General features: G+C 42.3%; 1 protein-coding gene, 2 long non-coding RNA genes and 2 pseudogenes across 30 annotated transcripts; 3 read left to right on the plus strand and 2 right to left on the minus strand.

Moving 5' to 3' along the window:
* Window positions 1–4,600: 4,600 nt before the first annotated feature.
* On the minus strand, window positions 4,601–170,174 carry ICA1 (islet cell autoantigen 1). Of its 27 annotated transcripts, none has more exons than XM_060414519.1 (17): window positions 169,679–169,758; window positions 168,859–168,985; window positions 167,574–167,688; window positions 146,967–147,069; window positions 142,841–143,003; window positions 139,494–139,566; window positions 133,587–133,710; window positions 129,357–129,555; window positions 53,933–54,058; window positions 52,709–52,807; window positions 38,004–38,101; window positions 35,695–35,747; window positions 33,002–33,064; window positions 32,859–32,891; window positions 19,281–19,550; window positions 7,583–7,672; window positions 4,601–5,430 (listed from the first exon to the last, which is right to left on the minus strand). In XM_060414519.1, the coding sequence occupies exons 4-17, from the start codon at window positions 146,981–146,983 to the stop codon at window positions 5,309–5,311; spliced, it is 1,530 nt and encodes a 509-aa protein (XP_060270502.1). In that variant the 5' UTR covers window positions 146,984–147,069; window positions 167,574–167,688; window positions 168,859–168,985; window positions 169,679–169,758; the 3' UTR covers window positions 4,601–5,308. The 27 variants fall into 27 exon arrangements, with proteins under 27 accessions (XP_060270502.1, XP_060270496.1, XP_060270499.1 ...); XM_060414513.1 differs by having other exon boundaries at window positions 32,859–32,900; XM_060414516.1 differs by having other exon boundaries at window positions 142,841–143,006.
* LOC132659666 (large ribosomal subunit protein uL30-like) lies at window positions 54,676–125,184 on the minus strand (annotated as a pseudogene).
* On the plus strand, window positions 136,776–138,800 carry LOC121819385 (uncharacterized). Its single transcript, XR_006059594.1, has 2 exons — window positions 136,776–136,886; window positions 138,339–138,800. It is a non-coding gene; the product is annotated as an uncharacterized LOC121819385 (long non-coding RNA).
* On the plus strand, window positions 168,994–176,344 carry LOC132659667 (uncharacterized). Of its 2 annotated transcripts, XR_009600331.1 has the most exons (3): window positions 168,994–169,240; window positions 170,521–170,574; window positions 176,219–176,344. It is a non-coding gene; the product is annotated as an uncharacterized LOC132659667 (long non-coding RNA). The 2 variants fall into 2 exon arrangements; XR_009600330.1 differs by lacking the exon at window positions 176,219–176,344 and having other exon boundaries at window positions 170,521–171,941.
* An 11,190-nt stretch (window positions 176,345–187,534) lies between these two features.
* LOC101121594 (elongation factor 1-beta-like) lies at window positions 187,535–188,448 on the plus strand (annotated as a pseudogene).
* The last annotated feature ends 99,910 nt before the right edge of the window (window positions 188,449–288,358 follow it).

Here is a 288,358-nt window from a genome sequence, read left to right on the forward strand (position 1 = left end):
TTCAAAGAGGGTTCATTCAATTGATTGAAGAAGTTTAACTGAGAGCATTGGAACAGCCTGGGCTGCTCCATGGTCTGGCAAACATTCATCCTCTCTCCCACTCTGCCCAATCTGGTCGGTACCTCTCTGCTCCTGCTGGCTCCAAGTTTCTGATCACAAGCGTCCCATCACTCTCAACACACAGTCACTCTAGAGCAATGGGATACTTGTAACCAGAAACAATTTGCAATTGCTTCAATGTAATGTTGGTATCTACAGATTTGCCTAGCTTCAGAACCCAAACCCTAGCAGACACCTTGAAGTAAAAGAAGCCTTGGTCCACGTGTGAGGCAAGGTGGGCTGCAGTCTTGGTTTTCCACTAACACGTAAGTTTGTCTGTGTCCCTCAGTCTCCTCACTTGGATACACAAAGAGCTCTATGATCCCTTTTGACTTCCTTGGACAGTTAAGGACAGCTGCAAGGTGGATATCTTCCAAAGGTCACCAAGAGAGCACCAAGCCTTCTAGCCCCAGTGCCAGGGGTTGACCTCAAAAGGAACCCCAGTGGGGTTTCTGGAAAACATTCCAGTTCTTTCACCCAGCTAATGCCATAGCCCACTGGAAAGGTTACATAGTGCCTCCTCAAAGTCCTGTCAGTGGAAATTAGAGTGGATTGTTTTTGCATTCTTCTTCCCAAGGCCCATTCCCTCCTCCCCTAATAATGGAAGCCCAGTTTTCCCTTAAGGAATTGTCCTTTCTCTGTTGCCAGTCCTTGAGGGTTGAGCTCCAGGGACAGGCTCATGAAAAGCTGGGCAAATAGCCTATTTTCCACCCCAGTGGTTGACTGATGATTGGATGAAGGACAAAGGCAGACTCAAATCAAGACTTTGGGCAAAGATGCTGGAGGCCTTTGGCTTCTTTATGGAATGAAGCCTCACAGAAGAAATCAGAGCTGGGAGCTGAAGAGGAGACAGTTGTTGAGAACAACATTTGAGCCCCTAGATCCAGCCATGCCTGAAAGCCTACACCTGGACTTTCAGTTACCTGAGCAAATAAATCCATTCCCACTTTTTTGTTGTTGAAGGGAATTTGAGTTGAATTAGGTGTCAATAATAAAGAGTTCTTTGAACTTTCTGATTTTCTCATTCATGCATGCCTGTCAATGTTGCCAAATCTGAGTTATGTCTGATTAAAAGAAGAGGAAGGGGAGGAAGAGGAGGAGGAAGCAGCAGAAAAAGAGAAAGAGAGAGTAGGATAAGAAGTAGAAGTTATTACATCTAAAAGCTGCATGAAAGGCAAGGTCTAATGCACTGTTGGTAATTATATATAGCACTGTTGAGTCACCACTTCCTGTCCTGTACCCATCACAAGCATCACTCATTTATAAGAATTCTTCTCAATGCAGAATTCTTGGCACCCACTGCTAATCACCTGCAGTTGACTCCAACCTGAAATCTATTTCCAGCAAAGCTAAGACGCCTACTGATTCAATGGACATGAACTTGGGCAAACTCTGGAAGATGGTGAGGGACAGGGAGGCCTGGAGCACTGCAGTCCATGGGGTCGTGAAGAGTCGGACACGATGTAGCTACTGAACAACAACAATAGAGACACCTACAGCACTACGCTATGACTGATGCCAGTCCCGGGACTGGGAGATGGTTTAAACCAAGGCAGAGCATTAACCACCATGGCCAGTCTGGAGGACACGTCGACCACAAAGACAGAAGCAACTTCGCCATACTGGCAAAATCACACAGTGCTAATAAGTAGCCCCGAGCCACTGCTGGGTGCCGTCTTAACCCACAGGGCTAGGCGGGCTCACATGGCAGCCTCGGGGTGGGGGTGGGGGCCTCAGCCCTGGCCCTACGCCCAGTGTCAACACTGGCCACAAAATGATGACCCCGTAAGCCCATTGGCAACTCCAGGCTCCCATGGCTGCCAATTCTGAGCAGGTAATGTCTTCTTGGGCATCAACCTCTGGCAACAATAAGTGCTGGTTCTAAGCTGGAGCATTTCTAATCCTCAAGCTGACGGATGCTTCTCTGCCTCCCTCAGAACTCAAAATCAACCTGACGTTTCTCAAATCACATCTTGAAGGCAAATGAGTCTGTAACGTGCACCAAAGTCTAAGCCAGCCAGGGAAAGGAGGAGAAAATAGAAACATCCTGGCTCCCTCCCTTAAATGTGAATATTCTTTCTGTATTGGTGGGGGCAAGGGGAGAGGGGAGGGGAACATCTCCAAGGGATGGGAAGTTCCCCCAAACCAGGTGCTCTCTGGTGTCCCTGAGGGTTCAGAGCAGCCTCACGACACAGGATGAAAATTAAGAAGAAGCAAGACTGGTGCATGAAGAGGTGAGGCGCCTTCACTTCTAGCCAGAAACAGCCTGGCCTGAGGCAGACCCTGGAGGAAGCCGCCGGGCAGGGCCGGTGCTTAGGCCACTTAAAAGAGAATTAGGCAGCAGCTGCTTCTCCTTAGACTGGAGAGGTGGTCGAAGGGGCTTTGTGTGAGCCTGGATCAAAACACGCCTATCAAGAGGGATCAAGAGCCTGGCCAAGTGGACTGCAGACAGAAAAGGGAATGAGGTTTTTTTCTTTTTCTTTTTTTTAGCAAAAATGTAGAAACCCAGGGAGGAAACTCTTTTTTTAAATTGTAGCAACAGCTGTCCAATGACCACAATCCTCCTCTCCCCTTCACCCACCGATCAAACTTTACAAATGCAACCTGTTAGTATTTACAGTGATCCTTAGAAGGAGATCAGCCCTGGGATTTCTTTTGGAAGGAATGATGCTAAAGCTGAAACTCCAGTACTTTGGCCACCTCATGCGAAGAGTTGACTCATTGGAAAAGACTCTGATGCTGGGAGGGATTGGGCGCAGGAGGAGAAGGGGACGGCAGAGGATGAGATGGCTGGATGGCATCACTGACTGATGGACATGAGTCTGAGTGAACTCTGGGAGATGGTGATGGACAGGGAGGCCTGGTGTGCCGCGATTCATGGGATCATAAAGAGTTGGACACGACTGAGTGACTGAATTGAACTGAACTGAACTGATTCAACAGAAATGAACGGCTGCACCCCTTGGGTTCCTGAACAGCCGAGCTCCCTGGGCCTCTAGCCGGGATGAGGTGGTCCAGCCCTCCCGCTTTAACTCCTTACAGCTGCAAACAAATGGGACCCAGGACGAAACCAGGAGGCCATAATCAACACCCCACACAGGGCAGCTTCACTCAGCAATCAAAAGTTCCCGTGCTTACAAGGTGACTCCAGAGGGCCGAACACCGGGGAGACAAGAGACGGTTTAGGAAGCTGAGACTTCGTCCTCTTGTGGGGTGGCAACATCCGGTGGTAGACTCAAGCACAGGGCTTCTGATGGGAGGCCAGGGCGAGAGAGGAGCAGCAGTTCCTCAAAGGAAAACAGGGCTACGCTTTGAGCCATCCCAGTGGGAGAGCTGGGGTCTGAGGAGGCTCCTGAGGGGCGGGTAGCATCGTGAAGGCTGCTGAGGGCAAGGAGACGGGGCGTCCCGGGTTCCATGAGCAGCAAACGCACAGCCCTAGAGAGGAGAGGGGGTCCGAGGGGTCCCGCGAGCCTTCCTGCGTGTGTGTTGGGTGGGAGGATAGGGGAAGCGAGGTGGGGCCCCTGGGGCAGTATATTCGTCTCCTCAAAGGCCACAAATGCCAGGCTGAGGAATCTGCTAAATGAGATTCCAACAAAAGCGATGGCCGGCCATGCTGCTCCGGCTTAGAGGCGAGCAAAGCGGGACCCACCGCGCATGCTCCGAAGGCCAGACGCCGTCTTACCTGTGTCTCCTCCAGCCACGCAGGCAGGGCTGCCCGCAGCCCGGCTTCCAGGCTGTTCCGCTGGGGCTGCTGCTGGGGCCGGGCACCCCGGGGCAGGGAGGCCCAGCGCCTCTGTGCCCTTGGAGAAGCGGCCCCGGGACTGAGGACGCCTCCCAGCCTAGCTGAGCTCAGAACTGCCGCGGGGCTGGTCCCGGACTCTACCCGACCTCCCCCCGCCACCACCACCGCGCCCTCCGCGGGCGCGCATCCTGGCGGGCTGGCTTCTGTGTGGACTCTCAGCACATCACCTGGGACGTGGGAGGGAAGGCAAGGCCCTAGCCCGGGAGTTTCTGACTGGGATGGGCCTGAGTCGCTTTTGGGTTGTTCAGTCGCGTCCAACTCTTTGCAACCCCATGAACTGCAGAAGCCAGGCTTGCCTGTCTTGCACTATCTCCCAGAGTCTGCTTAAACTCCTGTCCAGAGTTCGTGATGCTACCCAACCATCTCTTCTCCCACCCTCTTCTTTTGCCCTCAGTCTTTCCCAGCATCAGGGTCTTTTCCAGTGAGTCAACTCTTCGCATCAGGTGGCCAAAGCATTGGAACTTCAGCTTCAGTCCTTCAAATATTCAGGGGTTTGTGCCCACGTGCAAAGCTGCTATTCCCCCCTGTAAGCCAAGGGTCCACCCTGCTGCCTCCACTGCAGTATCTGGGGGAGGTCTGGGTCATATTGGCAATTTCATCCAGGTGGGACCTGTCTCTTTCCTCTCTCTCCAGCCCCCACCCTACAGCACCCCCACCTGAGTCCCCCCTTCCCCCCAACAGACTCATTAACTTTGCGTGTCAAATATCTTTTCCATTTAATTAAAAAAAAACAAAACAGTTAATGTCACACGGGGCTCCAGAAATACATGCTTCTGAATTCCAGCCAAGGAGAGGGCTGGAGAGCTGAGATCTGCAGACATGGCTGGCTTCCACAGACAAGTTTGTGCAGCGCTGACCAGCTCAGTCCCTCTGCCCATGAGAGAACCCGCGGCCCAGGAGGCAAGGTCAGGGGAGTCTTTGGTTGGCCGGAGCTTCACCTGTAGCTTGCTGGAAGGTGGCTGGGCAGGAAGAGGCAGTCTCCCTGCAGCCCCCCTCTAAGAGGGGCATGGGCCAGGGGTACAAAAGGAGGCATTTAAGCCTCCTAAGACTTCCGCTGCCTCTGAGGCTGGAGGACACCTTCTTTCAACCTAACACTGATGTGAACTTGGACCTTGTAGCAACCCGGTGACACAGCAGCAGTCAGCAGAAGGAGTTGTCAGCTTGATGGGCCTGGACACAGCTCCTAGACCATCACTGTCAGGTCCGTGTAGAGGACACACGGAAACCTTTACACCAAATGAGAGTAAATAATTCTACCAATATAAACAGGGCCTTTGACCCTTTCATTTTATTAAAATGGCACGTAAATATTAAAACAGCATACTGATCACTTCCTACATCCATGAGCCCCCCGGCATGTTGATCTGGAGCCACTTGTGGGCTCCCTCCCAGACGGAGGCAGCAGACTCATGCATTGAGCAATTCATGTTCTTTATCGGTTTTCCCAACAGCATCAGGATTTGATAGTGGGTCGAGATCAGCAAAAAGGCTGAACCAGGCAGTCAGGTCTGAGGAGGCCTTGGCAGGCTCTGGGGAGAGAAGAGGACACATTAGCACAGCCTCCTTGCTAATTCCCATCTCTGCCAGGCTTCAGGGCCGGGAGCATTTTCAAGAGGGAAGACGCTCAGTTGGACAAACCCTGCTGCTTTTGGTCTTTAAGCCTTGTTAGGATATTCCATGCCCCATTGTTGGCTGGTTGGCCGAGTAACATTTCTATACCATGGCCTTTATAAATCTGCACAAACAGTGAGCTCTTGTGTTAATCCCCAATCGGCACCCCTACCCAGCAGATGGCCATGGCCCACAGAGCTGCCTGAACCCTCAGACCCTGTGCTTCAGCACCACCAGGAAATAGCAGTCATTTGAGAAACCAGACTGAATGACTCAGGAAGTAAGGTGCCTTCCAGTGTCCCTTGGAGGAATCTTCAAATCTGCTAGGTCAAAAGAAATAGGGTGATTACTCTTTTCAGCCTTCTTTAACCCTCTCCCATCAGAGGAAGGGGGGCTTAGACATGCCTCCCCTTCCCCACTGGGCTCTAAATTGCCCCCAAGCCCCTCACCCTCCATGCTCCATAGAGTCTTGCCTTCAAGTGTTCTTTTACCGAACCACCTGCCCTAACTTCTTGAATGCCATGATGACAGAGTCCAATTATTTTCCAGATGAGGAAAGCATTTTCAAAAGAGTGCCCGATGCAAGAGATTTACAAAGAAGTTGGGGGCTCTTCTCTATATAAATTGTTCCACATGAGAATCTAAGTTCATTGACTTGGATGACCTATGCTTTTTTTCTTTCTCCAACAGGTGGGACCATCAAAAACATGAAGAAAATGTCTGACAGGTTATCCTTCTAACCAAAAGCAGCTAGGAATGTGCTTGCCATCTGGTTGAGGAGAATCTCGAAAAATACTGGTAGGACAAGTTGCTAAAAGTGCTTCTATGAATAGTGTGATGGTGAGTACTGATGAGATTATGCCAACATACACAGGGTCTTTGATTTTTTCACTAAAATGGCACTTAAACATAAAGACAGTGTACTGATCCCTTTATAGTTCTGATTTTTCCTCCCTTTATCGTTTTTTCCAGTCTCTTGTAAATATATTACTTTATAATGAGACAACAATGCATCTATTATAGAGATAAGCTATTGGAAACAAGCGTAGTTAGTAATATGCAAGCTGTTACTATGTAACATTAATTTCACAGCGTGCAGTTAGCCCCTAAAACACTTGGTTTATTTTGATATGATAAACTGAGACTTTACAGAGAGCTCAATACAGCTTGGTGGGGGTGGGGGAGACAATTTGTTTTTTTTTTTAAAGGGGCTATAACTTGTCTTTCTTTAGTCCTATAGGAGGTCACACAAAGAAACTGTATGGAGCAAGACTGATTTTGGAGGATTAGTCTGTTCTTGATAGAGAATATCAAGATATCTTAGTGATAGCACCAGTGAAATACACCCCACCCCCACCCTCCCCAGGGGGGGGCTTTCCGATGGTGGGTGTAGCCCAGCTGTGAGCAGCCAGGTGATTATACTTGCTGGGAGGGAAATCCTCACACTCCCCAGACCTCCACTGTGGGAGGGAAAGCCAGGTGCAACGCACAACACCCAAAAGAACATCAAGGGACTGCTCTAACGATAACAAAACTGACACTTCCTTTAATGTCCTGTGGTCAACACAGGGAAAGTGATGACCAGAGGCAGAGAGAGATGCAGAGACAGATGAGATCGTCCTCAGGCAGATGTGCTGTCTCAAAAGAGAGTAGATTTCACAAGCTTGAAAGGCCCTTTTTTGACAACTAAGGCACCTGGCTCTTTGCAAAAAGCATTAATCAGATGCTTTGTCTGGTGGAAGCAATGGTATTTTCAGCTAAGGATCCCAGTCTCAGAGGCCATTTTCTCCCTTACTGTTGTCATCCAGCCTTGGAGAACACCCGGTCACATACAGACAGATATCTGAGTCCTCCTCATTAGATCTGATAGAGCCAATTATGAATGAGGACCTTAAGCCAGGAAAAAGTTAAAATGTTAGTTGCTAGGATCATGCACAACTCTCAGCCATTATAGCCCCGCCTCTGAATCCCAGGTGCTCCAGTGGAAATTAGTAAGGAAATAAAGCGAAGAGTGTTAGGCCGCTGGAAAGGAAAGTGACAGTCACTGAAGGGGGAGAGAATGATTATTACCTTTCACTGCAGGGTAGTTGACATTTGGACTGCTTGCCTTTGGTGCTGGCCATGGAGGAGGAGAAGGATTGACACTGCTCTCTGACCAGCCTAATGTTCAAAACCAGAGGTCGTTAGATCTTAGGGAAGAGCAGCCATGCTGTCTCGTCTGTCCCATGTGAGGCACACACATGGCTCTCAACTAGGATGGCCTCCAAAGAGAGAGGAGGCTGGTGTGCCAGGCCCCATCTTCTGTGTGCCTCATACCTGGAATATGTTTTGGGGGAGAGTGGATAGGTACAATCCTGCCCACTTCAAAGGGGCTTCCCTGGTGACTCAGATGATAAAGAATCTGCCTGCAATGCAGGAGACTGGGGCTCGGTCCCTGGGTCAGGAAGATCCCCTGGAGAATGAACTGGAAACCCACTCCAGTATTCTGGCCTGGAGAATTCCACAGACAGGGGAGCCTGGTGGGCCACAGTCCATGGGGTGGCAAAGAGTTGGACATGACTGAGTGACTAATGAACACCAACTTGAAAGCATGGAAAATTAGGGGGAAGACTGCAACTGAGAAACTGCTAAGGTTAAAGCATTCTTGGTTTCAATTTTATACCCATTTTTCTTACCAAGTGACATCATCTCACGGTCACACCAAAGATTATCAGTAGTGTTCCTAGGAAATCAAGGGCCTTGTTTTTCTGTCCCAAATGGGCACCATTTGGGCCCATGTCACAAAAAGTGAGCACCGTTAAATGCAGTGACTGAATTAGTGAACGACTGGTCTTCTCTATTTCCAGTGTGACCCAGTTTATTTATTTTCCACACAGCTAATTTAAATTGTGAAGTTTAGTTAATACAGATCAGCCCAGTCCAAATATATGAGAGGGAAGAATGTCCGCCTTAACTTGATGCCATGTCCTTATGACAGCACTGATCTTGTCTCACCCAATGTTCTGAAGCCCTTTGGGCTCTTCCTGTTGCTAACGATTGAGAGGTGTTCAGCAGTCCTGTTTTGTGGGGTGGGGAGCAAGCCTAGTTCCCCCCAGCATTTACTGCCTGTGCTGGATGTCTCAGGATAACTCATTTAATTTAGAACTTCACCATATACTCCTTTGCACATCTGCTTTAATTCATCATGTCTAAGTCCTGTCTTCTCCAAGAGACAAGAAACTGTTTCTTCAGTGTGCTCCATAATATCTAATGTGGTACAGGTAGGTGTGTTTGGACTGAGTCCATTGGTGATGCTCACTGTGAAACACAGACCATCAGATGATGCATCACTGTGGGCTCCAAATAGTTAAAACCATATCCTTTTACTGGGATGCTCTGGTCACAGTGTCTTCTACAGAAAAAGTTTTGTCTCTGATAAGGATGCTATGTTTGGATGGCAGAGTTCAGCTGTCACCAAGTTGGTGGCAGTGAAATCAACTTCGGGGGCAAGAAACTCACTTGGCATATGCTACAGAAATGAGAAGATGCAATACTATTTGTTTACCCTATACTTAAGATTTGTAATAAGGGACCCACTTTAGAATCATAGTATATTGATTAGCCTGGCGTGCTGCAGTCCATGGGGTAGCCAAAAGTTGGACATGACTGAGTGACTTAACTGAACTAATATTGATTAGACGGTACTTTTGTCTCATCTCCTAGAGTTCTGAGCCCGTTGAAGGCAGGGCCCGTGTGTTATTCATCTTTATATTCTTTCGGGCACTACCTGGGCACATGACAAGTGTTGAAATTAAGGTAACCATCGAAGGACTCTTAAATCATGAGAACTACGCTTATGAAACATTATTTTGAGGGGTGGAAAAGCAGTGCTTGCCACTGGAGATGCCATAATACTCACTGGTTGAATTATTTCTTTTTAGGCAAGCAGCATACAAATAGAGACTGTGTGCACGTGTGCTCAGTCATGTCTGACTCTCTGTCACTTAATGGGCTGTAGCTCATGAAGGCTCCTCTGTCCATGGGATTTCCCAGGCAGGAATTCTGAAGCGGGTTGCCACTTCATTCTCCAGGGGATCTTCCAGACCCAGGGATCAAACCCACGTCTCCTGCAGCTCTGGTATTGGCAGGTGGATTCTTCACCACTGAGCACATTGAAAACCCTATAAAGACTAACTACGGACAAATGAAACAGGCTGCCTGGGACCTATTTATTGGGTTTTAAATATTGAAAAAGTACACAGAGTTAAAAATGTATTGCTATTCGTTGGGATGGTACTTGAACACATTATTGACATATTTCACAAACAATAAAAAGCACCAGATTTTAAGGGAATTGTTTTGGAAGATGGAAATGTTCTCCCACTAGACTGTGGTGATGGCTACACAAATTTACCAGAAATCCTTGAACTGTTCCCCCACAATGGATGAATATCATGGTATGTAAATTATAGTTCAATAAAGCCATTTTTAAAAAAATGACCAGTATTTGGTGTAATCTAGGAGTAACATAACCTCCCTGGTTCCTAGAAAATTGGCCTATGGGCATTTTCCTTCCAAACCCTAATCACATAAATAGTGGTAAATGTGGAAAGTTAAAATCGCAGTCTCGTTGAGTGCCAAATAACGCTGAAAGAGGTAGCATCTAACTGGGTCAGTTTCATCTTTCCCTACAATCCTCTCCTGGACACTGAGGGTCAAGATCCACCTGTGCCCGGCAGAAACCTCACACAACATTTTCTCAATGCTAGCAGCCTGGCCGCTGTCTCTCAGGGCAGGGCTTCTCGAAGTGTGGTGCCTGCCCCAGCAGCTGGGACATCACCTACGGAATCAGGATCTCCGGGGTGGAGTCCAAGGAGCCGCAAGCCCTCAGCAACCCTCCTGTGAGTGCAGTGTGGGAGGCACTGCCACAGATGGTTCCCAAGGAGCTGCTGTGGCCCCCATCTCTGTCAGGATCAGGTTCATCTGAAGCCAGAGCCGGGACAAGGAGTAACGCCCTCCTCGGAAACAGAGCACCCACCTCCCAGCTCCTGCAGCTTTGAGCTCCTTGACCCCACTGGGCTCTCTGAGTTCAGGGAGGCCCACGCTTCCAGAAAGAATCCAAATGGATGCAGAGAAAAGGCAGGTGAGAGGTGTGGAAGGCCACCCCTCCCCCATCTCTAAAAGCTGATACAGTGGGAACACGAGATCATTCTTCCCATTTCAGAAACACGTACAACATTTGGCTCCAGAGAATGCTGGAAAAGAGGCAGGTTCAATCGTTGTCTTTTTTCAGAGTATAAGATAGAACACACTCCTTAAGAAAGCAGAAATAAATGCACATGTCAAAACACAGACCGCCTCGCTGTATGTGATGGGCATGTTCCTGAATGGTTACAAACAAATAGAACGTCTGTATATCAAGTCATATTTTTAGAGTCCCAGAAACACAAGTCATATTTTAAAGCCTATTACTTAAAGGATTGTAACGGCAGGCTCCTTTATAAAGACTGTGCCAAGTCGCTTCAGTTGTGTCTGACTCTTTGTGACCCCAAGGACTGTAGCTCGCCAGACTCCTCTGTCCATGGGGATTCTCCAGGCAAGAATACTGAAGTGGGTTGCCATTTCCTTCTCCAAAAATCTTTGCGACCCCATGGACTATACAGTTCATGGAATTCTCCAGGTCTGAATACTGAAGTCGGTAGCCTATCCCTTCTCCAGGGGATCTTTCCAACCCAGGGATCGAACCCAGGTCTCCCGCATTGCAGGTGGATTCTTTACCAGCTGAGCCACAAGGGAAGCCTTGTCTGTATAAAGACAGTGTCTTCTAATTGGATCCCTTTGTCACTGTGGAGTTCTAAATATTGCTCACCTAAACACTCAGGAGAAAGAAATGGCAACCCACTCCAGTGTTCTTGCCTGGAGAATCCCAGGGATGGGGGAGCCTGGTGGGCTTCTGTCTATGGGGTCACACAGAGCTGGACACGACTGAAGTGACTTAGCAGTAAACACTCAGGAACCGTAAGAGCGACATGGAGAATCTACAGACTTGGGGGTTTCTCTGCTGCCAAGGATAAGGAGGAGGATGCGCATAAACACACTGCCCCTTTGGAGACGAAGATGATAGATGGATGGGGAAAGTAGGCCTCAGAGTTTCCCAAAGACACAGGGTGTCACTGGTCTTTTGTCCCAAATGTGAAGCAGAAACAGCCAGTTTGCCAAATCACAATTTCTCTTCAGAACACCTATTAAGCATAAATCTAACAATCCAACCATTCGCACATGAGGGGAGGAAATATTATGGTTGTGACCCCAGATATATATGTATATATCGTCATTGTTGTTTAGTTGCTAAGTCGTGTCTGACTCTTTTGCAACCCGTGAACTGTTGCCTGCCAGGCTCTCTCTCCTTTGGATTTTCCCGGCCAGAGTCCTGCAGTGGGTTCCCATTTCCTTCGCCAGGGGATCTTTCCCAACCCAGGGATTGAACCCACGTCTCCTGCATTGGTAGGTGAATTCTTTACCACTGAGCCACCAGGGAAGCCCATATATAGATATGTTTTAAGCAAATACTGAGCTGAGCTGCAGTTTCACTCTCACTCATATTGCTTTGGGAATTCGTTAGGGGAGGGGTACCACTCGGGTAACTGCGGATGGAATGCCAAGCCAGACTTCAAATGTCTTGGCTTCTGTCAGGGAAAAATGCTGTTTACAGAGAACGCAGTGTTGCTAATATGCCTATAATTGCCATCAACTGCTCTTCAGCTGGTGTTCGTTGGCTGAGGCATTTTTAACAGGAAGGTGTGGCTGGAAGGATGTCTTCCCCATCTCAGAGAAACTGTCAGGAGACGGGGTGGTGCAGGGTGGGGGCAGATGAGACTGAGCGCTGACGAGCCTAGTTCTCGGTCCCTTTGATACGTCAACTGCACTACCCGTCTGCAGGAAACACATATAAAATTTTACTGGAGCAATCCTGCCCCCTTCACTGACATAAGGGAAAATATAAATCGGCCAGAAATAATACTGGCCAGCTAGAGCAGCAAGTGGGGCCAAAGAAACACCAGCCAGTGAAGCTCTTCGGCATGAGCGCAGTTGCGCTGGGAGAGCGAAAGGCCAGGCTGGGCTGTGAGCGGAGCCCTGGGCGCTCTGGGGCAGGGCTGCCCATGAAGGAGAACGTGGGAAGGCCACGGCCACCGTGGCCAGGCGCCAGCCTGCCGTCCACACCTGCTCTGAGCCCCAGTTTCCATACTGGCAAAGGGTGGATAAAAATTCCTACCTCGTTAGGGTGTTGTATGGATAAAATGGGAGCTTGTGGGTGAAACCGGGCGTACAGAGGCTGAAGAGCAGGTGCTCAATAAATCCAGTGATTCTGGGTTCCTGCTATCACTAAGCACACAGGAGAACCAACCCCTGAGATTGTCTTCAGAACTTTCTCTCTTCAATTAGTGATGCAGTGCCAGTTGGATCTCTCCCTTCCTTCTTGTCTGCCATCCATCCATTCATCCATCAGCCCATCCACCCAGATGTCTTTATGGAACTTCGATTCCAGGCGCTGAGCTATGTTTGGGAAATATGATAGCAACACAAACACGGGCCCTGCCCGTGACAACGTAAAGCAAGACAGAAAATTCAGCCCATTTTACAATGAGGTGAAATGAGAGGAATGATTAAGTACTGGGTATAAAGGGAATGGAGAGCAGAAATAGTCAACACTGACTGCTGAGGGAGGCCCTGGATGATATGCTGAACATGAGCACCTGAAGGGTGAGGAGTTAGCCAAGCAGAACATCAAGAGCGTGAAGTGGGTGGAATGCTCCAGGGGGAGGAGGGGAGAGTCGGGTTCCCTGGAGTCCAGCTTAGACATGACACATGTCCCCAGCAGAACGATGTCATTAAGTCATGCTCAGTAAAGGCACGGGAGGTACGGGCAGTGATGACACCGGGGTCAGGCCCTAAAGGACCTCGGAAGCCAAGCTGAGGAGTTTAGTGTAGCTTGTGTTTGTTTATGCCAAGCTGAGGCTTTCCAGGTGGCTCAGTGGTAAAGAATTCGCCTGCCAATGCAGGAGACGCAGGTTCTTCTCTGGTTGGGGCAGATCCCCTGGAGGAGGAAATGGCAACCCACTCCAGTATTCTTGCCTGAGAAATCCCATGGACAGAGGAGCCTGGGGAGCCACAGGCCATCAGGAAGCAAAGAGTCTGACACGACTCAGCGACTGAACAGCAGCAGGAGAGTCTAAACATTATGTGGATGGTGGATAAAACCACAACTCGGCAAGGCATGAGACTCTTTGGGGACCCTTCATGTGTAAATGAGGGTGGAGGAGATGGTCACCGAGGTTCCTTCTATGGACTAATAGAGGCACTTAAATTCTGCAGGAATTTAGCCAAGACCTGGGGATGAGCCATAACAGGTTTAGAAAGTGCTGCTTCTTTGATGGAACAAATAAAAATGCCAGTGGCTCATACTCTCTGTTCAAATTATCTTTAAATGCAGCCCACAGCCTTTTCTTTCACGTTATTCCATTTGAGGCCCGGAAATATCAGTTACCCAGAGCCAGGCTAAGCCAGAGACAGCAAGAGGTGAGCTCTGGTCAAGGAAAGGCGAATCTGAGATAAGGCTAAGCTTGACATAACATTGGCTTTAAGTGGAAACCCACCCAGATGGCAACAGCTGGATTAGCTGAAAAAAAAAAAGAACATCCAGAAGGAACAAAGGGCTGTATGTTTGTGAGATTCTGGAACAAGATGCCTAACTGTGGTTGGCAGGATCCTGAAATAAAAGATGTCCTGGTGGATTTATTTTGAGCAGATGGTTATCGTTTCAGTATCAGCATCTGTTTCTAAATTAAATCTTGATGCTGGTGGGAATGGAGAAGAATGTCTAAGAAGGCCTGGCCGGGTCTCTGCCTCAGGCAGCACCTCTGGGTGGCCGCATCCTCCTCACTGAAAGAGACCTCAGGAAGGTGCAATTTCTCATCGCTGGGTGACACAGAAAACCCTGGCCCCTACCTATCATGCTGGCAACTTCAGAAACTCTTAGAAAGCCTCGCTAAAATTGACTCCACGTATTTCAGCACAACTTGATTCTAAATGTAAGTTCCTTTGTTTTGCTCTTCTAGAGCTTGAAGTAGGTGGGGAAGGAAGATATAATTGCTCTCTTACGAAATCCACCGCTCCCCTTTTCTTTCTGCTTCCCCAAGGCAAAGGGAGGCCGAAGAGGAGAGGGAGGCAGAGGAGAGGGGAGAGGTACGAAGGGGAGAAGACCGAGGAGGTGAAGGCGGATGAGGGAGGCGGCAGTGCAGAGGGGGCAGAGAGGGGCAAGACCTCGAGGTGTCTGCGCCTGCATCCAGACCGCTGCCCACCTCTGTCCTGCGGACCCTCAGACCCCGAGGATGCAGCTCCACCTGGTCCACCCAGAGAGCCACAACGGTGGGGGCCAGACTGAGCAGGACAGTGCTAGAGTCAACGAGGGGCGACGGCGAGCACCAGCAAAGGCTGTGGAGATGATCTCAAATTCACATATTTGTTCTGGAACATCAGGCTTCTCCACTGGCTCAGTAGGTCAAGAATCTGCCTTCAATGCTGGAGACACAGGAGACAGGGTTCGATCCCTGGATCAGGAAGATCCCCTGGAGAAGGGAATGGCAACCCACTCCAGTATTCTTGCCTGGAGAATTCCATGGACAGAAAAGCCTGGCGGAGTACAGTCCATGGGGTCACAAAAGAGTCGGACGTGACTGAACAACTGAAGAACAACAACACAATTCGGGAACATCATCCAACTTTTGTGGTTGACACAACCCTTCCTTCCCACATCCACGTCTCTCCTCCATGACTCTGTGGTTGCCTTGGTCCCTGTATGCACCCGGGATGCCTAGGACCAAGGTTACAGCCATTACAACTCCGGCTCCTCTAGAAGCACCCAAGGCAAGGCCTGAGGGAGCCCGTCGGGGAATCACGTTTGCCATCAGAGATGCGGTACTTGGTGGCAACAGCACAGATTTGCGAAAAGCATGAGTTCTGGAGTCTAGCGGCTCAGGCCCACAATCCAGCCTGCTTCCTGCTGCTGCTGCTGCTGCTGCTGCTAAGTCGCTTCAGTCGTGTCCAACTCTTAGCGACCCCATGGACTGCAGCCTACCAGGCTCCTCCGTCCATGGGATTTTCCAGGCAGGAGTACTGGAGTGGGGTGCCATTGCCTTCTCCAGCCTGCCTCCTACCAGAGGTCTAATCTGGGGCAAACGACTTACTCCCTGTTTCTCTGTTTCCCAGGCTGCAAGCTGGAGATGACATCAGTGCTCGCCTGCCTGCCTGTCTGGGAAGGGTGTGGTGAGGATGAAATAACACACCTAAGGCACCTGCGGCAGTGCTTGACCCACGGCACGTGCCATGTTGAGAGCTCGTTCTTGTTGTTTGACCGTGATAAAGGAAATCAGTTTTAGACCTCAGTGTCTCTGAAGTGGGGGCTAACCCAGGGATAAGAAGACAACATCTGTGGAAAAGTACAAAGCTCCTTCAGATGACTTGAGTCTCTCCTGAGAATTATTTAGTGGTTTAGTAGCTAAGTCGAGTCCAACTCTTGCAACCCCATGGACTGTAGCCTGCCAGGCTCCTCTGTTCCTTGGGATCTCTAGGCAAGAATGCTGTAGTGGGTTGCCATTTCCTTCTCCAGGGAATCTTCCTGACTCAGGAATCGAACCCAGGCCTCCTGCATTGCAGGCAGATTCTTTACCAACTGAGCTACGAGGGTTATTTAGTGGGTCTAATACCTAATAGTGGGGCTTCCCTGGTGGCTTAGTGGTAAAGAATCCTCCTGCCAATGCAGGAGATGTGGGTTTGATGTCTGGTTCAGGAAGATCCTCTGAAGAAGGAAATGGCAACTCACTCTGATATTTTTGCCTGGAGAATCCCATGGACAGAGGAACCTAGTGGGCTACAGTCCATAGGCTCGCAAAGAGTTGGACACAACTGAGCGACTTAAGTGCGTGTGCGTGCGTGCACACACACACGCAAAGAAAACAGGATAATTCAGAGGTTACAAAATAACTCCTTTAACATTGATCCTGACAGAACCTCAGCAGAGGAAATGAAACTTTTGGCAGCCAGAATGGGTCTTGTAAATGGTAAACCAGATCTTGTCCATCCTTGGTCCAAGATGCTATGATGGTTCCTAAGTTCTTCCAACAGCTATAACCCAGCTCATCTCCTTTGCGAGCACTTCTCCTTCTCACCCCAACCCGAGTGCTCCTCCTACAGACCCTCAACTGTATCGGGCACATCCTCCCTTTGGGCACAGGGGTTTCCCTGCCTAGATCCCCGCATGGCTAATTCTCTGGCCTCCTGCGAGTCTCTGCTCAGACCTCTTCTTCTCAGTAAGAGTCCCACTTAGTTCTCTCCCTGACCTACTTTGCCATTCCCCCGACAACAGCTCTGGCTCTGCTTTTCCTTTTCTCCATATCATTGGTAACTTTCCAACCTACAATGTGATCTGCCTTTTCATTATGTTTTGTTGCTGTTGCTCAGTCGCTCAGTTGGGTCCAACTCTTTGCAGCGTTATGGACTGCAGCACGCCAGGCTTTCCTGTCCTTCACTGTCTCCAGGAGTTTGCTCAAACTCATGTCCATTGAGTTGGTGATGCCATCCAACCATCTCATCCTCTGTCATGCCCTTCTCCTTCTGCCTTCAATCTTTCCCAGCATCAGAGTCTTTTCTAATGAGGTGGCTCTTCACATCAGGTGACCGAAGTATTGGAGATTCAGCATCAGTCCTTCTAATGAATATTCAGAGTTGATTTCCTTCAGGATTGACTGGTTTGCTCTCCTTGCTGTTCAAGGGACTTTAAAGAGTCTTCTCCAGCACCACGATGGTCTCCTCTCCATTAGAATGTGAGTTCCCGGAAGGCAGAAGCCTTGCCTGTTTTGCTCTCAGGTGATTCCCCCGTGCCTGGCACCCAGAGGACTCAATACATATTTGCTGCACAAATAAGAATCTTGCTTCAGTGCTACTAGGGCGGCAACCTCCAGTGAAACTGTTTGCCTGAGACATAAATGGCTTCCCTTTAAAGTACCTCTTTCTCTTTCCGTAGTGCCAGCTTGCATCTCTCGTGCTGTGTGACCCACCAACTCCCTCCTCAGCCCCAAGTGTGGCCGTGGGCCTTTCTCCTGGCCGTGGGGCAAGGCTGAAATGCCATGCCCATGGCTGCTGCCCCTGTCTCAGCTCTTGGGCAGAGTTCCGGGGACAGTGCTCTGGGCCTGAGCTGAGGTCTTGCTCCACCCGCTCAGGAAGAGGATGTGAAGCTCTGAGTTCTCACTGTCAGCCCGAGGTGCCCATGAGAGAGTGGCACTCAGCCCCTCCAGCTAAGGAGGCCACCACTGCTCCTGGCTGCAGCAGGCGCCCAGGTGTCTCCAAAGCTGGGGGCTCTGGGGCGGGGTGGGGGGGGTGTTCACCCTGCAGCACGGCTGGAGGGTCTCCAGCAGCCCTGAGCTTTGAGCTGTGGATCCCGCTCCGGCCCTGCCTCTCCCGACTCTCCCACGCCTTGTTAGCGCCTCCACCACAGGTGGGTGGGGGTGAAACCTGGTCTCTGGCAACCTTGTTCATCTGGGGTTCCGGCAAAAGAGGTGGTGAAACTCGGGTGAGACTCAGGGCAGAGAAGTAGTTTTGGATTGCAGTTATCCCTCTCATCTCTAACCTCATTACTGAGAATAAACGAGATGGCTACAAAATAGGGCTCAAAAAGGAAGATGAAAGGAAACACGTATTTCATAAAAAGAGGAAAGATTTTCTTTTGGTCTTGCCCACCAACTTTCGCCACGTCCATGATCTCATCTCCAAAGACCTGAGTGTTTTTCTTTTTTTTAATAGCCCATAATTACTTAATCATTCCAGTTCTGCTGTTTGTTCTCAGCTCTAAGTGCCAGATAAACATGCTGTTTATTAAGGAGATAACCTAAATTCATGGAAAAATCAAAACAATTTGAGAACTTCTGAACAGTGATTCTTGTCTTATAATTAACACATGGAAAAAGCAAAAAAGCGTTCAGATACTAAAATGGTTTCCTTCTCAAGGTCTGTTTGTTTAGAAACTCCAACTTAAAAATTTAACTTTCAACCTGAGTGTTAGTTTCTGCACTCGAAATCAATCTGCTCTGCACATCAATAATTCTGAACCAGGATGTGAGCTGCTGGTGAGCTTTGGGGTACCTTGATCAGTGTGAAAACTCTGTTTCTGTTGGGCCGTGTGTTTCAGGCAGAACAGGAATGGCTAAGCTGAGGGCGTACTCAAGAAAGGGGTGGGTCATGGTGGCAGAGGGAAAAAGCACCCAGAAAGCCCCATGTCTATGGGAATGCTGTCTCACGAGTATACAGGAGAACTCAGCTAGGGTACTAGCCAGGCAGGAATGGCCACGTGAATAGGCCACGACTGTGAAGGCACTCTGATCTCTCAAGGGTGCCATGAAAAAGTCTAAAACCAAAGTAAGACAGGAAGACTGAGGACCACCCCTCTAGCCTTTGATTAATAGGAAGTGTTACCATGGAGAGAAAATTACGCAAAGAAGAGGATTTTAAACCCTAATATGTATCTTAAGGCTAGAATGTGATTCTGAAGCTTCAGCTAAAGTCAATGGACACACAAAAAAATACAAAAAACAAAAAATAAGACACTGGATATAAGATAAAAATCAGAAAACACAAAAAAGAAGATAAAGAAAAATAGGTCTTTGGATTAAAAAGCAAACAATATATCACCCCCCCCCCCCCCCCCCCTCACCCCCATTACAATCCCTGTGGTCTGTACCTTCTAGCGAGGCCTGTAGGTCTTTTATGTTTTGATCTAGAAGCTGTGAAGGAAGGAATCCTGAGCCTGCCTGGGGCCTGGGGTCCGGCTCTCCCGGGACCACAGCGGGCACTGGCTCCTTCAGCCGACCGTCTCCAAACACAGCCGCCCACTCTTTGCTGAACTCGCCCTCTTCCAGGGAGGAAGCGTTGAAGATTTCACTCAACAGCAGCAGGTCATCTTTGTCAGCACCTTCAGGTTCGGGGGTCCCTGCCATTGGGCCCAGGCAAGCTGATTGAAGTAACAGAGCACAAAACACATCACTCCCACAGGCTTGGCTTCTAGGGAACAGATGTAGTAGCGGCTGGGCTGAGACAGACCAGCTAGATTTTTTAAAAAGTTAATCAAAATATAAATTAACCCTATTACAGAACTTCAGAAATTTCCCACTGAAAGCAAGCACGATCCTATGGGGCCTTCCTATTGACAGACACGCCCTCTCCCCCTATGGCCCCCAAGCCTCTTGCTTGTAAAAAAGTTTAAGCTTCCGAGGCCTTCCCAGAGCACCAAAGAGCAAATTTAACCAGAGAAGTAAAAAAAAAAAAAAAACACAAAAATGAAACAGAAACAAAGAACAATGAAATGAGACCCTGGGTTGGCCGAAAAATGTGTTTGGGTTTTTCCATACCGTCTTACAAAAAAACCTGAACAACTTTTTGGTCAACCCAATCATAATAGCTTAGTCATAAAACAAAGTCAAGGACGTTTAGTTTCTCCTCAAGGGCTATATAGATAATATCCTGAGCCATATCCTTGAGTTGTTTTGCAGATACTAAAACTCCCACCCAGTGGAGGAAGTTAGCTACATACTGACCACCAGCACTTAGACAGGCTGGAACCAGATGATGACTGAGATTCCTGAAACATCACCCTGTTACCTCACCATCACCCAATCAGACAATTGTACTTGAGCTGATCAGGCACCCTGCAACCCACACCTATTCCCTAAAAGGGATCATGGGGTTTGGGCCTTTTGAGCATGAGCGGCCTCTCCTCCTTGCTTGGCCCTCCAATAAATGCTGTAATCCAGTGTCAGTAAATTGGCTTCAGTGCAAGTGGAGCAAGCAGATCCTTATTTAGTTTACCCGCATTTCCTTTCCTTCAAAGCAAGTCCAATTTCTGAGCATCAGTAGAACTGCATTGAAATGGATGCATGGATATGTGCTCAGTCATGTCCAACTCTTTGTGACCCCCTGGGCCCTAGTGGGCTACAGCCCACTAGGCTCCTCTGTCCATGGGATTTCCGAGGCAAGAACATTGGAGTGGGTTGCCATTTCCTCCTCCAGGGGATCTTCCCGACCCAGGGATCGAACCCACATCTTCTGTGTCTCCTGCATTGCAGGTGGATTCTTTACCAGCTGAGCCCTCAGGGAAGCTCAAATAGTTTCCATAAAAACTCTATAGAGTTTTGGTGTCTCCTTAAAATAACAAACTTACTATCAATACATTTCTTGGATATGAAACAAAGCCAGGCTTGAAGGCATGCTGGAGATCTTAGTTCTGGTTACTGTAGCTTCCTGAATCTTCCCACAGAAGCCTTGCATCCACAGCTGAAGCACTCACTACATGGCAGCCTGCCCTGCCATCTGGCCTGAGGAGCGGAGCCTCATCACAGCCCAGACTGACCCAGCAGAGAGGATGATCAGAGGCGCCCTGCAACCCACACCTGTTCCCTAAAAGGGATCATGGGGTTTGGGCCTTTTGAGCATGAACTGCTTATCCTCCTCGCTTGGCCCTCCAATAAAAGCTGTACTTTCCTTTACCACATCCAGTGTCAGTAAACTGGCTTTAGTGTAAGTGGGGCAAGCAGCGGGGAGCAGAGGTTTCAGGAAGTCTAACAGTGACCAAGAAAGACGTCCTCTTCCCGTCTCCTTTGTGGCACTGCAACTGCATAAAGCAAAGGCAAGGTGGATCTGGTTTGCCTGAGGGCAGCGGTGAAAATGACGGGAAACTGGGCAAAGCAGTCAAGGATGAGTTTCACAGGCCAAAGACGCAGCCCTGAAGGGTTGGCTGGACCAGAGGAGTGGACGCTGGACCACCCTTTCCTTGCTGTGTGACTCGCTTGAGATCCTTACCCCATCTGGGCCTCTGTTTTTTCATCTGTAAAATTATAATGTTAATAATGTCCACTTTGGAATATCCTCAGGAAGATCAAAAGGAATATATCTTAAACCTCACTGCTGGTCCAGAGGAAAGACTTTAAAGAAGAGACTGATTCTTACCAGATGAACACCGACAAAATACTAAATGGTGAGCACAAGCATAGCGGAGGCGTTAATTATCATGAATCCTATAACCTTTCGTTGAGTTTTCTACATAGTTTAAAAACTAAGAACTGATAGGTTTATTAACTCTGGCTTTGTTGTGATATCTAATTGCCACTTGGAAACTATAAACATTTCTGTTGTAAGTTATGAAGAGAAGGAACAATCATGATTTATATTTTCTCTGAGCTAGATTTTAATGCTGATACTGACACAGTGAGATTAGGAGGTTTTCCTCAAATATATGAGATACTTTTTTAAAGTCTTCAGTTGTGAATTAAATAAAGCTCTTATCTCCGTTGGTTTTATTGGATCTATTTGCAACCACACTTTATAGAAACACTGGGGAGATCTGGAGTGTGCCAAGCAGACTGTCTATACACGGCCGGCGGGGGAGGAGAAATACAGGCACTTTCATATCACTGTGGTTTAAAAATAGAGGCGAAGGATCACCATATTTGGACAACTGTCTAATTTCAGCATTCTTCTGTTTGTGTTATCACAGAGGTTTTGCACTAATATCTGGCCTGTGGGTGTGGTGGTGAGAAGATGAGGAAGATGGCATTTTATTACGCCGGCTTCCGAGATGGTTCTGTGGTGACGGGGGCACTCAGGAGCCACCCAGGCCTGCTCAAGGTGGGAAGGGCCGGGCAGGAGAGACGAGGCCCTCGCCACTGGAAGCGGAGGAAGGAGCCTTGGCTGTGACAGGGCGTGTCCGCCAACACTCATCTGAGCGTCCCTTCCCACTTCTCTCTTCAGTCTTTCTCAGCATCACCCTTTTTACACATATTCACTTCGCAGAGCTCAGTACTTCCTCCTTTCAGTTGGACCTAATTGCCCAAACCTTTTCTCATGGTTTCCTTTCTGGCCGGACTGAAACCAGATGATTGTTGAACCAAATCCCCTTTATTGGAACTAATTCAAGGCGATGTCTAGACCCCAGAGGAAGAGATGACTCTAAGGGAGCACTCAGAATTGTGTGTGTTCCTCCCAAAGTCACTTTAAAGCCTCCCTTGCTTTCATCTAGACATCAGTCCAGGGAAGATCATGACCAGCATGAGCAACAACAAATAATAAACGTGTATATATACACACACACACATATACATAGTTGTTTCACTTTGCTATACAGCAGAAACTAACGCAACATTGTAAAGCAACTATTCTCCAATAAAAATTAAAAAAAAAAAAAACCAACCACAGACTGGAAAAGCTCTACCTTTGTGTTTACTGTTTCTGTTGTGTGAGATGGTATCTAGAATAGCCCTTTGTGGTTTTGCTAACTTAGCATCCCTTTCCTCACCCTCTTTACTTTCTCTCTGGGGAGACCCCTTCTCCTCCTCATCCTGGTGAGACACCACGTAAGATGCCTCACCACTTCATCCCAGGTGGACCCGTGACCTAGGCTCAGTAGAGTTCTTCATTGCTCGGGCCATGGTGACTGGCTCAGGGGTGGGCACAAGCCAGGGGCTTCCCTGAGTTTGGAATATGGAAGCTGGGAGGAAGACAGGCTCTCTTCTTTGGGATTCTAAGTTCTAGGGATGCAGAGTTGAGGCTCTCAGTGATGATGGAACCAAACGGCGATGGGAACTTTAGAGGTTAGAGAATCCTGACAACACTCTTTCTTAAAAACTTTTTATTTTGTACCGGGGTATAGCTGATTAACAATGTGATAGTTTCAGGCGATGGAGAAGGAAATGGCAACCCACTCCAGTGTTCTTGCCTGGAGAATCCCAGGACGGAGGAGCCTGGTGGGCTGCCGTCTATGGGGTTGCACAGAGTCGGACACGACTGAAGCAACTTAGCAGCAACAGCAGCAGTTTCAGGCGAACAGTGAAGGGACTCAGCCGTACATATACATGTATCCATTCTCCCCCAAACTTCACTCCTAATCCAGACAGATCCAGCCTTTCTTGAAGTCAATCCACCCCTGTGTATCCTCAGCTACATGGACCAATATCCATACGTTCTTCTATTTTCTTTTCATATTACAGCTAAACTGTTCAAAGAAGAATTTGTTACTTCCAACTAAATGATTCCTGACTAATAATCTATCCTATCCAATGCAAATTTAGTGACTAAATGAAAAAAGGACGCATGGGGAGGATGTTGTCCAGAACTGGTTTTGAATAGAGGTCTTCAATTGAAAGGGGGCTTCCCTGGTGGCTCAGCTGATAAAGAACCCAGCTGCCAATGCTGGAGACATGAGAGACTAGGGTTCAGTCTCTGGGTCGGGAAGATCCCCTGGAAAAGGGCATGGCCTCCCACTCCAACATTCTTGCCTGGGAAATCCCATGGACAGAGGAGCCTGGAGGGTCCAAGGGGTCACAAAGAGCCAGACATGACTGAGTATGCACATACCTGCACACACACACACAAGACCACTGAATGTGGCCTGTTACTTAGTGTCCTGGTTATTTAGCAGTTACAGCAGGCTATACTGTGGCTATTCTCTCTCTTAAGAAGACTTGTTCGGAGAAGTCAACGGCACCCCACTCCAGTACTCTTGCCTGGAAAATCTCATGGACGGAGGAGCCTGGTGGGCTGCCATCTATGGGGTTGTGAAGAGTCGGACACGACTGAGCACCTTCACTTTCACTTTTCACTTTCATGCATTGGAGAAGGAAATGGCAGCCCACTCCAGTGTTCTTGCCTGAGAATCCCAGGGACGGGGGAGCCTGGTGGGGTGCCGTCTATGGGGTCACACGGAGTCGGACACGACTAAAGCGACTTAGCAGCAGCAGCAGCATACTGTGGCTACTTTCTCTTTTAAGAAAACTTGTTAGCTGAAAGCAATGAAACTGACACTGACTTGAACCAGAAAGCAGAGAAACCTCCCAATTATTGCCCTGATAATTAAGATGCTTGAAATGACTATACATCACTTGTAAGAAAAACATAATTACCAATAGAAAGTTCAGGTTTAGGTCTGTAACCGGACAAGTCAAGACTTGAAAAATAACCCTAGTCAGTCGGCTCTTAAGAATCATGCTATCATTTTCTCTGGAAATAATTCAACAGTGAGAAAATGAGAACATAGCTAGATACGATAAGAAGCCAGTGAGAGCTACAGCTGGAGTCAGAGCTTCTACCCCTGCAGACAAGCAAGTACCAGTCCTGGCTTTCTGAGCCCCATCCTGTCTTTGTCTCTTTTTAAAATGATTTTATTTATTTATTTTTGGCTTGGTCTTCTCTGCCGCGTGGGCTTTTCTCTAGCTGGGCCGAGCAGGAGCTAATCTCTAGTTGCAATGCACAGGCTTCTACCGCAGTAGCTTTTCTTGTTGTAGCCACAGACTCTAGGCACGTGGGCTCAGAACTTGTGCCTCCCGGGTTCTAGAGTGCAGGCTCAGCAGTTGTGGTGCATGGGCTAAGTTGCTCTGCGGCATGTGGGATCCTCCAGGACCAGGAATCGAACCTGTATCTGCTGCACTGGCAGGTGGGTTCTTTACCACTGAGCCACAAAGGCTATCTGCCGTTGTCTTAAAGAATGAACAAAGGTGGTGGAGATCACAGGTGCCAAATCCACAGCTATGCCTCCAAGCCCCCTTCATGCCCTTGCTAGTTCCTCAAGTCTCCATGTTTACTTTCCTACCAGTAACCCAATCACAGATACAACTACAAACATAAAGGCCAGCACACGTGACATACTCCAGCTCTCACTGCTTGGCCTCCAACTCTATGCCTCCTCCTGCACCCCTCTTCCTTTGCGACATTAGCCCCCACTGTGCTCTCCCCATTTTGGGAAGCCTGCTCCACCCCCGGCATTATTCAACTCTAGCATCTGTAATCATTCATCTTCCAAGGCTTCTCCCTGGCCTCAAGTCTGTGCACACTCCAACAGCGTCAGTCTTCACTTCATACTGCAGTCTCCTCCAACACCTCCCTGGTGGCTCAGATGGCAAAGAATCTGCCTGCAATGCTGAAGACCTGGGTTCAATGCCTGGATCAGGAAGACCCCCTGGAGAAGGAAATGGCAACCACTGCAGTATTCTTGCCTGGAGAACCCCATGGACAGAGGAGCCTGGCGGGCTATAGTCCATGGGACTGCAAAGAGTCGGACATGACTGAGAAGACTCACACTTCCACTTTCACTTTTTTACCCCATGCCTCCTGTCAAGTCACTGTTCAAGTTTCTTCTTCCTTCTACAGCCACCCGCGCCACTTTGTTAGCACTCTTTCTGGCTCTATCTGTAATCAAGTTCCTGGCCCTGCTCTACACTGAAGTGGCCCCCTTGAAGGTTAGCAGTGAGACCCTCACGGCAGGTTCCAAGCCCCTATTCTGAGGCTGCTTGGGTCTCTCCAGCACTCTACACTACTGCCCACTCTGGAAACGCTGTCGTCTCCTGGGGTCCCCAGGAAGTGGCTCTCTTGGATGTCCTCCTGTCTTCCTGACTATACTTTCCCGGCGGCCTCATCCTACTCTGGTTGCCCTCGAGACTTCCTCCTAAGCCATCACCTCTCTCTTCCCTACATTCTCTGCAGAGAAGATCTTATGTGTTCTCTTGGTTCTAGTGTCGCCTGGGAACAGTCTCAAACCCCTGTTTCCAATTCCAAATGCTTTCCTGAAACTCTGATGACCAATTCCAGCCTGGGAGCCCTTAGGGGCTGGCCCACTGCTGAGCCTGCTGGCGATCCATAAAAGACACTTTCCCTTTGTATGTGTGTGTGTGTGTGTGTGCACGCTCAGTTGCTGCAGTCGTGTCCGACTCTTTGAGTCCCTGTGGACCATAGCCCACCAGGCTCCTCTGTCCGTGGGATTCTCCAGACAAGAATACTGGAGTGTATGCCCTCCTCCAGGGGATCTTCCTGACCCAGGGATTGAACCTGGGTCTCTTGTGTCTCCTGTATTAACAGGCAGGTTCTTTACCACTCGTGCCACCTGGGAAGTCCCTCTGGCGGTATACTTTTGCTTAATTCAGCTGTGAGGTTATTACTCCCTTCCTCAAATAACATCCATGGCCCCCTCTGATTGCTGAGTGAAGTGATGCTCCTTATTGTGGGCTCAGGACCTCTGCAGTCAGGCTCTAAGGTAGCCCTTTCCACAGCTCACCAACACTGCCTTCACGGAAGTCTGTGGTTCAACAACCCTCTCCTGTGTGCCATTCTTCACACACATCCCCCCATCTTCCCATCGAGGAACCTGCTGTTTTCCCAGTGAAATGCCCAAAGGGAAGCATCATACTCAGCTGAAAGGATCTTATAAATCATCTCCTCAAACTCATTTTATAGATGAGGAAAGAGAGACCCAGGCTAGATGACCTCAAGGTCATATAATTTATTAGTTATGGATTATCTGGCTGGGGACCCCTGGCTCACAGGTCAAGATGTTTTCTCAGTGCTGCACACTTCAGAGCCTATTAAGGATCCCCATATATAAGCAAATATGTAAATGTTCGTAAAGTCTGTAGGGTTCCTAAGGTCATGTAGCTGCCAGGCAAAATTCTTGGCTGCAGGCATCATGACAGAACGGCCGAGATGACAGACCCTCTCATCATATTTGCCTTGCTCTGCCCGAGGCTTCAAAAATCAAACCCTATGTCTCTGCGAAAACATTCCTTAGGAACACTGATTCTGACCCCGTGAGTTTTCAATGAGTGAAAACTGACATTCAGAGGAAGCGCTAGTGTTCAGACTGTGGGTGACAGAAAACTAAGGTGGGAAAAGGGTGACCGCCCACTCAGGTGACATTTCTGAAATCATACCGAGTTTCATGACCTCAGCAGAAATTAGGAGCACAGACGATGGAAACGTGAGTGCACAGACCCAAAATGAGAGCACAGGAAAGCAAGCAGATAAATGTCACGGCAGTTCCCTTCATCTGTGTGTGAAACAGGAAGGCGCTCGGGGCTGCTCCCGGCTCCCCGCTCTCAAAGCTATGACTAATTGTAAAAGCCTCACGCTTGAAACACACATGAAAAACCCCAAACACCAACACTATCCTCACATCACCCAGAAGACAGCATGGGACAAAGATGGGTAGGAAACCACCTTAGAAAACTAACAAGAAAAATAGTCTTCATTACAAAAGGCTCTGGGAAGAAACTGTACTTGCTTAGAATTCAAGAATACTTCTAAAATCTCCCTTCTGGTGAAAAAAGACATGGATAATAATAACAGATGGAGGAAAATCCACTGCACCCACTCTCTGGGACACGCACACCCACAAACACATACACGCCAAACAAAAAAATCCCTCCTCCACGAGTGAAAAAAAACCCCAACAATGCTAGACACTGAGTGAGTGAGTGAGTGAAGCTGCTCAGCCATGTCCGACTCTTTGCGACCCCGTGGACTGTAACCTACCAGGCTCCTCCGTCCATGGGATTTTCCAGGCAAGAATACTGGAGTGGGTTGCCATTTCCTTCTCCAGGGGATCTTCCCGACCCAGGATTGAACCTGGGTCTCCCACCTTGCAGGCAAAATGCTTTAACCTCTGAGCCACCAGGGAAGCAGACCCTGAGTAGACACTCAGAAATACTTTTTCATGATCCCCAAGCCTGGTCCTCCATTGTAAAATTAGAATTTAACAAGCAAGCAATCTTACTAGAAAACTTGATGCCTGGAGCATGGGTAAATCTACACAGAACACTCCAGACTATAAGGTGATCAAGTAAGAATAGTACTTGGTTTTAAAAGTGCACCATTAGCTCATGAAAGGAAGCAACCCAGCAGTTCTCCCTAAGACACTGAGGAAGACAGGAAGAAGGGAAAGTTTATGAGAAAAGACATAGCTGTGAGGAAGCAGTCAGATCCCTAGACAGCTGCACATACATGGGTAAGTATAGGAGGGGCTTCCCAGGAAGCTCAGCTGGTAAACAATTTGCCTGCCAATGCTGGAGACACAAGAGACTCAGGTTCGATTCCTGTGTCAGGGAGACCCCCTGAAGGAGGAGATGGCAACCCACTCTAGTAGTCTTGCTGGAACATCAGAGAAGCCTCGTGGGCTACAGCACATGGGGTCACAAAGAGTCAGACACGACTGGCGTGCGCACACACACACGCACAGAAGAGACCCTTCTGAATGACTGGGAAAGACCGGGGCAGGGATGGACACACGTGTTACTGATTCAGGCTATAGCTCCTCATCCAGACCTGTGGGAGCTACTGAGTGGGGGGCGGGTCTCAGTCTTTCTGAAGTTTGGCCAGAATTCAGAATCGCAAGTCTGTATAGAAACCAAGGAAGCAGCCGAAGACAAACATTTTAACTATAATATCAACAGTTTGAAAATTCTAAAATTCGTTCAGCCAGTCCCATCTGAGAGAGGGATCTTTTGGATGAAACCAAGTTAGGAGACTTAGGTGAGCTGAGTGGATGGAACTCTCTTCTGCTTTATGCCATCACTTTCTGTTCAGTATCTGAGAGTTATTTTTCTTGGCCCAACTTTGAGGAACACAAGATTTCTACCTGTCATAACCCATGAATTGAGGCTAAGGATCGTCACATGTGGTCACAAGGTGATTTCAGAGCCACTTCCAAGTATTTCAAACTGTAACTCAGTTTCTTCTTCACTTGAAACCTTTGTATAAACTGACCAAATACTGGTTTTCCATTACATTATCTATTTGCTGATGTTCAGTCATTAACTTGTGTCTGACTCTTTGTGACCCCATGAACTGCAACATGCCAGGCTTTCCTGTCCTTCACTATCTCCTGGAGTTTGTTCAGACTTATGTCCACTGGGTCAGTGATGCCATCCAACCACCTCATCCTCTGTCGTCCCCTTCTTCTCCTGCCCTCAATCTTTCCCAGCATCAGGGTCTTTTCTGGTGAGTCAGCTCTTCCCATCAGGTGGCCAAAGTATTGGAGCTTCAGCCTCAGCATCGATCCTTAGAGTGAATACACAGAGTTGATTTCCTTCAGGATTGACTAGTTTGATCTCCTTGCAGTCCAAGGGACTCTCAAGAGTCTTCTCCAGTACCACAATTTGAAACTATTAATTCTTTGGTGCTCAGCCTTCTTTATGGTCCAACTCTCACATCCATACATGACCACTGAAAGAACCGCAGCTTTGACTAATGGACCTTTGTCGGCAAATTGTTATCTCTGCTTTGTAACATGCTGTCTAGTTTCTCATAGCTTTTCTTTCAAGGAGCAAGCATCTTCCAATTTCATTATCTATTTAGTAGGAGAAACACATTTCACTATGACACTGAGTCGGAGTGATTTTCTGAGCCATGGTTCCTGGAGAATTGTGTCCTTGCTGTTGTCAGAAGCGGTCTGCTCTCTGACAACACTGCACCAGGACTGACTTGTTGAACAGAATCACCACTGAGAGTGAATGGGCCCCCCACGCAGCAGGGTGCTAGAGCTTACAGCCCCACCGCCAGTCCTATAAAGTCAGCCTTCCCTGGATTAAGCGCTTTTTAACTCTTGATTGTTTAGTGTCTTACATACTACAACCAGCATTTTAAATCAGGATTTGGTCCTTTTGGCAGTTTTCCGAAGGGCACATATTTGGAAGTCAACTAATTAAGAGCATTCTCTTCTTTCACCACCTCAAGTTCTTTGTACACTGAGGGAATATTTTTATACTTGCGGCTGTGTTAATTTTTAAGCTGATGCTACCCCAGGGGCTGCAGATGAAGAAGAAGCAGATAGAGGGAAAGAATGGCTCGTGACTCAAGGAGGGCGAAAGGAGAGATTACGACAAACTGTATTTAACCAAGAAAATTTGTAAATACATTTTTCTGCCTGAGAATGAGTATACAGTTTGAGGAGGAAGAGCATGTTCCTCTCTTTATCTTCAGAATTAAATTTAGTGCTCAAAAAAAAAAGCCTATGAGCTGGAATTTGACGAAACAAAGATGTACCTATAAACCAATGAGGTGTGGAAGTTGTTTTAAATAAGGAGAAAGATGGCAATCTTATTCCAATGAGTCTTGGCCCATGGGATGGAAGAAGCTCATGACTGTATCTTGGAAAGGAGCATTTCTGACTAAATTCTGAGAAGAAATGCATGGCTACTGGGTTAGCCATGTACTACTATGACCAAGTTAAAAAAAAAAATCAAAATCCAAAAGCAAGAATTTTTTTTGGTAAGAAGTGGGGAAACATGAGACTGTGGGCTCAAATGTGCTTGTGTCTGTGGAAAGAAACATTGGAGGGATGCAAGAGGGGAGGGAGTGTTGGAACAGATGGGAGGGTGGGCAGCAGTTATGTCGCTGAGAGGTTTGTGTTTTTCCTGTATACATTTTTATTATGGTTTTGTTTTTTGCACTAATATGAACACACCACCTACTCAAAAATTATGCTTATTAAAATAATGAAATTAAGAAGGAGATAATAAAAACAAAGGACAAGCTATATAAACAAGACATTGGGAATAAGAGAAATCATATTCCTATCAAAATAAGTTGAAGCTTATGTATGAATAATTCGTTAACTGTTCAGACTTGCTAAAACTAGGTAGTAGGTACCTATTATTGTTACATTATTATCTTTATCTCAGTTTGTAAGACTGAACTGTTTCCTCCTCCAAAAATTAACTTGTTTGAAAACACTTTTTATTTCATCAAAATTCTATCCTTAAGCCAAGGGAGAAATGATTTTATGAAAACATAGGCCATATAATGGCAATCTGCATTATTACTTGCTTTTTTACTTTCATAATCTTATGTGATTTCAGCATTCACAAGTAAGTAGATATTCTGATAAAATACACATGGACCTTCATGAAATATTGTATGGTGGAGGGAAAAATTAATAAGGAAAGCAGGTTTCTGCCCTGAAGTTTATATTCCTTAGCCCTGGAACCTTTTTTTTTTTTTAAGCCCTGGAAACTTAATGCTAGAGTTGTGTTGCCTTTCCAATTTTGAAAAAAAAAAAACTTTAACCAATGTCCTCTGTTTCCCAGACTCTCTCCTCTCACACTCTGGGAACTAAATCCAAATCAAGCAAAGACTGGGGAGAGAAAATCCTCGGCCCTAGGTAACTGGGGCTAACAGGATATCTTGGCCCACTTCTAGTCCTGAAAGAAACCTGTGAGTCCAGGGCAGACTGTATGCCAACCACCTGGGGCAAGAGACACTCTGGAATTTGGATGACAATCTCAGGGATATTTTGGACCCATGGTAAATCACTAGGAGGAGACTCTTGGTAGGATGAAAAGCAAATGTTATGAGCAAGCTGAAAACACTCAATTTCTTGGGATCACTTAAAACTAGGCATGTCTCATCCAGACCCACAGTTCTGGAATCTCCTATGAGGGGCTACTCAGTAAATGACTTTTCGGTCTGGTGAACTGGGATGTAGGACCTAGCCAGCAAACTTCCCTTTGCATTTAACTAAGGTTCAGTGAAGATAAGCACTGTGCATCAGCTTGGCAGTATTTCTTTTTATTTTTTTCATAATTAGATTTTTTCTTTTTGAAAATTACATAAACTCATAATTTATAATCTATTTATTTATTTGTTTATTTTTGGCCATGCCATGTGCTACATGTGGGGTCTTGGTTTCCAACCAGGGATTGAACCCATGCCCCCTACAGCGGAGGCTCAGAGTCTTAACCACTGACTGTCAGGAAGTCCCAGCAGGGCAACATTTCTAGTCCTACATCTTAACTGCTTACCATTTAGACAGTGTCCCTGTGTCAGAGATCATGAAAGACCCTTTGCATACTTGATCTTCGAACCTGAGAGTAACCCAGCAAGACTGTTGCTACTGGTTCCAGTTTACAAATGAGAATAACTGAGGCTAAAAGAGTTTAAGGATGAAGCAAGTTACTTAAGGCCACAGAGATTATTTATAAGAGAACCACATTCAAAAGTCAGGTCTGTCTGATTCTGAAAGCCATGTTTTTTCTACTCCCACTTACAATCTCTGACACAGCACCTTTTAGCTTTACTGGTTTGAGCATTATACTGATGACAGATCTGGACGTAGTCTTTGTGCATGAGGATATTTAAAGTCACTTGGGCTTCCCTCGTGGCTCAGATGGTAAGGAATCTCCCTCCAACGCAGGAGACCTGGGTTTGACCCCTGGGTTGGGAAGATCCCCTGGAGAAGGGAACGGCAACCCACTCCAGTATTCTTGCCTGGAGAATCCCATGGACAGAGGAGCCTGGCAGGCTACTCTGCATGGGGTTGCAAGGAATTAGACACAACTGAGCAACTTTAACTTTACTTCATTTCATAAAGACAAATGGCAGTTACCTAAAAACAATTGCTTGGGAATGCAAAGCTATTCAAGAGATAAAAATTGCATTTGCCTGCATGTAAACACAGTATTTATAATATTAAAAAAATTGTAACCCCAAAGAAATGCATAAATCTTACCACCTTCCTCGGGTTTCATGTCTAAAAGTTCATCTACAGGTTCATTAGAGGAGAAGAAAGAAAAGAAAATTATGTCAGTTTCATTTTGTAAGGAGTTTGAGTCAAATTACTAAAATTGAGTTGTTTTCCTTAATCTGGATTACCTGAGCATGCATTATGTGTACAGCTTTTGTCTAAGGCAGATGAAACACTTTTTCTATCTTCGGCTGTAAATAAAACACATGCATTTGGTTATCACCACTTCAGAAAGGTGTGCGAGTTCATATACTAATGTGAAGCACAAGCTTCAGGAACAAATGTATCTGAAAACTCCCTCAGGCAGAAGCAGGGGTCCTCAGCTGACATTTTACTCAAGCAACTGGCTCTCAATGAACGCTGAGTTAACTGCCCTGAATCCTTGCTTTGTTTGGTAGAAAAACTATATGCCACTGATCTAACAATTCTCCTTCCAGGGACACATGTGTGACTTAAGTACCCAACAACCAATTGCTGGGGCTAATGAACCTCAGTCACATGGGCCTGGCTAAAATAAAAGGGCAGATTACTGGGTGAAAGGAGCCAACCTGTAAAGGCTACACAGCAAGATTCCAACTATACGACATTCTGGGAAAAGCAAGACAATGGCGACAGTGAAAAGATCAGCAGTTGCTAGAGTTTGGGGGAGGGGAGGACGAATAGGTGAAGTCACAGGGGATTTTGGGGACAGTGACACCGCTCTGTATGAAACTGTAATGATGGATATGTGCCATTATACATTTGTCAACACCTACATGTACAACATCTAATGTAAACTATGGAATCTGAGTAATAATGATATGTCAATGTTGGTTCACTGATTATTTACCCTGGTGGGGGATGTTGCTAATGGAGGTGTCTATACATGCGTGGGGGCAAGGAACACGTAGGAACTCTTTTTGCCTTCTGCCCAATAAAGTGTGTGTGTGTGTGTACACAACAGTACAGCCTTCAAACCTGGTTTGCTCCTATGTACATTAGACTTTCTACAAGTCCCAGGATAAAAGACAGATGGCAGTTCTTTATAATGGATTCCATTCTACGTATCTATGAAACAGGGTGATCAACAGGTACAATCTCAAAATATTATGCAACTACCACAGGCAAGTGAACACACTGCACAAAGAGAAAACTTCATCCCCCTGTGTCATCGCATGCTGTATAAACGCCTTGAATACAAACATAGTAAACTGGAGTTCACATGCTTCCACAAAACTAAGATTCCCACAGGTTCCAGGCTATGGGCCTGCATGATCCTGAGGTTGGTGGGTGGGGATCAATACTGTTCAGAGAACTCTTACATGGCTAGCCTGCCTCTCCGCCTTCTTCTACCGCTTAGACCTTGTTTCTCTGACCTTCTCCTGGTTCTCCCTGGCTCACAGTCTTCACTCAGGCTGTTTCTTTTGCTTTGGTAGGTCTTGCAATAGCCTTGACTGAGATAATTCCCCGACACCCTCAAACAGGTGAGCATTCCCAGTCACAAATACCTGTAAACAGCCCTTGTAGCTCTCACCCAAGTTGGAGTTACCCAGTAACTTGTGTAACAGTTCGCCTCATGTTGGAAGGATCTACCACTGAATACCCAGAGCCCCGTGCTGTGCCTGCCCCAGATAAACATGTGCTGAGCAAATGAACAAAGACGTGCATCAGGGAAGGCAAACAAGTATGAAAGGATGACAGGAAGTCAAGCTGTGGAGGCAGAAAGGTGACAGTTTGTTTTTCCTGTTCAAAGACAGATGGAGGAAAAGCAAACGAAGCAGTCACATGGGAGAAGGAGGAGAATAAAGCAGGTGACGGGCTTGGAAAAGAAGCAAGAAAGATGGAAGGAAGACAAAGCCTGGGGAAAAAGATGGAAGGGAGGGGGGATTCCGGGGTGTACTCTGCCTCTCCGGTCTCCAGGAGACGACGGAGCAGAGCGGAGGCGGGTGTGTCCTGGGAGGGCCAGGCTGAACAGGCGCTTGAGGTCATTTCAGATCTCTTCACATTATATAAAACTGGTCCCTTCATCTCCAAGGATTCGAGTCCCAGTGAAAGACTCAGCTTTCCATCCCATGAGTTCCATCACACTCAACCCGACCCTGTGCTTCTTATGAGAGAACTGCCGATGGAAGAGCGGGCTGTAACCGCAGGAGGCGGGGATTGCTGACAAGCCCTGCCCAGCACAGGGTCTGGGTCACAAGCGCTGTGATCCCTCAGGATCAGAGGAGGGTCAGTATGCCCCAGGCATCTGGTGTCACTCAGTGAGGAGGAGCCTGGCGCTACAGTCCAGGGGATCACAAAGAGCTGGACAGGACTGAGTGACTAATGCTTTGCTTTTACACTAGTATAGAGCAGGCCCAGGAACTACCTGGAAGAGCAGAGTCCGAGCCCTCCCATCGGATTCCCAACAAGGACCAGCACCCACCCCATGACACAGCGGAAATCACACCCCCCCAATGTCATTATGTGATCTCATCACAACCGTCCCCACAGCCCAAACGTCAGTTACAGCTCGTAATGGTAACACAGCAATGTTATCACCTATTGTAAAGCAAACAGCTCTCTGCCGAGTCTCAATTGTGATGCACCCTCAACAGGCTGCTGCTGAAATGACTAATGATGGCTGATTTTTTGTTCAAAATACACAGCCTCTCTCCATAATACTATGGGGTCAACAGCACTGATATTTGAACTTTAAACTCTTAAGAAGCAAAGTAAATACATAATTTTTTTCAGTTGGAAATAAAAAGGTCTAGAAGGAGTTTGACAGAAAAGAAAATGAGTTGGCTATCATGCAGTAGTATTTCAGAAGTAATTCTGAAAAAAAAAAATCGAGACTTACTCTTAAAACTAGAGGATTCCTTGTGCTGGTTTTCATCCTCTAGTGAAATTAACCTTAAAATTAAAAAACAAAGTTTAGTAATATTGTTCTGAAAATGTCATACTTATGACAGAGTCAGATTTTCTGTACAGTATCTATTATTGTACTTACACACACATAAAATATGAACATATAGCCATTTACATGCTATACATTTTTGGAAGAAGAAATAAATTTGCTGACTTTCTCCTGTCCCTGTACTAAAGGTGGTTAGCAGTATCTTAACATCTGGATTTGGTTTCATGCTAAGGCACATATTCCGTAAACATCTAAGTGGGTACTTAGGTACCTAACAAAGTTAGGTACTTAACTATCATTTTTAAAAACACAGTTAAAAAACTGATGGACAAGTGAGTGTTTATTCTGATTCTGTAGTTACAAAAGAGGACACCTCAGGAGTTTAGCTAAATTACTGTACATAAGGCTAACAGCAGGATCACTCTCAAATTCACAAGACTGTTGCCTACTGAACTCTCGCTATTCATGGGTAGGATCACGGCAGAGACACTTCTCTGTCCTGAGATCCAGTCGGTGCCTCTGAACCTCCCTCCTAGCACAGTGGTTCACTTTACCTACCATTTCTGAACAAAATTCTTATGAAATTTTCAATGTCATTAAAAATAGTTACTGGGTTATACTTCTTGAGCTTTAAAGAGGAAGTACTAAAATAATGCAGAAATATGAAATTAATTAAAACTAATCCACACCATCTTGGGTGGTTCTTCCTCTCTGAGTAAAAGTTAATGCTTTATTTTGATTGCAGTAACACAAGGTGAAAAGAAGGCACCAGGACTCACTCCAGGCCCCGCCCCTTACTATCCAGGGGCTGTGGGCAGACCTTTAACCTCTCTGAGCCTTGCTTCCATCATTAACACAACAGGGAAAAGCCTACCTTGATCACACAGAGGGGCATCATGAGAATGAGCTGAGATGACATGAAGAAAACACCCGGCATTGTGTTTAGTACACAGCAGGTGTCCACTAAATGGCAGTTAGATTACCACTGTGTGTTAGTCCCTCAGTCCTGTCAGAGTCTTTGTGACCCCATGGCCCATAGCCTGTCAGGCTCCTTTGTTCGTAGAATTTCCCAGGTAAGAATACTGGAGTGGACTGCTATTCCTTTCTCCAAGGAATCTTCCCAACCCAGGAATCAAACCCAGGTCTCCTGCATGGCAGACAGATTCTTTACCATCTGAGCCACCAGGGAAGGCCAGATTAACCATTACTACTGGTAATAGGCTAAACTGCTTCCACCTAAAAGAGTCAACTGTACTAGATTCAGACCACATTCTATAATTGTTCCTACAACAAAAAATTGCCCTTGTTTTGCAAAAAACACATTTTCTCGTATTTGCTTTAAAATCACAGAGGGCCACTATGGGCAGCAAATATTTCTGCTGGACAAAAAGGATCTATCTGAACTTATTTTGAAACGCAGTAGAAATGCAAGCCTGTTTTACTACAAGACTGGCATCTAAACTTTCTTGTGTGAACAAGGAAGAGTGAATGGAGGTCAGGTGAACTACTTTGCCTTCCTAGGTCAGCTGGTTCTCACGGGCTGTGACATCTTACCAGAAAAAGCATAGGTTCACACTGAAACCTCCTCCTCGCTGTATGAGGTTAGGAATTATGCACCATGTATGTGGAAAAGTTCATCTTTCAAAGTATTTAAAATGACTGGAGGCGCCTTCTCTATAAAGAGGCAAGAAATCAAGATGGAGAGTCACTTCCTACCCTCAAAGCTGCTCTCTGCTTCACAGAAGAGAAAACGGAAGGTCTGCATGTAGAAAACAAAACGTCAAAACCCGACACTTGTGTAGGAGAACCCCAGAGGGCTATACATGTTGTGAAGCAAGTTCATGGGTTATTTCCTTCTGTGAGTGAGAAGCCGGGGATTTCCCATCTAGGACAGGCCTCAAAACTGATGGTGACGAGAGGAACAGATAGAGTCCAGGCACCCCAGACAGTGCGAGCCTGGGGCTCAGGCCAGGAGCCATGGGCACTCCTGCCTCTTTGGCCCTAGTCAACTCCTCTCAAGCCGCCCTTCCTAAAGACCCCAGGCATGGGTCTCTTATCAGGACAGGCGGGTCCCTGCCTAGAGGAACATGTGTGGGGAGGAGTCTGGCCTCTGTTTTAGAACATCTACTCTGAGAACTGAGGAAAGAAAGCCATCACCCTGTGCCAGAGACCCCAGCAGACTCGGCCAGGGAGGGAGGTGAGCCCTTAGCTGTGGGAAGGAAGGTTTGCCAAGTGAAGGAGGCATTACTTACTGACTTGGCTCTTCCGCCACGGCCTCTGCACTTTCCTGCTGGGCGATCCTCTTCTTTTCTTCTTTCTCCACCAGTTTCCTCATAGGGTCTTGTAAGCTCTTGATTGTGATAATGGGAAAGAAAACAAAAGCAAAAGAAACATCAGTTAAAAACACAACTGCCACTGGACCCAGTCATCAAACCTTGAATGAGATGTAACCTTGAACCAATGAAGTCAATAGGAATGAAATCTTATGTTCTTGGCCAATGAAGTCAATAGGAATGAAATCTTATGTTCTTGGACTCATCCAAGAAATATGAGCTTGTAAAGGAGAGCTGTTTTGTCACTAGATTTATGTTTTCCCTTTTGTGATAAGTTATTCAAAAGAAAGCCTGTTGGCAATTGCTAACTTTATTTTCCATCTTTAACATGCAGCTAAGATAAACACTCTGTTCTGTCTGCAGCCCACACACTGACAGAACAGAAGTTTGCTCTCCCTCAAAGATGAGACAATTTTATTTTTAATTTTGTTTGCTATTTTGCAATCTAAAACAGCTTATTTAAAAAAAAAAAAGAGCAAACAAACTCCCCCCCCCACTTTTTTTTTTAAAACTCAAAATAGTGGCTTAACATATTCTGACAAGTTAACTCCCACGAGTGGACAGAGAAGGTGCATCTAAATCTTCATAGATTAAGAACAGGTGAGAGTCTTGTTTTGGCAAATAATTTCTTTGAGTAACTGTTCTTAAAGTTTATTAAATATTTAAGGAAAAGTTTTGTTTTTGTTTTTTTAAAAAGCAACTGCCTAGGAACTGTGCACCAGTGACAATGCCTGAAAAAGCAAAACATTCCTGTTAACAACTGAATAGTGAGTTACACAAAAGATCTCTATTTCTGGCCCTAATTATAATTCAAACAAAAAGCAAGTATCTCAAGATACTTATCCTGCTTCTATTCTTATAACTACTAAAATCCAAGTCCTCATCCTTTGGGTCTTCACCTCTCTGTTCCTGTCTCCCTCATTCTCATTCTTCACTTTTCTAGCATGACACACACACAGAGGAGGCAATTACTTCTCATTTACCAATGGATGACCAGAGGGCTGGGCGAAGATGGTTTGAAGGCTGAGTCTCGGCAGAGCAGAGCTGGGGTTGATTTTGGAGTCTGCTATGGCTTCCTGGCGGGTCAGATGGTAAAGAATCTGCCTGCAATGCAGGAGACCCAGGTTTGATCCCTGGGTCGGGGAAGTGGCAACCCGCTCTAGTATTCTTGCCTGGAGAATCCCATGGAAAAGAAACCCGGTGGGCTACGTCCATGGGGTTGCAAAGAGTCAGACACGACTGAGCGACTAACACTTTCAGTTTTCATGGACATCAGATGGATGCTTGGTGTCACCTCTCCTGCCAGAATAATTTTCCTATAATGCCCAGGTCATCATGTTACTCTTTTTCTCACAGACCCATAGTACTTTCTTATTTCTTTCCATTTCTAAACTTTCGTGAGCAAGTTTTAAGATCTTCTAAAATGTGTTCCTGTCCTGCTCTTCCAAATGCCTTCCCACCAACCGCGAGAGACTTTCCATTCAATCAGGCTTCTCTCCTCCTGGTCTCCTGTGTGCAAGTTGCTCTCTTCCCATCATTGCTCATTCTGCTGCTTTAACCTAAAGGCTCTTTATTTTTGTTGTTGTTGTTTAGTCGCTAACAACAAAGAGTTGTGTATGACTCTTTGCGACCCCATGGACTGGGGCTGGCCAAGCTCCCCTGTCCATGAGATTCTCCAGGCAAGAATATTGGAGTGGGTTGCCACTCCCTTCACCAGGGGATCTTCCAGACCCAGGGATTGAACTGCATTAGTGGTGGATTCTTTACTGCTGAGCCACCAGGGAAGTCTAAAAAACTCTCTTTACCTAACTGTTTATACTCGAAGTCCTATCAGTTTTTGCAAAGCCCAGACCAGTTACTACCATTTTCCATAAATCCTCATTCACTGAGCATGCCAAAGTCCAGAAAGTCAGCCCATCTCCAAACTGTAGATACATACGGTGTTATTAATATTTTATTACACACATTCTATATTAGGATTTGTTTCTTAAAAATATTTTTTAAATTAGAAAAATGACAAAACCACATGTAGAATGTTTGGAAAGCGAAAAAAGGAAAAATTATTCATAATTTCATTTGCCTAAAATTGTGAGTTATTATTTTCATATATTTCCTTTCTGATTATTTTCATACTCATCTACTTACATAATTGGAACCCTTGTTTGTATAGTAGATATTTTTATTTTGTATAGTAGGTATTTTGTAGAGCAGAGATGTCCTCTTAACCAATTTATGTAGACATTTCATGTTCAAAACAATTACAGTGCAGAATGTAAGAAAGATTTTATATCTTAAACACTGATATTGAATTAAAAATATAAATGTGCATTCATTGTCAATAATCTAGATTCTCTTTAATCTAAGTCCCCTGGTTGGGGTTCTGAAGCATTTTCTTGCATAAACTACAACCAAAAAGCCCTGCCATCATTTTTAATGATTCCCTGATCCTGGACATTTAGATGAGTACACTCAGTTAGCAGTGTTTAAGCACATACCAAGGAACAGGGACTGTTTTGGGTGCTGGGGATCCATGGCGCACATGACAGACAAAATTATCAGCAAGTGGTGAGTCCAGGCAGAGAACTGAAATAGGGGGCTAGAAATTGACTGATCATAGTCTGCACTTCCCTTTCACTTTTCACTTTCATGCACTGGAGAAGGAAATGGCAACCCACTCCAGTGTTCTTGCCTGGAGAATCCCAGGGACGGGGGAGCCTGGTGCGCTGCCATCTATGGGGTCGCACAGAGTCGGACACGACTGAAGCGACTTAGCAGCAGCAGTAGCAGCAGCAGCAGTCTGCATGAATGTCCTCTTTTAGAAGTGATATTTCAACTAAGAGCTAAATGGCGTAGAGGCAGCTACAGGCAGCTCGGGAAGACCACGGGGCCCATGTGCAGAGGCCGAGAGGTAGAAACAGCTTGGCTTGTCTGGGCTGTAGTGTAGGGGCAACAGGAAGAGTCTCATGAGACCTGGATAAGGAGGCCAGCAGGGCTCACACAGGGAGACTGTCCCTTTACTCACATTCCTCACTCCTTAACATTCTCCCCCCATTAGTTTCCTCACGCTCGTTTGCTTTTTCCATCTCTCCACTGCACGACAACTAAATGGAATCCACGATCCTGGCCTGGAGGGGGAAATGCTGTGAAGGGCAGCATTGGGACAAATGAGGCAACTGGAATATGGGCTGCACTCTGGGTGTTCTCTCTTTCTGTCTCTCTCTCTCTATACGCAGACACAGACACACCCATAAACGTCTGCTAAAAGCTGGGCACACAAGTGTATGTAAGTGTATCTTAGAAATGTGCACCCACAGGAGGAGTTCAACAGATGTCAAGGACTTACTCTTTTCAATTGAGCTGCCAATCATGGCATTGTATTCCTACACACACACACACACACACACACACACACACACGCACACACACACACACGCACACACACACACCGCTTCCAGCAGTTTTGTTCTCTAAAGAGTGGTCCAACCCCAGTCAAAGTGAAGCCAGGAGAGTTTCCAGCCAGTGCTCCGATGGCTACATGTCTCGCTTTTAGGTTCTGGGACACTGGCTCAGGCCTGCCGGTTGGCCCTGGTTATCTCCTCCCTGCGTTTCCTTTGTATCCAGCAGCTCTGGTGGGGCCAGGGCGGCCCTCTTAGCCGCCGTGTCTAGCTGCCACAGTGCTTGCCTAAGCCCCTGAGATGCCCTTGACAGCTCCACGGTTATCATCCTTTCTGTCTCTAGGCTGACCTCCCCTCAGAACCACACTCCAGCAGCTCTCAGACAATCCCTTTGTAATGTAAACCACTTATTCCTTCTTTTCAACCCCTGCCCCTGTTGGGCCATTAGCAGGGACTCAATTGTTGGCTCCCTGTCACCACAATCACAGTTAAGTCACTATTGTTCTTCACCCACAGAAAGGCCGCGGTTCCAATTGCTGCTTTAATTTATTATTAATAATTCCTGTGACAATCACGCCTTTCTTCCTACTATTACCATTGTCCTTAAAACAATTTGGTTGTTGTCACTCAAGAGACGTACTGTGTATGCACTTGTTGGCTGATAAATTAATGTACATAAGGTTAAGCTGCAAAAATTAGAGCTCTTTAGACAGGACATTCTAAGGCTCAGGAGAATAATATGAAAAGGTTTGTAAAATCATAAGCAAAATGAATACTGAGCACATGGGCTTGTTCATTAAATATCAGAATTTTGAACTAAGGGGACTCATGTGTATATATCTCTATATAATTCATGCACAACAATTCACTCATTTAAAGTGTACAATTCAACGGTTTTCAGTGTAGTCCCAGTTGTGCGATCATTACCACCATCAATTTTAGAACATTTTCAGAAGGCATCTCTTGTATTAAGAAAGAGACTTAGACCAAACTAAGCTATAGGTTCCTCTACAGAGCAATGGAAAAAACCACACACTACCACATATGGAACTTGTTTCTTACAAAAGATGGCACACATTGAAGATATAAAGAGGCTGGGAGGAACTCTGAAACATTGCGGAGGACAAATCATGCCTGCCCTGCTCTCTCAAAATTAGTTCCTGGGTGTGACTGTCCGATTCAGGATATGCTACACAGTGAATCATGACTCTTTCCCAGGTTTGATGACAAAGGCCCAACTGGGGGCAGGGGGTTGGAGGTGAATTCCTCAGATTATTTTCAAGTCCATAACTCAGCTGAAAACACTTAACCCTGCAGCATCCTTAAAAGTCAGAGGTGACAGCATCTTCTGTGTAACACGAACATCTGCTCAAGCAAAAGGAATCTCAGAGGCCTGGCTGACTATACTGACCAGGCAGACATCAGATGGAAGTAGTTTGAATCACTGATGCATGCCATCTTCCCATCCATATCCAGAAATAACATGTCAAAGCATTCTGTTTCTAAACCCCAAACCTTCTAGGACCTTCATTAAAATTGCTTGTGAAAATCACTGTGCATTAGAATTGATACAGCCTCGTGTAAGACAGAAAGGTTCCCTGTGAAGAAGCAAATGTCCTAGACCAAATAATCTTTCTCTCTTAGGGTTGCACTGACATGCTAACAGTTTCCATCAATGCCTAAATGGTTTCAGGAAGCACACACACAACATGTAAGATCAGCATGACAGAGGAAACGCACAGACCGAGCTTGCAAACGTGTCTCAGAGAGGAAACAGCTTAATATAATAATGGGAGTTACTACTTCCTGTATTAGAAAAATAAAAGCAAGAGCAACATTCATCTGAATGAAAGAAAAACTACTCGGCAAAACAAATTTCACAGGCAAACACCAGCAGCCAGCCCTCATCTAACGACCTACATGTAATGTTTGACAGGAGGGTCAAAATTAGACATTTTCTCTAATTTTAATTATGACTTTTAATTTTCTTAGGCTACTTCTCATTAATTACATGATATGTATATAAAGGTGCCAAACAATTGTTTATAAAAGGAAATAAAAGCGCTCAAAATAGCAAGGCATGGTGAAAAGATGCTGAACTCAGTTGGGCGTGTGTGCATTTGTGTTTGTATAATTAGTAGCACGTGAGGAATAAAAAGCAGAGGCCATGATGATGTATACAAGGCACATAATTTATAGATATTTAGCACACATGTCCTCCCCACCCATGCAGCTATAAATTTATAAAGGCTATGCAAGAGACACAGTTAATCTAGCCTGAGAAGGTACTCTTGAATCCTACTGTAGAACAAAGGAGTTAGACAGTGAAATTAGAGAAAAATAAACACAATCTATTCTCTAAAATAAGATGGAAAATTGGTACTAAGAAGGCATCACACTGCAGTGGAAAGAGATGGACTTTGAAAAAAGCTTCATGCTACACAATGGAAAAGGGCCTTTACATCTTGGGAGTCTCTGTTTACCCATCAGAACAAAGGAGGTAAGTTATCCATTCTTGAGACATGTGTGGGTGTGGATGTGTGCTAAGTCCTGACTCTTTGTAACCCCATGGGCTATAGCCCACCAGGCTCTTCTGTCCACGCGATTTCTCAGGCAAGAATACTAGGGTGGGTTTCCATTTCCTACTTCCGGGGATCTTCCTGACACAGAAATGGAACCTGAGTCTCCTGCATTGATTGGCAGGTGGAATCTTTACCACTAGTGCTGATTAAGTGAGATAACACTATTGCAGAGTACCAAGCTCAAAGTAAGTACTCAAAAGGTGTTTTATCAATGACTTTAAAGATCTAAAAGGGATGCAATGTCTTAAAAGCTCATTTTGTGTTCAGTTTAGTTCCGACTCTTTGCGAACCCATGGACGGCAGCATGCCAGGCTTCCCTATCCATCACCAATTCCCGGAGCTGGCTCAAACTCCTGTCCATCGAGTCGGTGATACCATCCAACCATCTGATCCTTTGTCATCCCCTTCTCCTCCTGCCTTCAATCTTTCCCAGCACTAGGGTCTTTTCCAATGAGTCAGTTCTTCACATCAGGTGGCCAAAGTATTGGAGTTTCAGCTTCAGCATCAGTCCTTCCAGTGAATATTCAGGACTGATTTCCTTTAGGATGGACTGGTTTGATCTCCTTGCAGTCCAAGGGACACTCAAGAGTCCTCTCCAACACCACAGTTCAAAAGCATCAATTCTTCGGCACTCAGCCTTCTTTATAGCCCTCCTCTCACATCCATACATGACTACTGGAAAAACCACAGCTTTGACTAGATGAACCTTCGTTGGCAAAGTAATGTCTCTGCTTTTTATTATGCTATCTAGGTTGGTCATAGCTTTTCTTCCAAGGAGAAAGTGACTTTTTATTTCATGGCTGCAGTCACCATCTGCAGTGATTTTGGAGACCAAAAAAATGAACTCTGTCACTGTTTCCACTGTTTCCCCATCTATTTGCCATGAAGCGATGGGACCAGATGCCATGACTTTTGTGTTCTGAATGTTGATTTTTAAGCCAGCTTTTTCACTCTCCTCTTTCACTTTCATCAAGAGGCTCTTTACTTCCTCTTTGCTTTCTGCCATAAGGGTGGTATCATCTGCATATCTGAAGTTATTGATATTTCTCCCAGCAATCTTGATTCCAGCTTGTGCTTCATCCAGCCTGGCATTTCGCATGATGCATTCTGCATGTAAGTTAAATAAACAGGGTGACAATAAACAGCCCTGACGTACTCCTTTCCCAATTTGGAACCGGGTAGTCGTTCCATGTCTGGTTCTAACTGTTACTTCTTGACCTGGGTCAAGCAAAGAAAAACAGATTTCTCAGGAGGCAGATAAGGCGGTCTGGTATTTCTATCTCTTGAAGAATTTTCCACAGTATGTTGTGATCCACACAGTCAAAGGCTTTGGCATAGTCAATAAAGCAGATGTTTTCTGGAACTCTCTTGCTTTTGTGATGATCCAATGGATGTTGGCAATTTGATCTCAGGTTTCTCTGCCTTTTCTAAAACCAGTTTCAACATCTGGAAGTTCTTGGTTCACGTACTGTTGAAGCCTGGCTTGGAAAATTTTGATCATTACTTTGCTAGTGTGTGAGATGAGAGCAATTGTACAGTAGTTTGAACATTCTTTGGCATTGCCTTTCTTTGGGATTGCAATGAAAACTGATCTATTCCAGCCCTGTGGCCACGGCTGAGTTTTCCAAATTTGCCGACATACTGAGTGCAGCATTTTCACAGCATCATCTTAGGATCTGAAATAGCTCAGCTGGAATTCCATCACCTCCACTAGCTTTGTTCATAGTCATGCTTCCTAAAGCCCACTTGACTTCTCATTCCAGGATGTCTGACTCTAGGTGAGTGATCACACCATTGTGGTAATCTGGGTCATTAAGATCTTTTTTGTATAGTTCTTGCCACCTTTTCTTAATATCTTCTGCTTCTGTTAGGTTCATACTGCTTCTGCCCTTGATTGTGCCCATCTTTGCATGAAATGTTCCCTTGGTATCTCTAATTTTCTTGAAGAGATCTCTAGCCTTTCCCATTCTACTGTTTTCCTCTATTTCTTTGCACTGATCACTGAAGAAGGCTTTCTTATCTCTCCTTGCTATTCTTTGGAACTCTCCATTCAAATGGGTATACTTTTCCTTTTCTCCTTTGTCTTTTGCTTCTCTTCTTTTCTCAGCTATTTGTAAGGCCTCCTCAGACAACCATTTTTGCCTTTTGGTATTTCTTTTTCTTGGGGATGGTCTCAATCCCTGCCTCCTGTACAATGTCATGAACCTCTGTCCATAGTTCTTCAGGCACTCTATCAGATCTAATCCCTTCAATCTGTGACTTCCACTGTATAATTGTAAAGGATTTGATTTAGGTCATACCTGAATGGTCTAGTGGTTTTCCATACTTTCTTCAGTTTAAGTCTGAATTTGGCAATAAGAAGTTCATGATCTGAGCCACAGTCAGCTCCCAGTCTTGTTTTTGCTGACTGTATAGAGCTTCTCCATCTTCGGTTGCAAAAAATATAATCGATCTGATTTTGGTGTTGACCATCTGGTGATGTCCATGTGTTGAGTTTCCTCTTGTGTTGTTGGAAGAGGGTGTTTGCTATGACCAGTGCGTTCTCTTGGCAAAACTCTTTTAGCCTTTGTCCTGCTTCATTCCGTACTCCATGTGTTAGGTACAGAATTCCATGTCTCATACATCTCCCAAAATGCAGATAAACACTGTCATTCTGATTTCCTGAAATGGACACAGAGACTCAGGGGAAGTGAAATAACTTGCTTAAGGCCAGTCAACCATTCGCAAGTAGAGACAATATTTGAATCCAGGTTTTTACAGTTCTACAACTAGTTAAGAAATTATATTGAATAGCCAAGCCAAGAATATTTACTGAACTCCCTTTTCATCTAAAGTGCCCATGAGATGGAGAGGACTTCATTCCAAATTCTAAAGGAAGGGCCATGGGTTCCAGATACCCGAAGACTGACATATAAGAGATGCTTTTGTTTTCAAGTGAATACTTCAAAGCGCTATTTTTAATTGAAGGTTTAGAGCTGTACTTTTAAAATGCTGTACTGTACTTTTAAACCTTTAAAATGTTTGTGTATTTATTTAGTTGTCTGAGCTGGGTCTTCATTGCTTTTCTCTAGTTGTGGCCAGTGGGGTCTACTCTCTAGTTGTGGTGTGTGGGCTGCTCACTGCAGTAGCCTCTCATGTTGCAGAACATGGGCTCGAGGGCACATGGGCTTCAGTAGTTGCGGCAAATGGGCTCAGTTGCCCTGCAGCATATGGGATCATCCCGGTTCAGAGATCGAACTTGTGTTCCCAGCATTGGAAGGCGGATTCTTTTACCACTAGACCACCAGGGAAGCCCCACAGAGGTAATTTTTAAAAGCGGCAATTCTGCTTTCTCTGCCCTCCTGCCTCATGGCCAGAAGGCCACCTGGAAGAAGTACCATGTGACAGAATGCAAGAAACATAAGCATCTCTGTTCCCAGGATCTACCACGTACTGAGCATGTGGCCTTGGGCAAATTACTAGACCTTTCTGAGCTTCAGTTTCCTCATTTGAAACATGGGAACGAGAACAAGGATGCCCACTTCCCCAAGGCTATTTTGAGGATTAACTAAAATATATGCGCTTTCTATATGTCAGTGCTGAACCTAACAGTATTATTCATTATGAGATCCAACCTTGGTACATCAGAGTCACACGTACCATGACAAATTCTCCTAGACACTACTGCCCTTCACCCTTAGCAGAGTGCCTGGCATAAAGTAACTATGCACACAATGATGATATTCTTTCCTTTTCCCTCAAGGAAAAGCTGGAAAATGAGAAGAGATGGGGGATGGAGAAACATCCCGCTGTTGTGAACAGGGCCTGGGCTACCAGCTGCCTGGAAGAACCAATGTCAGTCACAGGATGGAAGGATGAATGGATGAGCAGCCACGCTTGGGCTTGTCCATCTCCGATTTCAGTGGGAGCTGTGGTCAGTCTCTCTGCCCCTCCTCTCCCGGTGACCCAGCTGCATCCCAATTTGCTGTCTGCAATGATCTGGTCTGGAGCAGCTTGGGGGAAAACATTATTCTGCTAAATGCTGTGTAAAATAATGACACTGAGAGAATACTTGAAAGTCTAAAAGGATATTCTGGATGTTCGCCATGAGTAATTGCCATGTTGAGGCTGGCAACTAAAATTGCATCGCAAAGATATTTACCCAATTTTCATAAAAACTATTATGGCTTTATTTTCAAAGCAAGTAACTACAGAGCCATGTGGCTTGTCAGTAAATGCTCAAGTGATTAACTGAGAAATGTGGAGGTGGGTGGAAGAAGGCTGTTAGGCATACAGATTTGAGAAAAACAAAATTTAGAAAAAGATGTTTTTTGAGTTGTGAGAGCTGAAGGCATTTCAGTCTCTAGAATGATGATCCATATCATGCTAAGTCCTTGACCCCAGGAGAGAAAGGACGGAACATTGGCACATCTGTTTCAATGGTTATTTTTGAACATGCACAGTTAGGTTTTCAAATTCAGGTTTCCTTAAACTCTTGACACAGAACAAGGCCAGCTGCAAAGGCAAAGTGCATTTTTTAGTATTAGCCCTGTTTTGGGGGTAGGAAGTCCTCCTACCCTTCCAGGGTGCAGGCTGGCCCTGCCCTCTCCTCTTCCTGGTGGGAACGACCTGAGCCAAGACCAGGGCCTGCAGGGCAGGAGGGCTGCAGGGGTGTCTTGGGGAGTAGGAAGGGAGGAGGTTGGTTTCCCTGGGCAAGGTCTGTGAGGCCTACTATCCCACTGCTATTCACAGCCTTGCCTGTGCAAAACTAATAACGCAGGGTGAAAACAGGGGGCAAGGAGGTAGCTGAGGGCTTCCCCAGTGCCTCAGTGGTAAAGACTCAGTCTGCCAATGCAGGAGACATGGGTTCGATCCCTGGGTTGGGAAGATCCCCTGGTGAAGGGCATGGCAATTTCCACTCCAGTATTCTTGTCTGGAAAATCCCATGGATAGAGGAGCCTGGTGGGCTACAGTCCACAGGGTCGCACAGAGTCAAACATGACTGAGTGATTAACCGACGATAACAACCCAACACAGAAAGTAACTGGAGCTGGGCTACAGAACCTGACAACCACAACAGGCCCTTCTGTGCTAATACTGCCAATGGCTCTTCTCTGGACCTATCCGTGCACTCTTGCTAAGTCACTGCAGTTTGTGCGAGTCTCTGCAATGCCATGAACTGTGGCCTGCCAGGCTCCTCTGTCTGTTGGATTCTTCAGGCAAGAATCCTGGGGTGGGTTGCCATTACCTTCTCCCAGGGATCTTCCCAACCCAGGGATGGAACTGGTGTCTCTTACGTCTCCTACATTGGCAGCTGGGTTCTTTACCACTAGCACTACCTGGGAAGCCCCTTCTGGACCTATTAAAGAATGTCTAATAAGTACATCCCTACCATCCCCACCGCGGGCTCCTGGTGCTACCACGGAGGCTGCCACTCTCGTGAAAACTGCCACTGCCACCACCACACGGCCGGGCAGTGGCGGAGCTGGACCCAGGCTGTGCTCCCACATACTTTGCTTTATCCCATTATCAGAGTCCAAGACTGTTTCCTCCCCAAAACCCTGCAATGGGGTATACCACAGGAATACACTCTGCAACTATTTCCATTCAATATAGGTCCTCAGCCCTTTCCAAATACAAATGCAGAAGGACATGCCTTCCCTTTAACCAGCATCTCCCAGGGAGCCTGTCCATGTCTCCAAAGGCCCCACTGCTTCCTCTCTGTAAAGACAACTGACTCAGTCCATGTGCCGGCAAGCCAGAGAGCAGAGACAAGGCCAGGATTTTAGATTTTCCAAAGAAAAGCCACTTGACTCCTAAGGGCTTTTTTTTTCTTTTTATGTTTTAATTTTTTTTTCTCCCTGACGCCTGTTCTGGATCTGTGGGGAGATGTGTAAGTAAGTGACATCCTGAAAGGATGAAGCAAACGTGACCACATCTGAAGGCTGGTAATTGAAGACGGGTACTGCTTTCCTACAGACAGCATTTCTTGTACTTTTTCCCCCCAAAAGCTTTAAACTCTTAGTCTAAATTACTTTCTCTAAAAAAGCTTTCAAGATAGGGCTAGTCACATTCCATTCCTCTCCCCATGACTTAATAACTTTTACCATGTAAAAAATATTCCCAGGTGATTTGGAATCAGTGTAAAATGAGCACATCAATGATGATTATTCATGCAAAATATGTATGTTTAGTAACATTGTAATGAACCAATACATATTTATTGTTTGAAAATATGAGATTAGGGAATTTCTTCTTCTATTGGAAACCACTCAAAAGACAATTTCTCAACTCTCAGTTTGAGTTGTTACCATTATTAGATTAACAGGGTTTTTAAAAAATAATTTAAAATTTTAAGACTAAATTTTCCATAAGGTTAACATGCTACAAAAATTTATTTATCATAAAATTAGAATGACAAAGGAATATGTCAATAAGCATGGAATCAAGATAATCATACCAGGCCTGAGTAAAAATGTCATAGCTGTTATTCCATAAAACAGTACCACAAAATATTTCTAAAATATCAAAATAGTCACTTGGAAAATTTTCAAGTTGTGTGAGATAGAGACTCAGTTCACTTTTATAAAGAAAATATAGATATAAAAATATTATATAAGAAAGAATTACACGTATTTTCTAGAGAAAGGCTTATAAGAAATAAAACCTGAACTCCTGGGATGTGAGTTACATCCCTGTAATTCTGCAACAGAAGACTCTTTGCTCCAAACAGCATGCACCGACTGTTTAACACATTCATTATCATCCTTCATCAAGCATAAAACTAACAGTCAGGAAATACAGCTGCAATGGCACAATTACCAACACACGGAATACGCCCTGCAGCAAAGAAAGCAAATGAGTTGCTTTTCATTAACAGAGCTTGGCACACCTCTCCAAAGATATTGTTTTCTTTCCAGCCAGTGTCTCAAAAGGCACTTCAGGGGCTATTTGCTTAGGTAAATCCAGGGAACACGTAAATCATGAAAATATTTATTTAAATTTCAAAATATTCATTATTGATATACAGTGCCATTCATTCGTGTGTGTATACAATATATGTAGATACATCAGTATATGTATTGAAAGATGACTTGATCAAGTCAAAATCTTTTCTATAAAAGGCTTGTATTTTTAAAACATTATTAGTGCAAGAGGGTTGGTAAATCAGGTTGTAGTCTATATTTGAGTGTGATACATAGGTATTCATGGTTTTCATTCTCATAGTCTCTGGCATACAATATGATATGCAACATGCCTCCATCTAGGCAGTAATGGGCTGGGTAATAACAGGGTTCTATTATATGGGTTTGAGTCCATATAAAGAAAATAATTAGCTACTAGCTTCAGATTCTAATATAACATGTCATCACTGAAAGCTTAGATGAATAGCATTCTAAAGAGGTAATAAAAGCACACTTTATTTGGTTGACTTCTGGACATTTAACATTCTTAACATTATTATAATCTTATTACACCTTAACAGATGTATTACTCCTACTGAATTTATATTATAATTAAACTGTTACTTAAACCGTAATTTAAGGAAGGCCTGGGGGATGTAAAAGGCAATGGGTAATCATCTGCCCCAAATATTTTGAATTATATCCTAGGGCATGGCCACCAGACTCACTAAATTCTCTGCCCAGAAATCCTCTAGCATAATCAGCTCAGTCCTCTTCGCAGGAAAAATAATATCACAGAAAAATTTAAGGAGTCAAATTTTCCTCAACACAGGAGGCCAGGGATACACAGGGTTACTACTGTCTTAGTACTTTTGTAGATATGGTGACATTATGAACATCTCAAAATCAAAGAGGTGTTTTAAGGCAACAAATAAAAAGAAAAGAAAGTAAAAACTTCTTAATGTTTCGTTAAGCAAAATGATGAGACCTACTTACAAACTGCCTGAAAAATTAAAAGGAAGGTATTTTCAAGATGAAGTTTAATGAGTTCTCTCCTGATCTCTTCCTTTCAAAGATATTAATCTGACCTGGCAACGAAGCACCCAGCATTCTGTCATCATTCTGAAAATTCTTCTAGAATCTAAATCACTTCCTTATCTCAATATGCATTCATCCACAGCAACCATCAGAAAGCAAAATGACTCCACCTTCAGTCGTGATGCTGAGAACCTGACATTTTGCATACATGCCTTTTGGGTTGAGAAATCACTGAGTTTAGTATTGATGCTTCAATTAGGAAATATGACTGCAGTGTTAGGAAAAAGTTATATTCTATATGGGATGGTACTCACAGAATAAAATACTTGTTAGAAGAGAAAAAAGAAAATACCTTCCTAGGTGAATATATTTTAATGAGTAAAAGGTGACAAAGTGTACTAGGCTTGCATAATCTTTTCTTCAGCAACATCAAACAAGTATTTTAAAAGGAGCTGGGCCAATCATTAGGCTCAGGATCACCACAATTCATCTCCCAGTTATAAGTACCAAGGTTCAACCTGTGGTTTTGGATGCTTGTGGCTTTTGTTATATTGAATACTGATGGGATAAAAAAGATTCTACTGGCGAAGGGGGGGGGGATAATTATCTCTTTGACATTATGAGTCTGTTATAATAATAATGCTTGCTTCAATGTACATTGCTGATGATAGAAACAAGACTTGACTTTTTATAAGATTTTCTAATGGACTTTCTAGCTTTCATACCTTTAACGTGGTAAATTCATATGGCTGATAACCCCTGAAGCTCTCATGGATGGCTGCCATAGTGTGAGAAGTTTTCTCCCAAAAATGAAGCAGAGTGGTCTGTAAAGAAAGACAGGAACGCCATTAGCATTTGAAATGCCTCAGATCTAGTCATGGGCCCTAGAAGAAGTGTGTCCATCTGTGGCTTTCAAGGTCTTCTCAAATAAGATTTTGACTCACCTCTGCAGCCTTGTCTCCTATCACACCTCTACTCACACCCTGTATTTCAGCCAAACGTCACGGCTCCCTGTCCCCTTACAGCTCACGCTGCTCCGCTCCTTAGGAGGCTCTCCTCTCCATTCTCTTTGTACTCATCTGATCCATCCTCCAAAATCCATCTATTCTCTTTGTACTCATCTCATCCGATCCATCCTCAAAAACCCAGGGCTGGTCATTGACAATGGACTTCTGTGATCCCTCACCCAATTCCACGTCTCGCTCTTCAAGCCTCCACTGGCTTTTTGGTGGATCTCATTTCACTTAGCACACCCTGTTCTGTCTTTGAGGCAGAGAAAATATAGTCAGATGTTACTGTCTCTGACTTCCTTTCTAAACTCCAAATTCCCTGAGGACAGGAAATCTGGTCTTCTCCATTGTATATAACCTACAACCCCCAGAGTCTTCCCCTACAGCTGATAGATGCAAGTGCCATCCTGAGGGAACGCAGAGGCAATAAGGAGACAAACGCAAGTTCATTAGATTAATGAGGAAGTGACTGCGGCGTGAGAATTACAGGCAACAATGCTAAGAGAGTTCAGAGGAGGCTTACTGAAGGAGGTAACACATTGTTGGTGCATCAAATGAGCGTAATTTGGGAAGGTACAAGTGGAGAGCGAGGGCACTTAGGCAGAAGGAACCACCTAAATAACGGCAGGCAAGTGGGGAATTACAGTGTACGCTCAGGCAACAGCTAATATTCAGTCTGATTAACTGTAGGATGAATCGCATGGATACAGAAGCCTGGCAGGCTACAGTCCATAGGGTTGCAGAGTCGGACATGACCGAAGCAACTCTGCACACAGCACAGGATGCTAAAAAGGAGAGATGCAGGAAGTAAATTATGACAAAGGCAATCAGAACTTCCTCATGCCCAAATCATACTTTGGGCTCAAGCTCCATTTTTTCTGCTATCTAAAGCTTGTCACATTCTTGTTTCATTGCGACAAACATTTTTCACTTTGTTACCTGGTATGTTGCTAGCATATGAGACAAGAGATTGCATCTGCTCGCTCCCAGAAGATCCACTTTTTGACACACATCCATCTTCAATTTGTCAAAGCTTTTTTTGGCAAGGCGAACTTGTGTTTGCACCTATGAAAGTAGAAAGAGAATCTCTGACCCACTCAAATTCAAATTTTTAAGTGATAAAAATTTGTCCATGGAAAAAGACCAATAGTAGGATTATCTCTTTCAAATATTCAAAACACTTTTGAAAATTCAGGCAACTGAGAAAACCCTATAATATCTACTCTTAACTTCCAAAGGACCTAAATGACAGTATTGTATATCGATTTTACAGCAGACGTACTATCTTGAGAATATTTTTCTCAGTCGAATGTTAGAATTCCTCTCCTCTCAAGGCATTCACAAACTGACCACAGTGGGCAGGTCTGGAAAGTCACAGTGTGGTAAGAGGACAATTTTTCGCCCGTTGTTTTCCTATGGTTCTTTGAAGCTGATGTCCCCATATACTCTTCATTACCTTCCTCTAAAATAAACATCTCACATAACATGGTACATTTGTTAAAAAATATGAAATTAACACTGATACAATCTTATTAACTAAACAACAGATGTTATTCAGATTTAACCAGCTTTTTCACTGTCTTTTTTTTTTTTCCTGTCTCGAGATCCAATCTAGGATACCACATAGGAAATTGTGATGCAGCCCAGAAAACTATCCCCACAGATAAACTTTCAATGTTCTATTATTGTGTATGTACCCAAGTAATCTTCCATACATCCCTACGCCATGTATCAGTAGTAATTCAGGGATGGAGGCGGGGATAAGGGAGATTTCAGAAATGTCTATTCTACATGTCATTTGATAGTAAAATAGAAAGTTTTAAAAATTTATAGTTACAGTACAAACAGTAGAGTCAAAATTTCCCCTTTCTCTAACCTGAAGCATCAACACATCCTACTTAACAGAGAAGTTAGTCACATATTAACTTATCTCAGATAATTCATGCAGTTGTAGTGACCAGGTAGGTAACTGGGAGTTGGGAATAATGCTGACTCGTTAATGGCAGCTTTTTCATCACAGGATACCTTGGGTAGGGGGTAGGGCGGGGGAGGACTTGAAGATGATATCTGCCTTGATCACCATTATATGATTAGCACCTAGCAACCTCACACAAAGCAGGTGTTGAACAGAAAAGCAGATATTTGGTGACTGAATGAAGCAAATTTCCAGACCATTTCAAAAGGTAAAGTGCTTGAGTACCATTTTAAAGTAGAACCTTGAGAACAGTCCTAAAAGTAATAATTTTTATATAAAAATAAACATGAAGGTCATGGATTTAGATTATAATAACTTTTCCCGTTAATAATCTATATTTGCAGCTTTCAAAATTATAGGGCATTATATAATAATAGTAGCCACTGATACAGTAGCTATCACTCATAATAACATAACATTGAAAACAATTTAGCAATAGATATAATTCACAATGAGTACAATTGGTACAACTGAACAATTAATACAATTTCCTCATCACATAGCAGCTTTACTCTGTTAGCCTCTGTATTGCCCGTCTGACTGCTGAGAAGAAGAGGCTTTGTCAGAAGACTTAACTGACCCACAGGGCTGGCATTCGAGATTAGCCTGCCTGACTCCAAAGCTGCACTATCTGTCTCCTGCCCCACAAACAACTTCCACAACTTCTTGCAAAATCAAAGCTCAAAATTATGATTCTACCCAGAAACACATGTTTTCCTGTAGATGTCTATGGAACTGGAAAATAATCAGGCAATCCATTTAATATCATATTGACAGAATTAATGCCCTATATGAATAGGGTCTTGTTTCGATAGCTGTGTAAAGCATTTCCCTAAGAATTCCTCTGTATTCCTAGTCAATGGAGTTTGGAAACCCAGCAAAGAGAAGCCATCAAGCTCCCCTCAAGCCACACTGTGAGCTTAAACCCAGAACGCGATCATTCCTCGCTATGGAATGGACAGACTCCAGGGAAAACTATGGGAGCACACAAGCTGTAAAAAGTTAGGATGTGTTAAATATCAGCGATTTTCTGCCTTCCTTGGAGAAGAGTAAGGATGATACAAAAAAGAAAACCCTAGTTCCTGAAGGGAGAAGTGGGAGAGTGTGGAGGGAAAGATGTTTAAGCAGCAGAGAGTTCCACTGCAGGTGCCCTCTGGTTCACTCGAGGCTCAACCTGGGAAGAACCCTTCAGCAGGGATCCTGAGAGGCATCTGTCCTACCCTTTCCTTCTGAAGGGGGAGGAAATAACTCCAGGTGTGAGCGTTCATGCATGTATTCATTCAACACATACTCAGTGAGTGTGAGAGAGCTTCTTCTATTTCAGGCCCAGGGCTAGGCACTGGGAGGTCTATAAAGGAATAAGACACAAGGCAGATGGTTAAAAAATACTTAAGGATGAATGCACAGAGGCACAGGCTCCTCCAGTCTTTTAGAGATGATGGACAAGTTAGCAACCGTATTTAATGCAACGGGAGAAGCACAGCAGAACAGGACAAGGGGCTGATTAATGCTAAAGGTGGCAGGGGTGGGGTGCACCCATGGTCTCCCCAACTATAGGCCTCCCTGTTATCCACACTCTTAGCCCTGAGAACCTGGAGTCTCCGCCCACTCTGACACTGAGCATGGTGTGTGACTTGCTTTGGCCAATGGGCCAGATGTGATGAAACTGGAAAAAAAATGCTAGCACGCTTCCACTTTCTCTCTCCCTTCTCTGAGACTGCCGTGAGAACATGCCCTGGCCAACCTGAGAATGTGCCTGGGCTGGCCAACTGAAGTGACGCTGAGGCCTGTGAATGCAAGAGACATGAGGAGGTAAACCCAGCCATCCTCAGAGATCAGCCGTTGGCCAGCTGATACCCAGATAGCTGAGCGAGGCCAGCCATGATCAGCCGAGCCTCTCGCCTCCCCACAGTTGACCAAAGACTCATGCATGAGCCCAGCAGAGACCGGAAGCGCCTTGCTAACTCACGGACCTGTGAGCAGTAAGAAGTGCTCACCGTGCTAAGCCACTGAGTGTTACAGTTGTTTATTTCATAGCATCACTATGGCCATGTTGTTGTTTAGTTGCTAAGCTGTGTCCAACTCTTGCGACCCCATGGGCTCTCCATTGGATTCTCTGGGCAAGAATACTAGAGTGGCTTGCCACTTCCTTCCCTAGGGGAATCGTTTCCACCCAGGAATCGAACCCAAGGCTCCTGCTGTGTCTCCTGCATTGCAGGCAGGTTCTTTACTGCTGAGCCACTGATATAAATTGTGAGTTGGGAGATAATGAAGACCACATTATTATGGGGGATATCTGAGTATATCTGGTATCTGGGCCTTAAGTCATGAATAGGAGGACACAGTAACTACCAGGTAGATACAAGGCTGGCCTGTTCATGCAGAGGTTCTAGATTTTTCCAATTAAATGCAAATAACTTTATTGTGGGATGTGAATTTTGCTTTTTCTTTTATATTAACATAATAAGTTACACATATTCTTTTATCCTAGAAGAAAACTTAATTCCCTTGCTTATAACACAAGGCTCATGAATTAAACACTGAAAGGTGCCCTAATTTAATTCTGTCTGAATTTTGTAAAGTAATTTTAGAAACCCAGAAGAAGACTTCAACACTTGACCCAGTGAGTTCTGAAAGGCCATATGCTTTGTGTGTCAACAATGATTATTAAAATACTTAATGCACTGCTGAGTTTCCAAATGTTGAGCTCCTTCCCTGCCAAACAAGAAGGATGCGACAGTGGTGGGCATTGTGAATACGGCAAAGCTCATTTAATATTTTGTGTTCCATGTCTGTTCTCTAAAACACATCTCTAGTTTGCTGCCCGAGGACAAAACACCAAGGACACAGGTGAGCACAGGCCACATTGAGAGTCTAATATCATGTGTCTCCACTAGGACTCAAGTGACAATGTTTTATTATTCCTTTCAATCCCAAATAAATTATTTTCAATTACATAAACATCTTGAGGAGCTCCTGTGGTTTTCAAGGTTCTTTAAAAAATCTTCAAATAAATGTAGCTTTTCAAATTCTTAATTTTATTCCTGTTGCCCCCCACCCCCACCATCCTCTTACTCTTCAAGCTCTAAGAAATGTTCACGTATATTAGATCCTCTTTAGCATGGGTCCTGCCCTCCCAAGGCTGCAAAAATACAATTTACCAGAAAAAGGAGTAATGTCTTGCATGCCAAAACGACAGGACACTTTCTCTGTACTTACATTTCCTAAGCCGAAATTCTACCTCTTAGCCCCAGCTTGAACTGCTTATGATGAAGCCAAAGCTATTCATAGTCGGTGCAATCTGGCTTCTCCATTCAGTGGGAAAGGTCTTCATGTTACTCCACGACCAGATCATTTGAGAGTGGCTTTGCATTTTGTCCTAGTGTTTTCTTTCCTTTAAAAGTAAAATAAAGCTAACTCCCCATCTTACTCTTACTTTGACATTATCTTCTAGAAGATGGCTTTGCCTCTCTCTCTAATCAATCATTTATCAAACATTTACTGAGCATCTTCCATGTGCCAATAGCAGTGAGCAAAATGGGGGCCTCATGATGCTAGTTCAGGGGGCATTTTCATATCAGTGAGGAAATAACAGAGTGAAGCGAGCCAAAGGAGAGTCACACCATTCCGTAAGAATGATTTACCAAGAGATATGGTTGAGAGGCTGCTCTCCTGGGAGGTGGGACTCCAGCTCTCTTCTGCAGGACTGAGCATGAGAAGCATGCAAGGAGAGAGCTCCAGCAGAGGGGAGAGCGTGTGCAAAGGCACTGGGGTGGAGGGCAGTAAGACAGGCCCCAGAAAACTAGTGTGGATCGCTGAGAGCAAACAGAAAGGTGGTATGAGATGGGGCAAGAGAGGTGGGCTGGGGCATATCCCAGGGTCTTGTAGGTATGCTCAGGATGTTAGTTTCTATCCTGGGGCTTCCCAGGCGGCACTAGCGGTAAAGAATCACCTTCTGATGCAAGAGACGTGGGGTTTGATCCCTGGGTCAGGAAGATCCCCTGGAGGAGGAAATGGCAACCCACTCCAGTAATGTTGCCTGGAGAATCCCATGGACAGAGGAGCCTGGCATTTATCCTGGGTGTATCAAATGCATCTTCTTTTTTTTCAAAATGCATTTTCAACCTATGATGATGTTATTGAGACATAACCCCAATGTAAGTTGAGGAAGACCTGTATGTCTTTAACGCTGCAGCTTGATAGTTAATATAAGCAGTATTTTGCCCAAAACAAGAAAGATGCAGTGGTCATCTTACTTCATTTCCTCCTAAGCATGCATTTTGAACTTTAGCAGTTCAGCAATAATAAATAAGTAGTTTCACTTTCATGAATTGAGAAGGAAATGGCAACCCACTCCAGTGTTCTTGCCTGGAGAATCCCAGGGATGAGGGAGCCTGGTGGGCAGCCGTCTCTGGGGTCGCACGGAGTCGGACACGACTGAGGCGACTTAGCAGCAGCAGCAGCAGCAGTGATAATTTTACAGCTTTTCATTACTGCTGAAATTACAGATAAAATTGAATTTTTGGGGTAGCATTCCCTTTACATGAAATAATAAACCTTTATTCAAGCCAACAATTTTGGATCCACCTGTATAATCAGGACAGGCACAACTGTGGCTGACATGCTCTCAACCCATTTACACGAACACCATCATTTAGACACTCATTTTTAGATACTCAATTTCAGACACTAATGGGAAAAAAGCCAATTTCTTTCCTATTCTTTCCTACCCTTTCCTGCTCTTCAGAAGTTCAAGTTTATAAATGTTCTGATCATGAGTATAAAAGTCACCTAGGAGAATGGAGCACACCAATGTCTCAAAGTGATCTTCTAGGAATGGATAAAAGACTGTACTAGGGATGTATAAGATACTGTACTGTATGAATGCCTTCATCAAGCAGTTATCTTAATGATGATGCAGGAGAAGCAGGCACCCATATCATAGTCTACTCTTCCAAGTTTCCAGGGAAGAGGAAAAGAAAAAGGAATGAACACTCTGGACAGCACTGTTTTACAAATGCTTCATGCTGCAGTTCTTCAAAGTATGCAAAATCATCTTCATTTGCATAGAAGAGAAAAACTGATGTTCAAAGTAATTTGCCTAAAACCAAGTAGCCAGTAAGTAGAAAGGCCAGGGGCCGGCCTGGGTTAGATGTTGTGTTCTCTTGTATAAAGTACAAAGTCCACACCCACACAGGCTTCCCAGGTGGCACTAGAGGTAAAGAACCTGCCTACCAACACAGGAGAGATAAGAGATACGGGTTCAATCCCTGGGCGGGGACGATCCCTGGAGGAGGGCACGGCAACCCACTCCAGTATTGTTGCCTGGAGTATCCCATGGACAGAGGAGCCTGACGGGCTACAGTCTATGGGGTCACAGAGTTGGATGTGAATGAAGTGACTTAGCACGCACACACGCCCCACCCGTACCCTGCCTGCCAGCCTTCAGCCCATCCGCCTCCTCTCCCACATCACCTGCCAGGCACTATATACTCCAGCTACACCAGGTCAAACCCATATCCATGCTTCTGCTCTGTTTCTCTGCCTGGAAAGTCCCCTTCCCCTCGCTGTGCACGTGGCAACTCGTCCTCACACTGTAGAGCTTCCATGCAAAGGTTTTCTCCCATGAGACCCTTTTCCTGTCGCTTCTCAGGAGAGTTAGCAGCCGCTTCCTCTGTATGATCAAGGCACCTTGCAAAATTGGCTTAGCACACAAAGCTCTGGTAAGTGCTACCTGCTCCCAGGTAAGACCAGCTATCCTCTGAACGAGAAGCTCTGTGAGCCTGAAAGCATGCTGTCTAGTTTTCTAAGGCTAAGGCTGCATGCCTCCAGGTAGCAGGTATAAAACACACTGAATGAATAAGGAGAGAGCATACCAGAAGGAGTGAACCATCAGGCTACGGAATATGCACCACATGCTCTGTCTGCTGAATTTCAGTTAGACTTCCCCAGACACCGTCCCTCTTCCTCAACCCCTATTCTCCACCATTAACTGACTAGAGATGATACACAGGCACATATTCTCATTTGCTGCTCACAACACTCCTACGCCATAATTTTGTTTCTGTTTCACAGAGAAGGAAGCTGGTTTTCAGAAACATTAGGTAACTCGCCCCAGCTCACTTGACTGGCAGGGGAGGGGCAGGATGTGAAAGTCCACGCTCATGTCACTGAAACACTTTGCTGTCCTAACTGTAGCAAATCTCAAACCAGTAAGATTAACTGCATATCACCCAAAATGTGGATGTCAGCACTTGGCCCACTACTCTTTTCTCCCTTGTCACTTTGTCGACTCATTGCATCAAAATAATCTAACATATTCAACGTCTGTGACTCTGGCTTCTTGTTCAAAAATACAAACTGTTGTTTGCCATGCAACACATTCATTTACACAGGAATCAAACAGTAAGAGGTTTTCTATTCTCAAGGCCTTGGCAAGTTGAAAGAAAGATGGTTAAAATGAGTCACAATTATGTAGTTTGCCATATGCCGATAGAGTTCGGATTAATTTAGTTAGTTATCACATGGCCCCGAGTGTTTTAATGTTTGCTCAGCTGCTGAGTTTTTTTTTTTTCTTTCTGTTTTTAACTTAAGAAAGCAATTCTGTCATCAGAAAATTTAACCGACTCAGTTCACTTCCTCTTTTAGGTCATTAGTGGAAGTATTAACTCAGGTCACAAGACCAAACCCAGGGTACCCGCTTTATCAATTTCTCTCTAATCTGAGAAGCACATGTTTCAGGAGAGGGTAAAAGGCTGTAGTACTATCTCTTTACCCCACTGATATTCTTGTACTGTATTGAGGTTTTAAACATATATCATTATTCCTTTTCTTTTTACTACTTTTTTTGGATCATTTATTCATGCCTACGTTTCACGTGTGCCAGCTGTCTCTTGGCTGCCCAAGCTACACCTGCTTGTACATCACATTATGGTATATTTTAATTATGCTTATTGATAGTTCTGTAAGTAATCATGACGCACAAACACAAATAAACTCCTAAATTAACAGGTGAAATGATTTGCTGAGAACTTCCTTGCTGGAGGAGTGGTGTTCATTCATTCTGCTGCAGGTCCTGGATAAAGCAAAGAAGGGAAAAAGATTGAGCCTTTCCCTTTGTGGATGTATTTGGCTGCCTTTGAGTTCCAAAGTGTGATGGACCTGGGTATTCAGAGCAACCTGGAAAAGACCGACTCATAACAACTCTTTTGCTAGTTCCCAGAACTTGGAGGGTGAAGACAGGCTCTGTAACCTGCACAAGCGCACCCTTCCTGTTCTGCCCCATGTGCTTGCCTCTCTCTCCTAATTCTTTTCTCCCAGTGTGATCTCTCAGCTCATAAAGTGGTTTCATCCTCTTCTTCTTCACATGTGGTTCCCAATGATTTCATATTTCTTCTTTCTTGGCCCTTCACAATCCAGCTTGTGCCACTTCTAGAAACCACACTTCCATCCCTAAGGCACATGCTCCTCTTTCTGGGCCTCAACAGCACCTTACTGTCCCCTCATGGGACACACCACATTACATGGTCATTATCATTTTAACTGACTATCTTTGTCTATATTCTCCAGGGACCTTGGGGCAGGAACCATATCTTGGTTATGTTACCCTGGTACTAATAGGAAGAGCTAAACATGCTAGTCAAAGAAATAGTTTTTAACCTGGTGTATGAAAGTGAAAGTTGCTCAGTTGTGTCCAGCTCTTTGGGACCCCATGGCCTGTAGCCTGCCAGGGTCCGCTGTCCATGGGTATTCTCCAGGAAAGAATACTGGAGTGGGTTGCCATGCCCTCCTCCAGGGGATCTTCCCTATCCAAGGATTTAACCCAGGTCTCCCACATTGCAGGCAGATTCTTTACCAGCTGAGATACCAGGGGAGACCAAGAATACTGGAGTGGGTAGCTAGTCCTTCTCCAGGGGATCTTCATGACCCAGGAATTGAACCAGGGTCTTCTCCATTGCAGGAGGATTCTTTACCAGCTGAGCCACCAGGGAACCTGGTGCAGAGTAACGTAACACATACCATCACGTGCTTTGGGCCTGTAGCTTCTACTTAAAAAAATTTTTTTAATGTTATTTATTTATTGATTTAGCTACCTGAAGTCTTAGCTTTGACACGTGAGATCTCCACTGCCTCATGTGAGGTCTTTTGTTGAATGCACTGGCTTTCTACTTGTGGCCTCCAGAGCTTGCAGGTTCAGTAGCTGTGGAGCACAAGGGCTTATTGGCTTCACAGTATGTGGGATCTTAGTTTCCTGACTGGGGATCGAACCAGTGTCCCCTGCACTGCAAGGCAGATTCCTAACCACTGGACCACCAGGAAGTCCCAGCTTCTACTTTTATAGTCTGATGACTGGTGTTAACTCTCACTTCAGGAGCATGTGTGTGCGTGTCTGTGTGTGTGTATTTAAGAAGAAGACATGTCACAATAATTTCATGCCAAGAAGGAAATGGGTCCAGATCCTTCAATTCCCCATTCATCTAAATCTTAAAAACATTTTCTATGTTGAGATTTGACATATTTCTGTAGCACTTCTTTGCTCCTTCCTGCTGGAAATCATCTCATTCCAATTTGTTCTATGTCAGCTCTTCTGGAGAAACTTGGGTTTTGTGTTCTTTGCACACGTCTAATCTACTAACACTTTGTGTCAGTGGTCGGTGGTGATTCCTTTTGTTGTTACAGGCCTGCGAACATCTCAGATTTTCAGTTGATGGGCAAATGCTCTTGTGACTGAGGCTGCCAATGGCCCATCAATATCCATGCGCCCTTCGTAGTTTCCAGTGCCCCCGACAACAGTGTGGCCGCAGGACAAAGTTCTCTCCACAGGATGTGAGCACAGGCAATGGGCATCACTTCCAAGTGTGGCCTAAAGACTTTCCACCTGTGCTCCTGTGGGTTCTATCTCCTTTGGGGATGACTGGGATGTCCACATCTAGGGAACGCTGGAGGGAACATTTATGAACTGCAAAGATGCACTCAGCCTGGTCTCTAAATGATTCGGAGGAGGAGCCACTCCAAAAACCAGGATACCTGCCTAGTACTATTTGGTGAGCACAAACAAACAAAACCAAAAAATCCTTCTATTGGAATTATGAGATTTGGGGTATCCCTTGGACTTCCCTGGTGGCTCAGACAGTAAAGCGTCTGCCTACAATGCGGGAGGCCCAGGTTCAATCCCTGGGTTGGGAAGGTCTCCTGGAGAAAGAAATGGCAACCCACTCCAGTATTCTTGCCTGGAAAATCCCATGGATGGAGGAGCCTGGTAGGGCTACAGTCCATGGGGTCGCAAAGAGTCGGACATGGCTGAGTGACCTCACTTTCCTTTTCCTTTCCTTTGTACTACAAACTAGCCTCAACTACTCTTCCTAACATAGGCACGGTTTTAAGACAAGGTTGTTTAAATGACAAAGATGCAGACTTCCCTGGTGGCCCAGTGGTTAACAATCGGCCTGATAACGCAAGGGACAAGGGTTTGATCCCTGGTCCAGGAAGATTTCACATGCTGCAGAACAACTAAGCCCCTGAGCCGAAACTATCGAGCCCACGCTCTAGAGCCCGCGCTCCACAACGAGAGGAGCCACCACGAGAAAAGCCCACACACTGCAGCAAAGAATAGAGCCAGCTGCTGCTCCAGAGAAAAGCCTGTCCGCAGCAAGGAAGACTTTGAGCAGACGAATAACAATCCTCAACTTTTTAAAAAAGTGACAAGATGCTAGATACAGTGTTGGGAGCATGTTAAAGTCTATTAGTCCCATAGACAACTGTCAGCTCTCCAAAGGTCTGCTATTTCCATTACTATTTTGATCATCAGTTCAGTTCAACTGCTCAGTCCTGTCTGACTCTTTGCGATCCCATGGACTGCAGCACACCAGGCTTCTCTGTCCATCACCAACTCCCACAGTTTACTCAAACTCATGTCCATTGAGTCGGTGATGCTATTCAACCATCTCATCTTCTGTTGTCCCTTTCTCCTCCCACCTTCAATCTTTCCCAGCATCAGGGTCTTTTCAAATAAGTCAGTTCTTCACATAAGGTGGCCAAAGGATTGGAGTTTCAGCTTCAACATCAGTCCTTCCAATGAACATTCAGGACTGATTTCCTTTAGGATGGACTGGTTGGATCTTCTTATAGTCCAAGTGACTCTCAAGTTTTCTCCAACACCATGGTTCAAAAGCATCAATTCTTCGGTGTTCAGCTTTCTTTATAGTCCAACTCTCACATCCATGCATGACTACTGAGAAAACCATTACTTTGACTAGACGAACCTTTGTTGGCAAAGTAATGTCTCTGCTTTTCAATATGCTGTCTTGGTTGGTCATAACTTTTCTTCCAAGGAGCAAGCATGTTTTAATTTCTTGGCTGCAGTCACCATCTGCAGTGATTTTGGAGCCCCCAAAAAATAAAGTCAGCCACTGTTTCTACTGTTTCCCCATCTATTGGCCATGAAGTGATGGGGCCAGATGCCATGATCTTAGTTTTCTGAATGTTGAGCTTTAAGCCAACTTTCTCACTCTCCTTTTCCTTTTCCACTTTTCCTTTTTCATCAAGAGGCTCTTCAATTCTTCTTTCCTTTCTGCCATAAGGCTGGTGGCCTCTGCATATCTGAGGTTATCGGTATTTCTCCCAGCAATCTTGATTCCAGCTTGTGCTTCATCCAGCCCAGTGTTTCTCATGATGTACTCTGCATATAAGTAAAATAAGCAGGGTGACAATATACAGCCTTGAGGTACTCCATTCCCTATTTGAATCAGTCTGTTGTTCCATGTCCAGTTCTAACTGTTGCTTCCTGACCTGCATACAGATTTCTCAAGAGGCAGGTCAGGTAGTCTGGTATTCCCATCTCTTGAAGAATTTTCCATAGTTTGTTGTGATCCACACAGTCAAAGACTTTGGTGTAGTTAATAAAGCAGAAATAGATGTTTTTCTGGAACTCTCTTGCTTTTGTGATGATCCAGTGGATGTTGGCAATTTGATCTCTGGTTCCTCTGCCTTTTTAAAATCCAGCCAGAACATCTAGAAGTTCACGGTTCATGAATTGTTGAAGCCTGGTGAATTTTGAGCATCACTTTACTAGCGTGTTAGATGAGTGCAACTGTGCAGTAGTTGGAGCATTCTTTGGCATTGCCTTTCTTTAGGATTGGAATGAAAACTGACCTTTTCTAGTCCTGTGGCCACTGCTGAGTTTTCCAAATTTGCTGGCATATTGAGCGTAGCACTTTCTCAGCATCATCTTTTAGGGTCTGAAACAGCTCAACTGGAATTTCATCACCTCCACTAGCTTTGTTGATAGTGATGCTTCCAAAAGCCCACTTGACTTCACATTCCAGGATGTCTGGCTCTAAGTCAGTGATCACACCATCGTGGTTATCTGAGTCATTAAGACCTATTTTGTACAGTTCTTCTGTGCATTTTTGGCCACCTCTTCTTAATTATCTTTTGCTTCTGTAAGGCCATACCATTTCTGTCCTTTATTGAGCCCATCTTTGCATGAAATGTTCCCTTGGTATCTCTAATTTTCTTGAAGAGATCTCTAGTCTTTCCCATTCTGTTGTTTTCCTCTATTTCTTTGCATTGATCTCTGAAGAAGGCTTTCTTATCTCTCCCTGCTATTCTTTGGAATTCTGCATTCAAATGGGTATATCTTTCCTTTTCTCCTTTGCCTTTTGCTTCTCTTCTTTTCACAGCTATTTGTAAGGCCTCCCTGGACAATCATTTTTCCTTTTTGCCTTTCTTTTTCTTGCAGATGGTCTCAATCCCTGCATCCTATACAATGTCATGAACCTCCACCCATAGTTCTTCAGGCACTCTGTCTATCAGATCTAATCCCTTGAATCTATTTCTCACTTCCACTGTAAAATCATAAGGGATTTGATTTAGGTCATACCTGAATATTCTAGTGGTTTTCCCTACTATCTTCAATTTAAGTCTGAATTTGATCATCAACAAGAATGCAAATAACATCAGGAAATTACTGAAATGTTCCACCATTCATTTTAATGCCACGGATTTTTTAAAGAAAGGTCTTTAGGCAACAATGGTGGGGCAATCAGTGTGTGTGTGTGGGGTGCATCTGAAAAGAGGGAAACTGCTGGAAAATCCTTTGGTGCTTCTTTAATCATCAGAACTGAGAAATCTTAAATGATGCTCTGGTGACCTTCCAACTCTCTTAGCCCAAGTTACCCAAATTAGCTCCCAAATGCTTATTATATGTTCCTTGGAAAAGAACATTTTTATATAAAAATGCTTTTCATATTTTTATATAAAAGAGGTCTTTTGATATTTTGGGCTGGAAGATATACGCTTGAAGTGGTGAGGAAATTAGAATTGGATATGAAAACAAAAGTACACCCCTCACTAAAATGGTCCTTTTCTTTTTAAAAGGCCTATAAAAAATTGTCACTAAAATTCATTTCAGTCTGTGCTTTCTTTCAGATATGCTCTGTGTTTCTATTTTTCCCTTCCTCTCCCCAAACTCCGTATTTTCAGTTTTTTTTTTTTTACTATTTTATTAAGGTATAGCTGAGAGTGAAAAAATATGAAGCTGATTGCCCTATTTACTTTGAAATATGTATATACCCACATAAGTATCACCCAGAATAATACATAGAACATTTTCAGCCCTCTGGTAGGCTTCTTTGTATTACTTGGTCAACACCTCCTCAAAAATAGAATACTTTGACCTCTATCACCGTGGATTACTTCTGTCTGATTTTGAACTTAATGTAAAGGAAAGCATATACTACATACTCGGTGATGTCTGTTTCTTTCACTCAACACCACACGCAGGAGATATATCCACATTATTGCACCCTAGTAAAGGAGTCGGAGAAAGCAATGGCACCCCACTCCAGTACTCTTGCCTGGAAAATCCCATGGATGGAGAAGCCTGGTAGGCTGCAGCCCATGGGGTCTCGAAGAGTTGGACATGACTGAGCGACTTCCCTTTCACTTTTCACTTTCCTGCACTGGAGAAGGAAATGGCAACCCACTCCAGTGTTCTTGCCTGGAGAATCCCAGGGACGGGGGAGCCTGGTGGGCTGCCGTCTATGGGGTCGCACAGAGTCGGACACGACTGAAGTGACTTAGCAGCAGTAAAGTAGTAGTAGTACGTCAAGGCTGCATATTGTCACCCTGCTTATTTAACTTATATGCAGAGTACATCGTGAGAAACGCTGGGCTGGATGAAGCACAAGCTGGAATCAAGACTGCCGGGAGAAATATCAATAACCTCAGATGCAGATGACACCACCCTTATGGCAGAAAGTGAAGAGGAGCTAAAAAGCCTCATGATGAAAGTGAAAGAGGAAAGTGAAAAGTTAGCTTAAAGCTCAACATTCAGAAAATGAAGATCATGGCATCTGGTCCCATCACTTCATAAACAATAGATGGGGAAACAGTAGAAACAGTGACAGACTATGTTTTTGGGCTCCAAATCACTGCAGTTGGTGATTGCAGCCATGAAATTAAAAGACGCTTACTCCTTGGAAGGAAAGTTATGACCAACCTAGACAGCATATTCAAAAGCAGAGACATTACTTTGCCAACAAAGGTCCATCTAGTCAAGGCTATGGTTTTTCCAGTGGTCATGTATGGATGTGAGAGTTGGACTGTGAAGAAAGCTGAGCGCTGAAGAATTGATGCTTTTGAATGTGGTGTTGTAGAAGACTCTTGAGAGTCCCTTGGACTGCAAGGAGATCCAACCAGTCCATTCTAAAGGAGATCAGCCCTGGGTGTTCATTCGAAGGACTAATTTTAAAGCCAAAACTCCAATACTTCGGCCACTTCATGCTAAGAGTTGACTCATTGGAAAAGACCCTGATGGTGGGAGGGACTGGGGGCAGGGGGAGAAGCGGATGACAGAGGATGAGATGGCTGGATGGCATCACCGATTCGATGGACACGAGTTTGAGTAAACTCCGGGAGTTGGTGATGGACAGGGAGGCCTGGCGTGCTGCGATTCATGGGGTTGCGAAGAGTCAGACACGACTGAGCGACTGAACTGAACTGAACTGAATGTTTATTTCTTATTCATTGCTCTATAGTGTTCTAGTGATTCAATAACATTCCAATTGATTTCTCCATCATACTGTTGACAGACATTTGGTTTGTTTTCACTTTGAGGCTATTACGAATAACACTGCTGTGAACATTCTTGTATATGGTTTTTACATGCATATTCCTTGGGTGTATGCTAGGAAGTAGACTATTTTTAGTAGATAACGCTAAACAGTTTACCATACTGCTTCTATCAATTAAACTCATATATGACAGTTAAGTTGTACCTCAGCAAGATTCTTCAGATCCTGTATCCTAGCTTAGACTCTGCATTTTGCATTTTGATTGTTTGAGTAATGTCTGTTTCCCCTATTACACTATGAATTCTATGAAGAAAAGGGCAGCAATGGCCTTATGCACGTTTTATTTTCTTTCTTTTTTTTTTTTTTTAGTTTTTATTTTTTAAATTTTAAAACTTTAATTCTTACATGCATTCCCAAACATGAACCCCCTCCCACCTCCCTCCCCATAACATCTTTCTGGGTCATCCCCATGCACCAGCCCCAAGCATGCTGCATCCTGTGTCAGACATAGACTGGCGATTCAATTCACATGATAGTATACATGTTAGAATGTCATTCTCCCAAATCATCCCACCCTCTCCCTCTCCCTCTGAGTCCAAAAGTCCGTTATACACATCTGTGTCTCTTTCCCTGTCTTGCATACAGAGTCGTCATTGCCATCTTCCTAAATTCCATATATATGTGTTAGTATACTGTATTGGTGTTTTTCTTTCTGGCTTACTTCACTCTGTATAATCGGCTCCAGTTTCATCCATCTCATCAGAACTGATTCAAATGAATTCTTTTTAACCGCTGAGTAATACTCCATTGTGTATATGTACCACAGCTTTCTTATCCATTCATCTGCTGATGGACATCTAGGTTGTTTCCATGTCCTGGCTATTATAAACAGTGCTGCGATGAACATTGGGGTACATGTGTCTCTTTCAATTCTGGTTTCCTCGGTGTGTATGCCCAGCAGTGGGATTGCTGGGTCATAAGGTAGTTCTATTTGCAATTTTTTAAGGAATCTCCACACTGTTCTCCATAGTGGCTGTACTAGTTTGCATTCCCACCAACAGTGTAGGAGGGTTCCTTTTCTCCACACCCTCGCCAGCATTTATTGCTTGCAGATTTTTGGATCGCAGCCATTCTGACTGGTGTGAAGTGGTACCTCATTGTGGTTTTGATTTGCATTTCTCTAATAATGAGTGATGTTGAGCATCTTTTCATGTGTTTGTTAGCCATCCGTATGTCTTCTTTGGAGAAATGTCTATTTAGTTCTTTGGCCCATTTTTTGATAGGGTCGTTTATTTTTCTGGAGTTGAGCTGCAGAAGTTGCTTGTATATTTTTGAGATGAGTTGTTTGTCAGTTGCTTCATTTGCTATTATTTTCTCCCATTCAGAAGGCTGTCTTTTCACCTTGCTTATATTTTCCTTTGTTGTGCAGAAGCTTTTAATTTTAATTAGATCCCATTTGTTTATTTTTGCTTTTATTTCCAGCATTCTGGGAGGTGGATCATAGAGGATCCTGCTGTGATTTATGTCAGAGAGTGTTTTGCCTATGTTCTCCTCTAGGAGTTTTATAGTTTCTGGTCTTACATTTAGATCTTTAATCCATTTTGAGTTTATTTTTGTGTGTGGTGTTAGAAAGTGATCTAGTTTCATTCTTTTACAAGTGGTTGACCAGTTTTCCCAGCACCACTTGTTAAAGAGATTGTCTTTACTCCATTGTATATTCTTGCCTCCTTTGTCAAAGATATCTCAATAGATGCAGAGAAGGCCTTTGACAAAATTCAACATCCATTTATGATAAAAACTCTCCAGAAAGCAGGAATAGAAGGAACATACCTCAACATAATAAAAGCTATCTATGACAAACCCACAGCAAACATTATCCTCAATGGTGAAAAATTGAAAGCATTTCCCCTAAAGTCAGGAACAAGACAAGGGTGTCCACTTTCACCGCTACTATTCAACATAGTTCTGGAAGTTTTGGCCACAGCAATCAGAGCAGAAAAAGAAATAAAAGGAATCCAAATTGGAAAAGAAGAAGTAAAACTCTCACTGTTTGCAGATGACATGATCCTCTACATGGAAAACCCTAAAGACTCCACCAGAAAATTACTAGAGCTCATCAATGAATATAGTAAAGTTGCAGGATATAAAATCAACACACAGAAATCCCTTGCATTCCTATACACGAATAATGAGAAAGTAGAAAAGAAATTAAGGAAACAATTCCATTCACCATTGCAACAAAAAGAATAAAATACTTAGGAATATATCTACCTAAAGAAACTAAAGACCTATATATAGAAAACTATAAAACACTGATGAAAGAAATCAAAGAGGACACTAATAGATGGAGAAATATACCATGTTCATGGATTGGAAGAATCAATATAGTGAAAATGAGTATACTACCCAAAGCAATTTACAAATTCAATGCAATCCCTATCAAGCTACCAGCCACATTTTCACAGAACTAGAACAAATAATTTCAAGATTTGTATGGAAATACAAAAACCTCGAATAGCCAAAGCAATCTTGAGAAAGAAGAATGGAACTGGAGGAATCAACTTGCCTGACTTCAGGCTCTACTACAAAGCCACAGTCATCAAGACAGTATGGTACTGGCACAAAGACAGACATATAGATCAATGGAACAAAATAGAAAGCCCAGAGATAAATCCACACACATATGGACACCTTATCTTGCACGTTTTATTTTCAGAGCCTTGTACAGTATCTGGGATATATTAATTGCCCGATAAATACTTAAAGGAATTACCATGAAATCTGGGCAAAGCAGAAGAATGGGTCTCTTGTCTTTTCCTTCTTGAAAACTTGAGTAGAGACCCACTACTAGGCTGTCTCAAAGTGAAATTATTAACCAAATGCCTATTATCTCTGAAATTCTGGTATGGGAGTCACATTTCTTCCTAATCTTTACTGTTGGTAAAACATAAAGTAGTAAGCAATGAATTAAAGGATTACCTTGACAGAAGACCATTCTTCTAGAACAACCAGCAGAACTAGCATTCAGAATTTTTCCCATTTTAATTTAATTTATTTTTTAGTCTTTATTGAATTTGCTATCATATTGCTTCTTTTTCGTATTTTGGATTTTTGGCCACGAGGCAAGTGAGATATCAGCTTGACGACCAGACATCGAACTCCTGCATTGCAGGGCAAGGTCTTAATCACCGCACATGCAAGTGCAAATGTTAGTCGCTAGGTCTGTGTCCAGCTCTTTGCGACCCCATGGACTGTAGACCACCAGGCTCCTCCATCCATGGGATTCTCCAGGTAAGAATACTGGAGTGGGTTGCCATTTCCTTCTCCAGGGGATGTTCCAGGCCCAGGGATCGAACCTGGGTCTCCCACATTGTAGGCAGACTCCACAGTCTGAGCCACAAGGGAAGCCCCAACCTATTTTTAAAAATGCTTTGTCTTTAAAATTTTTGTTTTTGTTGTGTTATGACTTTTAATTTTTTCACTTTTGTGTTACATAGGTCTTTTAGAAAGACAACTCACTGTCACTCCGAGGTTGGCACTGTAAATAAGAAGCCCCACATGAGAGCATATCCCTGGATGGTTTATCTGTGTCTGCATCACCACTCACGTCTTTAAGACACATCCCCCAAATAAGAACACTGGCATCTACAGGGATTTGCCGTGACGTGTGCCTAATTTTCCAGTGCACAATGACGATAGATTAGACCCTTTAACCACAGCTTTCCTAAAGCCTTCAAAGGGGAAACAGAGTAAAGAAAAGGAAGCTACAACTTAACAGCCTGATTTACAAGACTGAATTTGCTTTTTCAGCTCATGGTCTCCTATGGGGAATTAGGGGAGATCAGTTTAGCAGTCATCAGACAGAGACTAAACCTAAATTTCCCTGTGCTCCTAAAAGTCCTACCTAAGAAGGTGAAGATTGTATCTTGAGTGTTTAGCATCATTCTGAAAACCTCTTTCCTTGTACATTTGTTCCCTTAAAGCCTATTCTACCTTCCATCGCTACCCCTTACTCTCCCCGCTGACAACCGTGGTGCTGTTCTGCAGCTTGAACACCGTGGCCCTATCAGAATACAACCCACCAGAAGATACACACATACTGATGTGTTTGAGAAGTGGAGTCTGTAGTGTGCCGTGTGAGCTCAGCCACTCAGTCGTGTCTGACTCTCTGTGACCCCATGGACTCTAGCCAACCAGGCTCCTCTGTCCACAGGACTTCCCAGGCAAGAATACTGCAGTGGGTTGCCACTTTCTACTCCAGGGGATCTTCCTGACCCAGGGACTGAACCCGCGTCTCTTGTGTCTCCTGCATTCGCAGGCGGATTCTTTACCTGGAGGGGGTGAGTTTTGGTGCACTTCTATGTATTCAGTTAACAAATAGTTACTGAAACTCCTGGCAGTGGGGTAAAGTGAAAGGGTACCCGATCTGGGGTTAGAAGGCCTGAGTTCTACGCATGAGTCAGACGCTCCTCAGCTTTATAACACTGGGCAAGTTATTTAACATTTCTGAGATTCTGCTACTAGAGATAAAGAAGGATGAGATAAATAACAGAGAGAATGGATAGCAGATATTTCTTTAAAACTGCGTCATCCAATGCAGTTAGGAGTCACATGTAAGGTCTGCGCTCAGCACAACACAGGCCCGTTATGCACCTGCTCACTTTCTGTCTCTGTGCCACGTTTTGCCAATTATCACAATATTTCAAATGTTTTCAGTGTTGTATTTGTTATGGTCTTTGCTGTTTCTACCATGATTTGCTGAAAGCTCAGATAATAGTAAGCATTTCTAATAAAAAAGTAAAATAATAAATAATAAAGTATTAATAAATCATAAAATAATAAAGTTAAGATATGCACATTGTATCTTTAGACATCATGCTGTTTCACATTTAGTAGACTATAGTATAGTGTAAACATAACTTATATGCACTGGGAAACCAAAAACATGTGTGCGACTCACTTTACTTCAGTATTTGCTTTATTGCTGTGGTCTAGAACTGAACTTGCAATACCTCTGAGGTCTGCCTGTTCATTAAGGCTGGGTACCATTTCTAGGCCCCAGGAGGATCAGATAACAAGGGCACACACTGCCTTTAGCTCCAGCTGTATCTCTTATCAGTAAGATGCAACATGCTCAATAGGGAAAAGACTCCACTCTTTACTTTGAAATAATAGCTGAATTCATATCATGGTTTTTTGGTTAAGAGGTGAAATAGAGCAGAAAAAGAGGAAATTTGCTTTAATCATGCTTCTCGGAGAATATATCGCTAAAACTCACAAGACGGCTTTCTCTCTTTCAAGGCTACTTATAAATAATACCTCTCAAATAGATTTAGGTTGGAAGAAATAATTCATACTTGAAATAAAGCCTAATGACCTACTGTGGATTAAATACCTATTGTGTGTTAAACAAAGAAGAAGATGAAGAAGATGATAAAAGTGACCTCAGAGGCAGACAGGTGAGATCTATAAACCGCCTGTACCATTATTTTAAATATTTTTTAACATACAAAAGAAAATGAAAAGAGAAAGGGGTAAATGAAAAAAGTTCTATCCTTTTTTGGTTAAAAAAGATAGAAAAGCCTCAAATTCAAATTTAAACAATACTAAGAGACAGTTAAAGCTTGCATTTAAAGTAAAACTCAATTTAACCCTAATTTTCTTAAGAATTATAACTGAATATGTGATGTACCCAATACAGAAAATACAGAGCAGACTTAGGAAGCTTTAAATCAAATGATCCATCATGCATCCACTTATTCATTGATGAGTGACTATGATTATGCAGTCGTTCTCAAAATGTGCCTCCTAGAGCAGCAACAGGGCCACCTGGCAGCTTGCGAGAAATGTAATTCTTGGGTTTGATTAGTGGACGTTTGATCTTGTCCAAAATGTGCATGGAGACATTTGGTTAGTACCAACAGGTCCTTAATATTTGGTCCTCCCTACAATATTCATGAGCTTATTTATTCCATGCGAAGTGGTCCTTGATATCAGCTCCTTTCAAAACTGTTCATGCTTAGAAAAAGTCCTTGGGTTCAAACAGCTCAGAAGGTTTGTTGAAACGTTTGGTTTATAGGATTAATATATAAAACACTATCATTGGTTTTACTGGTCCAGTAACAATGTTGTGGCTGTATTGACAATAATAACCCTTCTTGCCTCAGTAGCCTAGGTGGTAACAAAACACAGAATTAGGTAGAAGGGTCAAGGATCACATTTTTCAGTAGGGCAGGTTTTATATTACTATGTGTACTGAGGAAGAATCCTGCAGGTTAGGGAAACGGAGAGGGCAAGCCAAGGGTGAGGTCTCAGGATGCGTGGTGCATTAATATGTCACTAAACACCTGGCTGAATGTGGTGGGGTCATTCAGGTAGAAGTATGAGAGGATGAGCTCCGTCAAGCCATGATGTAAAATGGAATAGAATATGATGATGTGAACACGGTACAGAGTGTCTTGCTTGTTGGGAAGGAATGAGAATAGATGCGGCCCTACCACACAGTGTGTGCATTCCCAGTCACTCAGCTGTGCCTGACTCTTTGTGACCCAGTGGCCTGCAGCCCGCCAGGCTCCTCTGTTCATGGGATTCTCCAGACAAGAATGTGGAAGTGGATTGCCATTTCCTCCTCCAGGGGATCTTCTCAACCCAGGGATTGAACCCATGTCTCCTGGACTGACAGGCGGATTCTCTACCAATGGGTCACCTGGGAAGCCCCTACTATCTAGCAGTCAGGGGTAAAAGCCATCATGAAGGGGGATACCAGAGATTTAATTAATCCACCTACAACTATCCTATTGCCCAGGATTAATGGGCAATGTTCCCCTTGCATCAGTGTCATAGAGGTACCATCTTGTAGACAGCAAGAAGCATCTGCCACTATTGGGAGAGATTTTAGGGGGTACGACTCCCACACTTACCCACCAATCAGTACGGAGTGCCACACCCTGGGCTGGTGCCTACCCACTGGCTAATAACCCAGCCAGGCTGAACTGGGTGTTCAATCCATAACATATGTGTAAGGCTTCCCCTATCACTGAACCAGTGATCACTGCTCAGAAGTCTACAAAAGAAATAAAAATCCCTTCTTCTGTTGCTTGGTAACATGACATCTTTATTTAAAAACTCTCAGCAGAATATAGCAGAAATATACTCACAAAAAGAAAAGCCAAGGGTACATAATAGTGGCTTTTGTTACCATTTCCATTCCTTTAACAGAGGATAGGAGTAGAAAGGTACTGGTGCTGTGAAAAGAAGAGAATCTGCAATGCCCCAGGGACAAATGGTCAGGATTTGGATAATATAATCACTCACGATGGACGGAAAAACTTCAGCACAAGTTTTGTGCTGAAGGGGAAGTAAGGAAAAACCTGGATGGGTTAAAATGACAGAGAAGAACCAAATGCAACACCATCACAAGTACTTTGAAGAATTCTCTGATATTCATGATAAACAGGTCTTGTGAATGCTACCAGAAAGAAACTCATTAAAGAGGCAAGTAAACAAACGGAATTCAAAATAGACACCAGCATCCAAGCCAAACTTGATCCATGTAAATGAAATTCCAGAGGAGTATAAAGTGATCAGATGCAGAGAATCAGTTCTTATGCACAATTCTATTGCTTGAGATGATGACAGAATCCTGTTTACACAGCTCGTGATAATATTTTGATATTTAAATGCTGCTGCTGCGTCACTTCAGTCGTATCCAGCTCTGTGCGACCCCATAGACGGCAGCCCACCAGGCTCCCCCATCCCTGGGATTCTCCAGGCAAGAACACTGGAGTGGGTTGCCATTTCCTTCTCCAATGCATGAAAGTGAAAGTGAAAGTGAAGTCGCTCAGTCGTGTCCAACTGTTAGTGACCCCATGGACTGCAGCCTACCAGGCTCCTCCGTCCATGGGATTTTCTAGGCAAGAATACTGGAGTGGGTTGCCATTGCCTTCTCCAATTAAATTCTAGTACCACAATATTCAGTAATAGCACCTTCAAGATGGCACCAACACTGATCAATTACCTACTGTGCATAGTGTAGTACTGGGTTATGTTACGCTGTTGATTTATGCACTAAATGAAAAGGCAAGAAGACACAGTACCTCATGTGTACACACAAAAAACCTTGACGTTAACCGTTCATTGTGCATGATGGATTTCGAGGTTGCAAATATGAATACAATTTGACTGCTCCTATTAAATGCACGAATAAAAGGATGCTCTTTTCACTTTTCAAATCTTAAAAAATACCTTCTTTGAGTCTTACTTGTGAATATGGGACAATGAAAAGTAACAATAACTGTGCATTACTATTTGGGCCTTTGAAAGACATTAATGAAACTTTTGAGTACATTGTGGACAAAGCAAAAGAAAATTTAGATGGCCTAGTGGATTATGTTGAGGTGGGTTTTGTCCATGGAAGGCTTGGCAGAGGCAGAAGATCAGATGCTCCAAGACTTCCACCAGAAACTCTGGCCCTTTACACATCCGCACTGCACAGCACCGGATGAACAATGCAGTGGGAGGTTAGCGCTGCAGATTTCAAAAGCTGCAGCAGTACACCATCCTTCGATTTGAGGCTTTGTTGAAGTGTTAAAGGACAGGAAAGCAGTGAACAAGCTATCACCCAAGTTTGTGGTGGTCACACTCAAATACAGCCACCAACTTCACCATGATACCAATAAAACCGAATGCATATAACTGAAATTGTTAACAGATAAAGTCAATAATCAGGTCCACATATACTTGAGGGCAATTGCTCATCAGCTTAACAGTAACCCTGCTGAACGTCACAAGGAAGAGTAAGAAGAAACGTGAAATCCAAAATTCGTCATGTTGTTTTTCAGTCGCTAAGTCATGTCTGACTCTGTGACCCCATGAACTGCAGCACCCCAGGCTTCCCTATCCTTCACTGTCTCCCAGAGTTTGCTCAAATTCATGGCCACTGAATCAGTGATGCCAACCAACCACCTTATCCTCTGTTGTCCCCTTCTCCTCTTGCCCTCAATCTTTCCCAGCATCAGGGTCTTTTTCAATGAGTTGGCTCTTTGCATCAGGTCGCCAAAGTATTGGGAGTTTCAACTTCAGCATCCATCCTTCCAATATTCAGGACTGATTTCCTTTAGGATTGACTGGTTGCATCCCCTTGCTCTCCAAGGGACTCTCAAGAGTCTTATCCAGCACCACAATTCAAAAGCATCAATTCTTTGGTCAGCGTTCTTTCTGGTCCAACTCTCCCATCCATACACAACTACTGGAAAAACCATAGCTTTGACTAGATGGACCTTTTTTGGCAAAGTGATGTCTCTGCTTTTTAATACATTGTTTAGGTTTGTCATAGCTTTTCTTCCAAGGAGCAAGCATCTTTTAATTTCATGGCTACAGTCACCATCTGCAGTGATTTTGGAGCCCAAGGGGGGAAAAAAAAAATCTTTCACTGTTTCCCCATCTATCTCCCATGAAGTGATGGGACCAGATGTCATGATCTTAGTTTTTTGAATCTGAGTTTTAAGCCAGGCTTTTCACTCTCCTCTTTCACCCTCATCAAGAGGCTCTTTATTTTTTTCTTCACTTTCTCCCATTAGCATGACATCATCTGCATATCTGAGGTTGTTGATATTTCTCCAGGCAATCTTGATTCCAGCTTGTGAGTCATTTACAATAAAAATAACGTAAGTATAATTTTCACAAAGCTGAATGCATTATTTAATGAACTGTGGCCCAAATGTCTCAATGGACATTTTGGATAGGACCAATCGTCCTGCGAGGCTCGGGCCGCACTAAGACCTACTGAATCAGAAAGCACGATGGGGTCTGGCCACATTTTTATGTCTTCCAAGGGACTGACTGTGCTGCAGGCCAAAGTCTGAGAACCAGCCTCCTGGAGTGAAAAGGCTAACAGTATATTCTTCGCAGTCAGAGAAACTTGGGTTCAAATATTTTCACTTAGACGTACCTTCTCTGTGACTTAGAACAGGTCATTTAACCCAAGCATTAATTTGCAAAGTAATAAAAATGGTACCAAATTAGAGACATGGTACCTTTCAGGGCTATCATTAGGATTAAATGAGGAAATACATACAGGTGGGATATAAAGTGTATGTGCATCAAACACACAGTGCTTGATGCAGAGTAAGCACTCAGTAACTGATGCTTGCTATTCTTCTAGGCATGGAAGGCCCTGTGTTCAATCTAGTAAGAAATGCTGTGCTCATCAGATGCAGCTTCTTTCTTTCACGACCTCAGTCTGGAAAAGGAGCTACACTAGCTTACAAACAATCAAGATACAAAGCAGAAAGTGTTAGGTGGCAAGAGAATGGGTCCCTTACCAAGGTGCGAGGCAGTTTCTTACATTAAAGACATCCTAACGGAACTTGATGCAACTGGGATTGGGAAACTATTATTTAAAACTTTCCTGGATATATTATTATTTAAATGAAAAGCTTTTGAGTCATCATTTCCTGTTATAATTATCCAACTGCTTTCATGGGTACAAAAATAAGTAGAACACCTAATTCTTATAATACTTCTGAGGAATAAGACAGGATAAAAAAGACTGCCACAATTTCATATCACATAATAACATGCTTATTTGGTTTCTAAGTCCCATCATTTCTACCCTGGAAATCTCTCATCTATTTCCTCCTTTCCATTTTAGCAGCCTACATAGAGCTACCAAAATAATGTTCCCTGCAAACCGCTTTACCAGAGTCACCTCCTTGCTTAGGAACCTTCATAATGACATAATTTCCTAATGTCAGATACAATGTTAGACAGTCAAGATTCAAGCCTGAACAATGATCTCCTATCACCTTTTGGAATCACCTTCACGTGTAGTATTTTAATAGTGAGCATGTAAAGAGCCAACTCATTGGAAAAGACCCTGATGCTGGAAAAGACTGAAGACAAAAGGAGAATGTGGGCGGCAGAGGATGAGATGGCTGGATAGCGTCACTGACTCAGATATGAATCTAAGCAAACTCCAGGAGACAGGGAAGGACAGGGAGCCTGGTGTGCTGCAGTCCATGGGAGCACAAAGAGTCGGACACGACTGAGCGACTGATAACAACAACAACAACAGAATGGGAAGGGTGGTAGCCTGGCAGGGATTTTTGACAGAAGCAGTTCAGGGATTATAGATACAAGTGAGCAGGAGGTAGCTAGGCCTTACGAAGCATTTTGGGGGTGAAGACCCTTTTTATATGAGGGAGTAGCACAATTACTGGCAACCCAAAGGGTCAGGGCAGGGAAGGCTCCAGGGAGAGGAAGAGAGTCTTTTAGGCAGTGGCTCACCAGGGCATGGAAAAAGGCAGGATTGAGGGCAATGCTCATGGGAATCAAGCCTACGGTTTTGGCAGGCCCGGCTCCTGCATTCCACCTCCCAGTGATTCAGGAAGCAAGGAAAGACTCCCCCGGAGAGGCCCAGGGACTAAGCTCAACTGTCAGAACAGCGGATGAAGAAGCCATACTTGATAACCAGAGAGAGGCGAGAATGCAAGCAGAAACCAAGGCAGGAGAAAATCTGGGAGGCCCCCCGCTTTGAGGAAATCTTCATCAACTTAGACGCCACCCTCCCGACCGCCCTCATAATACCCTGTGATCATCTCATATAGCACTCATGTTACAAGCATGTGCTTAGACATTTGTCTCCCCTACCGAGCACTCAACACTCCGAGAGCAAGGATGTATATGATCTGAATTCTTTCACTGTATCCCTAACAACATGCATGCATGCTAAGTCGCTTCAGTCGTGTCAACTCTTTGCAACCCCACGGACTGTAGCCCAACAGGCTCCTCTGTCCAAGGGATTCTCCAGGCAAGAATACTGGAGTGGATTGCCGTGTCCTCCTCCAGGGGAACTTCCCAACCTGGGGATCGAACCCTGTCTCTTATATCTCCTGCATTGGCAGGCAGGTTCTTTACCACTAGCGCTACCTGGGAAGCCCACACTTAGTCTGGAGTCTGGCACAAAGCCAGTATCCTCAGTAAAATGCCAGCGAGTGAATGGAGGAAGGAAGGAAGGAAGGAATGAAATGAGGATGGACCTTTGATCAATCATACCAGGAAGAGGTTTTTAACTCATTTAGTTCAATCCCATTGTTTCGCAGAGAGATTAAAGGGCTTGCAAGGCTCTTCAGTGCTGGGGGAGAGAGGGCATTAGTGCTAGAGTTGTACCCTAACCCAGGACACTCAGCCACCCTTCCTCCTCCTCTCTGCCCTGCTGGGAGCATAGAGACAGTTTCCACAGACATTCTAATGTTTGTTGGCTCCTTGTTGGGAATGCACAATACATTCTCCCATGGAGACAGGTTTTTTTTTTTTTTTCTTTTTTCTTTTTTTATAAATGGTGGTTCGGTTCCCAGGCCAGGCCACAAAAGCCTATTTACCCCATAGCTGAGCTCAGCTATAAAACCAGCGGTAGCTCGGAGGCCTCACTGAACCCCCAGCTCTGAGTCCATAGTCTGGCGGGCAGGTGGGCAGCTGGCTCTGCAGGGGGGGAGGGCAGAGCTCCCTTGAGCAGACCAGGGGCATGGGAGGGGGGGCTGGGCAGGGGGCCCGGGCGGGCAGCAGCTGCAGGAGTCTAGGCAGCCTCTGAATGCCTTGGTGGTTCTTAAGTGGATTGTTGGTAAGTTGGGAACCGTCTGTACTTAGAAAGGCAGATTTCAAGAGGTAGGGGATCCTATTTCACTTGAAGGCCCACAGTAATGAGGGTTCTTTATTCGTAATGAAGCAGCCACTAATTGGAGGGACAGGCTCGGGAGGCCTGTCGGAATTTTGTGCTCTTGGATCAGAACTGACTAATATTATGCAGTAGCCAGGCAACCCCTCACTTCTGCATAAAACTCGTGTAAAAATCCACCATGAAGTGCCTATTTGACAGTCACTGCTTATTATTAATAATGATAATAACAGGGTGGCTTATATACAGCCTGAAGCTGGGAGAGTCAATGAATTCTCAGTTTCCTCAAGTTTCTCCCCTACCCCCAGCCAGATTAGGAACATTTGGAAAATCCTTACACGGAGAGTGGGCTGAAAGCTTTCATATTTACCCTGAGGAGACACGGCTCTGGTTTCTAAGGCTCATCCAAGAGATGATCTCTTTCCTTCCTTTGCCTCCTCAGAGGTAGAAACACTCCATAAACTCATAAATGTTGTAAAAGCAAATGTATGAAAAAAAGAAAAACAAAAGCAAATGTACAAAAAAAGTGTTAGTGGAACTGAGAAAGTTACAGTAGGTGAATCAGTTATAACAAGGCAAAACTTTTAGCCTTTCTGGGCTTAATGAAATGTGATCAACTACACTGGAATGTTCTGGTGCCCCCTGGAGGATCCTAAAACCTACCCAAACTGGTTATTTGGTATCTTTCTTCAGAGGTCCTAGAAAATCCTACAGAGGCCGTATTTCCTCTCCCAGGCTCAAATCAGCTCAACCTGATTCAATCATATGCAGCAGAACAGAGGAGGAATGAAAACTAACATTTGAAATGATTCGTGAGACTGTAGGTTTTTGGATCAACCACAGAATCTATTTTTGGTTTGTGAAGTTTATAAATCTGACCGTGCACGGTTCACAGCGACATGCGCAATCTCTCAGTTCTACTGGGCCGAGTGTTTAGTGAACAAGGAGGCTTGCTTCTGTGAACCTGGCTTTGTTTTGCACAGACAGCCTGCAAAGGTAAACATTTAGCTTCTAAAACTTTACTGCACTGGTTTTCCTCGGGGACATGACTCTAGTAGAATGATGACTAAATGGCCATCAGAGTTGTTTATTCCAAAGCCACAGAGCAGTCAGCAAATGTGAGGAACCATTATCTGACTTCAGTAAGCTCCAGTAATAATAAGCTCCAATAATCTAACAGAATTACAGCTGCCCATCTGCCTTCCCCTCCTCCAGTTTATGTGAGAGTGACTGAAATCACTATCTTGGTGTATAATGTGGCTGATACCAGCCAACCCTAGATCATCACACCTGAAAGATACAGACCAGGTTTTACCACAGTTGCAGAGACATATGCTAGCACTTTATTGTGACCACTGCAATCATCTTTTAAAAAGTGTGTGCTGAGTTGTGTCTGACTCTTCGCAACCCCATAGACTCCAGGCTCCTCTGTCCATGGAATCCTCCAGGCAAGGATACTGGAGTGGGTAGCCATTCCCTTCTCCAGGGGACCTTCCCGACTCCAGGGATCAAACCCGTGTCTCCTGCATCTCCTGTACTAGCAGGTGGATTCTTTTACCACTGCGCCACTTGCAATCATGGTTATAATATAAACATGATATGATATGCAGGATTAATAGTCACTTTTTTCAGTGCCATTCCATCTGCTAATGCTTAATTTCTTAATTTGAATAACATTATAAATGAGTGTACCAAAGTTCAAACCGTGAAGTCATCAAACATAACTTCAGACTTTCAGAATAGTTGCAAGAATTCTTTGTATTCCTAGATATACTTCCCCTAGATTCTCATAATGCTAACATTTACTAAACTGTCTTTTCTTTTTCTAAATGCACATAAATACACATATTTTCCCCAAAGTGCTTAAGTTGTGGATTATAATGTTCCTTTACTACTAAGTATTTCAATGTGTATTTCCTAAAAATAAGGGATCCTCTTCTGTAAACAGTAAATTGTCAAAATCAGGAAATTAACATTGAAATATTATCTAATCTATAAAAATCTTGAGATTTTGTCCAGTGTTCCAATGGTATTTTTATAGCAAAAAAAAAAGTCTAAAATCACACACTGCATTCAGTTGTCATGACTTTTCAGACTCCTTTAATCTGATGGTTCCTGAGTCTGTTCTTAGACAGGCCAGGCATTTCATAGAATGTCGCACATTTTGAATTGTCCTTTGTGTCCCTGTGATTAGATTAAGGTCACACACCTCTGACAGCATAATACAAATGTTACTCTGGCTTTTTCTCTATGCAGAATAATCAGAAGTGCATAATGGCCCCATTAAGAGCAATGTAAACCTGAACCTTTTGGTTAAGCTGGTGTTGTCAGGTTTCTCTACTTAGTTACTACTTTACCCTTTGTAAATAAAAGGCAGCTTGCTGCAATATATTTGGAGACAATGCAAATATCCTAGTCTTAGTTTGGTTCAGTTGAGTTGCTTAGTGGTGTCTGATTCTCTGTGACGCCATGGACTGCAGCACGCCAGGCCTCCCTGTCCATCACCAACTCCCAGAGTTTACTCAAACTCAGGTCCATTGAGTCGGTGATGCCATCCAACCATCTCATCCTCTGTCGTCCACTTCTCCTCCCGCCTTCAATGTTTCCCAGCATCAGGGCCCTTTCAAATGAGGCATCAAGTGGCCAAAGTATTGGAGTTTCAGCTTCAGTATCAGTCCTTCCAATGAATATTCAGGATTGATTTCCTTCAGGATGGATGGGATGAATCTCCTTGCAGTCCAAGGGACTCTCAAGAGTCTTCTCCAACACCACGGTGAAAAAGCATCAATTCTTCAGCACTCAGCTTTCTTTATATTCCAACTCTCATATCCATACATGACTACTGGAAAAACCGTAGCTTTGACTAGATGAACCTTTGTTGGCAAAGTCTCTGCTTTATAATATGCTGTCTAGGTTGGTCATAACTTTCCTTCCAAGGAATAAGCATCTTTTAACTTCATAGCTGCAATCACCATCTGCAGTGATTTTGGAGCCCCCCAAAATGAAGTCTCTCACTGTTTCCATTGTTTCTCCATCTATTGCCCATGAAATGATGAGACCAGATGCCATCTTCGTTTTTCTAAAGTTGAATTTTAAGCCAACTTTTTCACTCTCCTCTTTCACTTTCATCAACAGGTTCTTTAGTTCTTCTTCGCTTTCTGCCATATCTGCATATCTGAGGTTACTGATATTTTCCCCAGCAATATTGATTCCAGCTTGTGTTTCATCCAGTCCAGCATTTCTCATGATGTATTCTGCATATAAGTTAAATAAGCAGGGTGACAATAAACAGCCTTGACATACTCCTTCCTGATTTGGAACCAGTCTGTTGTTCCATGTCCAGTTCTAACTGTTGCTTCCTGACCTGCACACAGGTTTCTCAAGAGGCAGGTCAGGTGGCCTTGTATTCCCATCTCTTGAAGAATTTTCCACAGTTTATTGTGATCCACACAGTCAAAAGCTTTCATGTAGTCAATAAAGCAGAAGCAGATGTTTTTCTGGACTTCTTGCTTTTGTGATGATCCAATGGATGTTGGCAATTTGATCTCTGGTTCCTCTGCCTTTTCTAAATCCAGCTTGAACATCTGGAAGTTCACAGTTCATGTATTGTTGAAGCCTGGCTTGGAGAATTTTGAGCATCACTTTACTAGCGTGAGAGATGAGTGCAATTGTGTGGTAGTTTGAGCATTCTTCAGCATTGTCTTTCTTTAGGATTGGAATGAAAACTGACCCTTTCCAGTCCTGTGGCCACTGCTGAGTTTTCCAAATTTGCTGACATATTTTTTTAATATAAATTTATTTATTTTAATTGGAGGCTAATTACTTGACAGTATTGTATTGGTTTTGTCATACATCAACATGAATCCACTGTAGGTGTACAAGTATTCCCCATCCTGAACCCTCCTCCCTCCTCCCTCCCCGTACCATCTCTCTGGGTCGTCCCAGTGCACCAGCCCCGAGCATCCTGTATCATGCATCGAACCTGGACTGGCGATTCATTTCACATATGATATTATACATGTTTCAATGCCATTCTCCCAAATCATCCCACCCTTGCCCTCTCCCACAGAATCCATAAGACTGTTCTCTACATCTGTGTCTCTTTTGCTGTCTCACATACAGGGTTATCATTACCATCTTTCTAAATTCTATATATATGCATTAGCATACCATATTGGTATTTTTCTTTCTGACTTACTTCACTCTGTATAATAGGCTCCAGTTTCATCCACCTCATTAGAACTGATTCAAATGTATTCTTTTTAATGGCCGAGTAATAATCCATAATGTATATGTACCACAGCTTTCTTATTAATTTGTCTGCTGATGGACATATAGATTGTCTCCATGTCCTGGCTGTTTGCTGGCATATTGAGTGCAGCACTTTAACAACATCATCTTTTAGGATTTGAAATAGCTCAGCTGGAATTCCATCACCTCTACTAGCTTTGTTCTCAGTGATGCTTCCTAAAGCCCTTGACTTCGCATTCCAGGATGTCTGGTTCTAGGTGAGTGATCACACCATCACACCATGGTTATCTGGGTCATTAAGATCTTTTTTGTATAGTTCTTGCCACTTTTTCTTAATATTTTCTGCTTCTGTTAGGTCCATACTGCTTCTGCCTTTGATAATGCCCATCTTTGCATGAAATGTTCCCTTGGTATCTCTAATTTTCTTGAAGAGATCTCTAGCCTTTCCCATTCTACTGTTTCCCTCTATTTCTTTGGATTGATCACTGAGGAAGGCTTTCTTATCTCTCCTTGCGATTCTTTGGAACTCTGCATTCAAATGGGTATAACTTTTCTCCTTTGTCTTTCACTTCTTTTCTCAGCTATTTGTAAGGCCTCCTCAGACAACCATTTTGTCTTTTTGCATTTCTTTTTCTTGGGGATGGTCTCAATCCCTGCCTCCTGTACAATGTCATGAATCTCTGTCCATAGCTCTTCAGGCACTCTGTCTATCAGACCTAATCCCTTGAATCTATTTCTCACTTCCACTGTATAATCATAAGGGATTAGATTTAGGTCATATCTGAATGGTCTAGTGGTTTTCCCTACTTTCTTCAATTTAAGTCTGAATTTGGAAATAAGGAGTTCATGATCTGAGTCACAGTCAGCTCCCAGTCTTGTTTCTGCTGACTGTATAGAGCTTCTCCATCTTTGGTTGCAAAGAATATAATCAGTCTGATTTTGGTACTGACCATCTGGTGATGTCCATGTGTAGAGTCTCCTCTTGTGTTGTTGGAAGAGGGTGTTTGCTATGACCAGTGCCTTCTCTTGGCAAAACTCTATTAGCCTATTCTAGTCTCAAACTTTCATCTATTAGTTTTAGCACTCACGGATGATTCTTGCCTGTAACAATTATTTTTATGATGACTTGGCAGAAGGTGATTTTCTAATTCCATCATTCCTTCCACATTTATTAGTGCATTTTCTATTATACTAAAGCTTTCCCTTCTTCATTATTTGTTTACTTGTTCATTTATATTGGTGTAGCACATGGAGCCTTTATTCAGTAGTATTAAATTTACTACCATTATTTACTTAAATTGGTATTTTGTTTCTTTCAATTGTTTATTAACTGACCAAATTACAAAAATAATCCTGGTAGATACCTTAGATCATCCTTCTAATAAGCCTGTTGATCTGGTCTTCCCTGTTGCCAGCATCTCCCACCTTCTACAAAACGGGTCATCTTTTTCTTCATTTCACCTCATGGAGAAGACAATTTAAAGGGCCACAGGAAGTTGTTTGCTTCTTTGAAATGTTTTCCAACGGTACAGATCTCATGAATCAGATCCTCCATGCAGATGAGTCCATATTTCCCAAGAGATCAAGCAATCCATGTGTTGTCTGTCAGGACCAACTCACTTCTTGTTGATTTTGACATAACCAAGCTTGTAGATCAATGCATTTACAGACTTCAGGTTTGGGTACCCCCATGCAGTGTATGGCTCCACAATCCTCAGCATGTTAAATGAAGCCTTGTTGAGCTTCACAAAGGTGCCACTGAAGATCTGCCGGAGGTGAAGGAGCTGCAGCACCTTTAGAACCTTTGGGCTCACACTGTTGATACCTCTAATCCTGACAACAAATGCCAATTTGGGTTCTGCGGGTACATAGAAGTTGCCGGCTTTTTGTGCCATCCTAGCCAACCGAATTTTAGTTCTGTGCATCTGCCTGTATTCCTTGTGGTAATACTTAGCTTTTTCATAGATAAGCTTCCTCCCTGCCTTTCGAAGCATCTTTTGGGCAAACTTCTTTCTCAGGCGCTTGATCTTAAGCTGTGTGAAATTCTTTCGCTTTTGGGTTTCTGGCATAGCCGGAACCTTCTTTTTCTTCTCTTCTGCACCCTCCACAGTTCCAGCCGAGAAAGAACTTAAATTAGTATTTTAATGATTATATCATCCCAGATTTGCTCAATTGGAGTTCCTTAAAACTGGATCCTCTGCCAATCTGACATATCCCTATCATAAGCACATTCTTACTTTGGGGCATAACAAGGTTCTAATACTTCCCCTGCCTCAATCATTTCTTTGTGGACTATATACACCCTATTCTCTACTTCCTTTTAGGTGGAGAATTCGGGTGTATAGAAACAAAGATCTTGGCTCTAGGTGTGCTCACTGCAGCTGGGGTGCAACTGCTTCAACTGCCTTGTCAGAGGACAGAGCTGGGGAGTGTTTACACAAACATATAGACGAATACATCACACACACATACACTCACGTGCACAATACAGATATATAATCCATGCAGATCTTTATGTAGTTACCACACGTGTATGTGCATACGTATGTATATGTATTAGAACTCAAGTTCACACCTAAATCTCCAATTCCAATCCAATACTGCAGAGTTCATTCTATTTTTTTTCTTTTACCCTGACTGCAGCTTCCCTCTCTCAAAATACAAGACAAGACTCCCACTATCCACAACTTATTTGCTCAGCCTTAGAACACACAAAAAATGATTTCAGAATTGCTAACCTACGCTTCTGCAGAAAGAGAGGTCTGCTAACTAGAGTTAAATATCCGTTCGGAGTTATTTTGTTTTTAGCCCAAGAGCATGTTGTTGCAATACTGCGTTCAGAGTGATCAGGGTTTGCTTCTTCCACCCCTCTTCATTGTGATTATGTTACTTATTTGAAATTAAATTTTTTTCCTTGTCCTCTGTTTGGTCAAGTTATTTTTATCTTTCAGGAATGTTTTACAGTTCTCCTTATACAGATTTTGCATATTTCATGTCAAATTTATTCTTAAGCATTGCATCTTCTTTGTGTATGTATGTGTGTGTGTGTGTACTAAATCTCTTCAGTCATGTTTGTGACCCAAAGGACTGTTGCTATTGCAAATACAGTTTTCTCTTTGTATATTCTTAGATAGCTTGCTGCTTTCTGAAATCTCTTATTATTTTATTTTGTTTTACCACTAATTCTTAGGACTTTCTAGGTCCATAATTATTAATACATCATCTGCAAATAGAGACAGCTTCACTTTTACCATTCTTCTGCCTCTATTGGTTTCTCATGTCTACTTGTATTGGCTAATATTTCTAGCACATTTCTGAATAATAATAGGATAATTGGTAATCTTGCTTTGCTTCTAATCTTAGTGGAAACAGTGCTAATGTTTCCCCCTCATGCTGGCCTTAGGACTAAGGAATATTTATACTTGACAAAACTATATATTTTCTGAAAATGTCTGTCAATTCCTTTTCCTTGAGTGACTTTATCAGAAATGAGTGTTGACAATTGTGAAAGATTTCCAGAATCTATAATTATATGATTTTCTTCCTCAGATCTATTTATAGGGCTATTAAGTTAATTGATTACCTCATATAGAGTCATCCTTATTCCTGGGATAAATCCCACCTGGTCATAGTATATTATTTTCTTCATGCATTATCAGATTCTATTCTCTAATATTTTATTTAGTAATTTTATATCCCTATTCATAAGTGATACTGGTCTATAATTTTCTGTACTGTTTCTATCAGGTTTAGGTATTGAAATTATATTTTCATAGTAAAAACAATTAAGATTTCCTTCATTCACAATATTCTTGAACAATTTGTGGAGCATTTATGGGACCATTTGGTCTTTGAAGGTTTGGCATAATTTCCCTGTGAAACTTTCTGGTCCTGGTGCTTTTCTTGTTCTTTAATAACTTTTTCTATTTCTTCTAAGGAAGTTTTTTTTCATAGAAGCCAATCTAATAAGATCAATTTTGGTAAACTAATCTTCTAGGAAATTATTTGTATATGTGTGCATTCTCCCTTTTTTCTTGAGTTAGGTAATGGCTTACATAATTAATTTATTCATTAAATTTACTGGGGTTTTTGTTCTCAATTTCAATGTTATCTTTATGCTTTTCCTCATTTTGCTGTATTCTAGTTTATTTCTTGTTCCTTTTCTAGCTTTTTAAATTGAGAATTTACTTATTGCCCTCTTTAACTTTTATTAAGTGTTTAAGGCTTTGAATATTCCTTTGATCATTGCTTTATATGTATCCCACAGATTCTGTTATGTGGTATTTTTCATTATTATTTTCAAGAAATTCAATTTACACAGGATCTTTTCTTTTTGGTGAATGTTTCATATTCACTTAAAAAATGTGAAGGATGGCAGGAAAGGACAGTTAGGGAGTTTGGGATGGACATGTACACTCTGCTGTATTTAAAATGGATAAACAATAAAGACCTACCATATAGCACATGGAACTCTGCTCAGTGTTATGTGGCAGCCTAGATGGGAGGGGAGTTTGGGGGAGAATGGATACGTGTATATGTTTGGCTGAATCCCTATCACAACTCTGTTAACTGACTATACTCAATACAAAATAAAAAGTTTTAAAAAAGGAAGAAAGTGTATTTTCTGTTGTCTGAGTGTAGAGTGTGATATATATCCTTATTGATTATGTTGTTTAAATCTTCAACATGTTTACCTGATTTGTCTTACACTGAGCATATTATGTTAAATTTTTCTATTAGTAGGTTTTTTCTTCTGTGTTTCCCTTTGCATCACTTGTGAATTTTACTTTCTAAAAGTGGTTGCTGAATAATTTAGTACCTAGATACCCATAAATGTTTTATGTCCATTGTAAATTTTGGCTTTTAGCATTAAAAAGTGTCCTTTTTTTCCACCTAAAAGGTGTTTTTTTTAAAGTTATATAGATATTCTACATGTTTTCTTATTAACATTTTTTCCACTTGCTTGGTAACTCTTTGCTTATCCCTTTATTTTTAGCCTTTATTAACAATTTCATTTTAGATACAGCATATAGCTGAATTTTCCTTGGTGAGTCCAGCGGAAAATCTTTTCTTTAAACAGGTAAGTTAAGCCCATTTACATTTATTGATAAGACTAATACGTTTGGTCTCAACTCTGTCATACTTTAGCTCACAATTAGTATAAGAATTTTATTTTATGTTTTATTTCTCTACTGTATTTTATTAATTCTTTAATTTGATTTCTTCTTTTGGTTTAGTGACACTATTCCATATGATACTATAATGGTAAATGCACGACATTATACATTTATTCAAGCCCACATAATCTGTAACACAAAGAGTGAACTCTACTGTAAATGGTAGACTTTGGTTGGCAACGTATTAATGTTGGTTCATTGATTATGACAACTATATCACACTGATATGGGATCCTGCTGGTGAGGGAGGCTATGTGTTTGGTAAGAGAGGGGTATATGGGGACCCTCCAAATTTTTGCTTCAATTCTGATGTGAACATACATCAGAACGGGCATTAATAAAAGTATTCACTGGGGGAAGGGTGAAAACAACAGAGATGGTAACCGTGAAAATATGATAAAAACTACGTTTCAGATTCTTCAAAAATTATGTCTACCATTTGCCAACCACATTAAAAGAAGAGGTGCAAAAATAATGTCTTCCTTTTCAAACTGAGCATGAACCAACATTGTGGAGATATTTATAACTGAAATCCACTGCCAGTTCACCAGCCAACTGACTGGCATTTCACACTGAAAAAAGCTGGAGAGCTGTGTCCACTTGGGGCATGGTGGAAAGTATATTCCAATCCAGTCTTTTGTGACAGTGGGCTCTAATATTTTACAGTCTATTGCAGTATTTAAATATGGTTTTAAGTTGTGCTAAACTATGTATCATCAATTGTTCCCTTCATTAGGTGTTGGGAAAGAGCAAAGTCATAATGATAAAGGAATTTGCACCATTGTTCACGTTTCCCAGTAAAGAAGTGGTCAAGCAAGGAGACGGCAAGACTGAACGTCAACACCTTAGGAATCAGTGAACTAAAATGGATGAGAATGGGCGAATTTAATTCAGATAGCATTATATCTACTACTGTGGGTAGTAATCCCTCAGTGGAAAGGGAGTATTCCCTCATAGTCAACAAGAGTCCTGAATGCCATACTTGGGTGCAAGTACTGTCTCAAAGATGACAGGATGATCTTGGTATTCAACATCACGGTAATCCAAGTCTATGCCCCAGCCATCGATGCAGAAGAAGCTGAAACTGGCCAATTCTATGAAGACCTATGACACTTTCTAGAATTAACACCAAAAAAAAAAAAGATTCCCCTTTCATCATTTGACATTGGAATGCAAAAGTAGGAAGTCAAGAGATAACCCGAATAACTGGCATGTTTGGCCTTGGAGTACAAAATGAAGCAGGGCAACGGCTAACAGTTTTGTGAAAAGAACATGCTGCTCATAGCAAACACACTTTTCCAACAACCCAAGAGATGATTTTACACATGGACATCATCAGATGGCCAACACCTAAATCAGGCCGATTATGTTCTTTGTATGTGAAGATGGAGAAGCTCTATACAGTCAAAAAAAATAAGACCTGGAGCTTGTTCAGATCATCAACTCCTTACTGCAAAATTCAAACTTAAATTGAAGAAAGTAGGGGAAAGCACTAGGACATTCAAAAGTATGACCTAAATCAAATCCCTTATGATTATACAGTGGAGGTGATGAATAGATTCAAGGGATCAGATTTGGTAGGCAGAATGCCTGAAGCACTACGGATGGAGGCTTGTAACACTGTACAGGAGGCAGTGACCAAAACCATCAAAAAGAAAAAGAAATGCAAGAAGGCAAAGTGGATGTCTGAGAAGCCTTGACAAATAGCTGAGGAAAGAAGAGAAGTGAACGGCAAGGGAGAAAGAGAAATATATACCCAACTGAATGCAGAGTTCCAGAGAATAGTAAAGGGAGGTAAGAAAGCCTTCTTAACTGAACAAGGCAAAGAAATAGAGGAAAAGAATAGAATGGGAAAGACTAGAGATCTCTTCAAGAAAACAGGCGATATCAAGGGAACGACTGAGCATCTGAACAACAATAAACCAGCAAAAAGCCAAGAGGAAAAAAGAGAGAGAGAGAGAGAGGTTGCATTGCAAGTTGCATTCTTCACAGCGATTCTTTAAAGAACACAGCTTCTCAGCTCTGAGTTGATAAAATATGGACCGGGTGTACTCGAAAAGCATGAACAATGGTGCAAATGCCTTTATCAATGTGACTTTGTTGTTCATTCACTAAGCCATGTTCAAGTCTTTGCAACCCCATGGACTGCAACACACCAGGTTCCTCTGTCCTTCATGATCTCTCAAAGTTTGCTCAAATTCATGTCAATTGAGTCAGTGATGCTACCTAACAATCTCACCCTCTGCCACCCTCTTCTCCTTTTGCCTTCAATCTTTCTCAGCATCAGGGTCTTTTCCAATGAGTCAGCTCTTTGCACCAGGTGGCCAAAGTATTTTAGCTTCAGCATCAGTCCTTCCAATGAATATCCAGTGTTCATTTTCTTTAGAATTGACTGGTTTGATCTCCGTGCTATCCAAGGGGCTCTCTCAAGAGTCTTATTCAGCACCACAATTTAAAAGCATCAGTTCTTTGGCGCTCAGCCTTCTTTATGGTCCAACTCTCACATCCATACATGACTACTGGAAATACCATAGTTTTGACTATATGGACATTTGTCAGCAAAAGTGATCTCTCTGTTTTTAAATATGCTATCTAGGTTTGTCATAGCTCTCCTTCCAAGGAGCAAGAATCTTAATTTCAAGGCTGCAGTGAGCATCCACAGTGATTTTGGAGCCCAAGAAAATAAAGTCTGTCACTGTTTCTATTTTCCCCCATCTATTTGCCATGAAGTGATAGGACTGGATCCCATGATCTTAGTTTTTTGAATGTTGAGTTTCAAGCCAGTTTTTTCCCTCTCTTCTTTCACCCTCATCAAGATGCTCTTTAGTTCCTCCTCACTTTCTGCCATTAGAGTGGTATCATCTGCATATCTGAGGTTATTGATATTTATCCCAGCAATCTTGAATCCTGCTTGTGATTCATCTAGCCTGGTAGTTCACACAATGTACTCTGCATGTAAGTTAAATAAAAAGGGCAACAATATATAGCCTTGTCATGTTCCTTTCCCAATTTTGAACCAGTCCATTGTTCCATGTCTAGTTCTAACTGCTGCTGCTTGACCCACATTCAGGTTTCTCAGGAGACTAGTAAGGTGGCCTGGTATTCCCATGTCTTCAAAAACTGTCCACAGTTTGCTGTGATCCACACAGTCAATGGCTTTAATGTAGTCAATGAAGCAGAAATAGATGTTTTTCTGGAATTCCCTTACTTTCTCCATGATCTAACGAATGTTGGCAATTTGATCTCTGGTTCCTCTTTCCTTTTCTAATCTCAGCTTGTACATCTGGAAGTTCTTGGTTCATGTACTGCTAAAGCCTAGCTTGAAGGATTTCGAGTATAACCTTACTAGTATGTGAAATGAACATAATTGTATGATGGACTGAACATTCTTTGGCATTCCCTTTCTTTGGGATTGGAAGGAAAACTGACGTTTTCCAGTCCTGTGGCCACTGCTGAGTTTTCCAAATTTGCTGACATACTGAGTACAGCACTTTAACAACATCATCCTTTAGGATTTGAAATAGCTCAGCTAGAATTCCATTACCTCCACTAGCTTTGTTCATAGCGATGCTTCCTAAGGCCCACTTGATTTTACACTCCAGGATGTTCAGCTCTAGGTGAGTGACCACACCATCATGGTTATCTGGGTCATTAAGACCTTTTTCATACAGTTCTGTGTATTCTTGCCACCTCTTATTAATCTTGTCTGCCAGGTCCTTACAGTTTGTGTCCTTAATTGTGCCCATCTTTGCATGAAAGGTTCCCTTTGTATGTCTAATTTCTTGAAAAGATTTCTAGTCTTTCCCATTCTACTGTTTTCCTCTGTTTTGCTACTAAAATTCATTAACTTTATACTAGAAACAAAGCATCATTTTGTCTTATTCTGGGAGGAATCCGTCTCCCCCTGTTTAACAGATATATGTTGGACATTATAGAGAAAATATCATGAAAAACCCTGTAATTGTTCTTGCCCCGACTTTGATGAGTCGGTTAAATCTAGTTTTTCCATAATCCCATATTTCCTTTCAGAACTTTTCCTTTTTGGTTGTTGGTGTGAAACCCAACCAGCAAATATACATCATAGTCCACTCCTACCCACCTTGCCTTCCGAGCTCTGTTCACTATTATTTATGAAGTTAGTTGTCCTGAATTATTACATCAGTATCTTTGTCTCAATTTTTACATTACCAGGAATTTCTTTGGAGCTACTGATCCATGCTGTGTGAAGAGGCAGATATAGTGCAATACAATGGTAACAGCAGTGCAAACTCAACAAATATAAGCTATAACATATCAAGAGCCTGAAGATACACATTAGCTGAGATATACTGCTACTGTCTTTGAAGCATGGATGCACCTTGAAGAATGTATACAGATCTTAATCTTGACCTACACAGCAGTTACATCCTGATAAACTCTTATCAGGATAAGTTGAAAATATCCTAGGTCAGCAATGCATTTAAACAGAGATGGATTTATATGAAATGGAGCAACTTGAGTCAGGGCCCCTTCAAAGACCTCATGCCTAATTTCGTAGGCTTTTTTTCCTAAAGAGAGTTCCAAATACTATATAAGCCTGGACTTGCAAAACTGGGACCAGCCCTGAGTGAAAGGTATTTAGAAATCACTAAGATAAACTGTTTCATCTTGCAGATGAAGAACCTGACATCCAACTCTGCTCAATGTTGTGTGGCAGCCTGGATGGGAGGGGAGTTTGGGGGAGAACGGATACATGTATAGCTGAGTCCCTTTGTTGTATACATGCAACTACACAACATTGTTTGTTAATCTGCTATAACCCAATACAAAATAAAAAGTTAAAAAAATAAAGAAAGAAAGAAAGAAAGAAAAAGAAACAGAGGCTCAGAAAGGACAACTTGATGAGGTCAGAATGTAGATGTCAATCATTAATGAAAAGTCAGCCTTCCTTGTTTCCCTGTAGAAGGGACTGCGTTCTACCACTTTGTTGCTTAGCTGCGTCCTACTCTTGAGACCCCATGGAGTGCAGCCTGCCAGGCTCCTCTGTCCATGGGATTCTCCAGGCAAGAACACTGGAATGGCTTGTCACTTCCTTCTCCAGGGGATCTTCCTGACCTAGGGATCAAGCCCGAGTCTCCGGCACTGGCAGGCGGATCCTTTACCACCGAGTGGCCAGGGAAGCCACCAGGTAGCTACACTGCAACGTAATTACCCCGACCAGACCCCACAGGCTCCTTTCAGGGAAACTGCCCCACTCACAGCCTCTGCTGAAGGAGTAACCACAGCCTGTTTCTGGAAGAGGAGTGGCTTTGTGGAGACCTGGCCTCTTATCCTCACCTCCATGCTGTCAACACAGCTGATAGACCTGGGGTTGACACCCGACCCGAGGGAGTCATTCCATCTGGGTCAATAACCCACAAGGTCATCTGGTATAAAAGGAACTCAGCTCAAACACAAAAGGCTTTGATGAACTAGGCCAGTCAAACTCTCTCTCCTGAAGTCTGAACTGGGGAATGTGGAAGGAGACAGACAATGAGCAGTGGGGAGACTTTGTAATACGACCAGACCCAGAGGGTGGCTGTGCAGTTGTGGAGGAAGCCGCTGAGTTCTCCTGCTGCGGGAGAGATGAGATAAGCCCGTTTTCAAACCCCAAGGGACCCTCTGGCTCTAGAGTCTTTGAGGTCTAGTTGTGTTGCCCTTCGTGAAAGGCCCAGTACGGCAGCTCTGGTGGCTGCTTTCTTCCTGGCTTTGTCTTCGGAACCCCTAACCCTGTGCTGACCACCCCCCCTCAGAGACCACCTGACCCTTGTGCAAAGTGCTGGCTCAGCAAAAACTCAACTTCCACATCTTTGAAAACCTTCCCAGCTGAAGAGTGGGAAATGACCTTCAAAGTGAGTTCTGAATTCATCTTTGAGGAGTTTGACCTCAGGAAAGCACTTGAGTAGGTCTTTGATTATTCAGAAGCCAAGAACATAACTTGCTTAGCTCTCCTCCCTTACAGGCCGGTGAGGGACACAGAAAGCAGCCAGGCAGACTGGAGGCTGACAAGCTGACTGAGGACAGACACACAGACACAGCAGACTGGAGGAGCACAGCATTCCCGTGGGATTCCCTGGGGTGCCTGGGCTGGGGCTCCTGGGAAAGGCCTGTACCTCCGGGAAAAATAGGGAAGGGGCTTGGAGCGCCATTATTTGACAGTTCAAGTGCAGTGTGATCACTATGGAAGTGAATGGGACATCTGGGTTTCACTTGGTTTCGAAGAATCTCACAAACATGCTAAGTAATTAAAATCACCATTTAGCGCCATCTATAAAAACAAAGGAAGAGCTTTCAGGTATGACTAAGTGCATGTATATATATAAAGAATAAGTATATGCAGCCATTTTTATTTTTTTAAAAACAAGCCATCAGAGAACGGTTAAAACAGGTATAAGCAATTAGAATGCATTTAGTGAATTAACACTAACTACATACTCAAGAGGTAGAACTGCCTCCAAAGCTGCCTCTGAAGGTAACACTCAGTCCTGTCCAACTCTTTGTGATCCCATGGACTGTAGCCTGCCAGGCTCCTCTATCCAGGGGGTTCTTCAGGCAAGAATACTGGAGTGGGTAGCCTGTCTCTTCTCCAGGGGATCTTCCCAACCCAGGGATCGAATGAGGGTCTCCTACATTGCAGGCAGACTTTTTACCATCTGCACCACCAGGGAAGCCCCTGAAGGACTGAAATGTATTTCAATTTACTGTGTAACCATTCTGAGCCTACTGCATTTTCCATTAGCTGGCACCTTCATGATTCCTGGGCGGCTTCCCTGGTGGCTCAGGTAGTAGAGAATCTCCTTTCAATGTAGGAGACCTGGGTTTGATTCCTGGGTTGGGAAGATCCCCTGGCAAAGGGATTGGCTACCCACTCCACTATTCTTGCCTAGAGAATCCCATGGACAGAGAAGCTTGGTGGGCTACAGTCCATGGATCGAGAAGAGCTGGACACGACTGAGTGACTAACTCTCACTTTTCATTTTATGGTTTGCAGAAGGCTGACGCAGTTCCAGGGTCACAACCAGACATGATAACATCCAGGTAAGTATAGGAGTGTTTGTTTGTTTGTTTGTTTTTCCTGGCTGTGCTATGTGGCTTGAAGACTCTTAGTTCCCCAATGAGGGATTGAAGTCTGGCCCTCAGCAGTGAAAGAGCAGAGTCCTAACCACTGGACCACCAGGAAATTCCCAGAAGTGGACCTTTTCTGAGTATCCTTCATAGGAACAAGGACATTTTTCACAGAAACCTCTTTACCAACCTGATCAACTTTCTGTCACTAGTCAGAAATGGGTGACCTATAAATTCTTGAACCAGTTAGTGTCAGAGAGAATGAAATTATCAAGACTGTCTCAGACCAGTGATTCCCAAGCTTGCACATTCATCAGAATCACCTGGAGGAGCTTATTAACACACAGGTTGCAGGGTCCCATACCCAGACTTCTGATTCGATAGGTCTGGTCTGATGGGGGCACTCAAGAATTTGCATTTTTAACAGTTCCTATGTGATGCTGATATAGCTGTTTGCGGACCACACTTGGAGAACTACTGTCTTAGGACTAACCATCTGGGTTGCAATGGAAGTTAGGGAATCAACCAAAAGTGTTTGCCCAAAAAGATAACTTTGTCAGCCGAAGATTTTGTATATTCTGGAACCAAATATTTCTATGAATTTTCTTTTGAAAACTATAAAGTTTCCGTAAGTTATATATGTGACAAACAATACTGACTGTGGTCTACCACAAGCCAGAATATGGAAGTAGAATACAAGCTAATGGCCTATGGCAGAAAATGTGGTTTGAGCAAATGTCACCCATTGTCACAAACATCCACCCATCCTGCCTTGCACACTGTGCTACCCCACAACCCCCGCTTTCCTTGTGTACTTCTGTTCTCTTTCTCAAGGTTGAGGCAGTAGCGGTTATCAACTGCCTACTTGCTGAATTGGTATTGACCTCAGTTTCTCTCCTGGCAGAGGAGACAACATAAGCAAACGGATGAGTGTAAGAAACAGCTGGTTGTTTGGAGGAAACAAAGCATCGTCATGTTTTTGCAGTATAAAGAATGAGGCTGGAAATGGTGTGAGGTAAGGCCCTAGATTTGGACAGGAGCGAAGCCACAGTGGGTTCTGTGGGATGTTGAGGAGCTTGAACTTGGTCCTGTGGCCTCAGCAGCCACTGAGCAGAGACGCGATGTGGTTGGATTTGGGTTTTGTTTAGATCACACTGGGTAGTGTGGAAGGCAGACGTGAAGCAGGGAGGCGTGGTAGAGCTTAGTAGCCCAGGAGAGCCGAGATGGTAGGCTTACAGAAAATATAGATCTAAAGAATATTTAGAAGGTCAAATCTACAAATCTGGTGATCTGTTAGATACAACAGAAGGTACAAAAAAACAAGGTATTCAGATATTCTTTAGTGTTTGACCTCAGTGAGAATTAAGAAATGAGCTGTAATGAATAAGGTGATGGAGTAGTGATACAGGCAAACAAGGAGATGAAATTAGTTTCAGATGACCTGTATTTAGGTTCTGGCCCACCTCCTCATGAAAAGTAGAGACGCTCAACTGGTAGTTAGGCATACTAGGAAGCATTTGAGAGAAAGGACTAGATAAGAGACAGAGATTTTGGAGTCAACTGTAGTTGAATCAAGAACACAAATTGACATTTAGCCAAAGATGGGATCCTGGGAAAGGCCAACATGATCATGATGGGCAAAGAAGCAGAGAGCAATGAAAAGGAGCAAAGGGAGGAGAAGGACTAGGGTGTAGAATTTCAGACAGTCAAGGTCATAGAGTTTAAAGCAGAAAGAAGTGGTCAACATTATAAAATACTGTAGAGAAGAAATTCCTTAAGATAAAACCTGAAAATTATTGATAGGTTTTGGACATGGGGAAGTCATGAGATTTCAGGAGAGTTCTTTTGTTTAGTTGCTAAGCCCTGTCTGATTCTTTTGCGAGCCCATGGACTACAGTCCACCAGGCTCCTCTGGTGCCTGGGATTTCCCAGGCAAGAATACTGGAGTGGGTTGCCACTTTCTCCTCCAGGGGATCTTCTTGACCTAGGGATCAAACCCACGTCTCCTGCATTGGCAGGCGGGTTCTTTACTGCTGAGCCAGCAGGGAAGCTAGCTGGGCTGAATTACAATGAGGTGAAAAAGTGTTTGTTCTTGTGGTTTTGAGTTTTGATGAGAAGGGCAGGGTAAGAAAGCCAATAGTCCTCACTGAAGGAGGGGCCTGGTCATGAGCTGAGGAGGGTTATAAAGGTGTAGAATAGTCAGGAGAGGAAACTGTTCTTTAGGTGTTCTGAGAGGGTTGGCACTGCTTGTATTTGGGGCTCTCTAATTTTTCAGAGCATTTTGGTAGCCACAAGCCCAAGAAATAATATATATTTTAAATGACTGTGTCACTGGCTCTCAGGAAGACACCTTTGAATAATACTTAAAGGAACCAGTAAGTGTATATGGCAGAGCGTATTTTGCAAAAACGGCCACAGTACTATTTCCAGTCACACATGGAAAAGGCTCTGTAATGAACTGACAATGAATAGAAGGCAGAAATGATTGTGTGTGACTTCTAAGGCAAAAGGCGATGAAGCTTCCAACTGGCTCTTTATCTGGGGAGGCTACCAAGCTGTGAGGAAGCCCAAACTGCCCACCTGTCTCAGGCCTGATGCTGGTTGCCGGCTGGGTTCCAAGGGCAAGCATCCTGAGAAAAAGAGCCAGTCCCAAGCTGCACTGTCCTTTGCCTTGGAAGTCACCAGGGTCATTTCTGTCCCCTGTCTGAATTCCTGACCCACATAATCTATGAGTATGATAAATGGCTGTTTTATTCTACTAAGTTTCAGAGTAATTTACTCAGCCATAGTAACTGGAACAGCATCCAAATATCCAATCAAGGAAACATGGCCATGAGGGAGAAACAAGATATCCTTGTATCCCAGACACAGTCATAAGGCATATTGAAAGGTATTGTTCTCATCTCTCTTGAAGACAAGAAATTTTTATTCACTTCCCAGACTTCAGCTTACATGTACCCTAAATGTTTATGTCTATGCCACAACTTTATCCCTCAAGTGGCCTTTATTCAAATACTTTCCTAACTCTACATTTTTTACTACTTTTGCATTTATTATAATTAATACTTTATCACACTTAAATAGCTTTCCATTGTGCTAGCCTATTTTCAAAAGTAAATTTTTTGAGCCTCAATACTACTCTTTTCTACCCTTGAGCAGTAACACACATACACACACACACACACACACACACACACACACACACACACGGAGCACTTATTTTTAAAACAAGCCTTACCAATATGTCACCAGATATCAAGAAAGGAACACTATCTCTACCTCTGTTTACCAGAAAACATCAAACACAATGGGCTTATTCCCAGAGCAGAATTCTGAAATAACACAGGTAATAACACTATGAGGAATTACCTGCAAAATTTCTAGAATAAATCATAAGTATTCATAAATCAGACAAATCATAAAACACTGAAGTATTCGTCAATGTCTCTAATGCACAGAATCTTAAAATACATATGTTCAAGTTGTTTTACCTTAAATAACAGAGCTAAAATATTTTTCAGATTAAACAGTAAAACAATTAAAATCCTCTTAGTAATTTCTAAGAAATAGCTGCTGCTGCTGCTAAATCACTTCAGTCGTGTCCGACTCTGTGCGACCCCAGAGATGGCAGCCCACCAGGCTCCCCGTCCCTGGGATTCTCCAGGCAAGAACACTGGAGTGGGTTGCCATTTCCTTCTCCAATGCATGAAAGTGAAAAGTGAAAGTGAAGTCGCTCAGTCGTGTCCAACTCTTAGCGACCGCATGGACTGCAGCCCACCAGGCTCCTCTGTCCATGGGATTTTCCAGGCAAGAATACTGGAGTGGGTTGCCATTGCCTTCTCCAAGAAACAGCTAAGCAACATCTAAGAAAGCACACATACATAAAACTGTATTTTAAACATTAATCGTGCATTCGTTTTAATTTCTATTTTCATGTTTTGGAGCTTAAATGTAGAAAGTTGAGATAACCAAACTCTTCAGTTATTGGGATATGATTGCGGTTTAGATTTTTGAGCACATTGACAATTAAAGGTTAAAAAAAAGGTTTCCTTACTATCCCATTGTGTGTGGTGTGTGTTCAGTTGCTTCAGTGGTGTCAGACTCTTTGCAACCCCATGGACTATAGCCCACCAGGCTCCTCTGTCCATAGAACTTTCCAGCAAGAATACTGGAGTGGGTTGCCACTTCCTTCTCCAGGGGATCTTCCCGACCCAGGGGTGGAACCCAAGTCTTCTGCACATCTCCTGCATTGGCAGGCAGACTCTTTACTGCTGAGTCACCAGGGAAACCCATTATCCTACTGAGTAAAGACTAAGTCTATCGATAGCGCACTCAACTCTGCTCCATGCTGACCCTAACATCACCAGAAACTTCTTACCTCCAGAATCACCAGATATCAGACTCTTTGATCACAGCTTCCCATCCTTGAGACTTACTGTCTCAGGAGCTCCCAGTGTAACAGCTGACAGCCAGGCCTGCGCTCTCATAAACAAGATGCTTCAGATCCACTGCCCTCTGTCCTCACTTCCCTCTTCATCAAGCTTAGATTGTATGGGCATCATGTCAAACACTGTGTTGCTCTTTTGCAGTCCTTCTTTCTACTCAGTTCGTAACTTCCTAGAAAACTCCAGCTATGGATGGGACCCATCTCCTACCTCCTCGTGTCTGTGCTTGCGGCAGCTTGTATGTTGAAGAAAAATCCACCACTGGGGCAGACTGGTATTATCTTCTAACTGCATGAGTGACAATACAGGCATCCCAAACAGTGCTTGTGTGTGAATTAGAACACAACCTCCCTTCCTCAAGACACTTTACTCCTCTGTTAGACATCTGTGGTGATGTCTTGATTTTGCAAGAACAAGGTACCTTACTACCATCTATCAGAAACTTGTCATGACAAATATATAAATCTGAGATGTTTTTGAGGTGAATAGTGCCCCTCTGAGGTACGGCAACCTTGTGTAATACCTACACAGCTGTACACAGTGACCCTGATGACTAGCCTCAATCAGGCACTCATGCCTCTAAATGGTTTTTTTTAGTCAAATATGTCATGCCTTCACCTGTCTTCTTAAATCCACTCTTCTTCCCTTTATTCTCAGGTGATATCTATATCTGATACTTTAAGAAAACTGGAGCCATCATATGTTCAGTCGCTAAGTAGTGTCTGATTCTCAGGGATCCGATGGACTGTAGCCACCAGGATCCTCTGGTCCACAGGATTCTCCAGGCAAGACTACTGGAGTGGGTTGCCATTTCCTCCTCTAGGGGATCTTCCTGACCCAGAGACTGAACCCCCATCTCTGAAGTCTCCTGCTTTGGCAGGCGGATTCTTTTACTACTGAGTCACCTGGGCAGCCCCGTAGTATCATATGAAACTGAAAGTGAAAGTCGCTCAGTCATGTTCGACTCTTTGTGACCCCACAGACTCCACAGTCCATGGAATTCTCCAGGCCAGAATACTGGAGTGGGTAGTCTTTTCCTTCTCCAGAGGATCTTCCCAAACCAGGGATCGAACCCAGGTCTCCCGCACTCTGGGCAGATTCTTTACCAGCTGAGCCACCGGGGAAGCCATCATCATACGGGAACTCCCTAATTATCTTACTGTGCATCCACACTCTTTCCATAATTTACACCCATCCTTTCTGTATTTTGTCTTCCTATCAAGACTAGTCCCTTTGTGTGAACTCTGGATTTCAATCCTTCTAGTCTTCCAAGATACTCCTCTCTCTCCTGTGTCTTCAAATTTGCATGCCACCCCCCTCCCATTTCTCATCTGCAAACAGGCTTTTCTCCTATCAGGAAAATCTCGCTCAGACTTTTGTCCTTCAACCACACTCTACTTTCCCTCCAAGCTTCTCAAAAGACTTGTTCCTATACCCATATTTCCTCTTCCTTGTATTTCCTCATTCTTCCTTCCTTGACAATTTTACAAAACACGCTTGTCTGATGCTTAATCCAGGAACACTTTTTATTCTTCATCACATGTGACCCAACAGTGGGGATGTTCAGAGTTGGCAGATCCTTCCTTTGAAATGCTTCCATTTTTTGGTTGCCATGACACCAAATAATCTTGCTTTTTCTTTACTCTGGATTCTCCCCTACCTGACCATTAGGTGCTGAAATTCTAATCCCCTTCTCTCTTCTTTTCCCAAACCTGTTACTAAGGGATTTTATTTGTTCTCATGCATATCAATCACAGATACCAACAATTCCTAAATGTGAGTACCTCTTAGAGATCCACAACAAAACATACAATTCTACTGGGATTATCTCACATTCATCTCCTACATGAATTATTTATGAATTATTTTCTTATGCTCCAAACGTGTCTCTCATCATGTTTTCCATGGCTCAGTAAAGGTGATCTCTCCCCAGCATGGCAGAGACTGAGAGCCCATCCTTAACTCTTCTCTCCCCATAAGCAAGTCTTCCCCCAATTCTGTCTGCGCTAACTTCAAAAGAAGTGAAAGTTGCTCCGTTGTGTCCGACTCTTTGTAATCCCATGGACTATACAGTCCATGGAATTCTCCAGGCCAGAATACTGGAGTGGATAGCCTTCCCCTTCTCCAGGGGATCTTCCCAACCCAGGGATTGAACCCAGGTCTCCTGCATTGCAGGCCGATTCTTTACCAGCTGAGCCACAAGGGAAGCTAACCCCAAAGCAGGTCTCAAATGCCTCCACTTTCTTCCACACTGATACTGGTACTCTTGTCCAAGCCACTACCATGGGCCACCTTAATTCTATGTTCATTTTCCCCCTCAGTCCATCCATGCCCCTCATTCCACCCCTCATCCATTTCTCAGAATACTTTATAAATGAAACAGAATAACCATTTAAAAACACAAAACTGACCATTTCATTCTCTTCCTTACAGTCCTCTGCTGGCTTTTCAGGGTTCGGTTCAGTTCAGTCGCTCAGTCGTGTCCGACTCTTTGCGACCCCATGAATCGCAGCACGCCAGGCCTTCCTGTCCATCACCAACTCCCGGAGTTCACTCAGACTCACGTCCATCGAGTCAGTGATGCCATCCAGCCATCTCATCCTCAGTCGTCCCCTTCTCCTCCTGCCCCCAATCCCTCCCAGCATCAAAATCTTTTCCAATGAGTCAACTCTTCGCATGAGGTGGCCAGAGTACTGGAGCTTCAGCTTTAGCATCATTCCTTCCAAAGAAATCTCAGGGCTGATCTCCTTCAGAATGGACTGGTTGGATCTCCTTGCAGTTCAAAGGACTCTCAAGAGTCTTCTCCAACACCACAGAAGGTCCTTACTCATTCCACCCTTCTCTGACTATGCTCTATCAACACGGCCTCTTCCTTCCAACCCTTTTCCACCTCAGGAATTCGCCTATGCTGTGATGTCCACAGAGGTTACTCTTGAAACTTCTCCTCGCTGGCACCAAAGCATCTTCGAACTCTTAGGTATGATTAGTGACTCCATGCAGAGAAGTCTGCTTACATTCTCCCGACTAAATGAGGTCCCAGGCATGTACTCTCATAACACACTGTCCATGTTTCCAAGGAGTTGGCACAGCTTTAAATTCTGTATTCCTACACATGGGCTTCCCAGGCGGCCCTAGTGGTGAAGAACACCCTGCCAATGCTGAAGATGTAAGAGGTGCAAGTTTGATCCCTAGGTCGGAAAGATCCCCTGGAAAAGGGAATCGCAACCCACTCCAGTACTCTCGCCTGGAGAATTGCATGGACAGAGGAGCCTAGTGGGCTACAGTCCACAGGGTCACAAAAGAGTTGGACATGAAAACAACCTCCCTATTAGTTCTACCCTGAGGGCAGGGATCATGCCTGTGTGGCTTCGCACTGAGTCCCCAGTATTGCGGAGAGACCAGGGGCTCAAAAGAGTTGTTGAATGCTAACACCTAATGGCACTTGTTAACTGAAGTATTCCTCTTCTTTCATTATAGTGGATTGAATGATGGTATTAATGTAAGCTTGTGAAGAGTAAGGTAAGCCAGCTTGTCCAATTTACGTAGAACTGTACCATGTCATGAGATGGCCAGTCAAGAAATGCCTTCGGGGAATGCTACATGGTGATATCTACATGTTTATACCTATCACTGACATAAATCTATGACTCATTTCTCTTTAAATGGCTGTCTCCTAGTAAGCTATGTGCCCTCAAAGTTGCCTCACGCCAGTGTGTTCAAACGGGAGGAAATGGACACCTGTTTGGAGAATGAGTTACTCCAAGGGGAGAATGAAAACCTCCAAAGCAGAGCAACCCCAGGATTATTTGACAGCCATAGAGGAGATGCAGAAAGCCGCCAAGTGCCATGGAATGCAGAGGTGCTGACTGGTGACGAGAGCTGCCGAATTGAGTGTCCTGCAGAAATCCAGTGCTAGCCTAGCCCTTCGCTTCCAGCTGAGGTTTAGTCATGTAAAGACAGGCAGGAGAAACCTTAGAAGCAGAGACGATGTTGGTTTTGAGCATGCGTATGCTGTGCACGTGCTCTTTCTCTCTCGCAAACACACACCATCTCTCCCAAACCTGGCAGTACCTCTGGCTTTCCCATATGAGTGTGCATGTGCTAACTTGCTTCAGCTGTATCCGACTCTTTGCGACCCTATGGACTGTAGTCTGCCAGGCTTCTCTGTCCATGGGGATTCTCCAGACAAGAACACTGGAGTGGGTTGTCGTTTCTTCCTCTAGGGGATCTTCCTGACTCAGGGATAGAACCCACGTCTCTTCTGTCTCCCGCATTGGCAGGTGGGTTCTTTACCACTAGTGCCACCTGGATGTAGCCCACCAGGTCCCTCTGTCCATGAAATTCTCTAGGCAAGAATGCTAGAGTGGGCAGCTGTTCCCTTCTCCATATGAGGTAGTCACCATAATGCTTTTTTTTGGTTACCTTTCCAAAAAATAACCAGAGCCTTAGTATCCATCAGTAACATCAAGCTTCTTTCCTGCATCTCCCAGCCAGAAAGTCTGGCTGGGATGACTGGTCTTGAAACCAGCTCTCTCCTAAATCAAGCTCAGGTGGTAAGGGGCACTGGATCTGGAGTCAGCAGGAAGGTGGGTCTGTGTCTGGTTGTGTCAGGCTCTCCAAGGTGACCACGAGTAAACCAAACTCTGGAGTCTCTGCTTCCCCCTTTGTAATGTCTCTCTCGCAGCACATGAGCTGTGACTAAAAAAAGTGGAAGATGAAGAAAATGGGATCCTCAGAGTGTGAGTAGTTATTATTAGAGATCCTCCTCTCATCTGGCTTATGAATTTTAATTGTGATGGAAATACATTTAGTTCAGAATAAAGTGGCATGTTCTCCCAATTTAGATGAAACTTCATGTCCCCAGGAACTTCCAGGATGATAGGAACTTAGGGAAGTGCCGCGTGTGGACTCTGCTACTCATCTGAACACTAAGCCATCACACAAATTCTGTCTCATGAGTAAACGTCTTACTTCCCCACCTACACTGCACAACCGTTCCAACACAACAGGCATACTCAGTAATTGGCCAGTGAAGTCACTGAAGGGAGATCAAAGAATGGAAAGTATGCCTAGAGTTTTCTGCTGACATATGGTCAGTTGATTTATCTTTGAAGTGAGTGCTTCCTTTGCAAGTGTGACTTTATGCTCCACAATCAAAGCAAAATGGTAAAACACACAAAAATTGCCACGGAGAAGGGAAATATCAAGGCACTCATGATGAAATGGGTCTAAAAAAAATCACCTTTTTTAAACCCGATTCCTTCCTTGATTGACATTCCCATTAATTTTGTAGCTCCTGTTCTTCGTAGAATGGGCAGCCTGTCCCTCTGGGAGTCTCCTTCTAGATTACGGTAATGATACTGGGATTCTGACCAGTATTTCAAGGAAGAACTCTGCACCTAGTGAGGGGACAACATACAATGTGAAAGGACAAGGTGGGGCTTGCTGACCCGATTCACAGGGAGACAATGAGTAACAGCAATGCTGTCAAATGCTTTGAGAACAAGAATTATTCTCTAAACCACAAGGGGTTCTCAACTAATGCAGAAACAGGCATATAAAAATGCTGGACAGAAGACATGAAAAAGAATAAGGTTTCTGATTGAAGCAGAGGTTGGGAAAAAAAATACAGTAAAGGGTACCAACTAGAGACACTAATCTCACTCAAGTTTCTCACAGGGTGTACTGGGCCGGATCTAGACGAAACATACACATCTCATTATTAAGCAGCAACACTGCAGCCAGGTAAGGCTTACATACTAAAAGCTTTCCAGAACTTGTCACTAGAAAAAGGCAACTACTGTGTGCACAGATACACACTTAGGTCTAAAGGGGATACAACAAGACCATCCACTTGGCACCCATATCTAAAACATCCAAATGTGGCTACCTCGTGTGTGTGTGTGTGTGTGTGTGTGTGTGTGTGTGTGTGTGTGTGTGTGTATTAGCCACTCAGTCATGAGTGACTCTTATGACCCCATGGACTGTAGCCCACCAGGCAAGAATTGTCCAGGCAAGAATACTGGGGTGCGTTGCCATTCCCTACTCCAGGGGATCTTCCCAACCCAGGGTTTGAACCCAGGTCTCCTGCATTGCAGGCAGATCCTTTATCACTGAGCCATGAGGGAAGCCCTGGCTACCTCTTACTGCTATAAAATCTACAGAAAGAGGGGAGGCTTCTCAGTTCCCTTAGGACTCTTCCTACACGGATAGCTAATTTCCTCAGGATCTTTATCACCAAGTAATACTGCAGCCTGGTCTGATACTACGGCCTGAAGAGTTCCAGTTTTACTCTGAAGGAGAGTGGGCCAGCATCGCATAGACAAAGTGGGCATGGTCACGGAGAACACAGAGGATTGGGAGGCTCACAGATAAACATGGTAGATCCTTAAGCAGAGATACATCATGACAAGACTGCTGTTCAGAGAAGGTTCGATTTCAGTTAAGCGTGTTTATAAGTGTGAATGTGGGTGTGTGTGAGTGAGAGATAAACAGAGGCAGACAGACAGACACATCTGTTAGGAGACCTTTCATTAAAGCCCCAGGTGATGAAAAGTCAAGGTCAAGTGGTCACAGTGAGAAGAGGAAGGGACCATTGCAAGGGGGCTTTTGAAGGGTCTCTGAGCAGGATACGATAGGACAAAGGAGATGAAGCTAGGAATGAGTCAGGTTTTGAGTTTGGGGCCCAGAAGATTGCTAGGGTCAATCAACAAAGGTGGTAAGCTGTAAAACACAAAACAAAACAGAGGACTGGGGAGGAGACTGGGAGCGGAGACAGGGCAGTGTCACCGGTGAGCTGCTGGGAGACTTAACGTGTGGCCTGTGAAGAGATCTTAGTGTTTCCTAGAAGTTTTTAAATATCTTAAGTGAGAAATCAGGCTTAGAGAGAGAGAAATCCTACCGTCCACCCTGAGACTGTGGAAGTGAAGTCATGAGAGCTGATGAGGTTGCTTACAGAATGTGAGGATGATGAACGGAGGAGCTGAGGAAGATTTTTGAGGAATGCCCTGCTCGTCAGCTTGAGAGTGAAAAGGCACCAGTCAGTGGGATGAGGGAAGGAGAAGGGAAACTTACCAGCAGAAGCAGAACACTGAATAGCTGAGAAATTAATCATTCCTTCTGTGTCTCTGAGACTTTGGGTGTAGCTGCCTGCTCTGGTGTTAATCATGTGTGTGTCTGCCTTTCTTCCCGACTGTCTGGAAACCTCCTCAGGGAAGGGATCCTGCATCCCTGCTCTGTCCCCTCAGTGTCGACCTGATACCCCCCTTATATCAGCGAAGTAGCTGCTGAGAAAGCCGAGTGGTGGGGCACCGGTGACCTTGTTCACATGCGTCCGGTTCCCTGGCAACCAGAAAGCAAACAGCCAGGGGCTGTGGCTCCATGTCTATGCATTCTGCTCCGGACTTCCTGTCCCCTGACCCCCTCTCCCCAACCCTCCCTGCTTTACACACCTTCTGCCCTGCCCTCTGCTGTTCTCGCCAAGGGAGAAAGAACTCACCTCCTTATCTCTTAATGTTTTATGGGTAGGAACACAAACACATCTCACTACAGAAATAGTCTGTATCCGACCTAAAAAGGTAAAGTGGGGGTATTTAATACTGGCTGGTTCACAGAATTGTTGAGACGCCTAATGAGGTAATGCATGCAACATTTCTTGGCCCAGGGCCTGACCCAGAGTGAGCACCCAGCATGTGTTAAGCATCACTCTCAAGTGGTCAACTTGCATACCTAGTACTGAGCACACAGCCATGGCTCAAAAAATAAATGAATAGTTTAAGCTCAATTATAGAAAGCCTTTATCACTCCTCACAAAGACCTCACATTTGGATGATTCAGTTCAGTTGCTCAGTCGTGTCCGACTCTTTGCGACCCCATGAATCGCAGCACGCCAGGCCTCCCTGTCCATCACCAACTCCTGGAGTTCACTCAGACTCGTGTCCATCGAGTCAGTGATGCCATCCAGCCATCTCATCCTCGGTCGTCCCCTTCTCCTCCTGCCCCCAATCCTTCCCAGCATCAAAGTCCTTTCCAATGAGTCAACTCTTCGCATGAGGTGGCCAAAGTACTGGAGTTTCAGCTTTAGCATCAGTCCTTCCAAAGAAATCCCAGGGCTGATCTCCTTCAGAATGGACTGGTTGGATCTCCTTGCAGTCCAAGGGACTCTCAAGAGTCTTCTCCAATACCACAGTTCAAAAGCATCAATTCTTCAGCGCTCAGCCTTCTTCACAGTCCAACTCTCACATCCATACATGACCACAGGAAAACCATAGCCTTGACTAGACAGACCTTAGTCGGCAAAGTAATGTCTCTGCTTTTGAATATGCTACCTAGGTTGGTCATAACTTTTCTTCCAAGGAGTAATTTCATGGCTGCAATCACCATCTGCAGTGATTTTGGAGCCCCCCAAAATAAAGTCAGCCACTGTTTCCACTGTTCCCCCATCTATTTCCCATGAAGTGATGGGACCTGATGCCATGGTTGGGAACCATGTATACACATTCAAAAAAAGCTCCTCCTAACTACGGATTTCTCTTTTATAAAGAAGATAAGACACTTTTATTTGCAACCTGAAACAGATATTCAGTGTTTTGACAACAATGTTAGAAAACTAGAATGAAGTCAAAATAAGGTTAGAAATGTTTTAATCCAATCTGACCCTCCCCTTATACACTGTAGATAAAAATAAATTAAGAAAGCAGGTCAAATGAAAAAGATTAACTAAATATTTGAAATAAAGCACAGTGTCACATGTCTGGAGGGTAATTAAGGCTTCTTAACGTCTTTAAGAGCAATTAGCATAGTTGAAGGGAAGAAAAATACATCGGAACAAGTACAAAATAGTACATTAGAACAATTACAAAGCAGTGTATTAACCAAAAAGTGAATTCTTGGAAGTTCTGGGTTTTAAGTGAGGCTTGGGGAAGATAACGGCTGTAAACTGACAGGGAGGAAGTTAAGCAAAAGACTTCCTGTTTGGGTGACGCAACCAGGAAGTGCAAGGATGTGGGGGCCTGAACTTGCCATGTGAAGGCTGATAAATACACAGAAGGGGTTTTGTTGAGAATCAGAGAGACGAAACTGATGAGCTATAACGTAAAAGGAACTGAAAGAACACTCGGACACAGGAAATTGGATTTAAAACAAATATCTACTGAGTGCCATTTTAGACTCTTTGACATAATGACTTTAAGATTTAAGCCAGGGTGTGAACACTGGTTGAGTTCCAAACTGGTGATATTGGGTATTTCTACCAAATGTCCAGTTATACTTTTATGGCTGGTCATTCTATTTTGTCACTGTTAACTGTTACTTTTCAGGAAATCTGCTGATGGTATTGGCTTCTACTTTTATAACTGCAGATTTCTTTTGGACTAAAGTGAAGTGTTTCATGTCTGATTTATTTTTATCACTGTTCTTTTCTATCAGTGCAAAAAAAAAAAAAAAAATCTCATTCATGCCCGTGGTCAGTGAGTAGAATGGATGAAAGCCTACATAGCTTATGTTCCAGTTGTGGGAAATTCAAGGTGATCTTTTTTGCAAATAGTGTGCTTTTCTGTTTGCTTTTCCATGCACCTGACCGTCTGCAAGGTCAGCCTGGGGCATACATCTGCCTGGGATGTGTGGGAGACTGTTCATGTGGACTGTTACCAGAGAAATAGAGAGAGGAAGTGGTACTCTCTAGCTCCTGACAGCCCAAATGAGGTTTTTGAAGTCTGCAGCAAGTAATAAGCTTAAAATTCACTTTACCAGACAATAAAGCACTATACCATTTTTCTCTCCCATTTTAGTAGACAGACTTGATCATACTTTTCTTGTGGTGGGGGTTGGGGTGGGGAGGTTAATGATAGGACAGAGAAAGGGGGAAAGCCTGCCCACCCCCTCTGGCTGGACAAGTCAATCAGGGAAGTGAGCCATGACACAGGGGGCCCCACTTTGTCCCACGGAGGGAAAGCACTGAAGGAAAAATTAAAGGTAGAATGTGGCCTGTCCCACTACCAGCTTGGGAATTTGCAAGAGGGTTGCCTCTCAAGCCTGTCTCTCAGCTAAATAAGATCAGCTGCACCCCAGTAAAGCAATGCAGTTGACAACGGAGAGCTGAATTCAGTTCTCCAGTACTGGGTTGGGGAAAAGTTGTTTCTCCATACCCTCTTACAGGAAAATATGAATGAACCTTTTGGCAAACCCAACATTTCCCTTTTCATTGTGTTCATGGGGTTAGCATCTGGTCCTATCACTTCAAGGCAAATAGATGGGGAAAAAATGGAAACAGTGGCAGATTTTATTTTGGGGGGCTCCAAAATCACTGTGGAGGGCGACTGCAACTGCAAAATAAAAAGACGCTTGCTCCTCGGAAGAAAAGCTATGACAAATCTAGACAGTGTATTGAAAAGCAGAGACGTCACTTTACCGACAAAGTTCCATATACTCAAAGCTATTATTTTTACAGTAGTCATGTACAGATGTGAAAGCTGGACCATAAAGAAGGCTAAGCACTGAAGAATTGATGCTTTCAAATTGTGGTGCTGGAGAAGACTCTTGGGAATCCCTTGGACAGCAAGGAGATCAAAACGGTCAATTCTCAAAGAAATCAACCCTGAATATTCACTGGAAGGACTGAGGCTAAAGCTGAAAATCTAATACTTCAGCCACCTGATGTGAAGAGCTGACTTATTGGAAAAGACCCTGATGCTGGGAAAGATTGAGGGCAGGAGGGGAAGGGGACGACCGAGGATGAGATGGTTGGATGGCATCACCGACTCAATGGACGTGAGTTTGAGCAAATTCAGGGAGATGGTGAAGGACAGAGAAGCCTGGTGTGCTGCAGTCCATGGGGTCACGAAGAGTCGGACACAACTTAGTGACTGAACAGCAACAACAAATATTTCCCTGGGCTCTCAGGGTGTGGAGAAGAAGAAATTCAGAGAGTCTCACATTCTCTGAGAAAGAAAAGGAAGGTGGCAAAGGGAGCGGGTTAGTGAGCTTGCCAGGGAGTGGCCCTGGGTTGAGGGCCAAACTGGAGTCCAACGTAGTCTGAGTTGCCATTAGGGTGATTCATCAGGGGAAGGTGGCGAAGGCTCTTTGAACATTGCCGGGGCAGAGGAAGGAGACCAGGCATCAACCCAGCCACAGGTTTTGCATTCTGGTCATGCAAGCCCAGAATGGCCGTGCTGCAGCAATGACAAGAAAGGAGCCAGGGGACAGAAGGTGGCTTCAAGAATGCCATCTCCCTCTCTCTCCAGGACAGAGTCAGCCAGTGCCCTCCTGGGCAGGATGGGGGTGGGGGGTGGGGGGTAGAATTCTGAAAGAGCATCCCAAAAGGGACTACTTCAATCAGAGAGAGTAGGAAAGAGAATTTTAAACAGACTCAACATTTAAAATGAAATGAGGGAGGCTATATTTAACCTCATTTAACTGACAAGTCCTGAAGTCCCCACCATGCATGCTCATAAAGAAGCCACAGGCAGGTCTAGAAAGTAAGATGTGTATGCTAAGAAGCTTCAGTCGTGTCCGACTCTGTGAGACCCCATAGACAGCAGCCCACCAGGCTCCCCAGTCCCTGGGATTCTCCAGGCTAGAACACTGGAGTGGGTTGCCATTTCCTTCTCCAATGCATGAAAGGGAAAAGTGAAAGGCAAGTTGCTCAGTCGTGTCCGACTCTTGGCAACCCCATGGACTGCAGCCTACCAGGCTCCTCCGTCCATGGGATTTTCCAGGCAAGAGTACTGGAGTGGGGTGCCATTGCCTTCTCCAAAGATGTGTATACACATGACATATGAGTAAATTTACAACCCCTTCCCACCTGGCCCTGCCATAGTCTATGGGACAATGAGAAAGTTACTTAACCTCTCAAGCTTCAAAATCCTCATCCATGAAGAGGGGATCATAATATCTACCCTCTGGAGAATGTGAATGAAGCTATTCAGGTAAATTGCTTAAAATCGGAGCTGCCACAAGATAAACTTTCAATAATATATTTCCTATTTTTGACATCATTTCTACTAAGACATTCAACTTCAAAGTTTTTGTTGTCCTATTTAAGAGCGGCCATACATCTGTCAAGAAATGTCAGAGAACTGTGCTCCTGAAAGTCTTTATTTTTGATTTCACAGCTTCTCAAGCATCCCTACAGGTATAGGATGTCATTCTGGGACAAATGAAAATTTTTGTTTTCACACCATGCCCAACTCTTTCTCACTACAGGAAGTATCTCTGATGTCATGAGCAGGACGTCACTGCTCACGAACGATGTTAGCTGTAACAGACCACAGAACAAGATGATGGCGGTGGTGGATGACCCAGTGCTGGAGACTTCTCTGTCTCAGGCTGATCTGGTCCTAAGAAACGGACCAACTACAGGCAGTAGTCAAACCACACAAAAGAGAAAGGATGCAGATGGAGAAGACTGATTTATGATGCTACAGGCTAAAAACATGCATACTGGGACAGTAACAGTGCCAGATTGCTCCTGGAAAATTCCCTGTCCTTAGCACGTGTAAATTAACTCTCAGAGCTCTTTGCTATGTGCTCACAAAGCGGTAAGTTTCTGAGTAATCGACTCTAGATATTAACTAACCCGAGGCTCCATCCCAGTTCTTTCAGTTTCCTGAGTCAACCTGAAGACCATTAAGGAAACTTCAGCTGAAACAGGAGAAGAAATTTAATGAGCGAGGTTATACTGATCAAAGATGGGTAAAGTAAGTGTATTTGAGTGTCTGTGATATACCAATTTCTAGGCTCAAGGGTTTAAGTAAACATGTATGATGAATAGCAAAAAACACAATAATGCTGAATATAGTAGAATTTGAGGGGGGGAGGGTCTCATTTAGTGACCTTTCCATATAATTCAACTTTATTTTTAAAAACAACCTAAGAAACGTTTATACATTTGACATCTGTCTTTTGGGATGTCTTATTAAAAAGAACAAAATCATTTTTTTTTGATGGGTCAGTCGTCACTGGAGCATCAATTATTCCACAGTGGTGTGCTGGGAAAATGTCTCAAGATGTGATCCACACAAGGAAATCACCTTGGAAGCTCACTAAAAATCATACTCTTGGGTTCTACCTCCCACCTCCTGAATCAGAATTCTTAGTTGGGACCTAGGATTCTCCATGTCCTACTCACTTCTCAGAGGAATCTTAAGCACAAGCCAGGCCAGAGAGGCCTGAATTCAGGGTTAGGAAAACATCCTTTACTGGAAATGGGCCAAGAGGCCACCTATCTTCCTGAGCCTGTTTGCTGTAGGATCTCCTGATCCTCTCCTTTTACGAGTATTAACCTTTTTGCAGTGCACTGGGTTTCAGTCGATAAGCTGACACACAGGATCCTCAGCCAGGTGCTGGCCTCTGTGACGTCAGCTTTCCATCCTTGAGCCTTATCCTGTCTGTTCAGGCCTGAGGGCTCTAAAAAGTATACCGCAGCAGGGTTCAAGCACCTGGCCCCCAGGACCGATGTGGAGACACCAGCCATTTTGCACTACAAATTGCACTTACGGAATAAAATGAAGCGGGAGAAACGCTACAAGCCTAACACAAAACCGAAGCCCTTGGGGTCAGAGAAAATGAGAACAGAAAATGTGCAATGTGCTGGAAGAGGTGGTTGCTATGTTAATGTGAGGTGCGGTCTCTTCCACCACAGAAACATTTTCCCCTGTGGTGACTAAGCACTTTAAAGGATCCATTTATCAGATCTGTGGAGTCAGAGGACTTGGGTCGAATCCTGCCTTATACATGTGGTTGTGGGCAAGTCACTCAGGCCCGTGGCACCTCAGTGGTCCTAGCTATGAAACGGGACAAAGAATTCAGGCCCTCACTGAGCTGTTGTGTAGCTCCAACCAAGTAATGAACATGGAACAGCTTTGTAAACTGAAGACACCTTACAAATATTTAACCAGAAATATCCTGCACTGTATACATACTTAAGTTGCTCCTACATCTCATCTATAGCAGAGAATGCTAAGAAAAACCCAAGGCTGGGAAAAAATTCAAATATGTTAATTATCTTAACATAAATAAACCTATCATATTGTTCAATATGGAGCTTAAATATCTGCTGTGCTTTTGTACCATGAAAAAGATAGCTTTAAACAAAAAATGAGCAGTGCTTTGACTTCGCCACAACTTGTATTAACATTCTCTTAAAATGGGCTATTCTTATTTTCTTGATTAAAGAATAAGTGAAAAAGTTGATCAAATCTTCATTTTCAAAACCCTCTTCGCTAACACCCATTTCTTAATGTCTACTTTACTTACATGATTTATTAGCTGAAACTGCAAAATGGTGGGTGAAACGGGGACACGCCGGGAGAGAAGAGGGACAAGCAGGTCGATACAGAATACAAGAGGTTTTGCTCCAAACCTAAAATACACTACGGATGGGGAAGAGGGGGCTAACTTAAGAAATCTAATCATTGTCTGGCTTCACATCACTACTCTTAGTTGTTGTCTTCTCATCAGAGAGTAGAAGACGTGCAAACATTTTTAAAGGCAAAGCTAGTTCTTTCAGCAGAGAATTAAAATTAAAAGCAGACACAGGCCCGGATAATAAGTAGCAATAAAAGCTTTCGCTGACATAGCTTCAATTTACAAATCACTGGCTTTTCCTGGCAGTGCTTGGGGAAGGAGGGTGAGGAAGTATCGCCTACATGGCCTGGATGAGGAAGATATGGAAAGCTTTAAAATTAAAGATGTGTTTCAACTTCTTATTCTCAAACACTTGATTTACGGTGACCATGATAAAATTCCAGGGAAACCTGAGTCTGCTCTGCAGACTCTGGAAGCCCTGGGAACAACTATGTCCTTATGCCTTCCCCAGCACTTCTGATTTTGACATGTATACTGTGAGTGGGAGCCCAGGCCATAATGTGTGCACAGAAAGATGTGTGGTTTAGAATCTGTATATATTTCCATTTTTCTCTGGACTTGAGCAGTAGAAGGTCCTTGTGAGAGTATTAGAAAATAAACTAGGAATAAATAAATACTAGGAAGCTAAAGGGATGTGATGGATTTATAGAACTGATATTACTGCTTAAGAAATGTTAATGACAAAATTAGGGCTCACAAGAGCATAAATACTCTTGGTTTAGTTTCTAAAACCTGGAAGATGACCAATAAAAAGGAACTGATAAAATTGCTAGATTTAGAGAAAAGCCTGCAGAGATGCTGTAGGGGAAGATTTTGTCTGAGCCTGTTAAGTAGTGTGGATGAGAATTAGATGTGGATGGAGAACACAGGGAAGGTCATTAAAGCCAGCAGAACCTCACTCCCTCCCCCACATCCCCCCACCAAGTAAGAGATCCAACACCAACCGATAGATGCTGCAATGCTGCAACCCAACTCAGAGGCCCCAGCCTTGGTGGAAACCGTGGAGACAATACCCTCTGGAAGAGTCCTCTTTCCCTTTGATTCTTCTTTGGGAAAGAGTTTTCTCTACATTCTCATTTGACGCAAAACACAGAGCTCATTTCTTCTGGGATGCAATTGAGGGAGGATGGAAAAAGTTATCTTTCTACTTCTTCACCTCTTCCCAACCCTAGGAGAAGCCCAACTCTGCGTATTCTAGTTCTCTTAGAACAGTGAAGGCTTTTAAAAGAAACATTCTCATTGTTCTTGATTTTGGTAGGTTTCCCTCAGGCGCTGGTTTTGATCATCTTATTCCTCAGTGACTTGACCACTTCACATGACTCTTCCTGCTGATGGCTTTCGAGAATGACTTCATCCTCCAACCTTCTCCATCCAGCTGCCCTATGACATAACCTTGGGAAGTCGGCTTCCCATCTTTGCCTCTAACACGTCTTCCTCCTTCCCTTTATTATTATGAAAAACAAACTAAAAATCCCTCCTCATTTCTTGCAAAGTAAGGGACTTTCCTGTCATTATCCTTTTCTTTCTTCTATCAAATCTTATCTGTTCCCATTCTGGTCTCAGTTATTCTCATTAATTTTTACACATTGTTATTTTAAGGATAACATATGCACATGGTACAAAATTTAAAAGGCACAAAAAGGAGTACAGTACAACTCCAACCTCATTCTCATCTCTGTTTATCTCCTCTCCTCTCTAATCTAGTCCCCTGCCTCGGAAGCAATTACTATTGCCAGGTTCTCCTGTCTCTTGCTTCCCCTTATTTAAAATTAAAAAAAAAATTGAAAGGGAATGAGATCCTAAATGTAATACATTTTAACTCTGCTAACTTCTTTTCAGCATTTAATTTGAGAAATTTCTTCATTTATTTCCCATACAGGCGTCTATGGGCTTTCCATATGGTTCTTCCTCCCTGGATGTGGGTATTTTCCAAGACTCTTTGCCTGGACCTCTCTCAGAACATAAACTAATACCCATGAACTATTTTTGCTCCTAAGAATGCAGAGTCCCATCTCTAAAGACCCAGGGGGAAAAAAAAAAAAGATTTAAAAGAACAAAGCAGAAAAAAACTCCCATCCTTCATTTGTTTATATAATTAATCTATCTTGAGTGGTATCCCTTATTCCAATGTCAGCAGTCACCAGAAGAACCACAGTCAGGAATCAGCATCTAAATGACAATGGTTGTCTCAGAATCACAGCTGGGGAGTGAATTTAAATAGATGGATGGACAGATAGATGGGTCGCTGGATAGAAAGAGCCAATCAACTGTGAAGTGTTACCAAGCCCGAAAATCATATTTCATTTGATGAGAACAACAGAAGCCTGATTAATGCATGTGGGAATTTCATTTCAAAGTTATACATATGGCCTTTCAAGGGCCTGCTTCTTCTTAGGGCTCCGAGTCCATGTAAAATTGGCCAGTGTAAGATTTTAGGGCTCCTATATATGAGTTTCATTTATCGTGTGTGATGATTAAATGTGGGATAATTGTTGAACAGGAAATGGAATTTTTTCACTTGGGGGATAATATTCTTTTACCTGGAATTGTCCTGAACAAATTTATGCTAGAAGGGTAAGTACACACACTTTGATGCTTTCTATTTTAAGGTTTTACTTTTACCAAAAACTCATTAAGAGAGGTAAAAGGAAGCCTTCTGAAAGGAGTGAGTTGAATTGTACATGATTTAGCGAGCAGAGCAACCTTGCCCAGGTCATACACTGGGTCATATGTAGGCCTGCTTGGCTAATTTCCCTGAGATTAAAATTTTATCTGTTCCCTGGAGACCAAAGAATCACAGGTACCTTTTTCTTTTTTTTAAATCTCAGAGCTGTGAATGGAGAACACCAGTTTTCAATGGACTCATTCTTGTGATATTTGAACACTAATGAATGGATGTATTTGGAATTGAGATGAAGATGAGTTTCACTGACAGACAGGAAGACCTGTGAAACCATTGACAGTCTATGACTCCACTATGAGGCCAACACTGCTTGGATAAATCTCGTCAGGGATGCTTTGTTAGGGGGTTCACAAAAATAATTTAATCATTTAAAAATTGGTTTTCAAATTCTTTCACTATCCCTTGATGACAAACTAACACAGAACCCAAGTTTGCTTGCTTGTTTTCTCATAAAGCAATTGTGATTCAGAGCTTTTTTTCTGAAATACTAACTCTCCATAGCCAATTTATAAATCCAGTCTGATTTAAAAGAGACAGTGTAGACAACCATCAAATCATCATGTTTTTCTGTCACAGAAAAGTCTGATTGGAAAGAAGAATGTATTTGAAAATCCCTTTAATTCTAATAAAAGTAACTTACAGTGCTGTAAAGCTATTGGCACTCAGGAAATAGTAGATGTATTACTGCTGTTTGATATTAAATAAAATCCTCATTCCATTTTGTGTGTCTAAGAAAACCACCATTTTGTAAAATAAAAGTAATATCATAGTGGAACAGATCCCTGAAGCAGAAACATTTAAAAAGAGGGTGTTAAGTTAATCCAGCAAGGTGCAACAGTCTTCTTTTATATAAAATTCTTGAAGATGGTGGTAAAAACTGCAACCAATTTACCACGAGAGAATAAGAGGACTAGCTGGGAAAGATGATACTTGAGCTATTAACCAGAAGGAAGACGGTAATCTCGAGGGATACGCAGACATGACAGGCTTGGAGACTGAAACTATAGCAACAGTAACTAGTACACCATGCTACTTGAATGAAATAATTTTCCATTAAACTGTAATCTAAAATGACACCTTCTCCAGGAGCTCCTGAAAGGAGACAGAGGCAGATGGAACAGTGTGTGTTTTGGGGAAGGGGAGAGGGTATCATGGGCACCAGCCATTCCCCCTGACCCCCGCAACCAAAAGCACAGTGTGATGAAACATAGAAATAACAAACCCACCTGAGACTTTCTAGCTGCTGAAGGACTGAGAAAGCCATGGTTATAAGATTTTGATCTGGAACCTGATGGCTCTCAGTAAAATCCATATGTTTTATATACTATCATCCATAAAATTCTCAAGACCAGGCTTACATATGCCATCCAAGACATCTAAGTCTGAGGAAGAAGAACCAGACAATATGGCAAAAGGAAAACTATCTTGGACTGGATCAGCTCACACTTTGATAATGAACTGTTGTCCAGAGTACATTTTGAGAGTTTAGCAGGCTTTCCCCTCAAATAGTTAGAGAATGCCATATGCAAAGATTTGATTCCTTTTTTAAGACAGAGGGGAAAAAAATCTACTTTAAACTGACACATTAGCTTATATGGTATTACATATGTTCATTTTTTAAAATCATAGAAATATTTATAATTCTTGTAGAAATTAATAAATAATGAATTCGTATGTGTAGATAGTATCTTCCAAGATGATAATATCAAAATCAAATGACTCCTTGCTTGCATAGCCTGAGTCTCATTTTCATGCAATGGCAAGATTAAATAAAACACTAAAAAGAAATTATAACATTAAAACCAGATATTTATCATGTTTTTGGAGTTCAAAGTGTGGTCTTAAAGAGTTACTTGCACACTGATGCTCACAGCAGCCTTAATTTACCATAGCCAAAGTGTTAGTTGCTCAGTTGCGTCCGACTCTTTGTGATGCCATGGACTGTAACTTGCCTCGCTCCTCCGTCCATGGGGTTTCCCAGGCAAGAATACCAGAGTGGGCTGCCACTCCCTTCTCCAGGGGATCTTCCTGACCCAGAGAATCTGGGTTTCCTGAACTGCAGGTCGATTCTCTATCATTTGAGTCACCAGGGAAGCCAAAGGATGGAAGCAGCTCAAATGGGTCCATGATTAAAAACAACAGGTAAATAAAATGTACATGCAACAGCATATCATTCCGCCTTAAGAAGGCAGGACAGCCCGCCACATGCTACCACACGGAGGAATCTCGAAGACACTACGCCAAGGGACATAAGCTGGTCACAAAAAGGCAAATACCGCATGATTCCACGTACTTGAGAAAAACTAATCAGTCCTAAAAACAAAAAGCAGAATGACAGGTACCAGTGGCTTACGGAGGGGGAGATCGGGCGGGGTGGTTGTTCAATGGGCATACAGTTGCAGTTTTTTGAGACGAAAAGTTCTGGAGATCTGGTTATACAACAGTGTGCATACACTCAACACTACTGAAGTGGAGGCTTAAAAATGGTTAAGATGGTACATTTTATGACATAAAACCATCTTCAACATTCACAAGTACCGATAAATCGGGGGACGGCAAACACTTTTCTGTAAAGGGGCAGAATGTAAATATTTTGGCTTTGCAGTCTCTGTCTTCCACCACTCAACTCTGCCATGATATTGTGAAAGCAGGCACAGACAATAAATAAATGAAGGCGTGGTTGTGTTAACAATAAAAAATGTTTGCAAAATTATGCGGCCCGCCCACAGGCTACAGGCTTCTCACCCTTGCGGAAGTATTGATATCTAAATAAGAGGTAAATATTAACAGTCTATAAACACCAAATGCTCCTCCACCCAAGAATTAGGAGTGAAATATTCTCCCCTCACCCCCCAGAGTCCAAGATTAAAGCAACAGGAATAAGACCAAGCAAACTCAGCAAGGGACATGGCAACCTTATCCAGCGCTCCAGCACTCTTGCCAGGAAAATTCCGGTACAGAAGAGCCTGGTGGGCTATGGTCCTGGGGGTCGCAGAGTCAGACACAACTGAAGCAACCCCGTGCACACAAATTCAACAAGACCGTAACTTGTTTGTCAGAGGAAACCCTGCTCAAGTGTGTATACTTCTCTGCCGATGGGCTTAACCATTTTAGAGCCTAATAACTTGAGGGGAAAAGTAAAACTATTACAGCTGAGAAAGAGCTTGGTGCTCAGCCAGCACCTGTGCCTTCTTTGGTGAATGAGAAATCCCCACTGGCTTATCACCCCAATCCAGGCCATCACCAAGGGTGGAGGCAGAGCTGGGGCCAGAGTGAAGAGCCACCCCACTCAGAGGTAATGCTGCTTCGTCCTCTCTATTTCCAACCTCTAGGAGCAGTAAGCCAGTACCCAGCTTTCCAAGAGTTAGCTGCTTTGCGCCTGCTTTTCCAAATGGTCTTCGCCTAACCCTGGAGTTAATTTTTGCTCTTCAAGTTCAGTGGAGAAAAGTCAATGAAGACACACAGAGCCCCAAAGGCCTCATCTCATGATGTTCAGACAGGAAAGCAAGGGGATCCCAATCTGTCACCCTTTCTGCATTGCGCCATGCGAACCTGGCATGTTTTTTCCTATGGTGTTTAGGCAGCATCAAGAGACAGCAACCTGGGGAATGGAGATGAGCAGCTGGCCTGAACCTTCCCGGGCACCGCAGAAAACAGGCGCCCTAGCTAAACACAGCACACGTCAAAAAGCAACAAACGGAAATGGAGGGCTGTGAGACAGACAGGATAGCGTGTGGCGGCTCTACAAAAGGGACCTTCACCTCATCAAAGAGCTCAAGCCAGTGCCAGGAACTTTAGAAGCAGAAGAGACAGGGTGATAAGGGGTCAAATCCTCCCTCTGCTTTTTTTTTTCCCCTCACAAGAACTGCTTTTATTTTTTCACAGTGTAAGGGTAAATATAATTTTTTTCCTTTTTTCCCCCCCTTAATTGGAGGATAACTGAGGCAGAAGATATGGAGAAGGAAGGGTATGGCAACCCACTCCAGTATCCTCATCTGGAAAATCCCATGGACGGAGGAGCCTGGCGGGCTCCAGTCCATGGGGTCACAAAGAGCAGGACATGACTGAAGCGACTTAGCACATGTGAGGTAGAAGAACAGGAGAGTGAGCGGGAAGACAGAATGGTGGAAATAACTGCTGAAGAGCAGAATAAAGGAAAAGGGATGAAAACAGCTGAGGATAGTCTCAGAGGCCTCTGGGGCAGTATTAAAGCCATCAGCATTTGAATTATAGGGCTCCCTCTGCTTTTACGTGCAAATTGGGCAAAGCTCCCAAGTGGGGCCTTTACTGGTTTATCTAGGGACCCAATCCTGACATTTTCCAGCGCCCAACACAACTCACAGGTGGAGCCCTGAGGTTGGCCCTGAACAGAAGCAGAACTCTGGGTTTAGGCCCAAAGGCTGGATGGCTCAGGCAAATGAAAGGCCTTTCTCACAGAACAGGGAGATGGCTGAGCGGTGACTTGCCTGCATTACTTGGCATCTCCAGATCCCACAGGATCTGCCCTCAATTGCTGAAAGAGCCTGACCTCTGACAAAGACCAATGATTTCAGCAGTAATTAATGATGCTGTCAAATTAATTAACCCAAGTCTTTGTCCACAGGAAGAAAAATCCCTCTGACGTCAATACCGCTCATTACTAGTCCTTGACCAAGCTCTGCAGACCCAAACCTTCAGTAAGGGCATGGGACACCACTGATTGATGACCCTAAAAGGTTTCTCCCTGCACCCAACCCCTATTAAGCCACCACCACTTGTTAATAAACCTTCTCATGGCAACATATCCTTTGATAACACGACTTTGGTGAATTCACAGTTCTTCAAAACCTAACACTCTTTAAATAGGTACAAGCCTGAGAACACCCGTGTGTTATCTTCCACACTCTTTACAATACCTTTTCGACACCCTTTTGAATTATGGTCATGAAATGCAAGACGGACGCTGTAGGATTTCATTAAAACATTTAATAAATGGCCCTCATTAAAACGCCAGTTCCCTTGTCCTTGCCTATAAGGACTCCAGCTAATCCAAATGCCTGCATAGACATTTCTATCTCATCTCTTTAGAGGATTCAGAACTATTTTCTTACACCTAACAGAGCTTTCATTCCATTTAGAATAATTACCCTCTATCCCATTTCTGACTTTCAAGAAAAACAAGACACTTAATTGACCACAGGAGGACTCTTTCAAGGGCACCAGGCTGCAAAAGCTCTTGTGGAGCGCACAACTTAAGCTGATGTAATCTGCTACAAGAAGCTGACTTCTATTTTTAAGTTATACCCTTTTACTCTGCCTTCAAAGGGCACATATATCACACGTTGTAACTGCTCATAAAATACCTTGTGGCCTTGTCTCCCATCCATTGCCCTCCTGGGGTGACTCGCACTGTCAGGAGGGGTTTCCAACAGGAGTTCAGCTCTGCCCATGGAAATGTATCCACCATTTCCCATGATTCGGTCTTTAGGAGAAGAGCTCCACGAGGCCCCACTCTCCAGGTGTCTTGTTTACCACGGTCATTTTGACAGGGAACAGATGACTAGCAGGGTCGTTCTCCAGAGCCGGCATCAGGCTTTCCCACCTCCTTGTGTTTCCCTCCCCAAAGACAGCACTTCATAAATGCTTATTAACATTGCCACCCAGAGCTCTGTCACCAGGCCCGTGTGCTCAAAGGGGGTCAGCCTGAAAACGGATCATTTGCTTTAAGTTTTTCATTCATCATTTCAGTCATGCTCACTGTGTGTTATTAAAAAAAAGTTGTTTAGCATCTTGAAAACACTAAGGGAAAAAAGCCTCAGTTGGAAGTGAAAGTACGTTTGATCTCACTATTTATTTATTTATACGTATTCTGCTTGTTTCTTTAAAAAAAAAATGAAGAGCTCTGTAATTAACTGTGGGGCTGTTGCGGAGTCTGGTGGAGGTCAGAACAGGACATATCTCTCTGGTCTACTTCCCTCTTCACTCCCTGGACACCCTGTCTTGTCTGTGGCTCGCCCAGCCTCAAGGCTTGGGCACTTCTAGTCCCTGCTCCATACTAAAGTCTGAGCAGGCTTGGGAGAGCACAGGTTGGATCGCTTGTCTCCCCTTCTCAACACCCTCGTTCTCCTCGGCCCTCAGGGAGACGTCCCTTTCACCCTGGTCTGCTTACCTGCCTGGACCATGACCCACCCCCACCACTTCGCTTTTTATACTCTGGTTGCAGGGGCCTAAAAGGAGCGAAATGTGTTGTTTCCTTTCACTCAAAGGCCTTGTCCACATTACTTCCTCAGACTGGAGCTCTGTTCTGCAGTCCCCTCTTCCTCCACCCAGCTCCCTCCCGCTCATCCTTCACAGGTGGGTTAGATGCCACTTCCTCCAGGAAGCCCGTCAGGTCAGGGGTGTTCCTGCCACACCATGGACTGCAGCTCATTTTGGAGTCACTGTCTCCAAGTGGCTGCCTGGGACAGCGGGGCAGCCCTTGTGTCTGCTTACTCACCATTGTATCCCTCTGCATGTGTCCTGGCACAAGGTGGGCTTCAATCTCATTTGTTGGATGAATTAATAAATACATGCTGCTGCTGCTAAATCGCTTCAGTCGTGTCCGACTCTGTGCGACCCCGTAGACGGCAGCCCACCAGGCTCCCCTGTCCCTGGGATTCTCCAGGCAAGAACACTGGAGTGAGTTGCCATTTCCTTCTCCAATGCATGAAAGTGAAAAGTGAAAGGGAAGTCGCTCAGTCGTGTCTGACTCTTCACAACCCCATGGACCGCAGCCCACCAGGCTCCTCTGTTCATGGGATTTTCCAGGCAAGAGTACTGGAGTGGGGTGCCATCGCCTTCTCCGAATAAATACATGAGGGTACCCTAAAGACTGCAACCAGAGAGGGGTCCCACTTGTGAGGTATGAATTCAAATTTTGTTTTCTCAGAAAGTATGAACCCAAAGAAAGAATAGAATTTAATTCAGGATTCATGGGCTAAAAAGTGAAGAAGATTGTAAAGCAATTATCCTCCAATTAAAAATAAATTTTAAAAACCCACAATAAGAACTCAAAAAAAAAAAAAGAGAAGCAAGCAGCTGGCTCTGAGGAAAGTAAACACCCCCCATCCCCCACCCAACACACACACAGTGATTCCTACTCTTACAGGGGACTCAGAAATGCCTTCTGGTAACTCTTTCCCAGAGAGAGAAATGGAGACTCTGTTTAAAACGGAACCCCGCTGGGACAAAACACTAAGGCTGGCTCCAACTCAAGATTCATGTCATGAACTCCAAGCGAACAGCAACCTCCACACTTTAAATTCATTCCGAAGAGGGCAGCAAGCCACAAACCCATAATGCTACTTCTTACTTGCAAAACCACATATATCAATTCCCCAAACATTATAAAGTCAGTTGCATGTGGTGGAAAGGCTCTGCAGGTGTGAGAAGGCATGAATCTGGCACGCAAATGGCACGGCTGGCATCCGGCCATCTGATATGGGTGCTAACTGGGGTCACGTGCTGGGCTGGCCCAGGGATTGTTAGTAAAGAGAACTAAACTGGTTCCTATCCTCATGGAGAGTCTAGTCTAATCAAGTATATACTTGCATACAGACTCCCTTTAAAAAAAAAAATTCTTTCCTGAAATTCTAAGTACACCATGTTCAGCTATTAAATTAAATCCAGCACACACGGGGCTGTGGAGGAAGGCATTGCTTCAGCTACTTCTGCATGGCAAAGAATTAAAAAAAAAACAAACCCATATTTTCCAAAATCAACAGATTGATGACACTAGAGAGTGGGTAATGTTTCAACATTCAAAGCAATGACGAAGCGTTCTTGGTTTATTTCATCTTTACACAGCTAGCAACCACCCTTCATAACAAAACTAAATAAATACAATTTCACATGAAAATTATTCTGCCTTGTGGAATAATTTTACGTCTATTACCTGGCACACAGAAAGTGCTCAGTAAATGTACGTTGAATGGATAACCACAGGAGGGTTGTAACTATGAAAATGCCTTTGTCAATCTTAGGTATGCTGTTTAACTCCCCTTTATTCTCCTCTTAAAGAAAAAATGATGCATGTTTTCTATGATTCTGATTTTTCATTTCCCTGTCATTTCATTGATCCTGTACTAGTTACTTAGGTATCACTTTCCTCCTCTGTAAAATTAAGTCTGTGTCTTGGTTATTGTGAGGCTTAAAGGAGGTAGTAGAGTGACTGGCTTAAACCCTGCAGATAATGTTGGGTTTTTTGTTTCCTTTTTCCTTTTTAACCTCTCCACTCCATCCTCTTCCAATCTCCAAACAAAACGTCAAAGACAAACCAAATTACCAGCCTGATTAAAAAGCCAGGAAACTTCAAATGTAGCCTGGGCTCGCCAGCATCTATCTAGCCATCAACAGTTGAAAAGTTTTATTTACTATTTTGGGGCCTTGGTTTTCTCTTTCACTAACTCATCTTTAAGGAACTTTTCAGGTCTGATTTTCCATGAGCTCAGAAACCTATCTTATTGAGGTGCTGGCTACTGAGAACACACTAATGTCATCTACAATCAGGAAGAAAATGGTCTCTGTGTCCCTTCATAAAGAGGGATTCCAAATGACAAGCCACAGTAAAACTTGCCTTTTGAAAGGATTTTTGTCAGTCTAATACCTGGGTCAACATTTGCTGACCCTATTCTTAAGCAACAGAAGGTTCCTCTTTTCCCTCACCCCATATATCCCCCCCATTTCCCCCACTACCATCTAACCTCCTGCACACCAGAAAGGTTTCCCATCCACTGCTCTGCAATGATGTACTAAGAAATCTAGGGATTTTAAGCAATATCACAATTACAAATGGATCATTTGAAATGAGTAAGACAATTGACACAATATTATGTCAAATCTAACATTTGCTAGATTTTTGTTGTCTTTCATGCCCTGAAATATACTCAAGTCGATCAAACAAAGACCTACCAAGATTATACACAACAAAAACCTCTCTGTATTTTCATAAATATTCAGTGTATGACTGCCACCTAGTGGTGCAACATATCCTTGCATGACCAATCTCCAAAGAGCTAAATGGACTTGGGACACTAAAAACCAATGAAACATCGTCCCTCTGCTGCTTACCAGTCATTTCAGGAAAATTTAAGAACATAGCCATCTCCTCATACAAATATGTGAAGGGTCTACTGAAGATGGGGCCAATGCCATGTCATTTAATCCTACAAGTCAACCCCACTGCTTCCTAACCTTCTCACCAAACAAAGGAACATTATTATTCTATTAATTTTAATATTCATTAGCAATTAAAAAAGACTTCCCCAGCAGTCTGTTCTCACCTTCCAGTTTCCTTTGATCTAATCTTGATTTTTAGTTATGCATGAAAAAGCATTTAGAAGTGACAGCCTTATAAAAAAGTACACATTATATGAAAATCTGACTTCAATTAAAATCAGTTACCAAATCCCAGCAATTTCCAGCTGTCTCTTCTATCTTATCCTTAGAGAATTATATATCACATTAATTGGTATTCTGTCACATACAGAGACACCAGCGATGATTAATTGCCTCCTTGGTGTTTTGAGTTACGTCTTCTTCACTAGGGGGATTCAAATCACTCACGTCTCATTACCTTCCAGCAGGTACCCCTTTCGGGAACCCCCATGAAATCGCCTACCTTCCTGAACTTCTCCATTTGCTTGCAGAGGTCTGGATCAAGCTCCTGGGACACGTCCTTCATCCACAGTAACGCCCCTCTGTATTCAGTCCGGCACTGCTCCATGCGATTCACCGTCAGCCAAGTGTCGGAGATGGCCCTATGCCGGAAAGTCTCCACTTCTTGGTGAAAGCGGCACAGAGGGTTTCTCAAAGCCAACCTAAACCAGAGGGTAAGGCCACAGTCTTGAAACCGAGAGGGCCAGCAATCTGAATCCTTGACAACTTACCGATCTTAAATTCATGAGTTAGTGCGTGAAACATACTCCAGGCTGCAGAAATATCTGCAGACGTATACACTGAAATGTATGGAACTTTCAAGTCAACCAGGAGACGGTTATCCAACCTAATTACTGTTACTTAATGGTATCACTGGGGAGTCTCTCCATCTGTATTATTGGGGTTGGTCTCACGCCTGGGCAGAGTACTTGTTTAAAGCTGGAACCCATCTTTTGTTCACAGAGGAACACCAAGGAATGACCATTTCCCATTTCTGCCCTTGGCCACTCCCTGCCTTCTGCCTCCCTGAAGCCTGGCCCTTTGAGAAGGGATGGACATGGGCACGGTGAGGTCATTCTGGATCACTCGATGAAGGCCAGGGCGTCTGCTCTTTGCTTCAGTAGTCACAGAGAATGAAGGGCAAACAGAAGCCTCATTACCTGGTCTAGGAAGGGGACAAGTACATTTACTGAGGGTCTACTGTGTTGGGTGCTTTCAGATATGCCATATGACCGGATTCTCATTTTAAAAAACCTAAGGACACTGTACCAGAAATGGATCTACATGATACAACAAAGTGAGTAGAAAATAGCATTGCTTGTAAAATACCGTCATTTATTCAGCTAAAAAACGTTTGTGTGCTTCGTCCCTTCAGTCGTGTCCGACTCTTTGCGACACTATGGACTGTGTAGCCCATGAGGCTGCTCTGTCCATGGGATTCTCCAGGCAAGAATACTGCAGTGGGTTGCCATGCCCTCCTCCAGGAGATCTTCCCCACCCAGGATGCATATCAAAATTTGGAATGTTTATTCCAAAATGTTTATTTGGGAGGGGGAGGAGGATACTGCTTCTTCCATCTTCCTCCTCAAAATGAGTAATGTCAGATGAATTATACACTTAAAATACAGTCGTCCCCATGAAGTTGCAGGGTACAGGTTCAAAACATAAAAGACTAGTATTTACATCTCAATTTAAGGGCAAACTTGTTAAGCTGAAGGGAACAATGATGTCAGTGAGCTGAAGTCAGCTCTTGGCAGTTCCATCAACATCACAGTGCCTGACCCGTATACCGCACTCTAAGATTATAGATGGGACAACAAACTACTCAAAAGGGAAACAACTCCCTTTACTACTTTCTCCAGTTTTCCTCGTCTGTAAAGCATCATGATTAAACATTCAGCACTTCTCTAAAGATAGCTTGCTCACATCATCCTACCTAGATGTCGTGGGCTGTTTTCAAAGACGTATTGTTGTGCCATAAAGTAAGCTTGTGTTTTATCACCAGTGGATTAAATTTAATACTTACTTTTCATCAAACTGAGTGGGCAATGGCAGCAATGACTACCAAATAAAGTGAGTAAAACTAACGCTGGTGTGAAGGTTTATAAAATCGGAGACTTCTATTTAAAGAAAGAGCCCTCAGCTGTCCCTCTAAGGATCCCATTCATTTCTGGTCTCCTTTGTCTCTGCTTTTAGAGTTTGCCAGTTTTACAAAACTGGCTGATACGGAGTCTTGTGAATAAAATAGTCTCCATTTCTCGGACTACTGTAAGGTTAGGAACCTTTGAGCATGTAATGACGTGATGATGGGTGTTAATATCTTAAAGAAAAGAAAAAGGTGTGGAAAGTCACATCATTTCTTTCTGTAACTTGTTTCACATAAAATCAGAAAGGTGAAAACCCATTCACTTGTGGTACAAGGGACTGAGTCTAGACCAGGAAAAAATTCAATAACTGAAAATGTCAGGCTTCAGTGAGAGACCAGCCCATGTTTCCATTCATTAAAATCGACCCAATGAGAATAATCAATAGAATACCTAAAAGTCTAGCCCAAAGATATTTATTCTTTAGTAGGAAAAGGTAGAAATGACACAGAGAGTGGACAGAGGGCCTGGGATAAATGTATCACGACATGCCCAGATGATGAAATACTATGCTATGGATGTTTTATAAAATGTATACATGGACATAAAAACAGGATTATTTGGTCAAAAACCAATTTGCTAAATAATCAGTATGCAGTACTATACAAAATTATATGGGATAATGCTGTTTACATTAAAAATATATTCTGGCAAATCCCAAGTTATGTCCATGCGAGGTTTGGGAACTCGACTTTATGAGAGTTTATATCATCCTCCTTCCTTCCTCATGTGCAGAGCACTTGTTTTGATTTCATGTGCCTGGTGAGCACTTGAGCATCATGGAATCAGAGCCATCTTGTAGGAGGCCGTCTTCCAAACTGCAACACTGGGCAAGCTGCATTAATTTATGGATACAGGGCAGTCTGCTGTATTGCTGTACAGGTTTATTGCAATGATACTTTCCAGTATCATTTGCGTTGTTTCAGTGTTTTTGTCTGTATCCAAAGGTTAGACTATATGAACTTAAGGTGCCATATGCTTTGTGAGATAGCTTGCCACATGAGTATGAAAGGGTATAATTGGATAGCAATGTTATAAAATTATATGATCAGTGATGGTAACCCTTGGAGCGATTATGTCCAAGGTTTGGTTTCTTTCCCATAAATGGATGTTAATCTTAGCATGAAGGTATGTATAAGAATTTTTCCCACTGAAATTAGTGATAACCATATACATAATACAGGATAATTTATGAAAGGTTTTTCAAGAATCAATGATCCCTGTCAGACTGTGGAAAGCATATAAGCACTGCAAGCATCTATCAAGGGGTTAAAAGTGAGTCAATCTCTATTTGCAAAATTTGAGTCGTTTTAAATTTTTTTTGTTTTTTTCTTGTTTTAAAATTTTTCTAGAATTAATATGTATTATTTTTTACAAGGAGTACAGTTATAAATAAGATTAAAGGGTACAATTCAAGATTATAAACACTTATCTTGAAAAGCTGGGGTAGAAAACTCTTGGAAATTTTCCCATTCAACCATGAAAGCTGGGGTCCAAATGTCATTAGAAAGAACCAAAATGCCCACAAGGGGGACCACTGAGAAGTGGACACAGCTGGTCTTTTTTTCCTACCCCAACTTTCTTGGGTCTTCCTAGGAACAGGTGATGGTCTGCTCCTGGTCCACTTCGAGGGAAAAGCAGCAAGGAGAAACTAACAAGAGACGGTTAATTTGTTGGACAGGCTGGGTGAGTAAAATTTTTGTAGCCCGAATATTTTTGGCGATTGCCCACAAGCCTTATTTAGGGATAACATTTCGGTATAAAGTTTGCCTAATACTAGTGAGTGACACTGGGGAAAGAGGGCTTCTTAGTTACTGGGGAAGGAGGAGGAGGGGAGGAAGGTCACTGCCTCAGATACCAAGTGTGTCTCTGCAGTGGCTCCTGTTTATTCCATGCGGACCCTGACATGAGTCATAGTAGTGTTAAGAAAGAAAGTCACTGATTTACTACAATTTTCTCTGGCCCAGAGCTTCTCAAACTTGAATGTACATGGAAAATAATTGGGGAACCCATTAAAATGTAGATATGGATTCAGCAGTTCCGGGGTGGGGGTGGATTTTGCATTTCTAGTAAGCTCTCCTCCAATGAGGCTGCTGCTGCTGCTGCCCCATCGTCTGAGCAAAACTATAGAGAGCATCTTGAACAGCACCCCTCTCAAGTCTACTGCCCCCAGAGAGCAGTGAGCGAACCCTTCCGCCCTGTCTCGTTAGGCTCCTGCTGAAAGGGGACCAGACAGATTGCTACAAACAATGCAGGGGGTCAAACTATAAGCCAAGGACAGCACTCACAGGCTTGGTGTATGACTACGGACCAGAAGAGGTATGAAAACATTTTTAAAAATTAATAGGGAAGGAAAAAGATTATACATGCTATCTTAGAGCTGAATACAAACAGACTAACAACTGTGAACAGAGGCGGCCCTCAATTTCAGACAAGAGCCTTCTAAAGACCAGGGGCAGGTTCCCTTCATGAGTGAGTGGGTCCCAGATTCTCAGGAGACTCCCCCTCCCTCGATCGCCACCAGCAGAGCCCCAGTGAAGGCCACACACCTTTGCTGGGAAGAAAAGCAGAGGGCCTTTCCTGTCGCTTGCATCATTTTTCCCGCTCTGGTTTTATCTTGGAAGCCTTGGGACCGGAGAAATTTTCCCAGTTCGTTTTCTTCTTGAGACAAGACTGATGGAGAAAAGACCAAAAGGGGCCGTGAACAATGAACATTTTTATTACAGAGAAAAGGAAAGAGGCAAATCACAAGGTCCTCTCTCTTCTAGAGACAAAGACGAGAGGAAATTAAATCCAAGAGGCAGGCTGTGAGGTAGGCCTCCCCACCCCACCCCCCACCCCCCACTGCTGCATGTAACTTTCATGTTGCTCTTCCATTGACAAAATGAGAGATCAAATTCACTTCAGCACATCTGTCAGTTCGTTTGCTGCCCTGTAACCAGAACCAGAAGATGACCTCTGTACTGAAAAGCGAGCTGATAATGCACTGCTCTGGGCTGAAACTAAAAAGTTGGGTTGTGGAGTATGACTGTGGGAATCTTCTGTGGCGGCCTATAGTGTAGGGCCAGTTTCCTCCTTTTATTCCCTCTTGCTGACTTTTTGATCTGTGCCTTCTGAATAACATTCCACTTGATTGTGCAGCAACTCAAATATCTTATCCGTGGCACAAGTACTTGGTGAGAGGAGGCGGGTGGAGACAGAGGGTATGTAGGTAATCAGGCTGATGACTTGGCAGATTTTTAAAATGCAGAGCTGGACTCAAATCTGAATTATGCCTAACTTGGACCTTACAGTTTTAAAAAATAAAATTGAGGTATAACTGATATACCGCATTGTATTAGTTTCAGGTATACAACAAAAATGATGCAATATTTGTGTATTTGGCCTTACTTTTAAAGACAACCTCAGAGGGCGCTACTGGTAAGAAAGGGACTCTGCTACAAGCTCTCTACTGACTGATTTGGCAGTAAATATTTAAAAGTCAGAATTGTGGGTGTTCCCTGGCAGTCCAATGCGCTGCCAATGCAGGGGGCGTGGGTTCGATCCCTGGTCAGGGAACTGAGATTCCATATACCACAAGGTATGGCCAAAAAACTGAAAAACAAAATTAAGTACAGTTTTTTTTTTTTTTTTAAGAATCTCTAAAAAACATTTTTTTAAAGTCAAAATTGTATATCTCTTTTGACATTGTACTTCTGATAGGAGTACATCCTGAGGAAGTAGTAAAATGGGCACAAAGATAGATAGATAGATAGAATCATAGCACAGTTATTTATAATAGCAAAACTCTCTCTCTCTGCCATGGGGACTAACTTCATCAGTGTGGTGCACCCACTCCATGGATGTATGCGCTATTTTGCAGCCACTGGCCTGAATACACTTTCACTGACAGCTGAGCCACAGGCAAGCAGTGACGCTGGGCTTCCTTGCATGCGTTTTTTCTCTAAGCACAGCTTTTGACAGGGATGCACTTTGAACGTTACTCGCATTTCACCTCGCTGTATTGATGCATTTACCAATCACTTGTCTCTAAAAACGTTTTCTAAATGCTGCCAGGATTCTTGCCCGTTTTCATGTACAATCCAGACTTCTTTCGGGATGCACCCCATCCCTGACACAACATCTCCAGCAATAACTAGAAAACATTAGCCAGGAACCAGTAACCCAAAGGTGAATGTTAACGCTGCTGCTGCTGCTGCTGCTGCTGCTGCTGCTGCTAAGTCGCTTCAGTCGTGTCCGACTCTGTGCAACCCCACAGACAGCAGCCCACCAGGCTCCCCTGTCCCTGGGATTCTCCAGGCAAGAACACCGAAGTGGGTTGCCATTTCCTTCTCCAATGCAGGAAAGTGACTGTTTCCTTATTAAACTGTGACTGCAGTTTACGTTCAACATTCTATGGAGAAGAGGTTTTTTGAATCCATTTTCCCTCATGGTGAAGGGCTACTCTCCTTCCCCTTCTGTTTTTTCAAAATCAAGTGCATTGGTCAAAGCCTTGCTCAAAAGCTACCTCCTTTGTGAAGGGGGTGACCCCTCCTTCTCTGTGACAGCAGCGCCCTCTCGGCACCGGGTACTGGAGTGTCTGTGGGTGGGCACGTGTCTACTTTTCCCATGAGAATCCCAGCTTTCTCGATAGGGATCTCATCCAAACTATGGATTCCCAAGGCTGAGCAGAAAAGTCATATTCAGGGCATTAACTAAATGCTTGTGAAACTGAATTAACTACAATTTTTGCCTTGTTATCCCTGTATACTTTACTTCACTTTAAATGCTTATCTGATACTTATATGTCATGGTTCTAGGTAAAAAAAAAAAAATTCCTCTAAGTGTTGTTTTTTACTACCTTCCGTTCTTCTTCCTTGCCACTTACTAACATGGGACTCACTCAACTGCACAATTCGGACAATTTCATATCTTTGCTTACAACAGTGTGAGGCTGCTGTCATCTTTACCTTGAAGCCTCAAGTCACATACAAATGAACACATGAGGTTGAGGCCAGGAAGAAAACCTGTTCATGGCCCTAAATAACTACGTGTGTGAGTAGTGCTAGTCGCTTAGTAGTGTCCAATTCTCTGCGACCTCATGGACTGTAGCCTGCCCGGCTAATCTGCCCATGGGATTCTCCAGGCAAGAATACTGGAGTGGGGTGCCATTCCCTTCTCCAGGGGATCTTCCCAACCCAGGGACTATGAGGCTGATAAAATGTACTCTTTGCTAGACAAACCTAAGTAGGTTGGAGCATTTGAGAATTCAGGTTTCGCTATTTTACACACTTGAGGATTAAACTTGGGGTGCTAGACAGGCTTCATTTTGAGAGCTGAACTCTGATCAATGGGACAGGGCTGCTCAGAGGGTGGTGGGAAGATTGAGGGGCCTCAGGCTCCCGGCTGGATGACTTAGTGATGACTGTGTCATTTTCTAAGAAGGGATGTTCATTCTTTAATTTCAATTTTAAAATCCAAATACTGAAATAAATTTACAAAGTTTAAAATTCAGCTGCAACACAGGTTATCAGATCACTCTTAATGTTCCTATGTTTAAGGTTTCACTTAACGAGGACTTAATTCAGAGACAAATAAAAACCTATTCATATTTAATTGCTGATTAGATTTTCAGATGTGCCCTGAAAAGGGAACCAAAGAACTATAAAACCAATTAGCTTGGCAGCATTAATTCACTTAGCACAAATTTATAGATGATCTCATTGTACGAGGCACTGTTCTTGCCATTGGAAATGAAGAGATGGACGAGACACATGAGGACCCTGCTGATGCAGCTTAGGTTCAAGGAACAGGAGACAGAATTAAAAAATACAAAACTCAAACTCAACACACAAAAAGTAAAACTCCAGGTAAGACGGGAGTGGGGGTGGGGGGCGTAAGAGAGAGTGACAGGTAACAGTTTTGGGCTGGGTGGTCATGCAAGGTGTCTCTGAGCAGGAGAACAATAAGCTGAGCTTTGGGATAAGGGGCCACTTGAGACAATGAGGGCAGGGGCATCCCAGATGGAGGAAGTGGTAGTGCAAAAGTCCTCAGGTCATGTGGCGTGTAAGAGCAAAAGTGGCTGGAGAGGTGAGCAGGGTCAGATCCAGTAGGAATTTGTAACCCGTGGTATGGAAGTGTACATCTTACATTAAGTGATACTGGAGGCTTCTCAGCAGAAGAACAATATGATCCAATGTACTTTAAAAAAAAAAACCAAAACTTTATTTTGAAATAATTTTAGGCTGATAGGAAAACTGTAAATAGGATACAGAGTTCCCGTGCACCCTTCTTCCCCTAACGTTAGCATCGTACACAACCATGGCTGTTGTTGTGGTTGTTTAGTCGCTAAGTCATGTCCGACTCTTTGTGACCCCATAGACTGGGCATGCCAGGCTCCTCTGTCCATGGGATTTCCCTGGCAAGAATACTAGAGTGGGTTGCCGTTTCTTTCTCCAGGGGATCTTCCCGACCCAGGATCAAAACCATATCTCCTGGTTTGGTAGGTGGATTCTTTACCACTGAGCCACCAGGGAAATCCATGTAACTGTTGTACACTGATCAAAACTAGGAAAACACCACTGATACAGTATTACTATTTAAACTACAATCTTAGTGAATTTTCCTAGTTTTCCCATTAATGCCCCTTTTCTGTTCCAGGCTCCCACACTGCATTGAGTTGTCAAGTCTGCTTGGTCTCCTTCAACCTGCGCCAGTTTCTCTGTCTTTCTCGACTTTTATGACCTTGGTGCCCTTTAAGAGTACTGGTCAGGTGTTTTGTGGTCTGTCCTCTATTTGGGTTTGTTTGCTTTCTCACGATTAGACTGGGGTTATAGGTTTAGGGGAAGGAAACAGCAGAGGTGGAGTCTCCTTCTCAGTGTAAGATATCAGGGCTACAGGAGATCAACACACGTCATTACTGGTGATGTTAACTAACCCCTATCATTTCGTTCATGTCATGTCATTGGATTTCCCCACTGTAAAATTAAGATTCTTTTTCCTTTCGTAACTGTTAAAAATCTTGGGAGTAAATTCAGAAGACTGTACGAAGATGCAGTCTCTTTTCAAACTTTCACTCACTAACTGTAACATCTTTCCGGGAATCATGCGTGTCACAATTCTTTCTGTGGGTGTGACGGAAAAAACCATTAGGTGATTCGGTGGTTCCCTCCTTCTTCCTAGATTAATCGCAACTATTTTGTAAGGAAGAAGTATTTCTTCTCCTCCATTTCTTTGCTTCTTTCTGTACACACACTTGATGGACATTATCTCACTTCATGGGTTATAAGCTAACACTATTCATCATTTATGTTGTTGCTCAGATTACTCCAGCTTTGACCCCTGGGAGCTCCAGGAGATGGCTGAGCGCTCTCTGACTGCAACGTGGATGATGAGCTGGAAGAGGCAAAAGCAGGGGCAGGGAGACCGGTTAGGCAGCTGATGCAGCCAATCAAGGAAGACAGTGATGACGGTGGCCTGAACGACGGCAGTAGCATGAAGAGGCAGAGGAAGGAGAACCGGGAAGCAAGTGAGCTGGCAAAACTGACCAGCACCTGTGACTGGCTGGGTGTGGGACAGAGAAATGTCGGAGGCAGTGTGCCACGTGTCTGGCCTGTCTCATACCTGAAGACTATGGCGTGATAGCGCTGGAGACATCTTAGCTCAAATATCTGGTAAATGGTAACACAGATAATTTTCCAAATTTTGCCTCTAAATCCTACGATTTTGTACTTCCACAAAAGAGTCTTCATAAAAGATTACTAATAAAGGAAAATGGCCAACTGTTAATTTGTCATTACTGGAAAGGGGTTTTAGGAGTCAGAAGCAAACTTCTCATCGTTTAGTCTCAGAAATACAGAAATTGTACTCTTAAATGATCTCCACATGGATATTTAAAAACAAAGTAACATACAACTTGATATTTAGCATTTCAGACACAGCTCTGTTGGTAATGATTTTAAGATGGGATGACCACAGGAAAATCTTATTCCCTAAAAAAACCAGTATCTATCTGACATTAAAAAATGTTCAGGAAGAAGTGCTGTCAACAAAATATAGTCAATGGATTAACTGTATGAGCCTTCTCTCTTCATTTGGTCATTTTAAAAGGAACAAAACTGGACATGAGAGAGCCTAGGCAATCAAATGGTAACAGCTCCAAAATTTTAAATCCCATGATATAAAACTGAGAAAACTTTTTTATAACTAGGAAAAGAAGTGGCACATACTTATCCATGGTAGACTCAATGCAAAACTCCTCTGTTATTGTACTTGCACTGAGAGATAAACAGCCTATGTACAGAATTTCTGATAAAATTTTTAAAGACCCCAACCTACCAATTAAAGAGCAAAGACAGACACCCTGAAACATTCGTTTTCTTGTCTTGCCTCCTAAACATATAAAATTATACATTAAGGCAAAATATCCAATATCTTACTGTCTATTTGGTCAATATTCATACTTAAGGCATACTTACAACATATTCTCTTTTGATAGAGTACAATTGCTTTAGACAAGTCCAGACAGGTTCTCTGAATTGAGTGAAACAGCTATAATAAAAATACAAACAAAATGCTAAATAAAACAGGCAGCAGTGAAATAAAAAACAATTACACTGAATATAACCATAATGTCTGATTTGCCCACTAAAAACAAGATCATATGCCTAAGTGTGCTTGGTGTTATGTGATGTACTAAACAGAAAATGTGACCAAAGCTTTTAAACATGCTCCTGTTTTTCTATATTTATTAGAATTCATCATGTCTGCAATCTAAAATGAGATCTGCAGGAAGATGATTTCCTCCAGACTACTCAAATAATAGCTGAAAAACAGGAATTCTAAGTGCAGGGCCCATTAGAGGACTTGGTAAACCAGAGACCCAATATTCATTCATAATCTAATTTATTTCTTTTTACCACTTGCTGTCTTTTTTTCCAAATGGAGGATCTGTCAATTAAGCATCATATTTAAAACACGGCGCTAGCTTATTCTATGATCCTAATGCATACTTAAACAACTCTATAAAAACAAACAAAAATCAATCAGCTGAATGTTCTATCTGCTTTGAAGACATCTGGTAAAATGGAGTTTAGCTAGCAGCCCCTATCACTCCTTTTCCCAATTATTTCATAAAATACATGTAGAAGAAACCTAATATGTCATGCTACGGCCATAACAGAGAAAATTAAGGGGAAAGCAGGTGGGCTATGGGGGGGAATAATTTAACTAGATTTTAATTTCTGGTCTTTGCTTCAGAAATGGAGACAGTTCAAGAGAAGATAAAACAGTTGTAAATCAACTATACTCCAATTTTTCTTTTTTAAAGGAGAGCAGATAGTTCAGAGACATCACACTTTCTCCACCCTCTGTCCACTGACTCAGAGACCAGTGCTGGTATCAATTAAAACACCTGGCAGACAAAGCTGTGCCTCTGAAGAGCCACCAGGGAAAGGAGTGCAAGGCTCCTCTCCCTCTCCCCTGGCTTACTGGCCATGGTGAGGTAGCCGTTACAACTGGTGTTACAAAGCACTTCATTGTTTGAGTCAAAACAGAAGGCTGGCTTCATGATAAACATGACCAAATGTTCTAATAAAAATGGACATATGCATATATACTGAAAAGATTAAAAACCACTCTTACGAATGCTTAATATGATAAATCTTGGTCACGTAGAGTATGCGTGCGGGCATGCTAAGTTGCTTCTGGCTCTGACTGCGTGCTTCAGTGTCTGACTCTGGGTTCTCATGGACTGCAGCCGCCAGGCTCCTCAGTCCGTGGATTTCCCAGGGAAGTGTACTAGAGTGGGTTGCCATGCCCTCCCCCGGGGGATCTTCCCGACCCAGGGATGGAATCTGTGCCTCTTTCGTCAACCTGCACTGGCAGGTGTGTTCTTTACCACTAGTGCCACCTACTACTACTACTGCTACTAAGTCACTTCAGTCGCTACTTCAGTCTTCAGTCACAGAGTCACTACTAAGTCCGACTCTGTGCGACCCCAGAGATGGCAGCCCACCAAGCTCCCCCATCCCTGGGATTCTCAAGGCAAGAACGCTGGAGTGGGTTGCCATTTCCTTCTCCAATGTATGAAAGTGAAAAGCGAAAGTGAAGTTGCTCAGTTGTATCCGACCCTCAGCGACCCCATGGACTGCAGCCTTCCAGGCTCTTCCGTCCATGGGATTTTCCAGGCAAGAGTACTTGGGAAGCCTGAAATGCTGCTGCAAGAGCCTAGATATAAACATAAAATTACTGCATTTTGTTTCACATACTAGAAATTAACGTACTAAATTTGAATAATGCTTGTATTACTACTAGGTTGTTAAGAGGAAAAAATAAATCTATAAGATAAGAGAAGCATATACAACTTATCATTTCAATTCTATTTAGAATACTAAAATCAGAATAGAGGCCTTGGGACATCCCTGGTGGCCCAGTGGTTAAGACTCCATGCTTCCAGTTCAGGGGATGCAGGTTCAATTTCTGCTTAGAGAACTAAGATCCCACATGCCACGGGACATGACAACCCCCTTCCAAAAGTATATTATCTCTTAAAAAAGAAAAAAGAATAGAGGCCTCCTGGTTCTTCTTTTCTCCGCTGCAGGAATCTCTATTAGAGCATCTCTGTCAAGCCCAGCTTCGGTTAGAACAATCCCACTGACAGGAGAGAGGGTTGGGAACTCATGTTACTTGTATTTCCGTGCATACTTATTCACTGATACTTACTGAATGTGTGCTGTGTGTCTGGCTGAGCACACAATAGTGAATAAGGCTGACATGGAATCTGACCCCTGATGGAGAGAGGGCAGGCAAACGAACACTTGAGATAATTCCATGAGAGGTGAGTTCTGGAAATAATGGCGCTGGGTCTAGCTCTTTCTTCAGGTACACAGGATGAATGAACCTTATCCTCTTCCACGTGACAGCCCATCCCAGAGAATCGGTGACTAAAATCTCCCCTTCAGCCTCTCTTTCCCAGGAGAAGCATGGTTTGCACCATCCTGGCCCTACCCTTCTCAGAACGCTTTTTGAAACCTTGAACATTTGACCTTCCTCTCATTAAGTGTTCAGCTCATGAATTGTAGCTTATGTTTTGATATCACTCTCAATTCTTATCAGACCACATAACACATTATTTCTCTCTGTGCCCTCTCATTCACAGAAGTGATAAGTATGCTTTTAAATTTTTTTAAATTAATTTTTTTGGGAGTATAGTTGGTTTACAATGTTGTGTTAGCTTCTGATGTACAGCAAATGCTTTTTAAATTTTGATCTAAAGTATCAGGAGAATGTCCAGCAAGGCAGCAAATTAGTGGCCCTTTCACCAGTTATTTGGGAGCCAATCAGCTACTAATTCAGCTTACTATGTTATTATAGTCTAACTAAATATTAGTTAATTCATTCCTGAATTTTCCAGGATTCAACACAACCTTATTAGACTCATGTTCTAGGACTTTTTTGCTGTCATCCTTTTTTTTCCTTTAAATGTAACCATTTGTCTGACCCTAGCTATCTATAACAGCACTGGCTCTTTGAGTTAATGTTTTTCAACATTTATTGTGAATCTACCACATTTCATGCATTCCAATAAAGTGCTTAAAAAACGAATTAACTGAGGTATACTGGCGGTTACAGAAGAATTGTGGGTTTAAAAAAATATGCTGGAATTCAGTTGATCTGATCCTAGACTTTTTCCTCATGAATGAATTTGTTTGCAATATGTTTTCAAATACAAAGCACACCTATATGCTTGCTTCTGTGAATACACTCTCAGATTCTGTCCCTAGCAGGACGGCCATTCAGGGGTCAAGGGCCATGAAGCGCTCACCTCTAGCTTGGCGTCCAGGTCTGCGTCGGAGGCAACGACATGCTCATCTTCTTTCTTCCCCGTGGCTTTAATAAAGGCTTGCTTCGTTTCCCAATACTTCTGCTGCATCTTATTCACAACTGACTTGTCTTGGGGATATCGATTGTGTAAGTCCCAGGGATAACTGCTAAAGGCATAGGCATTCAAAGAGATGTTTTACTCACGAATTTCAAAAAGATTTAAGACATCAGAGCACAAGCAAATGTTTCCAAACATTCACAACATTACTAAACACAGAAGTGCTTTCTTACACAGTTATTACACCAAAAGGTTAATCAAGTCTAAGTTTTACACCAAAACCTTAAAAGTTAGTGAGGAAATTAAGAAACTTTGGCAGGAAACCAAGAAACTCAAGCTTGAGGACTTCGGATATTGAAAGACTGGAGAAACGGAGAAAGGGAAGCCAAGCCAGGCAAGGGGACTGCCTCAAGCACCCAAGGGAGTCAGAGATAAAGCCAAACACCAAAGTTCTCTCCAGTCTGCACTGCAGCCAACACTGAAGTGATGGCAGAAAAGTAGAGATAAGGGCCTGCAAAAATGCATACTTGAAAGCTGTCACAGAGGTCCCTAACTCATAGAATCAGAGGACAGAGTGGCGGTTCCCTGGTGCTGGACAGGGAGGAGGAAAGGGGAAATTACTGATCGACAGGCATAAAATTTCAGCGGTGCAAGACGAGTTAAGTTCTAGAGATCGGCTGTACAACCGTGTGCCTGCAATTCATGGTGCCTGTAGTCCACAGCACTGTATTCTACACTTAAAATTGTGTTAAAACGGTAGCTCTCATGTCAAGTGTTCTTACTACAGACACAAAAAATTTTGAAAAAAAAATTTTTTTAATTGGTTATGGATATTTCATATTAAAACGTTAACTTCTTAAACATAAATGGTTGAAATACAGATAGGAAGCTATTCTTCAGGAAAAGCACAGCGAAGATCACATCCAAAAGCGTGTCACGAATAGACTCAGAGACGGAACTAACGGTTGCTGTGCGAAGGGTGAGGGAGAGGAATAGTTGGGGACTTGGGGATGGACATGTACACATGACTGTTTTTATTAGAATAGATAACCAACAAGGACCTACCGTATAGCACAGGAAACTCTGCTCAGTTATACGGATGGGACGGGAGTTTGGGGGAGAATGAATACATGTATATGTATGGCTGACTTTTGCTGTTCACCTGAAACTATCACGACATTGTTAATCGGCTTGTTAATATCCCAATACAAAATAAAAAGTTTTTTTTTAAAGGGGTGTCAAGAAGAAATTAGAAAAAGCTCAACTGAAAATGAAGTGGAATTCTGTAAAAGTGCCCAGGGTACCCAAACACTGACAGAAAGCTTGCCGTGGGGCTCCATCCTTCCTGGTTTTGTCCCCACCTCCTGTGTGTCTAGGGTTCCCATCCAGAAGCTCACATGGGACCCCCAGGTGTCTCCCTCTGCAGACACATAACTTCTTCCATCCCATCCGATTAGCACTCAAATGTGCCAGACTTGGGTTCTAAAGCAGAAATTGCTTTATACTATAACACCGAAATATGTATCTCAAACCTTGATGATTTATACTATCTTGCCGGATAACATTTACAAGTTTTGATTCACACACTTGTTCTTAAAAAAATCAGAGTTTCAGATGACTTCCTTAGCAATGGTTATCTTTGGAAAGAGGCAAAGGATTATGGTTTATATCTTTCTGCATTATTTCAAAGTTGGGAATATGTCTAGATATCAAACGTATAGGCACGATGACCACACTTAATAATTGAACACATTGTACTGAACACTGCAAACAGGCTAGGAGGGGAGCATTACTCTACATGCGCACTCATCACACACAAAAAGTGGTAACTATAAAGGAGATGATATGTTAAATAGCTTAACTGCAGTAATGATTTCACTATGTATATCATAATATCATGTTGCACATCTTAAATATACATAATTATTTAAAATTAAATGCAAATTAAAAGGTTTTATTATGAGCTTAAATCAGAGAAAGGAAATGAAAATATGTCTAACTTTTGCATAAAAGATAATCCTTCTACATACTATGTGCGTTAAAAAGATGGGAAGAGGACTTTCCTGGTGGTCCCGTGATTAGGAACCTGCCTGCCAGTGCATGGGTTCGATTCCTGGTCCAGGAAGATTCCACATGCTACGGAGCAACTAAGTCTGTGTGCCATGACTACTGAGCCCATGTGCCGCAACTACTGAAGCCTGCACACTCTAGCGCGCCATCACTACACGCACTTCGGAGTCTGTGCTCTGCAACAAGAGGCCACCACAACCAGAAGACCGCGTACCGCAACAAAGAGCAGCCCCCGCTTACTGCAACTAGAGAGCGCCCATGCAAAGCAACAGACACCCAGAACAGCTGAAAGAAGAGATGGGAAGAATATGCTTCCCCAAACTGTGGCTATTTCAAGGGAAAGGAATTTTCAAGAGTGGGGAGTAGGGTGGACTTCTATTGTTTTTTTTTTTTTTGGTCAAAGGTCATAGATTTAAAAAAATTTTCATTTTGAGGAGGGGGGGAAAAAGGTCTTTGGAGATCTAGTCAACACCCTTCACTCCTGTCATTTAACAAATGAGGAATCTCAGGTTTCAAAATGTTAAGAATCTTGTCCAGAATCACAGAGGATTAAAATCCAAGCTTCAAAATCGCAGCACAGCGTGCATTTCAATGTTCTCTGCAGCCCTCACATTTCAGTAGCCAGTGGTAAAGTGGCCTCGAAAGGTAAAGGGGAGAAAGGCTCTGGGGAAGGGCCCACCTCCTGGGGCTCTCCCAGGTGGTTAAGCGGGGGCTTAACTACCTGCTTCCCTGCGCCTGCAGCCAAGATATGTCAGCCATTACGAGGGTCAAGGGATGAAGCCATCCGTTTGTCTTAATGAGGCAAGATGGAACAATTAAAAAAAAAAAAAAAACAGTTTGACAACTCTTAGAGAGTTGTCAAATGGGGATACTCAGGGAAACAAAATCCCTTAGCTGTTTATTAATTACGTTTTAAAGCTCATTACATTTTAAGACATGCAAAATTCTTTTAAAGTGTGACTTTTGATATTACTGAGGAGCTGGACCTGACTGCTTCTCTACTGAGAGAGGAGGGATTAAAAAGTATAGTCTTTATTATAATTAATTGTACCATTGAAAAATGAAAATAGGCACTGTATTCTTTCATGATTCAAATTAAAGGAGGTAAAGCGTGACAAAGATCACCTTGACCGGTGGATCAAGGTTTCAAAAGGGTTCAGAAACACTGCTTATAGCAGACCTGAATTTATAAGCAATTTAACATGATGCTTAGATGAGTTATAGGCATGTGAATGGCAGTGCTAATATTGCCGTGTGAGGACCACATCTGTTTTATTCAGCATCATCTATTTCCAGCAATGACTGGTTCCTGGATGTTCATGAAGGTTGAAGTCATGACTATTAATGACTTCTGAGTTATTAATTAATGAGTCTGAGTTATTTTTGTCATTATAGAGTTACATTATTATTTTATAGCTGCCCTATATAAAATTCCCTTAGAACTCTAATATTAAAAGTTGTAAATAAGACAGAGATTGAAAAATGTAACAACTCATTACAATGAAAAAATGATGGTAAGAAAAGCTATCACTAGATTCCCAAGAAAAAAATTTCCATGTAAATGAATTTCTCAGAGAATCTTTTTGGTTATTGCTTTTCATATTACATTTAGTAGGGATACTGAACTTGACTATACTCAGCATGGGGGCTTTGTTGGTGGCTCAGATGGTAAAGAATCTGCCTGCAATGCAGGAGACCTGGCTTGGATCCCTGGGTTGGGAAGATCCTCTGAGGAGGGCACGGCAGCCCACTCCAGTATTCTTGCCTGGAGAACCCCTATGGAGAGAGGAGACTGGTGGGCTACAGTCCATGGGGTCGCAAAGAGTCAGACACGACTGAGAGACCAAGCACGGCACAGCACATATTCAGCACTGGCTGAAGGCTAATAGCCATTGTGACTCCTGATTTTTCCATTCAGTAGATATTTATTGAGTATATATCACATGCTTTCCTTTTTCAACAGCCTCCCCCAATTCAGAAGAGACAACAAATTATTTACCATTTGTGTCCTGACATGGTTCCTCCTCCTTCTTTTTTCTACTGTTGATGATTTGGGGAGAAGGGGCAGGGAAAAAGCACGAGAGCATAAGTTACATTATAACCTGAAATAAAACAAATACATTGAACAGTTACACACTATACTACTATTACGTTAATTTGACACATAACATTTTTCAATCTAAGCCATTTTAGGAGCCAAACATTACTCCACAGTAACACTGTACCCCAGCATCTGGAGTAGTTTAGCTAAGTAACACTGCTTCGAAACATCCCAAATGAGGTTTAAGAAGTAAACAAGCAGGTTGAATGACAAGGGCAGGTTGCAGAAGACTACAGAATATATGAGACCATAACATGCAAGCAATACTCCGTACTATCGAAAATCTACAAGCATTATATAGTGAAGGTATAAAGAAATGCTTAGGAATGACAAACACTAAATTCCAGACAGCAGCTACCACTGTAGTAGGGACAGGGAATATTATTTGAGAGGCATATACATGGACTTTGTACCCACAGTGTTGTCTTTGATAAGCTAGGTCATGAGTATACTGCATCTGTAGGTCTCTGCAGATTTTAAATCTCTCATAATTAATATTTCTGAAAAGTAAACCAGCACATTGCCGAAACAAAAGCAAACAAAAAGAGAAGCCAAAACAAAACACCATAAAGGTACAAAGGAAGAAAATGTGATTATTTCAGTTTCCATCAACCCAGTACTGTATTTTCATCTCATTAGTAAATATGGGAGTCACTTGATGCTTTTGCACCTCATTCCATTTGCCCTGGGCTTTCCTGGTGGCTTAGTCGGTAAAGAATCCGCGTGCCATGCAGAAGACCCAGGTTCGATCCCTCCATCAGGAATATCCCCTGGGGACGGAAATGGTAACCCACCCCAGTATTCTTGCCTAGGAAATCCCATGGACAGAGGAGCTTGCTGTGCTACGGTCCAAAGGGCTGCAAAGACTTGGACATGACTGAGCAACTAAACCACCACCATTTGCCCCAGTCACAGGAGCTAGGCAAACCCGGGGAGAAGAGCCAGCCCACCCAGCGACATGTGCCTACCAGTTACCAGAATGGATGAACGCATTACCTAAAGGAATGGCCTCTGACCAGACACAGATGGCTTCCTGGCTGCCAGAGTGAATGCTCATCATATGAAGGCTCTGGCTGCTCCAACACCACCAACCCAACCGTTCTCCCTCTGCTTCAGAAATGATCCTGGCAACCAGGATCCCTAAAATGATTTGAGTTTCTAAGGAATTTTTCAAACATTTTAAGGGAAATGCAATCGAGGTGCTGATATTCCAGGCTTCAGGTATGGGCACAGGAGAGAGAAAGGATGACATTTTCTTGAGTGTTGGATGCCTTTGAGATGACAGCATCCCACAATCAGCATCTCTCTTGCTCCTGGAGATCATCCAGGTTTTTGGACACGTTGCTTTGGGAATGACATGATCAGTAAGGCTTGCCTTCTACTTAATAAATCATGGAGAGGTCACAAGCTTCCATTCCTCTCACCACCCACACAGCTTCACAGCAAGTACACATTTATTTTATGTAGCTCAAGGCTTCCAACAAAATTTCTCAAAATAAGGTATTATCCAAGGAAACAAATGATATTCTTTCCCTGAGTTTCTTATCACCATGAACTATTAGGATAGCTGATACTTTTTCATCAATTTTGTATTATGATAAAAGCCATGTAGCAAATCTATCCTTGGAACAATCTTAAGTAAACAGTACAGTGCCGTTAACCATCTGTGCACTGTTGTATAACAGAGCTCCAGAATGTTTTCATCTTGCACGACTGAGACTCTACCCACATTGAACAACTCCCCATTTCTGCCTCCCCCCAGACCCTGACAATTATCACTCTACTATATAGTTTGACTCTTAGGTACTTCACGTAAGTGGAATACTTAAGCATTTCTCTTTCCGTGATTGCTTCTTTCACCTGGGCTTCCCAGGTGGCGCCGGTGGTACAGAACCCAGCTGCTAATGCAAGAGATGTAAGAGTTGTGGGTTTGATCCCTGGGCCAGGGTCCCCTGAAGGAGGACATGGCAACCCACTTAGCATAACGTCCTCAAGGTTCGTCCATATCGTAGGACAGGATAGGTTTTCCTTCCTTTTTAATGCTAAATACTCCTCCATTGTGTATATATAGCACTTTTTTTTTCTAATTCATTCATCCACTGATGGAACTCTAGATTGTTTCCAAATCTTCACTACTGTGAATGATCAGTGTGCAAATATCTATTCAAGATCCCATTTTTATCTTTTTTAGATATACACCCAGAAGTGGGATTCCTGGATCACATAGCAGTGGTTCTATTTTTTTATTTTTTGAGGAATCTCTGTACTTTTTTCCATAGCAAGTGCATATTTTACAGTCCTACCAACAGGGCTTCAATTATTCTAATTTCTCTGCATCCTCACCAACATGCATTATTTTGTTTGTTGTTTTTTTCGACAGCAACCATCTTAATAGGTGTGAGGGGGTACCTCACTGTGGTTTGACTTGCATTTCCTTGACCATGTCATGCACACTGAGCATTGTTTCATGTGCTTACTGGCAATTTGCATATCTCATTTGGAGAAATGTCTATTCAAGTCCTTTACCTATTTTTTTTTTTTAATAATCGAGTAAGTCATTTTGTCATTGCGCTGTAGGAGTTATTTATATATTCTGGATATTAACCCCTTATCTAATATATGGTTTGCAAAATCTTTTTCCATTCGGTAGGTTGCCTTTTCACTGCTGTTTCCTTTGCTGCAACTTTTGAGTATTAAAATATTTAACAATTTGAGTTCTTTATAGTATAATGGGCTTCCCTGGTGGCTCAGACAGTAAAGAATCTGGCTGCAATGTAGGAGACCTGGGTTCAATCCCTGGTTGGGAAGATCCCCTGGAGAAGGGAAAAAATCAATAAGCAAACTGCCCCTCTACCTGAACTTCCAGGCTACTCCCAAATTATGCTGCCATACAGCAGTGTTCCTCAAGGTATTGTTTACGGGTCATGCTGGAATCTTCTGGGGTGGTAACATGCAGATTCCTGGGAGCCATCTCTTACCTAATAAATCAGAATTTCTGGAAATGGCTTTGGGAATCTGCATTTGTAACAGGCTTTGCAAGTGACTTTTAGGCACATTAAAGTCTGAGAACCACAGCTAAATGATACACAGGAAAAATTCTCTCTGGAAATGGATCACTCCTAAACAAATTTCTGTATTATATATGGCACTAGAACAAAGGAGAGAAGGGCATGGCAACCCACTCCAGGATTCTTGCCTGGAGTATCCCAGAGGAGCCTGGTGGGCTACCGTCAATGGAATCACAAAGTCGGACACAACTGAAACAATCTAGCACGCAGAACAAAGGAATAGTGGGTAGCAAAGTCAGGTTAGCCTGTACAGGGCAGATCTCAACGTCTCATGAGTAGCAGCTGCTGCCAGAACTTGCATCTCTTTTAATGTATGTTTCAGCCCCATTCACTGGGGAAACAACAAACATTTAATGACTTCCTGCCAAAATCCATTTCATCTGAACTATCACCTAAATTCATCCACAGTGTCAAAATCATTACTTTAAAAAATTATTATAATTCTCATCTATTCATTCACTTCACATCAACAGTTTGATTTATCAAACATGCAGTGACTATATAATGTGTCAGACACCATTTTTGGCCTCAAGGAACCTATAGTCTAGGTCAGCTCTGTGAAGCAGAGCTACATTTATTCATACTATGAGCTACATTTATTCATTTATTTTAGACTTTTTGTGACGTTATGACTGTAGCTCATCAGACTCCTCTGGCCATGGGATTTTCCAGGCACAGATACTGGAATGGGTTGCCATTTCCTTTTCCAGGGCATCTTCCTGACCCAGGGATCTAACCCATCTCCTGAACTGGCAGGTGGATTTTTTACTGCTGAGCACCAGGGAAGATCTTTATGAGCTACATAAATAATTTAAAATGATCTAACAGTCACATTAAAAAAATAAAAAGAATAAACCCATACATAAACAGTCAATTAATTCATGACAAAGGAGACAAGGATATACAAGGAGGAAAGAATAGTCTCTTCAAAAAGTTGTGTTGGGAAAAGTGGAGAGCTATATGCAAAAGAATAAAACTGGACTACTATCTCACATCATACACAAAAGCAAATTAAAAATGGGTCAAAGACTTAAATGTAAGACCTGAAACCATAAAACTAGAAAACATAGGCAGCAATCTCCTTAATGTAGGTCTTGGCAATAACTTTTTGAATCTGACACCGAAAGCAAAGAAGCAAAAGGAAAAATAAATAAGGGGGACATCATCTTACTCAAAAGCTAATGTAAGGCAACCTCCTGAATGGGAGAAAACACTTGCAAATCATATATCTGATATGCGGTAATAGCCAAAATATATAATGAACTCATACAACTCAGCAAAAACAATCAATCTGATTAGAAGATGAGGAGAAGATCTGAATAGACATTTTTCCCAAGAAGACATACAGATGGCCAACAGATACATGGAAATATGCTAAATCATCAGGGAAATACAAATCAAAACCACAGTGAGATATCACCTCAAACCTGTCAGAATGGCTATTATCAAAAAGACAAGAGACAGCAAGTGTTGGCAAGGATGTGGTGGGAATGCAAACTGGCATAGCCCCTACAGAAAACAGTGCAGCAGTTCCTCAAGAAATGAAAAGCAGGGCTGCCATACGATCCAGCAGCTCTATCTCCGGTTATTTATCTGAAATGAAAACACTAACTCAAAAAGATATCTGCGCCCCCATGTTCATTGCAGCCTTATTTATGATAGCCAAGATACAGAAACAGGCTAAATTTCCAGTGTCCACTGATGCCTGAGTGGATAAATTGTAACGTGTATACACATTCATATGCATACAAACACATACCAAAAAAAATGGGATATTCCTGCTGCTGCTTGCTGCCGTTTAAATGCTAAGTCATGTCCGACTCTTTGTGACCCCATGGACTGTAGCCCACCAGGCTCCTCTGTCCACAGAATTCTTCAGGCAAGAATACTGGAGTGGGTTACCATTTCCTTTTCTAGGGGATCTTCCTGACCCAGGGATCGAACCCACATCTGCTCAGCAGGTAGATTCTTTACTACTGAGCCACCTGGGAAGCCCTAATGGGATACTATTCAGACATGAAGAAGACTGACACCTTGCCATTTGCAACAACATAAATACACTTTAAGGGCATTACGCTAAGTGAGATACATCAGATAGAGAAAGACAAATACATTCTAATCTCTCTTATATGTGGAATCAAAAACAAACAAACAAAAAGCAAGCTCATACCATACTGGTGGTTGCCAGAGGTGGGTAGTAAGTGGTTGGAGAAATGGGTAAAGGAAGTCAAAAGGTTAAAACAAAAATGGGCATGTATAGACACCTCACCATAAAAGGTATACAAGTGGGAACAAAATCATACACAAAGACACTGATAAAAAGGGAATTATGAGAACAGAAATGCAATGCATTAGGGAAAAGTACATTAAGTACATTAGGGAAAAGCAAATAGAAACAGCTGTGAGATATCCTACATATCTTTTAGAACGGTTACATTCTAAACAAACACACAAAGTTGAAAATACCAATCCTAGCAAAGATTAACAGGAAAAGTCATTCATTAAAAAAAGAAAGTTAAAAGAAATGGTAAAAATGTTTAAATATATATTTAATCCAATATATCCTAAAATACTATTCCAACATGCAATCAATTTAAAAATTACAAATTGTATATTTGCACTCATGATTTTCTATCAAGTCTGAAATCTTGTGTGCACTTTACATTGAAACTAGTGACTTTAAATGCTCAAATGATACATGTGATCATTGGCTATAGTAGTAGACAAAGCTAGCTGAGCAGGAAAGACGGATGAATACAAACATAATTTCCAGATCCAGGAGACTCTTGACATTTGCAAGAGACATCTAAAGAAATCTTCATGTATCCCCAAATTTGTAAATTCTGCTGTAAAAATATCACTTGCCCTATAAAATGAAATAAAGTCTAGGAATAGCTAATACTTCAATTCATGATTCTGCACAGGAAGCTATTTCTCCACTTCTGCCACAAGGCACTTATGAAAGAAACCCAAAATAAATGGTGGTTAATAGCACAGAGACTTCCTCAAGTTCTACTTGTGGTCACCTTACCTTGGGAGATAGGCAACGAAGAGCAAGTATCAAGTTACTTATGGACTCTGAGTCCCATGATGAGAAAAATAAAAGCACCAATATTGTTCAGTTCAGCACCACCTGACCACATGTATGTCTGTGTCTCACTAAACTCTGTCTCCCAGAGGACAAAGCAGATGAACCAATAATAATTTAAGACCCACTCTAAGAAGTAGGGGCCCATGAGTTAATAGACCAATGAATAGTTCCTAATTCTGATGGAGCAACCCTGAGGGTGGGGGGATGAGTACGTGAAGAGCAGGTTCTGCATCTCAGACAAGTAATAAAGGGGAGAGACGTAGCCCTGCTCAGAGGTAGGGCACCCACTGAGGCGAGCAGAGACACTAAGGGTGACACCAAGACGACCACCCTAATGTTCTTAAGACTTTCCCAGGCTGCACTTTGATGGAGTTGTAATATCTCCACCCCAGGCTCGTGTGTTCAGTCGCTCAGTTGTGTCCAACTCTTTGCAACCCCAAGGACTGTAGCCCACCAGGCTCCTCTGTTCATGGGATTTCCAAAGCAAGAAGACTGGAGCGGGTTACCATTTCCTCAGGCTCTAAGGCCAGGCATTCAAAACAGGAGCTGTCCTCAAATATACCCATGTGGCTGAGAGACCACCTTGCCAAGAGGGGAAAACGGGACAAACAGGGAGGAGGGATATTTTGTTCACATTTTGTACAGGGGTTCTGTGCAATCATTAAGCTCATCCTCATCTCCGCTTTTCTTGCATGCTTGGCGTGTTGACTCTTCAATTTTATCTACCCATGTGGACAGACCACAGCTGTCCCACTTGTTTCTATTTTCTGTAGCTATTGAAACGCCATTCTGAACACACAGGTTGGCCAACACATGTGCTAAAGTTTCTTCTGAATAACTCCAAGGTTCATAGAACACTAAAGCAAGCCTGGTTTAAGCAAAGTTTGATGCACTGCTCCAAAAAGAGTCAATTTTAGCTGCCTCAAATCCTGATACTGGATTCTCCTCCTTGGAAACGTAACATGCGTTAAGTATTTTCATTCCATACAGGCTGCCTTCAACTGCACTGAACATTTATTCTGGCCCACAACCCTTTTCTAGGAGCTTATGGAGTTCGCTGATGGCACTTCTGATTATATTTGAATTATGCTAAGAGTCTAAAGTTCTTGAGCCAACCCTTACTCAGAGTAAAGATAAGATGAGCAGTTATATGTCACCAAACCAATACTCTCAACCCACAGCAACAGTAAGCTTCCTTTTGCCTCATGTTTCCTAAGTGTGTCCTGTCTCTTGGGCAGTTTTCATGTCTCAAATTAATTCCCTGTCCAACTTAAACATTAGGTTTTTCTCCTCCCTCAGTGAGCAGCTTTTCTATTAGCTTGAGTCCTAGCTGAAACTGAGTCCAGTATTCCCTTTTCCTTAATCTGTACTGAGCATATGGAAGATTCTCTTGAACTGCAGATCGGAACCACTGCCAAATTTGTCATGTGTCTAACTTATTCAAAATCTGTATTTTCTAACTAAAAACTGTCACCAGCTTAAAGTGCTTCATTCTGTTGTGCACACCAGCATTTAAACACACTTTGCAAGAGACGAGAACAGAGTCTTACAGTATACGTAGCTGCGGGGGGTATGTCTGAATCATCCCATAGAAAGATCACTCATTCCCAAACACCAGCTTCATGGCACCACACGTCACTGAATCCCAGGTGCAGATATGTTCACACTGCAACCTTCCTGAAGCTGGATGTCTCCTACAATTGATACCTTATCAACTGTTTGGTAGTCATTTTTCTTCTTCATGCAACATAAGATGGTGAAAGAGCTCATGAGCAACGAGTTCACATTATCTGATGAAATACAGAGTAATTCTTTAAAATTAAACCCCTGTAAAATTAGCCATCACTACCCGCCACAGACTTTCAGGGATACTTGTGTATAAGTGAACAGGAGAATCTGAAGTCTGGGAGTGCTGAGCGCTTCCTGTGATGGGGAGTAAGTGCCATGGCAGGGGGAGGTACCCAGGGTTAGAAGAAAAGAGAGGTCAGGGCACTGGGCTGGCTCCCTACATGGCCTCTGGGCTGGGATTCCGAGAATCAGTAGTTGCTGGCCAGGGGACGGGCAGGAGTGTGTGTGGGTATGTGTGTTCGGCTGCTCGGTTATGTCCCATTCTTTGCGGCCCCATGGACTGCAGCCCACCAGGGTCCTCTCCCTGTGGGATTTCCCAGGAAGAGTACTGACTGGCACGGGGTGCCATTTTCCCCTACTCCAGGGGATCTCTCTGACCTAGGGATCGAACCCTCATCTCTTGCATCTCCTGTACTGGCAGGAGGATTCTTTACCACTAGTGCCACCTGGCCAGCCCTGTGGGTATGTTGGGAGGGTATTATTCCAGACAGACGGAAAGCAAAGAACAAACTGCTTCTACGGTAGAACTGCATGGGTGTGTGTGTGTGTGTGTGTGTGTGTGCGCGCGCACGTGCACATCCACGCAGCCAACCATAAGCAGCTGTGCATTCCTACAACTTTTAACAACAAGAGCTGTGACCTGGGACACATGGGGACATACAGGGACCAATCTCTGAAAGCACCTTTAGTCACTTTTCAGCATTGAGATATACTTTGTAGCTCCTGGAGGGTAGATGTTTGATGCGGTTTATTTCACATGCAGTGATTACCTTCTGTGTCCTGTCTTTGCTAGAGAGTTCCTAATCAACTTTCCATAACAAATGGACACCTGTGGCACGTCTCTTGGATTTAACATCCAATTTTGCAGGATACTAATTTATATAATTTTCTCCTCATTCCATCTTTCTGTTTTTACAGAGAACAACTTCATCTAGAACTACTACCAGTTTTCAATAGCTGGTTTTATTTCTCTGACATATAACCACAGAACTAATGTAAGTTGGAGAAGGCAATGGCAACCCACTCCAGTATTCTTGCCTGGAGAATCCCAGGGATGGGGGAGCCTGGTGGGCTGCCGTCTAGGGGGTCGCACAGAGTCGGACACGACTGAAGCGACTTAGCAGCAGCAGTAATATAAGTTGTATAACTTAGAATCTAGAGGTTGTTAAGAAACAACCACATAGAGAAGGAAAAGTGTTTTAAGTATAAATGTCTAAATAGTTTCAGTAGAAATGGGGAGGAAAAACTAAAGCAGTTCCTCCAGGCATAACTAACTGCATTTATTGTTATTATTCCAATATTGATTCATCAAAATGTGTTCACACATGGTTGAGAAAAAGGGTTCCCTGTGGAGGGTGGGAAGTTGAATCATCTTCTATCCCTTCAAAAGCCAAACATTAGTTAAAGTAATGGGATTCTGACTAGTTTTTACGGGTGTTTGTCCTATGTCTCAGATATCACCCAGCTTTCCCTTTCAGATTTTGATAAGGTTATGACTACTTGAGCATTCCACAGAACTTTAAATGGGTTCTGTTTGCAGTTGAGTTTGAGTCTCCTGAAAATGATTTTTGGCATTTCATAAGTTCACAAGCAAATGTGAAACACCATCATGATTTAATTTTATGAGTCATGCTTTAATTTTGTGAGTCAGCAAATCTTACAGGAGGAAAGCAGAATTCTAACCATATTCAAGGCAGCTAAAAGATGGATGACTTTTCATTTAAACCTACATGTGCAAGTCTCTATTAAAATTTGCATTTTCTGTTAATGAATTGTGGCTTAGGATATTTTTAAATGATCATTCACATTTCAAAACAGCTCAAATATTATAATATATAAATATATTAAAATATATTAAAATACATAAATATTAAAATATAATATCCAGGCATTAACTAAGCTTAATAATTCCCTAACTCTATTAAGATCACATCCTGAAGTAAATATTTCCAATGCCAATATAACTTGTCTCCCAATATTCTGCTTAGCATAAAACAAAAGCCTATAAGCCCACGGTCATGATACAAGCTTATCCCTCTTCCACTTGTGTGCCAAGTCATTTCAGTTGTGTCTGACCCTTTTGCAACCCTGTACAATCACCGGGCTCCTCTGTGCATGGGATTCTCCAAGTAAGAATACTGGAGTGGGCTGCCATTTCCTACCCTAGGGGATCTTCCCGGTCCAGGGATCAAACCCTGGTCTTTTATGTTTCCTGATTTGGCGGGTGGGTTCTTTACAACCAGCGCCACCTGGGAAGCCAGACTGAAGCGTGGCTTGCTCATCTTACACTTGGCTCATCTGTAAAACAGTAGATGAAGCTAGCTGACATCCAGGTTGCCCTTAGTCACAAAACCATAGAGCTGATTTTAATTATTTTCAGAGGTAGCTAAGTTGGTAAAGAATCCACCTGCAGTGCAGGAGACCCCAGTTCAATTCCTGGGTCGGGAAGATCCGCTGGAGAAGGGATAGACTACCCACTCCAGTATTCTTGGGCTTCCCTGTGGCTCAGCTGGTAAAGAATCCACCTGCAATGCAGGAGGATCTGGGTTCAGTCCCTGGGTTGGGAAGATCCCCTGGAGAAGGGAAAGGCTGCCCACTCCAGTATTCTGGCCTGGAGAATTCAGGACTATACAGTCCATGGGGTCGCAAAGGGTCAGACATGACTGAGCGACTTTTACTTATGAGAAAGCTTAGAGATAATGAACACAACATGTTCCTTTTTAAAGATAAGGAAATTGGGTTTCTAGAAATAGAGACTTTTGGGAGGTCAGGTTAAAGATCAAGTTTACATGGAGGAATTCTGGGTCCCAAACACTAGTCAGCCAATTAGCAACCTGATGCTCTCCTGAGTCTCTTCCTCTCTTCTAAGGGATGTCTCTCAAAGGAATATACCAAATGCAGCATCTCATACTTAAAGAAACTTTAAAAAGCTAACATATTCTCTAAAAGGCTTTCATCCTTGATATTAATTTTAGTTAAAAATAATATGGCCCCATGATATAAACTAAAACCAAAATAACCCCCAAACTCAAATTGCTCATGGTGGGGCATGATCTAGGTCTTGCTACTCTTTCTCTTGCTTACCCCCTGCCTGTATAGGAGAATCAAGGGTGAATTTTGTGCTGTGACAAAAATCATGATGGCAGTAACAAGGCTGGCACTGAAAGAAACCTCAAGGGAATCTACAAGAGCAGATAATATGAAATGGATTAGAAGACTGGAAACAGAAAAAGAACAAATAGTGTATCTTTGCTAAAGAAAGGATTGTTTTTAAAGACCTTGCTGTATAAATTATACTCACCTTTGATTTTATTTAGTTTGGTATATGTAACTTTCAAATGCAATTTAGCAAATGGATTTTAATCTCTGGTCTTTATAGTGCCTTTTCTCTAAAAGCTTAACCTCACAAGGTGAACAATGAAGGAACACGCTACTCAGACAAAGGTCTCAATCAACTTTGGTCAAGAAATACTAGACTGCATGGAACTTCCCTGGTGTCCAGTGGCTAAGACTCTGCTCCCAAAGCAGGGGGCCTGGATTCAATCCCTGGTCAGGGAACTAGATCCACATGCTGCAAGCGAGAGTTTGCACGCCACAACTATAGAACTCCAGAGCCACAACTAAGACCCAGTGCAGCCAAATAGAAAATTAAAAAAAAAAAAAAAAAAAAGAAATACTAGACCCTTAAGTACCAGCACACAGCGTCATTAAATGATGAGAATACATGTTTTCTTTAAATTTTAACACTGCATTTTATAACTGGGATATAATTATTTGAAAGATTAACCTGAGATAAACAAATTTTCTCATCCAAGACTGTGTTGTCCAATATATCAGCCACTAGCCAAATGTGGCTACTGAGCAACTTGGAAATATGGCTAGTTTAAATACAGATATGTTTTCAAATAAAACACATACTATATTTTGAAGACTTAGCAATCCCAAAAGTAAAGTGTCCAATAAGAAGTTGATATTTCATACTTATTTATATTTTATGTTGCTAAAATTATATGTATTTTATATTGATTTATGTATATTTAAATTTTATATAATTGTATTGCTATATTATATATAAATATATATTTGTATTATATGTTATAAATTACATTTATACTTATTTATATTTTATATATGTATTTTCATATTTTATGTTGAAATAATATTTTGGATATACTGCATTAAATAAATATATTATCTAATTTTCTCTGCTTTTTAGTTGTTTCAGTGTGTCCAGTAGAATGTTTTAAATTACATATGTGGCTGCCCTTACATTTTTATTACATAGCTTTGGTCTAAGGCATTAAGCAAAGCAGCAAAGAGCCAAAAATTAATTCTCAGGTCACCAATATTCTATACAGATACAGATATTTTCAAAGAGTTTTCTCCCCAGAATCTCTCTGACAATTATCCTGTCAGATACATCGTTACAGAAATAAAATTTCACTTATATATATATGTACATAAACTATATATATATGTGTGTGTGTATGTATATACATGTATACATAGTCTTTTTAAATGACCTTCAGTATGGTCTTTTAAAATGACCCACAATCTGCATTTTCACAATAAGTTGCTTTAAAAAGATCAAACTCTATCTGCAAAATGTACTATTTCTTTTAAATCAGATTTATAGAAATGATTTAGTGAAGTGGATGAACTACCATTAGATCATCAAAAGTGAGAAGATAAATCAATCACTCTCTCACTATACACACACACACACAAAAGCACACATATAAATACCTACAAATATAAAATGCACACACACATTTATAAATGAAATGTACATAATTCATATACAAATATGAATGGTTAACAGTATTACAAGTGTGAAGGAAGACAAAAAAATGAATGCAGTGATGACGCCTCTATGAAATTACACATAAGTGTAACGTCAACAATCAGAACGACCTGCAAGATACTACTGTTTATAAAGTTCTCTTTCTTTAAGGTTAAATTCACAATTTAAAGCTTCTTACAGAAATGATCAAGTAATTTCTTAGGCCTCCACAGATCACTCAGAGGTAGCAGAGGACTTACAGATTATTCAGTCCTAGCTTCTCCTTTCACAGATGAGCTAACGGAGGCCCAGGATGGAAGAAAATGTCCGAGGCATAGAGTAAGCCTTTTCCATTTGTTTTAAATTACCGAAACACACAGACACCAGTATGTTGTTTATAAAATGTCTACGCTGTGCACAGGTCCTGTAAATAAACCAGCATGACTCCTTTCTCTGGAAATGGCACAGATTCAAGGACTTTCTTTGGTGAAGTGCTGCTGCTGCTGCTAAGTCGCTTCAGTCGTGTCTGACTCTGTGTGACCCCCTAGACAGCAGCCTACCAGGCTCCCCTCTCCCTGCGATTCTCCAGGCAAGAACACTGGAATGGGTTGCCATTGCCTTCTCCAATGCATGAAAGTGAAAAGTGAAAGTGAAGTCTCTCAGTCGTGTCCGACTCTTCGCGACCCCATGGACTGCAGCCTACCAGGCCCCGCCGTCCATGGGATTTGCCAGGCAAGAGTACTGGAGTGGGGTGCCATCGCCTTCTCCATTGGTGAAGCAGTGGTCCCTAAATCATGTTGGAGTTTGAGCTAGCTTAAGAACAAGGGACCAAGTGGTGCTGGTGGTAAAGAACGACCTGCCAATGCCAGAGACATAAGAGATGTGGGTTTCATCCCTGGGTCAGGACGATCCCCTGGAGAAGGCAATGGCACCCCACTCCAGTACTCTTGCTTGGAAAATCCCATGGATGGAGGAGCCTGGTGGGCTGCAGTCCACGGGGCCCCACAGAGTCAGACATGACTGAAGCAACTTAGCACGCAAGCACAAGAGCAAGGGATGAAGACAGCCTAGGAAGGGGAGGGAGATGCAAGAGGAAGACCTTCAGATAAAAGTCAACAGTAAAGGGAAGCAGAAGGAGACAGCTTTGTGTTTTCATGTACCTCGATTAGCAGAGCCACCCTTGCCTAAACTGGGTCATCTGGTTGGTGTTATCTGAGAACTAATAAAAAGCTCTCTTTTCCAGGCTCTTGCTACTTTCTTAGGGAAGAGGTTTTCTGAAATAAATAACAGCAGTAGAACTGCTATTACTAATATAAATCATTAATCATCAATAATAACAAATAAGGCACAAGACCAGTTCTTCTGGTGGGAATCAGGAAAGACAGGACCATTGGGGATAGGCCTGGTAAGGCAGGTAGAACAAGCAGGAAGAACCACCAGGAAGCAGCCCAAAGGCACGGAGCTTCAGGTCAGGTGTGGCGCCACGGCAAGTTTACCTACTCCACGGCAACGCCCGAGCCGCCTATGGCAATGCCGAGAAAAAGCATCAGACACAAGGCCGCTCGGCTCCTGGCCTTCAGGGAATAGGAGGCAGAGGCAACTCCCCAGGAGGGCGATGACCAGGCTCCCCCCTCACGCTCTATGGGGAATCGTGGCCCTGGGCATGGCACTGGGCCCTTTCTCTCACAGCTTCCTCCCCTCGTCACCATTACTCATTTTGGGGGACCATCCAGCACCACGACTACAGCCACGGCTGTTCCTTCCTCTTCACAAGGGACCGGTCTCACCCTCTTGCCCCTTCCCACCTTATTCCATCTATTATTCCTTCTCTTTCAAGTCAGTCAACCTCCCTTTCTGCCTTCAACCCATATTCTTCAGCCTCTTTCTCCCTCCAGTCACCATCCTCTTCCTTCTCTTCACAGAGGGAGTTCTAAGCCCACGCAGTGTGCTTCCTTTTTCCACCACACCAGAGGAAGGTTCTCACTATGAGCCCAGCGAAGGTCCTCCTCTCTCTTGACCTCTGAGCAAGCTCCCCTTCTTCTGTTTCTCAGTAAACACTCTCTACACTTGGCAACTGTTCAGTTTTCCTTGTTGGCTCCTTTCCCTCTGTGCGTGCACCTTTCGAATATCAATGATCTATAAGGTTCCAGGATTTCCCAGGTGGTTCAGTGGTAAAGAATTTGCCTGTCAATGCAGGAGCCCTGGGTTCGATCCCTGGATTGGGAAGATCCCCTAGAGCAGGAAATGGCAACCCACTCCAGCATTCTTGCCTGGAGAATCCCATGGACAGAGGAGCCTGGCGGGGCTGCAGTCCATGGGGTCGCAAACCTTGGCTGTCTTCTATTACACTCTACTTGCTCTCTCTAGGTGATTTAATTCACTTTTGTGGCTTCCACCAACAGCTGTATGACTTCCAAAGTTAAACCCCTCTCCAGAGACTACAGTGGGAGTCTCAAAATGTAGATCTGGCACTCTGGGTGTGTGTGTGTGTGAGTGTGTGTGTGTGTGTGTGTATACACATGCTCAGTTGTGTCTGACTCTTTGGCACTCTGGGGTGTGTGTGTGTGTGTGTGTGTGTGTGTACACATGCTCAGTTGTATCTGACTCTTTGGCACTCTGGGGTGTGTGTGTGTGTGTGTGTACATGCTCAGTCGTGTACGACTCTTTGCAACCCCATGGACTGCAGCCCCGCCAGGCTCTTCTGTCCATGGGATTTCCCAGGCATGAATACTGGAGTGGGTAGGCATTCTCTTCTCCAGGTTCCCAGGTTCTCTTCTCTTCTTCCCAACCCATGGATTGAACCTGTGTCTCCTGCATTGCAGGTGGATTCTTTACAGTCTGAGCTGCAAGGGGAGCCGCTGGAGCTCTGGAGAGGGGTTTAAATAACCAACTCCCTCTGGTCATCTTCACGGATGTCCAACAGGCACTTCAAATTCAGCACCTCTAAAACTAAAATTCTCTCTCTCCATCACCCCCGCAATTTTTCTCCTTCTTGTGGTCCCAGTGCTAATCACCAGCAGGAAATCTACTGAGTGGCCCAAACTTGACTTCTCATCTTTTGCAGCCAGTCTCCCAGTCCTCTTCATCCTACCTCCTAAAAAGCTACTAAACACATCTCCTCCTTTTAGATTCACAATCAGGGCTTAGTCTAGGCCTTCAGAGGCAAAACCATCCTTGTATCTACCCATTCTAATCTTTTACACCATTGTCTGAACTCTTTGTATAACATGCAAATCCTCCTGCTAATGCAGGAGACATGGGTTCAATCCCTGTGTTGGGAAGATACCCTGGAGGAGGAAACAGCAACCAGTCCAGTATTCTTGCCTAGGAAATCCCATGGACAGAGGAGCCTGGGGGGCTATAGTCCACGGGGTTGCAAAGAAGTGGACACAACTCAATGACTAAACAATGACTTAACCTTACCTCGACTCTTCACAAATGTCACCTCCTCAGTGAAGTCTTCCCCAACCCAACACCTGTCCTCCTTCTCCCCAGGGGCCTCCCACTCCTGCCCTCCCCACTAGAGAATCAACTGCCCCACACCAATGCTGGTGGTGCTCCACAGTCCCATTATTCTCAAGCAACGAGCTGATTACATCTGCATTGCGCCCACCCCCCTCCCCCCTCCCTGCCACCCACCAAAACACACACACATACTAGCCCTTCCCAGGTGGCTCAATGGTAAAGAATCCAATGCAGGAGATGCAGGTTTGATCCTTGGGTCAGGAATATCCTCTGGTGGAGGAAATGGCAACCCACTCTAGTATTCCTGCCAGGGAAACCCCAAGGACCCAGAAGCCGGGCAGGCTACAGTCCATGAGGTCACAGGGTCCAACACAACTGAGAACCCATGCACACCCCTGCACTGGCCCGGAAGTCCTTTGAGGGGAGGAATCCTAACTGGTTCATCTTTGCCTCCTTACGCCAAGCACAGAATCTGAATACAGCAGGCCTTCAGCAAATATGTACTGGATAAAGGGCAGTAATTATGTACTGCCCTTTACATGTGTGAAGCACCGAACAGAGTCACGCCAGTATCAGAAGGGCAAACAGCCCATTTTGCAAGTGAGACACAAAGGTGAAATAATTTGCCCAAAGTCTACAACTAGTCAATGAAAGGCTGCTTTTGACTTTCGAAATCCTGTTTTAAGCACTCCACTCCACTCCTGGACCAAAGGGTTGGATAACGGGCTTGTTGTTAGTTTTGTCGTTTAGTCACTGAGTTATGTCTCTTTTGTGACCTCATGGACTGTAGCCCACCAGACTCCTCTGTCCATGGGATTTCCCAGGCAAGACCACTGGAGTTTGTTGCCATTTCCTTCTCCAGGGGATCTTCCCCAACCCAGAGCTCTAACCCTGGTCTCTTGAGTCTCCTGCATTGGCAGGCAGATTCTTTACCACTGAGCCACCAGGGAAGCTCGGATAATGGGCTCAGCTTCTGTTAAAAAACAATCTCTCCTAATCACAGGCTCAGGTTCCATGTTATTCCCAAATCCATAGCTGCCATCATGCTTATACACAACAAAACCTTGACGACTCCTGGCGGCTCTCAGGGTTCCTACCAAGAACAAGGTGTGCCATTTATCACAATTAGCTCTTTGGTCCCTGGCCTAGGAGGCACTACCCCAGAAACATGCAGAGAAGGCTGAATTTCCCCTAAGTACCATTAGGGTTTCATGCCTTGTTCTGGGAACAGAGAAGTGGGTGTAAGCGATGATGATGATGGTGAGCAACGGGATGATTTTAACGTGTGGTCTGGGAAAGCAGCTGCAGTGCTTTATAACCACTTCTTGCACAAATACTCTCACCACAGAATGAGAGGGACCTTCCACTCTCAAGTCTAGACTCTCAGGGTTAGCAATATACCATTATCTACATACTCATTGGTCATCACAGAATACATATACCTCGTGTATCCGACCCCATGGTAACTCATTGCATTCCGGTGTCTTTTTCAGGCATCCTCTTTCGATTCTATGTACTTTCTGTAAAATGTCTTCTAAAAATGACCCCTTTACTTTCCTCTAATTCTAACAGCTTTTTAACATCAGTCCCTCATTTTCTACTAATATCTCCACCAGCTCTCCATGACTGTGCAGCACAAAATTGAAATGAGTCCTATGCTTACCCTGGTTAATACATTTAAGCCTCTCAACTCACAGATTGATCAAACTTGCCCAAGGTCATTCAGACAGTAAGGGACATACATGCACAATGGGCTCCAGGCATGAGGACTAGTTGCCAGTATGCCTTCCCTCTGTACACCTGGGTACTGTGTGGGAAACTCTCCCTCGACTCATCACCTTTTCTGACCTGCCAAATTCTTATTGGCCCTTTAAGGCTTAACTCAAGGGTCACTTCCTCCATGAATCGTCTCAAGTTTTCTCCGCCCTCTCCCCGACCTGGGTTGGGTGTCTCTGCCCTGGGCTTCACCTCTCCCTATCTTTCCTGAAATGTCATCGTCACCTGACCTACTGATCTCCCTCACTAGGCTGCAGGCTTCTCCAGAGCAGGGAAGGGTCTGGGTCTCAGCTTGGGATTCCCAGCATTGGAACGATGCATGACATATGACCCACACAACAGATGCTTGCTGAAAACTGAGCGACAACCCCTCTTCTCTGATTTGGCCGAAGGCCCCATGAATGACATCATCTAACCAGCAGGAGAGACTGCTCATCATGAGCAATGCCATTTTCTCAACTCTCCAAGAACTCATTCTCTCACTAGGTTTACAATGAGACAAGTAGCTACTATTAGTTGACGAACTAGCACTTCTCAGACGCCAACATGAATGCTCTGTGCACAGTATGCTTATCCTGGCAACACTGTCCAGGGGACATCATCCTCATTTTATGGCTGAAGCTCAAAATCAGTTACTTATCCTAAGTAATTGGCCGGGAGTCACACAGAAGGAAGGCTTTGTTTTAAAAGTGTGTATAAAACACCTTAGAGTCATCTGTGTCCTGGAGAGATTCACTGAAATCTGAAATTACTTCAGGGCATTAATTGGGATGCTAGAGTCATGCAAGCATGGTTAACTAGAATTTATAGAGGTTAACGCATCTACCATATGCGTTATCCAGAGCGGCAAATCATGGCCATAGTCCTAATTTTCCTAAGCAGATAGACAGGGATTTATGACACCTATTTACCTCAAAGGGAATTGACTATCAAAGGTCGTATCTGCCAAAATGCTCTGTTAAAGAAGAGGGCAGAGGCCCATCTTAGTATACTCTGCTGCATAAAAAGCTTGGTGCAATGTTTCTCAAAAACTGGGCTTCCCAGGTGGCTCAGTGGTAAAGAATCCCCCTGCCATTCATGCAGATGCAGGAGATCCGGGTTTGATCCCTGGGTCAGGAAGATCCCCTGGAGAAGGAAATGGTAACCCACTCCAGTGTTCTTGCCTGGGAAATCCCATGGCGAGAAGAGCCTGGTGGGCTACAGTCCATGGGATCACAAAGAGTCAGACACCACTGAGTGAGCATGTTCTCAAAGATCAGTGGGAGAAGCCTGGGGCATCAGAGCTACCTGATAAACTACAGCAGATGGGAGACGCCTGGCTGGGAATCCACACTTAACAAGCCCCCAAATGATTCTATCAGAAAGAAAAGTTTAATAAATACCAGCTTAGGACAATGCTTCACTAACTTTAATCTACACAGGACTCACTTGGGGATCTTGTTAAGAAAAGATTCTTATTCAGTGGACATGGGGTCGAGGGAGGGTGGGTTGAGATTCCACCTGTCTTACAAGCTCTCAGGGAAGTCAATGTTGCTGGTCCATGGATCACATTTGAGTGTCAGGGGTTTAGAAGATCTACCCCTAATGGAACAAATTAGCTTTGTTTTATTCCTCAACCACAGACTCCATTCTCCAGCTTCAGGGAGGATTCCATAAAGCCCAAATTCTCAGTATTGGTACAAAATCACTGCAACAACTCAAAACCAACTGGAACGCATTCTCTATCATGAGGGAAAGGCAGAAGCATCCTTTTCAGATATAGATAGCACATATGTTTAGCGTGTGAAAGAATAATTAATCTACTATTACTTGAGTCCTGCTGTGTGTGTGTGCTCAGTCCTGTCCAACTCTTTGTGACCCCACAGACTGTAACCTGCAAGGCTCCTCTGTCCATGGGGATTCTCCAGGCAAGAATACTGGAGTGGGTTGCCATTTCCTTCTCCAATGCATATATATATATAAATGTAAGGTGGATATTCCTGCTCTATAGATAAGCAAATAAGGACCTGGAAAGCTGAAGCAACTTGCTCAAGGTCACATAGCTAATTATGTGTTGCAGCTGGGGCTCCAATCCTGCTCCACTGGGATCCAAAGCCTGTCCTTGCCCATCCTCCACGGCACTAGATATGACCGTGGTATAAAATGCGACAGCCGGGGCGGTGGGGGAGGGGCGAATGTTCCTCCTATACTGGTACTTGAGTTTAAAGGCTTTACTGAGACAGATTCTGGATGGGGGTGAAGAAGGGGAAAAGGTGAATTAATCAGTGATCTATGTTGCCTCATGGACATAAACATACAGATAGCATCCTTGTCCAAGGTTTCCATAAATCTGAAAGTGCAGATGGAATAAAAAGGACATTAGTAGCCAGTGCACTGATCCTAAATGTTCCCACCCATCCTCAGGCTTCCAGGTGCACAGCTCAACCAATAAAAAGGAAAAATTCTTCCTGATCCTTGTGGCCTATTAACTTTACCACATTCTCCTGTATGAGGTTTCTGTAACTTAAAAGTTCACACGGAAACAGGTTGACCCTGCCATATCATTTCACAGTTGCCACACATCTCTTTCTCTGATAAACCTGCCGGCACCTGAAAAAAAAATGTACTCTTTAGTCAAATACACTAAAAATGCAGCAGTTTTGAAGGTTTTTTGGGTAACAAAATCTTCTTTTTCATAAGCCTGATGTGGAGAGAAATGCATGGCAATAAAGACGCTCAGAGAAAGCAGTCAGATAGATATAAAAGTGGATCAAATGAAGGAAAGAGCTATAAAATAAAGTTCCCAAGTGTTTACTATCCGGTGTCTTTAGAAATTAATGCCCCGTTAGGTTGAGTGTCCACAATCAGCTTTTTAGCCTTGGATCTCTCCACTATTATAATTAGTATTCAACAGCTTAACTGTCATTTTCTAAAGATTCATCCTATAATAGCAGTACAACTCTTTACCTATTTAGTGCAAAAAAAGATACAGTTTGAAGGCTGCTGCTGCTGCTGCTAAGTCGCCTCAGTCGTGTCCGACTCTGTGCTACCCCATAGACGCCAGCCCAACAGGCTCCCCAGTCCCTGGGATTCTCCAGGCAAGAACGCTGGAGTGGGTTGCCATTTCCTTCTCCAATGCATGAAAGTGAAAAGTGAAAATGAAGTCGCTCACATCTCCTTAAATTAGATATATATTTGGCAGTCAAAGAATTTTGCCCCTATGGCATGTATTCTCTACACATGATGTTTCAAAAACAAAGACAGAAACCCCAAACAAACAAACAAACAAACACGGACTTGAAAACTTAATTAAAAGTAAAAAAAAAAAAAAAAAGTGTGCCTTGAACAGAATGTAAGAAACAGAATCTGGACCACGGATTACAAACCAGTGGGCATTTCCTACTTCATTCCTTCAGCCCAGGGAACAGTTCAGATCTCAAAAACACCAAACTAAAGGTCTTCAGAAACCAACCTGGTATTTTTCTGGCGAGTTTTTACTGAAATGTTTGGACATGGACATGTTTGCAATGAGTCATAATTTATAGGACATTAATGGCCAATGTCTTCTGTGCTTTCCTTCCCACATTCAATATCATTTTCAAACCAGCTGGTAGGTAGTACATTTTCCAGGCCCTGATAATTTGTATAAAGTTACCAGATCTCAGATTCTAAGGCTGCCACCCAGCACCCTTGCTCGTGATAATTTTTTATGGTATCTAGAAGAGAACCCAATTCCCTTTCTAAACTACATGCCTTTCGCCAGGGAAAAGGCTCACGCACCGTTTTTAAGACGCCCAAAGAGAAGCTGAGGGGCCTCTGGGGGCACGCCAAGTCAAAAGGCAACGGGAAAGGTTAATGGACGGTCGCTCTGGGCAGAGGCGGACGTAATAACAGGATGTGTTCGTTCCTAGAGGAAGCAGGACAGCGCGAGGCAGGAAAGGCGGCGGCAGCGGCACCCAGGGGAAACGGGCGCGCGGGGCTCGCGGGGACCCGGCCTGCTTAGGGGCTCCCGCTCCAGGCGGGTCCGAGGCTCGGAGCACCTCACCCGGGGGGGGATCCACCTCAGGCCCCCTGGTACGCGTGCTTCCAGGGCTCCCTCCCGCCTCCGCCAAAGATGGGGAACGGGGAGAAGAGAAAAGCCGAGCACCGGGAGCTGCGGCAGGTGAACTCAGCAACAAGTCAAGCCCCAGCCCGGGAGGGACCGCGGGGTCCCGGGGCCGGAAGGGCCGGGAGGCTGGGCCCGGCGGGGTGGGGCGGGCGGGAGGGGGAAGGGCGCTGCCGACGCGGAGCCCGGAGGCGCGGCCGGAGCCGGGAACGCTTCCCTCCCGCTGCCCCGGGGCGGACGCGCGCTCTGCAGGCGCGCGCCTCCTCCAGACCTTCCCGGGCCCCAGGGCGGAGGCGGGGGAGGGGAAGGGGCTGCGGCGGTGCCCGCGCGGCGGTGAGGGCGCAGGAGGAGGCCACCTGTCTGTCACCCCGCGCGCGGAGGGCAGGGTTGGCGGCCCCGGGCTGGCGCCCCCGACCGCCCCGGCTGCCGGGAACCTCCCGCGGCAGCCTGCCGCCCGCCCGGCTCGCCCCCGCCCGGGCCCCGGAGGGCAGGTACCTCGGAGCCCCGGCCCCCGGGAGCCTCCCGGCCGCGAACGGAGCGCTCCTCCAGCTCCCTCGCCCGACGTCAGCGTCAGCAGAAGGCGAGGGAAGGGGGCGGAGGGAGCACAGGAACCGGTCCTTCCTGCGGCGCTCGCCGCCAGCCGGAATCGCAGCCGGCGGAGCCCGCGCGCGCCGCAGCGCAGCGCAGCGGTCGGGGGGAGCGGGCGCCCTCGCCTCCCGGCGAGCTCCCAGGGCCGGGACCCCGCCGTCGCCTCCCCTCCCCGTCTCTCCCCTCCGCGGACGCCCGGCGGGCGACCCCTCTCAGCAGGACCCCGGGACCCAGAGGAGGGAGGGGCCGATGGTCTCACCTTGTTTGGGGCGGGTCCGGGATGGGGGGAGTGAGTCTCCTCTCTACTCCCTCGGGTCCTTCCTCGACCCCCATCTCCTGGGGTGCCCCCCGCTCGGATCTACCGCCCAGGGTGACCCCGCCCCGGCTCTCCCGCAGGTGTTCCACGTGTCCGTAGAATTTGCGTCACAATGACCTGGCCGACAGGTGGGAGCAGCCGCGAACGCCCCAGGGTTCCCACTGTGCAGTGCTTTGCGCGTGCTACTTGCCTCCACGATAGATTTCCGTGGCTTTAGACGACAGGACACGTCTTGACTCCAATGCCAAAAAAAGTTACAGAGGCCTCTATCTGGGAATCAAGTGTGGGCTTAGTGTTAAAAGGCTCTATGAAAAGAAAAACAACTGTATACATATATATATATATATTTTTTTTCCGTCTCCATTTTTCACATATCTTTTTTACTTAGGTTACTGACACTTAAGTAATTTCATCTTTTATTCTTTGTCAACAGGAAAGAACCAATGTCTTGTTTTTGAGTACCCTGCCGTGATCACATGAAGAAAAGGTGTTGCTTGCTAAAACCATCTATGCTGAAAAGCAGTCCTAAAGCGCTGTGACTCATCCCTCATGTTATATATTTCTTAAAAGGTTCATTGAATAGTCACCGATTGAAACAATTTAACAGGGTGAAAGGAAAGATAATTATTGAGTAATGACGCAAACAAGCCAGAAATCCACAGATAACATGAATGGGCTGCTTGTTACGTGCCAGGCGTATGCTGTGTACTTCACTGTAATCCTTCAGCAACCCAATAATGTGGGTAGAGTATTATCCATATTTTACAGATGTAAACGTTGCCCAGAGTACCATAAAGGCATTCAGCAAATAGGATGTTGAGCATAAGTTTAAATCCAGGGTTGTCTGAACCAAGAGATTTAGTTTAATCTCAAGATAGAAAGGGGCTTCCCTGATGGCTCAAACATTATAGAAGCCCCTTGCAATTCAGGAGATCCGGGTTCAATCCCTGGGTCAGGAAGATCCCCTGGAGAAGGAAGTGGCAACCCACTCCAATATTCTTGCCTGGAGTATTCCATGGACAGAGGAGCTTGGTGGGCTACAGTCTACGGGGTTGCAAAAAGTGCGATAGGACTGAATGGCTAACACACACACGATAGAAAGATGTCTGACCAAGATGGAAACAGAAAACAGTATAGGAGAAGATGCTGATTTTTTAATAGAAAGGTAGTAAGATGGTACCGCTTCAGGAATTTATATAACTTTTAAAGTTGACATAATTCTCTGGATATTTTCTTTGGGGTTTCTGTTTGTCATAGATGGATTTGAGCCTGTCCCAGTAGGGCACAAAATATAGAGCTGAGCAAATATCAAGTCCTTAAAACATGTTTGTGAATAAACCAAATGCTGAATGAATAGGATCTACAAAACAGCAGATTGACGAGAAGCTGAGATTCAGGAGAAATTTGGTAAGAGAAAAACATTGCTCCTATATAACTGGCATTTATAAGAAGCACTCAAATGAATCTGTAGACAACACAAGCCAAATGATTGTCCTGTTTATAAAAAGGGGGGAAAAGTCCTTTTAAAATGAGAAAAGACTTCCTTGCAAAAGGGAGATGATTAAGATATTTTGTTTTAAAATATTTGATTCCAAGAACCATTAACTTACTGTAAAAACCTAGCTTAGGAAGTTTAAAAGAAACTTTTTTTTTTTAACAGAATGAAGTGTTATTTGTAACATAGTAGTTGCTCAATAAATGTTGGCTGAATGTATCAATTAGTTAAAGCATTGAGAGAGAAATAGGTCACAAAATTTCCTGATTCTAATGTTGTCCTTTCCACCAATGGTTATTTAGTAGTTACCTGAAAACATATTAGAAACCCTATTTATTAAAGATTGGCTTTGTGGTAGATACATTTGTTAATGAGCTTTGGCATCGATGAGCTTCAGACATCTAGAGCTAGTAGAATGGCAGGTTGCTTGTATATTCACAGCATCTGCTCAAAATGCAAATAATTGGAACACAGGTACTCGGGGAAGTGAGAAAGAAAGCTGATCCGTGAAACTAATTACTCAGGTTTCCTTGTACCTTACAAAAGGCCATGTTAGTCAACATGGCACTGAAATGCCTTGGATTTAACATAAAGAGTTTAACATAAGGTGTTAAATGACTTTTCATCATTATTTGGGTTGTCCTAACATTGGGGATAATACTTAAAGGAAGAAATAATAAACCGGTGCTTGTCCTGCATTGCCACAGTGAGGGCTTTCCCTTCCCATTTGAAAAATTGCTCCATTTATAATACTTCCATTGCGTCTGTATACCAAGTTGTTTCAGTCTTGCAGAGCACCCACAAGGTGCTAGTGAGAACCGGAAACAATTTCTGAGAAGATTGGCTTTGGGGTGGATATGTTTGTTAATGAGCCAAATCTAGACATCTAGAGCCAGTCGGATGGCAAGCTGCTTGTGTGTTCACAGTATCACCTCAAAATGCAGATAATTGGAACACAGGTACTAAGAAGAGAATGGCTCTTGAATGCTGGAATGTGAAGTTGTGGAAGAAATAATGTGCGTTTTCTAGAATGTAGCAGGATCAAAAAGTCTTTACATGTTCAATGATCTTTTGGGGGGTGCTTCCCAGGTTCTAGATTGCTAATGGGACCACATGAATTAGGAATTGTGTTAGGCTGCCCTTAGCAGAGACACACAATAACAGTGGATTAAATGAGATAGAGATTTATTTTATTCCCACATTAGAAGAATTGGAAAGTAGGCTGTCCAGGGCTGTATGGCCTCTGCTAGCTCCTTGGGGTGCTGCCCTCCTCTCCTGTGCCACCATTCTTAGCAAATAAGCTATTATTTAAAGAAAAATCCAAGCTGGAATGTGGAGAAAGAGGAATCTTCATACGTTGCTGGTGGGAATGTAGAAGGATGTATCCACTTCGAAAAATGATCAGGCAGTTCCTCAGGTGCAATAGTACTGGAGTGGATTGCCATTTCCTTCTCCAGCGGATCTTCCCGACCCAGGGATGGAACCCAGGTCTCCCACATTGTAGACAGACGCTTTACCATCTGAGCCGCCAGGGAAGTCCACAGTTAACATATGACCCAGCAATTCCGCTCCTATGTATATAGCCACAAGAAGTGAAGACCTGTGTCCACACAAAAACTTGCTCATATACCAGCATTATTCAAAGCAGTCAAAAGGTAGAAACAATCCAACCATAAGTGGATGAATGAATAATAAAATGTAGTGCAGTGGAATATTATTGGGTCGTGAAAAAGGACAAAATACTGATACATGCTGTGTCTTGGATGAACCTTGAAAACATTCTACGTGAAAGAAGTCACCACAAAAGTCAAGTCAATGTATTATATAATCCCATTCATATAAAGTCTAGGATAGGGAAATCTACAGAGACGAAGCAGATTGGTGTTTGCTTAGGGCTGGAGAAGAAACACACACGCACACACACACATACATATATGTATATACCAACACATATACATGCATAAATTGTATGTATGAATATATATAGACAAATTATCCATCTACATAGTATAGATGTTAGTGTACTGTTTGTAATATATTTTAATGTTCTGAATGCTGCTTGTGCTCTCAGCCAACAAGAGCAAGTGAGGCAGGATCCTTGTGCCTCTTGGTGAATGGGCACCATAAAGCAAATATCTGCTCTGCCATTCATCCAGAAAGATACAGCTTTCTAGAGCTCTGAAATCCTTTTATGACTCATCTTTGACATCATCATCTATACTCTTTTGGTACCTGCTAGGGTAGAGCTTAAATTATTCTTATTATCAATGTGTTTAATATGAGCTACCCATGCAAATATCTGTTCATTATGAAAAATGTTTTTGCTTCAGAGTTGCTAGATGATTAAAATCAGATAATCTATAGGAGTAAATTTTGAAAAAAATGATGTTTTAAAAGTTATTAAATTTGTTTGATTTTTATCAGTGATCAAAATTTAAAGAAGGATTAAGCTAAATTTTATTGGAGGAGATAGAGTTGTTTATTCACTGTATCTTGTAGTACAGAAATTAGATGTACTCAAGGATATGTACTAAATATATTGACCAGTTTTTGTTTAATTCTTGTGATCAGTTGTGTTCTGCACGTAGCAAAACAAAGCTTCTATTATTCAGTTCAGTTCAGTTAAGTTGCTCAGTTGTGTCCAACTCTGCGACCCCATGAAATTGCAGCACGCCAGGCCTCCCTGTCCATCACCAACTACTGGAGTTCACTCAAACTCACGTCCATCGAATCAGTGATGCCATCCAACCATCTCATCCTCTATTGTCCCTTTCTCCTCCTGCCCCCAATCCCTCCCAGCATCAGAGTCTTTTCCAATGAGTCAACTCTTCTCATGAGGTGGCCAAAGTACTGGAGTTTCAGCTTTAGCATCATTCCTTCCAAAGAAATTCCAGGACTGATCTCTAGAATGGACTGGTTGGATCTCCTTGCAGTTCAAGGGACTCTCAAGAGTCTTCTCCAACACCATGGTTCAAAAGCATCAATTCTTTGGTGCTCAGCTTTCTTCCCAGTCCAACTCTCACATCCATACATGACTACTAGAATTACTCTCATCATTTAGTTATTTGTTGTTCAGTTGCTTTGTCGTGTCCAACTCTTTGCGACCCCATGGACTGCAGCAATGCCAGGCTCCTCTGTCCTCCACTATTTCCTGGAGTTTGCTCAAATTTATGTCCATTGAGTCAGTGATGCTATCTAACCATCTCATCCACCTTCTTTTGCCTTCAGTCTTTCCCAGCATCAGGCTCTTTTCCAGTGAGTTGGCTCTTCACATCAAGTGGTCAAAGTATTGAATCTTCAGCTTCAGCATCAGTCCTTCCAGTGAATATTCAGTGTTGATTTCCTTTAGGATGGACTGATTGTATCTTTAAGCAAACCTCTATGTGCATGTGAAAATAGAACAGATGTTTAATTAAAAGCATTAACTCGTTAATTAAAATTAACTTCCTTTCCTTTCAAAATTCAGGCTACAATGAAAAGGCTTCTTTTACACTGAAGAGAAAGGTAATTATTTTCATTGCTGCACCAGCTTAGATTTATATATAAATAATGCAGCTCCCTACACTTCCACCCCCAGTATCTTTCACTGAAACTTCTGCAAGAAAATTGCTGGTGATGGCATAAAAAAGGGACATCTTATTCACTGCCAGTGGAGAATTTTACTTAATCATGTGCCATCCAGTATAACCCTGCTTCTCACTAGGATCTGTGCTGGGATCTGGGCAAATTTTAGCACAGAGGTCATAGCCATCCCTTGGTTTTGGCAGACTTTTGGATAATGACCACCTCAAAGGGTCACTGTCTAATTAAAAACAGGACTTAAAGATTACGAAGGTGAGCTCTAGGTCTTTGCTGTGTCTTTTTCTCTGTGCACAGGGACAGTTTCGAAGACTTACTAAGAACTCAGGTTGAAACACACGGGTCCAAATTTGGTTTAATCAGAGTAAGGCTGAATTAGGACTATAACTCCTGTTTCCAAATCCCCAATCAGATGCACTTTTCCTCTTCTACTTTTTTAGTAAAAAATTTTATCTGCATATTTATTGGCTGTGCTGGGTCTTCATTGCTCTGTGCGGGCTTTTTCTGGTTGCGGAGAATGGGGACTACTCTCTCGCTGCGGTGTGCGGGCTTCTCATTGCGGTGGCTTCTCTCATGGAGCATGGGGTCTAGGGCATGTGGGCTCAATCTTTGTGGCTTTCAGGTTTTAGAGCACAGGTTCAGTAGCTGTGGCGCATCCGCTTAGCTGCCTTGCAGCATGTGGGATCTGCCACAACACAGGGATTGAACCTGTGTCCCTTGCAATGGCAGGCAGATTCTTAACGCTGGTCCACCAGGGAAGCCCCTTCTACTCTCATTTTAACTCCATTGCTAACTTTCTTACTGTTAGTGTCTGTAACTAGTAACAGATACTGTTAGTCATGTCTCACTATTTATTTTTTTCTACAGTAATACAAATTTCAACCGAGCATATTTTGCCCAGCTGAAGACTGTATTTTCTAGCTTCCTTTATGGCGTGGCATGGCCATGTGACCAGGTTCTGGCCAACACAATGTGGCTGAGACACATGTGTATAACTTTCAGGTCATGCCTTTGAAAGAAACACACGCCTTACCTTTGCCTTCCCCCTTTCCCACAGGTTGGATCCTGTCTGGCCATGCAGATGGGGGAAATACTTTGAGGATGAAAAAGAGATGGATCCCTAACCACCTGATTTGCCCATAGTGGATTGTTTTATGAGAAGGAAATAAAGTTCGTTCCATTATATTTTGAATATTATTATAGCCCAGCCTTTATCCTAATTAATTCATCTCCCCGATGATATTGTTAAGTTCACTTCAGTTCCGTCACTCCATCATGTCCGACTCTTTGCAACCCCATGGACTGCAGCACTCCAGGCTTCCCTGTCCACCAACTCGTGGAGATTGCTCAAACTCATGTCCATCAAATCAATGATGCCATCCAACCATCTCATCCTCTGTCATCCCCTTCTCCTCCTCCTGCCTTCAATCTTTCCCAGCATCAGGGTCTTTTCCAATGAGTCAGTTCTTCACATCAGGTGGCCAAAGTATTGGAGTTTCAGGTTCAACATCTGTCCTTCCAATGAATATTCAGGACTGATTTCCTTTAGTACTGACTGATTGGATCTTCTTGCAGTCCAAGGGACTCTAAAGAGTCTTCTCCAACACCACCGTTCAAAAGCATCAGTTCTTCGGTGCTCAGCTTTCGGTCGAACTCTCACATCCATAACATGAGTACTGGAAAAACCATAGCTTTGACTAGATAGACCTTTGTTGGCAAAATAATATCTCTGCTTTTTAATATGCTGTCTAGGTTGGTCATAGCTTTTCTTCCAAGGAGCAAGTGTCTTTTTAATTTCATGGCTGCAGTCACCATCTGCAGTGATTTTGGAGCGCAAGAAAAGAAAGTCTATCACTGTTTCCATTGTTTCCCCATCTATTTGCCATGAAATGATGGGACCATATACCATAATCTTCGTTTTCTGACTGTTAAGTTTCAAGCCAGCTTTTTCACTCTTCTCTTTCAGTTTCATCAAGAGGCTCTTTAGTTCCTCTTTGCTTTCTGCCATAAGAGTGGTATCATCTGCATATCTGAGGTTATTGATATTTCTCCTGGCAATCCTGATGCCAGCTTGTGCTTCTGTCCTTAAGGAATTGCAAATTACTAGAATCCAAAACACTGAAAAACACCAAATACAGTTGAGAATGTAAAGCAAAAGGAACCATCATTCATTGCTGGTGCAAATATAAATTGATATAGCCACTTTGGAAGATAGTCTGGTGTGCCTGCACGCTAAGTCATTAGGTCATGTCCAACTCTTTGTGACCCTATGGACAGTAGCCTGCCAGGCTCCTCTAGCCATGGGATTTTCCAGACAAGAATAGTGGCGTGGGTTGCCATTTCCTACACTCCAGAGGATCTTCCCAACCCAGGGATTGAACCCACATCTCTTAGGTCTCCTGCATTGGTAGGCAGGTTCTTTACCTCTAGCACCACCTGGGAAACCCAGTATCTGGCAGTTTCTTATAAAACTAAACATGCTGTTAACACACTAACCTGCAATTTCACTTCCTAGTTTTTATGCAAATGCGTTGAAAACATGTCACATAAAAAGCTGCATGTGAACATTTATGGCAGCTTTATTCACAACTGTCCAAAATTCGGAGCAAGCAAGATGTCTTTTAATGGGTGAGTAGATAAGTAAACCTCCACACAGTGAAATATTAGTCAGTGTTTAAAAGTTTGCTATTGAGAAAAGACGTGGAGGAACCTTAAAAGCATGCTGCTAAATGAAAGAAGCCAGTCCAAAAAGGTCTCACACTGTATGACTCCAGTTATATGACATTCTGGAAAAGGCAAAACTATGGAGATGGAAAAGAAAAAAGAAATCAGTGCCAGAGACTTCAGTGGAGGGATGGAAGGATCAATATTTTCCCCTAATATCTAATATTTGAATGGCATTATCTGTTTTACTTATTTCAGGTGGAGGCATACATCTGGTTCCTGTTACTCTATCTTGGTAATTAATGAGTTAACAGTAACTTTGTATCATGTATTTTGTTGGTCAATATTATGTGTGTAATTAATATTGCTATTTAGTGGGAGAGAGTCTAAGAATTTTTTAGTATCGAAGAAGGGTTTTCATGAACACTCCCACTGAAAAGCCCAGGGACAGACAATTCATAAAAGAAGAAATTAAACTAGCAAAATTTTTCAAAAGAATTTTTCAATACAAAATTTTCAACTTAAAAACATTTTTATCATATTGTCAAACATGAAAAAAGCATAATTCTTAGTGTTGAAGATATCGGACATGGACAAGTCCGTACTCTCATAAACAGGATGAAAACAGAATTTTTTCCAGTATTATGGCAAAATAATTGACATACATCCCTGTAGAAGTCTCAAGTGTATAGCTTGATGGTTTGATTTATGTGTATTGTGAGATGAGTATTGCAGTAGGTTTAACTGACATCCATCTTCTTATACAGGTATAATAAAAATTAAAAAGTTCTCTTATGATGAGACCTCTTGGACTCTATTCTCTCAACAAATATCTTGTGTATCATGGAGCAGTGTTAGCTACAGTCATCAGGTTGTATATAATGTCCCTGCTGCTGCTGCTGCTAAGTCACTTCAGTCATGTCCAACTCTGTGCTACCCCATAGGCGGCAGCCCATCAGGCTCCGCCGTCCCTGGGATTCTCCAGGCAAGAACACTGGAGTGGGTTGCCATTTCCTTCTCCAATGCATGAAAGTGAAAAGTGAAAGTGAAGTCGCTCAGTCGTGTCCGACTCTTAGCGACCCCATGGACTGCAGCCTACCAGGCTCCTCTGTCCACAGGATTCTCCAGGCAAGAGTGCTGGAGAGGGTCTCCAGTGCCTTCTCCGATATTATGTCCCTAGTACTTACCTATCTTATGACTAAAAGTTTGTATTTTTAGTCATTATCCTGCTGTTTCTCCTCTTGCACCATTGGCCTATAGTAACCACGAGTCTGATCTGTCTTTCTATGAGTTTGGAGGGTCTTGCTTTTTTTTTAGATTCCACATGTAAGCAAGATCATATAGTATTTGTCTTTCTCTGTCTGATTTATTTCACTTAACGTAATGCTGTTTGGGTGCATCCTTATTGTTGAAAATGGTAGGATTCCCTGTTTTTTGGCTGAATAATATTATGTGTGCATGCTCAATCACTCAGTTGTGTCCGACTGTTTGTGACCCCATAGGCTATAATCCACCAGACTCCTTTGTCCATGGAATTTTCCAGGCAATAATACTGGAGTGGGATTGCCATTTCCTACTCCAGGGAGAATAATATTTATATATATTAAATATGATATATATAGATCCCAACTTTTTTATCCACGTATCTACTAATGGATGCTTAGGTTGGAAATAAAAATTTTGCATTGCTTTATGGGGTGTAACTTGGCAATATATACAGAATGTTGATTGTGCATGCCTGTGATCTCACATTTCCACTTTTAGATTTTGTTTTTCCCACAGAAATAATTAGGTGAATGTACAAAAGTGAACATTTGGAGATGAGCATCACAACACTGTTTATAATATTAAAACTTTAAAACAGTAAATTGTCCTTCTAAAGGAAGGGTTAGTTAACTAAATTATGGTACATTTAGGTATTGGAACACTGACAGCTATTTTAAAAATGAGGTCAAGATGTTTTCTTTCTTTCTTTTTCTTTTGAGTGAAAATAGCAGCTTGCACAACTCCATGTGAAATATGATTCTATTTAAGTAAATATTTTATATATAAGCATAGGCTTTTAATAATATTCGCTAAAATGTTAACAGAGGCTGTCTCTAGGGAGTGATCTTTGGGCTGAGGTTGCAGGAGGGGGAAAGTTGCATTTTCACTTATATTCTGTGGTAATGCTTGGATTTGTTTTATAGTGTACATACTGAATTTTACAATTTGCAGATATAAGGAAGATTAAAATTTTGACACTCGAAATAAATAGAAGAGATCCTTACCTTTGAAAATGTTTGGAAATCCTGGTTATATGATTTCTTATTGACTTCAAATTCCTTATTGATTTAACATTTTATGCTTCTGACCTCTAGACCAACCTTTAAGATTCCTTCCAGTGCTAAAAGTCTGTGGCTTTCCTCTGCTTGCCGTTGCTGCTGCCATCTCAAATGAGAACTGCTTAGGTAAATCTTAGAGACTCCCTAATGGTGAGACCCTTACACTAGTTCAGGTTCTAGTTTTCCTCCTATTTCAAGTGATTTTATTCCTGGGTGACAGTCTTGAGCTGGTTATGAAAACATGTAGAAGAGCATTGGGATTGAAAAAGCTAGAAGTGATTCTAAGAATCTCTGCTTTCCTGAGCCTAGAACCTGTTATACAGAGGGAAGTAAGTCAGAAACAGACAAGCAAATATCCTATATTAACGCCTATGTACGGCATCTAGAAAAAATGGTACTGATGAACACATTTGCAGGGAAGGAATAGAGATGCAGATGTAGAGAACAGACCGGATATAGCAGGTGACGGAGAGGGTGGGCCAATTGAGAGAGTAGTGTTGACATATATACAGTATCGTGTAAAGTAGATGGCTAGTGGGAGGCTGCTGTATCTCACAGGGAGCCCTGCCTGGCGCTCTATGGTGACCTAGAAGGGAGACTGAGGCTCTAGAAGGAGGGGAAATATATATATTTATGACTGATTTGCATTGTTGTACAACAGAAACCAATGCAAAATTGTAAAGCAATTTTCCTCCAATTAAAAAAAAAATCTGCTTTTCATGGAGGTCAGATGTAGTCCAGATTTGAGTGGGAACAGGTATCATGAACTCTTTTTTCCTATATATATATATCAGGGCTTTTCTATTTTACTCTTAGGTTCAGCATATCACTACTAGGATGGTTTATCATTTGTTTAATTAGAACTTATTATCTCCAATTTGACATGACTCAACCATGTTTTCCTTCCAGAGCTCTTTCTCTTATGTGTTCAGGCAAGCTGAAAAGCCTCAAAATTATTTTGAATTCCTTTCTAGTAGATTACCTCATACTCAGCTATTAAATTCTGTTTCACTTCAGGTTTATGGTTCAGTACAAGGGACTACGGTTTCTTTAACTAGTGTTGCTCAGCTTTTCTGTCCACTGTTCTCAGTCTTATTTCCATTATCTATCCAACCCTGGGCGTTTCTTACCTGGAACTTACAATCTTTCCACCTAGGGTTGTATATTTATTGATACTTCAATACTAAGCCAGTTTAGATGGTTGCAATATAAGTATTTTCAGTACTTATTTTTGTACCTGCTTTATGCTAAGAATTGCATGTATGTGTGTGAGTGTGACTCTCTGGGTATGTTGGGTGATGGTGGAAGGGGTGATGATGTGTAAAGTAATAGAAGACAGAATCTATGTCTCAGAATTACTTTTAAAGTATGAAGTTAATTAAACACTATTATGATTTCCTGGCTTCAGTCCCAGCTATAAAATCTTCCAAAGGTTACATCAAAATCAAATGCCTGATCAAGAAATTCAAAACGTTTATCATTCCTAATTTGCCTTACTCACCTTCCAACTGATTCCTGCTTGTCATCTCTTCTTCCTCAGTCCTGATGTTCACTCCCCTCTTTCTGGACTCATTCACACCAGAATGATCACTGTCTCCTGCTGCAAGGTCAGACTTTCACTGGAGCTGTCCTTCAACTCTGAGTTTAGGGTATCCCAGTACCTCCTGGCCCTTCTCTTATTATTATCACAGCCACTGCCACAACATTTTCTGTATCTCCCAAATGCCTGTTAGAGTTCTCATTACAGGCTTGCTGAAGCAATCTTAAATGGTAACCTTCTCAGGAAAATAAGGACTCCTGGACTTATATCCCATACTCAGCTCAAACAGTTTGTATTTTCCCACAAGAGATGTACATAAATAATTAGGTCTTTGAGAGCAAAAATTCTGACTTTATCTTGTGTTTATCTACCAGAGTGCTTTAGATGTGTAAGTTTCTTGAGGACTTCCTTGATGGGCCTGTGGCTAAGACCCTGAACTCCCAATTCAGGGGGCTTAGTTTCAGTGCCTGGTCAGGAAATAAGCTTCCAGATGCCACAACTAAAAGATCCTGCATGCTGCAACAGAGATCATAGATCCCACGTGCTGCAGCTAAGACCTGACACACAATTTTTTTTTAAAGAAAATTTCTTGAATTAATGAATAAATAGTTTTATACAACTAGATCCTTCCAGGATGAGTGTCAATTATGTCTCTTGGCTTTGTGTTGGGTAATGTCTCTTCATTAATCCTTAGCCATGTTTTAATCCTAACTTTGACATTCAATAGTACTATTATGGACTGAATGATGTGGTTTGATAATCTTTGTTATAGTTTCTTCCACTCTTTTTTTATCCTAAAAATCATGTAAGTACCTGTTCTATAGACTGTAGATGTGTGTGTGTTTCCAAATTTGTAGGCTGAAATCTAATCCCCAATGTATTTGGGGTAGAGCCTTTGGGAGGTGATTAGGTCCTGAGGGCAGAGCCTTCATGAATAGAGTTAGTGTCCTCATAAAAGGGCCAAAAGTGGAAGCAGTGATAGATTTTATTTTGGGGGCTCCAAAATCACTGCAGATGGCATGAAATTAAAAGATGCTTGCTCCTTGGAAGGAAAGCCATGACAAATCTAGACACCATATTAAAAAGCAGAGATATCACTTTGCCAACAAAGGTCCATATAGCGAAAGCTATGGTTTTTCCAGTAGTCATGTATGGTATGGATGTGAGAGTTGGACCATAAAGAAGGCTGAGTGCCAAAGAATTGATGCTTTTGAACTGTGGTGTTGGGGAAGGCTCTTGAGAGTCCCTTGGACTGCAAGGAGATCAAACCCCTCAATCCTAAAGAAAATCAACCCTGAATATGCATTGGAAGGACTGATGCTGAAGCTGAAACTCCACTACTCTGGCCACCTGATGTGAAGAGCTGACTCACTGGAAAAGAGCCTGATGCTGGGAGAGATTGAAGGCAAAAGAAGAGGGCTGCAAGGATGAGATGGTTGGATAGCATCACTGACTCAACAGACATGAATCTGAGCAAACTCCAGTAGACAGTAGAGGACAGAGGGCCTGGTGTGCTACAGCCCACGGGGTCGTAAACAGTCAGACAAGACAGAGACTGAAGAACAACCAAAGGGGTTTCCCTCAAGGCTTGAGGAGTAAAGAACCCACCTGCAATGCAAGAGATACAGGAGGTGTGGGTTCGATCCCTGGGTCAGGAAGATCCCTTGGAGGAGGAAATGGCAATCCACTCCAGTATGCTTGCCTGGAGAATCCCATGGACAAGAAGAGCCTGGCGGACTATGGTCCATGGGGTCAAAAAGAGTTGGACATGACTGAGCATGCATGAGCTACTCTCTCCTCATAAAAGAGACCCCAGAGAGCTCTCTCTGTGTGTGCAGACGCAGTAGGAGGACAACCATTTATGAACCAGAAAGAGGGCTCTCACCTGCCACCGAATCTGCCAGTATCTTGCTCTTGGACTTCCCGGCCCCCAGAACTGAGAAATTTCTATTTTTTACAAGCCACCCAGGGTCTGTTACAGCATCCCAAGTAGACTAAGGTGGCTTGTGAAGCATGCGCATACTCCAGGCCTTTTGGGCCTTTCCAAACCTACGGAATCAGAAAGTTCTGTGGAAGATGCTCAGAATCTGTATTTTTAACACCCAACTGAGTTGATTCTTATGGCCAGAGAAATTTGGAAACTCTGTTCTATTGAGAAACTTAATAAATATTGGTTGAGGTTAATGGTTCTCTTTGATCATTATGCCAAATACAATTCCATGAGCATTAACCTGATGTCAGAATGCCTGAATTCCAGCCTTGTTAATTACCATCTGAGTGACTGGGGGCTAGTCCAGGGTTTCTTAAACTTGTCTGCAAATTAGAATCACAGGGCTTCTTTACCATCTGAACTACCAGGAAAGCCCACACAGGGTCTCTAAAAAATTCCAAAACCCAGGCCACACCCAAGATTAATTAAATCACATTCTCTAGTGCTGTGACACAGGCATCAGTATTTTTCGACGTTCCCCCACCGAGTGATTGATGTCAACACACAAACAAGCTTGGGAATCACTGGACTAATTTACTCTCTCTGTTTCTGCATAAGTCAAATGTGGACAATACCTTCCATTCGAAAATGTTACTCTCATTAATACAGGTGAATATATGTTATAAATGATAAAACTTTGTGTGTTAGTTGCTCAGTTGTGTCAGACTCTTTGCGACCCCATGGACTCTAGCCATCTAGGATTCTTGGTCCATGGAATTCTCCAGGCAAGAATACTGGAGTGGGTTGCTATTTCCTTCTCCAGGGGATCTGATCTTCCTGCCCCAGGGATTGAACTGGGGGTCTTCCACAATGCAAGCAGATTCTTTACCGTCTGAGCCACCAGCGAAGCCTAAATGATAAAACTTTATATAAACCTAATTATATTTTAGGCTTTAAAATATTTTAAATGAAAATTAACAAATTTGCCAGTAATAATTTTAATATTATATATATATGTATTTGTAGTGCTTATAATTGTGATGATCAGTTCAACAGTTTAGTGGGATAGATTCAGCTTGTGAAGGAAACCATCATTCAGAAAGCTAACCTTACTATTTAGGTGAATTTCCTTCAAGTGGCCCTGGTTTAAAGCAGTGGTTCTCAGCTCTTACAGTGTATCAACATGTTCCTTGACAGGGGTTTATCCTCAAAGATTTTGACTCCGTAGATCTGGAGTGGGGCTCCAGCAAGGACAAGTTTATAAAGATAAACATGTCATTCTGTTGCCCTGTTGCTAACCATGGCGAGTCTGCTGTTTATGTCTATTTAGGCCTTTTGCTTTATCCACGATATTTAGTCATAAATGTTCTGCTTTTCTCCTGTCAGAACTCTCTCTTCATCATGTAAGCAGAAAACAATTTTAGAATAGTTCAAAAAATATCTGAAGCCAGGACTTCCCTGGTGGTCTAGTGGTTACGAAGCTGCTTGCCAAAGTGGGGGACATGGGTTTGATCCCTGGTGCAGGAAGATTCCACATGCCGTGGGGCAACTAAACCCATGTGCCACAATTACTGAGACTGTGCTCCAGAATCTGCATGCCTAGAGCTAGTACTCTGCCAGGAAGGGAAGCTCATGCACCACAACTAGAGACCAGCCCCTGCCCGCCAGAACTAGAGATCGAGAGCAGAAAAGGCGACCCAGTGCAGCCATAAAGAAAATAAAAAACAAAGTAAAAAATTTTGAAGCTGTATGGGTACCATTCTTTATTACCAGTACCATTCAATCTTTAATACAATCTTGCAGGGTTTTTTTTTTTTTTTTAAATATCTGAACTGGCCTTTTTGATTTATACTCAAACTTTCTAATGGCTATAATTACTATCTGCATTTCTAAAAATTCAGAGAATGTGTGGGTCCTCCACTGACCTGAATCTGTCTCTCTAGGGCCGAATCACTTTCAGAATCACTTTCTTCAGCTTCATGGTGCATGGGGAGCACCTGAGAGGCTCGTTAACAACGTACACTCTATCCAGACCTGGTGGATTAACCTTTGGGTTGAAGCTGAAGATTCTGGATTCTAAGCTATCTGCCTAGGTTATTCCAGTGCACACTGCACTTTGAGTATTGGCTCTATGGAACTAAGTGGCTGGGGAAGCTTCGGTAAGGTAGTTCACCAAAGGAAGGGCTCATAGGATTCAGACACAAAACTCTGTAAGGAACTCTGTGTTCTCTTCCTTGCTGTGCTTCATCTTTGTGCAAATAATTTTAGGTAACCATGTGTTTAGGGGCTCCCTGGTGGCTCAGCTGGTAAAGAATCTGCCTGCAGTGTGGGAGACCTGGGTTCGATCCCTGGGTTGGGAAGATCCCCTGGAGGAGGAAATGGCAACCCACTCCAGCATTCTTGCCTGGAGAATCCCATGGGCAGAGAAGCCTGGCGGGCCCATGGAGTCACGAAGAGTTGGACACGACTGAGTGACTGAGCACAGCACAGCACACAGGTGGTGTAGTGGGAAAGAATCCATCTGCCAGTGCAGGAGATGCAAGAGATATGAGCTCAACCTCTGGGTCGGGAAGATCCTCTGAAGAAGGAAATGGCTACCCACTGCAGTATTCTTGCCTGGAAAATTCCATGGACAGAGGGCAGTTCAGTTCAGTTCAGCTGCTCAGTCATGTCTGACTCTTTGCGACCCCATGGACTACAGCACGGGGACCGAGGGCAAGGAGAGAACAAAGAGGCAGGCAACTCTAGACTGGTAGGTGGCAGTTAATAGGCAAAGGAACTTACATAAAAGGCTTGTCTTGGGCAGCTGCAAGATGAGTAGATGTCCTCAGCTGCCCACCAGAATCTTTAGAGTTTATGTAGAGGCCTTGACAGTGTTCTGTCTTGTATACCATCCAGATGGTCTCAATAAACATAGCTCTGTCAAGGCTGTGTCCTTGAAACTGTTCCCACTGTGAGAATGGTGGGCAGAACATACATTCCAAGGGCAAGGGAGGGTGTAAGAAGCCTCCAGATGTGCAGGTCCAGCTCCTGGTTAACTGGTGGTCATGTTCTCTGGATGACCTCTTCCAACAGCTGGTAGGCTTGGAGCAGTAAGGCCTATTGACTTTTGTTGCCGATCCTAGCATGGAGCCTGGGTCAGAGAAGACACAGTGAACGCATTGGTTTACAATGAGGAAATACTCCCTTTCCTTCTCTTTCTGTTTTCCTTTCCTCCTTCATCCTGACCTTTCCCCATATTTGTCTTTTCCCTTGGTTTGTTGGTTTGTGGCCCATTCTTGAGGAAACAGCCATCTAGAACCGACCTGGATATAAAAGCAAAGAAAAAACCCTTTACATCAGAAATCACATCAATAACAAACAAAACACCCAATTCATCTTTAAATTACACCATTAGCACATTTGATAAATCACTTGGGTTAGTTATTTTTACTGTTAGGTATAATTGTATTTGATTCGTCTTTCATTTCATGACTATGCTTTTATTTGTCTACTTTCATTTACCAGCACTACCCACGCCAGTATTCTTGGGCTTCCCTTGTGGCTCAGCTGGTAAAGAATCTGCCTGCAATGCAGGAGACCTGGGTTCGATCCCTGGGTTGGGAAGACCCCCTGGAGAAAGGAAAGGCTGCCCACTCCAGTATGCTGGCCTGGAGAATTCCACGGACTGTATAATCCACGGGGTCGCAAAGAGTCGGACACGACTGAGCGACTTTCACTTTCACTTTTCACCAGCACTTTAATGCATCCTGAAAGGCTTCATCTGCCTATGGTTTCAGGTAAACTGTGTTCTTTCTGCAAAACGTGCAGTAAATGATTTTCTACTAAAATATGTTAACTTGGTAGGAATGTATAAGGATGGATTACTGGATTTTCATATTCTATGTTTTATGTCTTAAAGAAACTTGTGGATTGTTAATCAATTTTTATGGTAAATCAGTATTGAATAAGCTTCAGACTCAACAGTACTTGAAACTCGAAGAAACTTAAGACTAGACTTCAAAAATTTCACTTTTTTTTTTTCCCTTTTAGCACTTGCTGTGGAGTGCTTGCGCTTTTCTTTCCCTCTGCTGCCGCCCGGTTCCCCATTAGCCATCGCCATGGGTTATGGAGACCTAAAAAGCCCCGCAGGCCTCCAGGTGCTCAACGACCACTTGGCGGACAAGAGCCACATTGAGTGGTGCGTGCCATCAAAAGCAGATGTGGGAGTACTTGAAGCCGTCTCCCGCCCACCATTTGCCAACTTGTGTTAGGCCCTTTGTTGGTATAGTCACATCACCTCTTACGAAAAGGGAAAGGCCAGCCTGTCAGGAGTGAAGAAGGCCTTGGGCAAGTATGGCCCTGCTAATGTGGCAGACACCGCAGAAAGTGGAGCTACAGATGGTAAAGATGACGATGATGGCATTGATCACTTCGGATCTGAGGAGGAGGAGGAACGTGAAGAAGCCAAGGGGTGAAGAGAAGGGCGCCTTGTGCAGTATGAGTCAAAGAAGGCCAAAAATCCAGACCTTGTTGCCAAGTCTTCCAACTTATCAGACGTGAAACCTTGGGATGGTGAGACAGATCTCGCAAAACTAGAGTGCATCAGAAGTGTTCCAGAGGACGGCTTGGTCCAGGCCTCTTCTAAACTAGTTCTGGTTGGTATGGCATTAAAAAACTTCAAATCCAGTGTGTAGTTGAAGATGACAAAGTTGGGACAGACATGCTGGGTGGAGGAGCAGATCACTGCTTTTGTCGCGTATGTACAGTCTATGGACCTGGCTGCATTCAACAAGATCTAAAATCCACTGTGGATCAGTGCCCTGAAATAAACGTTTGAAAGATTAAAAACAGAAAGGTTAGGTTAGATTGTGTGCACAGGCTAAGTTGTTTCAGTCTTGTCCAACTCTTTGTGACCCCATGGACTGAAGCCCTCCAGGCTCCTCTGTCTGTCCATGGGATTCTCTAGGCAAGAATACTAGAGTGGGTTGCCATGCCCTCCTCCAGGGGATCTTCCCAGTCCAAGGACAGAACCTGAGTCTCTTTTGTCTCCTGCACTGGCAGGCGCAGTCTTTACCACTAGGGCCACCTGGAATGCCCTGGGTCAGGGTGAGGGCAGACAAACTGATTAATCTTTTTCCAAATCTTTCGCATAAAACTCCAGTTATAAACACAGCTCTCTGCCCATCTTCCTGCCACTCCCTGCTTCCGCAGACAAGTTGTGCTCTTTATTGTGATTTGGAAAAGACCAACTATAATGGCTAAGTCAGTGCTGTTTAAGTAAGAGCTATAATCATATCCACATCATCTCTATGTTTGTTTAAACTCTGTTACTTCTCATGTAAATTACAGAAATTGCCCTTGTCCCGGAACAACCTTCCCCACCCATTCTCTAGCCCAAGGCTGACTAAGGTAATCTTTCTAAAATATACATTTTGCTATTTTTTCTCCCTTTTGCTTAAAATCTTCTGTTGGTCTCCTGTGCTGTGTTCTCTGTTGTTCTGGTCATCCAGAATGATTTCATTACACATGGAAATTAAATGAAATTCTTAAATTTAATATTAGAGGGCACATAAGTCAGTCCTTCCTAGGGCATGGCAGCTGAAAGAGGAGAAGTTCAGGAGCTGCCAATGGCCATATTCTTCACCCCTTGCAGGAACCACAAAGAGAAGCAGAGATGAGAGACAGGGAGCAAGCTGCTGCTTGTGTTGGAAGCCCTGGTTCAGACTGTCCCTAACTCTTGCCTGTACCCCTGTCCTTCCAGAAGTTGCTTGTTCCGCCCTTCCTTGCGTCACATAAGATACCCCAGTACATTCCTATAATGTCCCTCCATTCACCTAGGCTTAGAAGTAGGTTTTTGTCCCTTGCAAACAAGAGTCTTAGTTAGAACAGCTTGTAAGGAAAAATACAACTGCTCCTGATACACAGCAAGCCCTCTGTTAATCCTTGTCATGATCATTTGCCTGATTTTCAGCATCATCTCTGTAACAAAAGGATACATATCAGTCCTCTTAGGTTACATTAATACAGAATTGGCACTTAAGAGCTAATGACTAGTAATGTAATCAACATTAGTGCAACTGAAGGAAGGGAAAAATAATAGCTTGTAAGGCCCTTCATGATATGGCCCCAGATTATCAAAATCACAGTCTCCATATAACTCTTAGGAAGATGCTCAGCTTCAAGTAACAGAACACAGACAAACAGAATTACCAGGCATTCTGTTCTCTCTTGTACCAAGAAGGGTAGACAAAGATGGTGCTGGGAATGGTTTATCAGCTCAACTAAATGATAATGGGGCTTCCCAGGGGGCTCAGTAGTAAGGAATCCGCTGCCAAGCAGGAGCTACAGGAGACAAGGGTTCGATCCCGGGGTCAGGAAGATCCCCTGGAAAAAGAAATTGCTCCCTACTCCAGTATTCTTGCCTGGAGAATCCCATGGACAGAGGAGCCTGGAAGGCTACAGTCCATGGGGTCACAAAGAGTTGGACATGACTTAGTGACTAAACTACAATAAAATGTTAATGCCTTAGCTCTTTGCAATTTGAGTCTTTCCTTGATCCCAAGGTGGCGGTAGCAGCTCCAGACAGTCTTTAAGACTGGATGCTTGGGGCTGCTGCACTGGGACGACCCAGAGGGATGTTACGGGGAGGGAGGCGGGAGGGGGGTTCAGGATGGGAAACACGTGTATACCTGTGGCGGATTCATGTTGATGTATGGCAAAACCAATACAATAGTGTAAAGTAATTAACCTCCAATTAAAAAGAAAAAAAAAGACTTATGTGAGCATCTTCGATAAGGAAGCAGAGGGCAGCAGCTTTCTCCTTGGGAGGATTTGCTTTTAGCCTGGAAAGGAAGCCTCAGCGGACTTGTCCTTAGATCTCATTGGCCAGCACTGGATCACATCTCCAATCCTAGACTCATGATTGTGAAGTGAAAAGTACCTTCATTTGTTCTCTAGCTGGCCATAAATCCCTGGACCTGTGCTAGTTATTGGAGGCTTTGTTAGCAGAGAACAGAAAGTGGAGCTGTGTATAATAAGAAGCCGTATCTCCCACAGATATATTTCCATTACCACCGTCATTGCCACCTCAATTTTAAAAGCCAGTTTAATTGAACTGCCTTTAGCACTCAAACATGTTATACTCTCTGTGGTGTCTGGGTCTTTGCACATGACTTTGCTTTACCCAGAACTCACTGTCTTTGCCTCATTTACTAGCATCTTGGTCTGAATGGCTCCTGCTTCTCCCTTTAGGCCTCAGTTTCAATACCACTTCCTTTGAAAAGTCTTCCCTGATCCCCAGTACTCCAGCACCTTTTCGTTATTCCCGTCTTAGATCCTGGCAAACTACAGATCTTCCTTGACCTATGATGGGGCTGTGTCCTGATGAAACCATTGTAAGTTGAAAATATTGTAAGTTGAAAATGTATTTAATACACCTAACTTACTGAACTTACTACTAAGGTAGCTTAGTGCAGCCTACCTTAAATGTTCTTAGAACACTTACGTTAGCCTACAGTTGGACAAAATCATCTAACACAAAGCCTATTTGATAATAAAAAGTGTTGACTAGCTCACGTAACTTATTGAATACTGTACTGAAAGTAAAAAATACAATGGTTTTCTGGAGATAGAATGGTTGTGATTGCATGACTGACTGGGTACTGTCTGGTGTCACAAGACAGTACTGTGCCAGATATTGCCAGCACAGGAACAGATCAAAATTCCAAGTATAGTTTCTGTCGAATGTGTATCACTTTTGTACTATCACAAATCGAACTACTATAAACTGGGGACTGTTTGTATATTGTAATTTTCTGTCTACTTATTTATATTCCCTACTAGATTATAATCTTTTGATTTACCGAGTCTTATTTCTCTATGACCTCACCTAGAACTTGTACATAGTAGGTGATCAGTAGATACTTGTAAAAGTATTACTAAATGGAGTCAAGCACTTTTGGGGTGCACTCAAAATCAGCATGTGTTAAAACCACTTTAAAAAGGTCACGGGGACATAGATGTTAATTTACTTCTGATTTTTGTTCAAAGGAATAAACAAAAGAGTGTTTTGTTTAAAAAAATTTCTTACAGACATTTACATTTAAAAGCTTTTGCCATGGTGGTTTCCAAAGAAAGAGAATAGAGAAGGATGATTTCTTGCTCAGGTAGGGATGTATTTATTTTGATTGTCTTACACAAAAACTAAAGATTCTAAGAGTTTTCAAACAGTCTTTAACTAGTTTTTCAGACATATTTTTGCATATGCATTTGTAACATAAAAACTAAACCTAGCTGCTAAATGAATTCACTTGAATTTTATAAGATGCTATCTTATTCTATAACTACTTGATACCATTAGGAAAAAGCAACAATGTGACATGACGTGACACTTTCAATTCCTTTTGTAAGCAGATACATTTAAATAAACTCCGGGAGTTTGTGATGGACAGGGAGGCCTGGTGTGCTGCAGTCCACGGGGTCGCAAAGAGTAGGACAAGACTGAGCGACTGAACTGAACTGAAATTTAAATAAGGACTGAACGAATGAATGAAATTAAGTGGTAAACAATAATGACCAAATTTGATTAATATAATAGACATCACTTCAAAATTTTGGCACTCTGAAGTTCAATATTGAGATTGTAATTTATATGAAACATTCATTCACAAATTGTTAAAAAGAGAATTTACCAAGCATGATGAGTTGAGGCCTCTTAGGATTTTCTATGTAGTATTGCCACTTTTGCGTGTCATACCCTGGTATATATTGTCAGTGACCACCCCAAAAGCTGCCCATTTGGAGTGGGGCCCAGAGTCGGAGGAGGTTGTCTAACTGGCCCCAGAGGCAAGGCAAGCATCTCTGCCTTGGCTCTAGGGAGCTAGTGGGTCTGGTGTGGCTGGAATGGTCTGTGACCCTTCTGAAAGCTGTATGGTGCCTATGCCAAGCTCCAACAAGACCATTGCAGAAGAGACCTTTTCTGTTTGGGAAAATGCAAAGGCTAGTTTAGCAAGTGAGTCTTCATTTTGAGAAATGACTCCTGGCTTATGGCTAGGCTCATATAGAGCCTGAATCACTCAACCATCTGGCGTAAGATGGCCACAGTACCTCAGTTCCTGACCTGAAATGATATTGTCTCAGACACTTAGCATAATGTCAGTCATTCCCAGCAGTAATCCACATCAAGTAGACTTAGATGGACGAGAAACCTATAAGGCTGAGTCTAGGGGAGTCGGACACCACTCAAGTGACTTAGCAGCAGCAGCAGCAGCAGCAGGGGAAGCCTAAAGATGCAGGTATCTTGTATGAGCAAGTAGTTGCCCTTATACATTACACGCTCTTCCTTATGTCTCCTGGGAGTTTCCTATGACTAGTGGACCAGGGATAGAGTAACCTGAACCTGGTGTACACATGGCTTTGCAAGATACACTGGCACCAGGCAGATGACAGGAAGTGCTGCTGGTCTTCAGGGTGGCCCCGAACTACAACTGAGAAGGAAAATGCTTACAAGGGTTAAATTTTGAGCAGTAATTTTATGATTCACTCTGTCTAGAAAGGAACATATTATTGTCTGCTTTACCTGAGACCAGGATCTGAGCTGATTCTTGAGCTTTTTATTTGGCACAGAGGTGATATTCAAGATCTGTGGTAAGAAAGGCAGTTGGACTGTAGCAGTAAAGCTGGGGCTGAAGACCCTCCCTGTGGTGCCAGATGTTAACCCTTGTATTGCTGGATCATAAGGAGTCAGAGATGTCTCTGAGGGAAGAACCAGAGTGACTCTGGCAATGGTGGATATAATGGGGCAGGGGGTTTGGGGTAGCGGCAACATTTTAGAGATGGTTTCAGGTTGAATGGGGGCATTCCTGGTGGCTTGGTGGTAAAGAATCTGCCTGCCAATGCAGGAGACACAAGAGACGCAAATTTGATCCCAGGGTCAGGAAGATTCCATGGGGAAGGAAATGACAACCCACGCCAGTATTGTTGCCTGGGAAATACCATGGACAGAGTAGCCTGGAGGGCTGCAGTCCATGGGGCCACAAAGAGCTGGACGCGACAGGGTGGCTGAGCACACAGGCAAGGCTGAATGAGGAAATACTGGGCAGTTTTGCTGTTCTGTTCTGCCTTGATCAGAGACTTAGAAGGATCAAGACTGGAGAACTGATGACAAGAAGGTTTTAGGAAAAGGTGGATGGACCTTTCAGAATGGGACTAGAGTCTGAAAATATCTGTGTCCATGTGAATGCTAAGATGCCTTCATTACAGAAGAGGTTCTTAATAACCACACAATTGTACTCATCTCACACACTAGCAAAGTAATGCTCAAAATTCTCCAAGCCAGGCTTCAACAGTACGTGAACCATGAACTTCCAGATGTTCATGCTGGATGTAGAAAAGGTAAAGGAATCAGAGACCAAAATGCCAACATCTGTTGGATCATAGAAAAAGCAAGATAATTCCTTTTATTGATTTCTGCTTTATTGATTACCTGAAAGCCTTTGACTGTAGATCACAACAAACTGTGGAAAATTCTGAAAGATGGGAATATCAGACCATCTTACCTGCTTCCTGAGAAATGCAGGTCAAGAAGCAACAGTTGTAACTGGACATGGAATGACAGACTGGTTCCAAACTGGGAGAGGAGTATGTGAAGGCTGTATATTGTCACCTTGCTTACTTAGCTTATATACAGAGTACATCATGCAAAACGCCAGGCTGGATGAAGCACAAGCTGGAATCAAGATTGCCAGGAGAAATACCTCTAACCTCAGATACACAGATAATACCATTCTTATGGAAGAAAGTGAAGAGGACCTAAAGAATGTCTTGATGAAAGTGAAAGAGGAAAGTGTTAAAGCTGGCTTAAAACTCAACATAAAAAGAACCAAGATAATGGCATCCAGTCCCATCACTTTATGGCAAATAGATGGGGAAACAATGGAAACAGTGACAGATTTTCTTTTCTTGGGCTCCAAAATCACCACAGATGGTGACTGCAGCCATGAAATTAAAAGACGCTTGCTCCTTGGAAGAAAAGCTGTGACTAACCTAGACAACATGTTAGAAAGCAGAGACGTTATTTTGCCAACAAAGTTCCATCTAGTCAAACCTATGGTTTTTCCAGTAGTCATGTGTGGATGTGAGAGTTGGACCATAAAGAAAGCTGAGCACCTAAGAATTGATGCTTTTGAACTGTGGTATTGGAGAAGACTCTTGAGAGTCCCTTGGACTGTAAGGAGATCCAACCAGTCCATCCTAAAGGAAATCAGTCCTGAATATTCATTGGAAAGACTGATGTTGAAGCTGAAACTCCAATACTTTGGCTACCTGATGTGAAGAACTGACTCATTGGAAAAGACCCTGATGCTGGGAAAGATTGAAGGCAGGAGGAGAAGGGGATGACAGAGGATGAGATAGTTGGTTGGCATCACCAACTCAATGGACATGAGTTTGAACAGGCTCCAGGAGTTGGTGATGGACAGGCCTGGCATGCTGCAGTCCATGGGGTTGTAAAGAGTTGGACACGACAGAGCGACTGAACTGTGTCTTAATAACCAGGAGAACAAAATGACTCCTTCTGTGGGAGTCAGCCCTCTTCCTTCTCCAGCTAGACTGTTAGTTCACAGACATAACAGTTGTGATGGCCAGATGGAGGTAATGCTTGAATTCAGTAACATAGATTTCCTTTCCTCAAGATTGATTCATATACTGTTAGCAACGATGACTAGCAATGCACCCCTAGGGGACCTGATCTTTTCCCTGTGGCAGATAAATTTTTTTGAGTTGGAAATGCCCTTTCATCATGGAGGAGCAACATGTATCATCTTTCTGGACTTGGATTCGCTCTCCCTGCTTACGTGCCTCTCAAGCATCACAGGATTCCATACATGGCTTCTGAGAGATGAGTTCGCTGCATTGCAAAAAGAGAAATATGATGGGCTACTAACTGCCTGGTCTTACTGTATAGATACTCAGTCACCCTAATGATGCCACAACACTACCTAGAAAGTGGCTTCCCTGGTGGCTCAGACAGTAAAGAATCTGCCTACAGTGCAGGAGAATTGGATTCGATCCCTGGGTCGGGAAGATTCCCTGGCGAAGGGAATGGCTACCCACTCCAGTATTCTTGCCTGGAGAATGCCATGGATGCAGGAACCTGGTGGGCTACAGTCCATGGGGTGACAAAGAGTCAGACATGACTGAAGGACTCACACACACGCTGTCTAAGAAGTAGCCCCTTGTGATATTGGTGTGCTCTGTTATAGGAAACTGAACATGAGCAGAACCAGTGATCAATATGATCGATTTTGTTTTCATAGACAGAATATAACCTAGGACCAGGGGGTGAAGACTTCTTTAACATTATACCTACATTTTCACTTTCAGAATTTTTTTCTTTAATTCTTCTTAGAAGAGCTATTATTTCTTTAACTCTTCAGTGTAAGGAATTCAGTACTCAGTGAAGGGATGCTTCAGCTAAGGGTTAAAAAAAAGTAAGTTGATTGAATTGACAGCTGAGACTGCCACCTGGATATGTGAGATTCTTTTTGCAATCAGGGCAAAGATCCTTGGCAAGCTGTGGTGTTGGCTGGAAGCCAAGAGAACTTGGACCAAGCTGAGGAGGAATCTGTCTTGTAAGTCAGCATCCTTGTTATGAATGCCAGCAGAATGGAGGACTTGAACCACTATTTCCTTGCTAAGTATGCTATTTATTCTCCTGTTTCCTTTCTAAATACTTTAAAATAATTATTTTTTTCTCTTCTTCCCTCTTTCTTTCAGGGGTATACAATGTTGTCTAAGTAGTGGTTGAGTTTATCATGTAGTCTATAGGCTGCAGAATACTGAGACGGGGTTGCGACAGAGCTGAAGAGGAATGGACACAGCCAGGGGAAGCCAGAGGTCCTGGCCAATATCTCACCTCTTTGTGCAGTGGCTGCAGATGACTGTGCTTGTCGCCCTCTGCAGTTGTGTGAGGACTGGTTGGGTCATGTGTTATGAGTGGTTTTGGCGGGGGGGATATAGGGGGAAAAGGTATGTATTAGAGGGAGAGAGAGAAGGGAGGAGGGGAAGGGAGAGAGAGAGAAAGTGTGTGACAGCGAGACTGGATGAGTGTGCGTGTGTGCATGCGTGTGTATGGGCGGCCGGAGGGTGGATGGTAGCAGATAGCTTTAGGGTATCTGCATGGTCAGTTGTGATCTCTCCTTTCTCAGAAAGACTATTCCTTTGTGCATGGACATGGGCCCAGCAGATTTTCCCTGCGCTGTGTGATTCTGCCTACCTGGCCATGGGTATTTGTCTGGGAGTTGCTACCTGATCACGTTCTGCAGCTCGACCATTATTACCATTTGGAATGATGAGACAGAGAGTTGGAAAGCCATTTGATTCCTGTCACATTAGGGCAGATTCTAGAGAGAGATTTATAAACTCCTTGATGCCCTGGAGACTCCCCACTTCTTGTCTTTTTGAGCCTTCACCTCTCTTTGGATTTCATGAAATGCTCTGAAACCCTTCCCATAATCTTCCTTTGTTGTCTAAATTAGCCAGAGTTGCTTTATGTTCCTCACAACCAAAGAACATTAGTTAGCTAATACAGAAATTAAAGACTACCTATGTATGGAGTGATCCTGGATGAGGTTGCTTAATTTTAATGAAAAAAAAAAAAAATCCATTGTTTGTGAAGAAGAAAGGAAGACTTCCAAACTTAACTCTTTCTTCATGGGGTTATACTTCCCTCCTTATTCCCTTAATTCTGGGTGGGAAAAAAAAAATCAGCATTAATTACTGGAATAATCACATTTATTTTTCTAAAGTTAAATTTTGGATATACAGAGGAGATGGCATGGGGAGGGATGGAAAACACCGTCTGGAATGATTAGTAGCCCAGTGCATCTGGTTTAGTGAGAACGAGGTCAGATGGACAAGACGTGACGATACATAGACTTGGAGCAAAGGCAACCAGATGACCACAACGAGTCTAAATACATAAGCCAGATGAAGTCCTCTCACACTAGCTTCCTCACTCCAGTGCTGCTTTACTAATCCTGCTGCTGCAGAGACAAAAGTAGACCTTCTGGAGGTAGCGGATACAGACAATCAAGAAACTTGCCAAATAAGTAAAATGATGCATCGGTCTCTTTAGGTATCTTATTCATTAATGTCACCTTCTTCCTGGTCTTTCCAGCTTTCTTCTCACCGAAATACAATAACCTCTAATGTATATTAATGAAGTTGTTCTCAAATCTTAGTAATCCTAAAAATTACCTAGGAATTTCTTATTAAAACGCATATTCTGGGCCAGCCCCTCAGAGGTCGTAATTTATTAGGTTCAAGGTGGGACCTAGGAAGCTCAGCTTTTAATAAAAGCCAAGATTTTCAAAGGCAGCTAGTCATTGGTTGAGTGACCACATGTAAATTATTTTTCAAATGAGAAAGTTTTTGAGAAGGAAGTGAGTTGCTACTAATACATAATTATACTGGAAGGACAGGTACAAACCAGCGCCGTCCCATGAAAATCATCACAGTAATTGATCAGACTTGAGAAATACAGCTAAGTGAAATGAAATGTCAGTCATAGCAGCTCAGACAAGCCACACTTAAGCTGATTGTGGTTATAAAAGTCCTTGTTATATATGAGACATTTAGGCCTTAAGAAAAGATATATGGAAGTCCTTTCATTTTTCAGGTGGGGAATTGCCTGCCTGCTGTATCCCAGAAAACGAATATAACCTTTGGTAGACTTGTTTTACCCAGTGATTTTTGAGACAATTCAAGAACTTTTAAATCACAAAAAAATCTTTTTTTTTCTTCCCTCGTTTTGTTTTTCACTCCCCATCCTCATTCCCTTGCCAGTTTTTAAAATCAGATATTCATTGAGGAATCCAAAAGACTGAGAAAGTCAGCCAGGGAGAATGCAGCCATGGACCCTCATTCCTTTTACCCTTCATACGCTGCAGACAGTCCAGCTCCTGCAGCCAGTACAACTTGCTGCTCTTCTGAAGAGATGTTTAGGCAACATCATTAAGAATACAACAGAATCATATTTTGCTTTAATGCTAGTTTAGCAGTTCAACCAGAAACACCTTAACCTTGGATGTTTAAAGGACTAGTTACACCAAAATATTTTTAAGCAACCTTAGACTGTAAATAGGAAATTTTGTCTCTTTTTTCTGGCATGGTTGTCATTGAGTTTAAGAGTTACTTCTCTTGCGGGTGAAGATTAGGTTTCACTTTGTTCATTGCCAGTTAATTTTGGGTTTGCATTGTAGAAAACAGATCAAGTGTAAGCACAGATAGTAAGAAATGAAAAGTAAGCACCTGCTGGGCAGGAGGAAGGCATTAACTATTTCAAGTACTAATAAGAAATAGTACTTGCTGCAAAAGTAAATTAGTCACATTCACAGTGACAAAGACAAGTGAATGTTTCTTTAAAAAATTCTGACTTCTTGAATTATTTGCCCCATAGAAAATGATCCACCTCCCCAATTTTTTTTAGAAACTCTATTTTAAAGTGTATTTGGTAAATACATCCAACTTAATTTTATGTATTTATTTATTTGGGCTGTGCTGGGTCTTCGTTGCTGAGTGGGCTTTCCTCTGATTGCAGTACCTGGACTTCTCATTGCAGTGGTTTCTCTTGTTGCGGAGCATGGGCTCGAGGGCTTGTGGGCTTCAGTCCCTGAGGTGTGTGGGCTCAGTATTTGTGGCTCCTGACTCTAGAGCACAGGCTAAGTAGTCGTGGTACACAAGCTTAGTTGCTCCAAGGCATTTGGGATCTTCCTGGATCAGGGATTGAACCCATGTCTCCTGCATTGGCAGGCAGATTCTTTACTACTGAGCCACCAGGGAAGCCCCACCTTCTCAATTTTCAAAGTTAAGAGTGGTAGTGAGCTTGGGATAACTTTATAATTACATTTTCTCTTCTTTATCAAAAAAGAAAAGGGATTTACTTAGGAAGATAAAATCTCCATTATTTGATCTTTGTTGATATTGTGTCATCTTAAAGACATTTTTAGACTTGGAACAACATGAAGCACTTTGATAGAGAGATACATATTTAAAAAAAAAACTATTTTCCCTTTGACATTTCATCTTAGATATGCTAATTACTGGAAACACAATTTAACAATCACAAGATAAAATTCTTAATTTAGACTTAGTTTTCCTTAAGGAATTCAATAAGAAGCAAATGTTAACTCTAAATAAACCTTTGTTTAATGCATAGGCCATACTGTGGTATGTGTATTTTCTATAAAATAAATGTCACTTTCTGCTTCTGTTAACCCACATTATACTGGGAAATTTCCTAATAGCTCTTTCAGACATTTTTTTCTTTCTGTAAATCTATTACTGTGAAACTAGTTCCTTCCTGACTTCCTGTTATGTGTCTCTGCTATTGCATTATTGGTATTTATTGTGTTGGAATAATCTGTCTTTATAAATTAATTTTGTCTTTTTGTCTTAATATTTTCAATGCTCTTGATTTTTTCAACTTACATTAGCATTTTTATTATTAATTGCTTTTTGAAGAGGCATTCATACTTAAATGAGATTTATTCTGTTTGCAAAATTTAATTAAAATGTCCTTCTTCCTCAATACATTAAACCTGTAATTGTTCTTAGATTTTAATATTTTCTATATTTTAAGTCAATAATGGAGAATGAAAACATTCATGTGCTAGGTCCCTTCAGTCATGTTTGACTCTTTGTGACCCCATGGACTGTAGCCCACCACACTCCTCTGTCCGTGGGATTCTCCAGGCAAGAACCCTGGAGTGGATCCCCCAGAAGATCTTTCCCAATTAGGGATTGGACCTGCAGTTCTATGTCACCTGCATTGGCAGGTGGTTATAACCACCAGCACCACCAGCAGCTTGAACATGATGTTTTATTGTCTTTGAGATACCTTGAATATAAAAACACATTCTTCTATTTCTGTTTTGTGCAGAAAGTTTTTCTATAGTTCTTCATCTATAAAATTACATATCCCACAGTTGTGTTATTCATCTTCCCTGTGTCCATTCACTCAGCCAGACAATCATTGAGCACCTATCATTAATCAGATACTAATAGGTTATTTTGTTATTGTATCTCTCTAATTGCAATCTTTTTTGTATTATATTTCTAATGCTGCTCACAGAAAGAATGCTCAAAGCAAACTCTTACTTTGATTTATTCCCTTGGATAGTTAATTGAAGTGTAGTGTGTTTATAGATTTAAGAGCCAAGACTACTAAATAAATACACTAGCAGTTATGATAATTCTAAAACTGTCTGGTGAAATCATATATCTGTGGTGATGGTCTTTGGGCACATATAAAATTTCACTGAAATTTGCAAAAGTTATAGCAAACTGCATGACCTTTCAGTTCAGTTGCTCATTCGTGTCCAACTCTTTATGACCCCATGAACTGCAGCACGCCAGGCTTCCCTGTCCATCACCAACTCCTGGAGCTTGCTCAAACTCATGTCCATCTAGTCAGTGATGCCATCCAAACATCTCATCTTCTGTCATGCCCTTCTCCTCCCATCTTCAATCTTTCCCAGCATCAGGGTGTTTTCCAATGAGTCAGTTCTTCACATCAGGTGGCCAAAGTATTGGAGTTTCAGCTTCAGCATCAGTCCTTCCAACAAATATTCAGGACTGATTTCCTTTAGGATGGACTAGTTGGATCTCCTTGCAGTCCAAGAGACTCTCAAGAGTCATTTCCAACATCACATGATGACCTTTACTGGCAATAATTTTAGTTGAAATGGCAAATTAAACACAAACAAATACAAGTTGTAACTTAGTATCATTTACTCTGCACTAATGTGTCGCCCACCCATAAAAAATCCACCTGCAATGCAGGAGATGTAGGAAGCACAAATTTGATCCCTGGGTGAGCAGGATCCCCTGGAGAAGGAAATGGCAACTCACCTCAGTATTCTTGCCTAGGAGATCCCATGGGCAGAGAAGCCTGGCTGGCTACAGTCAATGGAACTGTAAGAATCAGACATGACTTAGCGAGTAAACCACAGCCACAATGCGATCAACTCAGTAATTTCACCTATCATAAAAAATCTAGATAAATGTGAAAAATTCTTGGCAGTCAAGTTGAAATTATTCCATTCACAAAAGTTACCTTTTTCAAATAACGTTTTGTTTTTAGATCTTCACAGGTTACCCTATGGGAAAAGAATCAGGAAAAATGGAAAATAAATTTAAAATGGACAGTTTGCTCAAATGACTTAATTAATTGAAAGCTATTGCTCTTAGCCAACTCTGCTCAGCCAGGATTGTTAAGGCAGAGGTAGCTTATAGAGCAACTAAACTGGTTTTATCGAGAAGCTTTTATTGGGCCCCTTTAATAAAGTCTGATTTGTTAGTTTATTCTATTAGAACAAACGCACACGCACACAATTATAAGGTCACAATTCATTTCAAAATCTTGGGATACAGGAACATCCAAACAAAATTCTAGTTCAGTTCAGCCTCATTGAGCAGATATTTACAGAACACCTACTTTGATCTAGGCAGAATTCTGGGAAGCAAGATGATCGCTCTGAGTCCTGAGCAAGGACGAAGCCTTATTTATGCTAGATTTGAGGTGTGCATAGCTCATTGGGAACACTTGCAACCCCATTGCCAGCTGAACAGCGTGAGATACAGTTCTGAACAGTGTTTAAATATTTGACAGTCTCTGTGTCAGCGTGCTCATTTCCTAATACCTAGAGATGTGGCATGACCTTCCCTGGTGGCTCAGTGGTAAAGAAATCACCTACCAGTGCAGGAGACGTGGGTTCAATCCCTGGGTTGGGAAGATCCCCTGGAGAAGGAAATGGCAACCCACTCCAGTGTTCATGCCTGGGAAATCCCATGGACGGTGGCGCCTGAGAGGCTCCAGTCCATGGTGCCCAGAAGAGTCAGACACGACTTAGCGGCTAAACAGCAATAGAGACGTGGTGCGATACAAGAGAAGCCCAGACTCTGCTCCTGCCTCTTACCGATGCTCTCGTCACCTTCTGTTCAGCTGGATCTCTTGCCAATTGCTCTACTATTGGGAAATTTCATCTTCTTCTTAAAGTTCCTAACTGCTGTCTAAACTAGGTTTATTCATCTCTGTAGTCACTGGTTTTTCCAGGACTTAATATTTTATCTTTCAAAGTGTACCTTCTTTCTGAGATTTATTTTTCACTTGCAATATCTGGTTTTATTGTTGAAAACATGCTACGAAATTTATAGGTTACACTTTTTTTTCTTGAGTTAGTTTTTTCGCTCCTTAGAAAATACAAGTTATAAAGTCACTTGCAACTGAAGCTAAATCATTCTTGTTTCTAATCTGATACCTGAAATAGTGTTCTAGCTCCTACAGACTGTTGGTATTAGTTTTCTTAGTTTGATGCATGTGACTTTGAAGAATTTGTAGTGCTTGTGAATGTAAAAGTGCCTAATATGAGCAGGATTCAACAAAATGTCCTGTGTATGCTTACTGAGTATGGTGCCTAACGGTGTTGCTCAGGAAGAATCATGGCACCTGTAGCTCAGCATCCTGAGGAATTTAGACTGTAGTTAGGAAAGGCCACTTCTCACCAAATGGAGTTTAAAAATGCTAACAGATGTCCCATTCTGAATCAGTCTAGTATTTGAGCTTTTCTCTAGGAAATAAAATGAAAAAAACACTGGACATAAAGATAACCTGATGTATATATCTGTTTTATTGTGAAGAGACCTCTCTATTAGAATTTTCACATATGAAGGTAACTCAGTCGTGTCTGACTCTTTGCGACCTATGGACTGTAGCCCCATCAGGCTCCTCTGTCCATGGGATTTCCCAGGCAAGAATACTGGAGTGGGTTGCCACTCCCTTCTCTAAGGGCTCTTTCCCACCCAGGAATTGAACCCAGGTCTCCCGCATTGCAGATTCTTTACCGTCTGAGTCATCAGGGAAAGTCTGATGTATCTGGTGCTGAGATATTTGCTAGTGATCCATTTCCCCCTTGGCATCCTGAGTAGATGAAGTTCTATGCATGTGGACTGAGGTTCAGAGCAGAACAGGCAGCAGGCATTCTGATTATAGTAACTGCACTCATCATAGAATTTTCTTTTAATGAGACTTCTTTCTAGTTGGATATATTGGGGTTATATTTGATGCCCGCTAAAGTGTGACAGTGTTAGTCGTTCAGTCTTGTCCAGCTCTTTGAGACTCCATGGACTGGAGCATGCTAGGCTCATTTGTTCATGGAATTCTCCAGGCAAGAGTACTGGAGTGGATAGCCATTCCCTTCTCCAGGGGATCTTCCCTATCCGGGGACTGACCCCCAGTGTCCTGCATTACAGGCTGATCCTTTACCTTCTGAGCTACCAGGGAAGCCCTGATGCTTTCTAAGCACTTGGAAAATGATCATTTGAAAGAATGTATGAATGAGTGAACAAATGAACTGGAAAGTACCAAACTGAAGCTAATTCTATGCTCTGCCTCTAAGAACTATTTATAAAAGCGGACAATTTAAATTACCTTCAGAAGTTGAAGCTAGTAAGGACATGGATAAGATTTAAGCAAAGCCAGAACAACGTACCTAGGATAAGGTGAGGTAATGAGAAATGTACAAGAAGTTATTGAGGACTTACCACCTACCCATGCTACGAACTTCCACAGATGTTATCCTCTTTAAATCACAAAATAATCCTATAGACAAGTCTTGTTTTACAAGAAAGGACAGAGAGGCTCTGAAAGTTAGGTCACTATCCAAGATTATACTGCCTACAAGTGGTGGACCCCAGATTAAACTTCCCACGCCATAGCTAGTGATCACGTGACAATGGCCTTGCTGGATTATGATATTGCTCTCCTGAAACAAATGGAATCCCCCCAGCAATAAGGTGAGTTCAGGCATGAGAAGGAATGAAAAAAGAAACATTGCATAAGATTTCATTCATCAGGGAACTATGAGAATTGAGGAACACAAATTAGCCTAAAGGATACGAATTCCAGACTAATTCATTTGTTGAATATTAATTTATGATTTATGTACTCATTCAATAAATGTTGATTTGTTATCCTCCAGGTACCGTGAGCCCATGCTGCTCACAGCTGGCATGGGTCTTGAGCACTTCTCTGCTTGTTATTGCTGTTCAGTTGCTAAGTTGTGTTTGACTTTTTGCAATCCCATGGACTGCAGCACACCAGGCTTCTCTGTCTTCCACTACTCCTGGAGTTTGCTCAAATTCATGTCTATTGAGTGGGTGATGTTATCTAACCATCTGATCCTCTCCTGCCGCCCCGCCCCGCTTCTATTGCCTTCAATCTTTCCCAGCATCAGTACCTCCCTGGTACTATGCTGCATTTTATTTGGCTCTCCCAAAGCCTATGGTCTGTCCTTGAATCCACCCACTAAAACTCAGATGGCAATTTGCCTGTTGATTGTAGCTGCAGGCTTCCCAGTTAGTGACAGAGGCGGATCTAAAGGAGAGGTAAGAGCCAAAGGAGGTAATTTGTCTTCATTTCTGCTGATAAGGCTGCCCAGGCAAGTTTTTCTGAGGCTACGAAAATCTGGAAAGCTGTCTCACGTATTACCCACAGAATCTGGAAGCTCTGTGGCTAAATTGCAAAGATAAGCTAATAAGTGTTATATTACCCAGTAACAGACGCTGAACTATCTAATCTTCCTTTCATATTAGAAGGTGGCCTGGGAACACCAGGTGCTAGATATAGGCTTTCTTGTCACTTGTCTGACCAGTTGCATGTGCATAAAGGGCACAGGCGAAAAACCTAAACCAGGTTAAAAATTAACCAGTGAACTGTGAGTAGAACGGAGATAAAGCGAGCCTTGACAATGCCGAACTGCTATAACACATGTGACGTTACTGTGAGTCCTTTATTTATTGATAAATAAGTCCTTTATGATGTCCTTTATGACGAACTTAAATGGATTGGTTATGTCACAATTAGCAGATGCTAAAATCTCACAAAGATTTTCTTATGGACAGCTGGGTGGTATAAGGGAACACTTCTCTAACTTTAATAGGCATCTGAATCCCCTGGGGATCTTGTTAAAATCCAGGTTCTGATTCTACCGGTCTGAGATGAGGTTTGAGGTTTTTCATTTCTATAGAACTCTCTGATGATACAGATGCTGCCGGTTCATGGACCACATTTTGAATAGCACACATGGAAGATCTAGGGCATTATTGTCCTTTAAGAGGCTCTTTAGTTCTTCTTCACTTTCTGCCATAGGGTGGTGTCATCTGCATACCTGAGGTTATTGATATTTCTCCCAGCAATCTTGATTCCAGCTTATGCTTCCTCCAGCCCAGCGTTTCTCATGATGTACTCTGCATATAAGGTAAATAAGCAGGGTGACAATATACAGCCTTGACGTATTCCTTGTCCTATTTGGAACCAGTCTGTTGTTCCATGTCCAGTTCTAACTATTGCTTCCTGACCTGCATACAGGTCAGCAGGCAGGTCAGGTGGTCTGGTATTCCCATCTCTTTCATGGCAAATAGATGGGGAAACAGTGGAAACAGTGGCTGACTTTATTTTTCTGGGCTCCAAGATCACTGCAGATGGTGATTGCAGCCATGAAATTAAAAGAAGCTTGCTCCTTGGAAGGAAAGTTATGACCAACCTAGACAGCATATTAAAAAACAGACATATTACTTTGTCAACAAAGGTCCATCTAGTCAAGGCTATGGTTTTTCCAGTGGTTGTGTATGGATGTGAGAATTAGACTATAAAGAAAGCTGAGTGCCAAAGAACTGATGTTTTTGAACTGTGGTGTTGGAGAAGACTCTTGAGAGTCCCTTGGACTGCAGGGGGATCCAACCAGTCCATTCTAAAGGAGATCAATTCTGGGTGTTCATTGGAAGGACTGATGTTGAAGCTGAAACTCCAATAGTTTGGCCACCTGAAGCAGAGAGCTGACTCATTTGAAAAGACTCTATCCTGGCTATTATAAACACTGCTGCGATGAACATTGGGGTACATGAGTCTCTTTCAATTCTGGTTTCCTTGGTGTGTATGCCCAGCAGTGGGATTGCTGGGTCATAAGGCAGTTCTATTTGCAATTTTTAAGGAATCTCCACACTGTTTTCCATAGTGGCTATACTAGTTTGCATTCCCACCAACAGTGTAAGAGGGTTCCCTTTTCTCCACACCCTCTCCAGCATTTATTGCTTGTAGACTTTTGGATCACAGCCATTCTGACTGGTGTGAAATGGTACCTCATTGTGGTGGATTCATGTCAATGTATGGCAAAACCAATACAGTATTATAAAGTAAAATAAAGTAAGAATAAAATTTAAATAAATAAATAAATAAAATGAAAAGACTCTGATGCTGGGAAAGATTGAGGGCAGGAGGAGAAGGGGATGACAGAGGATGAGAAGGTTGAACGGCATCACTGACTCAACGGACATGGGTTTGGGTAGACTCCGGGAGTTGGTGAAGGACAGGGAGGCCTGGCATGCTGCAGTTCATGGGGTCGCAAAGAGTCGGACACGACTGAGTGACTGAATTGAACTGAACTGATTGTCCTTCAATTCATGAGAATTTATGAAACTTTTGCCCTAAAAAAATGTATACAATATTTATTAGGTATAATTATTATATACACTATATAGTGTATATTTATAACATTTAAATATATATATTGGGCTTCCCTGGTGGCTCAGTGGTAAAAAATCTTCCTGTCAAGGCATGAGACACAGGTTTGATCTCTGGGTTGGTAAGATCCCCTGCAGGAGGAAATGGCAACCCACTCCAGTATTCTTGCCTAGAAAATCCATGGACAGAGGAGCCTGGCAGGCTGAAGTCCATGGGGTTGCAAAGAATCGACATGAATTAGTGATTAAACAAGAACAAATAAATAGATATAAGATGTATATTTCAAATATATAATGTATCTGGTGCAAGACTCATGATATCATAACAGCAAATCATCAAATCATTTTTATTTTCATCTTTCCTGTCCCAGTCGGGCTTCCCAGGTGGCTCAGTGGTAAAGAATCTTCCTGCCAATGCAGGAGACGTGGAAGACTTGGGTTTGATCCCTGGATCAGGAAGATCCCCTGGAGAAGGAAATGTCAACCCACTCCAGTATTCTTGCCTGGAAAATTCCATGGACAGAGGAGACTGGTGTCACAGAGTTGGACATGACTGAGGGAGTTAGCATGCATGCACGCCTGCTCCAGTAATCACTGGGTACTTCTGGATGAAAATTTCTCCAGACCCCATCACTCTTCTGTTCATGTTTAAGTAACAGATCACCCTACTGGCAACTAAGGTCATGAACACGGCTCAGTTCAGTAATTAAATTTAGGTGGCCCAAGATATTACTAAGCTCCGACCTTGATTTAACAGGCAAAGCTCCCTCACTTGCTTCCCCTGTAGGTCTGCCCTGGAAAGAGGCCCTCATTAGCTTTCTTCTGTTTAGTTATCTTGGGCCTTTCGGCTTAAAATCGATTCTTTCTTCCTGGGGCACTTTTGTGGAGTTTTTGTGATGATATTTCCTGGGGGCCTCCCTCCTTCAGTTCCCTTATTGCTAACTGGCAACTGGATGCCGCTTGTTCCTCCTGCTTTGGACCCAAGGAATCTGGCCTCATTTCCAGCCTCTTGCTGGGCCTCTGTTGGGCCAGGTTCTTTGTCATCTGGTTCACAGGAAACACTTGCACGTCCTACGCCCTGAAAAACTCTGGCAAAGCAGATGGACCGGCCTTCAGAGCAGTTATTCAACCATCCATGGTCCTCTAGATTTCCTGGACAGAAGGCAGATGGCAGACATGGGGCCCCCAAAATGCATGCTTGTACCACTCAGGGTCACCAAGGGGACCCCTCCGAGTTCTTCTCAACAGAGAGAGATGGTGGAGCTTACTCGTAAGGCAACAGCTATTTCCACAGTGCTCTCTCTTCACAAGTATTTCTTCTCCTTCCCTTTCTCAGTCCGCTTATATTCTCAAAGTGGGTCACAGGGTTCAGAGGTTACAGCATAGCTCCTCAGAAATTTCCTTGGAAATTCTTTATATGGCAGTTTGGTGCCTCTCTTTTAAGGCACTCTTGTAACTGCTATTGTAAGGGAATGTCAACAACCTAAGTTTACCAAGCACAAGATACCATGAGGAGGGTGGGATACATTTCCGCCTTCGACAGGTGAAGAAACTGAAGCACAGAGAGATTAAGTAAAAAATGTTCTATGGGACCCCAAAAACTTTTGCTCCTGAGTTTGTAATCTTAACTACTAGGCTGGGCCTGTTGTAGAAAATTTCCAGATATTTGAAGGTAACACAAAGACAGCTTTTCCCTGGTGGTTCGGACTATAAAGAAACCACCTGCACTGTGTAAGAGACCCAGGTTCCATTCCTGGGTCAGGAAGATCCCCTGGAGAAGGAAATGGCAACCCACTCCAGTTTTCTTGCCTGGAGAATCCCCATGGGCAGAGGAGCCTGGTGGGCTACAGTTCATGGGGTCACAAATAATTGGACACGACTGAGTGACTAACACACTACTGATACAGTGATATATTCAAAACAGAATATTAAAAAGCAAGTGGTATATCAGACTTGCAGAGTGAAACCTTTGGACAACATTTTTGGTTTTATTGCCTTAAAAGATACATCCTTGGGTTTCACTTCTGTAAGTGTGCGCCATAAAACACTAGGCCCATGGTTCCTTGAATCATTCAACACATTCATTGCATGCTACACAGGGAATTCTGTTCCTCTTGCAGATTTTCAACCTATTACAGTGTTTCTAAGAAATCTTGTAGAAAAGAAAAGTATGATTTAACCCCAAACTATTTGACATTGGATTTTTTTGTTTGACAGTTTTTTGGTAACACCAGTAATGTTCTTTGGAAGTTCCAAAGAGTTTGCTTTTGGGAATTTTGTAAAAGATCTATTGATTACTTCAGAGATGAGTGAAGGTGCATCTACTAATTATATTTCCCTCCTCCCTTGGCTGTAAAGAATGTTTAGTTTGCAATCACCTTTTGCAGTAACTTGAAAGGTTTCCAAAAGTGCACTTTAAACCCAACCTGGAACTAACTCCCCTTATAAATAACTTTGAAAATAACAAAGCAGGAATGTGTTAACATCAGTTTACCTAAGATGTAAGGTTTGGTATAGTGATTCTCAACATTGTCTGCACGTTAGAATCACCTAGAAAGCTTTTAAATCTCCAATGGTCAGGCCACTCCTGAGCATTGCACTAAAGCAGAATTAAATTAAGGCAGAATCTCTGGGAATAGGATCCAAGATTTGACCTTCCCACAGTCCATGTGGAAAGTAACCTAGATACTTCTTGTTTAGTCATTAAGCCGTATCCAGCTCTTCTGCAACGCCATGGACTGCAGACCATCAGGCTCCTCCATCCATGGGATCTCCAGGCAATAATACTGGACTGGGCTGCCATTTCCTTCTCCAGGGGATCTTCCTGACTCAGGGATCAAACCTGTGTCTCTTGCATTGGCAGGTGGCTTCTTTGCCACCCACTCACCTGGGAAGCCCAACCTAGACACTTAGGTGAGTCAAACTACCTCTTCAAAAAGAAGGTCAAATTATCTACCACCAACAGATTTGCTGAAATAAAATGGTTAAAACAACGTAAGTTTTTCTTTTAAAAAAAAAAAAGAAAAACCTAAGTGCATACTATTTAACACTTTTACATCATGGCAATTATCTAAGATATTCCTTGCTGAGGCTTTATAATTTACGACCTTTTGGGTAAGACCCCTTTCCTCATTTGGCTCTCATTTGTCAATTTATATTTCCAAACTGCACGCTATTGAAAATAAGGAAATTAGACCAATATAGTTATGTTAATATTACATGTGCAGCTCATTTGAAAGAGAATGGCAATATATATTTTCATAAGTTCTACATTACCCAACTCATTGACCAGGAATGTGTTAATGATGTAAAGCTGGTATTTTGAATGTCTGAGAGGTCCGTTGATGGCACCTTAGATATAAAAACCTACTTAATGTGTATGAAACTGGAATACATGACTGCACTGAATATATTTAAATTACCTTTAATGTCCTGTTTTTAGCAGCAAGTTTTACTCAAACTCATTGAATATTACTTCTAGGATTTAAATAAATCAACTATGCATTTTTGTTCATTGGAGCTCATGCAATTCCTTGTTATTCTGTTTGAATAGTGAGTGCAATTCTGTTTGCCAATTAAAAGAAAAACAATCATGGGACTATATATCATCAAAGAATCTATAAACAATAAATCCTGGAGAAGGTATAGAGAAAAGGGAACTCTTCTACACTGTTGGTGGGGATGTAAACTGGTGTACCCACTATGGAAAACAGTATAGAGTTAGCTTAAAAAACTAAAACTACAGCTACCACATGATCCAGTAATCCCACTCCTGTGTATATACCCCCAAAAGATACCCTCTAATTTGAAAAGACATATATATCCTAATGTTCACAAGCAGCACCATTTACAATAGCTAAGACAACAATCAAAGTACCCATCAACAGACTGATTTATGAAGATGAAGATATAAATATCTTTATCAATATATATATATAATGGAACATTAATTATAAAATTAATGTTATAATGCCCTCCTCCAGAGGATCTTCCTAAGCCAGGGACTGATCACAGGTCTCCCGTATTGCTGGCACACTGTTTACTGTCTGAGCCACCAGGAAAACCCAATTATAAAAAAGAAAAAAAAAAGAATAAAAAAAATAAAAATAAAAAAGAATATAATAATGCCATTTGCAACAACATGGGTGGGCCTACTTACCGAGTGAAGTAAGTCAGACATAGAAAGACAAATATTATATAATATCACTTGTTTGTGGAATCTAAAAATAATACAAAGGAATGTAGATACAAAACAGAAGGTATGTCTGTCCTAGTTCACAGACATAGGAAACAAACTTTTGGTTACTAAAAGGAAAAGTGAGGGTTTGGTGGGAGGGATAAATTAAGAGTATAGGATTAACAGATACAAACTGCTATACATAAAATAGATAAGCAACAGGATTTACTATATAACACAGGGAAATATATTCAATATCTTATAATAGCCTTAATGCAAAATAATCTGAAAAAATACATATAACTGAATCACTTTGCTGTATAGCTGAATAAAGATGATATTGTAAACCAACTATACATCAATTAAAAATTTAAAAATATCATAGAGCTATAAAGCCACAATTCCAGAATCATGTGATTTAATAAGAATAAGAGTCAATTCTTGGGATGCTCTTTCATAAAATCTCCGTTGCATACATTTCTTTGCTTTCCCCTTTGGTCCTTGCTCTTGTCATGTATTGTTGCTTGGCTCTATTTTTAGGGGGAAAAGCAATAATGATGGTTTCTATGTAGTAAGGAACTTCCAGGGTATCTTTGTGGTATCTTTAGGAAATGAAAATCTATTAGATATTTCTCCCTACAAGGCAGTAGAAATGGTGAGAATGGGAAGGAGGAGATAGAAATGTAAAAAGTTGCTTGTTTTGGGATATTTGAACAAGCGTGAGGATGCAGAAGGAGTCTTGTTGGAGAGAAAATAGATTTGTGTAAATAGAAGTACTTGCTATTCCACAGAGAGAAGCTAAAGAATTAGCAACAAGAGATGTTAACATTTAATCTCCTTTATACTTATCAAAAATAGAGAAACTAAGGAATAAAGTAATTCTAGGTTCACATATATAGTGAAAAATCACTTGTAAGGTTCATGAATATGAACTCTCTTCTATGGAATCCTATTTAAACATCACCTGCCTAAAACGAATATATTTTAATTGGACTTTGATTGGCAACTTCTTCCTTTTTCCTTTGTGAAGGTGTGTTTCAACTAGCAATACTCAAGAGTGTGGCATTTTAAAAAGGGAAAAAGTACGTGAAAACTATTACCTGGATCTGAGCCCCATGACACAGACAACTGTTTTGATTTAATTCTTAATTGTAGTTTACTAGCCTAAAGGGCATCATCACACTGGTTTCAATTTTTAAAAAATAAAAATACATGAAACAGAAAGCACTAGGAAGGGAATTTGAAGATGCTAAACTGAATCATAAAAAATAAATAAATACTGTAAATACTAGGAACTAACCAGAGTCTCAGTTTCATCAGCTGTCCAGGTGAAATGACATTTGTCTCTGAGGTCCAAAATGGTAGGAATTTATGAATTAGGCTAGAGCTAGGTCGGAGAAGGCAATAGCACCCCACTCCAGTACTCTTGCCTGGAAAATCCCATGGACGGAGGAGCCTGGTGGGCTGCAGTCCATGGGGTCGCTAACAGTCAGACATGACTGAGCGACTTCACTTTCACTTTTCACTTTCATGCACTGGAGAAGGCAATGGCAACCCACCCCAGTGTTCTTGCCTGGAGAATCCCAGGAACGGGGCAGCCTGGTGGGCTGCCGTCTATGCGGTCACACAGAGTCGGACACGACTGAAGTGACTTAGCAGCAGCAGCAGCAGCCCCAGAGCTAGGTAGAGTATATTTGCTAAAACCAATGGTGACATCTGGTGGCTAGATATGCTAATAACGGCTTTAACAGCCTTCCAGCTTCCCCGGGGCTTGGGAAAGCTGCTTGTTTAAAATGGCCTCCTTTTCCATTTGATGATGTTTTAAGGGGCAGTTGGAAGTCTTTTTGTTCAGGTTTGGGCTCTCTGATTTATTGTTGATCAGTTCAGTTCAGTTCAGTTCAGTCAGTCGCTCAGTCGTGTCCGACTCTTTGAGACCCCATGAATCGCAGCACTCCAGGCCTCCCTGTCTATCACCAGCTCCCGGAGTTCACTCAGACTCACAGTCTATCGAGTTGGTGATGCCATCCAGCCATCTCATCCTCTGTCGTCCCCTTTTCCTCCTGCCCCCAATCCCTCCCAGCATCAGAGTAGTATGAGTTAACAAAGTTATAATTAAGCAGGTAAATGAACAACTTTTTAAAAAAAATTTTAGTGACAAATTTGATAATTTTTTCTTTCAAATGCTATTAAAAATGCTCTAACCTCTGACTCTGAGCCACCTCTCTGACTCTGACTATGTTGCTGCCGTGCAATTGCTTGCAGTGCAGGCTGTTAAAAGATAAACTGAGGCACATTAAAATTTTTAAGAGTTTATCTGAGCAAAAATCATGTTTCCTCAGGGACAAATAGTAACTATTACTGGCATTATGGAACAACCTCCTGGATGCAAAAGGCCTTCCAAAGGAAAGAAGGAAAGGAAGTGTGCTCCACTGTGTCCGACTCTTTGTGGCCCCACTCCAGGTTCCTCTGTCCGTGGGATTTTCCAGGCAAGAATACTGGAGTGGGTTACCATTCCCTTCTCCAGAGGATCTTCCCGATCCAGGGATCAAAACTGAGTCTCTGGCATTTCCTGCTTTGACAGACAGATTCTTTACCACAAAGTTATGTGGGAAGCTCTAAAGAGGATGCAGAAACTACCGTCCCAAGATCCAGAGGCAGTCCTGACCAAAGACAATTCCTCTGAGAGACCGCAACACTCTGCAAGACCCAGCATTTTGCATTTTTGTCTGCCCATATTTTGGGGCCCCTGCCACCTGACAGTTGCCAAATCTAGTTCTCAGGACACAAAGACAAGGCAAACAAGAAGGCAAAAGGCAATAGGGACTTCCCTGGTGATCCAATGGCTAAGACTGCTTCCACTGTAGGGGGCGGGGTTTCCTCCCTGGTCAGGGAACTAGAGCTCATATGTTGCAATTAAGACCCGAGGCACCAAAGTTTTAAAAAAAGGAAAGAAAGAAAGAAAGAATGAAAAGGCAATGATCTTGTCTCTGAGAGAAAAGATCAACAACCACCGGGTACCCCAAAGCAAGTTCACAATTCCCAATTCGAAATGTAATTACTAACCCCCTACCCGCCAATTTGCATTTGGGAAGGAAGAGACAACGTGAGATTTTACCTTCCTTTCTTAACCTAGAACCACAGATACAGATCTGAGCAGCGGACTTCGATAAGAATTCTCCCAGGATTCTGAGTGCAGGATCTGCCACGGCCACTAGGGGGTCCCGGAGGCTCTAACCCTGGTCATGGGAAACTCAGGAGGAGGAAAAAGAATTTTCGCTCTGCCCATTAAGGCGAGTGCTTTGCTGAGACCCTTTTCCTCCAGGGCACCCGGGAAACGCAGAAGTTATCCAGGTGAAAAGTTCTTCGCTGCAGTCACTGTAATTCAAGGTTATTTTCAATAAGGTTAACTTGCTTGCTCGGCCTTGAGGCAAAACACTTCCCGTGAGGCCTCGAACTGGACGCGGTCCGGCTTAAGGTGGACCGGAACCCGGTCTGGTTTCCCAGTCGGACCCAGGCTGACCCCGGACCCGGTCCAGCTTCCAAGTCGGAACGGCTAGGACTCCACTGGTTTCTGGACCTAACGCGAGAAAAAGAGCCCCTCAAGAAAAGTTCAAAAACTCACGACATGGGACACGAAAGCTGCTGAGCTAGGAGGAGGGACTCCCTCACCACCTGCAAGAGAGCAGCGAGAACGAGGGGCTCTCAGGTGCAGACCCCTGCTCGCTTGTTGCTTCACGGGGTTCTCAGGAGTCTCCTCAGGTGTCCTCTGCTGAAGTCAGGGCCGTTAAAAGATAAACTACTGCTGCTGCTGCTAAGTCGCTTCAGTCGTGTCCGACTCTGCGACCCCATCAACGGCAGCCCACCAGGCTCCTCTGTCCCTGGGATTCTCCAGGCAAGAATACTGGAGTGGGCTGCCATTTCCTTCTCCAATGCATGCATGCATGCTAAGTCGCTTCAGTCGTGTCCCGAATCTGTGCGACCCTGTGAACAGCAGCCCTCCAGGCTCCTCTGTCCACAGGATTCTCTAGGCAAGGATACTGAGGCATGTTAAAACTTTCCAGGGTGTTTTTTTGTTTGTTTTCTTTTTTGAGCAAAAATCAACTGGAATCGGGCACTATTCCATCCAGCAGCTAGAAAGGAGCTCCGAGGATCCATGGACTTCTCTGGTGGCTCAGTGGTACAGAAAGTCTGCAGTGTGGGAGATTTGCTTTCGATTCCTGGGTGGAGAAGATCTCCTGAGAAGGGTATGGCAACCCACTCCAGCATTATTGCCTGGAGAATTCCATGGACTGAGGAGCCTGGCAGGCTACAGTCCACGGAGTTGCAAAGAGTCAGGACACAACTTAGCAACTAAAACACCACCACTTAGGATCTATACAAAATGAGACTTACCTAAGCAGAAGAGAGTAGTATGGAGGACGTTACATTAAGAGATAAAACTGTTGGGGTTGGTCACTGGGAGGTCACTTTCCTTTATAGGGTAGTAGGAGTCTGTCAGGTAGATTAGTGTTGACAGAGCCTAGTTTGATAGGGGATTCCTGATCAACTGGGTTTAGACTCGGTGTCTGGGAGAGCCAAAATTGTAAATAAGTCACTTTTTGGTTTGGTGATGTGAGGTTTAACATAAGTGACTCCATTTGGGATCTGTTGTCTTGTTTTTATCAAGGCTTAAAATAAAAAATAAATTAACGTATTCTCTCACCTGTTCAGCTCCCACTCTTGTATCATCCTCTGTGCGAACCAGGAGGGATTCAGAAACAAAAGCTCATCCCTTGACTATGGAAGCCTCTGGTTTAGAACCTGTGTCTCTGACAACCCACTGGCCTAGATTTGGGGTCCCTTTGAAATGCAGATGCAGCAGGGTAAGTCTTGATTTTTGCTTCGTCACTATTTCCTGGTTTGCCTTTCATGGTGGGAAGGGCCTCAGCCCTGCCTCTGAATCCCTGTTCCTCTCAGAAAACCCTTAATTTCTACACACAGATTAATGAAGAGTGAGCACTTGCTTATGCTTACTATTTCTCCCCACATTTCATATTCATAACCTCTTATGTGTAAAGTCTTGATATTCCCTTCAGTGCAGAGTGACAGCACCTGCAGCTTAGTCCTTTCCTGAACTATCTCCTTGACTCAGAATTCCCACCTTTCCCAATCTCTGTCATAGTGCTCAGTTTTTTCTTCTTTCATAGCATTTAGCATTATTTGCAATGATCATCTTTATTAATTTATTTATAGCTATTCCGCGCCCCCTCCCCACCATGATATAGGATGAGAAACCTAAGACTCAGTATGTCTAAGACAATTTTCCTGGAACCTGAGGAAGGGGCAAAGTGAGGAACCTAACCCAGACTTCTAGACTTCCTAGTTTGAGGTCTTTACCACACACTCGTGTGTGTGTGTGTGCTAAGTCGCCTCAGCTGTGCCTGACTCTTTGTGACTCCATGGACTGTATCCCATCAGGCTCCTCTGTCCGTGGGATTCTCCAGGCAAGAACACTGGAGTGGGTTGCCATGCCCTCCTCCAGGGGATCTTCCCGACCCAGGGATTGAACCCACATCTCTTCATTTCCTGCACTGGCAGGCAGGTTCTTTTGCCACCAGCTCTACTTGGGAAGCCCACCACACACCCAAACTGCCCCAGTTCCTGAATGGGTGAAACCCTCCTTATCCTATTCCTCCTCTTCAGCTCCTCCTTAATTGCTCTTTGTAGTTTCTGGGATGTTTGTGGCCAAGAAAGCCGACTCAACAAGAGAGAATGTGGAGAAGGATGCCTCTCTCCCGTCTGTGTCCTTGTTCACTGTGGCTTATGAATCAGGAAATGGTGTCATGGGCAGGTATATATTCCGTTTAGTTCTCTCAGAAACACTGACAGGTGGTGCAACCAGAAATCTGAATTATTTATCAATGACTGTAGGAAAATATTTACTCTGGGAACTCTTACCGTTTTATGCTTGAGTCATTTATAGTCTACCGTTCAGAGCTGCAGTTGACTTTGCTATCATTTATTCACTTGTGCATTGAGCCTGTAAGCCTTAATTCAGCAACTACTATGACGATAAAACAGACTAGGTTATTTTCTTTAGCGTTTAGTAAATTTGATTGACTTACACTTATATTTTAAAGGGGCCTCTTTTATAATCTCGGGGTGCTGGATGAATTCTGGAGCACACAACAGTGACGATGGCCTTTTGTCTCCCCCGTATTCTAGGGTATGCATATGCCAGCACCTAATAGTCCGTGTCATGTGGTATGTGGTCAGTATATACTTGTTCCCTGACTTCCTGAAAGGATATGATGATGCCATCTTTCTGCTGGAAATCCTCTAAGGGCCTACTATTACAGTACATACTGTAAATACTGTACATACTGTACATCCTGTCTTTGACCTTCAAGCTCTACTCACCATTCTAACCTCATTCATGCAGCCCCATCCACACTCATCTTTTTACACGTACCTCTCCTACCCTAGGACTTTGGAATGATCTTTTTTCTGTCCTTCTTCAGGTCCCAGGTCAGAAGTCTCTCTCACAGAAAGGCCTCCCTTGACCTCCCTGTTTAAGCACATTCCCTTCCCTCTTTCCATGTCAGCAACTTGTTGGTTACCTTGGTAGCATGTACTTCAGTTCTCAGTTTTCACTGTCATTTCTGGGCCTAAACCCCTGTCATCTCAGGCCTGGACTGTTCTTGCCCTCCTACATTTTGTCCTCCACATTGCAACCAGAGTGGATTTTAAAAATAAGATAGTTTGTCCTAGTTAGAGTCAGGGCTCTGTTGTATATAAGTATGTGTGATGATATGTGACGAAATGTCTCTGGGCCTCTGTTTCCTTATTTGTAAAATAGGAATAGTACAGTGGACCTTTGAAGAACATGGGTTTGAACTGCGAAGGTCAACTCACAGGCAGCTTTTTTTCAGTAAATGCCTATTACCGTATACATGTAGCTGGTAAAGATTCCACCTGTAAGGCAGGAGACCCCAGTCGACCCCTGGGTCAGGAAGATCCCCTGGAGAAGGGATAGGCTACACACTCCAGTATTCTTGGGCTTCCCTGGTGGCTCAGATGATAAAGAATCTGCCTGTAATGCAGAAGACCTGGGTTTGATATGTGGGTTGGAAGATCCCCTGGAGAAGAGGATGGCTACCCCCTCTTGCCTGGAGAATCCCATGGACAGAGGAGCCTGACAGGATACAGTCCATGGGGTTGCAAAGAGTCAGACACGACTGAGTGACTAACACAGTATACCTGACCTATGACTGGCTGAATCTGCAGATGTGGACCCTTGGATATGGAGGGCTGACTATAAAGTAACACATGGATTTCTGACTGTGTGGGGTGTCTGCCCCCCTCGCACTTGCATCATTCAAGGGTCAGCTGTAGTAGTGATTCTTTCATAGGCTTGTTAAATGATTAAATGAGTACATGTTTGTAAGGCATTTAGAATAGTCCAAGTTCATAATCAGTGCTATATTTTGGCTTTTAACATATAATAACTAAAACTCCCATTACTTCTTATTACACTTTAAGTAAAATCCAGACGTCTTTACTTTGAGTCTCTAAGGTTCTGGATTATCTTGTTTTCTTGCTTCTCTCTTCAAATTGACTGCTTAAAACTGCTCTCCTTGCTCCCTGTTCAGACACATTGGCCTTTTCTCCCAGTCTTCTGGTCTTAAAACCTGCTTTACTAAAGCTGAGAATGCACTTCCTCCAGATCTTAGTGTAGTTCTCTCCTCACCAATCAAACTCTTCTGAGAAACCTTTCCTGACCACCTTATTCCCCCCCACCTCATACTTTATTCCTGCATCCCTATTGTTCTCTCCTTAACACTTGCAGTTATCTTATGGATTGACTTATTTAATTGTTTCTTTCTAGTCTCCCACACTCTGGAGTTATGTCCATGATATCAAACACTTTGTTTACCTGCTTACCTTTATATCCCCAGGTTATAAAAGAGTGCCTGGCATCTAGTAGGTGGCTCCATAAATACTTGTTGAATAAATTGCAAAACAGTCTTACAAGTGCACTTTACCATTGGTGGAATTATTGCCATTTCACTCTTTTTGGCTAATGTATAAAATATATGGTATTATTTAATCTGTTTAAATCCACTGTAAGCACTTGGCTGGGGTTAAGCAAATTCCAAATTTATACGATTAGGATACAAGGAATTGTTTTGACCTCTTATAGTTGCATATTTCAGGGCTTCTTTTGTGTTTTCAGTGTCCTAAGTTATTTAACTAGGTCTGCAGTGTGATATTTTTCAGTCAATACCTTTTTTATTAAATCGTTTTGTGAAATACATTATACACAACATACAGCATGAAATATATTATCTACAAATATAATTGAGAGCCCTAAGAAAAGCATTAGAAATCCGACTGAGGATTTTCTGTGCATCTGAAACTGAGACAAGGAAATCTGCTTTTCCTTGATACCCTCCCTTGCCCCCCTCATCTCTGGGGTCTGATAGAAACCTAATCAAGTAAGGCTGGTTGGCCTGACAAGAGGAAGCACTGCAAAAAATCAAGGGAGTTCAGTCAGTCTTCTCATATGCCAAATAGAACAATCTGCCATTCTGAAACTAAAGAGATTTAAATAAAAGCAGATGATTATTCAGTGTGCAGATCATTCAAGATATAGGTGAATATCAAAGAAAGAGAAATTCCGTTTAGAATCCTTGGTGTCCCTTTCTAAGATAGGCAAATGTAGCAAACATATGAGTCCTTAAAGAGAGACCCTAACTTCAGCCCATCCCTCAGTTCTTTCTTGGCCCCGTCTTGTCTTCAGCCACAGTTCCCTCAAAGAGAGAATGAAGCTCATCACTTGGTAGAGCATGAAAGGTGGAAATCTGATGGTTTGTTTTTCGGTAGTGTCACAGTGTTCTTGTTTCAAAGTGTTCCCTCAGACGGGTCTCATTATGTTATCTTGGCATCAGAGTGGCTGCATCAAAGCAGCTTCATCAACAGATCATACACTCAAAATAGAAAGCAGGCACATTACCTCCACACAGGAATGGTTGTTACACCATCTGCCTTCTGAATATGCCTCACTGACATCCACACTAATTAAATGAAGTTGATTAGAACTCAGCGGTGACCTAATTCCATGTCTAGCACATCAAGAGCTGTTTGTTTATACCAGTTATCAGAACAGGGTTACCAAACTGTAGAAGTAATTTAGGTGGCACTTTCTAAACAATGTAGATCAATTCAAAGTGGATTCACTGTGGTAAGTGACTCATCATGGAACAGTGAGATCAAACGTATAACCATAAATTATGTCTCTAAAAGGAAGAAAATGTGACAGTGTAAATATCTTAATTAAGTTTTAAAACTTCTTCAGATGAGTTAATTTAGTTAACTGTTTGCCAAGTACCTACTGTGTACCAGGAGTTGGAGGTTCAGCAGTGGACAAAATGGACCAAAAAGTTCCTTACCTTCAGAAGCTCTCTTTGTAATGGAAGGTCAATAAAACGCTGAACATTAAATGTGTACTATGTCAGAGAGTGATAAGTGTTATATAAAGAAGAATAACACAAGAAAGGGGGACAATTTCACTTCTGATCTGACACCAAATTCTGATGGTTTTCCTTTCAAAATATATTCAGAATTCAATCACTTCTGCCATTTCCACTACTCAGCCCAACCACCAATAGATCCAGGGCAGAATAATGCAGTGGATTCCAGATTGGCCATCCTGCTTTACAATTTATGCTTTTTTATTTTCCAGTTTATTCTTAATACATGCCCCAGAGTTGTCCTGCTAAAAAGAAGTTAGATAATTTCAGTTGTCTGCTCTAAACTCTGCAGTGGTTACTCAGAGTAAAGCTCATGTCTTTATAGTAGCCTCAAGACCCTGTATTATCTGGCCTTTGTTTGCTCATTGTGTTCATCTCTTATTACTCTTCTCTCTGCTCCAGCCCTGCTGGCCTGCTTGTTCTTCCTTGAACACTGAGCATCTCCTGCCTCAGGGCCTTTGCTCTTGCCCTTCCTTTGCCTAGGAATCGTCTCTTTTATTCCTTTTTTCCTTTGGGTGTCACCTGCTCTCAAATTACCTCTGGCATCTGCCTAGGACTTTGCTGATGGTTATTCCACAAAGCAGAATAAGCAAGCAGGGAGTGTGACCCCAATTATCAACTTTCGCCTGTTTTGCTTCCCACACGAGACCTGTGCCACATTAAAAGGGTGATAGCAGAGGTTACATCTTGTCTTGTTTTGTTCATCACTCTCATCCAGTTACCCGACTGCCCATTTTCTCATTTCTCCCTTACCTTGTTCATTGGATCCATGCTCTTATCTTTCTGGATTATGCCCTTGTCCATCTGCACTAGGACCCTGCCTGTCTGTCCTGGTGATGTACATTTGAACTGTGCCTTGGAGATGCACCTTCCTTTTGACTCAGATCCAGGGAACATTTCTAGCTGAGGGCTGTCACCAAGCTTACCTGTGCCGCCTCATAGCAAGCAGAATTTGGACATCATGAGCTTAAGAAGGCAACTTCCACCTTAATGTTAGTAATAAATAGAAAAGTGGTGTCCAACAAAATTTTACCTTTGAGCTGATAATGGCCTTTAGGGTGGAGTGGATGTTATTTAGGCAACTCTATTGAAGAGCTATTCAGATTATTAATCACACCATCAGCTGGTTGGGTTATTAATAGGTGTGCTCTCTGCAGAGGTCTGTAATTTTCTTGTCTGTCTCTTGCTCCACGTTGCAGCACTGATAACCTCTTTTATCTTTCATTCTTTTTGGTCCTTTCATGCTGCTGCTTGTCTTTTGGTGGTAAGATTAAAGATTCAGATATGGGCCTGGAGGGGAGATGAGAACATGATCCAATTAGCTTTCCAGAGTTTTCTGCTAATAGCAGAATATATACATATATTTAAATATATATGTAAATATTTAAATGAGACTGTAGAGTCTATTATATATGTATGTAATTATATATATGTATTATATCAGTTCAGTCACTCAGTTGTGTCCGACTCTTTGCAACCCCATGAACCACAGCATGCCAGGCCTCCCTGTCCATCACCAACTCCCAGAGTCCACCCAAAACCATGTCCATTCAGTCGGTGATGCCATCCAGCCATCTCATCCTCTGTCATCCCCTTCTCCTCCTGCCCTCAATCTTTCCCAGCATCAGGGTCTTTTCAAATGAGTCTGCTCTTCGCATCAGGTGGCCAAAGTATTGGAGTTTCTGCTTCAACACCAGTCCTTCCAATGAATACCCAGGATTGATCTCCTTTAGGATGGACTGGTTGGATCTCCTTGCAGTCCAAAGGACTCTCAAGAGTCTTCTCCAACACCACAGTTCAAAAGCATAATTCTTCAGCACTCAGCTTTCTTTATAGTCCAACTCTCACATCCATACATGACCACTGGAAAACCATAGCCTTGACTATATGTATGTAATTATATATATGTATTATATATATATATGTGTGTGTATAGAAAAGAAAGATTGAGGACAAAAGGAGAAGGGGGATGAAAAAGCATGAGATGGTTGGATGGCATCAAAGACTCAATGGACGTGAGTTTTTGCAAACTCCAGGAGATGGTGAATGACAGGGAAGACATGTGCTACAGTTCATGGGGTCGCAAAGAGTTGGATATGACTTAGTGACTGAATAACAACTATATATATATATATATATATATATATATATATATATGTGTGTGTATGTATATATATATATATATATAGACTCTGGTTGAGGCAATTTGATTATCCCTAGTTTACCATAATTTATAGCAAAACATCTCAATTCTTTTTTTTCCCCCCTAACAGTCAATATTCCAGTTATCTAGTGCTGTGTAAAAAACCTTCTAAAATCTTAGTGGCATAAAACTAAAACCATTTTTTTACATACATGAAATTTGTTGTTAAGAGTTTGCATAGCACACAAGGGCAATGGCTTGTCTCTGAGACCCCAGCTGGGAAGAAGTGAGTGGCTCGGGATGACTGAATGGCTGAGGGCCAAGAATCTTCTGGAGGTTTCTCCCTCCACGTTTGGTACCTGGACTAGAAGGGTCTGAAAGCTGGACTCAGCTGGGACACTGTGAACTGGTGTTTCTGTGTGTGTCCTTTCCACGTGGCTTGGTCTGCCAACAATGTGATATTCATTACACATTAAAATGAGCTGTCAAGTGATGATGAAAGTAGCTATCACAGATTTCATGTTCCAAAATCTCTTAGGTCCTTATTCAGGAAATTGTTTCTCTTATTTCACAATTCCAGTAGGGCTGCACCTCATGTAACTTGGCCTATAGAGGATTATGAGCAGTCAATTACACAGTCAAGGCTGATTTCCTGAGGCAGGTGAATGGATAGGGCCATGACTCTCAGGTTTGTATTGTATTGGGATGCAGATTAATTTTCAGTCCTATAGAGGAGGTATGCAAATCATCACTGCAATCCAGAAAAAGCAACCTTGGGGACCATTGAGTGTAAGAATCACTCTATCAATGTGAGTCACTAGCCCTTTAAGACAACATAGTGTGGGGAGGAACTAGTTTCATGTACTAGTTAAGGGCAGGTTTTGCAACAAAGCATTCAGGCTCACATTTCTAGTTCTCTCACTTAACAGATGTGTAGCCTTGGTTCTATAAAATGTACTTATCAGATTATCTCATAGGTTTTTTTGGAGGAAAGGGGAGCTTGGGGGTAGTGTCTTTAAAGCAGAGTGTGGATGGAAAAAGCTAATAAACAATGGTACCATCTTTGTGAGTCCCACTGATGACCCTGAATTATTAAGAGAAGGGCACAGTATAATGGGTGCTCATTTACTTGAAACTAGGAATATGCCATAAAGATTAAAATAGAAAGATCATAAAGTAAGCCATCTGTACTAGACAATGTTCTGAAAGGAAAGAACCCATTCAATTTGGATAGTTTGAAGAGAGTTTTGCAGATATGTGAGCAGGGTGTAGAACCACTGGGTACAGCGCAGGAGAGGACAGAGTAGAAAAATATCACCACTCTGAGGTCTCAGGGGGAGGGCCTGGGGTTACTTGGACCTAGACGCAGTGAGGCTGTGAGAGGAGGGTTGTTAAAACCCTCAGTGGAAGGATGCTGCTCACCTCTGGGAACTCCTTCGGGACGGAGGTGGAAGAATAACATCCTGACCTCACTCTTCCTCTTAATCTGCCAGGAAGGCAGTCTGCTCACAAGGCCCCTGCAGGTTGGCCTTCTGGGGCTGGGAACAAAGTGAATCAACAATAAATAGCCTTTTTTAATCTCCTAGACAAGGGAAAGATGAAGAGATCAACCATGTGCATGTTATAGAACTTAGAACTTCAGCAAAGGAGATTAATGGAGCTTCCCTCTCTCCTTCCACCTGCTTTGATATTCTGCAGGTGAGGCACAGGGTGATTTAAGGTGCATTTAGCATTTAGCAGTGTTCCAGCAGGCAGTTTGATGCAGACAGTCTTGTTCCAACACTGCCATCCTCACTCAACAGGCCTATTAGGTGATGAGAAATATGTTAGAAGCTGTGGGGAAATTAAGGCCAAGGGTGAAGCTTAATCCTTATCTTGTAAGAGCCATAGTTAGGGAGAGAGGACAAACCCCTGATAACCAGCAATTCAAGATGATATATGACTATACATGTCTGAGGAGTTTGAAGAGGGCTGTCATTGAGGACTTGGAAGGATGCTTGGTGGGGGGACATGAAGGGGCGCTGTACTTTGGAGGTGGGTGAGATAGAAAGGGGAGAAGGGCCTGGCAACCCACTCCAGTATTCTTGCCTGGAGAATCCCATGGACAGAGGAGCCTGGTGGGTTACAGTCCACATAGTTGCAAAGAGTTGGACATGACTGAAGCGACTTAGCACACATGCATGAGATAGAAAGGATTCTATGTGATCAGAGTAAGCAAAGGAGTGATATTTGGGCTCCAGTAGAACCAGCGACTTTAGCAGCAGCAGCAGAACAAGTTTTACCCAGTAAGCAAGGTGAACTAGTCTGAGAGTTTGTTGTTTAGTCTCTCAGTCGTGTATGACTCTGTGACCCCATGGACTGTAGCCCTCCAGGCTCCTCTGTCTATGGAATTTTCCAGGCAAGAATACTGGAGTGAGTTGTCATTTCCTTCTCCAGGGGATCTTCCTGACCCAGGGATCGAACCCCTGTTTCCAGCTTTGGCAGGCAGATTCTTTACTGTTGAGCCTTGAGGGAAGCCCAAATTGGGGGTTAGAGGATCTCAAATCTGGTTTAGGGGAAAATGTAGAGTATTAAGTCACTGGGGAATGAGATAGGTTTACTTTTTTTTGCCTGTAGCCCTGATAAATCTGGAAGGAACATCATGGAAGAAAAAAGAACAATTCCTAATGTTGAATTTGATTAGCATAGAGTCTTTAAATGTGACCAGGTGAATCCAGTAATTTTTGTCAATTTTTCTAACTGCTGAATTGCAAGAAAGTACTGATTTAGAATCCTGAAATAATGAGGTTGTTAAATTTACATGAATTACTCTGGTTGTAGGAGTTTAACTGATTCATACAACTTCCTGAGACTGAATAGTTAATTAACTGACAACTAAAATAACTTTATAGATTTATGCATGAAGAACACATTCCTAAATACTATAATGCTTATTTATTTATCACACTTTTGAGCTTCATGTATATGAAATCATGTAGTACATACTCTTACGTGTCTGTTTTCTTTCAGCAATATGTTTTTGAGATTCATCCATGTTGATGTGTACTGTGGTTCGTAAATTATCACTGCAGTACAATAGGCCATAATCTTTTCTGCTGTTGATGGGCATTTTAAAAAATTTTGTAACTATTATAAATACTGATGTCATAAACATTCTCACACATGTACATTTTGTTGGGTTTACATCTAGGAGTTTAACACTAGGTCATAGGATATTTATATCCTGAACTTTACCAATAATGGCAAATTATTTTCCACTTATACTAATTTATACTATCATCAGCAGTGTTTGACAGTTTTTTGTTGGTCAGGATCCTCATAAACAATTGATATTATCAGATTTAAAAAACATTTAGACATTTCAGTGGCAGCTCACTCATATTGTAGATTTAATTTACATTTCCAAGGATACATAATGAGGTAGGTTTCTTTGCCTTTAGTTTTATTCATTTGGATTTTCTCTTCTGTAAAGTGCCTAAGTCTTTTGTGCATTTTTAAATTGGTTGTCTTTTTCTTCAATTCAGTTCAGTTCAGCCACTCAGTTGTGTCCAACTCTTTGCGACCCCATGAATCACAGCATGCCAGGCCTCCCTGTCCATCACCATCTCCTGGAGCTCACTCAGACTCATGTCCATTGAGTCCGTGATGCCATCCAGCCATCTCATCCTGGGTCGTCCCCTTCTCCTCCTGCCCCCAATCTCTCCCAGCATCAGAGTCTTTTCCAATGAGTCAACTCTTCGCATGAGGTGTCCAAAGTACTGGAGCTTCAGCTTTAGCATCGTTCCTTCCAAAGAAATCCCAGGGTTGATCTCCTTCAGAATGGACCGGTTGGATCTCCTTGCAGTCTAAGGGACCCTCAAGAGTCTTCTCCAACACCACAGTTCAAACACATCAATTCTTCGGTGCTCAGCCTTCTTCACAGTCCAACTCTCACATCCATACATGACCACTGGAAAAACCATAGCCTTGACTAGACGGACCTTAGTTGGCAAAGTAATGTCTCTGCTTTTGAAAAACTATCTAGGTTGGTCATAACTTTTCTTCCAAGGAGTAAGCGTCTTTTAATTTCATGGCTGCAGTCACCACCTGCAGTGATTTTGGAGCCCCCAAAAATAAAGTCTGACACTGTTTCCACTGTTTCCCCATCTATTTCCCATGAAGTGATGGGACCAGATGCCATGATCTTTGTTTTCTGAATATTGAGCTTTAAGCCAACTTTTTTGCTCTCCTCTTTCCCTTTCTTTTTTTTTATATAGTTTTTTATTTTTTAAATTTTAAAATCTTTAATTCTTACATGCGTTCCCAAACATGAACCCCCCTCCCACCTCCCTCCCCACAACATCTCTCTGGGTCATCCCCATGCACCAGCCCCAAGCATGCTGCACCCTGCGTCAGACATAGACTGGCGATTCAATTCTTACATGATAGTATACATGTTAGAATGCCATTCTCCCAAATCATCCCACCCTCTCCCTCTCCCTCTGAGTCCAAAAGTCCGTTATACACATCTGTGTCTTTTTTCCTGTCTTGCATATAGGGTCGCCATTGCCATCTTCCTAAATTCCATATATATGTGTTAGTATACTGTATTGGTGTTTTTCTTTCTGGCTTACTTCACTCTGTATAATTGGCTCCAGTTTCATCCATCTCATCAGAACTGATTCAAATGAATTCTTTTTAACGGCTGAGTAATACTCCATTGTGTATATGTACCACAGCTTTCTTATCCATTCATCTGCTGATGGACATCTAGGTTGTTTCCATGTCCATAAACAGTGCTGCGATGAACATTGGGGTACATGTGTCTCTTTCAGTTCTGGTTTCCTTGGTGTGTATGCCCAGCAGTGGGATTGCTGGGTCATAAGGTAGTTCTATTTGCAATTTTTTAAGGAATCTCCACACTGTTCTCCATAGTGGCTGTACTAGTTTGCATTCCCACCAACAGTGTAGGAGGGTTCCCTTTTCTCCACACCCTCTCCAGCATTTATTGCTTGCAGATTAAGCTCCTCTTCACTTTCTGCCATAAGGGTGGTGTCATCTGCATATCTGAGGTTATTGACATTTCTCCCGGCAATCTTGATTCCAGCTTGTGTTTCTTCCAGTCCAGCGTTTCTCATGATGTACTCTGCATAGAAGTTAAATAAGTAGGGTGACAATATACAGCCTTGACATACTCCTTTTCCTATTTGGAACCAGTCTGTTGTTCCATGTCCAGTTCTAACTGTTGCTTCCTGACCTGCATACAGATTTCTCAAGAGGCAGGTCAGGTGGTCTGGTATTCCCATCTCTTTCAGAATTTTCCACATTTTCTTGTGATCCACACAGTCAAAGGCTTTGGCATAGTCAGTAAAGCAGAAATAGATGTTTTTCTGGCACTCTCTTGCTTTTTCCATGATCCAGCAGGTGTTGGCAATTTGATCTCTGGTTCCTCTGCCTTTTCTAAAACCAGCTTGAACATCAGGAAGTTCACGGTTCACGTATTGCTGAAGTCTGGCTTGGAGAATTTTGAGCATTACTTTACCAGCATGTGAGATGAGTGCAATTGTGTGGTAGTTTGAGCATTCTTTTGCATTGCCTTTCTTTGGAACTGGAATGAAAACTGACCTTTTCCAGTCCTGTGGCCACTGCTGAGTTTTCCAAACTTGCTGGCATATTGAGTGCAGCACTTTCACAGCATCATCTTTCAGGATTTGAAACAGCTCAACTGGAATTCCATCACCTCCACTAGCTTTGTTCGTAGTGATGATTTCTAAGGCCCACTTGACTTCACATTCCAAGATGTCTGGCTCTAGATTAGTGATCACATCATCATGATTATCTGGGTCATGAAGATCTTTTTTGTACAGTTCTTCCGTGTATTCTTTTTCCTTATTGAATTGTAAAAGTTTTTGTTTTTCTTTTTTTAAAATAATATGAGTCCTACATTGATTGATCATAGGTATTACAGTTAGTGTTTTCTTCACTACGTGGATTGCCTGTCACTCGTTTAATGGTGTTTTTAGGTGAGCTGAAGTTCAGTTTTACTAACAACTGAAGTAAATTCAATTCAGACTAATTTCCTAAGATGTTTGGTGGCTTCTCTCTTCTTTCTTTCTTTTGTTTCCATTTGTTTAATAAATCATTTTCTAGCTCAAAATCATGAAGATATTCTATATTATCATCCAAATGCTGTATTATTTTGCCTTTTGCAGTAAGGTCTATGATAGGTTTGAAACTGACTCTTTGTTTGGTGTGAAATGGTTTCCAGTTTTGTTTTTTCCCATATGTTTGCCCAGTTGTCCATGAGCCATTTATTAAAAAAAACGTGGCCATTCTCACTGCTCTGCAATGTCATTTTTGTCATGAAGTGTTTTTATGTGCACAAGTCTATTTCTGTTCTTTCTGCTCTGTTTCCTCAGTTGTTTTGAATAATCTTTCACCAGAATCACAATCCTTTCATTATCTTAGTTTTATATTAAGTGTTGATACCCAGCGGAGGAAAATCCTCCTACCTTGTTCTTTGCTTTCAGAATGTCTAGAATAGAGACAATTCTTAGGCCTTGGCCTTTCCATATAAATCTCAGAATCAGTTTGTCAAATTACACACACACACACACACACACACACACACACACACACAACACACACGACCTGTTGATTCTTTGATTAAGATTGTGCTGAGCCTATACATCATTTTGAGGAGAATTAAGTCCTTATAACATTGATTCTTTTAACGTCTGAATATGATGGATATCCCTATTTCTTTACGTCTTCTTTTATTTTGTTCAACAAAGTTTAAGGGATTTATATATCTTTTATTAGTTTTATTCCTTAGATATTTAATATTTTTGTTATTTTCAACCATATTTAAAGAATTGTTTAAAATAAATTTTTAGTGAAGTATGACACTCAAACAGAAAAATGCAGAGAACACAAATATTACAGCTGAATGAATTATCACTAAAACATACCCTGGCTATTACTACTTAAATAAAAAAGCAGAATATTGCCCATGACCCAGAAGTCATCCTCATGCCCTTCCCAGCTAGGATATCATCTCTCTTCACCAAACATGTCCTTTAATCTGATTTCTAACACTACAGATAAATTTGCATCTTTGAATTTGATTTAATTTTTTAACATGGCTTTGCCTCAGCAATATATATCGGAGAAGGCAATGGCAGCCCACTCCAGGACTCTTGCCTGGAAAATCCCATGGATGGAGGAGCCTGGTAGGCTGCAGTCCATGGCGTCGCTATGAGTCAGACATGACTGAGCGACTTCCCTTTCACTTTTCACTTTTCATGCACTTTCATGAAGGAAATGGCAACCCACTCCAGTGTTCTTGCTTGGAGAATCCCAGGGAAGGGTGAGCCTGGTGGGCTGCTATCTATGGGGTCACACAGAGTCAGACACGACTGAAGTGACTTAGCAGCAGCAGTAGCAGCAATACATATAGATACATAATTTATTTTTATTGAAGGATATTTGCTTTACAATATTGTGTTGGCTTCTGCTATACATCAACAAGAATCAGCCATAGGTATACATATGTCCCCTCCCTCTTGCACCCGCCTCCCATCTTCTACCCCATCCCACCCCTCAACAATATATTTTTGATACTCATCCATGTTCTTGCATGTAGCAATAGTTTATTCATTTTCATTGTAGTTCTGATTTACCCTACCTAATACTCAGTTAACAACTCTTCATTATAATGGATTTTGAAAATTTATTCCACTTTTTTGAAATGACTTCTTTTTATTCAGTAAAATGACTTTTTCAACCCTAAAGCATACTAAATGAATATGCTATAGGAAGTGATATTTTAACATTTGATTTCAGGCAGACACATTCACCGAAATTCTTGATCAGTTGTTCCTAGTCAGAGAATGTCATATGGGATGGATTCTAAACTTCTGTCATATTTGCATGAAACCAAAATGTGTTTGTTTTGAATGGACATGAAGGGAAGGCAGAAGTGATATCTCCCATGACTCTTTAGATGGCTGTGTTTCTATTTGCTTCCAAGAAATCTCATTTTAGCCTTTATTTTATTCTCTATTTTGTTTTATTATGCTTAATTTATGTTACTTTGCTTAATTATAAACGCAGTCTGAGTGCAAAAACCATAACCACCAAAATGTTGAAAGGTTGCTATAAAAAATGATTCAGAATACCATGTTATAGGGCTTCCCTGGTGACTCAGATGGTCAAGAATCTGCCTGCAGTGCCGAAGACCTGGGTTCGATCCCTGGGTCAGGAAGATCTCCTGGAGAAGGGTATCGCTACCCACTCCAGTATTCTTGCCTGGAAAATTCCATGCACAGAGGAGGCTGGTGGGCTACAGTCCATGGAGCCGCGAAGAGTTGGATACGACTGATCAACTAGCACATACACACCATGACATCACTTATAAGTGGAATCCAAAATGTGTGTGCCAAGTTGCTCGGTTGTGTCCAACTCTTTGTGATCCCACGGACTGTAGCCAACCAGGCTCCTCTGTCCATGGGGTTTCTCCAGCAAGAATACTGGAGTGGGTTGCCGTGCCTCTTCCTCCAGGGGATCTTCCCAGCCCAGGGATCGAACCCAGGTCTCCCACACTATGGGCGGATTCTTTACTGTCTGAGCTACCAGGGAAGCCCAGAATCTAAAATATAATACAGATAAACTTATTTATACAACAGAAACAGAATCCAGACATAGAAAACCAACTTTGTGGTAACTGCTATATATAAAATTAACGACAAGGTTCTACTATATACCACAGGGAACTATATTCAATATCTATATTCAATAAGATAGTCAATCTTATAATAAACCATAATGGAAAAGAATATGAAAAATAATATATATATATATACACACAAATATATTTCAAAATCACTTTGCTGTACACCAGAAGCTAACACAATATTGTAAATCAACTATACTTCAATAAGCAAATTGGTGTAGAAAAAGAAAAAAGAAAGAATACAATAAATCTTATATCACACTATATTTTATATGCAAACTACTTTTTAACTATGTTTTTTCACTTATATAAACTTGTTTTCATTGTTTGTTTGATACATATTTTATCTGTGAATATTATTTGAGCCTATATAATTGGAATAAAATGCATTAGTTTTTTCTGTTAACACCAGTGGAAATATTTTTTATTGAATGTTCTTGCTTTAGTAGCTGTAGTATTGTGATTTATAACAAGAAATATACATTTGGTCTTCTTTCACTGCTCCTGGCACATAGCTCTTAAAATTGTGGGAACTTCCTAAATTGAGAGTTTTAAAGGTGTTTTTTATAATGTTAATGATGTGACTTTTGGATCTCACCTAAGGATGAGGCCTGGTTGTCAGGAGAACCAACCATGTGATTGGAGAATTGGAATGTTCCAATCCATTGAGAAGGGGATAAGGGCCAGAGGTTGAATAGATTGCCAGGGGTCAATGATCTAATCACTCATGCCTGTGTAATGAAGTCTAGTCAGTCAGTTCAGTTCAGTTGCTCAGTGGTGTCTGACTCCATGGACTGTACCATGCCAGGCCTCCCTGTCCTTCACCAACTCCTGGAGTTTACCCAAACTCATGTCCATTGAGTCAGTGATGCCATCCAACCATCTTATCCTCTGTTGTCCCCTTCTCTTCCTGCCTTCAATCTTTCCCAGCATCAGGGTCTTTTCAAATGAGTCAGCTCTTGGCATCAGGTGGCCAAAGTATTGGAGTTTCAGCTTCAACACCAGTCCTTCCAATGAACACCCAGGACTGATCTCCTTTAGGATGGACTGGTTGGATCTCCTTGCAGTCTAAGGGTCTTCCTCAAGGGTTGTGGTCAAGAGTCTTCTCCAACGCCACAGTTCAAAAGCATCAATTCTTTGGCGCTCAGCCTTCTTTATAGTCCAACTCTCAAGTCCATACATGACTACTGGAAAACCATAGCCTTGACTAGACAGACCTTTGTTGGCAAAGTAATGTCTCTGCTTTTTAATATGCTGTCTGTTGTTCATAACTTTCCTTCCAAGGAGTAAGCGTCTTTTAATTTCACTCACTATCTACAGTAATTTTGGAGCCCCTCAAAATAAGGTCAGGCACTGTTTCCACTGTTTTCCCATCTGTTTGCCATGAAGTGATGGGACTGGATACCGTGATCTTAGTTTTCTGAATGTTGAGCTTTAAGCCAACTTTTTCACTCTCCTCTTTCACTTTCATCAAGAGGCTTTTTAGTTCATCTTCACTTTCTGCCATAAGGGTGGTGTCATCTGCATATCTGGGGTTATTGACACTTCTTGCAGGAATCTTGATTCCAGCTTGTGCTTCATCCACCCAGCGTTTCTCATGATGTACTCTGCATATAAGTTAGATAAGCAGGGTGACAATACACAGCCTTGATGTACTCCTTTTCCTATTTGGAACCAGTCTATTGTTCCATGTCCAGTTCTAACTGTTGCTTCCGGACCTGCAGATTTCTCAAGAGGCAGGTCAAGTGGTCTGGTATTCCCATCTCTTTCAGAATTTTCCACAGTTTATGTTATCCACAGTCAAAGGCTTTGACATAGTCAATAAAGCAGAAATAGATGTTTTTCTGGAACTCTCTTGCTTTTTCCATGATCCAGCAGATGTTGGCAATTTGATCTCTGGTTCCTCTGCCTTTTCTAAAACCAGCTTGAACATCTGGAAGTTCATGGTTCATAGATTGCTGAAGCCTAGCTTGAATTTTGAGCATTACTTTACTAGTGTGTGAGATGAGTGCAATTGTGTGGTAGTTTGAGCATTCTTTGGCATTGCCTTTCTTTGGGATTGGAATGAAAACTGACCTTTTCCAGTCCTGTGGCCACTGCTGAGTTTTCCAAATTTGCTGGCATATTGAGTGCAACACTTTCACTGTACCGTCTTTTAGGATTTGAAATAGCTCAACTGGAATTCCATCACCTCCACTAGCTGTGTTCATAGTGATGCTTCCTAAGGCCCACTTGACTTTGCATTCCAAGACGTCTGGCTCTAGGTGAATGATCACACCATCGTGATTATCTGGGTCATGAAGATCTGTTTTGTATAGCTCTTCTGTGTATTCTTGCCACCTCTTCTTAATATCTTCTTCTTCTCTTAGGTCCATACCATTTCTGTTCTTTATTGAGCCCATCTTTGCATGAAATGTTCCCTTGGTATCTCTAATTTTCTTGAAGAGATCTCTAGTCTTTTCCATTCTATTGTTTTCCTCTATTTCTTTGCAGTGATCACTGAGGAAGGCTTTTTTTTTGTTTGTTTTTATCCATCCTTGCTATTCTTTGGAACTCTGCATTCAAATGGGTATATCTTTCCTTTTCTCCTTTGCTTTTCACTTCACTTCTTTTCACAGCTATTTGTAAGACCTCCTCAGACAGCCATTTTTCTTTTTTGCATTTCTTTTTCTTGGGGATGATCTTGATCCCTGTCTCCTGTACAATGTCACAAACCTCCGTCCATAGTTCATCAGGGCCTCTGTCTGTCAGAGCTAGTCCCTTAAATCTATTTCTCACTTTCTGTGTATAATTGTAAAGGATTTGACTTTGGTCATATCTGAATGGTCTAGTGGTTTTCCCTACTTTCTTAAATTTGAGTCTGAATTTGGTAATAAGGAGTTCATGATCTGAGCCACAGTCAGCTCCTGGTCTTGTTTTTGCTGATTGTATAGAGCTTCTCCATCTTTGGTTGCAAAGAATATAATCAATCTGATTTTGGTATTGACCATCTGGTGATGTCCATGTGTAGAGTCTTCTCTTGTGTTGTTGGAAGAGGGTATTTGCTATGACCAGTGCGTTCACTTGGCAAAACTCTCTCAGCCTTTGCCCTGCTTCATTCTGTACTCCAGGGCCAAATTTGCCTGTTACTTGAGGTGTTTCTTGACTTCCTACTTTTGCATTCCAGTCCCCTATAATGAAAAGGATATCTTTTTTGGGTGTTAGTTCTAAAAGGTCTTGTAGGTCTTCATAGCAGTGTTCAACTTCAGCTTCTTCAGCATTACTGGTTGGGGAATAGACTTGGATTACTGTGATATTGAATGGTTTGCCTTGGAAACAAACCGAGATAATTCTGCTGTTTTTGAGATTGCATCCAAGTACTGCATTTCGGACTCTTTTGTTGACCATGATGGCTACTCCATTTCTTCTAAGGGATTCTTGCCCATCAGTTCAGTTCAGTTCAGTTGCTCAGTCATGTCTGACTCTTTGTGACCCCATGAACTGCAGCACACCAGGCCTCCCTGTCCATCACCAACTCCCGGAGTTCACCCTAACATTCTTGCCCAAGGTAGTAGATATAATGGTCATCTGAGTTAAGTTCACCCATTCCAGTCCATTTTAGTTTGCTGATTCCTAAAATGTCAACATGCACTTTTGGCATGTCCTGTTTGACCACTTCCGATTTGCCTTGATTCATGGACCTAACATTCCAGGTTCCTATGCAATATTGCTCTTTCTCCATAAAACCCCTAAAGAACAGGATTGGGAGAGTTGCTGGGTTGGTGAACATGTGGAGACTGGGCCAGAGCAGCACTCTGAGAGGGCATGGAAGCACTGTCCCATTTCCCCCCACTTTGTCGTATGCAGTTTTTCCATTTGACTATTCTTGAGTTATACACTCTGATAATAAACTATTAATCTGGTAAATAAAATGTTTCTCTCAGTTCTGTAAGCCACTCTAATAAGGTAACTGAACCTGACGAAGGCATTCCTGAAACCTTCCTTCAGTCTACAGCTAGTCGGAAGCGCAGGTGATAATGGAAGCCAGGGAGTGGTGCAGTCTCACAGGACAGAGTCCTTGACCTGTGAGACATGGTGCTGTTCCTGGGTTAGCAGTGTCAGAACTGAGTCAAATTGCAAAACACCCAGGTGGTGTCTGACAATTGCTCGGTGATGTGGGAAAACCTCCTCACATACTGGAATTAGTGATGAGTCATCAGTGGCAGTGTTTGTAGGAATGAATTAAAATGATTCAACAAAGGATAGATATATTTCATTGTATAACTGTACCATTTGTCCATTCTATTGTTGATGGATTTTTTTAAAACTATTTTCCTATTTCTGATAATTAAGAATGTTTCCATAAATATCCTATACAAGTTTTTTTGGTATCCACGTGCTCAGATTTCTGTTGGGTATACACTTAGGAGTGGTTTTTCTGGGTCACATGTATATGTCCAACTTTATTAGATAATGTCAAAGAGTTTTCAAAACTACTTATGTCAGATAACATTTCTACAGCCAATGTATGAAAGTTATGGTTGCTCTCATTTTTGTAAGCACTTGGTATTGTTAGTTTTTTAGTCTTTTGAATATTGTCCATTCTGTCGGGTGTGTATTGATATGCCATTGTGGTTTTAACTTGTATTTCCCTGATTATTAAAAAGTTGAGCATATTTTCATAGGTCTACTGGCCATTTGGGTATTCTCCTAAGTGTCTTTTCAAGTCGTCTGTCCATCTGATAGTGTATTGACTTACAGGCATTCCTTATGCTTCTGGGTACCAGCCCTTTGTCTGTAACTGGTGTCTCAAGTGTGTTCTCTTATGTGTCTTGTCTTTTGGTAAGCAGAAATAGTTAATTTTATTGAAGTCCAGTGTATCAATCTTCCCTTTATGGTTAGTGTTGTTAAATAAATCTTCACCTACCTCAAGGTCACAAAGTTGTTTTCCTATGTTATCTTTGAGATGCTTGATAGTTTCACCTTTCACATTAGATCTACAATCCACCTGAAATTGATTTTTTTTTGGTATGCTGTAAAGTGAGGGTCAAGTTTCATTGTTTTTCATATGGATATCCAATTGACTCAGCACCGTCTTTTGAAAATATGACCGTTTCCTACTGCCTTACAGTGCCACATTTGTCATAAATCTAGTGATCATATATGTAAGTTTTTTTTTTTCCTGGACTCTCTACCCCTCCATTGATCTATGTGTCTATTATTGTATCCATAGCACACTGGCTTAACTCCTAGAGCTTTCTAATAAGCCCTGATAATTGGTGGAGTAAATCCCTCAGTTTTGTCTTCTTTATGCTTATCTTATTTGTTTTTGGTCTGTTGAATTTTATAAAAACTTGAGTGTCAGTCATCACACACAAGTGCACACACACTGCTATAATTTTGTTTGGAGTTGCATTGAAAATAGATATGGTACATCCTTTTATTAGATTCTTAATTTCTTTCAATAATATTTTTTTTTCTGTGTAGAAGTCTTATGTGTGTCTTTTGAAACAATTGTTTCTAAGTGTTTGACCTGTAGATCCTATTGTAGATTATGTTGTTTCAAAAACTTCATTTTGCAGTGTTTCACACCAGCACGAGTTTGGGTGAACTCTGGGAGTTGGTGATGGACAGGGAGGCCTGGCGTGCTGCAATTCATGGGGTCGCAAAGAGTCGGACACAACTGAGCAACTGAACTGAACTGAACACCAACACGGAGAAATACAACTGATTTTGGTCTGATAACCAGTGACTTGATTAATTTCACTTATTAATTCTAATAACTTATTTGTAGATTCATAATTCTCTACATTCTCAATTATATTGTCTGTGAATGATGACATTTTTATTTCTTTGGGATTCCCCTATTTCCTAAGGGTGGAGACATTTGAGGTCCCAGCCTAAAGTAGAGTGTGGTTTACCAAGTTTCCTAACCTTAATGGGTCTTGGACTCTTACTATTGCCTGCCTGGCCCTCTAACTGTGGGGACTGTTGCCAGTTGTGCAACTCAGCATCCCAGTTGTCCCTTCCAGGTAGAGATATGTTAACAGGAAAAAGCAGCCTACCAATTCTCCATCTCTCCCCTTTTGCCCGGGTATTTCTCACTCTCTTGTTAGCTCTTTGGCGCTTTTAAGAAGCTGTTTTTGCTCAACATCACTCATTATTAGAGAAATGCAAATCAAAACCACAATGAGGTACCACTTCACACCAGTCAGAATGTCTGCGATCCAAGATCCAAAAATCTGCAAGCAATAAATGCTGGAGAGGGTGTGGAGAAAAGGGAACCCTCCTACACTGTTGGTGAGAATGCAAACTAGTACAGCCACTATGGAGAACAGTGTGGAGATTCCTTAAAAAATTGCAAATAGAACTACCTTATGACCCAGCAGTCCCACTGCTGGGCATACACACCGAGGAAACCAGAGTTGAAAGAGACACATGTACCCCAATGTTCATCGCAGCACTGTTTATAATAGCCAGGACATGGAAACAACCTAGATGTCCATCAGCAGATGAATGGATAAGAAAGCTGTGGTACATATACACAATGGAGTGTTACTCAGCCGTTAAAAAGAACACATTTGAATCAGTTCTGATGAGATGGATGAAACTGGAGCCGATTATACAGAGTGAAGTAAGCCAGAAAGAAAAACACCAATACAGTATACTAACACATATATATGGAATTTAGAAAGATGGCAATGATGACCCTGTATGCAAGACAACAAAAAAGACACAGATGTGTAGAGCGGACTTTTGGACTCAGAGGGAGAGGGAGAGGGTGGGATGATTTGGGAGAATGGCATTGAAACATGTATACTATCATGTAAGAATTGAATCGCCAGTCTATGTCCGACGCAGGATACAGCATGCTTGGGGCTGGTGCACGGTGATGACCCAGAGAGATGTTATGGGGAGGGGAGTGGGAGGGGGGTTCATGTTTGGGAACGCATGTACACCCGTGATGGATTCAAGTCAATGTATGGCAAAACCAATACAGTATTGTAAAGTAAAATAAAGTAAAAAAAAAAAAAAAGAAGAAGAAGCTGTTTTAAAATTATTTCATCCAGCATTTTCCAATTTGTCTTCAGTGAAAAGATTGGTATTGATTACCAAATCTGCTATTATCCAAAACAAAGGTTAATTAGATGTTTTTTTCCAAGTCAACCTTGGGAGAGAAAGGGTACTGAGCCTGAGGACTAAATTCTGGTGTCTGTTTGGCAGAAAAGTGATGAATCATGAGTGAAGAGAGCTGACAGAGCCAGGTCAGAATGACCTGCTGGCTTTGGCTGTACTCTGGGGTTGGAATGAGCATGCATAAAGCCAAAATTTTAGAACTCTGTGTAACGGGATGGGAGTGAAGAGTACGTCTGGGTGCACATGGAAACTTCTTTCTTATCTATGCTAAACACAGTGAGTGAAGTTTACACAAAGCTATTTCTCTCTCAAGCATCCATTTTCTTTTTTAATTCCAAAGACTATAATGGCGTACGGGAATCAGTTCACAGAAGTAAAACTGAGTTCTAAATTGTATAGTTCAGATAAGTAGGTATGTAGGTATGATAGAGAAGGCCTTTTATGTGTTCAGGGACCAAGGGTACCATTTGTTGAGTATGTTTATTTTAGAACATTGGCCAAGGCAGATCCACAAATTGTTGGTATGCAGAAATAATTCTGTTCTATAGAAAACCTTATTGAAATGATATTCATTATAGTAGATCATAATTGTAGAAGTTCTCGGTTGGGATCTCAGATGTAACAGGCATTCCTATGAGATTCCACCTGAAACCTGATATAAAACTTTGTACTGAGTAGCTTGTCCTAGCCTTCATCAAAAGTCTACAAACAGTAAATGCTGGAGAGAGTATAGAGAAAAGGGAAAGCACTATTTACAATAGCCAGGACACGTAAGCAACTTAAATGTCTGATGACAGATGAATAAATAAAGAAGACATGGTATATAATGAAATATTACTCAGCCATAAAGATGGATAAAATAATGCCAGATGCAACCACATGAATGGACTTAGAGGTTATCATATTAAATGAAGTAAGCCAGACAAAGAAAGATAAATAGCATATGATATGACTTATATGTGAAATCTAAAATAAAAAGTGAAGTTTTATATATATAACTGAATTGCTGTGTTGAACACCTGAAACTAACATTGTAAATCACCTATGCTGCTGCTGCTGCTAAGTCGCATCAGTTGTGTTCAACTTTGTGCAACCCCATAGACGGCAGCCCACCAAGCTCTTCTGTCCCTGGGAAAGAAAAAAAAAAAAATAGCAGCCTGCCCTAGCAGAGGGCTGAACCAGGATGTATACCATGTCCGAGCCTTCTTGAAACATTCTTCTCCTTTCCTTTCACTTTGTCCCTGAAAATAGAGTATTCGAAAAATACTTTATTTCATTAGGAAGTATTATCTCTTTAAATTTTTTCCTACCAAAAAAAAAAAAAAAAAGGGTAAAAAGAAAGATAAAATCCTTCACTGCTGATAGAGCTGAAGGATCAGCAATCAATTTAAATTTTCACATGAAAATGGCTGAAGGCCTCTGGGAATCTCCAGTTCCAACATTCATCCAGTTTCAGTTGATTCAGGGACACCTGAACATTGGAATCAGCTTTTCCCTTTCTTTGCTCTATAAGAGTCTGGGGCTTTGTACATTCTTCATTAACTGTTATGAAAACTTCGTTTTTAACTATATAAGCATTTTCCACAAAGTAGTGTTTTACAGCCTTATTAGAGGCAACATTTTAAAGCTAAGGAATATTTTCAATAAAAGTTAACGTGTTATAAAGTTAGAAACAGTCTGGCTTAGGTTATTACTAATCCCACGTGACTAAAACATCTGGATGAACTGTCATAGCTAATATTTTTCAAGTGAGATCCAAGCTAAAGATTGTCCATCCTATTAGTACTCTTTTGATTAGAACCCACCCTTTGTAACCAAACATTGTAAATGGATCTTTAATCACTAGTTATCAATACAACATAAAGTAATATATCAGAATGCAGAAAAATCAGGGTAAAGAGAAAGTTTAATAAAATTATAATAAGAGGGATAAAAATATAATAGGGCTTCCCTGGTGGCTCAGTGGTAAACAACCCACCTCTCAATACAGGAGACTCCAGAAAAATCCCTGGGTTGGGAAGCTCCTCTGGAGAAGGAAAGGGCAACCCGTTCCAGTATTCTTAGCTGAAAAATTGCATGGACGGAGGAGCCTGGTGGGCTCAGTCCAGGGGATCACAAAGAGTTAGACCCAACTTAGCAACTAAACAACAACAACAACCAAAAATATAATAAGAAGGACTACCTAACAACAACAGCAACAACCACAAATACCTCACACAATCACATCACTTATGCACATACTTGTGAAAGTATTCCCTTCCCTGTCCCACCCCCAGAAATTAATTTAATTAAATGGGCAAAATCTCAAATATAATTGATCTGCACTCTTCTGCCCAAGAAAGCCCCCTCTATTTTTTAAAATTAATTAATTTATTTTAATTGGAGGCTAATTACTTTACAATATTGTAGTGGTTTTTGCCAAACACTGACATGGATCAGGCATGGGTGCACATGTGTTCCCCATCCTGAACCCGCCCCCCCACCTCCCTCCCCATCCCATTCCTCAGGGTATTCCCAGTACACCAGCCCTGAGCACCCTGTCTCATGCATCAAACCTGGACTGGCAATTTGCTTCACCTATGATAATATACATGTTTCAATGCTACCCTCTCAAATCATCCCACCCTTGCCTTCTCCCACAGAGTCCAAAAGACTGTTCTTTACATCTGTGTCTCTTTTGCTGTCTCGCATACAGGGTCATCATTGCCATCTTTCTAAATTCCATATATATGCATTAGTATGCTGTATTGGTGTTTTTCTTTCTGACTTACTTCACTCTGTATAATAGGCTCCAGTTTCATCCACCTCATTAGAACTGACTCAAATGCATTCTATTTAATGGCTGAGTAATACTCCATTGTGTATACTGTACCACAGCTTTCTTATCCATTCGTCTACCAATGGACATCTAGGTTGCTTCCATGTCCTGGCTTTTATAAACAGTGCTGCAGTGAAAATTGGGGTACCTGTGTCTCTTTCAGTTCTGGTTTCCTTGGTGTGTATGCCCAGCAGTGGGATTGCTGGGTCATATGGCAGTTCTATTTCCAGTTTTTTAAGGAATCTCCACACTGTTCTCCATAGTGGCTGTACTAGTTTGCATTCCCACCAACAGTGTAAGAGGGTTCCCTTTTCTCCACACCCTCTCCAGCATTTGTTTGTAGACTTTTTGATAGCAGCCATTCTGACTGGCGTGAAATGGTACCTCATTGTGGTTTTGATTTACATTTCTCTGATAATGAGTGATGATGAGCATTTTTTCATGTGTTTGTTAGCCATCTGTATGTCTTTTTTGGAGAAATGTCTGTTTAGTTCTTTGGCCCATTTTTTGCTTGGGTCGTTTATTTTTCTGGAATTGAGCTGCAGGAGCTGCTTATATATTTTTGAGATTAATTCTCTGTCAGTTGCTTCATTTGCTATTATTTTCTCCCATTCTGAAGGCTGTCCTTTCACCTTGCTTATGGTTTCCTTCATTGTGCAAAAGCTTTTAAGTTTAATTAGGTCCATTTGCTTATTTTTGCTTTTGTTTCCATTACTTTGGGAGGTGGGTCATAGAGGATCCTACTGTGATTTATGTCAGAGAGTGTTTTGCCTATGTTTTCCTCTAGGAGTTTTACAGTTTCTGGTCTTATGTTTAGATCTTTGATCCATTTTGAGTTTATTTTTGTGTATGGTGTTAGAAAGTGTTCTTTCATTCTTTTACAAGTGTTTGACCAGTTTTCCCAGTGCCACTTGTTAAAGAGATTGTCTTTTGTCCATTGTATATTCTTGCCTCCTTTCTCAAAGATAAGGTGTCCACAGGTGCGTGGACTTCTCTCTGAAAGAAAGCCCCTTTGTTTTATGTGGTGGTGGTGAATGCAAATAATAAGGGAGGTCAAAGGAACACAGAGTCCATTTACTTTTCTAGTTGGTTTAAAAGGTTTACAAATTTTGTGGCTTTGAAAAATAGTGACTATTCTACAGCCACATTTTATGCTATTGACTTGATATTTTGATATAAATTGAATAAACCCTGGGTGTAGTTTTTGTGTCCCATTAATTCTTGTAGAATATTCCCCAGTAAAGTTTCTCAATGGGAAAGACTAAACTGATGTCATGAATGAATGATTCTCAGATGAAAGTGCCTTAATGGCAGTGAAAACAGTAAAGAGAATTGGCATAGCACCTTGGGAGCCAAACTTTGGAGAAATGTGAATAAGGCACAAAGAAGTGGTTTAAAAAATTCCAAATTATAGTTTCTTTAGAATAACACCTTGTGTGGTGTCAGCATATAACAGGTATTGCTGTTGTGCTATACTGAAATACCTTGAGGCAAAATATTGGGACTACATTCATTTTGATGGAAACAAGATTTCTAAGGCTGATAGCCCCTGTAACATATGGAGACATACTTCAGCTACACACGATTAAATAGGCTCCATTTGGAAGCAAGGAAAGGGAGGATGGCAAAGATTGGAAACTCAGGCATTCACTAAAGAAAATAGGAAAGTAACAATTCTAAGACTCATGTAAGTGACTAACACTTTTTTGAATTATAAACAACTACTTGAGACACTTGGACAACTAACTATAATTTCCATTACTTTACACTGTTTTCTAACTATTTCTTGACTAGCGCTGGGCAGAGTAAAATTTGGACAGCCCAGTGGGCTTTCTTCCATCACCATGAAATCCTCACAAACTTGCTTGAAGGCTGCCTTAATATGTGTTACCAGAAGAGACGACAGCTACGCAGCAGTTGCTGGGGACACTGAGGTGACCAAAGCGTAGGTGTTTCCTTCAAAATTACCATGGCTTGTTGGCAAATAATTGCAAAGCACACTGGACACTCAGTGCAAAAGAGGTTTGTACAAAGCAGAGATTCAGGGAAGTAGGGAGGGGGTAAGGTGGAGGCGGCTGTAGGGAAGGCATAGGAGCAAGCCCAGAAAGAGGTGCCCTTGAGCTAAATACCTATAGAGGAGCAGGAGCTCACCCGAGAGGGAGGAAAGGAAAGGCATTTGAGAGGCAGGTGAGTTCACAGACCTGGAGGTGTTTAACCGATCAGCAATGCACAAAGAGCAGGGGAGGAGACTGGGAATTGCTGGTGAGAGGGTGCTGAAATGCTCACTGAGGATGACAGGTTGCAGATTCGGATGTTGTCTGGTGGGCCGTTAGGGCGCATGCGAACATTCTGCACAGAAGTGTACAATTATTCCATTCACTTTTTGGAAAGACCATTCTGTCTGTCCTGTTGAGAGCAATTGGAGGAAGCAAGTCCAGAGAAAGAAAGGTGAATTGGGAGGCCATTGCTAGAAAAGAGGATTTGAATCAGAACAGAGCTGTAGTACATAAAGATGTGACGATAACAACGAAATTTCAGACTAGGGTTATGGTGGTTTAACTTACTAGGACAGGGTATACAGGTTTAGGAAAGAAGGTAATTAGTTGAGCTTTGAGCTTCCTGTGTTTGTCATCCTAGGTGATATCTTGGTTGATTAATGATAGAATAGAAGACAGGTAGAGGGTGGAATGGCTTGGCATTGACCTCCAATGCAGATGAATGTGCAGCCAGGAAGGCTGGCAGAGTACCTCTCTGGAAGGCATTCATCACCTGTATCTGATGTTTAGGAGAAGCAGCAGCTTCCTCCTTCCACCCTGTGGTGTTGCCAATCCCATCTCCTAGCATTGCAGTGAATGTGGCTTTTAAAAGAAAAATGTCCCTTGGAAGTTTAATGGGCTGCCAGTCACTTTCAATTTCATGGAAAATAGAACTTCCATATGTATAAGCTGGATTTAGAAAGGGCAAAGGAACTAGAGATCTAATTACCAACATCAGTAGGATCATAGAAAAAGCAAGGAAATTAAAAAAAATCTGCTTCATTGACTACACTAAAGCTGAGTGGATCACAACAAACTGGAAAATTCGTAAAGAGAAGGGAATACCAGACCATCTTACTTGCCTCCTGAGAAATCTGTTTGCGGGACAAGAAGCAGCAGTTAGAATTGGACGCAGAACCATGGCCTAGTTCAAAACTGGGAAATGAGCACGTCAAGGCTGTGTATTGTCACCCTGCTTATTTCACTTATATGCAGAGTACATCATGGGAAATGTCAGGCTGGAAGACTCACAAGCTGGAATCAAGATTTCCAGGAGAAATATCAGCAACCTCAGATATGCTCTCCTGGTGGCTTCCTTTGGGCTTCCCTGGTGGCTCAGATGGTAAAAAATTCACCTGCAGTGCGGGAGACCCGAGTTCAATCCTTGGGTTGGGAAGATCCCCTGGAGAAGAGCATGGCAACCCATTCCAGTATTCTTTCCTGGAGAATTCCCATGGACAGAAGAGCCTGGTGGGCTACAGTCCATGGGGTCTCAAAGAGCTGGACACAACTGAGTGACTAACACATACACAAAGTGGGAACAGTGATAGATATTCTTTTCTTGGGCTCCAAAACCACTGTTGATGGTGACTGCAGCCAGGAAATTAAAAGACGCTTGCTCCTTGGAAGAAAAGCTATGACAAAGCTAGACGGTGCATTAAAAAGCAGAGATACACTTTGCCCACAAAGATCCATATAGACAAAGCTATGTTTGGTTTTTCCAGTAGTCATGTACAGATGTGAGAGTTGGACCATAAAGAAAGCTGAGTGTTGAAGAACTGATGCTTTCGAATTTGCGGAGCTTGCTGGAGAAGACTCTTGAGTCCCTTGGACTGCAAGGAGATCAAACCAGTCAATGCTAAAGGAAATCAACCCTGAATATTCATTGAAAGTACTGATACTAAAGCTCCAGTACTTTGGTGACCTGATATGAAGAGCTGATTTATTAGAAAAGACCCTGATGCTGGGAAAGATTGAGGGCAAGAAGAGAAGTGGGTGACAGAGGATGACATGGTTGGATGGCATCACTCAATGGACATGAGTTTGAACAAACTCTGGGAGATAGTTAAGGACAGAGAAGCCGCCTGCTGCTGCTGCTGCCGCTGCTAACTCGCTTCAGTCGTGTCTGACTCTGTGCGACCCCATAGACGGCAGCCCACCAGGCTCCCCTATCCCTGGGATTCTCCAGGCAAGAACACTGGAGTGGGTTGCCATTTCCGTGCTGCAATTCATGGGGTCACAGAGTCAGACGTGACTGAGAGACTGAACAACAATAATTAGCTGAGCTGATCTTAGATTTGGAGGGAATGGAAGGAACTAGTTAGGGAATATGAGGGGAACTGGGATTACCGGATGGTGGCAACTAGGCAGCTGGGGGTGCGTAATGTCACCCAAATTAGGGGATTAGGGTAAATAAAAGCCAAGTTTCAGAAGGAACAAGTCTAGATAAGGAGGTTGGAGAGCCCAATTACAGCACTTGGGAATTTTTTAAAAGATGTTCCTGTTTGCTTTAATGTTCCTAATCTTCAACAATTGGAGTACAGTTGAAAGAACCTGACATTTATGTCCTAAGTGCTTTTATAAACAAAGATTTAATTAAATTAATTTATTTACTTAACTGTGCTGGGCCTTTGTTGCTGCATGAGGGCTTTCTTTAATCTGTGATGAGCATGGGCCGCTCCGCTCTAGTTGCGGTGTGCAGGCTTCTCATTGTGGTGGAGTCTCTGGTTGTGGCGCGTGCGCTTTATGTATGTGGGCTTGCGTAGCTGTGGCTCTCGGACGCCAGAGCACAGGCTCAGTGGTTGTGGCACATCGGCTTTGTTGCTGTACAGCATGTGGGATCCTCCAGGACCAGGGACTGAACCGTGTTCCCCTCATTGGCAGGGAGACTCTCAACCCCTGGACCACCAGGGAAGCCCCATCCTACTTGCCTTTAATTTAAGGTAGATACGATCATATCTGTGAGTCCATATTACAGATGAAAAGCTGGAGAGGCTTGGAGAGTTAAATAACTGGCTAAGTGGCAGAGCTGGGTATCTTTGCCCAAAAATCCATAGTACTCTTGCTACTCTCTCATATTGGATTCTGAGATGAGAGAGGAAAAAAAAAATTAATGGGATGAACATAGATATTAAAGGGAGAGAGTAGGCTATATTACTCAAACATATTTGATGGCTATAAGTCTTTGGAAAAGATGATCTCATAACTTCTGTTTCAGTCCCTATTCAAGCCTCTTCCTAGATCCTCAGATCTCAGACCAGTGTTCTCAGAGTTGAATTTAAAATAAGCTAAGTCTGAAAATCATTATTTTACTTTGTTAAGATGTCGATCAATCATTGATTATAAGCTATCCATCCAGTTGCTTTGCTTCCCAAATTATCTAACATAGTGGGAACATATTGACAGCACTATGTTTTAAGTGTATTTAGATTAGAGGGTTTATAATTTTAAATGTACTTAAATTTCATGATCTCATTCAGTCTTCAACATCACCCTACAAAGTGATAGTGGTTTTTGTTGTCGCTGTGGTTTGTAAATTTCAGAGTTGAAATGGAAGATCAGAGAGGTTAAGTGACTTCCTTAGCCCCACACAGCAAAGTAGAGTTGGTGCCGGTACTAGAAAAAGCAGTTTCCCAACTGGCTCAATGGTAATGAATCTGCCTGCCAATGCAGGAGAAGCAAGAGACGTGGGTTCAGCCCCTGGGTCAGGAAGATCCCCTGGAGGAGGAAATGACAACCCACTTCAGTATTCTTACCTGGAGAATCCCCATGGACAGAGGAGCCTGGTGGGACTGAGCACGTGTGTGTGCGCGCGCGTGCACACACACACACACAAAAGTATGTCTTTGGCTTATTAGCAATATTCTTACTATCATACCACATAGATGTAGTGATGTGTGTTCATAGATTTAGAGAGAGAGATGGAAAGGGAAGGAGAATATTTATAACAGAGAAAAGGAAAGCAATGCAAGATCCAATAAAAACCCAGGGAACTGAGCTTCTTTTCTTTCAAATGCATCACTTATGTCTTTCAGACATTCATTCTTTTCTTTTGTCCAACTTTTTTTCAAAGATCCTTAGGGTCTCAAGATTTCAGTGAAGTTCCATGGATGTAGCCACACAGGCTGTCTCTGAAGGGTTCTGGAGGCTGGGGAGTTAATGGAGCTCAGAAGTTCACTGCACTGCAGTCACCACAGTGGAGTTACAGTTTTCTCGGTGGTAATGAGCTGAGTTTGCTCCATTGTCTAAAAGAGACCCACTATATATATGAGGCTGCTGCTTCTGCTAAGTCACTTTAGTCATGTCTGATTCTTTGTGACCCTATGGACTGGGTCACCCCACCAGGCTCCTCTGTCCATGGGATTCTCCAGGCAAGAATACTGGAGTGGGTTGCCATTTCCTTTTCCAGGGGATCTTCCCAACCCAGGGATCGAACCTGAGTCTCCTGCTTTGCAGGCAGATAGTTTATCCTCTGAGCCACCAGGGAAGCCCCAATATATGGTGCTACTTAATGTAAATGACAGCAACTGTGAATGGCATACCAGTGAGGCTGACTCTAGGGGGCAAAACTCCTAATATCCCTTGGATTAAATACTATTAGCTTTAGTGGGTACCAGTCCAAGTGCCTGCATTTTCAAAGTGCAGTGGCTTAATCTTTACCAAGTAATTCAGCCATCAGACCCTTCCAGGGCTTTCCTTCAGCACTTCCACGCTTCTTAGGAAATACTGATTTCTGTTGATTGATCATTGTTGACCAAGGATTAAGTGGTTGCTATTCTATCTTTGGAGAGGAGAAAAGGTGGCATCCAGGCATACCTACACAGCTCAGTGACACCTTTCCCCTGGTTGTCTTGCTACCACTGCTGCTGTTGAAGGCAGGCTAATTAGTTAGTTCCTTCCAAAAATATCCATTTAAATATGCATGTGCCAAGTTAAAATATCTTCATAATACAGCTTTTAAAGTACAGAGAGAAAACTGATCCAAGTGTCTCTTTTCCATTGAATGCCATGGTTTTAAAAATAAAAAAAAAACCTGTTTCAGTCAAATTAAAAAAAATCTGTCAAAGTATTACCTGCATAAATAATAGTGAAATAGTTAAAACTACAGCTACAGCTGACTCAGGGTCATTACTTTTCCTTTTTAAGAGGCATAGCTAATATAAGTAAGTAGACCAAAGAGGATATTTAAAATATATCCATATATTGCCTTTTGTTAATATCTTTAACCCTGGAAAATCATGTCCATAATCATAGCTCATTATCTTAATTAGATCTGCCCTACATTATCTCACAATTTATTCTCATTACTTCATAGATGATCAGCCTTCCAAAAAGAATGTGAGCAGAATTTTCTGATTTTTATTGTGATAGTGTCTGTCTTCTCTTTCAAACTCTATTTAGATCTTTGGGGTGTTATAATAGTGATGCTATATTTAATTAAAAATTACATTAGAAAGATATTAATATTCATTCTGATGACTGAACACAGGATTAACTCAAGAATTAAAATCTCTATAATGGCTAATGAGGTGAACTCTGCTGGGATGCCCATAAAAACAGAGATGAATCATAAAAATGGCTAAAAATTGATGCATTCCTGTCTACTGTTCTGCTCTGTATATAGGCAGCAGGCCTCTTCAGTAACAAATCATTTTCATGTGTGCTTGCCTAGGAGTGTGACAGCACCCGATGTACTTGACCCATAACCCTGCCCTCAGTCTCGCACCTCTTAAGGGATCTTGACTCCATTGCCAGAAAGCTATACTTTCTCTCTTCCACTGTCCCCCTCATTTATCCGGGATGAGTTGTGTTTCTAATTGCTTGTCCGTTAAAATGAATTTATAATTTTTTGAGATAGGAAATATGTATTGCACTTTCAACATTGTGGCTTGTAATACAGATTCTGGAGAAAAACCACAGTTGAGGGAGGCAAAATTATAACTACTTATGCAAAATGGGAAGAAAAAAATTGCTAAGTTAAGGTTAGCAACTGTTTGTGAGGTTAGTTCTAAGAGCATTAAGGGCATAAAATATTGAGGCAAATATAGACACTTTTGGGCCAATTCTGGGTTCCTCTGTGGCAGGTTGGTTCTGTAGGAAGGGAAAGTCATGTGACAGGGCAGATAATTCAGATCCTGGAAGTTCACCGTGGGATGAGGCTTGGGCAGTGGATTCACGGGCAGAGCGCAAGTCCCAGCAGAGCAGGACGCCGCCTCAGGGAGAGGACCTTGGCTGACGGATCCAAAGTCTTTGCTGGCTACTGTTGGTTCTCTTCCAGACAACTGTTTCATGGCAAATGTGGTGGGGAGAAAAATGAAGAACAAAACCAAATTTTGTCATATCTTAAAGGTCTTCTTGGAAGAGAGGATAGTACAGTGTGGTACAGAGAGCCCTGAGCTGAATCAGAAGTAATTTCTATTCCTTCTTAGCTTATGAGAAATTAACCAAATTGCATAACCTCTTTGGACCTCGTATTTCTCCTCTCTGAAATTAGGAGGTTGCAGTGAACAATAATCACTAAAACCCTTCCAGCTGTAGAGTCCTGAGAAACTGATGGCGAGTCTAAGTTTCTCCCATACATACAGTATCATGATAAACGCCATAGTGGATTGCTTGTAAAAATGGTGTCAGTCATTTCCCTGTCAGAAGCTGCCACCTCGCAATTGACTTGGCAGATTTTCCCATCAAGAGGTGGCATCTGTACCCTCACCCCTTAATATGACCTGACCTTGTGATTTGCCTTGATTTACAATATTGGGTGACTTCCCAGGTGGCTCAGTGGTAAAGAATCTGCCTGCCTATGCAGGAAACACAAGATGCGCTGGTTCGATCCCTGTATCTGGAAGATCCCCTGGAGGAGGAAATAGCAACCTACTCCAGTATTCTTGCCTGGACAATCTCAAGGACAGAGGAGCCCAGCAGGCTACCTTCCATGGGATCACAAAGAGTTGGACGTGAATGAGTACGCATGCATGCGCATGAGTGGAACTGATACTGCTCCAGGTCCAAGCCTAGGCCTCAAGAAGTTCTGTGCTCTTTTGCCTGCTCTCTCTCTCTCTCGCTCTCAGATCCTACCTTCATTATGAGGACAAGCCCGGGTGAATTGGGTGAATTCACTGGAGTTGTGTGAGAAACATGTGGAGGAAAGCTGAATCGTTTCAGCCACAGCCACTTGGTTCAGCACGTCCCCACGGACCTGTTTGTTGACCACAGACGCATCAGTGAGCCCAGATGAGATAAACCAAGCTTAACCCAGATCACCAGAGCTGTGACTCCTAGACTCGTGAGAAATAATAAATGGTTCTTGTATTATGCCAATAAATTTGGGATGTCTTTATACAATAAAAAACTACCTTGTGCATGAGATTTCTCTGGCTCTACCCCCGACTCATTCACCCAAGAATTCAGTTGCTGGTAAAGTCCTCTCTTCCTGACCCCAACTATTTCTTAGGGCCTTTAGGCAGTGTTTCATAAGTGCTCATGAAAAGTCTGGTGATAGTCCAGCCAAATAGTCAGCCAAATAGCCCCCACTGGGACCTACCATCAGCTCTGCTGGACACTGCTGTTCCAGCTGGAGCGTGGATACCGCACTGGTGGCAGGCATTGCTCCTTCCTGCTACTACTAGTTGGTACTGTGGCCCCAATCAACAAGTGCTTTGGGGTGCCAAAGCTCTGTTGAGGGAAGAGAGGCCAAGTTACAGAAATGCTTTGTTCTATTCTCTGTTACATGGTTATCAAGTCTGTAATGTCTTAAGCTTTGTCTTACCAAAGACCTAATGTGTTAAAAGAAGTTTAAATTAAATAAATTTTCGGTTTTATTTATTGTCTCTTGTCTTCCTAGGGCTTAGAGACTGGATCAGAGAAAGGCATGAGTGAAGGTGACATGTAACACCCAGAACACCTTTCCCTGGCAATGATTAAAGTTTTGGTGAACATTGTCATGCCCAACTGTTTCCTTCCTAAGGATGAGCGCTTTCCTGGGAGCCTCCTTTGTACTCCCAGTAAATACGCTTCGGGAAGTTTGCCATGCCATCATATGAGGGTCACACAGATGTGCTCACATTCTGGCCCAGGACGAAGTTAGGATATCCTGATTGTGATTGTTTTGAAATCTGCTTCTTGTATCCAGAGAGAGTAACATTGGGAGCCAAGAGGTGGTTACTTAAGTGTCACTTAGGTATCAGCTGCTTCTCACTGCAATGTGCATTTTTGTTTGCACATAATGTCTTAATATTTCAATTCACTTTAACCCAAACACTGACAGAACCTTCAAACCCATTCTTCTCCATTCATTCACACCAAAAATCTTAGTCATCAGCATAGGTCCTGCTAAAAACTTTGTGAAGAGAATGAAGATAAGGTTTATATTATATAATATATTAATTGATTTAATCTAAGTTCTGCTGTGATAATATATAAACCCTTGAATCCTAGTGACTCTACACAAATAATACACTTTTCTCCCTCAGACAGAATCTGGTGTCCTCCTCCATTTTTTCCGGCTTCATGGAGATATAACTTGACATACGACATTGTGTAAGTTTAAAGTATATGCTTCAATTTGATATACTTATTTATTGGAAAATGATTACTACCACCATATTAGCTAACACCTTCATCATATATCACTACCATTTCCTTTTTGTAGTGAGAGCATTTGAGATTTACTCTTCTAGCTAACTTTAAAGTATGTAAGATAATATTATTAACTATCATCACTATACCCCTTCTCCATCTTGTAGCTGCACCGTCTGGATCACATAGCCTCCAAAGTCATCAGAGCAGGAAAAAGGAAAGAACAGGAGAACGTTTAGGAAGGAAGCTACGTAATCCATTTGGTTTACTTTCCACTGGCGTGATCTGGTTGCATGATCCCACTTAGGTGTGTGGGGCTTGGAAATGTAGAGAAACACATTAATATTAGGTAGGCTCTTTTAGTCGCTCCACTGTCTGCCTTTCTAGTCATCAAATTTCCAACTACTCCTTTTTCACACATATACAACATCTCAAAACCCAGTCTTAGGAGAGACAACCCAAAGTCCAATCCAGTCACTACGTCAAGTTCTATGGAGTACATGGGTCTCTTCGTGAGGTCTGTGTGAAGGTCTTTGGGATCAGATGACCTGTGAACTAAAAGGAAAATTACAGCCTTCCCACCTCTGTTGGATATACATTGGTGGAAAGGGGCAGGATAGTCATGGCACACATGGAAAGGGGAAGACTTATTTGGAAAGAGGAAGATGGAGGACACGCAGCAATGATGAAGCCCCCCTTCTTTCTCCTGTGGTGGGTGTTCCTGGATGAGGCCTTAGTGCTGAGCCTTGAGAGCACTTGTACTCCAGCTGTACTCCACGGCTGCAAGCTCTTCCCTCTGAGATGTTCCTTCTTTGCCATCACCCTCTTTAGCACCTCTGAAGTGGGTAGAGGGAAACATGGGCTCCTTTCGAGCTGCACAGTTTTTTTCAGCAACCTTCTTTCTCATGGAGCACTGGGGACCCAGTATTTGCAAAGCTCAAAATGCTAGTAGTTTTTTAAATGCAGACTCATGGTTTATTTGGCAACATCGTTCCCTCACAGGGAGTAGGCTTCTGATGTATTTGCTTCCAACAAGCTCCATGTGCCAGTAATCGCACCAGAAGTTCTTTTCTAGGCAGAGTTCTACAGTCTGCTTTTGGTTCATTGCTTCACACTCCCATGCGTTTGTCTGTCAACTTTATAGTGGCTACCTTGAAGATGTCTGAATAATAGGTGAGAAATTCACACACCTAATCCGATCCTTGTCCCGAATCATTTCATCCAACAGGAAAGACTCACTGTGATTTTCTTGCAAAGTCTTTGGAGATCCCTCCTTTTAACGATCGAGCTCTAGAAGTAGTCAGTTTTTTGACTTGCAAGTCCTTAAATTTCTGAACTGTTTCCATTCCTTTCATTTCTCTTTGAGCTTATTTTATCCTTGTAATGTTTGTCAAATATAGCCAAAATTTGCTTTCAATGTTCTTCCCCTAAACCATGTGCTCAGAAGCATATGGTCTGCTTCCCAAATTATCACAGGAAATAATTTTATCAAATGCTTTCCCCCACTACATAAAATGGATCTAACTTTGGATACCTCACTGCTTTCTGTCTAATTGCTAAGCCATTGCTGCACATTTTAGGTTTCTTTATTAGGGCCTCTTATCACTGGTACAATTTCTGATTTAGTTATGATAGGCTAGAATATACTGTGAAAACAGATATTTTCATCCCAACCTAGTTTTTAAACAGAATGAAGTCTTCTTTCTTCTTCACGCAAAATCTCTAGGGTCCTGTCTTATTTTACTGTGGTTATAAGCTGCCATCAGATCATAAGGGTATAAATTGTGGGGATAATAAAAAAGGAAGTTCAGAGTGACATTCTGTTTAGCAAAGTTCTATTATACGTCAGGATTATTGCTAGGTATATTTTTTGTGTGTTTACTTAATGTAATTAAGAAAGCTTATAGTGCCTGAATCATTGGTTTCTCTCCCTTGAGAGAGCAGTGGATAAGAATAGGGAGAGGGAAGTATTTTATTACACTTACCAGAATGAAAATTAGCAGGACATTTGTGCTAATGGACATATAAAATGAAATCTCTAAGTTATAATCATATTTAAGTTTTTTGCATTGGTAACTAAATAACTGTTGCACTTTCTTTTGGTGGCTTACTGGTGAAAACAAACACAGATGCTTTTATTTGTTTTATAGTTTATAGCTTTCAGCAGCCTTGAGAGGTAGGCATGGCATATGTGTTTAATTGCTTCAGTCACGTCCCACTCTTTGCGACCCATGGACCATAGCCCACCAGGCTCCTCTGTCCATGGGGTTTTCCTGGCAAGGATAGTAGAGTGGGTTACCATTTCCTTCCTCAGGGGATCTTCCCGAACCCAGGGTTGGAACCTGCATTTCCTGCATTGCAGGCAGATTTTTTACCTCTAAGTCACCAGGGCATGGCATAGCTGGTATATTTATTATGTTCATTAAATGATGTGGAAACAGAGTCACCTGCCACAGTTCTTGGCACATTAAGGGTCTTAAAAAGATATTCTTGAATGAATGAATAAGTGAACACAATGCTGAATGAGTAAATGAGGCAGGTTAAATGACTAGTTCTAGATTGGTTAGTACTTAACACAATCTAACCAAGTTTCCCAGCATTCCATTAATGCTGCCTCAAAGCAGCTTCAGAGTCCAGGCTTACACTTTTGCTCTGAATATTTTCTTTGGAGTTTTGCTGATGAATTGAAGTTTCATAACAAAAAGAAAGCAGATGGCTTTTGGGAGGGACTTCTACTTGCTCTTTGAACTGTGTTTCTGTTTTGCTTGTTTATGCAGAGTGTGCACGAAGGTTTCCAGAACCTTAATTTCAAACTGCATCATTTAATAAAACACAATAAGGAGAATTAAGAAGAAAGGCTGCAGGGGAACATCCTGCTTATTATCTCTGAAATGAGAGAGCTATTTTTTCTTCCATCAGTTGCCGATGATGGGGTTTTTGTTTCCTTTCGTCCGGGCGCAGTTGTGATATTCAATGAGAAGAGTGTGGAGTGCCACTTTAAAGCCAAACATTCAATTCCTCCTAATTCACACGGGAAAGAAGGATCAAGTTGTGCAGCTGGGAGGTGATGTTTCTTCCCAGCAGCTGTCATTGAAGAGACACGTGCAGACCACAGAAGTCATTTGTCACAGAATCCATCCAGAATTTGCTGTGTGCGTCTCTCTTGCTAACGTGACATGAAATAGTGAAGCTTTCAAAATCAAGCACGGAGACTTCGTTGTATTGACGTGGGCAAAATGAAATGGAGAGCCAAGGCAATTATGCGGATAAATCAGGCCAAAAATATCCGACCATTGAGAGTAAAGTTCCTTTAGCTCAAATTATTCAGAGTGACTGTCCACATTCATCAATTTATCAGGATAATGAATTTTATCCTATACTTTGTCACTACAGATATATCTTTGGTCTATGAATTTGAATGACTTGGTGATATTTTATTTCACCGGAAATTATAATAGGAGCTGAACGAGCAAGCACTATGTTAAAAGATTACTTCTGCAGCTATGATAATAGCCCCAGAAAATTTAAACTTCATTATTCAATAGCTAGCAGATATGGCTATTGGAAGGGGAGTAGGGAGGGTGGTGTGAAATCTATTGAGACTCAAATGCTTATAACTAATCTGTCTCTCCCATTTAGCAGTCCATTATCCTTAAATGTCTCGGTCTATAGCTCCTGGCTGCTTTTCTGGTCACTTGACAACTGGTTAAATGAGCCTGAAAATTTCATCAGGTTTCATATAAATAATAATATATTATTATGTTGTACACACAAGTGTATCCCTTTGTGTGTTTTTAATACCCCCCTTGTTTGTATACAAAGAGATAATATTTCAAATCCATGAAGGATAAGCAAGGTTAGTTCTCATATTTGCCCACGCATTAGCTTTGAGCATTCTGCCTGGGATCCTCAGTATGCTGAGCTCTTTAGCCATCTCTCTTGTTTCTTCATGCTTCCAGAGCCACCAGAATCATGCTTGAGGGGCTCAGAGTCTCCTAGGGGACAGTGAGAAACCTTTGAGCGCTTAGCTACTATTTTGGGTATTCTGGTCCTTGCCCGAGTCTCCTATATATCAGGAACAGCTTGCACTCAGAAGATACAAACAAATGCCTAATATTGACCAGCTTTAAAATTTGTACCATAAAATTATAGTGTGAGGAAAAAAATCTAGAAGGATGAGCTTATTGCTTCCAGTCACAATAGTATTATAAAATTTTGTTTTGAAAAATAGAAATATGTGTATGCTTTCTGGTTGAAAACAGGAAAGTAAAATTCACCTAGAATTTAATATCCAGCAATAACCACTTGTTATGAGTTGAGTATTTGTAACTCCCACCCCTCAATTTCATGGGTTGAAACCCTAACTCCAGTGTGATAGTATTTAGTATTGGGGTCTTTAGGGGCGCAACAGAGGTAATAAAGCTCTATGTGGGGACACAGTGAGAGGCCGTTAGCAAGACAGGAAGATAGCTCTTGTTAGAAAACAACCCTGCAGCTTGGACTTCTAGCCACTAGAACTGTAAGAATAAATAAATTTCAGTTGCTTAAACAACTAACCAGTCTATAGTATTTTGTTGTGGCAGCCCAAGCCTACTAATACAGACTAATGTTTTTAATCTTTTTATACTTTAATATTCTTCTAGGACCAAAGAAATATGTACATACACAGTCTCCCAAGGCAATAGAAGTAAAAGCAAAAATAAACAAATGGGACCTAGTCAAAGTTAGAAGCATTTGCACCACAAAGGAAACCGTAAACCAAAAGAAAAGACAACAAATGGACTGGGAAGAAATATTTGCAAATGATGTGACTGAAAAGGGCTTAATTTCCAAAATAAACGAACAGCTCATACAACTCAATAACAAGAGCCAAAAAAACCTGACATCCCAATCAAAAAGTGCAGAAGACATAAACAGATACTTCTTTAAGGAAGACATGCAGGTGGCTAACAGGCACACGAAAAGAAATCTCAGTTGGTAAAGAATCCGCCTGCAATGCAGGAGATCCCCGTTCATTTCCTGGGTGGGGAAGATCCCCTGGAGAAGGGATAGGCTACCCACTCCAGTATTCTTGGGCTTCCCTTGTGGCTCAGTTGGTAAAGAATCCGCTTGCAATGTGGGAGACCTGGGTTCGATCCATGGGTGGGGAAGATCCCCTGGAGAAGGGAGAGGCTACCCACTCCAGCATTCTGGCCTAGAGAATTCCATGGACTGTATGGTCCATTTGGTCACAAAAAATCAGACACGACTGAGTGACTTTCACTTTTACATCTCTAATTTTTAGAGAAATGCAAATCTTAAATATAGTGAGGTACCATCTCACCCTGGTCAAAATGGCCATCACTAAAATGTCTACAAATAGCAAATACTGGAGGGGGTGTGGAGAAAAGGGAACCCTCCTACATTGTTGGTGTGAATGTAAACTGGTGCAGCCACTGTGGAAAACAGTATGGACATTCTTCATAAAACTAAAATATAAAGTTGCCATATGATCTAGCAATCCCATTTTTGGACATATATTCAGAAAAAAACAACTGTAATTCTAAGAGATACAGGCACCTCTCTGTTCACTGCAGCACCGTTTACCACCATAGCCAAGACATAGAAACAACCTAAAAATCAACAGATGAATGAATAAAGACAAGTGGAATATATATATATATATATATATATATATATTATATATACTCACTCATACACACACAATGGGGTACTACTCAGCCATAAAAAGAACGGAATAGTGTCATTTGCATCAACATGGATGGACCTAGAGATTATCATACGAAGTGAAGCAAGTCAGAAAAAGAAAGACATGTGCCATATGATATCACTTATATGTGGAATCTAAAATATGACACAAATGAGCTTATTTATTCACAGATATAGAGAACAGATTTGTAGTTGCCAAGGGTGTGGGAGGGTCGGGGAGGGATGAACTGGGAGTCTGGGATTAGCAGATGCAAGCTATTATATGTTGAATGGAAAAACAACAAGGTCCTACTGTATAGGACAGACAACTATATTTAATATCCTATAATAAAGCATGATGGGAAAAATGAACAAGACTATATATATATATATATAAATCACTTTGCCATACAGCAGAAATTAAACCAACATTATAAATCACTGTACTTCAATAAAATAAAAACTCTGTACTATATATACATACAAATACATTCAGATACAGTGTTAAAAGGTTAAGATCAGTGATGTCCAACCGAAATATATTGTGAATCACATACATAATTAAACTATTTTAGTGGCTACATTTAAGCCCCAAAAGAAGGTGAGTTTAGCAATAAGCCTCACAAAATTTTGAAGTTAATCCACTGTATCTAGAATATTATTTCCAACCTATGATGGGTTTAAAAATTGCTCTTGAGATAATTTACATTCTTTTTGCATTCTGTCTTTCAGATCTGATGTATGCTTTATTCACACATCTTGTTTCAGTTTCAGCTGGCCACATTTCAAGTGTCACGGCTACCACCTTGAACAGAGCAGGTTTAAATCCAGGGCTTTCAGTCCTGGGTTTGGGTTAGGTCTCTGTGCTTTAGTTGCCAAAAGACCTTGAGTAATTTAATTAATCCTTTAAATCCTGAGTTCCCTATGTTTAAAATGGAAGTTATAGAAGTATGTAGATCACAGGGTTGTCATGGTGCCTAAATAATATTTTATGTAAGGCATGGACAATGCTTGGTGAATAGCATTCAATAGATGTAGGCAAAAATTATTTTTGTAGTCATAGACTATGAATTCATATTTTGTAATAAATGCTGATTTTTGTATTTAAAACCATTTTCCTACCTAATATCTTTCCACAAATTCTAAATTTATAGACACATGATAGAAAGTGAAATGTTACAAAAAAGTATCATGTCATCTCATTGCAGTACAATGTGAGTATGTGTGTGTGTGTGTGTTTCTTTCTACACTTTGGGAAAAATACACAGGTAAGAACATGCCACCTGAAAAATCTTCCAGGTCTGAGAGACAGTTTTACTGAATTCTAAAGTATAATGAGTTGCCTTATGTTGAGCACTCAGGAAAGTAGTTGTCGTGGTAGTGAATGATAAAGCATCTTTTAATTTCTTACTTGTCATGCATTACATTACTCCAGCCACTGCTGGATTAAATAGCCATTTCATTTATTGACAATCTCAGCAAAAAGGCCAGGAAAATCAATTCTGAACATGAATTATGACATTTCCTTGAATATCAACCACTTCTGTTGTTTCTAAAATTTGCACTATGGTATCCTCTGATTCTGAGTGGTAGGTTATTAATGAATTCTGGTTGCACCTTTTCCCATGCTTGTTATAATTTTTGTCAGAAAGATAATAGCAGTTCCCAGAACAGTAACCTTTCCAACAATCTGTAACTTGATTTGCTGACAGTTCCTGTCCTCAGTTCTTGTAACTAGAGGTAGAGAGGTGAAGTAGAAGTGTCGATCGAGGGACAGAGATTATTTTTTAAAAAGTTTAAATAAATCATTAAAATGCTGATATCTTCCCATATGGCAAAGATATTAACAAGAACAGAAAATAGTATTATATGAAAGCATTTTTCATGAAATGAATGTAATAAGATTGGAGAAAAGGGAATTATGTCGACAAACTGACATTCATTACAGTCTGAATCCTGGCCTTTGGCACTTCTCATGTGTCCTGGTTCCTATCTTCATTCTCTGTCAAGAACAGCAGATCAATATTGTGTTTTGGTGAGAACCTGAACTGGCCTTAAAACTATGTTCTTTTAAAAATTAAGCTGTTAAATGTATCATTTTAAGCATATGCAGTGGTCATAGTGATTCCTGCCACCACCCATTAAAAATGACTAGAACAGACTCTGTGAGTCAGCCATCTTAGGTTGCTCTTTTATCTCACTTCCCCCACAGAGCTTCATCCTAATGAAATGCACATATTTTGACGATTTTTATTGATCACTCTATCATATTTCTTTGCTACCAAAATATGCTTATAAATTGGAATTAGCTTTTTTCATAATTTTGTAAAGTTTTTTTTTCGCTGCTGGAAGAATCTTGGATTTTTTTCTTTTTTAAATTAGGGTATAGTTGCTTTATAGTGTTGTGTTATTTCTGCTGTATAATGAAGTGAATTGGCTCTATGCATAAATAGATTTCCCTCTCTCTTGAGCCTCCCTTCCACTACCCCATCCCACTCATCTGGCTCCCACAGAGCATCTAGCTCCCACAGAGTATCTAGTTCCCACAGAGCAAATTCCCTGTGCTCCACAACAGGTTCCCATGAACCACCTATTTTGCACATGGCAGGGTACGTATGTCAGTCCTGAGCTCCCGCTTTGTCCCACACTCCCCTTAGCCTCCTGTGTCCACGTGTCTGCTCTCCCCATCTGTGCCTCTATTCCTTTCCTGGAAATAGGTTCACCTGTGCCGTTTTTCTAGATTCCACACACACACACACACATACATGCACATACACACACATATAAATATCCAATATACGTTTTTCTCTTTCTGACTTGCTTCACTCTGTGTGACAGTCTCTAGGTCCATCCATGTCTCTTACAAATGACACAATGTAAAGTTTGAGTTAAACTGTTCTCTTCTATTGAGTTAAAACATTTTTATTAACTAATAATTTATAAAACCCAAATAAACATTACATTTTTGGTAATTAGTATTACAAAACATAAAAGATGCTGAAAGCTTATTTCCTCAGGAGAAGAATTTTGTCCCTGTGTGTGTCTCATGGGGAGGGGAACTTGGGGTGTCTCAATGAGCAAATACTTCTTAGAGAGCAGCACTTCAGATTATCCTGTGAGACAGTACACCGTAAGGAGACGAGCCTCTGTAAAATGGGAAAAGAACAACTCTGAAAAGAACACTCAGGAGATGAAACTGCAGGTGTGTTCTCCTGCAGATCAATTTTAGAAACGAACATACTGCATGTGGAAACTGAGAATCTGATAGGGAAATTGGAGTCCTTAAGATTTCTGAGCCCTTTGGAATAACCTAGAACCCCCAGGGGTCAGCAGTCCCTCTTGGAAAGCTTGGGTTACAACTTTCTCATAATTTTTGGTAGAATATTGATGAATGGAAAGAGTTTGCAAAAAAAAAAAAAAAGCACACACAAAAAACCAAACCACTCTCAAGCTCTCCATCATACTCTAGGTGCAGGAGCTGTGTTAGACAAAGAGCAAGCTCAGTCAGGGCAGGTGCTGGAAAGATCCTGGGTTTGAAGGGCTGGGTTTGATTTGTTGTTTTGTTACTCATTAAAAACTAAGCGACCAGTTTTGTCATTATTGACTGGAATATCTATAAATAGGTGTGATACAGCTACTGTAATGATTCAGTGAAATAGCATAGTTAAAACACGTGGTTCATAAATCATATAGTAAGTGTTTAACTAAAAAAATTAAAATATGTATATTTTATTATTTTAATATGCATATTAAATATGTATATTCATGCTTGGTATTTACATTCAGAAGAATTTATTAAATTCTTCGGAGGTAGGATGGGCTAAAAAATGTCCCAAGACTGGTCTCAGATATACTCACAGGAGTAACCAGGTGTTTGTCTGCCAGCTCAGGGGTAATGTCATTTGTCATTATTCAAGAAAATAAGAATGAAACAAATTACTACTCTCCCAAACTCAACTTGGAAAATGGTAGGAATTTTCTCAGCCATCTGTGAGCACACGATGATATATGCAAAAGCCACTCAGAGAGAAGGCCTCTTATTCCAGACACTTATCAGCTGAATACAATGCCCAACAAACAGCTAGAAGTTTTCATTTCACCAGAGAAGGGCTCCTGCTTTGAAAGGGTTTTTCAAAGTTTCCATGACAAAATATTCTTTCACAGTCTCTGCATCAGTGAGCTGCTTTGTATTTTGAGCGCAGCTAAGCAATTAAAAGAAGATGAATAGATGTATTCCTGCATGTGTGATGACAAATGGCGTACTTGAGGTGACAAGGTTTTCTGTGTTAACTGGCTTTGCAGTTACTTGCAAGTTTTTGAAAAATACTCCCTTTTATCGGGAGTTTTTTCCAGCTTAATCTTGGCTTAAAGGCTATTTTTTTCTCAAAGAAAATTGGAGGAGGACTTTTCAAGTCATCTTTGATGGGACAAAAATATATGTACATATTCCCTCTGTGCAGAGAAGCTGCTGCTTTTTTTATGATGCCGCAAGTTGACTAAAGTTTCAAGCATCAGGCTGTTCACCATTACAAAAGATGCTCTTGGCAACAAATGATGAGACTTCTGCAGGAAACTGAGGTGGTCCATCTAAATTACCTCTCTATAGTAACACTTTTTTGTAAGGTCAGTGCAAACTAGGGAGTCTCTCCATGGATCTTGGACTCAGGATATTTTTGGGTCTAGATTATTCCCAGGAGCAAGAAGTATGGGAATTTAGATATCATTTGGTTGCAAATTGATGAAAAGAGAAGCAGATGGCATTAAAGTCCATTCAATTTAATCTTTAGTCCTCATCTAGTCTCTTTTATTTTCTCTTGCTTTTGGAAAATTCACCTACACTGGACTTCAGTTAGGATCTCTCTTGTTATATGAAGTTATGTTGATTAAATCTGATAATTTTATTAAATCATAGGGCATACTAACCTCTTGCTCCTTTGCAGCTTCAGGAAATAGGCAATGTGGTGTAAGGTAATATACACCAACTTGGAGGAAGATGAAGCTGGATTCAGGTTCTGATTCTGATACTTCTTGTCTCTGTGACCTTGGGAAAGTTACTTGACCTTGTTTAGCTACAAGTTGCAAATGTGAAGGGCTTCCCAGGTGTCACTGGTGGCAAAGAACCTGCCTGCCAACTCAGGTAGGCATGAGATGTGTGTTCTATTCCTGGGTTGGGAAGATCCCTGGAGGAGGAAATGGCAACCCTCTCCAGTATTCTTGCCTGGAGAATCCCATAGAAGAGGAGCCTAATGGGCTACAGTCCATAGGGTCACAATGAGTCAGACACAGCTGAAGCAACTTAGCACACATGCAAATGTGAAATGAGACCCTGGGATTGATGATCACTTTCTCTAAGGGTAGTAATATGGCTTTGTAGTTAAGAAAATTTCATTTAATCTTCTAAAGCTTGCTTATTTCCTTACTTAAAAAATAATTTAAATGTTAAAATAATAGTAACAACCTTGTAGGGTTGCTATGGGGATTAAAAGTAATAATAATGTACATGCTTGATAAAGAGTAGTTCGTATTAGCTGAGAACTCTTTAAAAGAACTATGTGTCATTGTAAGGTTCTTAATAAAGACTCAAATCAGGAAACATTGAAATGGGACTCAGAGTATAATCTAAATTTCTCCTTTTATAGATGGGAAAAAGCCCAAACAAAAGCCAAGTGGAGATTGCGATGTGTTCCAGATCCCATGCCAATACCCCACACCTGACTCCAGTCCTCCCATGACACTAAATACAGATGAGATATTCAACAGATAAATAGGCTGTTCACTCCAAGAAATTCCCGATAGAATATTTTACCCCCAAATCAGTGAACTTACCAAGAACAACTTCTTCTTGGGGGAAAAAAGAAACATTTATAATCACTATATTCTCTTTCCTACCTAAAACAGCAAAATTTTTCATGCATAAATAAAGAGATGGACAAATAAGATGGAGGGTTCAAACTTTAGCAGAAGAGTTCGGACATTTATCAAGACAGAGTCCTTTGTTTAGTGAGAATCCATCTGGGTCTTTCAGTAAATGAAAAAAGGTATCTGCAGACCTCGCAGAAGAGTTGTTAGGAAATTTTTACATTGACTGTAAATCTTGTATTCCAGTTCTCATCCTCTCTATAGAAGACATTTCCAACCTTCTCCAACCGCAGTTCCTTCAAGAATTATTTTTATTGTACTTTCACAGAAACACTTTGTTCCTTAGTTTCGTTTTAGACTCTCCACTTCATTCAGCTGAAACTAACTAGGGTTCCCAATGGAGAAACGGGAAAATGTGAAAAGTCAACCATAAAACAAATACGTATTTTATGACCTACACTTTGTGAAGTTACCTTGCTGTGCGTCCTGGCTACATGGTGCCTGTAGACATAATGAATCTTACTGACAGACTGTTTGAAGAGGTTAGAGCACTTCCCAGCTATTTAAAATGTTCAAGTGGAAATGTTAAATGACAGAATGCCGTGCACTGTTGTTATGGCCTGCATGGCAAACACATCTTTTCACTATTTCACAGTTCTGTGCGTGGTGTCTTTTAAAGATATTCCTTTCACTGTCCCCTCACTCCCTACTCTTTTCTTCTATAGTGGAAAAGAACCTTATGCAAAGGCATAAGAGAACAAAAACAGTACAGGATTTATCTACAAAACATGTTGAGACTGGAGCTGTAATGTTTACCCATAGTCTCCAATCTCCATCTGAATAAATAGAGTGGCATCATGGGATAGGCTGCTCTACAGATAACGAATTTCAGACTCATTCATCCTGAGAAATTTCAACTGATATAGTTTGCCTATCAAATGGATTTAAAGTTGTATTGTCACTGTGCTGCTTTCCACAATGATTGCTTCTGCTCTGTGGTTCCATGCCTCAGTAGGCGGTTTGATTGTGTATATATATGGCTTTGTTCATATTATTCAGTTTGTAATGGTCTGTAATGTACAACCCTGCTATCCAGTAATAAAGCAGAGCCTAACCACTTCCATGATTTTAACTAAGGAGTTTATTTGCTTTTAGTGCTATTTTCTGAGAGTAAATAAGGAAATCTTTTTACCGATGACTCATTTCATTCTTTTTTTTTTTCTTCTTTCTCTCACTTCTTCCCTCCTTCCCCTGCCCCCACTCCCTTCTTCCTTTCTTCCTTTGATCCATGTATCCTTTCACAGTTAGGGTTTGATGAATATTTGTGCTGGATTTTTGTGAAGAGAAGATAAGTTATCAATGCATTTTCTTCTTGTTAATGGCTTCAGTGGCCTATCATTTATTATCTGAGTGCTGTATGCCTTGAATAGACAGTGGAGTAAATGAAGCAGGCTTTCACTGGGTGATCTGCCCCCAGCTGTCAGGGAATATCTTGGATCTTTGATCGAAATCAAGGACTGTCATTTGCCTCATACTTTGCTGGTTTCAGGAAGGAGGCCAGGATTATTTTCCCTTGGAAAGAGAATCAGCTATATTTCCTTCAGATGCCTAGATTTCACTCTCAGGCTCAATTATCTATAAAAAGAGCTTTTATAGCAAAGAGACTTCACCACAGAGAAATGATGTTAAGTCAAATGGAATATAAAGGAAACCATATTCCAAATTCTCTCTGATAAGTAATTTAATATTAACTGAAGTCTGAAGTTGCAGAATATAAAAAAGAAATAAAAAATAACTCTGCTGCTTTCTCAAGGGAAAGATTACTCAGCTGCCTCGCCAAAGTTGGCCCCTGTGTCCTTTCCACAAAATCACCCTCTTAAGCACTCTCTCTTCTTAAACCCTTAAAACATCAATATAGGCATTACAGTTTTATTAAATTTGATGCTGACTCAAAATGACTAGGTGTAGAACACCACTGAGTTTCAAACTGACCTTGGCACGTGGAATAACTGGGCAGCTATAAACAGGTTAACATGGTCTAGATACAAGGTGAAGAAGAAAAACTGTATGGATAGAAACCAGGGGGACAGAACTGTGGGTGCGAAAACAGAGCAGAAAACAGGCCAGGAGACACATGTGAGTCACTTTATTCCAGACTCTCCTTAAATATTACCTCCTCAGAGAAAACTTCTCTGACCATCTAATAAAATATAGAACATTTTGTCACACTCCACCCCTAACTCAACTTTATTTTTCATCATGGAAATGTTATTGTATATATTAAATATATATTATGATATTTTTAAGATATATTGAATAGATACTAGATATATATTATATATATATATGTATATTTTAAAATGTGGTTATCTGAATTTCCCAGTAGAGCCCACTACTATAGACTCAGCACCTAGATTAGTATCTGGCACTAAATATATATTTATTGAAACAAAAAATTAATGTTAAAATGTAGCTGGAAGTTCTAATTAGAAGTGTTGATTGCTAGTAATATTCCCAGTCACTCAGCATTTTTTAGGCTTTGTATGAGAACCATCTTCTGTTTGGGACACAATGGTGATAATATCACCAACAATATTAATAAAAACTTATCACCAGATCTTGAAAAGAGATGAAAAATGCATGTAGCTCAGCCTTTGCAAGAATTTCCTGTGGAGACAATTACGTTTGGAAATGTCAACTTCTATTATCTCTCTTTGGGAGGGAAAATGTTACAGGAGTATGAGATTTAATAGTACTTATTGAATATACATAAAAATATTTCATATTGAATGAAAAATAGTAGCTAGCATTTCTATAGTGCCAGGCAATGTTTTGAGTACTTTACCTTTATTAGCTCTTTTAATTCTTCAAAAAAAAAAGACTCTGAGGTAGATTTTGTCATTGTTGTTCAGTCACTCAGTCATGTCCGACTCTTTGCGACTCCATGGAGTGCAGCACGCCGGGGTTTCCTGTCCTCTACCATCTCCCTGAGCTTGCTCAAACTCAGTGTCCATTGAGTCAGTGATGCCATCGCATCTTAAAACCATCTCATCCTCGGTCGCCCCCTTCTCCTCCTGCCTTCAATCTTTCCCAGCATCAGGGTCTTTTCTAATGATTTTTTCTTTGCATCAGGTGACCAAAGCATTGACGCTTCAGCTTCAGTCCTTCCAATGAATATTCAGGGATGATTTCCTTTAGCATTGGCTGGTTTGATCTCCTTGTAGTCCAAACTTCTCCAAGACATACAGTTCAAAAGCATCAATTCTTTGGCGCTCAGCCTTCCTTATGTTCCAACTCTCACATCCATACATGACTACCTAAAAAACCATAGCTTTGACTATTAATTTGGTAAATTAATGTTTCTGCTTTTTCATACACTGTCTAGGTTTGTCATAGCTTTTCTTTCGAGGAGCAGGTGTCTTTTAATTTCATGGTTTCAGTCACACTCTGCAGTGATTTTGGAGCCCTAGGAAATAAAGTCTCTTACTGCTTCCCAGTCTAGTTGCCATGAAGTGATAGGACCAGATGCCATGATCTTCGTTTTTTGAATGTTGAGTCTTAAGCCAGCTTTTTCACTCTCCTCTTTCACGTTCATCAGAGGCTCTTTAGTTCCTCTTCACTTTCTGCCATAAGAGTGCTGTCATCTGCATATGTGAGGTTATTGATATTTCTTCCCAAAATCTTGAATCCAGCTTGTGCTTCACCAGTCCGGCAATTTGCATGATGTTCTCTACATATAATTAAATAAGCAGAGTGACAATATATAGCCTTGATGTATTCCATTCCCAATTTTGAACCAGTTTGTTGTTCCATGTCCAGTTCTAACTATTGCTTCTTGATCTGCATACAGGTTTTGCAGGAGGCAGGTAAGGTGGTTTGGTAGTCCCATCTCTTAAAGAATTTTGCACAGCTTGTTGTGATACACACAGTCAATGGCTTTAGCGTAGTCAGTGAAGCTGAAGTAAATTTTTTTTCCTGGAATTCTCTTGCTTTTTCTATGATCCAATAGATGTTGGCAATTGAATATCTGATTCCTTTGCCTTTCTAAATCCAGATGGAACATCTGGAAGTTCTCGGTTCATGTATTGCTGAAGCCTTTAACTTGGAGAATTTTGAGCATTATTTTGCTATCATATGAAATGAATGCAGTTGGGCGGTAGTTTGATCATTCTTTGGCACTTCCCTTCTTTGGGACTTCCCTTCTTTGGGATTGGAATGAAAACTGACCTTTTCCAGTCCTGTGGTCACTGCTGAGTTTTCCAAATTTGTTGGCATATTGAGTGCAGCACTTTCACAGCATCATCTCTTAGGATCTGAAATAGCTCAGCTGGAATTCTATCACCTCCAGTAGCTTTGTTCATAGTGATACTTCCTAAGGCCCACTTGACTTCACACTCCAAGATGTCTGGCTGTAGGTGAGTGATCACACCATTGTGGTTATCTGGGTCATTAAGATATTTTTTGTACAGTTCTTCTGTGTATTCTTGCTACCTCTTAATATCTTCTTCTTCTGTTAAGTCCATACCATTTCTGTCCTTTATTGTGCCCATCTTTGCATGAAATGTTCCCTTGGTATTTCTAATTTTCTTGAAGAGATCTCTAGTCTTTCTGTGTGTTGTTTTACTGTATTTCTTTGCATTGATAGCTGAGGAAGACTTTCTTATCTCTCCTTGCTATTCTTTGGAACTCTGGATTCAGATGGGTATATCTTTCCTTTTCTCCTTTGTCTTTCACTTCTCTTCTTTTCTCAGCTATTTGTAAGGCCTCCCCAGACAGCCATTTTGCTTTTTTGCATTTCTTTTTCTTGGGGATGGTCTTGATCACTGCATCCTGTACAGTGTTGTGAACCTCTGTTCATACTTCTTCAGGCCCTCTCTCTATCAGATTTAACCCCTTGAATCCATTTGTCACTTCCCCTGTATAATCGTAAAGGATTTGATTTAGGTCATGCCTGAATGGTCTAGTGGTTTTCCCTACTTTCTTCAATTTAAGTCTGTATTTTGCAATAAGGAGTTCATGATCTGAGCCTCAGTCAGCTCCCAGTCTAGTTTTGCTGGCTGTATAGAGGTTTTCCATAGATAAGCTCAATGGGTCCTTAGATAGTTTCAGGATGGGGGCTGACTATGCTGGAAAGACCAACCATGTGATTAGAGGGTTAGGTCTTTGAGCCAAGCAATATAAGCTCAAACTCCTGGGCAGGGCAGGGGGCCTTGGAGTTGAGTTCCATCATGTGGCCAGTGATTCAATCAATCAAGTCTATGTAATGAAACCCTAATGAAAACTCTGAACACTGAAGATTGAGTGAGTCCAGGGATGTGTCTTGATTCAAGAGGGAAACTTTGCATTTGGAACCCTCCCAGACCATGCCTTCTGTATTTCTGTTAGGGGAAACATACTGACTGAAACTGCACACCCTGGTCAGGCACTGTAGTAACCATTTGCCTGAGTTACTTTATGACAGGAGTTCTTGGTCAGGAACACGGAACTAACAAGCCACCGCCAACTAGAAGAGTTTGCGAAAGGTTAAAAGGAGATGCCACGTGTCCTACCTTCTCCCAGAATCCTTCTCACTGGTATCCACCTTGGCTGAGCAATGCATGCTCCATCAAGAAGGACTCTGAGTCAGAATGACTGGCCAAAGGCAACCCAAAAACTGATCTCATCACTTTAGAATCCAAGATTGTGAGGCATGTGACAGAGCAGTTCTCCTGGGTTCCCTTACCCTCCTGCTCAATGCCTGGGTACCCTTTTCCAATAAAAGCTCTTGCGTTGTCAACTCATGTGTCTCCTCAGACAGTTCATTTCCAAGTGTTATACAAGAGCCCACTCTTGGGCCCTGGAAGGGGTCCCCTTTCCTGCCACGTTTCTTCTTTTCACTGGTTCTGAGTTGTATTCTTTTGCTACAATACAACTGGAAGAGTATATCACTTCCCTGAGTTATTAAACCTAATAATGGGAACTCCCAAATTTGTAGCCAATTGATCAAAAGTGTAGCTGGCTTGGGAAGCCTTGCACTTAATGTTTATTGTTTGAAGTGAGAGCTGTACTGTGGAGGCCTAAGCCATTAACCTGTGAAATTTCACCTAACTCCAAGTTGTTTTGGTTCAGTCACTCAGTTGTGCCCGCCTCTTTGTGACCCCATGGACTGCAGCACGTTCCACTTTACAGATGGATAAAGGAGGGCATGCAGATTTGTCTAGTCTCATAGCTAGGAAGTGGCAGCATCAGGAATTAAACCTAGACTATCTATCTGCAGAAAATGTCTGCTCTTAATCATTATGTTATTGTTTCTGTTAATCAAAGAGCTCTTTTCAGCTTTCAATCGAAGTAAGATTGGAATGAATCCTTTAGGATTTGTTACTGTGTCTACAGTTTGATTTCAAACTTCTGGCATTCACAACTGTGAGAGAACATATTTCTGTTGTGTTAAGCCCCTCAGTTTGTGGTTATTTGTTGTAACAGCGCTAGGAAACTAATACAGAACTTCATATGACCAAAACAGAACTCTTGATCTGCCCCCGCCCAAAACCTACTTCCCCTGTCTTGCTTTTGCAGCAGATGGCATCCTTACCCATCTAGTTGTCAAAACCAAAACTTGAGGAGTCATCCTCAATTCTTCTTTCCTTTCCTCCCACCTTTAATCCTTTAGCAAGAGTTAAATACCTACCTGTTGCCTTTTTCCTACCATTTTCTGTCTCCATTTCTCTGCAGCTCTGTTGTTACTACGATGGTCAGAACTGCCATCGTCTCTGGCCTGGATTACTGTGCCACTATCTTCACCTGGTTCCCTCCTTACATTTTTGCCATGTCACACGTGAAATCCAAAGTTCCTACTGTGTTTTACCAAACCCTGCCTGATGTGGCCCATGCCTACCCATCTGAATTTATCTCGCTTGACTTCTACTCACTATGCATAGCCATGTAGATGTCCTTTGTTTCTCAAAGAGACCAACTCAGCTTATCTTAGGTTTTTGCATTAATTGTTTCCTCTGTTTGGAATGTACTTGCCCTTATTCTGGGCTTCCCTGGTGGCTCAGACAGTAAAGAGTCTGCCTGCAGTGTGGGAGACCTGGGTTTGATCCCTGGGTTAGGAAGGCCCCCTGTGGCCTGGAGAATTCCATGGACAGAGGAGCCTGGCAGGCTATATAGTCCATGGGCTTGCAAAGAGTTGAACATGACTGAGTAACTTTTATTTCTTTTCACTTTCCCCCTGTTCTTGATGCAAGAAGTTTCTTCTTATAAATTGAATCCCAACTTCAGTATCACCTGCTCTAAACGGTTTTAACTGACTTGGTTTAAATAGCTTTCCTGGTATTTATTCTTTGTCACATTAGTTTATTTTAAAATTCTTTGCAATGCACCTATCATTATCTAACATTTTTCTTCTTTATCTATTTTCCTTCACTAGACTATAAGCTCTATGAGACTAGAGCTTGACTGGCTGATTGCTGCTTTGTGAAGGCCAGAGCAGTCTTTGGCAGGTAAAAAACACTCAGCAAATATTTGTTAAATGAGTAACTACCATTCTCCCAACCCTTTACTATAAAAAATACTGACACAAGTTCAAAGTATAGAACCTTGAAGATCTGGGCAAATCTATAAGACAGGGGTGAACAATCATTTCACACGTTTCTTTTTCCTTTGTAAGAGTTCTTCATACTCTGTAGTTCCATTACTGGGTTTGTATAGTTCTTCCTAAATTTTACATATATTGGGGGTAGTTACATGTCAAGGGAAAAAGTGCATTTTTATTTTTCAAAATATAGTGCAGAAGCTCTAAAGTTGTTAATATAAGAGGGATCATTGTATAAAGTAAATGAATAAATGTGCTGTTAAGAGTTACCTATAAGCCATTAAGACCTATTGAGGCATGCCTAATTTAATCACTTTAAATCACATGCCATGAAAACAATTTTTACAGTTCATTGACAGTTTTAGAAATTTTTATTATTATTGGAAAACCATGAAAAACAAATCTTTAAATTTCTGAAAAAGGCTTGCCTTTTAAAATGCACTTATGATTATCTTTACTGGTTTTAAAATGTGAATTTTAATTCCATATCTGTTTAATTCTGTTTTCAGAAGTTGAATTTTAGGTTGATGTAAAAATGCTTGACAAATTCATGTAATATCTTAGCACAGGTAATACCTTAATAAGTAATATGCTGATACAAAATGCCCAATTTTATATGGTCTTGGCCCAGAGAAAGTTTTAAATGTTTGAAACAAGAATCAAACATTTACATATTTTGAGACATGAAAATTATGCGAAATTCAGTGTCCATAAACATAGCCAGGCTCATTCATTTATGTATGGTCTCTGGCTGTTTCCCCATTATAGTGACAGCACTGAGGAGTTGACAGAGACCATATGGCTTGCAAAGCCTAGCTGTTTATTACCTAGCCTTTTACAGTAGAAGCTTGCTGATCCCTGATCTAACATATAGATATATGTGAAAAATAGTTTCACCACTATGTTCATCCTAACCATCTAGTTAGACAACAATGCAACATGTTTTAAACTGAAATCAGTGTGTTCTTGTATCTAAGAACTGTTTCTTTACAGTATAGGGACAGCAACATAAACAGCTATAAGAATATAGACCTACCCATATCAACTATAATAGCATATATCTCTAGAACCTGTTAGTCAGAACATTCTTCTGTACACTATATAGGAGCAGGAGTCTGTCTTTGTTGAAGCATCTATTTACTTTCAGGTATACCTGAGTTTCCCAGGTGGTATAGTGGTAAAGAATCTGCCTGCCAACAGGAGACCCAAGAAACGTGGGTTCGACCCCTGGGTTGGGAAGATCCCCTGGAGCAGGAAATGGCCACCCACTCCAATATTCTTGCCTGGAATATTCCAGAGGAGCCTAGTTGGCTACAGTCCATGGGGTCACAAAGGGTTGGACCCAACTGAGCGAGCAGCACATCATTTCATCAAACTTGTATTTAAAGACCTTGGTGCTGTGACACCGAGATGAATGAGGAAGTCCCTGCTCTTTAGGAGTTCCTGACTTAGTGGGAAGTGCACACTTCATTCTCCAAGCAAGCAATTTAATGAGATTCTTATTGTTGCTATTTTAGAGGTGAGGTTGCAGAACTGCAGGCAGAGATCAGGCAATTTGTATTATTCACCCTGAAACAGGAAATTCCCGTGATTTTTTTTTTTTCTGAATTCAAGTTAACATAGTGATGAAAGATACACACACACACCACACACACACACACACACACACACACACACACACACACACACACACATACACTTTTTAAATAGCACAAAGCTGAGCAGGTACATAGGGCAAAAGGAGATCCTAGAGACAATCTATGCTCAGCAGGGGAAATCTATTGTCAGGGAAGTCCATGACGGAATGAATTCCCTGCCCATGTTATTTCTTTCAGCATCCAACAGATTCCTGTATATGTTTCAAGTTTAACATGGTTGAGGGTCAAGCACAGGGAACGTTGGGAGTGGGAGGGCATAAGACTGGAGTTTGTCTTTTAGCAAATATATTTCAGTGGATCACAGACACCATACCAGTTCCACATTAAAAAGAAATCTCAAAATAGACTTGGTGGAGCCCTCTAAAGTGCAATGATATAGGAAAGAGCAGCTTGGATGCTGAGAGATGCTCTGAAGTCTGACCTTTCTCAGATGTGGATGTGATGACCCACTTTCATTCCAGTTGGAGAATGAATTCAGGTAAAGATACATGCTGCTATCCCATGGAGCCCACATGTGGCCTCACAAATGAGCGTGCTGCCAGAGCTCAGAGCAACCAGGTTTCTACCTGCACTCAGAGTCATTTCCCTGGCTCCAGCTGGAGAGGCAGTTCAAAAGGATAAAGGTCTAGACTTTAGACTTTAGACTTTGCCATTGTTAGGGTCCTCCCTCTGGTCTCAACAATGTTATGTGAAATTATATGTGTACATGAAACATACACACACACATATATATTACATACACACATACTTTTCTTTTCTTTTCCTGAACAATTTGAAAGTCAGTTGCAGTCTTCCAGGATTCATGTCACTTCTTTCAGTCTGTATCTTCTAAGAAATGTTCATAACCAAACATAATCCCATTCAAGACATCTAACATTAACATAACGCTGAGATCTGCTGACATACTGTCCATATTCAAAATTTCCAATTGTCCCAATAAGTCTTTCATAGGCTTAATTTTTTTTTCAAAATTTATAAATCCACAATCTAGTCGAGGATCTTGCATTTCATTTACTTGTCATACTTCTTTAGGGTCATTCTAGGATAGTTCCTAGCCATTTGGGGGGCATATGGAAGATTTCAAGTTTAGTTATTTTGCAGACCATCTTTTATTTGGTATTTTTATGGCTGTCTTATTATGATGAAGGTTAAACATTTTTTCCAGAAATATTACAAAGATTATGTGTTCTTCTCACTACATCTAATTGTGAGGCACATTAGGTCACTTTGTCCTATAATTGGTGACGTTAAATTTGATCGTTTAATTAAAGTGGAGTCCACCAGATTTTCCCACAATCAAACATACTTTTTCCCTTCGAAATTAATAACTAATCAGTAGAGTCTTATTTTCAGACTATGTGAATATCTTCTTCAACAGTCTTTCACCTATGTTTTGTCATCTACTATTGAGCCTTACCTAAATCAGTTACTACTATGGCGGTTTGCCATTGGTGATTTTCTAATTCTGTTACCCTTCTACATTTATTAGCAAGAACTGTTCTGTGAAGAAGAGTTTTTCCTTCTCTATTCCACTTAAAAACACTATTTATTTATGATTGGAAAGCATATACATGTACATAACCACATTCATATGATACATTGTATATGTATAGGAACTGATGAATTAAAAAATCATATGTGTTATAATTGGTTTCTGCCATTCTTTATTATAATGCTCAAATTATAATCAGTTTAATTTAGATCCACATTACCTTAGTACTGCTGCTTGGAATCTGAGATCTATGTCACTGTGACTCTAACCTGGACCAAAGCTCTCCTGGGAAGTGGAAGACTATGGCCCATAAGAGTTGGGAGAGACATTGAGCATTCCTTGCTCATGAGCAGTAGGAGTTTTCTGTATAATGTCTTGTGTCCATCTGTGGGAAGTGGCCATCCTCTTTGCCTTCTTCTCCCCACGCAAGATGCCCTCATACATCTGATTCATCACACATCTGCCATCTGGTGGTAGGTTACAGAGTCTATAAAAAGAGATCAAGCAGAGAAAACCCTTAGGTACACGGAGACCAAAGCAGGACCTGTGCTGTCCATTACTATCCATAGTTCAAATGAAAATGCCTAAGTAGCAGGTTATTTATTTGTAGAAAAGAGTCTTTCGTTTTAAATACTTGTGAGTTTTTGCAGGAAGAAAGAGGATATGAAATATGTACTGATTTCTGTTCTCCAACTTGTCACAAATAGTAACTTAAACCTTAAGAAGCTGTGCAAGGTAGACTCTGTTTTCCTAATTGTATAAATCAGGAAAGGAAAGTTAAATATTCTGTCAAAATCTTGCAGCCTGTGAATGGTGGGGCAAAAATCTAAAGCAGAGTTAGCTAACTTTGAAACCTGTGTTCTTGCCACTCCTTACACTGACTTTAAAATGTGTTCATCTGTGTGTGTGTGTGTGTGTGTGTATAAAAGCAGGTGCTGTTTACATTGTAAATCACTGGAGGCCTCCCCAAATCTCAGACTGAAATTAATTGGGTTATATACTATTAAGATATGTTAAAACATAATATTATATACATTTTTAAAATGAGTGCTCTTCACTGTTATCAGATTTCCTTATTTTCACAATAAATATAAAGAAGACAGTAGGTTTGAGAGTTTAACAGACCCTGGATTTAGTAATCAGATCTGATTTTGTTCAAATTTGTCACTGCTACTTAAATGTGTAAATATGGACAAGTTAGTAGATGTCCCTAAGCTTTAGTATCTCATACATATAGTGGTAGTATGTATGTAATATTTGGTTTATGGAATTGTAATCATTGAGTTAGATAATATACGTCAAGTACTTGATTCAGGGCCTAACAGAATTGTGCTCCATAACTAATGAAAATTGCTGTTTTTAATTATGAAGGAGTGAATGGCAGTCTTTTTAGGTCAGTAAATATCCCTGAGATCTGAAGACTGTCTTGATGCATCTTCTTAGAGCTAATGAATTACTCTTGCTTTTTCTCCAACTTAACATTTAAATAGTGTTTCTTAGCCAAACAGTTCCAGAGCCTGCTGTTGCTGCTGCTAAATCGCTTCAGCCGTGTCTGACTCTGTGCGACCCCAGAGACGGCAGCCCACCAGGCTCCCGGTCCCTGGGATTCTCCAGGCAAGAACGCTGGAGTGGGTTGCCATTTCCTTCTCCAATGCATGAAAGTGAAAAGTGAAAGTGAAGTTGCTCAGTTGTGTCCAACTCTTCGCGACCCCATGGACTGCAGTCTACCAGGCTCCTCCATCCATGGGATTTTCCAGGCAAGAGCACTGGAGTGGGGTGCCATTGCCTTCTCCGTCCAGAGCCTGAATACCTGTTAATTATACAGTCATATGTGAGTGATATGTGGAGACTCTAAACTTCTTCCTTTTTCTACTCGTTACTGACCAGAGTCCTTAGAGACCACCTGACTTGGGAAGAACAATTGTGTGAGGTCATCAGGGCTTAACTGGTGACAGTTTTAGATCATTGGAGGATAAATATAACTTAAATGACATTTGTAAGGCAGATTTTGATATTTATGCCAATGGTTCTGAGACAAAATGGAGCATTAACTTTTATTATTTCTAAATATTCTTAGTGTGACCATTTTTTGTTATGACCATGTGCATGTCTCCCTTTACTTACGGCTTATGAGTAGAAATATATGACATTTAATTGATAATTTATTTTCTTTTAAAATATATTGAAAAATATTTTCAAATAATAAAAAATATTTTGAAATATGTGTTAGCTACATTTCATCATTTTGTAAAATACTTTGACATGGATTCACTTAAAAATATTCACTGAGTATTATATGCTAGGCAGTATGTCACTTTAAAAAGTAGAGTATAGGAAAAAAATTAGGAAATATACGTGTCAAGCACTATGCCTGATACAGGTACTATAAAAATTAATGTAAAATTGTTAAGATATGTTTTTTCCTCAGTGAACTTAAAGCCTGTTTTATCATCACAATTTAATATTATTCAGTTCAGTCACTCAGTCATGTCCAACTCTTTGCAGCCCCATGGACTGCAGCATGCCAGGCTTCTTTGTCCATCACCAACTCCCAGACTTTACTCAAACTCATGTCCGTCGTATCAGTGATGCCATCCAACCACCTCATCCTCTGTCATCCTCTTCTCTTCCTTCCTTCAATCTTTCCCAGCATCAGGGTCTTTTCCAGTGAGTCAGTTCTTCGTATCAGGTGGCCAAAGTATTGGAGCTTCAGCTTCAGCATCAGTCCTTCCAATGAATATTCAGGAACTGATCTCCTTTAGGATGGACTATTGGATCTCCTTGCAGTCCAAGGGACTCTCAAGAGTCATCTCCAATACCACAGTTCAAAAGCATCTATTCTTTGGCACTCAGCTTTCTTTAATATTATTAAATACATTTAATAGGAGATGTGGAAGCTAAAGTTAAAAAGAAGTTGGAATAACTTGCATAAGGTCACACAGAAAGTGAGTTTTAAGTTACAATTTGGGTTAATCAAATAGTTTTATAATATTATTTTATTTCCCACATATATCATTTTTTTTGAAATTTATCTCATTTTTCAAAGACATTGATCTGGGATAAAGATACACATTTATAACTTATAGTCTACTTAGAATCAACATTATACAGCTTCCTATATAATATAATCATCATACTTCCCTTTTCCCTCTTCTAGTCTTTGGACTATTTGTGTCACACATTTTATTCATACATATGTTATAAATCCCATGATAGATTGCTATTAGTTTTGTTTAAATAGCAAATTTTCTTTTAGATTGATCTAAATATAGGAATGAAATCTTATGTATTTATCCATGTTGCCAACATTTTCTGGTATTCTATATTCCTTTGTATAGAACTATATTTCTATTTCATATTTTTTTCATTCTGCCTGAAATACTTCCTTTAACATTTCTTGTAGTGCATGTCTTCTGGTGATAAATTCTTTCAGCTTTTGCATGACTCAAAAAGACTTTATTTTGCCTTTATCTTTGCAAAAGAGTTTTGCTAAGTATAGAATTCTAGGTTGACGGATATTTTTGTCTTTGAGTACTTTAAAGATGTTGCTCCAGTATTCTTGCTTGCTTTGTTTTGGATGATAACTTTGCTTTTTTTCTCTCTCTATATATAATGCATTATATATTATATATATATGACATATATTTGTATAACATGTTCTCCCTTTCCCTCCCCTTGCCCCCTCTCCCCAGTATACTCTTAAGATTTTCCTTATCACTAATGTTACCAATTTGATTATGATGTATCTTCATAGTTTAATTTATATTTCTTGTTCTTGGGGTTTGTTGAGCTTCTTGGATCTCTAAGTTTATGGTTTTCATCAATTTAGGAAAATTTTAGCCATCATTTCTCCAAGCATTTTCTGGGTCCCTCCCTTTGTTCTCTTTCAGCAACTTAAATCACATGAATATTAGGCCACTTAAGTTGGCCCACACCTTACTAATGATGCTCTGTTCATTTTTGTAAATACTTTCTCTGTGTTTCATTCTGGATAATTTCTGTTGTTACTTTTTCCAGGTTACTGTTCTTCTCTTTGAAATACTGAATCCCTTCTTATTTATTTATTTTTCTAAATTTTGGTGTCACCCACCAGAGCTGCCTTGGAGGGAATCTCTGTGTCTCAGTGGCCGCCTACTGCTGGTGGTAATCTCGTGATACTCTGCACTTTCAGCCATCGACGCCCTTCTTATTATTCTTATCCAGTGTAGTTTTCATCCCAGTCATTATAGTTTTCAAATCTTAAAATTTGATTACTCCAAATTTCTGACTTTGGAGAATCACCCTTTTAAAAAATATTTTTTGTTTCAAGTTAATATTTGGAACATAATTATTTTGATGTTCTTGTTTGTTAATTCTAACATTGGTCTCAGTTTGGATCGGTTTCAATTGATTGATTTTTCCTCCTCTTCATGGGTTGTATATTCTGGCCTTTTTGTATTCCTGGTTAATTTTAATTAGACACCAGAATTTTGAATTTTATCCTGTTGAGTGCTGAATATTTTTGCATTTCTATAAATATTCTTGTGCTTTTTCTAGGGTACAGTTAAGTTACTTGGAAGCAGTTTGAAACTTCTGAGTCTTGCTAGGATAATTCAGTGAGTCTGACCAGAGCATCTTGTAGTCTAGGGATAATTGTTCTCCACATCTAATGCAGTACTCTTCTGCATACTCTACCCAATGCTTCCTGAATAATGTGGCTTTCCAGTCTGACTGGTGGTAATAGACACCAGTCTTTGTCCTGTGTGATCATTCAATGCTCTTCCCTCTGATTCCCTAGGCTTCAGGTAGTTTCCATTGAAGACTTAAAGAGGACTCTCTGAGATTTCCAGTCTGCTTTCTTCCAGGCTTTTCTCTTCTCTCTTGCCTTCCAGGCAAATCTCTCCTTTTTGGTTCTCTCCTGCAAACTCCATCTACTTTGTTTTCCTTGGACTCTAACTTCATCTCCTCAACTCAGAAATTCTGATGAGTTCTGCTTGATTTCTCCCTCCATGAGTGGTGGCCTGGAAACTCTTAAATCAGGAAGCTGGGATAATCACAGATAATCCTGTCTCTCAGGGATAACTGTCCTTTGTTGACTGATGTCCAGTGTTTTATATGTTTTATTTTTTTTCTGTTGTCTTATTTTAGGTTAAAATAGCCTAAATAACAAAATTTATCAATTTATTATTTATCATGAAATCTAATAAAAGGTAAATCTGTTACTCAATTGTATCTGACTCTTTGCAACCCTTTGGAACCTGTAGCCCACCAGTTTCCTTTGTCCATAAGATTTTTCAGGCAAGAGCACTGGAGTGGGTTGCTATTTCCTCCTTCAGGAGATGTTCCCAACCCAGGGATCGAACCTGCATCTCCTGTGTCTCCTGCATTGCAGGCAGATTTTTTTTTTTTTTACCTGCTGAGCCATCAGGGAAGCCCTATTTATCACTAACATCTATTAATTAATTTAATTTATAAGTCAAAAGTTATTAATGTAGAGTAAGAGTTTATTCTATCTTTGTTGGAAGCAGAAATTCCCCCCTTTTAAAAATAAGCCCTTTAAAGATGCTGTCTCTTTGTTTCTAATGAGAAGTCTGAGTTGCTCTATATTGTTCCTCCATATATAATAATTTTTCTGCTTTGGCTGCTGTTAAAATATTTCTTTTCTTTTGGTGTTTTATTTTTGACTATCATGTGCCCAAGTATGGTCTTTCTCTATATTTGTACTGTTTTTGTTTTACTCAGCTTTATGTATTTGTGGGTTGATGTTTTTCATCAAATTTGGGGGAATTTCAACTATTGTTTCTTTGATTATTTTTATGCCTCAATATCTCTGAGGCATAAATTCTAATTATGTCTGTTAAACATGGGAAACGCTACCCACTCCAGTGTTCTGGCCTGGAGAATTCCGTGGACTGTATCCATGGGGTTGCAAACAGTCAGGAATGACTGAGTGACGTGACTTTCACTTTCACTTTCAAACATCTTTTTACTGTCCCTTTTGCTGTTCATTTGAAAAAAATGTTTAATTTCTATTCTTTAGTTTGGGTGGTTTCTACTGACCTATCTTCAATCTTACTAATCTTTTTTTCCGCCCATTGTCTAATTTTCTTTTAAGCTCACTTAGTGATTTTAATTTCATATATATTTTTTTAGCTGTTGAATTTCTATTTGATTCTTTTCATGGTTCTCATTACTCTACTGATATTCTCTATCTATCCAATCATTCTACCCATCATTGCCTTTAAGTTCTTGAGCATATTTATAACAGCTTTTTAAGAGTACTTCTCTGTTAATTTCAAACTGTGATCATCCTGGGGGCTTGCTTCCATTGGCTATTTTTCTCTTTTGACTATAGGTCATATTTTCTGCTTATTTGCATGTATAGTTTTTAAAAAACACACGCTGGACATTGTGAACAAGATATGATTTGTGAATTATGATGTTTTCTTTAAAGAAAGTTGAGGTTTTTTTCTGGCTGGCAGTTGATTTGTGGTGATCAGTTGGATCTTATAGAGTGGTGGTTCCTAAGTAGGGGTAATTTTACTCTCCCCACCCAAAGAGATATTTGACAGTGTATGGATATTTTTGGTTGTCACAACTTGGGGTGACAATGACATACAGTGTATACGTATCAGGAACATCCCACAATTGGTGAACATTCCACAATTCACTGGAAAAGCACCCCACAACAACTAATTATCTGATTCAGTGTTTCAGTGCTGAGGTTGAGAAACCCTACTGTATTATTGGAGAGGGTTTATTTCAGTACCCCATCACCTCCAGTCCTAGAGCATGTACCTGATTCTAGAGTATACCTTATTTCTAGCATTTTGCCTTTCTGGGGTCTTAACTAAGTGCCTGAAGTACTAAATGAAGCTTCTTTATTCCACTGTGACTGGGCCAGACCTCCAGTCTCCCAGCACATTACAACCTGTGGTATCTGTATTCAGGACTTACCTCTCAGCAATCGGTTAGTCTTACTGAGTCTCGCCCTCTCTAAGTATAGTTCAGTGCTTGGCCAGAGTCCTGAAGGGCACCTCCATGTAGAACTCTGGGCATCTCCACCACCTCAAGGAACTTTACCTATAAACTCTAGCCTCCTGAAAGTGAAAGTGAAAGTGAAGTCACTCAGTCGAGTCTGACTCTTGGTGACCCCGTGGACTGCAGCCCACCAGGCTCCTCTGTCCATTGGATTCTCCAGGCAAGAATACTGGAGTGGGTTGCCACTTCCTTCTCCAGGGAATCTTCCAGACCCAGGAATCGAACCCAGGTCTCTCGCATTGCGGGCAGACACAGGCAGATGCTTTAACCTCTGAGCCACCAGGAAGCCCCTAAGCAACCTTAAGTTTCAGACTCTGGGTCCTGTTCCTAATAAGACTGTCACTTTCTGTAGGTCAGTCAGTCAGTCAGTCAGTTCAATTGCTCAGTCACGGCCAACTCTTTGTGACGCTATGGACTGCATCATGCCAGGCTTTCCTGTCCATCACCAACTCCCGGAGCTTGCTCAGTGCTCATGACCGTCAAGTTGGTGATGGCTTCCAGCCATCTCATCCTATGCCGTTCCCTTCTCCTGTCTTCAATCTTTCCCAGCATCAGGGTCTTTTCCAATGAGTTAGTTCTTCACATCACGTGGCCAAAGTATTGGAGCTTCAGCTTCAGCATCAGTCCTCCCAATGAATATTCAGGACTGATTTCCTTTAGGACCGACTGGTTTGATCTTCCTGTAGTCCAAAGGACTCTCAAGTCTTCTCCAACATCACAATTCAAAAGCATCAGTTTTTTGGCACTCAGCTATTTTTATGGTCCCACTCTTACATCCATACATGACTACTGGAAAAACCATAGCTTTGACTAGCCAGACCTTTGTCAGCAAAGTAATGTCTCTGCTTTTTAACGCTCTATCTAGGTTTGTCATAGCTTTTCTACCAAGGAGCAAGCGTCTTTTAATTTCATGGCTGCAGTCACCATCTGTAGTGATTTTGGAGCCCAAGAAAATAAAGTCTGTCACTGTTTCCATTGTTTCCCCATCTATTTGCCATAAAGTGATGGGACTAGATGCCATGATCTTAGTTTTTTGAACACTGAGTTTTAAGCCAGCTTTTTCACTCTATTCTTTCACTTTCATCAAGAGGTTCTTTAGTTCCTCTTTACTCTCTGCCATAAGGGTGCTGTCATCTGCATATCTGAGGTTATTGATATTTCTCCCGGCAATCTTGATTCCAGCTTGTGCTTCATCCAGTCTGGCATTTCACATTAGTTACTCTGCATATAAGTTAAATAAGCACTATTTATACAGCTTTACACAATATACATCCTTGATGTTCTCCTTTCCCAATTTTGAACCAGTTTGTTGTCCATGTCCAGTTCTAACTGTTGCTTCTTGACCCGCATACAGATTTCTCAGTAGGCCAGTAAGGTGGTCTGGTATTCCTATCTCTTTAAGAATTTTCCACAGTTTGTTGTGATCCACACGGTCAATGGCTTTAGGGTAGTCAATGAAGCAGAAATAGGTGTTTTTCTGGAATTCTCTTGCTTTTTCTATGGTCCAGTGGATGTTGGCAATTTGATCTCTGATTCCTCTGCCTCTTCTAAATCTACCTTGAACATCTGGAAATTCTCGATTCACGTACTGTTGAAGCCTAGCTTGGGCATTACTTTGCTAGTGTGTGAGATGAGTGCAACTGTTTGGTAGATTGAACATTCTTTGGCGTTGCCTTTCTTTGGGACTGGAATGAAAACTGACCTTTTCGAGTCCAGTTACTTTCTGTACTTTGCTTCAAAAAGTACTCTTGATTGTAATGTGGGTCAACATGAAACTCACCTTCCACATTTTCCTTCTGTCAAAGTTCATAACCCTATGCATTTTGTTTTCTCATGCCTGACAACAACAATTGTTTCATGTATTTTGTAGTTTCATAGTTTGCAATAGGAGTGTAATTCCCCTACCTGTTATTCCATCATGGCCAGATGTAGATATCCCAGAGATGGAACTTGAAATCTTGGGTTTCTCTACTATTCTTTGAGAGTAACAAAATATCCTTAATCATAAAGAAATATTTGCTAATAGTGAAGATAAAGTTGCAGTCTCCTTCTCTAGAAAATATTGAGAACATTTCTGCTGTGTCTGCCTTTTTATTCCATTCTCTAAGACCATTTCTATGCTGGCTAATAAGGCCATACAAATGATGCCTTCTCTCTAAAAAAGATAATAGTCGCTGTCTTCTGTTGTATGCTTTCTACTGCTAGGTAATGCGCCAATAGATTTACATTTATTGTATTTCACTTAATCCTCACAGCAGCCCTGTTTTCCCTTGTTTACTTTTAAGGACACTGAGGCTCCAAGGAGTCAAGTAACTTGTAAGTTTTCAGAGGTAGTGAAATGACCGAGCTGAAACATAGACTTTGGTCTGTCTTAATGTGGGACTACCAACTAGCTAGTCCCTACTACACCACATTATGTCAAATTGTCCCCTAAGTTCCTCTTTGGGAAGCATTTATACACTTTGCTCTATATTCAGCTTTTCTAGGCTGGGGACCTGGTTTACTGTCATAGATATATCTCTATGCATGTGGAAGTTAACAGAAATCATATCCTGAGAGGATATGAACTAAAGTCCATGTATCATGTTGTCCATCATAGGGCCAATAATTTTTACTATCAGCATCCCCAATTTTTAGCAATATGTTTTTGATCATTTTGACCTTTTAATCTACAGGCATTATCTGCATTATTTTAATTAAGACACTGCACTTCCTCTCCCATCACTCTCACCTATCTTGCCCTTGGACCTGGTCTACCATGGTATCAGTGCTTTGTTTTCTTGGCCTTTACCTTGCCTGGGTATCAGGCTTTCAGAATGGTGTCTTCCAGTGAAATCTCTGAGTCTATAAATACAAAATGAGTGTCAAGAACTTTCTAACTGTCCTCAATGCTCAGTTAATAGTCAAAAAGTAATCACAAATATGGGGAAGGCACTTCCAAAAAGGGCCGGGGTAGAGTCCTTTGTGAAATGGTAATGACCTGGGAGAGCAACAGTTAACTGAAAAAGAGGCAAATCTGAAGAGCACTTAGTCAACTTGCTTTGCTCAGCCCACCTGGGTCTTTCTTTTGATCTGAGTACATCTCTCCCATCTGTTTGGTTGGAGTGTCTATACAAATTCTCTGGATTTCATTCCAACCACACCTGCCCTATTCCAGGACCCCCTTTTCCTTCCTTCTGGCAACACATCCAGATTTCCTCTGTCTTTAGTGTCTTCCTTCTTAATTCATTCTAAAAAGATGGTAATTATCTCTGAAAGTACAGTACACATTATGTTATTCTTGCTTAGAAATTTTCAGTGGCATGCTGTGTCCAGTTTCTTCCCTCCCCTACACTCTGATCCAGCCAGCCTGGTTCCCTTTGTGTTCCCAGAACTTATTCCATGCAATCTCATATCCATCCGCCCACCCCAACCATGTAACCCACGTACCTGGGTACCCTTGCATTCTCATCTCCGCTCCTCAAAATCCTACCCAGTTTTCAGGACACAAGTAAAATTTTATCTCTTCTGTGAAGTCTGCACCCACATTTCTGATTAAATAAATCCCTCTTCTGCTTGTATTTGTGCAGCCCTGTGTACTAGTCACTGTGTGCTTTGTGTCCCATCTTCCCTGGCAGATCATAATCTTCTGGGGAATAGGTATCTTGTGAACCTTTTTGTCCATCTCCTACAGTGCTAAGCTGTGCTTCAGGGAAGATTAGAAATGCTTATTGGGCAGAATTAGAAACAGGATGTGACATCAGCTATACAAAGACCTTTTCATTGAGTTAACCTGATAACTAATAACAGGCTACCTCAGAGTGATTTGATAATATTCTTGAGATAAATTATTTATGCACAACATAATAGTACATTTAAACTCTTTCAAGTAAAGAGCAATCTGTCAAACAGTTTATGAAATTTATAGATGTTTAAATACATCTATAGAGTCTTTTAATAGTCTATATTTTCTTAAAGATAATATTATGTAGGAAGAAAAGTTGGAATTATTTCTATAAGATGTACTGTAATTTCCAAAAAGTAGTGATAGGTATTGAGTGTGCCCGGGATGGTACCAGTGCAGGGGGCCTCTTTAGCATTGTCCTGGGCACAGTTTTGCATCTAGATTGACTTTGCCCAAAGCAGCACAACTTTTGTTGGAAAGCACAAGTACTGGTGCAGTGGGGCAATTGGAAAGGGTTGCACTGGAGAGAGATCCTTCAGACTTCATCAAAATTCTAAATGCATTGAAACTGTCATTCAAAGAGTTAACATCTGCGAAGAATAAAAAATGCAATGGAGAGGTTTCAGGCAAAGCATGGGGAGCCTGATAAAATTATCAGTGAATTAAATTCAGACAGATGGCTTTGGAAAGGAATGAAGTCCACAAACCTTCCGTGGAGTATAATGACTCTCATTCTGACAGGGGCTTTGTCAACAGGGTAAGCCTTTAAAAAAAAAATCTGGATTTTAAAGCAATTGGAAGTCAAATTCTTCTCCTTTTCTGAAGGTGTTGTTTAGAACTTAAAGCAACACAATGACAAAAGAGTCTGGACAGCGTCAGACTCTAAAATGCTAGGTGTGAGTGCCCAGCTGGGTGGGAGGCACATGGTAGGCTCCCTGGGTGCCGTCCCTGTCCTCAGACTCACTGCCCACAGCAATGGGTCCTTGGCAGTTAAAGTATTTTTACAGAACAGAGGCCGATCATTAGCCCTGTTTACTCTAGTGGGTTGACAAGAGAAGCTTTCAGCCATTAAACACACGCGGGTGCACACAGAATAAAGAGAAATCAACCGATTTTTGTTCCTTGAAATTTCAATTTTTATCATTTGTTGATTGCATTTAAAAATGGAGCTCAGAGAAAAAGTCTCTTAGTTGATACTATCCTTCTCTATTTAGAAAAGAATGATGAGAAAATAGTGTTGAGTCTCCCTCAGGGTTTCTTTTCCTTATGGTTTCCATTTTATCATCTCTTACTTGGCTCTAGGGACCCCCTCTTTCAGGTGATGGGCCCTGGCATATTCATGCTCAGACGAGGATGGCCAGGCAGCTTCTAAGCAAAGGACGGTGCCTTTGTTCCAGACCAGATGTTCTGTTTCTCCCTGGTTACAGTTTGCATTGTGGTACCTTATTATCCAGCATTCTCTGGAACTGGTGCCAGGGTAGCCTCACAATCCGCCAAGAGCAGTGCCGAATCAATGAGACAGCTGGCAGCCTCCCTGGGGAGGGAACATTTTTACCTTTTTGATTCATGCAGTCTCCGCTAGTTCGGATCCAGGATGCCATAAATGATTTTTCTTAGCGACAGGTGAGAACAAAAAAGCTTTGTAAGCCTAATTCAATAGAAGCTGCAAACTCAGTGTGCTATTGATTAAAAGGAGAAGACGATGAAGAGGAAGTGTACACACAGTCCAGTTGCATTTTCTCCGTAATTGACGTCTATGCTTCTGCCTGTATTGGAGTTGTCAGATTTGCTGGGAGGAGAAGCTTGAGAATCAAGAGTATTGTGTTTATTGAGCAAGGATTAGGATTTTAATCACGCCTCTGAGACTGCATGTTATCTACAAAAACAAGAAGATTACTCTTTTTTTCATTTTTTAGCTATAAAATTCACTGATCTATTGCTAACTTGGCTAAAAATTCAAGGTTACTTTAATGGATTTGTTCACTTCATTCAAGTTTTAATGTTTGGAATGCATTTATTTACCGGGGCTATGAATTTGGGTAAAAATCATCCATGTTTACACTCTAGCCAAGGATGACAGCTCAGTTTAGGGCCTCACCTGAGGTCATACACATGTGAGCACATTTTGGGGATCAACAGGAACACTAGTGCTGAATACCCCGTCCTCCCAGTGCTCCATGAGAGCAGGCCAGTTCTGAAGCCATTGTAGTCGGGAGGCCATTAGGAGATGAGATAGCGCAGTACCTGGGAGCTCCAGTTCTGGTGTGGCCGAGAGGCAGAATGTGGCAGTAGAGGAATTCAGAGACCCTGCAGTGTCTCATCCCTATCAGTCATGGCAGAGGTATTGGCAGCATGATGGATGCCACCCAACCACTGACCTTGGTGGGCTAGCATTTGCCACATAAGTGTCAGAATAAGTCAAAGCAGTGGGTCTACCCACCATCAAATAAGAGCAATAAGCTGTGACAGCAGCAGAGGGAAAATGAACATAAGTGTCACATATTGTCCATATTTCCGAGGAGCAGTAATCTTGTTGTTCAACCATTGAATGGGATGGGATATTTCAGGAAGAGGGAATATCAATCATCAATGCATGCTTGTGGCAATATGAGTTTTCTTCTCTCAACTAGGGTATAACTTAGAGAATAGTGGGTTTATAAACTAGCTGGCCTCACAGGGTGAAAACTATTGTAACACAGATTATTTTAAATCTGAGAAAATTTTAGTCAAACCAGTGAGCAAATCATGTACAAACCAAAGTTTCAGTTCCATTTATAAGACATTGGCTCATCTACTTGCAGTTCAGCATTCAGTTGGTGACAAATGGCTCGGCTTGGGAATAGAAATAATTCAATCTGGGATTCCTGGTGATTTTCCCATGATGGTCTTAGAATGTGTCTCTCAAGCATTCTCCCAAAGCTTCACACATATGTATGACCTACCCCAAGTCTATTTCCTGAGTTTACATTTTATTTGATCAGTCATACAAAGTAAGGAGAAATTTGCAATAAGATATCTCAGTATGAAGCAGGACATGGTGAAAGGCTTAATGGATACAGAGGATAAAGGATGCAGAGAAAAGATTATGATCAACTTGCTTTTCATTGACAAGTGAGGTTAGAACAGACTAAAGCAAA

Source organism: Ovis aries, chromosome 4 (assembly GCF_016772045.2).
Source record: "Ovis aries strain OAR_USU_Benz2616 breed Rambouillet chromosome 4, ARS-UI_Ramb_v3.0, whole genome shotgun sequence".
Lineage (NCBI taxonomy): Eukaryota > Metazoa > Chordata > Mammalia > Artiodactyla > Bovidae > Ovis > Ovis aries.

What these genes read in the sequence shown, in the direction of transcription:
- ICA1 (XM_042248406.2), bottom strand. An exon ending in ATGAATTTACCACGTTAAAG is followed by an intron (nt 38,102 to 52,708) that starts GTATGAAAGCTA and finishes ATCACAATCAAG; the next exon opens with AGCTTACAAGACCCTATGAG. An exon ending in CCTACAGGCCTCGCTAGAAG is followed by an intron (nt 7,673 to 19,280) that starts GTACAGACCACA and finishes TTTGAACATTAG; the next exon opens with GCTGGTCAGAGAGCAGTGTC.